Source organism: Nyctereutes procyonoides, unplaced genomic scaffold (assembly GCF_905146905.1).
Source record: "Nyctereutes procyonoides isolate TBG_1078 unplaced genomic scaffold, NYPRO_anot_genome, whole genome shotgun sequence".
NCBI classification, from domain to species: Eukaryota; Metazoa; Chordata; class Mammalia; order Carnivora; family Canidae; genus Nyctereutes; species Nyctereutes procyonoides.
Window position 1 is genome coordinate 7,466,891 of NW_026575144.1, and position 288,358 is coordinate 7,755,248.

At 36.7% G+C, this 288,358-nt stretch overlaps 3 protein-coding genes across 9 annotated transcripts; 1 reads left to right on the forward strand and 2 right to left on the reverse strand.

Moving 5' to 3' along the window:
* The first annotated feature begins 5,572 nt into the window (after positions 1-5,572).
* Positions 5,573-151,381, forward strand: FAM13C (family with sequence similarity 13 member C). 7 transcript variants are annotated; one of them, XM_055308965.1, is made up of 15 exons: positions 5,573-5,577; positions 6,051-6,089; positions 12,651-12,707; positions 17,501-17,702; positions 59,273-59,391; positions 77,293-77,356; positions 113,303-113,450; positions 127,688-127,898; positions 128,453-128,591; positions 133,654-133,735; positions 135,175-135,386; positions 143,092-143,187; positions 144,484-144,683; positions 146,216-146,317; positions 149,799-151,381. In XM_055308965.1, exons 4-15 carry the CDS (start codon positions 17,628-17,630, stop codon positions 149,920-149,922), a joined length of 1,572 nt encoding a protein of 523 aa, XP_055164940.1. In that variant the 5' UTR covers positions 5,573-5,577; positions 6,051-6,089; positions 12,651-12,707; positions 17,501-17,627; the 3' UTR covers positions 149,923-151,381. The 7 variants fall into 7 exon arrangements, with proteins under 7 accessions (XP_055164940.1, XP_055164933.1, XP_055164934.1 ...); XM_055308964.1 differs by lacking the exon at positions 5,573-5,577 and adding an exon at positions 5,931-5,961; XM_055308958.1 differs by lacking the exon at positions 5,573-5,577 and having other exon boundaries at positions 5,873-6,089.
* Positions 151,382-151,532: 151 nt separating this feature from the next.
* On the reverse strand, positions 151,533-236,702 carry PHYHIPL (phytanoyl-CoA 2-hydroxylase interacting protein like). Its single transcript, XM_055308966.1, has 5 exons — positions 236,349-236,702; positions 171,664-171,860; positions 169,566-169,740; positions 165,874-165,991; positions 151,533-152,439 (listed from the first exon to the last, which is right to left on the reverse strand). Exons 1-5 carry the CDS (start codon positions 236,452-236,454, stop codon positions 151,905-151,907), a joined length of 1,131 nt encoding a protein of 376 aa, XP_055164941.1. The 5' UTR covers positions 236,455-236,702; the 3' UTR covers positions 151,533-151,904.
* On the reverse strand, positions 196,658-197,188 carry LOC129499242 (male-enhanced antigen 1-like). The gene has a single exon (XM_055308967.1). It carries the CDS (start codon positions 197,180-197,182, stop codon positions 196,658-196,660), a length of 525 nt encoding a protein of 174 aa, XP_055164942.1. The 5' UTR covers positions 197,183-197,188.
* Positions 236,703-288,358: the final 51,656 nt, after the last annotated feature.

The following is a 288,358-nucleotide window of genomic DNA, read 5'->3' on the forward strand; positions in this document are numbered from 1 at the left end:
AGCAGCAGAGAGGACAAATGGTTGGAGCTAATTTCAAAATTGTCTCCAGGACCAGGGTGCATAAGGTAGGTCATGGTAAGCAGTAAAGAAATTATGAAGATATTCTTAACTTATATATGGATATAATTGTAATTCCTGGAAACAATAAAGAATAAATCATGTCAATTGGAGAGGTTATATGCACTTTTTTCTAAAAAAACATTAATAGCTCAAAAGGATAACTTTCACCTTAGATTTGATACTCATTGCATAATTATAAAAGACAGCATTTACAACATTAAGATTTTCATAAATTTTTCCAAGGGCCACTCTTAATCCTTTAATATTAAACCCATTCCCTTTGAAATTAACATGCCACTATCTTTGTTAATTTTATATTCTTTGATTGTTACTGCCAAAACTTCACTTGTCACTGGTTTTGAATGCAATTCAAACCATCCTCTGACATCACTTCCACTGATTTCATGAGATCCTAAAATTTCATTTGGAATCAGTTTACATTGTATCTGTGTTCTATTGTCAGATGAATCAGAGGGAGATTGTTAGACAACAATGGACTTGCTATATGCTAGCATTAATTAGGGAGAGATGTTTGAATGGAGACCAGTATCAACCAGTTGGCATTCAGTTTATATTTTTGCTATCATGACTTTGCTTTGTTGGGCATCTTTGAATCTTTAGGAGCTTAGATGTTGATCACTCAGATAATGAGGGCTCTCTGGTCACAGCCTCAAATATTGGGGCTGGTAAGAGAAAAGATTAGAAGACAATGATTCAGGAGAGTATTCTTTTTGGAAACTTATCTTTTTGGGCAAAAGTCCTCTCTTTCCACAGGGAAGCTCAGTTATTCCCAAGAGTCTTGATAGGAAACTACAAGTTAGTGTCCAGGCCAGTAAAGCAGGCAACTCTGTTGACTTCCTGGCATTGTAAAGATTCTGGCTCCCTGCCACAGTGTCTAGCAGAAAGTGATTTCTCAGAATTGAATGTTCCTCCAGAGATGTGCAAGTATTGTAAATCAAAGAGTTGTAAAGTGAGCACAAAGCCATTCTGGATGGAGCTCGTTTCATTTTAAGAGCAGCCCATCAACATTTAAGTGAAGTTTTCATTTTTATTGTCCTTTTAAAAAATATATTAAATACTAAGCCATTATGGAAAATAGAAAGAAAATAGAAAGAAAATAGAAAGAAAATAGAAAGAAAATACCCTCTGTAAACCTACTGCCTAAGCATAGCAGTTTATTCATCCTGTTCCAACATTTAAGTTTATATATTCTTAGTTATTATAATAATAATGAAAATGATGATGCTAAGAGCAACCACTGGCCTTTTTTTGTTGTTTTCAGTCATATCATTTAATCTTCATTAGAACCCGTAAGATAGGTCTTTATTGTCTTCACTGTACAGATGAGGAAACTGAGGCATGGAGTGATTGAGTTCCAATTACTACTAACTGGTGGGTCTTAAACTCTGGCAACTCTAGAAATTTCTTTCTTGACCACTACATTATTGCTTTATATTTTGCATATAGTCAAGCCAGTACACTAGAATTAATATTTTTTTCAATTACAGTAAAAAACTATTGTTATTAAATCTGAAATTGAGATGTTGGTTTTAAGAGTACTGATAGAAAAAGTAAAACATTGAAACTTCTAACATGTAAATGGATTAGCCATATTCAAATCCAGCTTCTTCATTTCCCCTTGTTCCACTTAAAAAATAAGGTTGTACATATCATCGTATATACATTGTATGTTATATATACATATATACACACACACACATACATACACATTTATTCGAAATAATTTTGACGAGAGGCGAAATCTGTCTTGTTCATAGCTATGGAACAGTGACAAGCATGTAATATCACTTGGTTATTCATATATTGTTCAATAAATAATTATACCAGTGAATCTGTTTATGCAGTTTTTCCCTGATATACTCAGGAACTCTTTCCTCAAAATTCTTAATTCAACGTGATGTTAATAGATAATATATTTAACAAAGACTGTTGAGTCTTCAAAGAGTTTGAGAAAAATATTGGTTAAAAAAGATGAGATAGTTTTTTTTTTGCAAACTGCTGCAGCTATTCAGTGAAACAGTATGGAATTACCTCAAAAAGCTAAAAACAGAACTACCCATGATCCAGTAATTGCACTACTAGGTATTTATCTAAAGGGTACAAAAATACTAATTCAAAGGGATGCATGCACCCTTATGTTTGCAGCGGCATTATCTAAAATATGTTTCCAAATTATGGAAACAGCCCAAGTGTCCATCAGCTAATGAATGGATAAAGAATAGGTGATATATATGCAAAAGAATATTACTCAGCCATAAAAATGAAATCTTGCCATTTGCAATGATGTGGATGGAGCTAGTGAGTGTTATGCTAAGGGAAGTAAGTCAGTCAGAAAAAGACATATACTATACAATTTCACTCATATGTGGAATTTAAGAAATAAAACAAAGGAGCAAAGGGGAAGAGAGAGAGAGAGAAACAAACCAAGAATCAGGCTCTCAACTACAGAGGGCAATCTGATGGTTACCAGAAGGAGGGGGGTGAGGGGATGGGTGAAATAGGTGATGGGGATGTGCACTTGTCCATGATGAGCACCAGGTGTTGTATAGAAGTGTTGAATCACTATATTGTACACCTGAAACTAATATTACAATGTATGTGAATTAACTGGAATTTAAATAAAAAACTAAAAATAAAAAAAAAACAGGCTAAAAAGTAATGAAAAAAATAGGAACACTTTTTTTGCTGTGTAATGTGCATTGTGGATTTATAATATACAGTTGACTTTTGAACAATGTGGGGGTTAGGAGCACTGACCTCCATACAGTTGAAAATTCATGTGTAACTTTTGACTCCTTAAATCTTTACTAATAGCCTATTGTTGACTGGAAGCCTTACTGATAACATAGTCAATTAACATGTATTTTGTGTGTTATATGTATTATATGCATTCTTACAACAAAGTAAGCTAGAAAAAAAGAATATGTTATTAATAAAATCATAAGGAGGGCAGCCCCGGTGGCCCAGCGGTTTAGCGCTGCCTTCGGCCCAGGGTGTGATCCTGGAGACCCTGAATAGAGTCCCACGTTGGGCTCTCTGCATGGAGCCTGCTTCTCTCTCTGCCTGTGTCTCTGCCTCTCTCTCTCTCTGTCATGAATAAATAAATAAATAAATCTTTAAAAAAATCATAAGGAAGAAAAGATACGTTATAGTACTATATTTATCCCCCCCCCCAGAAAAATTCTGTACATTCAAACCCATGTTGTTCAAGGGTCAGCTGTACATCCTTTCAAAAACTTAATTTTGACCATGTAACACTCTTTTTTCTTTTCCTGGACCATTTGGGAAACTGGAATTCCACTGAGGACACCTTGGGAAACATTCATCTAAAACTTAACTTCTTCCAGAATGCCAATAGTTTTTTTCTGCTCGTCTTTTTGAGCTCACTTTAAGCTGCTGTTTGGTCACATGGGGTCTCCAGAATAACCAGATGGCGAATGATTATTCATCAGTATTGCTCTATTCCTAGTTGGATAATACAAAATGTTAAAACAAAATAAAGTGCCAGACACTATAAAAATAACTTCTACGTCTAATTTGAGACGAAAACTAATATGTTAGAAGAACTGGCTAAGAAGTAAAAAAGTGGTTGATTATATATACTCCCCATAAGAGTTTTTTTTTTTCTGGGATATTTTTGTTTTTTAAGTAAAATCAGCTATATCAACAAATTGTTTTCAATGCATAAGAGTACCTGCTAAAATCTAATTTAGGTCCATACTATTCATGAGCTGCTGAAAATTCTTATTCCTTTCCTGTGGACATTTTTGAATACCTGCACTTATTTTACATAGTTGTTATGTTATTTGCAAACGGCCCCACCTTATTTCATATTGTTCAAGTCCTGTTTCAAAGTTAAACACTTTCCCATTTCAAATGGATCACTGAGAACACTTAGTGAGAAAAGTATGATCATTCCCTGCATTAAAACATGAGGAATCAGCACCATAGACAATGAGTAAAAGAGGTTTCTGAACACTGACAACCTTCAAATCTTTACAGCAGTGCAAAGAGCACTGGATATAGACTTACCTTTATTGGTCTCAGTAAAATAGAAAGAATAGACCTCAATTTTTTTTTTTTTTGTAGGCTGCTCACATTCTGGAATTTTTTTTGTATTTTTTTTTTTTATTGGAGTTCGATTTGCCAACATATAGCATCCCAGTGCTCATCCCGTTAAGTGCCCCCCTCAGTGCTGGTCACCCAGTCACCCCATCTCCCAGCCCACCTCCCTTTCCACTACCCCTTGTTCATTTCCCAAAGTCAGGAAAGAGCTCAGTTTGTGACAGCTAAATAACGAATACATTTATATAGTGACGAGGCTATGTCTGACACTCCTGAACCTAGCTCATATGAGGCAGTAGGTGGTTTAGGAATATATATATATATATATATATATATATATATATATATAAATTTATTAATGGGGAACCTATAAGATAGTGTTGCTTTGGAACCAAGATAATCTGAATTTTTCCAGGCATTTAGAAAACTATTCGTGTAAAGATTCTTAGGTACAAAATTGATTAAAGTCGTACAATGCAATAATACCATAAACACTTAGGTTATATTCTTCTCTGGACAGATCGGACAAAATGTACAACTTCACACCTAACTCCAGTGTCTGAGGTCTAACCAATGGTGAGCCGCAACCTTGAACACAAGTACATTTTCCTAGAGAAGGAAGCAGGCCTTGGGTGGATCTGTGAAACAATGCCTCAGTGTGACACTGAAAGGTCATGCTTTCCCTCCTTATTACCAAGCTTTGGGTAATTTTTCTAATTATCCAAAAGTAAACATTTGAAGGTTTGTTGTTATATATGAAGTCCCCGCCTGATACAGTCTGGACTAAAACACACCATCTTGGCCGCTTCTGGGAGCCGAGAGATTAAAAAGGGGGGGGGGGGCTGAGGAATCAACTTAAATTCAAGAATCAAAATCAGCATCTTTCACTGATGACCGTTCATTTCTTATCAAGGTCAAGCTGGCAGGAGAAAGGAACAATGGAAAGACGGCAGGACAAACATCCCCAGGGGCACAGGCGAGTGGGGGCCCGCAGCCCTCCCTTCCCCAGCACTCCGCCTTTCTTTAAAGGGGAGGGCATTTGTGGATTCCAGCTCTCCCCTTGGTGGCAGCGCTGGGAGCGCAGCTCGGCCGGGCTGCTCTGGACGTAGCACCCCCCCACACGCGGCCCCCCAGTAGCCAGAACTGCCGGGAATAAACGCTCCTCTCGCCCCGCGTGGGCTCATTCCCAGCCTGTGCGCCGGGCCGGGCGCTTCCCCTCCGGGACTGGAACGGCGGGGCCGGCAGAGCGGGTGCGGTGCAGTGAGCCCTCCTGGGAGGTCCTCCTTTTTCTAGGGCAGTAAAAAGCAAGACACACACGCACGCACACACGCACACACACGCACACCGAGCAAAAAACAGCAGCTCTAGCCTCCCCCCGTCCTCGTTCCCTCCCGACGGATGAATCTCTGCCAGCCTCCAGCCCTAGAGGGGGTAGGTAGCTCTGTAAAACTGGCAGGAGACGTCGGGAAGAAAGCCGGTCCCGCAGCGGCCTCGGCACAGGCAGAAACGGCTGGGCTTCCCCTGGGGGGCGGCGGGCACCGCGGGCCGGGCCCGAGCGCGGCGCGGCGCGGGGCTGGCGAGGCCGGGGTCGCGGGGAGCCCCCCGGCGCCCCCCGCGGGGATCCCGGCCGCCGCGCCGCGCCGCGCCGCGCCCCGCCCCGCCCAGCTCCGTCCCCGCAGCCTCGGGGCTGCCGGGCTTTGTGGTCCGCGCGTGCGGCGGGGCCCGGCTGGGGGTGCCGCTGCGAGCATGTGCAGACAGCAGCCCAAGGTAGAGCGAGCGCGCCGGCCGAGCCCGAGCCTCGCCGTGCCATGCCAGGTCTGCGTGCGAGCTCTGACTCCCGGAGAGCCAGCAGGGAGACGGCTCCCCGGCCGGACCTGGCTGATGTTCTCTTGTTTCTGTTTCAGCCTTCAGGATAATTCCTTCAGCAACAGCGCTGTAACAGAGTAAGTGATCCCTGCCGTTAAAATGACACTTGCATGCCTTCCTCGGGAGGCAACGGTCGTGAAGGTGTCCTCCAGCGTCCGCAGCCGCTCTTCGCCTTGGATGCATTGTCTCCCGCAATCCGGGGCCCCGAAGACCGCGCGAGGTGCTGGCTGATGGGGCCCAGAAAGCCTTACAGGTTGAAATCGGCCTTTTAGCAGCTATGGGAGAGATGTTACAGCAAGCTAATTGTTTGCAGTTCTCTAAGCTATGTGTTCTTGGAGCTCGGGGTTTTTTTTTGTTTTTTGTTTTTTTAATCTATTTGACATGTCAGAAAGGAAGCTTTGTTGTATTTTGCCAACATTGGTGTCAGTTTTCACGGAGCAGGCTGTATACATTGACAACAAATAGGAGATAGATGTGAAATGACTTGAGTTGAATTCCAGTGTGTGATAAACAGGCTAAACTTATTCTCACCCTCTCTTGTCTACAGATTTTTGAGACACAGTGAACTTTTCTTGGGTGCCCTTTGTCATTTTTGTCTTCTGACCTCACAGATCTGGCTATTGGAGAAATGAATCATCTTGTCCTCTGGTTACTGCTGCTGATTGGGGCAACTAACAGCTTTTGAACATGGAGTGAAGGAGGATAATATTTTACTCAAGGCTAGAAGTCAGAGTATGTTTTGTTAGATACTTATGGCTCACAATTTTAATTCTTGTTCTCCCTTCCTTAATGTTTTTCTAATACATATGTGTCAAAAAACAATAGGTAGTATATTATACTAATATTATATGTAATTTATGTACAATTTACATATATACATGTCTATGAAATATCTATACTTCATTAGTCTAGACAGAGACTAATTCATGATGTTTACTTCTGGGACCTTTTGGTAGAAATCACTCAACAGCTTTTCAGGCAAAAAGCTTGTATACTCAACCATGTTTTAAAAATGCTGCAAGGTTGTTGTGGAAAGGACAGTAACTTGGGAACTGTTTGCTAAAGTTTCCTAAAAGGCAGATAAAGGTGGGAAGAGATACGTGAGCCTGAAGTCTTCCCACTGCCACAATGAGTTGGTAATGGAGGGGTAAGACTCCAGGGCTTCCCAGGCCCATTTGTTTCCCACATCCTTTTGTTTCTGTGTTTGGATATGCTGCATTCTTAGTGTCAAGCTTTGGACTCACTTAACGTGGAGTTCCCTAAAGAACTACAACCTGTGATTGACTTCAGAAGATCCCATATACAATATATGCCAGATAAAATACTCACTGGGATCCACATCTCCGCATCTGTTAAGGAGATTGCTGCAACTTTGGTTTTCTAAAAGCCTGAGAGAGAGGAAGGGACGTGTGCCAACTGTGATTTCCTGGTTCAGGTGCACAGGGGCTGCTGTCCTACCTTTACTGTGCTTATAAACAACAAGCGCTTTCTGTGCCTGACTCTTGGGAGCCCTGTGTGGCTAAATCCCCAGAGTTAGCTTCAGGCATAACAGCCTCAAAATGGAGATACTCAGTTCCAGATTTCACATGGACAATTTTTTTTTTTTAAGATTTTACACTTAATTATGGGGCAAGTCTGGTACCTTATCTTTGGACTCTCCTTGGGGAGTTCTGATTACATAAGATCCTGTTGTTGTTTTCAGAGAAGTGACAGTGATTTATTTTAAAAGGTACTGAGTGACAACTGGAATGCCATCTGGCTAATCTAAAAATCTAAGGAGGATATTTAAAACATACCAAAAGCTTCACAGCTGTAACATAACACAGAGTAGGGTCATTTAAAAACTTGTCATTGCCTAATATAACACTTTGTCCTCCTCTCAATAATATGAAGCATTTTCCTTGCTTCTTTGGTCATTACCCCGAAGCCAACAGGACCAGGATCACTGTGCTGAGACACAGATGTAGCAGGTGCTCAGTGAATATTTGGGTGTGGTCCTAACGTACACAGAGGAGGCTTTTGCATGGAAACTTCCTCTCCTCTTTTCCCCATCCCTTCCCATTTCCCCTGAGCCACACTCATTTATTTTCCTCAGTGTCTGAACTTATACCTGGAGATAATTTCTTTTGGATTAATAAGCCTCTTGTGGTGACCCTTATTAAAATGGAAATTTAAAAGTCTAGGACCCTGGGAGGTGAACTCAAGTTGCTATTAATACTTTAATATAAGTTATGTTATCAGGCAGTCTAGCCTGGTAGGGTTTGGCTTGGCTAGTTTGGGCCCTGTCAGAGTCAAAGGGAAGGGGAATTGGGAGAGACTTGAGGATAGAGTTTATTCTCTCCTCACTTTTTTCGCTGGCCTGGCATTGTCTGTGCAGCTCTGGACCAATTCAGTTTCTTTTTCTACCCAAATTATTCCAAGATCAGAATGGCCTTGGCCTTCCCTTCTGTATCTGCAGGGCCCTTTCATCTATTTTTCCATGGTCATTTCCTATGTTGCCCTGGCTATACTGGTATTTGAAACGAAGCCTGGCCAGCAGTGAATTTTGCAATGAATTAGTTATCATCCAAAGCAGTGTTTCTCAAAACAAATCGATCATCAATATGAACTGGAGAAGTAAATTGGGGCTTGTGAAAGATCAAGTTTTTAGAGCTTTATCCTAGAACCTAGGATATCCTAGAACCTAGAATGGGTGATTGTGCTGGAGTCATGTCAGTGCTGGTCTGCGTTTTGTGAACCTTTAGGTCAGTGTTAAACTTCTTTTTTTAGAAGCGTAGTAGTTATTTTTGTGTGTGTTTTGGGAGGCAATCCCGTTTAAAAATTCACATTCCTGGGCCTCACCTCCAGGGATCCAGCTGATCTAGTGAGGCTGACGTACATGTGGGGCCCATGCAGGCTCCCAGGTAATGCTAATGCAGGTGGTTCCAGAGACACTCTTTGAGAAATCTCATAGGATTGCAGGCTGCAATCCTGCTTTCCTGAAAGCAAAGTTGCAGAGGTGCAGCCTGCAATCCTATGAGATTTCTCGAAGAGTGTCACTAGTGGATAAATAGAAGTCCCCTTTCTGGCACAACTACACTTTATCTAATAACCAATCTGAGGCCTCTCTTCTAACTTTTGCCAAGTCAAAAAAGAGAACCTCTCATGGACACTTCTTTCACCACCATTATTCTAAGAAACAAGTCTCTGCCTTGGACTCAGGGCAATCCCTTCACCTCTTGTGTGAAGGTGGCCCCTACTTCATTTCATTGGCAGGCTTAGTTGAGTTGCTATGAAAGAGATGGTGCTCTGGGAAGTGCCACAGAAATTTTTCTGATTTGTGGTTGTGCTACTCAGGTAAAAACCCTGAGCATTTCACAAAGAAGTGATTGCAAGGACAAATTTTCCATACAGTGTCTGGGTAACCACAGATCAAGAACTCTGGGACTTAGAACCTAGTTGATGAAGACTTCAAAGGAAGTCATTTAATAGAAGTGCTTTTCACATTTTTATTACTATTTTTATTTATTTATTTTATTTATTTATTTATTTATTTATTTATTTTTATTTACTTATGATAGTCACAGAGAGAGAGAGAGAAAGAGGCAGAGACACAGGCAGAGGGAGAAGCAGGCTCCATGCACCGGGGGCCCGACGTGGGATTCGATCCCGGGTCTCCAGGATCGCGCCCTGGGCCAAAGGCAGGCGCCAAACCGCTGCGCCACCCAGGGATCCCACATTTTTATTGCTATTAACAATAGTAAGAAAAACATTTTATATCACAATCCAATGCACACATATATACATTATTTATTTAAATAAGTTCTGTGAAATAACACTTAACTCTTATTATACTGATTTTTTCCATTCTGTTTCTCTGACAACAATAACAAAATGATGCCACTATGTAATTTCAAGACCTACTAATAGGTCACAATTTACATTTGGAAAAACATTGAACTAAAAGATGCCCAGTTTTGAGTATTCAAGGAGATCATTAAAGAAATTGGTCTTTAAATTCCTATACTGGGGCTATATTAGAGGAAGAGGATGCCATACCCAACACCATTTGGGCACTCGGTCTGAGCTGATTTTCTTCAGGAGTGGGGATATTTGGATATAGGTTGCCACTGTGGAATCCAGTTTTACAACTGGGCCAACATTGTACAGAGGCTCCTATGCAAGGAATCAGTAGAAGAGTCATAAAGGAGATGTTAATTCAGTAAAACTTAATGGTATTTATCAAAACAAGTGTAAAACCCAACTGAACTAAAAGAACTGGTATATGTGTCCCAGGTCAGCCTGTAGACAGATCTATTTCATGGCTATATCTGTGACCTAGGAATTGTTTCTTTGAGCAATGACTGAAATCATTCAATAGGCCTTGAAATTGGATCAGCTAATTAGGGTCTGGCCTTGTACTTAAGAAAGCATGCGCAATTTTGTATGTTCTGGTGCCGAGTTTCCATTTTTACCTAATTGTACTTTGAAAAGAAAGGTTAATAAATCAAGTGAGGGGGAGAAAAATAAGTTCTTGCCAAATTCCCAAACAATAGGTATTGTTGAGCTCTAGGGTTGATCCTCTGTTTGAACCCTAGTTCTTTAGAAGCAAAAGCTCTAGATTTCTGTTCTTCACTGATTTTTCTACTTAGTGAGGTTACTTTTATTGGGAAACATTTTCATTCACATTACAAAGTTTAGATGATCTATTAAAGTGAATGCCTCTAATGGAGGAGAACAAGGCAATACTTATGAATTCAATTGTTATTTTCATGAGATGGAGGGAATTGTTTACTGACAGTCAAAAACATGAGAAAGCAAGAAAATTTAATTATTTGATTAAAAGGAGTATTATGTTAACTGATTTTTTTTTTTTAAACTACCATCAGAAACAAGGTATTTCAGGAGGCAGAGAGAGTTAGGATCTAGGTGACCTTTGTTTAATTCATTAAAGTACATCATTTAAAAGGGGTAGTAACAGGGAAGAGGACTGGAGCTTTTGTCAATTTGTTCTGTGGATAAGTTATGTAACATTGTAAGTAAGGAATATTTAAAAATTGTGAATGATTTCATATAGTATGAATATTATTATATTATGGTTATATTTATATATGTAGGTATTCTTTTATTTTTATCTACTTATTACCTTGTGACTCTCTCAGAGCAGGGTCCAGGTTTTTCTCAACATTGTGTCCTTCAGGAGTAGTACTACTGAAAGTATGGGCCCCCAAATTGTTTGTAACTCATCTGAGACAAGGAAGGATACAGAAATAGGGAGTAAGCATTTAATAACTTTTATGGGAATTCGGCATTTCTGTAACACTTTTACCAAACTACCATAGTGGATTGGAAATAGAAAAACTGGTCAAAAGCAGCCCGGGTGGCTCAGCGGTTTAGCACCCGCCTTCAGCCCAGGGTGTGATCATGGAGACCCGGGATCAAGTCCCACGTCGGGCTCCCTGCGTGGAGCCTGCTTCTCCCTCTGCCTGTCTCTCTGACTGTCTCTTTCTCTCTCACTCTGTGTCTCTCATGAGTAAATAAATAAAATCTTTAAAAAAAAAAAAAAAAAGAAAGAAAAACTGGTCCTGAATCCCAAAGAGTTTAAAATGCACAGCTCTAATACCTAATGAGTACCTGAAAGGCAGTAAATGTTCAAAAATGCTTGTTAAATTATTTCCAGTCTTGCTCAGGGGCCAGAGTTAACGATAGACCATTCAAGCATTTATTGAATACCCACTCTGGGGTAGCACTGTGGGTACTGTGGCAGTATATCTAGAAAAGATAACTTCTTTTCATGGAATTAGCAACTAATTAAAAGATGTCAGAGGTACAAAGGAATTGCATAGAAGTGTGAGGCAAGATATAGTTGGTTACCAAAACTTCAGAATAAAGAGTAAACATGTATGTATAAGGTTGAAGTAGGTATGTAGCCTATGGGTGAACTTGGCTGGGAAGGTTCATGGAACTTGTGAGATTTCACTTGGGCAGTGAAGGATGAGTAGGAGTTGAAGGTGGAAAAAGCATTCCAGGCTGGAGTAGGGTGGGAATGACTGAGAACAGGAACAAAGGCTCCCTCCTACACTCGAGTGACAGAATGTTCCTACTCTAGATTCCCACTCCCCCCCAACCCCCTAGGAGGTGTGGCACATTGGAGATTTTTCAACATAGAAGAGCCACGAATTTTTGATTAGGTCATTCCAGAAGTTTTGTGATGAGGAAGGGAATTGAGAAGGTCTGGAGGTCAATGGAGGAAGCCAAATGGGAGCTGGTGTGGTTTGGGACTGCCTGAGGAGGAGGAAATTTCAAGAGGTGTGTAGCGAAGGCTCTTTTGAGCCAAAAAGAATCCACCAATCTTGGTGTTAGATGTCCCCTCAAGTGGCTTGAACAGTTGGGTCTTTGCCAAGATCTTGTTAGTTTAGGTGATGCAGAGCAGTGGATGAAAAAGGAGTGTTACCTCTGGTTCTGAACTTTTAAAATCACATGACACAATAACATTGGTCTCATTCTCTGGTAGACATGCCGGGAGTTGGAGCTAGTTTGAGTGAGAGTGGTGAGGGTTGTTCTATTTTGTAGTTTACCGTGCTTTCTAATTCTAAACTCTGGCTGTTTCTGCTACTGCAGACAGTTGGATCTGATGTGGTTTTGTTCCTTCTTTCCAGGTGTGACGAAGACACAGTCTCCCTACATGAAGACCAGACTGATTGCTCCAGTATCAGGTGTGACCCACTATTGCTTGGCTCTTAATTATAAAGGACAGAAACTGTGTGGGTCTGGGGTCTTTAGACATTTCTCTGAATTGTAATCACTTATTCTTGTGTATAAATTCTTGTAATAAACTATCAGTTCTTAAGGAAGTTTTTTGTCTTGTCCCCTTTTGGGTATTCCCCTTATACCCCGGGCAGTACCTTTTCTGTGGGGAACACTCAGGAAATGCCTGCTGAATTCAGTATTGATTATCCCATCTCAATGTTCCTGTCAGAGACCCTATGGAAGAGGTTATAGATTTATTTACCAAACATGTCATTGAGTATTTGGAGTATGGTCTTGGTCATCAAGGGGTTTATGGTATAGCAAAACTTTCATAGTTAACCATTTCTTCCACATTTGCTTTGCTCAGAACATTTTCACATCCATTTTATTGCTTAATCTAAACAAGTGAAAAGAAGCTGATGTTTTCTTCCTCATCCTGGAGGTCGGGAAACTGAGGCTCAGAAGGATTATAACGCATCCAAGCTAACATAGCTACTCTGAGGAAGAATTTGGGCTCAGGTCTCTCCGACTCTCAAGTCCATTTGTTGGATAGCAAACAACTGTTGAAGGCCTATTTTGTGTGCCAGAAACCAGTCAATGGAGATGATGATGCTATAGTGCATTAAGTACCATTTTACTAGAGGTAGACAGAGGATTCATTTAGAAGGAACCAAATAGCCCACAGAGGTTTCTGGGATGGATTTCTAAAGAAAATTACAGTAGTACATGACTTATTGTGTCTACTTATGGAGGTGGGTATGAAGCTAAGAAAAAGATGATGCTACCAAGCAGAGAGAGCCACTTATTGGAAAGCCAACAGAGGGTAGAGAAAATAGAGTTGTAGGAAGAGCAAGCAGTTCAGGAGAGCAGGAAGCTTGAGAGCTTTTGGAGTGAGGAGGCCAGAAGTGATAATAAAGCTCCAGAGATAAACAAAGACCTGATTTCAAAGGGTTTGTGTACCTTCTAAGGAGTTTGGAATTTATCCTGGAGGTATTGGGGAAACTGAAAAGAACCTTCAGTCTTTTCTTTGCAAATAACTACTTGGCTAAAGCCCCATGAGATTAACAATAGCTTCCATTTATTGAGCTGTGGCCTTAAGCCAGCTTTCTATGGTAGGCATTTCACAGGGACTGTATTATCTCTGCCAGGTAGAGAGATATCCATCTTATGGATGAAGGTCAGAGAGGTGGCGTGCTGTGGCCCAGGCTACACAACTACACATATTAGTTGTGGGAAGATCTTTTAGAATCATTCTCAGTTATGATTGATTCCAATAAATAGTGGCATAAATCACATAACTTGTACTGTCTTGCTTTGGAGATTCTGAGAAACCAGTAACAGGTTGGAAATATATTTCTAAAGATGACTATTTTTATTTAGGTATTTGTGTAATGAGAGAGAAGGTTTTTTGCTCCTCTCACCTACCTTCCTTGCCTTTCAAGTCAAGGAAGTGAATGAGATGACTTTTATAAAATTTGGGCATCTTGAAAATATATAATAAATGAAGTCCTGGAATTGTTTTAGGAATGAGTCTATCAAAGGGGTCATTTTGGATTTGAAAAATGACTTTTCCCCTCTTATCCTTGAGTGTTCTAGGATTCTCCTTGAATGAAGAACATTTAGGTTTACTGTAAAAGTAGCTGTTCTCCCTTTTGTTTCTCACCCAGGAGCATAGGGTGTGTGGATGAACATTCTTTGTTTCCAGTGAGAGAAATGCATTTTAAATGAACTAGTACAGTTCCAGCTCATGGTTTGATACTGGTTTCCAAATCCATTAGATTTAGACTTTTTAAAATTGTAATTGATCTTGGGGCACCTGGATGGCTCAGTTGGTTGACTGTCCAGTGAACTCTTGGGTTTCAGCTCAGGTCGCGATCTCAGGGTTGAGATTTCAGGGTGGTGAGATGAATGAATCCTCCAATTGGGCTTCAGGGTCAGAGTACAGTCTGCTTAGGATTCTTTTCCCTTCCTTTTCCTCTCTCTCTGCTCCTTCTGCCTCTCTCTCTCTCTCTCTCTCTCTCTCTCAAAATAAGTAAATAAACAAAATCATAAATTGTAATTGATCGTAAGGGAAAATATTAACCAGTGTCACTGGCACTGACTTTCTATTTATTCATTTTTTTCAGTTACTAATATTGAAGAATTATTTCACTTTTTGGGTTCTCCTTTACCAGGCATTATGAAGTTTGTCCTGAGGCTTAAAATTTTTTTTTATAAATTTATTTTTTATTGGTGTTCAATTTGCCAACGTATAGAATAACACCCAGTACTCATCCCATCAAGTGCCCCCCCTCAGTGCCCGTCACCCAGTCACCCCCACCCCCCTCCCACCTCCCCTTCCACCACCCCTAGTTGGTTTCCCAGAGTTAGGAGTCTCTCATGTTCTGTCTCCCTTTCTGATATTTTCCACTCATTTTTTTCTCCTTTCCCCTTTATTCCCTTTCACTATTTTTCTATATTCCCCAAATGAATGAGACCATATAATGTTTGTCCTTCTCCGATTGACTTACTTCACTCAGCATAATACCCTCCAGTTCCATCCACGTTGAAGCAAATGGTGGGTATTTGTCATTTCTAATGGCTGAGGAATATTCCCTTGTATACACAGACCACATCTTCTTTATCCATTCATCTTTCGATGGATACCGAGGCTCCTTCCACAGTTTGGCTATTGTGGACATGGCTGCTAGAAACATCGGGGTGCAGGTGTCCCGGCGTTTCATTGCATCTGAATCTTTGGGGTAAATCCCCAACAGTGCAATTGCTGGGTCGTAGGGCAGGTCTATTTTTAACTCTTTGAGGAACCTCCACACAGTTTTCCAGAGTGGCTGCACCAGTTCACATTCCCACCAACAGTGCAGGAGTGTTCCCCTTTCTCCCCATCCTCTCCAACATTTGAGGTTTCCTGCCTTGTTAATTTTCCCCATTCTCACTGGTGTGAGGTGGTATCTCATTGTGGTTTTGATTTGTATTTCCCTGATGGCAAGTGATGCAGAGCATTTTCTCATATGCATGTTGGCCATGTCTATGTCTTCCTCTGTGAGATTTCTCTTCATGTCTTTTGCCCATTTCATGTTTGGATTGTTTGTTTCTTTGCTGTTGAGTTTAATAAGTTCTTTATAGATATTGGATACTAGTCCTTTATCTGATACATCATTTGCAAATATCTTCTCCCATTCTGTAGGTTGTCTTTTAGTTTTGTTGACTGTTTCTTTTGCTGTGCAAAAGCATCTTATCTTGTTGAAGTCCCAATAGTTCATTTTTGCTTTTGTTTCTCTTGCTGAGGCTTAAAATTAACTGTTTTAAATAATTTTATTTGCATACCTTGCCTAATTGCATGCTGGTCATGCTCCAGAACTCCTATCTTGATGTTTGATTTGATCTTTCCCCAGAGGCTAACTGGACTTCATTCCTGGTGTCGTTTAGTGAATTTGTTTTATTTGTGAAAGGGCATCTTGAACAGTGGGCATAGAAATCCTTTCTCTTCTGGTCTTGTCTCTTGGCTTTGTGTGTCCTTGAGCTACAAGAAATTGCTTCCTATCTACCCTTGCCAAAATCTCTTTTATGGGTGCTCTGATCAGGGAGCAGGAAGGAAAAAACCACTAAGGGGAAGTGTCTATCCCTGGAGAATTGCATAATCTAGTACCAAATAATTGTCAGTGCATTAAGGATGACTATATTAATTGTATAAAGGGAATACCCCATTTGGAAATAAAAATACATCTAGATTTAAGAGGGACTAATGACTTCAAATAAAGGTGTTATGTCACTATTTTTGAGGAAATTGAAACAGTAGGATTATATTGTATGAATTTGCTTTGTTAGTGAAAATTAAAAGCGCCATCCTGGCACTAAATGCATGAAGGTGACACCAGCCCATGTAGTCACCTCCAGCAAGTCCACACTGAATGGAACCCAGACAACAGGATCTTTGATTGTGCACTGAAGTCCTTCACAATTGATTGTGCATTGATTGTGCACAATTGTTCAGATGGTTTGGTTGGGTAGGATATGGTACTTGTTTTATAGTTTATCCAAGTAACAGGTTGTCTGTCAAAATAGACCTTGTTAAACTTCTAGAGGCCTTTGAAAATTGTAGGGAGATGATTCTAAACATGGGAGCAAGTATCCTGCCTTGAATCAAGTACATATATGCAGCAGAGACTGTAGACCTATCTACCACTTGAGGTCTAGGTGAATTACCCTCTATTAGGCACTTCACTTAATCTTTGAGTTTTAGAATTTTTTTTTTTTTTAAGAGAGAGAGTGGAGTGAGGGAGAGAGAGAAAGAGAGAATCCTAAGCAGGTTCCACACCCAGCTCACAGCTACCCTGGGGCTTGATTTCCTCACCCCAAGAGCACAACCTGAGCCACCTAGGTGCCCCTGATTTCTAGACTCTGTAAAACTGGGCAATCTCGAACCCGAATCTCGTATTTTTGTCACAGAAAAAATACATCCATGAAAATATATACATGAAAACACCTTGATGTGAAAAATTAAAAACAAGTGTGAGAGTAGGCACAAAGTTACAACTAAAAAAAAAAAAAGTATGCATCCACCAGTAAACACAGGAAGGGAATGTGATCTAAAGAGTGAAATTCACATTTCTTAGATTCTTGTTCCTGTGAAACTAAGTCTACCCTAAACATTTTGCTAGATATCATATAAATAGAGCAGCAATGAGTGTGCCAGGCCGCTTTCCCGCAGCAGTTTATTACTTTTTTGGGTGCTTTCTAAATTGAGTCTTTCCTGTTTTAGAGATGAAGACAATAAAGAAAACTACCCCGACGCCCGGGCGCTCCTAGAGGAGCCCGGGCCGCCCTCCCGCGAGCCGCAGCAGCATGTAGAGCAGATCCTGCAGGTGGACGGCGTGCTGCGACCCAGCATGGGCAACTTCAAGTCCAGGAAGCCCAAGACCCTGCTCAAGGCGGAGAGCACGAGGAGCCACGGAGAAAGTCAGGTAGCGGGCTCTCCTTCCTCAGGCCTTTGCTAAGTGGGTGCTTCTCCCGTGGGGCCACCGCTCTGGCAGCAGGTGCGGGCGTGTATTTTGCAGGAGGTGATGAGTGAGCTGGTTGGGTCAGTGCGCCCACCGCCGGCCTGGGACGCGTGGATGGCACACCCAGCGCCGTGGACTCCGCAGGCTGGTAGTTTAGCGCCCTTTCAAACTAATACCTTAAACCCTGGACTTTGACTTTGGCTCCCAGTAGCTGCTGCATTCTTGCAGGAAAGAGTGGAGGAGGATCTCCAGCCATCTTCACTTACCCAGGTTATGTACCCCTTGCCCCAGACTTGGAAGTTTCTTGTCAGCAAGTCAAAAGTCCCAAGTTTACCCAGAGCCACTCACTTTAGCCTGCCTTTTAGTAGCTTTGGGTAAATATTCAAGTGCACATGTGCCTCTGTGTGTGTGTGTGTGTGTGTAGTATCCAGTTCTTTGAAATCAGTAAGTGTTTAAATGAATGAATGAAACTTTTTTTCCAACTTGATTTGGGTAGTACCTTTATATATTACAATTTTTAAAAAACTCTCTCTAGTTGTAGAGGGATGTTACAAAAAATGTGATGTTTTTAAATCTTAAAGAAACGCCTCATAATTTATGATGCCTTTAAAAAATAGATTGAATATAATCCACTTTTATCTTACTAGGAGGTTAATGAGATTATACTTGTAGTGCACCTAACACAGTTTTGGGGACATGGATGCTTCATTAATACTAATTAACTTTGCTTTTTTGTTGTTGTTGTTAAATTAAACCTTAAAAATAATGTGGGAGGTTCTATGTAGTAGATTAATTATATAACTTTAAGTCCAGTCCTCTAAAGCAAATGGACACCAGGTAATCTCCCTGTTAGAAGAACTTTGGTTGAATATTTTATTTGACCTTGTCATTTTCTTGTCTTATGATTTTTATCTTATTACTCCTTAGCATTAGGACCTCTTATTTATTAGTCAGTTAATTTTGCAATAAAATGAAAGTGCCCTCTGCATTCATAAAGCTATGTTGTAATCATTTTAAACTGAGTTGTTTCAGAAAGAAGTGAATTCAAAATACTCTTTGAGTTATGATAAACTGAGACCCTGCCTATTACTGATTAGGAGTGTGGTGCTGGAGAGGATACAGATACTCCACTGCCTGCAGAGTGTGATGCAGAGCCTCAGGGAGGCTCTGATCTTTAATTCCTCCTTAGGATTGGTCACCTGACACTTTGGGCATTAGTGCTTTCTTTCTTGTCATCCTATAGCCTGGTTCTCAGAAATTACACAGTTGTCACTTGTTATAAGGTGGGCATGTAATTCCAATCCATTGCTCACACACACAGGAAGATTTCTGGAGAGAGATATGCCTGTATTATCTTTGCTTATAGTACAGCATTGGAAACCTGGGTTGCAGGTAAAATTTCCAGTTCATTCCTAACATCTCTATCCACTCAATGAGATCCACCTCCTCCGGTGACTAAGAGAACTTTGATGATATTTAGATCTTCCATATTTGGGAGAAATTTGAAATATATTTCATTCTTCCTATTTTCTTTGGGGAGAGAGAATTAGCATTGGTTGACTATTAAGCAAGAACTGAATCTATAAATACTCTATAAATAATATTGTTAATAAGATCAGCTTAGCCGTATTCAAACATTTCCTGTGTTCAGGCATGTAACATGTTTTACCACAATCCTGTGGAATGGGTATTATCTTTTTCTTCAAATGGAAAAACTAAGGATTAGAGGGATTACATAACCTCTTTAAATAGATTAGGAAGAATTTGAGTGGAAGGTCTTTTCCATAAAAGCACAGTGTTTCTAACAAAAGGTATGCAGATCTTCCAACTATAAGTCTAGTGATTTACCTAGCCCTTTATACTACTCATATCTTAATTTTTATGTAAAACCCATGATTTCACTTTGGAATTTTTTTTTTCCTTTGCTGAGCTATTGTGCTGCTAACCAGTAATTACTTATTTAGAAAAGATTACTTGGGGGGAGAATTTTTTAAGTATATATTTTTCTGCCTTAAAGCTTTGTGATATTGACCACGGAAGCTAGACAAATGTTTGAGTAAATATTAGCTCCATAGGATGCTAGTTTCTTAAGGTCAGCGATTCAGTCCTCTTTGTCTACCTTTGGATCTGTAGCATTTGATAGTCACTCAGTATTATTTGTTGAGTAATTTGAAACTGGTAAGAGAGGTATATATATGATTGTGTCGTCTTTTTTTGTGTGTGAAATATAAGTGTGATCTTATGCAGTTGTGAAAATTTACATTTAAAAGACTATAATAAAAAAGACTATAATCATGACTTCTATAGATATGAAATAAAGATGTATCAAAGATTTTACTTAAATTAGTAATTAATGAGGGAATCAGTAAGATATTACAACCAGATCAAAACAGAATGCAAAGTATCACATATTTGTAATCTGATAAGAAATACAGAAATAAATTTACAAATGGACACAAAATTGGCAAAACTTATAATATCCATTGGTGATAATCAGTTACTGTCCCTTGGACACAAGGAATTATTTGCATTGCCATCAATATCTACAAGTTCACTTCTATGTCTACAGCCTTGTAAAATAGCCTAGTCATAGATAGAAGCAAAGATTATCCAGAATGAGTTAGCCAGGGCATCCATTAAATTTCAGTCATTTATAGTTTTTCTTTACATTCTCCTCCTCCCTCGAGGGTCATAATAATCTCAAAGAAAGGTTATTCTTTTTTTTTAATTTTTATTTATTTATGATAGTGAGAGAGAGAGGCAGAGACACGGGCAGAGGGAGAAGCAGGCTCCATGCACCGGGAGCCCGACGTGGGATTCGATCCCGGGTCTCCAGGATCGCGCCCTGGGCCAAAGGCAGGCGCCAAACCGCTGCGCCACCCAGGGATCCCAGAAAGGTTATTCTTAATCACAAAATAAGGCTAGTCTCATTAGGTTTGACTTGAGAATTTACATAGGTATAGCAAGAGTGTTAATTTACCATATAGGCCTTTTAAAGCATGCTTTGCAAAATAGAAAGCCATTCACTATTGAATAATTACAAAATTAACTTTTCTCTGGGAGTTTTCACAAGGATCTCAGATTGGACTTTTAGTGCCTCCATTATTTGAAATCCCAAGGAACTAAATTCAAGAAACTCTCTCCACTATATTTCAACTGCAGTACCTATGCATTTGGATATATTCCTCTCTTCTTGAGGTCCCCAAAATAACATTAGGTTTCTAGCTTGGCAGGAAATGACCATCTTTACCACCGTAAGTTTGGACCCTGTAAGCCAGATAGCAGGCCAGTTATCCTAGGAGGCATTGGCTTCACAAGTAAAGCCATATTTGTTCCTTAAAAGTGGCCTGTTCTATTCTGATTCAATGAAAATCATTCTCAAGATGGCATTCCAGTCAAGATATTGGTTGCATAACAGATTTTTCAATTTTATTCTGGAAAAAGGAAGACAGGTTATTATTGAATATATGAAATAACCCCATTGTAATGAAAAGTAAGGATACAGGGTGAGTTTCTGAACTCTGGGATCAGTGAGACTCAGATATAGTTTTTAAATATTTCATTTCAGTTTACACGAATGAAACAGTTTTAAAATACAAGTTTTTAAAAAATTATTATTAATCACGTATGGTGAGGGCAATAAATGAAGATGACTGCCATTTGAAAAGATTTCTACTCGTAGGTCTGAAGAGGAGAGGGACCATGTCATGCCATACAAGGCCACAGAGGGAAAACACCAGGGTTGGTCAGGAAGCAGAAGGAAAAGGTAGAAAGCAAGGCCTGTATGTGGTTTCTATGGGAAAATGAAGGTGAGACAGATAAAGCAGTCTAAGGACTGACTGGTTGATTCATTTCAGTAGACTCTGAGGGATAGGGACTCTCTGGTACCTGGTTCAGATGATTAGGGCAGAGGAATATTGCCTTTCGGGGTATATGAGCCAGATAGAAGACAGTTGGTTCCAAGTATGGACTCTGGGTTAATTAGTTTGCATGTGAAAGATTCTCTCCTGGGCAAGTCAATTATGTTCTAAGAATTGGGTAGCCCTAGGAGAATTTATTTCCAAGTGAGTGTGGCTCCAGAGGCCAGAACATGAAGAATACAGAAAATAATAAAATACAGTTAATATAAGAATCTACTCAGTTGTGAGGTGAAGTAGAGAAAAGGACTTCTATAGATCCAATAAATCGAACATCAAAATAACAATATTCCAAACAAATAACTACAGTAAAATTTCCCTGATCAGTCTAGTCCATTCAGTCTTACACAATTAATTTTTGTTCCTGTTGATCTTGGGTTAGCAGAAGCATAAAGCTGTCAGCTTCCATAAATCTTGACTCAGCCCATTGGTGTCATCCGATTCCTGTACCCCAGAGTCTGTTCTTGAAAATGTCAACTGTTTGAAGCATCTGGTCCTTTACCATGGGCCTGTTGAAAGTATTCTTTGTTGAAAACACAAACTCTGGCTTGAAGCTGATAGTAGAACCTGCAGGCAAGCATCTAAGGAAAACAAGCATGTATAGATGACAGAAACTGAAGCTGGTCGTGATTAATTTATGAATCATTTTCAGATGTGAAAAGTCTGATGAGAGCTCATAATAAGAATAATGAATAAATGTGACATGCAAAACAATAATAAAATCATTGCCCTCAAATTAGAATGTTTCAAAGGATAAACAAGTAAGTCTATTTTTAAAGAAGTCAGGGAGTTTACTTCTGATTTTACAAAAATAGATGAATGCAGTTTTTACAGAGGGAAAAACCTGGAGATATAATAATCCTGAAAGAACATGCCAAGAATGTAAAGCAAAATATTCACTAAGTATGATGTAGGTCCTAGACATCTGCATTTTTATTAAACTCCATAGGAAAGTCTTATGTACACCTCTGATTGAAAACCACTAGCCTGGACGATGCTAGATTCAAATGGAAGAAGTAAAGCTGTGAACAAGTCAGCATTTTAAATAATCACTATAATTATTTCTCATAATACTATAGTGTTGTTGGCTAATAGCATCAGGCAAAATGCCATAAGGACTTGAACAAATATAGAAGTTGATAGAGCTATTTCATAAGAGTTTCAATCAGAGTAAATGTAACATTAAGCAGATTTACAATGCACTGTGATAGACACAGTGGTTCTGTTTGTAAAGCTGGACTTATTTGGGGGACCTGAAGCTTATGCTTCAAATCCTGCCCAACCCTTGTTGTCAAGACACAGTTCTGACTGGTTTGTTCTGATCATGATTCCCCAAAAGCACCTGTGAAGACTCTGTGGGCACAACCTTTATGAATTTAAAAACAACCCACTTTGAAGCTGAAGGGAGCCGTGGTAAATGTTTAGCTATTGCCATTTTGGGTTCTCTTGTCACAGACTTTGTCTTCAGCACCCCAGAGTGGATATTCAGTCTGGTCCTAGCCAGGCTGGGAATGGGAATATGGGTAAGGGATAATGGGCCAGATAGTATCCGTTGAAAGTTTTAATCTTTCATACCTTTCTTATCAACCCCAAAGTCAGATTCAGAAATTTTATCTTTGGAGGATCAAATTCAAATCTCACTCTGAGCAACTTTTCTTTAATCCTGGTCTTGCCATTTCTCTGAGGAGACCTGGATGAAGTAGCAGAATCAGAGGTTTTGTGTGCATGTATGAATAACTAATTACAGTTTTACACCCACTATATAGGAATGATTTAAAAGAATAAAGCTTTAAATATATTTGCTGATCCAATAAAAGTCCAGCAATGAGGAAGTTAATGTAAGAATGTCATCAAATAATTAAATATTAAAATAAGGAGACTATTTGAACCATGATCAATTGCAATTTTCCTTTCTGCTTGTTTATCCCCGTCTTCCTAGATGGTAGGATATTAAAAAATAATGGCTTGGAAAGGAAACATTCAATGATTTGTCTCCTGAAAGGTCAGGTTTTATTGATGCTTTGATATGATTAACTTGAAGATAAAATAGGAATTGTGAGTTTGTGTTAAAGCAGAAATTCTTTATCAAAGCAGTTTATTACTCTTTCTAGGAAGGAGAACTTATTGAAGGCAATAGATTATATTTATTGTAATATTTTGTGATATATTACACAAAATATGGGGGGTAGATAAAATGGGTGAAGGTAGTCAAAAGTATAAACTTACAGATAGAAAATAAATAAGTCCTAGGGATATAGTATACAATATGGTGACTATGAATATTGCTAAGAGAGTAGATCTTAAAAGATTTCATACAAGAAAAAACTTGTAACTATGTATGGTGATGAATGTTAACTTGACATTGTGGTGATCATTTCATAACATACACATATATTGAATTATTATGTTGTACACTTGAAGCTAATACAATGTTATATATCATTTATATCTCAATAAAAATGTAGATGTGCCTTGTTATATCTCATTATAACTAGCAGTGACCTCTGGAGCTTTCAGCTTTCCCCTTTAGGATATCTGGGTAATTTGTCATCTTGGACAACTTTGGGGTTGATTTACTATGAGACTCCCTCCACAAGTATTTTCTGTTTATTGTGTGTGACCACCAGTCTTGATCAGATTTTCCTGTTCTTGGTATAATATCTACCATTTTTTAAAAAGATTTTATTTATTTATTCATGAGACACATAGAGAAAGAGACAGAGACACACACACAGGCAGAGGGAGAAGCAGGCTCCCTGTAGGGAGCCTGATGTGGGACTCGATCCCAGGACTCCAGGTTCGTGCCCTGAGCTGAAGGCAGACCCTCAACCTGAGCCACCCAGGCATCCCATATCTACCTTTTTCTAGGACTATTTGTTTCACATTAATTTCTTGTATTCATTATTGCCTGATTAACCAATAAAAATGTGCAAACCTGCTATTTAATATAAAGTTCATATTTATTGACATTCTTCTATGAATTAGAGGTAAAAACATCCAGTTTTTGAAAAGGTAGTAGATTATGTATATTGCAATGTTTTGTGAAAAATTAGAAAGAATTCCATAGTACTATAGTATTAATCCCTAACAACATGATTTGGGGATGGTTGGACTTGACTAATGGGATCAACTTCCTGTATTGGACCTCATAACTGTCCAGAGGGCATTTAGATTTAGTGTTGGTAGATTAAGTCTTACCATCTTCACTCCAGACCAGCTGGCATCAGGCAGTGCACCAACCTTCTGTCCTCCCCTCTGGTGGCTATTTTCAGCAGAAGACAAAAACTTAGGAGGCTGTATAGAGAGCATTTCTGCAGTGAGCTGTGTACTGCAATCATGCTGCTAATCCACTTCCTTGGGGAGACCAGCTGTTCCGTCTGGTGTACATCAGCATTATGTTTCCTCCATTTGGCTCCAGTAGATGTGTTAAGAGGCTGGAAAGGAATACAGGTCTGATTGTGAAATCTGCATTTTAATTTTTCTGCAGAAATGAAAACCCCTAAACACTTTTCAGGCAAAATAACCTAACTCCGAAGTATTTACTATATTTCTGTTTTTGGAGGGTATAGGTCTACTTCTTTCTGTGTTAGACTCTAAATTAAAAGTCAGCAGTTAATTCTGGATTATTCCTCACCCCCCAAGGAACTAAGATTCTGTTTCTAATTATAGATCTACTTTATGTACATTTTTCTTAATGTGTTACTGAACCACTAAGCAAGTGCAAACTGTAAAGCAAGAAAACCAGTACAGCTTTTTGACTTTGAAATTGAGAGCACTGGAAAGCTAAAATGAACTTCAAATAGAATTTCACTTGCTTTTAAGTGATAGGAAGACGTTTCAGTTCTGAATATGCCTTTGAGGGCTTGCTTTTTTGGAGTGTGTCAAAAGGATGAGTTCATTGTGCGTCTAACTATTGGCCTTAGATATTTGTTTTGACATGTGAGTTTGTGTTACATTATTTCTCTTGTATGATTTTGCAGCTGCAGTTTAGAGGTTTTACCTCAATTCCTGTTATAGATTTTTGGGAGTATTTTTAACTGGTCAGAAAGAAAAGTGTTCCTCTGGGTTTGTCTTCCAAGTCATCCTTCACTTCTCCAAGAGTAAAATGGTTGAGATTCAGGGAGGACAGAAATCTGAGAAATTCAGTGTCTTCCAAAGTGAGGCCATATAAGTTAATTTTGGGGTTTCTGGTTTCTCATGGTGATCAGATTCTGATACTCCTCTTTTTTTAAATTTTTTTTTATTCATTTATGATAGTCACAGAGAGAGAGAGAGAGAGAGAGAGGCAGAGACAGAGACAGGCAAAGGGAGAAGCAGGCCCCATGCACCGGGAGCCCGACGTGGGATTCGATCCCGGGTCTCCAGGATCGCACCCTGGGCCAAAGGCAGGCGCCACACCACTGTGCCACCCAGGGATCCCTCTGATACTCCTCTTAAATTAATAACCAATCTTGTTAAATGGCTAAACTGAAGGAGAAAGATATTTTTGGAAACCTGGAATATCTGTAAAATAACTTTAACTTTTTTTTTTGAAATATACAAATATATTCTGCTTAAATACTGTCAGAAAGGAATCTTAGAATTTTAATTTTTTTTATTTTTCTTTTTTAGGAATCTTAGAATTAAGCTATGTGACTTATTTGCCTGGGCATCAAATCTCAAAAGTTAGAAAAAAAGTCACCCAGATGGAGTTTGTGTTCAAAACAACATAGCTGGTTTGAGAAAAGTTTACAAGCAATGGGAAATTTGAGTTTGGCATTGTAGTACTCAGATCCCTATTATCTAAGTAATAGTCCATCTATGATGGAAGTTACAGAAGAATTCCCCTTAAAAAAATGAAGAAGGTATTGATGATATTGGTTCTTTTGAACCAATTTGTAGCAACAGAAAATAGCAAGAACTGATCTCTACTTATATGCTGCCTAGAATATTTAACAGATATGCAGATGGCACCCACACGGAATGGCTCTTAAAATTGTCCTGTTATGCCTCTCCCTCTGCATCTTTGCATCTTTTGCATAGATAAATAGATTCTAAATTAAAGAACTTCCGATTTTCATGACATTGTTCCAAAAATGATTTCTAACATTACATAGCTTATAAATTCAGCCCATAGTCAAGACCTACCGATGCATAGCATAGAAAGAAGAGTAACATCCATGGGACATCTTTGTCCCTCTTGGCACCTGCTGCCCCTCTATGGGGTTCCAAGTCTTGTCCCTCTACTATGTAGAAACTTTTAAGTAAATCCCAGGGCTAAATACTTGAATGGTAGAATAGTGAGGTAATGAAAAGCATGGTCTGTAGATCCAAATGGTTATGGATTCAAATTCTTTTTCAGCCACTTACTTCCTCTATGGTTTTAAGCATTTACTTACTAGCTCTTTAAGTGTTTGTTTTCCATCTATAAAGGAGAGATGGTATTTTGTGCCTACCTTAAGAATTTGTTGAGAATTAAAAGAGATGACGATATAACATTAAACATTCAACAAGTTTCAGGGGGATAAAAATTGTGTATAGAATGTTTTAAAAACTCATTTGGCTAGATATGCACTGAAACCTCAAAAATTGTATTCCCCCTGAGTTAGGCCAGACTGTGCTTTGCTGCAATAACAAATAATTCAAAACTTTAGCAGTTTAAACAAAAATACATGGTAGTTAAAACAAAAGTACACTTCTTGCATGTTATATATCCTCATTGGTCACCAGGAAGTGTCTGATCATGGTAGTCAATTAAAGACCCAGACTAACTAAGCAATGTTGGTCTTGAACATTAATGGTTTCAAAGTCAGAGAGGAAAAGGAGCTTTGGAGAGTTTCTGCACCAGTAATTAGAAGCTTCAGGCCTGAATCATCATATGGTATTTGCGTTATTCGCTAATTGGCCAGAGCTGGTCATGTGCTTCTCCCCTCACTGTAGTTGCATAATACAAGAGACTGACTGGGAAGTACAATCCTGCCAGTGTACCCTAATGAATTACTAGTCAGCAGCACTAATGACTTCTACAGCTTCTACTCAAACTAGCATATAACCTAAAGCAAGAAGAAGTTAATTGGTCTTTTGCTCTTCTAGTCCTTTATAGTACTGAAGTATTGTTATTAATGTCAAGGACTAGAAGAAGAAGAACATTAGTTAGGCTAATGAAGTATCACCAAATACATACTGTTATTGTTTTGAGCAGAAATTTGAATTTTCTACAAGTACCCTTTCTTCAAGTTAAATACCTTCTTCATTATTGTCAGGAAAAAAAAAATTGGTTTAGTTACCGTTTTTTTTTTTTTTTCTCTATTGTCAAGTGAAATTTCAGAGTTCACTAATTTTATTATTTTCTTTAGGAATAATTGTGCTTTTACTCTTGCCAGAAGATTGTAGTGACTGGATTATGACCGCTAAACCTATGGTACCATGATTAAGGGACATTTAAAAATCCCATCCAAAAATAATACTTCCTATAGAAAGCGGATTTGACAATTTGGATATTGTCAGATGTGGGAACTGAGTTTCTGCATACACACAGATATGCAAATTCACATCTTCATGCACTTGGTGATATTTATCCAAGAGCAGGGTGTTCTTTAGGCAAAGAACACAGCTTAGCAGGGACTTAGACAGCCTATTTTGGAGCTTGGAAGCAAAGCTGGGAAGTCTGGATAGCAGAAACATAATGAACTGACATTTCGGGTAACTAAGGATTGCCAATCCAAACTTTATCAAACATGGTTAAATATCACTTTGGGACTGAGACATAACATATCAACCTCAAGCCTGCAATTTTGGGCTCCATATTTTGCAAGACATGTAGCTGCCAGATAAAATATGGGATGCCCAGCTAAATTTGAATTCCAGATAAACAAGGAATAATTTTGTAGTGTAAGTTTCCCATGTTGATATTGTTTTGAATAAAAATGGGAGTTTTGTGCAAGCAAATATCAACATGGGACATACTTATGATGCAAAATTATTTATTGTTTGTTTGGCATTGAAATTTAACTGGACATGATTTGTTTTTATTTACTAAATTTGTTCAACTCCATCAAGAATGAATGGCATGAACATCTGACCTCATTTACCTTCTCCCATGAAGATAAAAGTAACCAGTTGTGCCTATAGCCTGATACATCAGGATGTTTTTTTATTTGCTTCAATCCTTCTAGAGTAGGAAAAGAAGGCATAGGAAGGGAAGTCAGCAGCTTCTCTAGGTCTAGGAGAAAAACTGTAGTCATTATTTTATATATTTAGCCTCTGAACAGCATGGAACACCCTGGAAAAGACAGTCCACTCTCTAGGGATAATAAACTCCTAAAAATTGGATAGAAGAGAAAAAAAAATTGAAAATCTGCCCTTGAAGTCTGAAAACCATTTATTCCACTGGGACCTACTTGCCATCAACAGTGGCTGTCATCAAGCCAACAGAAAGTCTGACTTTGATGAGCCAGTTTTTGTGTTTAAATCATCAAAAACAAACAAACAAAAATCATCAAAAACAATATAACTAATGGAAGACACAGACAACAAGAGTGTCATATTTTAAGCATTACTCCTACGGAGATAAGTCGCCAGACAGGGGATTGCCACCATGAAAACTACTGCTCTAGACTGAGGCCAGTGTCATACACAAGGATGGCTTTTTTATTTTGAGCATTTTTTTATTATGTGGTTGCCTCCAGACCCAGATACCTGATGGTCTTTGAGTCATGATGGAACTTTGCCTTACCCCTCAGTAAAGCCCAGCTTAGTTTTGTTATGAATCTTTTTTTTTTTTTTTTTTTTTTTTAATAGCTGGGCCCTCTGCAACGTCTACGGTTCAATCAGTTGTAGCCACCATTAGGGGGTTTTTGTAGAAACAAAGATGTTCGACTCTGCTTCTCTTGTTCATTAACACTTTGAACTACAATATTATGGCTGCTTAGCTTGGTAATGTTTCATGTGCCAGGGACATCTCCAATGTTAGAGTTTTAGACTTTTCAGCTATAACTAACATTCAGTAACCAAAGGAATACTGTCAAAGTTTAAAGCTCTCTCAATCAGTACTTCCATGTTGTGGGGGCGTGGTTGGATTTTAGTGTGTTGTATTTTTGTTTTTTTTTAAAGAGAGAGAGATACACAAGTGGGTAGGAACAGAGGGAGAGAAAGAATCCTAAGCAGACTCCATGCCTAGTGCAGAGCCTGACATGGGGCTCGATCTTACAACTGAGATCATGACCTGAGCCAAATCAAGAGTCAGATGCTCAACCAACTAAGTCTCCTTGATGCCCCAATTTTAGTGAGTTTTAAGCTAGAAAACACTAACCATACTGCAAGTGTGACCTACTAGAGTTAAAAACCTCCAGAGGAAAATCATGGGGCTCTATAGGAGGGTGAGATTCCCTCCCACCTCTGTCAGTTTCTCCCTCAGCATTGCCACAAACTGAAACTAACACTTAATTTAGGAACCAGAGAGCCTGGTCCTCTGAGGACCGGATATTGCTCTCCCTGAAGGACAAAAGGATTGAACAGAAGGCTGAATTAATTTAGCTCTGAATAAAAGCAGGCAAATACTAATGATTTAGGGTTCCTTTTAAAATATTGCTTATTGTTTTACTGGTTACTAATAAAGACTTTGACAGCTGTAGCCATTTCTACCTAATGTGAAATGTCAAGATGGAAATAGAGATAAAAGAAAATATAACTCCCTATTAAATCTCTATCCCACTTCCACCCATTGCTAAAAGGCGGGGTGGGAACTCAGTGACTGGTTTTACTGTGACAAAGCATCTGGAAGAACCAGCATCTGGATGTTAGAGCCTTTCCTGAGCCATGTACAGGATAGGAATCTGGTGAGCTCTGTTGTAGCCAATGTATATATGTGTACCAAGAAGGCATATGATCTACTCTCAGCAGCTTCCAAGGATACAATATATTTTATAAAGATTTTGTCTGCTTATTTGAGAGAGTGAGTGAGTGAGAGAGAACACCACCAGGGAGAGAGAGAGATAAAAGCAGATTCCCCTGCTGAGCAGGGAGCCTGACACGGGGCTCTATCCCAGGATCCTGGGATCATGATTTGAGCCAAAGGCAGACACTTAAGTGACTGAGTCACCCAGGCACCCCAAGAATACAACACCATATTAAATGCAGTGACCATGTGCACAGCTTTGTACTGAGTGCCATCTATAATAATCATTTAATTGTCATGTCTACCTTAGGTGCTGGTACTCTTATTCCTTTTCACAGAGAAGTTCAGTAAATTATTCAAGGCCACACAAATTGAATGACTAACTGAATGGTATTCCTGGGTATTACTTCTTACAGTTGTATTAAAAATTGATTCATGCTTTCTGTTGATTTGGGGATGGATTAAATATGTGGGTACCTTAATACACACACCAAAGATATTATCACAGATTGTGGATGTGTCTAGGACCTTGGAGGATAAGACCTGGCTGGGATCAGGAGAAGAAAAAGGATTCCTCTCATTTGTTGGGATATTTTTAAATAAAGGAATAAATTGCAGAGGGATTTCTTACTGCACTTACTGAGGAGTGATGAGAAGGAAACAGAGATATTTTAATAATGTGTCTTTGCCATTAATGACAGCAGAGTGCTGTGGTTTAGTTATGGTTTGGTATGTTTCATATGACTTAATTTTTTCAGATGGTATGGGAGTGCTTTCCTTAGGAGTGGTGATTGGGGCAGTCCTGTTTGGGTATATGCACGTAAGCAGCAAGTGGCAAAATAATCAGCTGCTTGTTTCCTGCAGCTGGTGTTTCTGTTAGGGTTTTAGGATTCTGGAACATTGTCACCTTGGGGGAGATGAGGCATGTTGTCAACCAACTTTTAGGATTGGTAATTGTATCAGGAATGGAGAATTGGCTTCAAAGTAGTTAGAAACCAGGGGGAATGTATTCTCTTAAGCCTTGCTTTCTTACCATCATGGATGCCAGGTGTCATTGACAGTTTGTGCAGGGTGTTGGATTCATTGTTGACTTTGGCCATGGCTAGATGGCAAGATTCAGAGCTTGTTGACCTTCAGATCAGGTTTTGAACTACTAGATGATTCAGGCACTCTTTCTGACAGCAGATATTGAGGCCTGTAAATGAGAGGCCCTGAACCACTCAGCATTACTGTGGCACCAAGTGGGGAGACCTGCTGCTTGTTCTTAAGGTGAGTGTGCTGTCATTAGGGCCACAGCAGTAGCAACACTCAGCAGAGTCCTTTCTGTGCGCTGGGTAAGAGCTGGACCTCAGCTGCCATTCTCTTTGTGCCGGAATCTCAGGGAGGCTCCTACAATTCCCCATCTATGAAGTGAGGGATAGTTGCATCTACCAACTGATAAGGTTCAAGAGTTCAATGAGATAATCCTTGTAAAATACTTACTGTAAGGCCTAGTACATAGTAAGAGCTCAGTAAATGTTAGAATGCTAGCTCTTCCTGTGGTTACTGTACTCTAATATATTGTCCCAGTTGTGAGAGTGAAAGGTTCCTATCCTCTTAAGGGGAAGACCAGTTGTTGTGTGGTTACCAGTAAAGATCAGAACCTGCTCCATGGCTGGTACAGTGATCATTCACACTTCTGCCAGCTAGCCCATCCGCGACCGCAGCCCCCACACCCACCAACATACAAGGTTGTAAAGTCAAACTGTCAGGAGCAGCTTAACTCTAGTGATACACTTCTGCAGGTCAGCCAGCCAGCAACACTTGTACTCCAGCTCTGCTTGTGCAGCTGGAGGTCAGCTGCTGCCTAAACATGTCAGCTTCTGGACATCTCCCAGGCCCTGAGCTCTGAGGGTCTCCCAGCCTTGTACAAGATTAGCACTCTGCTTTTCTCAAGGAGACCGCCTGATGATGTGTAGCTCTCCCTTTCTTTAGTAAGCAATAAATGCAGTTTTTTGTTCAGGTGTTGCATGGAGCCCCCTTCCTTTCACAATGGAGAGATGTCTAATGTGCTAAGGGATCACAAAGATGGGGCTGTCTGCAAGCTCCCACAAAAGGTGAGTTTTGGTTCAAGTCATGAAGTGGGAGTTATTGAAGTCCAGAAAAATTTTTTTGGGGGGGAGGTTTTCTAATTTGAGGGAATGCATCATGAGTGGAGACGTGAGTGATAATGGCAGTGGTTGAAGAGCTGCCACCTAATTAGTCATCCCTGCACTCAGGGTGTGTGTAGGGTGGGGTGTTGGAAACTAGACTGGAACAGTTTGTAGGGTTGGACTGTAAGGGCCTTGGATTTCATCCTAAGGAGTTTGCCTCTTGTGGTGCTTCTCAAACATTTTTCTCAGTTTCTAAATTCTAACCTCAGAGGACACTGAACTTTTACCATAAGAGGGAGTTTCTTTGAAATCTGCCTATTGGGGATATTTGTCGTTCTTTTTTGGCTGCCCAGCATCTGAACTCTGTTTTTGTGCTTGAAAATTTTCCCATAGGAGGGAAAAAAGCAGGATCTGTTTTTCTTTTTTGCACTATACAAACTGAAATGCCAGCACTTGCTTTTCTCCAGCCTCCCTTCCAGCTAGGACATGGGCAGAACTTGTTGTGGGAATGGATGTGGCGAGAGGAGACCTGGTCATGATGGTGGTGTGTGTCACTAGTGTGTGATGTGAGTGTGAGTATTGTACACTGTATAGCTGACCACGTTTGATCACTCCTACGATTCACAAATTCCCCAAATTTTAATATTGCTAGGATTAGGGTGCTCGTTAAAATCAATGTTGTGATAGATTTTGATGAACAGCATTATTTATTTTTTTCCTTAAAAAATAAAATAATAACTTAATGGTCTTAGAGTCAGCAACATCAGAAATGCAGACTGCTCATTGGAGGCAGAAGTGTCCACGTTGGACCTGTTCTGAGCACAGTTTTGGCCTCAAAGCCTCATGGCTAGTTCTCCAGCCATTTGGGTTAGTCTGTAAGCTTTCTAATAAGTTCATGATTTGCTTAAATTAGATAGACTTTGTTTCTGTTGTCTGAAACTAAACATCTTGACTGGCGTACACATGTCATCTTAAAAAGTTATACAGGGCAGCCCGGGTGGCTCAGTGGTTTAGTGCCACCTTCAGCCCAGGGTGTGGATGGAGTCCACGTCAGGCTCCCTGAATGGAATGGAGCCTGCTTCCCCCTCTGCCTGTGTCTCTGCCTCTCTCTCTCTCTCTCTCTCTCTCATGAATAAATAAATAAAATCTTTAAAAAAAGTTATACAAATGCTGATTATTCATATAGCTGTTTTAATGGGAAAATGATTTTTTAAAAAGATTTATTTATTTATTTTACAGAGAGAAGGAGAGCATGTGTGAGTGAGTCAGGGGAGGGGCAGAGGGAGAGAGGGAGAGAAGGAGAGAGGATCTCAAGCAGATGCTTCACTGAACACAAAGGTCACCTGAGGCTTGATCTCATGGCCCTGAGACCATGACTGAGAGTCAGGTGCTCAACCCACTGAGCCACCTGAGCACCCTGGAGAAAGAATTTTTTTCTCTAAATCTTCACTTAAATTTGATGTCCCAAAAAACTGTGTCATGTTAATAATTCACAATTCAGGTGAAATTATGGAGAATGTGTCCAGTGTGGCCCTCTGCAGCTTGTGGGCCCACCCTGGCAGCACAGCACCTGAAGCCTGGTTTTCCTGTGCCTGGGACTGGACTCAGAGGGAGGAAGCACCGTATGGGTAATGAAGATACTTTAACTCACAGCGTGACCAAATTCACAGAATTGCTTTCTTCACTTATTCACCTAGTTACTCCCCCGAGGGTGGGGGTGTGGGGGGCTGGAATCCTGTCTCCCTTCAGGGTCTCTTTTATCTTAAGCTCTATGGAAACTTGTTCGGAGCCTGGAGCTGTGGCTTTGGGCTTTGAAATGCCAGATATATTTGTGCTCCAAATGCTTTTGAGTTCACGTGTTCTGGGCATTAGTTCATTCTTTCTTCATTCCGGATAATTGCTCGGTTTCCAAATGGAAAAAACCGAGAAACCAAAAAACCAACTTCTTTCAGGTTAAAAACTTTCTCAGCATGCGTGGTATTACAATTAGTATTTGAGTTTAATAGATCATTCTTAGACTTTTCCCAGGTCTGCATGCAAACTTTCCTTGGGTTACCTTTACTTAGAATATTTAGTTCAGCCCACATGTATCATCTATTCTTATTATGTAGAAGGAAGCATGCTTTCTAAATAGAGACACTCTTTGAAGCAAAAACTTTATATACCCTATTGTGGTTGAAGAGCCTGATGAAAGTCTTAGGAAAAAAACAGTCCTAATCACTGTTGATTGGGAAATTAGACACAGAGATTGGGCAGCATTTGGTAAGACAAGATTCAGTTTCTGAGGAATCGGTCCTGTTTTGTGCTAACATTGTAGATGGAGATCTTTGAAGAGGGAGCTAATATTTGCACATTTGTGGGATTCCCCCCAAAGTCTCATCCCTGGGGCATTACTGAGGGGGCTAATATCAAAGGCCAGGCATCTTTGAACTACAGTACTGTTATAATAGATGAAAAGCCATAATGGAAGTGAACATTAGGCATTTATAAGATTCACTATTTTTGATATGTCTATTCTCTTTAGATAACTTAGAATAATTTTCCTGTCAGGATTTACTTTCTTACTGCAGTTAATTTATTTTTAATTTGAGATAGTATAGTACATAGTATTCCATTTTCACTTCAGTTTATTTAATTCCAGTTATAAAATGCTTTTTAAAATAGGTTTCTGTGAAATTAAAATCCCTGTAGGCATTTCTGGTTTCTGAGATAGTATTACTCCCCTTCCTTCTTCCACTGCCTTCTGCAGCCTCCCTCAAGAGAAAACCAAAAACCAAAACCAAAACCATATATTTTAAATAGGAAGGCAGGGATCTCATACTTCCACCACTTATTTCTCTTTAAAGATTCTATTTTTAAGTAATATCTACACCTAACATGGGGCTTGAACTCCCAAACCTGAGATCAAGAGTCTTGCAACTGGGTCAGGCACCCTTTCCACCAAGTCTTTAAAAGGAGAATGTTGGAATGACATGATTCTCTTATGGGTTAGCTATTCCCACATTTTGTGAGAACAATTAGACTTTCTTAATAGTTCTCAATGGCTCAACAGAGTGAAAGACACATACCCCTTGTTAACACAGGAACATGGTTGGAGTCCAGTGTGGAAAGCCGTGTAACACTCTGGTCCAGTGCTGTGTTTTGTTCAGCACCTGGATGGAGTTCAGTGTTCTATAGGAAGTCCTAAAGCTTTCATTGGCTCAGAACTTGTAAGAAAATATGTGGGCTAAATTTTATATGACCATCTTCTATGAAGAATTGTTAGACTTAATAATATAGACAGAGAAACACTTGAAACTCTGCCTATTTCCAAGTACTTAGATGCCCTCATTTAAGAAACATACTCGATAAGTTATGCTAATGGATGGGAGAGCAGTCTGAGAAGTTTACATACTGCAAATGCAAGCTGCTGTTGGTATTTAGCAGTTTCTTATTTATTCAGTAAAACGGCTGTTCAAGACCCTTCCCCGGGCCAAACTCTTAGCCTCATTCCACTTACAGAAATTAACATGCAGGCAATGAGAAGCTGGCATTTCAGTAAAAATATTTCGTGGTTCCTATTTGCCAGAAATTCAACTGGCGTTTCCCTTAAATTAGTCCCAATCTTCAGGTTTCCCAAATCTACCAACAACTCCTCCTCAGCATTAGCCATTGGTGCTCAGTGGACATGTTATGACTGACTGAATGAATCAACAAATATTTTATACAGTGCTGAGGCACTGCAAGAGGATGAAAAAAATGCAAGACATAGGCATTCTCGCTTAGGGTACTTACATTTTAATGTGGGGACATGAGCCAAGAACACAGATTCTGCATATACTGCAAAGCAAGGCTATACAGGATTAAACACCAAGGGGATTGAGAGGAGAGTACAGAAAGGAGAGAGACAGGACTGTTTGATGTGGCCTCAAGTCATCAGATGAGATGGGATTTGAAAGGGACCCCCTAGAACTCATGGCATGTGGTTTGGACTCCAAAATTCATGTGCCCCCCAAATCCATCTATTGAAATCCTGGCCCCCAATGTGATGGCATTTGGAGATGGAGCCTTTAGGAGATTTGTGCCCTTGTAAGAGGAGAATGAAAGAGTTTGCTTCTCTCTCTCTCTGACATTTGAGGGTACAGCAAGAAGGCATCTATCTGCAAACCAGGAAGAGAGCTGTCACCAGGAACCAAATTGGCTGGCTCCTTGATCTTCGACTCCCAGCCTCCAGAACCATGAAGAATAAATTTCTGTTTAAGCCACTCCATCTATCGCATTTGTGTTATAGCAGCCTGATTTGACTAAGACAGGATAGAAATAAGATGGGATATAAATAAGGCATCCCTGGAATGAGGAAACTGCTTTGAGAGAGCAGAGTGTGAATGGAGGAAAGGTCCAGGCACAGAGGAGCTCCTCATAAGATATTTCACATCTTGTGCTTTTGGGGCTTATTGATTTGATTATACACTATTATTATAAAAGGTAGGAAATAGGGAAAAATCTGCACTGACTTAGCAAAAACCTAGAAATTACTGTCTCCTTTCTCCCTCCTTCTCTCCTCCCTCCCTCCCTCCCTTCATTTCCTTCTTTCCTTCTTTCCTTCCTTCCTTCCTTCCTTCCTTCCTTCCTTCCTTCCTTCCCCCTTTCTCCGTTCTTTCATTTTTTTTTTCCCTGACTGTTGATCTATTTTGCTTGCCAGTATAGTTGCACAGCCTGGACTATCCCTGGCACTGTAGAAATAATTCAGTAAATATTTGAATAAATAGCCACTTTGGAGCCACAGAGTTTATTAATAAATTAATAACTAGAATCAGAACTAGAACTAGAAGCCCCCGCCTTTGCCCACCTGCTCACTGAGTGTAGAGCTTTCTGAGTTTGAGGATCCCTAATTCTCCTTGTGCCTGACATTAGTGGAGAAGCTTGAGGAGCTGGGGTAGTATTTGTAAAGTTAATTTTGGATTTTTCTCCTGACTGCTTTGGGAGTAGAGGAATAATTTGAGTTTTGCTAAACTAAATAAAATAAACAAGAAGTATGTGGAATGAAACATTGAGGAATATTTAAAAGCAAAGAATAACAGACTTAGTTTAATAATTTCAGAAAATAACATGGCTGAGATACTGTATCATCAAACTGTTCACTTTCTCAGTGAAAAAGAGAATAAAGAGTGGCTTTTCCTAGGATGGTAATATTCTGTAGTAATTAGAGTTATTTAAGGAGTTTACATCTCAGAGGGAAATGACACAAAATATACATATTTAATTTACATTAAAATAATAGAAATTGGCACTTCTGATTCTTCAGATTATAGTAATCTTTTAAAAAATAAAGAATAAAATCTTTTAAAATAAGTCACTACCTTATGTAATAGGCTGGAGAAGTCATGTGGCCAGGAAGGGAATAGAGACTTAATGGAGGTGCCATCTGGTTTTCATTCTTACTTGTGTGCTCTGAATATGACCACACCCCAGTAGGAAGGCTTCGTCTCATGTTGCCATATCCCCAGGTTCTGACTCACTGCTGAGTTGACCCTTTTGGTCATAATCTTTTTATTCTTTGCTGATGAAACTTTATTAAAGCTTAACATAAATAGACTGTAAGAAACAGTGTTCCCTATTTTAAAGATCATTATTTAAAACATCTCCAGGGGCACCTGGGTGGCTCAGTCAGTTAAGCGTCGAACTCTTGGTTTTGGCTCAGGTCATGGTCTCAGGATCCTGTGATGAAGCCCCATGTTGAGCCCCAAGTTGGGCTCTACACCCAGTGGATAGTCTGTTCCAGGAGTCTTCTCTTCCTCTCCCTCTGCCCCTCCACTCAGTTGTGAGTGTGCGCTCTCTCTTTCTCTCTCTAAAAATAAAATAAAATAAAATAAGTCTTAAAATTATACATATATAAAATAAAACGTCTTAAGACAGAAGTGATATGGTTGAGTGCATTTTTATCATTTAATATTTCTTTTATTGCTTTACCTTAATTTTCCACCTCAGACAGTTAACCATCTGCCTTCAGCTCAGCTCATGATCCCAAGGTCCTGGCATCAAGTCTCACATCAGGCTTCTTGCTCATTGGGGAGCCTACTTCTCCCTCTGCCTGCCATACCCAGCTGCTGTGCACTCTCTCTCTCTCTAACAAATAAACAAAATCCTTAAAAAACTTTTTCCATGTAAAGTTAAAATCTTTTAGTATTCCATTAAATTAAGACATAAGTAGGGTCAGGCAATCAGCTTCCTTTTCTCTGAATTTTTGTCCCTTTCTTGGACTTTGTAGTCTTCTATTCATTTGTCTGTCTCTTAAATGCTTTTAAAATCAAGTATTCTTATTTTAAATTATAAAGGTAGTACATACTCATTAAGCAATTCAAGCAATAGAATATCTTATAAATTAATGTGTCCCACAAAAAAAAAACAAAAGTACACAATTACACACACACACACACACGATCTTCCCCTCTACCTCTCCATGAGCTTTTACTGCATACACCATTTTCCAGCTTGATTTTTATAAAAGAGAGAGAGAGAGAAAGAGCACATGAGTGGGAGGGGAGGGGAAGAGAGAGGGAGAGAGAGAGAGAGAGAGAATCCTAGAGCAGACTACCTGCTGAGTGAAGTCCCATGCTAGGGTAGATTCTAGGACCTTGAGATCATGATCCCAGCTGAAACCAAGAGCCAGTCGCTCAACTGGCTGCACCACCCAGGTGCCCCTGCAGCTTGATTTTTTTATTTAGTAATGTATCATCAATACCATAAATATTGGTGTCTCTCAGCATTCTCTTTTCTCTTGCTGCATGTCCTGAATGGTGTCACTCTACTTTTAGCTTTAACCACCTTCATGCTCATTCCCAGATCTATTTTCCTATCCCTTATGTGTCTCTGTTACTCCAGCCCATCTGTCTGCCATTGCTTCATGGGCACTAATATGTAGCTCTTCCTGAGTGTTCTTTCTCCTCCTGCCTCCTTCTCAGGGAACAGTGTATTTTTCATCACATTTTCCAAGTTCGGATGTGGCATCATCTTCAGTCTGTCTTATTTCTCCTTCAGCCACATTGTGCCAATCATCAGGCCTGTTGTTTTTACCTCTTCAATATCTTTTAGATCAGTTTTTCTCCATTCTGATTACCACTTCTGTGATGCCAGGTGAGCATCATGTCTTGCTTGGGTGCTCAAACAGTGACTGCTCTCCCTTCTCATACTCCTTCTGCCTCATAGGCTTTAGATAATCTTTCTCCAGTGTCCATCTGAAACATGTCTTAGTATTTAGTGACTTGCCAGTGCCTTCAGTTAGCCAAAACTCTTCAAAACTTATAGGGTTCATCTGATATGGCCTCTGCTTATGCCTTGCCTGCCTCATTGGTCACCATTCCCACCTGTTTGATTCTAACCCCAGACATAGTTGACCACTCTGAGTTCCTTGAGCATGCCATGCTCTTGCTTACACGTTTGCCTTGGTACCTTCTGTCTCTCTAACTCTGTTTGTCCTTTAGGCTACTTCATTGACACTTCGGTTTGCTGCCATTTCTATATGTTCCCAGAATATCTCACATGTACCTTTATCCTATTGTACCATTGATCATACTATAGTGTCATTACCTGTGTATGGTTTGTGTCACCCCCCAATAGCACCACCACTATTGGTCACTACACTATGAGCTCCCTGAGGGCAGGAATAGGGAGAGCATATAATGTAGTAGTTGACAGGAACTACATATTTGAGTGATGAGTGAACACAGAATCCCAGGAAGCCCATAATACTGAGAGAGGTGTCTTATTCCTTAATCCTAGGAGTTATGATGGTCAAGTCAGAAGCTTCACATGCCTTGAGGGATCAGGCTGGCTCTGGCCAGGGTACACACTTTTCAGGGCCTAAATGTGACAGTTTGAAATATCAGTGCTATTTAGGAGTAAAGCAAAGTGTTCATGACCAGAACTTCATCCTATTTGGGTTCTTCTGTAGTCTCAGAATAAGCAGGAGAAGTGGAGGCTTATATAGGGCTTAGCCCCTCATGAGGACAGGAGCAGAAATGTGAGGTTTCTGAGAGGTACTTAGATTTGGGGTAGTCCCAACTCTTCTGGTGGCTAATCTTGCCTCTTGCACAGCTGGTTAATCCTGCCACTCCACTCTTGCCTCTAGTCCTCCGTCTGTGTTAAGTTTATTAAAGGAAGACCTTCTTTGCTTTATGAATCTTTCTCACGCAGGAGTCCCTGTGTCCTTTATCCACATGCTGCAGAGAAGAAAAAATAAATAGCATTGCAGACCCTAACGCCTTATGACTCTCCTTTGTACTTTATTGTACACTTTATTGATTTTACATTTGAATACCATCCACTCCAGCTGTTACATTTAGTTAAATGTGACTGTATTTATGCTGATTTGCATGGAATACTTCTCAGCTTTATGATGCTAAAGTTAATTTACATATTGGGACTCACAAAATGGAGGCCTCCCCAGTAGCCCTGCCCATATCACAAACTTACACCTAAGTGAGACTGTACTTTCAAGAAACATCTGTCAAGGAAACCCAATATCACAATCCTTCAACTCAGCTTTAACTAGTTTACCCTAGGAAATAGAACCTCTGTTAGCTTTATAAGAAAATTCCCAACCTCCCAACCAAGCATGCCCTGCTTGCACATTGCTTCTGGTAATACTCTATAAAACTCACTGTTGCCCAAATTCTTTTGGGAAGATTGGTGGGCATTATATTCCCCCAATCCATATATTGCCTTCCTTGAATAAAGGACATCAAATTTGTTATTAAGTTGTTTTAGTTTTATAATTTGGCAGTTTTGGTGACAAGAGAGTATCCAAAGACAGCTACTGAAGATTCTGAGGATGGCCCTGATATGAAGGGGAAGGTACCTAGAGAGCCCTTTGGTTTACTGCCTCTTCCGCCACTCTCCAGCATCCTTGGAAAGCTGCTCTTGGATTGAGCTGTGCATATTTTTCATTGTAAACTCTTTGAGTGTGTTCTAATCCTTCCACCTGGAAAATTAGAGTGTGCAAAAACCCTAGAATTTCACAGGGTGAAAATTGGGGTGTGAGAAACTCTAAATTTTTGTAGTAAGACTAAGATCTCAGGAACTGTGTACAGGCATCAGGACAGTAAGTCTGATTGAATTAGGGAGGATTACTTCAAGGGAGAATAATGAGTATCCCTCAATCTAAAGAAAGTAAAATGACAGCTATTAGGGGACTCACAAAGCCTTAAGGAAAACCCACAGTGTAAACTCCTGGGGGACTTGGGGGAATAAGAGAAGAAATTCAGACTTTTTTGACCAATGGCACATCAAAATGTAAGTAGGCAGAAGTCAGACCCTTAAAAGCCATGAGGTTTCTTCCATTAAAAAGAAATCTTAAGAAAGGAATGATAGCTCTGTTGCTAATGGGAATCTCAGAAGCTAAAGCTGCAAAATTGGTGGGCACAAGTTGAGCACTTAAACGCTGTTAGAGTGCTTGCCACTTAACTTTAAGACTCCTATGCTAGGATAAGTTGGTCATGGAACAGGTTAGAATGACACCAGGTCACACACCAGCCTCAAAATTTTTTTCATGGGAGAAGTTACACTGAGAAATATCACAAAATCCTTAACCCAGATAGGCAATCCCTCCTAAGTATTAATTTGGTTCCAAGAGACCCAAGGCTTAGCTAAAGAAATGGGATTCTCAAGTTTCAAAGAATTAAGCACACCACCTTCTGGCACATCTGTTTATTATATGTCTGAGAAATGTGGTCCTAGAAACTATAGATATATACAAAAAGCAAAAATCTTACTAGGATAACTTAGAATCACAATGGCCATAGTATGGAACATTTCAGTTAGTCAAGATTGTTCATTTAAGAAGTATGCTTGAAAGTAAGGTGTTAGAAGTTCAGAAATAGATGAAGTAAAACCAATGAATGAACAAAGTAGTGATAAGTAAAAGATTATTGTGAACACACCAAAAAGACAGTTCTCAAACTAGGAGCACTCAAACCAAATGATAGCATGAGGCTCAAGGGTATATTGTTATAAAACAACTTATATATAAAAAAAAAACAACTTATATAGTGGGAAGGCATTCACTGTTTATTTTTCACAGTGATTGCTATAATGTTAGAAGTCTCTTTTTTAAAAAAGATTATTTATTTATTTATTTATTTATTTATTTATTTATTTATGAGAGAGAGCAAGAGAGTGCACATGCAAGCAGGGGGAGGGGCCGAGGGAGAGGGAGAGGGAGAGAGAGAATCTCAAGCAGACTCCCTGTTGAGCATGAAGTCTGATCCCAGGACGCTGAGATCATGACCTGAGCTGAAGCCAAGAATCCGCTGCTTAACCATCTAAGCCACCCAGGGGCCTCTGATGTTAGAAATTTTTTAAATTACAGGGAACTGGTTAGTGGTTACCTCATAACAATTTTGGAAAACAATTTAAGTTTTGTTTGTGATTTCCAGAGGCATAAGCAAGAAATGACCCAGGTCAAGTTAGTCTTGCAAAATAAGCTAAATTAAGCTTTGCCTTTATTGCTAAGCTGGTTTTGTCTGCTTAAGGATTCTTTGAGGCATTTGTTTTTTATTTTAATAATTCCCCCATTTTGGTCATTCTCTCAGCAGACTGAGAATATGGCCAACCAGTGTGGTGTTATTCTTGGTTACTACCATTGATGTAGTTGGGCCAACGGGTCACATAATTGCTTTTTCCACTGATTGAGTCATCAGGCTGGAGTGTCATGTAGTCATCACCTTCATCATTTATGTAATTATTGTTGACTTCATCCAGTTGTGTAATTCTAGTGGATATCAATAGGCATGTGAGTGGCTGCCCGAAAGATATTTAGAACCCTCAGGAGTATACTAACCTGGAGAGGCTAATATAACTATAAGGAGAACAATAGCCAAGGATTGAGAAATTCCCCAGAGCAGAAATTCCCAGGAGCCAAAATTTAACCAATTGAAAACTCAGGTGGATTATAATCAGATTCAGTTCTAGCTAAGTCAATCTATATTTTTTTTGGATCTCGTGTAATTAGGTTTTAATTTTTTTTCCAAGTTATTTGTATAGGCACAAGATGATGTCTTAGCAAACTCATATCCTCATGATTACTTAGGAAAGGATGAATATCAAGATGTTTCTTTTCAGGAAGTGATATTGCAGGTGAGCTTCCACCTAAATTAGACCTCTCTATGATGTGAGCAATTAGGCAGTTTAATGAGAAGCATATCTATGAAAACAAAAGAAAAAAGTTAATAATTGGAGCAAATTATAAATTCAGTTTCTGGGTTTGGAGAGCAGCCAGCTGAGAAGATTTTTAGATGTCAGTTTTGAAGCATCTTCAGTTAGAGTGAGAACAAGTAAGTACTGGCATTTTGGCAGATTTTCCTGGTTTGCAATTTGAATGTCTCTGGTGAGCTTTCTGAGTGTCTCAATAGGAACAGGCATGAATATTGTCCACACATAAGCTGTTGTGGTTATTTCTCTGAAAGTTGTATCAAATTGTCCAGCTTTATCTTTCATGGCTTTGGAAAAGGGGAAGTTTTTGTTGTACAGTGATTCTAAGTCAAAAGAATGGGAAAAAGTTAGAAATGTTAGTTTGGAAATTTCTAGACAAATATTATAGAACTCAGGATCCAATCCAGTTTTCGGGTAGAAAACAATATCTCAAATACAATTAATAGCACTAGAATCTGATATCCACGAAGATGTAATACTGAAACATTATTTTTCTTTCTATAAGCATTCCTCTATCAAAGATAATCATAATAAAACTAATTTGTTTGCAGATTAAGTCTAGTTTCAATAAACTTGGCCTGATTATTTACACAAGTACATCAAGAATAGCGATTGACCATATGAATTCTTTTAAATCTGCTTTGCTGGAGTGTAACATAAGAAATCTCAGATTAGACTTTTAGAAGTCTCTTGAGGCTAGAAAGTCAAGCCAAGGACTTATCTAATTGTGTCCTGTTACCTGGAGAACAGGTTCTTTTTTTTTTTTTTAAGATTTTATTTATTTATTCACGAGAGACGCATGCACACACAGAAGCAGAGTCATAGGCAAAAGGAGAAGCAGGTTCCCTGTGGGGAACCTGATTGGGACTTCATCCCAGAACCCTAGGGTTATGACCTGAGCCAAAGGTAGATGCTCAACCACTGAGCCACCTACACGTCCCTGGAGAACAGATTCTTATTGAACTTAATGCAAACACATACATTATCAAGAATATTTAGTAAGAGTTTCCAAACTCTAGAGGGATCCAGTTAGGGAGAAAATGATAAATGTTTAAACCCTGTTGCAAAGCTATCTATGTTTTACAGAAATTTGGTAAAGTGTAGTTTTAAGGAAAGGAGAAAAGGGATCTTTTAAACCTGGTAAACAGAATATTAAAGAACAAGCTATGTGCTTTTTTTAAAAAAAAAAAATTAGTTATTTATTTTAGAGAAAGAGAGTGAGAATGGAGGGAGAGGGAAAGAATCTCAAGCAGACTCTCCACTGGTCACAGAGCTCGATGTGGGCTTGATTCTACAACCCCGAGATCATGACTTAAGCTGAAACCAAGAGTTGAATGCTTAACTGACTGAGCCACCAAGGTGCCCCAGAATCAGCAATGTTTTAGATGAAATCATAAAAATTATGGTTGTATTCATCAGGTCAGTCTTGTGTCATTCTTGTTTTACTTTATCTTGGGTTAGCAGCTTTATGGATCAATCAGTTTTCCATTAGAGTTTTGGAAGTTCTTACTCAGTTTAGTGTTATGATCTTAAAGTCATCAGAAACCTACATTTTAGGGTACTTCTTAGGATCTTTTCCATGAATCTCTAAAGATGAAGCATTTTTACAGTGCCAGTATCATACTGTTTTAATTACTACCATCTTGCAATTTTGAAATCTGGGATTGTGATACCTCCAGCTTTGCTCTTCTTTCTTAAGATTACTTTTGCTATCTGGGGCCTTTTGTGGTTCCACACAAATTTTAGGATTATTAGTTCTAGTTCTGTTAAAAATACTGCTGGTATTTTGATAGGAATTGCACTGAATCTGTAGATTGCTTTGGGTAGTATGGATAATTTAGCAATATTAATATTCTAATCCATGAATATGGTATATCTTTCCATTTGTTTCTGTAATATTCAATTTCTTTATCAGTGTTTTATATTTCAGAGTATAGGTCTTTCACCTCCTTGGTTAAATTTATTCCTAGGTATTCTCTTTTTTTGTGCAATTGTAAATGGTATTCTTTTTTTTTATTTTTTCCTGCTACTTTATTGTTACTGTATAGAAATACAGTATATTTCTGTATATTAATTCTGTATCCTTCAACTTCACCTAATTCATGTATTCTAGTGTTTTTTTGGTGGAGTCATTAGGGTTTTCTATGTATGGTATCATGTCATCTACAAATAGTGACAGTTTTACTTCTTCTTTACCAGTTTGGATGCCTGTTATTTCTTTCTCTTGTCTGATTGGTATGGCTAGAACTTCCAGTACAATGTTGAATAGAAGTGGTAAGAGTAGTCATCCTTATCTTGTTTCTTATCTTAGAGGAAAACCTCAATTTTTCACCATTGTATATGAATTTAGCTGTGGGTCTGTTATGTTTGGCCTTCATTATGTTGAGGTATATTCCCTCTAAAGCCACCATGTTGAGACTGAATGGATGTTGAATTTTTCAAATGCTTTCTCTGAATTTAGTAAGATGATAATATTTTTATCCTTCATTTTTTTATGTGGTGTATGTCATGTTGATTTATGAATGTTGAATCATCCTTGTGCCCCTTGAATAACTCCCATTTGATTGTGGTGAATGATCCTGTTAATGTATTGTTGAATTTGGTTTGCTAATTTTTTTTGAGAATTTTTGTATCTGTCATGGTCAGGGATATTGGCCTGTAGGTTTTTTTGGTTTTGTTTTTTTGTAGTGTTTTTGTTTCTTTTGGTATCAGGGTGATACTGCCCTCATAGGATGTATTTGGAAGCTTTCCGTCCTCTGCTATTTTTGGTAATAGTTTGAGGAGTATAGATATTAACCATTTGTAAGTGTTTGGTAGAATTCGCCTGTGAATCTATCTGGTCCTGGATTTTTTTTTTTAATTGGGAGTCTTTTTGATTACTGACTCAATTTTGGTACTAGTAATTGGTCTATATAAAGCAGGAGTTTTTGAGGAAAATGGAGAAAAAAAATTAGACCTGGTGGATTCCGTCTTTCCCTTTAGGTTCTCTAAGATCTCTTAATATGAAGAGCCCTCTGATTGATTGATTGATTGATTGATTTATGAGACACACACACACACACACACACACACACACACACACAGAAGCAAAGACATAGGCAGAGGGAGAAACAGGTTCCCTGTGGGGAGCCCAGTGTGGGACTTGATCCCAGGATCCCTGGATCATGACCCGAGCCAAAGGCAGACGCTCAACCACCGAGCAACCCTGGCATCCTGGGCCCTGTTTTTTTTTAAATTTTTATTTATTTATGATAGTCAGACACAGAGAGGGAGAGAGAGGCAGAGACACGGGCAGAGGGAGAAGCAGGCTCCATGCACCGGGAGCCTGATGTGGGACTCGATCCCGGGTCTCCAGGATCGCGCCCTGGGCCAAAGGCAGGCGCCAAACCGCTGCGCCACCCAGGGATCCCCTGGGCCCTGTTTTTTTTTTTTAATTTTTTTAATTTTTATTTATTTATGATAGAGAGAGAGAGAGAGAGAGAGAGAGAGAGAGAGAGAGAGGGCAGGCATAGGCAGAGGGAGAAGCTGACTCCATGCACCGGGAACCCGACGTGGGACTCGATCCTGGGTCTCCAGGATCACGCCCTGGGCCAAAGGCAGGCGCTAAACCGCTGCGCCACCCAGCCTGGGCCCTGTTTTTAATTGCTGTACCCAAACATGGGGAATCACATGCCCCCTACCCACTTTTGAATAGAATAGTGTGAGTTACCAAGGAATTTCAATAAACAATATCCAGGTATGCACAGTAAAGTTAGAGAGCTCAAAATGCAAAGAAAACAAAGCTCAGATTGAAGAGACATTTACCCTCAAGTTCCAGAGTCATTAAGAAAGCAATGAGCTGGGCAGCCCGGGTGGCTGAGCGGTTTAGTGCCACCTTTGGACCAGGGTGTGATCCTGGAGACCCGGGATCAAGTCCCATTGGGCTCCCTGCATGGGGCCTGCTTCTCCCTCTGCCTGTGTCTCTGCCTCTCTCTCTGTGTGTGTCTCTCATGGATAAATAAATAAAATCTTAAAAAAAAAAGAAAGCAGTGAGTTCAGTAGACTTTGGGTATCAGCACTTGTTTGCTCACTGTCCTTGGAGTCATTGGGGTGTTCTTTGGATTTACCTTCTGAACCTGTGATATGTCAAAAGTTCATAAATAGCAGAAGCAAAAACAATTTGTCACTGAAGTTGTAATCAGTAAAAGTTTATTCTGCAACAAAAAGATGGTTCACAAACTAGGAGCAGTTAATCCAAAGCATGGGATGAGGTTCAGGGGTATATTATTATAGAGCAGCTCATATAGTGGGAAAACAGTGACTGTGTAGTGTTCACAGTGATTGGTTATAATATCAGCATTTTCTTAAATTATAGGGAATTGGTTTTGTCTGCTCAGAAAGTTTTCAAGGCTGGCCTCAATTTGTTTTTTATTTTAACAGAAAGTTCCAAGTCAAACAAACAGAATGAGATAAGTATTTTAATTGCCATGCAGAAGTCACCAGAAGTCTTCAAGATTCCAAAATAGTTTCACTGGAAGATTCATTGCAAAAGGCTGATGGAAAAAGTAAAGACCCAAGTGATACCTAAAAACAAAAGACTGGCATGTCTCTTTCTATTCCCCTCTATCTTCCTTTTCCTCAGTACTGTATTTTACTAATCCCCTATCTGAGTTGACTTTCCACTCTGACCATAAACAAAAGTCCACCAAGTTGTGGCCTTACCACTGCAACTGCTCTAATGCCAGAAATCTAAAAACTGTTTTATCCTCCTAGAGGCCCATCATCAACATATTGGCCCAGAAATAAGTGTCTTATTTGTAATCAGTGGGGACATTGGAAAAAATATTTTCTCAAAGTTTTTTTTTTTTTTGTCAAATTCTTACACGCAACTCAAATAACCCCATATATACCCTTGAAGGAGGGCCCCAAAATGGGCTCCTCTTAGAGTTGCCAGTATTTCAAGGAATTCCCCAGTAAACTCTTACCAGTTGCTCTATTAAACAGCCAAGAGGAAACTAAATTAAATTAATGGAAAATCTTGCTGAATTCTGACAGATACCAGAACTACACACTCTAAACCCCACTTTCTTTGGAATCTGCAGATGGGATCTTGGGAAAACTGACAGAAGCTGGTGAAGGGTAAGAATTCTTTCTGGAGTCAGTGCTCCTAGATCTTTTTAGTGCCTGGTTGAGAGAAGAAAGTGAGATTTCATGTTATCTCTTCTCTTCTAAATACAAACTTTTATGAATTTGGTTTGAGGGCCCCATTGCTTGTAGATCCTTTCTCTTCCAGGGACAGCTATTGCCTTCTTGAACAATCAGGGCATGTAAAACATGGCCAGACAGAAATGTGGGTTGCAAATCCATTTGCAGCTGGGGTCCTACTGACTATTGCCCACTCTCTGGAGAATCGTCTGTCTTTCTTAACCTTTGGCAGTTACAGTTTTTAGAAATGGCTCTGGATATTGGGAAACTAGTATCTTTGAGTTGTTTAATACTGCCAGGAATGAAAAAAAATACTGCCAGGAATGTTTACTGTTTGCCCTGGGTGAAACTTGACAAGATATTTACAAGGATTTGTAAGTAGCTTTATGGCCAAATTGTAAGCTGATATTCAGAGCTTACAGGAACTTTTTAAAAAGGCCTTCTCTTTTAAGCTAACTGTCCCAGAAGGAAAGAAAAACAAAGATAAACTATATCCGAAGACAAAGCTCTAGATCTAGAACATAGGAATCTTTTGATTCCCATCTTAGTTGAAGATCTTCTCTCTGATCTAAAGAAGCAAATAGTTAATGTAGTTGGTTGGGTGGGTCAACCTTCTTGATGTCATTCAGATTGCCACCTAATTCTTCAAGGAATTAAAACCAAGTGTACTTGTCTTATAATTGAGTCTTTATAGAACATAAGTAAAGCTCTGGAAGCAATTCACCTACTTTTCCTTTTTTAAAACCAATCCTTAAACTTCCCCTAATCATCTCAAAAGGTTGTAGGTATTATAAAATTCTGTATTTAGGAAACAAAAGTCTTTGGAGAAACTTGGATTCTTTTTCTTTGCCTTTGAGATATAAATGTTCTACTTGGTTCTCTCTAGGAACTCTTATTTATAGAAGCCATCTCTGAAATGCAAACTTTAGGGAGCTAATTTCTATTAGAAGGGAAAAAGAGGAAAGGCTATCTGGAACCTAGGGATATGAAAAATCTTAAAAGTCTTTCCCACAAATATTATAAAAATATGTAAGCCATCTGAGCAGGTAACCTAACTTATTCCATCTGCCACAAACCATTTGGATCTTCTTTTAGAGGGTACTGAGTTTTGTATTATTTTACCTGTCTTGTGGATAAAATGTGAAATTAAAAGCTATAAGATCTCTCTTTACATCTGTCTGTATGTTTATATATGTCTTTATTTTATAAATGAGTGATTTTTTCTATCTCTGGATGGTATTGCCAAAATTAATTTGTACAGAATTTTATTTCTATATAAACATGTATAAAATATGCTCACAGAAATATGGAAAATAACTCAAATATTTCTCAAGTTTGTTTTAATCTAAGATAAACTTGGTAACTAAACATTAATTTAAGTGCATTGACTTAATCAAAACTGGCATGTCTTTAGAGCTATAAATATTAGATGTAAGCAGATCTATAACTTTTATTTTACTTAGGTTTACTAAAAGTTAAAGAAGCTCATGTTACCTCTGTTACAGAGATAGAGAACAAACTGAGGGTTGATGGAGGGAGGTGGGTAGGAGGTGGGATAGATGAGTGATGAGTATTAAGGAGGGCATTATTTGTGATGACCACTGGGTGTTGTATGTAAGTGATGAATCACTGTATTCTACTCCAGAAATTAATATTGCACTGTAAGTTAATTAACAAAATTTAAATTAAAAAAATAAAAGGACAATCTCATGAATAAACAGCAAATCATCTTTTCATAAGTAAACTAAACATAATTGTTAAGAACAAGTAAATTAAATAGAGATAAATAAGATGAAAGTTTATAAATGAACTTTTCAATGATAATTATACTTTTTTGTATATCTACTTAAATGTAGTTTTCAAAATCTTTTTGGTAACTTGAAACCTTAATATTATACTGAGATAAGTTAAATTATGGATACAGATTGAATATCTAGATCATTTCCAAGGAATATAAAATACTGAAACATTAACTACTGAACATAGGTTATCTACTTTTGACTTCCTTTTACAGAAGAACTAATGATATTTGGTCTATTAGTAAACATGTTTTGTCTACATTAAAAAGTTTACTGAGGAAGAAGATATTTCTAGACATTATAAAATATATTTATAATTTTGCCAATCCACTCTTACTTAATTCTTAGTTTTCACTAGGAATTTAAGATTCTAATGATAATAATTATAATCAATATATGTACTTAAAACTACTTCAGAATAATAAGAGTGAAAGTAAAACAACCGTTACTGAAAAGTAGGTAAAGGAACTAAAATAACTATTTCAGAAAGAGAAAGAAGGAAAAAAAAATCTGAATAGATATAAGGAGTTGTAGCACTTTTGTGGAAGGGGAATCTCAGGAAAATAATTTTTAGGTATGGTCAAGCTGGCAAAGGTTGATTAGTATGGATTTAAGATTGGGTTTTTTTTCCTAAAAAATTATTATTAAAAGGTCACTGATGCAAAATTAAAATTTGTTAAAAAGAAAGTATTCTTGTGCTCTTGATAAGTGATTGTGAGAGGCTTTTCATTTGTTCACTTTACCTTTTGGGCAATCTACATGGAAAGCAAAGATTTTTTTTGCCTTAGTGAAATAATTTCCTGTGTTTCATGTTGTTTTTATTTCAGGTCTTTGATTATTTAATATTACCCAGTCTTTTAATACTAAAAAGAGCTAAGTGTCATTCACAACTATGTAACCTTTTGTATTTGCCTTTCAGATCTCCTATTGCCAATTTCATTAAATAGATAATTAAGTATTTGATAATGACCTGTGGTCCTACTTAGTCAAATATTCAAACTTTTTGACATTTTGACAAATTCCACAATTCAAACTCTAAATGGAGTCTTCTTGACCTCAAAATAACTTTGATATATCCCAGAGAATCCTTGTAAAACTCAAAATATTTATTTCTCACCCTGTAAAAGAGAAACGTTAAACAAATTAGGTTTATTTGATATGTTAAATTGTGTGGGAAACATTGTCAAATAAGTAATGATAAAGCTTCTTAGGTTATATGTGTATGGATATATGTTCCTAACATAGGTATTCCAGAAATTGTTTATAAAGTTTCTCAAAATTTATCACGACTTTAGTGTCCAAATATTATTCTAAATTATTGTATGTCAAAGAAATAACCACATTTCACCATCAAAGGAACTCTCATTAGGTCTTTAACCATGTGCATTTTTAAGTATTTTGTTATTTTAAGAGAATCATTTTTTATTCTGATGATTTTACAAAGTAAAATTAATGGAAAGGACTCTACCATGTGCTCTCATCCACCAACACCATTGGCACATTGCAAGATGTTTTCACTTGGGTGCTTATTTCACAACTGAAGAAGGCTCCACCTGACATCTGGTCCTGTGCAAATACTAGAGACATCGAAATCAAATTGACTAGGAAGAGAATTAACTGCCATTGAAGTAGAGTGCTTCCACCCAAAACATTAAGAGTGTTTCTTTGCATTTCTCCTTCCCTTTTCAACAATCCTTTTCCTAATTCTTATCATTCTTTTGTCAATCTACTGCTTTGCCCTGGCCTGGAAAGACATTGTTAATATATCTCAGACCATTACAAAAGTGGGTTATTCAACCTCCAGTCAATTGTTGGGCTTACTGTGATGCCCAACATATTTTCCATAATTCTTACCATCACAAACTTCTCCCTGATTTACAATGCCTTAGTTTCTCTGGAACACACTTGTGGATAAACACTTCTGGAGAAGTGGAGACAAAATAGATAAACAAGCCATTTGGCTTGAGAATGTGACTCCTTCAATGGGGTCTTTCTTTGATCTATTTAACTTAAGTTGGTTTGGGCTATGGGAATTGTAGCATGGGAAAGTCTGGAGTGTCCTCCAGACATTGAGTATTATTCAGTTTATAACCATTCTAATAGTCTCCTTGATACACTGTATTCTCTTCAAAAGCTTTAAATGCATGCATGCAGCTACTGGTAATGAGACAAATGGTCTTCCTGTGCCTACAATGACCAAAAATAGGATGAAGAAACTACCAACTAAGGGACCAAGACCTTGATATCCTCACCTATGAATCGCAGTTAGAGATTCATCCTGATTCCGACATCAACAAGGAGTGGTAGCTCAGAGTGACACTAAAACTTTAAATTTTGATCAATACTTGCAGTACAACTGAGAATTTATCATAAAGGGAGAAGTTGATCAATTGGGACCCACAAAATGGAGGCCATCTCAGTGGTCTAGCCCATGTCACAAATCTAAACAAAGTCAGCCTGCACTTACTGAAAACATCTGTCAAGAAAACCTAACATCATCAGCCACAATCTTTCAAGTTAGCTGTAGCTAGCTTATCTAGCCTTAGAAGGAAATCTCTGTCCTCCTAGCCATTCATGCCCTGTTTCCATGTTGCCTCTTCTTATGCTCTGTAATACTCCTTCTTGTCCAAAATCCCTCAGAAAGAGTGCTCCACTGTTTGATAGGCTCTCTACTCTCTGTATACATGAACTGTTTTCTCTTGAGTAACAAGCCTCAAATTAGTTGCTAAATTGTTTCTGTCTTGTCATTTGATAATAGTAGATTTGAGGTGTTGGAACAACATGGAAAAAATTCTGATTTGGGGTTTAGGAGATTGGGGTTAGGATGTGAGTTCTCTAGCTCAAGTGATTCAATGTGGTCCTATTTTTTGCAATTTTGAATTAAATATTGATATAGAGTATTAAGTCTCTCAATGCAAACAATTTGAAATAATGCAGTTCTCCCCAAATTTACAAGATTTGCATAATTTCAAAGCACTTCAGGCTATTGAACAAAAATTGTGTTAATTTTACTGAAATATTTCAACTCTAGCTGGTTAACAAAAAAGACTCACTACCTTCTGTCATGAGAATAGAGATATCCCCTGGTTTTTGAAAGTTCATGTTATGCCATTTGCATTTTATGAAAGAGCTACATTAGATCTGTCTTCATTAACCAGAAGAAATCTGAAGAGGATTTTTATTTTTATGAAAAAAGATGAAAATTGAAAATAGTGTTCAGTGTTTATTTTGCAGTGAGCTGTTATACAGGTAGCATGCCGCCTGAGCAGCGACAATAATGCCACCAACTTTCCTAGGAACTATACTCAGCAGCATTCTAGCATCAAACTGCCATAACATTAAATTGTGTCTGTGAACATCTCTTCTTTATCACAATTTATTTTGGGTGTCCATTAGCAAGATGTGTCCTAAGGTATCAGAAAAGCAAGAGGTTAATTTTTGGGGTCTGGGAATGCTCAATTTTTTTTCCATATAAATTAATGGTAATTGCTGCTTTGCTTTATGCCATCTTGGCAGCTGAAAGATTTCATAGGGACACTCTACTTTTGATAGTGGGGGAATGTATAGTCTTAAAATACATAAACCTCAATCAGATTTTTCAGGGTCTTCAGAAAGGTATCTCCACATAAAAGACAATGTTTCTGGCTTAGGTAAATCATCTGTCTCGTCTTCACTGGATTATTCTCACTAGGAAAAAGTGGGAGAGTAAGATCTACCTCCTAGTTTTAAATGGAGAAATACAGGTTAAAAGTGCCTTAGTTTAGTGCCCGGTACAGGTCAGGCACTCCGTGAATGTTACTTGATTTGGACAGTGGACAAGGTAGCATAATTTGAATGTCTGTTTTCTACTAGAAATTCTTACAAATGTAGGCAGTAACTTGGATGATACCCCTGTATTTCAGATAAGGAAATAGGATCAGGGGAGATCCTACTTTGTGGATATATGTATATTTTGAACCTATACCTGCCTTCTTCCATGATTTATTTCTATGTTGAAATAGTGACCAAGGCAGCCAGAAATTATTTTAAAAAGGGATCTGAACAAAGTTTTCTAAGTACCATGTTTTAGAGTTCTAGAACACTTAAAATAATAATCATTTTTTTAATTTTTTTTTATTTATTTATGATAGTCACAGAGAGAGAGAGAGAGAGGCAGAGACACAGGCGGAGGGAGAAGCAGGCTCCATGCACCGGGAGCCTGATGTGGGACTCGATCCCGGGTCTCCAGGATCGCGCCCTGGGCCAAAGGCAGGCGCTAAACCACTGCGCCACCCAGGGATCCCAATAATCATTTTTAGAAGATACTATAATCAGCTCTTTTCCCCCAATTATGAAATGGATGTGATAACCCAATAGATCTTTTAATCAAGGACAACAGTCTTTAAAACCCACAATTATTCAAAAGGACTTTAAGTCATTTTCACAGGTATGTGTAGATTTAAGGTAAAAGGAACTCCCGGGTGACATGGATAGGGCAGATTTATAATCCCCATAGTTTGGAAAAGTATATATATATATATATATATATATATATATATATATATATATATATATTTCAGATGTATTAATCATGTAGTAATTAGAGCTCTTGGGAAGAATGTGCTTTAATAAATGTAAGGCATGATTATTAGCAATGGAATGATTAGTTATAAACCAACTTAATTTAAAATTTAAGCCAATAGTTGAAGAAAGTAAATTTTTAAATCAATTTTGGAGTAGAATGGATACAATAAAACCTCAAGTATGAGAAGATGAAAAAACTTAATGTTTTGCTTGACTACACATCTTGAAAGGAAGATTTAAAGGATGTGTAGGTTTTTGAGGCCCAAGGTTAGCAATTCTGATTTGTCAAGCTGGAGCAGATGAGCAAAAACTAGGACTAGGACAAAACATTTTTTTTCTTTTTTGTGGGTTATGGATCTGTACAAATTGGAGGACTTGGAAGGGTTTGAAGCTGTGGCCATTACACTGGATCAAAACTTGATTCTCTCAAGTTCTGTAAGAGTCAGCTGAATTCACTAAAATCCAAACAAGGACAGCATATTATATTTCACTATTCCTTCTCAGTAGCAGTTAATTTTTCCTTGACTCAGCTGCGGTTCTGAGACTATCAATCTAATAGTTTCTCTATTGTCATTATGTATACTATCCTGGCTTCTCTTCATAGATCAGAAAGTAACTGAAATAATGCTTGTTTTACAGACACCTTATAAAATATCTCAGAGGTAAAAAAAAAAATATCTCAGAGCTAAGTCAGTTTAATTGCTCCTACGTATAGCAGAGAACCAACAAATCCCTCCGCTGAGGCTGGAGGGACATACAGGAGCTGAGGTCAAAGGATAGAGAATAGCTCTGAGCAGGGAAAGATATAGGATCACTTGTTTTACAAGTGCCCCTCCAGGTTTTGCCTGGCCAAACCAGGAAGACAAGCCTAGAGGAGAGGGTCTTGACTTTTCCTTCCTTCAATTCCATTGGTCAGCTTGGACCTGCCCATTTGGCAAACACATTACCACAGAAGTGAGTAAGCAAGTTAGTGTTTGCCCTCTTAAAATTTTAGTTCTTTGTCAAACAAATTTAAAATTCTTTGGGGTTGAGGGTAGGACTGTCTTACTTTTTAAAAAAAATATTTTATTTATTTATTAATGAGAGAGAGACAGAGAGGTAGAGACATGGGCAGAGGGAGAAGCAGGCTCCCTGTGGGGAGCTGGACGTGGGACCCGATCCAAGGGATCGTAGCCTGAGCCAAAGGCAGACGCTCAACCACTGAGCCACCCAGGCATCCCGTCTTATTCACTTTAATATAAGCTCCTTAACTATCAACATTCTTGGTTTGTAGTAGGTGATTCCCTTTTAGGTAAAAATGTATCTCAGTCATTTTAAGGTATACATTCTGCTTTAATGTTCTAGAATTTCTGAGGAGGGATATCATAGCATATTCCAAATAAAGGTGTAATGAAGCTTAAATGAGCAAAGCTAATTAAATATGTTCTTGTCCAGAGAGGGTCACCTTCTGGGGGTGGGCAGAGAAAATATGTTCTCTCAATCATACATGAGTACGTCATCTATTCTAAAAACTTTCTTTGGCAGTCCTAGTTAACCTTGTCACTGGTCAGGTGGTGGAGCCCAACTGGAATGGGGATGTGAACTCACCAAGAGGGTGAATCCTTGTCTCTCATGAGTATCTCTGTTACAGAGGCCAATAAGCATGATTGAGTATCATTGTTCTTGTTATATACTTTTTCCTCTATGTCCTTAGGAATAAGTGATACCTGGCGGCATAATACCTTTGGAAGCTACTGTTATTAAATTAGAATGACATCCCTTTTCCTTCTTCCTCTCCCTTTAAGGAAAAGCATGAAATTATTTTTAAAAACCTGAGTAAAATTGGGGTTTATTCTCCTACTTTCTCTGAGGTTATTGAGTAACTTCTAGATCAGAAGTGGCCTTTTCTGGTGTGTCTTACTAACCAAACTTCTTTTGTGTCTCACATAGTACCATGTTCTAATGGGCATGCTCTGAATTTTTTTGATACCAACACACACATTTTTTTCACACTTTGACTTTTCTCATATCTGAGTGCACTTTAAAATTGATGGATGCACTTAAAGTGACATTAATTTTCTTTTCCTAAAAAGCTGTTATTTAATTAAACTGATGGTGGCTTTTATAATTGTTAGTGTCTTAGAATAAGAGAAAAGGTAGTGGTGTTTTAGTTATCTATAGTTGCATCACAACCCCAATACTTAAAATAACAATAATCACTTGTTACATCTGTGGTTTTTGTAGGTTAGGAATAATAAGGAGGTCTTGTTTCTGCTCCATGATGTCTGGAGCCTCAGCTAGAAGACACGTAGCCTACAAGTTAGAATCACTTGAAGGCTCGTTCCTGTGTGAGCTTTGCTGGGGCTATTGGTTCACGTGGGGCCATTCCATGAAGAGATAATGGAGTGGAAAGGACTAAACTGAAAAATATTTATTCCTCTTCTTACAAACCAAAGATTTTCCAAATTCATAGGAACTTTGGAACCCGTTCAGCATTTTCAGAGAGAGGCTGAATTTGTTTCTGATATGAGGGGGGTTTTGGAGGTCGGCACTTTGGAGCATGATCTTTTTGAAAGTGCAACATCTATCATTACAATTATGCCTGGTTTGCATCAGAGTCTGCTCTCTTCATTAGTATTCAGGATGATTTATACCAAACTCCCAACTGAGCAGTGAACCTGATGCAGGGCTCAATCGTGGGAGTCTGAGCTCATGACCTGAGCCAAAGGCAGATGCTTAACCGATTGAGCCACCCAGGCAACCCATAATTTTGTTTTAGAGACTTGTGAGGACTACTTTGCAAAATGCCCTACCACATTATCCTAGTGTTTTGTAAAAGTGACTTCTGAGACACTTGACATTGGCACCTGTACTGACTTTAACTCACACTCCAAATAGGAAAGCTTGGTCTATATTGCAGCCATAGTATACCAGTCAGACTCAAATGTATTGCAACACAGGAGTAATTTCACTGCATAACAATAGCTATCTGAATTTACTGAATTTCTCACTGATTTAATTTTAGTATTTCTTTTGTCAGGTAAAGAGGGGCTATTTTTGCAACTGAAAACTTGTCAATTAGATGTTTGATACAGCTCAAAAACTATAGTGGTTCAACTGTTGATTGTATATAAATCTTTCATTTTTAGTGTATGTCTCCTTGTAGTGAATCCAGATTCATTTTAGCTTGGATATGTTTATGATATTCTCTACAAAGTATAGCATTCTGGAGTTCTTCTAAAGTAATGCTTAGATTGCATCATGGGATGACCAATGTAGTAATTTGTTTGGATGTAGCATAGCTAATGGCAAGTGTGTGTGTGTGTGTGTGTGTGTGTGTGTGTGTGTATGTGTATGTGTGTTAGAGGGAGGGAGAAGGAAGATCAAGCATGCTTGGGGTTTGGAATTTATAAAAAAAGAAATGACATCTCAGAGTTAGTCACTGTTAAGATTTTAGTATCTCAATCTGTGTGTGTGTATTCATACATATGTTTATTTTTGCAAAAATGAGCCAACGCTATAAATATTCTAGAAATTATATCTTCAGATAGATCTATTTATTCAATACTCTTCTATAATATTTTTGATGTGAACATTTTCATGATGTGGTTGTATCATATCTCTTGAACATTAGATTTTTCATTATTTTTCTCTTTATTAGTTGCTATAATCTTATAGCTATAAGATTATAGCATATTATCTTATAGCAACTGACTAATAGAAAAAGGTTTCTTAAATTTCAAATCACTATTGGCCCCCTTCTTCAACTATGGTCGGCAGAGTGTGTTTTGTTTGTGCTCTCCTGCCCTGAGACCCACTCCCAGCTGAAGAAGGCTGTGGAACATGGTGGTGTAGTGGTTACTGACAGTTCCTCTACTTTTGTTGTTTCTTCTTGCAGGAGACAGAGCATGTGGTACCCAGCCAGCCAGAGTGTCGGGGGAGAACAGGAACCCCAGCTCACGAGAGTCCACAAAACCACTCCTTCAGGTGCCAAGAAACAGTGCGAGTTCCACAAAGGTGGGCCTTTTTTGTCAGAATTTGTGCTGTGCCTAGTGTTGCTTTCCCAGAAATGCTAATGCTGGTGTTTGCCACTCCCACACAAGAGGCAAGGCTTTCTGATTTTGACTGGCATTCCTTACAAGTCACAGCAGCTGCTTTGAGAGGCTGTAAGAGAGTATTATTGAGTTTGAGTTCAAGAGAAATGTAAATAACCTACTATCTCTGCCTTCATTTAGTAGATAATCAGCCTGTGGCTCAGAGAGGAGAGGATATAGTCTTGGAGAAAGAAATGCTGATTTCATTTTGTCCTCTTTTATTCTATGCTAGAGATGACTAGATTTTCCTCTGTGATGATAATTAGTGATGAGAGTGTAGATATCAAGCCAATTTTTCAATTTTTCACATATTATCTCATTTAGCCTTCTCCATTTCTTCATAAAGTGAGTACCTATAGCCCCATTTTATGGAGAAGAAGCCTGAGGCTGGGATTCAGTGAGGCACTGATGTTATACAAGTGAAAAATCTGAGCCAGCATTTGAACCTATAAATGTTTGATTACAGAGCAGCAGGTGTGGCTTCTGTGCTGATCCAAGTAGTGTCCTTGAGGTACTTGAAGCAGCCCAGAGCTGGCCTCTCTGGTCTGCTAGACCTGCTGGAGACAGCCCTGGGTCCAGGGCAAGGATGTAGGTGGAAAGCTGTCTGTAGCAAGTTTGGCATGGCATTCTGATGGGAGCCTGGCATTGCAGCTGTCTGTGGAAAGAGTTTTCTGGAAATAAACAGAAGAAAGAATTCAGCTGCTAGTTTTGTCAGCTGTCTTTGTAGGATCATGTGTACAGCGTAATCATAGCCCTCACTCAGTAGGAAGAGAGTGCTGTGCTTCTGAGCATGACCTTTAGATATTTTTTTTTTATGGCAGCACAGCCTAAATGAATCAACAACTATAGAGAAGTTGGCTGTGGTATGTAATTTTGCTTTAAAATATTCAACATGCTAAATTTAGAATCATAGATCCCCAAAAGGTTGGAGGGGCTCCAAAAACAAGGTGACCCAGTCTCCCATTGGATTCATAGGTGTTTGTATTTCCCACCTCACAAATTGCCACTTCTTTTCTGTTTATTCTTATGTGACCTCAGGTCAGGTAAGACTCAACCTTGTCATTTCTCTGCTGATCTGGGCATTCTCCTTCCTATTTGAAGCCTTATTATAATGAAGCTGTTTTAGACTGACTACAACCAATTTTGCATAGTGACCCTGTCTCCCTTCTACCAGACTGGTGACTGCCTTTTTTTTTTTTTTTCAAGAACGTGGCCAATTATATACCCATGCATATTTCAAAATAGTAACACAAAACAAAACAAAACTAAATTATTTATTGTTTGGAATGAGTGGCAGCCCTTTGGGGTAGATATCCACAGAGGCTAATAAAGAAAAATGATACTAGAAGTTTACCTCCTCAAAGATACGTGATGTTTGGTAACTTGAAACCACTTTACATCTCATCTATAGTAAGGAAGGTAAGTGGTTATATTACTGTTATCAGAGGGCAAGTCAGAAATATAACAGTATTCTGTGATGAGAATAATTTACATATGATTAGTCAGAGGCAAGAGTACTGAATTAGAATAGTTTTGATAAGGAAATATACTGGGCAGCAATTCTTGTATTTGGGAATGGTGAGTGATAATTGAATTTGGATTTCAGATCTATGGTACCTTTTCTCAGAAAAACAGAGATGCGGATATACACAAGTTTGTATCTTCTTAGGAGGTTCCTAGGCCTCCTCTGCATGTCAGTGAAAGGAACTAAATACAGACAGGCTCACTGGGCAGCTTTCCTCATTAAGTCAGGTTTGTCTCTCCACAACACATTTGCCACTTCTACATCTTAGCCAACCTCCATAGAACCCCAAATACCTTGTCCTTTTCTTTTTTTCCTTCTAGGTTCCAGGTTCTACTTTGATGAGATCTAGCTTTCTGAGCTAGCCCCCATTCCAGACTATTTTGTACTCCAGTGTTGGCAATCTGTAGTTAAGTGTCAGATCAGAAGTGGTGTTAGGCCACTTATGTCTGGTACTGTTAAGTTTAGTATTTAGATTAGGCTGAGTTATTTGTCACAGCCATGGTAGCGTTACCTAGGGACATTCTAATGAAACTTAAAAAAAAAAAAACATCTCAAAATATTATAGGGATTGTGAAACTTGATGAAGTGGTGAAATGAGATCTGAGGCTAAAAACAACTTTGAGTCAGGTAGTTCACATTCCTGATAACACTTCTCTTCCCTTTTAAGCCAGCATTTGGCCAGGTTCAGGCATATGGTACCTAATAAGATCTTGATAGAGACATGATACTGTAACAGGATGCTCTAGACCTGGGTTTGACTCAAAGTAATGGAAAGGGCCAAGCTAAATCTCAGCAGGTATAAAATGTCACCTTCTTGGGAGTGGGGGGAGAATTGCGCATAATAAACACTTTGAAAAAGGGAAGAAAGATCTTTCTGTCAATCAAGGGGTCATATGTCATTTCAATGAGACTCAAAAGAGTAGTTAGTCTTCAGAGAATGAATCCATCCTTGTAGAAGTGAGACTTTGGAGCTCAGTGTGTTATGAGGCAGGAATTGATCTTTGCATGTATGCCAAGGAAAAATAGTTTCATACCTTCAGCTTTCAGACCATGTTGTATATTAAGCCCTTTCTAGCATAAAAAGCCTATATCTGTGTCTGTGGATGAGCTTCAGGGAAGTTGATGAACGTTTTTCCCAAAGTTTGAGTGTATATATTATATTGGCTTTCTGTTGCTACTGTGACAAGGGACCACAAATATGTGATTTAAAACACCACACATTTATAATCTTATAGTTCTGTAGATACTCAACATGGGTCTCCTAGGGCTAAAATAAAGGTGTCAGTAGGATTTCATTCCTTCCTGGACTCTCTGTCTCTTTGCCTTTTCCAGTTTCCAGAGGCTACCTATATTGCTTGGCTTGTGCTCCATCCTCTATTGCAAAACTAGCAACATTACATCTCTGAGCATCTTCCATACATCTCCCTCTGACCATGACCAAGAGAGATTTTCTGACTTTAAGGATTCGTGGGATTGGATTGGGCCAAGGTCCTTAACTTGAAGGACCATATCTTTAGAATCCCTTTTGTCGTGTAGAGTAACATGCAGAGTAGGACAAAAAATGAGGACAGGCACCTTAGTGTGTGTGTGGGCAGATATTTTGCCTACTATATAAAAGCTTAGTTTTCCAGGGAAAATCTCTAAAGCATTCAGCACAATCTCTTGTGGTACTCATGACCCCAAAAAAGTTTAGAAACACTATCCTAGGATAACCTCTTTCTACTTCCTAGTTTGCTTGTTCTTCAACAGAGACAACCTCAGACTGATTTCACCCCTCGATCCTCTTTCATTGTATCCTTCCTCCTATTTTCCATGTCTCCTCTGTCCTTGTATTAATTCCTTGTACAGTGCCCCACAGCAGAGATCTTAAGTGTGATCTTGTGGTTTATCTAATGTAGAAATCTATATTTGCCTTGTAGAATGTTTTAAAATATTTTGATTCAATATTTAAAATTCATAAGATTTTATAGATTTGGGAGATTCTTTTTGAAAAACGAAAGATGGGATAACCCAGGATCTATATTCCTATTAACAACAATTAGCTGGAGCTGAGGAGCAGCTGTCTATTTTTCCACAACTTCCAACCAGATCCACCCGCTTATTTATGCCCCTTGCCTGGCTTCTACAGGCATTTGATTTATAATGCCTGCTTTAATCCTTTTCTTCCCAGCAACTGCTCATCCTGGGTACTCTAGCTGCCTGGAGCTAAGCCCTAATAAGGTAATGTCTGATACTGTCTCCTTTCCAAGATGATGTATTTACATTTTAACTTGGATTTTCATTGCATCTGAATGGAGGGACTATGTATTACCCTACTCTGGTATGCTCTTCAGTACCTGGAGCTTTTCAAAACATGTAATATTATAGAACTGCATTTGGTTAGAGCAAGATTGAAGCCTTGCTAATCATTTAATACAACCCTCTCATTTTCTAGTTTGACACCCAGTGAGACCATGATTTGCTTAAACCCTCACCCCCCCTTATAACAGAGCCAAGACAAATTCCATCAATCTGTTCAGAGCAGTCACTTGATGAATATGCATAAGTTTGATTTATTTTTTATACAGCTACAGCCAGTGCCAATCCTATGAACCCTCAGATATGACAAAGGAGGATTTATGAATATAACAGAATACTAATGAAGCTGGGGATTTCTTAGCTAGCTAAGTAAATTTACTTTTGAGAGTGATTAACTCACTTGTGTTTAAAATATTGTATTAAAATTTATGACAGCATTAAACTTTTTAATGTCATTAAAGACCTTGTCTGTATAAACAGGAGCTATTCTATAGCATTGTGTCACTACTAATTAAGTTGGTGGTTACATTTGTGAATTGGAGTTTATTAGCCTCTTCATCTGGAAGTCCCCAGTTAGATGGGGTTGAGGATTGGTGTATTAGCAAGAATAATGGTGTTTGGTGGCTTTGACTATTTTTGTGACATTCCAGAAGAAAGACAAAGTGTTGTTGCTTTATGGAAAGAGGAAGTTTTGTTGGCAGCAGCTTTTCCAGCAGCTTTTCCATGGGGAATAAATCCTTTCAGCTTTTGTTTTTGACAGACAATTTGTGTGTATTTTAATAGCTAATTGTTTCTTATTTAAGTGTTTTCTTGTGGAAGTAAGAAAAATCTTAATGATCTCTGCTAAAAAGAGAAAGAATGAGTAAAAGAAAGAGGACCCAGAGATTTTTAATAACATAGTAGACAAGATCTGCCTTCTTGGACTGTACCAGAGCAAGGACTCTGCATGTTGCCAACATGTTCTTATTAGGATTTCTTTTCCTCTCCTCTCCTCTCCTCTCCTCTCCTCTCCTCTCCTCTCCTCTCCTCTCCTCTCCTCTCCTCTCCTCTCCTCTCCTCTCCTCTCCCCTCCTCTCCCCTCCTCTTCTCTCATCTCCTCTCCCCTCTGTTTCCCTCCCCTCCCCTCCCTTTCCCTCCTCTCTCTTCTCTTTTCCTTCCCCACCCCCTTCTCCTTCCCCTCCCTCCCTCCTTCTCTCTTCTTTCTTTTTCTTTCTTTCTTTCTAGTAGCATAGGAGGAGGAGAACAATGAGGTATAAACAAAAAAAATTACTTTGTCTTGATAATGTTTTGAGACTCCCTGCTATATAGTTGGGTGACGAGTGGGCTCTGAAATGCTTACTTTGCCTAGGAAGGAAGCCATATAGTGAGGGCTCTTCTTCATCCCTTGATCCTGCCTCCATCTTCATGGGCACAGAAACAATCTGGTAGAATGGAAAAAACATTCAAATTAAGAAATGCAGTCTTATCTCATGTCTTTCAGGTGACCTTAGTCACTTCATACAAATCGCTCAGTCCCCTTTAACTTGAGTTTGGGTCAGATGATTTTTCCATCCTCTTCTGGCTCTAATACTAAACATGCTTGACATTCTAGATGTTTAAAGGATTAAATGTGGAAAGATTTTAGCTTAATAAAACAAGCTCTTGCACTCACAGATAAAAATAATTCCTCCTCCTGCTGTAGAGCACAAAAATATCGTACACCAAATCACCAACCCCTTGAACTGATAAAGAGCCCACACTTGATTATTCTGGGAATGAAACCCTCCATTATTATTATTATTATTATTATTATTATTATTATTATTGCCTTCCCTTGGTTAGTTTATAAATTGTTAGCACTTTCACTGGACAATGATTAGGCAAAAAGATAAGTGAGAAACTCGGAGATATTCTCTGATTAAATATAAAAAATGGAACATGGTTATATTGGAAAATATTAAAAAATCCAAGGAAATAAAAATTTCTTGTAATCTTACTACCTCAATATAACTATGGTCATCCATTTTAGTGTATGTTTTTGTATTTTTGTTATTGTTTTAAGTTTTTGTTTAATTCCAGTTAGTTAAATATAGTGTTCTATTAGTTTCTGGCATACAATATAGTAATTCAGTACTTTCATATATCACACTGTGCTCATCACTAGTGTACTCCTTATATTGTTGCTATTGCTTTAATGTGGCATAAAAAGTTGTTTAGGAAAGGGGCTTCCTGATACATTAAGATTGAATTCACTTCAAACAGTCTCCAGGGTATAAAGCTGGACCAGAATGCATTGTGCATTCTGACTATACAATCTTCATATGTAAGTTGAATAATAGAGTAATGGGGTAATTATCACCAACCTCAGCTTCATTTATGGCTAAGGTGAACAAATTTAATTTTTCATAACGAATATTCTAACATACAATTTTCTACAAGAAACGTATTTTACAAACTTTGGTATCATAGCTTTGTGTTACAAATAATATTTCTAGGAGATGGAACGAAAAAATTTGTCCTTAATACCTCAACATCTTAGAAAACTTCTTGGCCTATCTTGGACTAGATTTAGGAGACAAATTTCAATAGTGATTATAGGAGACAGAGTATGCATATAAACTTAAATCTAATTTAAAAATGACCAGCTGGTTAGGCATTGAGGGTTCCTGAGGTCATGGTAATGAGGTTTTTCTTTAACTTACTCTTTATCTTCCCAATGAGGCAATGGCTACTGCAGTGTTTCTGTCATAGTATTCATTTACAAGTTTATTCTTTTTCAAAACTAATGTTTAATACTAAACACGCACACACAAACACATCCACATCTACTCAAATCATATATAGTGACATACACAGCTCCCACTCATCCTTTCTGTGTATTTTTCTTTTTTAAAAAATTTTTCTTTATCTTTAACCAACTTATTTTATATATGTAATTTTTATATACATATACATTTTTTAATATATGTGAAATCTTAGACTTTTCTGTGTAACTTGTTTGTCCTACTTAATATTGTCTTTTTCCATATCATAAAATATTCTAAAATATTAATGACTGTAAGATATTCCAATTTGTGAATATACCATCATTTATGTAACAAATTCCAAATTAGTGTGTATTTTGATTACTTCTGTAATTTATATTTATAGATACTGCTGTGGTAAGAATTGTTTAAAAATATTTTTGTGTACTTCCGTTTTAGTTTCCGTGGTTTGTGCTTAAGGGTAAAGCTGTCTAGGCCTGGGATTTGAAATCATAAACTGAAAAGAGACATGGGATATGAATTTGTCAGTTATCTGATCATGAAATAAGATAGGAATAAAATGGATAATTGATAATTTTGAAAGAATTAGATAGAAAGTCATGTGGTTAGATTTCTGTATTTGTCAGCATCATAGGATAGTGGTTCTGGGTGGAATGTTTGAGACCGTTCAGTCCAATCCCCTTCTCCAAAGATATTTCTGTTTCATGCACTAGCCCTTACAGTTTTCTAGTTCAGATTGTGCTAGGGGAATATTGCTTCTATCTCTAATGTTCCCAGAGAACATTTGGAAGGCATGCCAGGTGTGAAACGACTCTTTGATATGTGGAACTACCCTGAACATCTTAGGGACTCTGGCAGCTTTGGTTGTAGCCCTCAGAATGTCAGTAGTCTCTCCCAGCCTCTGCACCAATCAAAAATAGCCCCTAAATTTCCTAAATGCTTTCTAGAGGGCATACCACCACCCTCTTGAGAAACATCAGTCTTCATGGTGGATTTTTAAAACTACTTTATGAGTCTTTATAAATATGGATACATGTTCATGATTTATTTATACATGAAGAAAAAAAGCAATTATATAACAGATTTACAAGGTGATCTTATTTTTGCTTAACAGTTATATACAGGAACATATACTAGAAAGACATAAATCAGTATTTTATTGGTAGTTATTTTCACGTGAAATGATTTTTAAAATCTTCTTTTTGTTTCCCAAATTTTCCACAATGGGTTCCTCTTGTTTGTAACTGGGAAAATTATTTATAAGTGAAATAACATAGTATGCACTGTTTAGGATATAGAACCATAAATAAATTTGTTGTAGTCACTGCAATCATATTAAGTAGTTTTCTTTTCTTTTTTTTTTTAAAGATTGTATTTATTTATTCATAAGAGACACAGAGAGAGGAGAAGCAGGCTTCATGCAGGAAGCCTGATGTGGGACTCGATCCTGGGACTTCAGGATCACACCCTGGGCCAAAGGCAGGTGCCAAACCACTGAGGCACCCAGGGATCCCCAGTAGTTTTATTTTCTATTTCTTTGAACCATTTTATCTAAATTTGAGGTAAACAGGAATATTAGGAAAGTATGATAGAAGAATGAAACTTTTAAATATTATTGTTAACTAGAAGAAACTTAAAAAGCACTTTCAATGTATCTGTAGCTTTTATGGTTTGGATTAGTTGGGATCAGAAAGCAAATATTAAAGTGATTTTCCCAGGGTCAGATGACACTGAAAACCAGGACCTGTATCCTAGACACCTCTTTGTTTGATTGTTTTATTCTGTGGATAAAAGTAGAAGAAAGACTTTTTTATACCCTTTAAGCAAGCCTTTCAGGGTTACCCAGCATAGAGCTCTAATCAAGAGAACCCGTATGACTCTGCAGATAATAGGGGCAAAGGAAATACTAGAGCCCATTTGAAGGGAATGGGGTCCAAGAGAAGAAACCTGGGAAGGTGGAAGCAGGAGTAACGCCAGATTTCAGGAGGTTTTTAAAGCCTTGAACTTAACACCAATACAAGAAAACAACTTTGGCCTCACTAAACCTATTGAAAAATCCAGACATTATAGAGCCCTTGGGATGTGCATGTGGAGGGCTAGTTCCCAGGGAAAGGAATGTTGTTGTCAGAAGTAGATTGGAGATAAAAAGTGCTAGGAAGATAAAATCACTATACTGCTGGAATGATTTAGGGGCATGGAGAGAACTTGGAACTGATAGAAGAGAATTGAGGACTAGCTTTAAGGTAACTGCCAAAATGTGCCTAGTCAAACTTGAGTGATGTGAAAGCATGTGAGAACCAGGCTCCTGACTTGCCTTTCTGATCATTAACTTACCCTTGCCCCTCAGACCAACACTAATCCAGGTTCTGTTTATCTTGTGCCAAAATCACATTGGTAAGAATGGGATTGTGTTGCAGGTATGCATGGCATTTGTTTGGTTTAAAATGAAGATAATGAGAATCCTAAGTAGCATAGATACTCTGGGAATAGCAAGTATAGAGGTGCTGGCTTATTCAACAGGTAGACAAAGGGCTGGAGAAATTGAACTGCAGAGAAAATGTATTAGATCGCATCAGAAAAGTTGGCAGTGCCCAGACTTCACAGAGCCTTGTAGCCAGGGATCTTAGATTTTGTTGGAGTCAAGGGAAGCCATTGGATGATATCAACAGGAGAAAAAATGCTCAGATTTGCATCTTTAAAAGACCACTCTAGGTGGTGTGTGTTGTGGGGAAGCAGAGAGACATAGAGGAGGTAATGCATCGTCCGTGTGCGAGGTGATGGTGGTAGTGAGGATGGAAAGGGAAGAGGAGAAGTGGAAATTAGAGGTTCATATCTTCTTTATGGAAGAGAAAAATATGTTCCCTATATTAGAGAACAGGTAGGATTTAGGCTTGTTTAATATTAACACTTACTTAAGTCTTCTGTGCCTTTTCTTAAGTTCTTTCATTCCTAGAGCTATCCTGATTCATAATTTAAAAGCTAGAATGTTGGAAAGCCAAGAATCAGATGTAATATCACAGTGCCCAGTGGAATGAGGATTTAATATTCATTAAATATTTACCTTTCATTCAAATTAGCCACTCTCCTCCACCATTATTTGTGATCTCCTGTCCCTTTCACTTCATCTGTCCCTAAACTAAACCTTCATTTGCATGCTTTTTTTCCTGTCCCTGACTCAGAAAGATAGGTATTGTGTTTACTTTGTAATGTTGCTCACTTCCTTATGTTAGATTCCTCCAGAAAGCAGAGCCTCATAGAAAGCCTTAGGTACAAAGAGGTGATCCCAGGAAGCAGGAAATAGGGGGGGAGGAAGAGCTGAAGGCAGGTGCATAATTGAGGTTACCACTTATGTCAACTGGAGATCAGTCCCTGATGACTCTCTGAGGAAACTTGTAAAAATTTCTCAGATATATCCCTATGAAAGTTGGGAGGCAACAGTGTTTATTCACACATTCCCCTCTTTGTTGGCTGAGGGTTGTCCCCAGAGGAGGTACTCCCCCCACACTTCCAGGCTGAGGGAAAGAGCTCTGCCTCACAAAATCCTTGAGGCACAAAAGTGAAGAGACTTGGCAGGCGCTAAGAGGGGGATAATTTGAATGAGCAGAACTGTCCATGGAGCTGAAGCATCTGCTATGGCCACTGTGCCTCCTCGGATGACCACTGCCTGGCACAGGAAGCAGTTGTCTCATAATTACTTATTAAGCGAATAGAAAATGAGATGTTGCAAGGAAGTGCTTTGTATCCAGCTCAGCAAACCAAGTGCTACTATCATTATTAATAATAATGTATTAGAACTTCTGCTCCCAATGGATTCCCTGTCCTCAATATCTTTTCCCAAACTCTTCTTTCTGATTCATGAGGTATTATTGAACCACACTCATGGAAATTCTATCTCCTTTCTCTTCTCAGTCCTGACACTGGCTTCATGTGCCTTACTGCCCACGCATTTTCTGGGCATTGGTATGGTTCTGGCTGTTTCTGGGCTCTGTTACAGCCCACCAAGGTGAGGAGCAGTATCTATTCCAGTGCAGCTCAGCGCCTTGTATTCAGTATTTCTCATAGTGTCACCAGGGACATAACACTTCCTGCTTCTGCAGTGTGTGCCCTAGGAGGCCAGGTCAGAAACACTCACCGCACTCCTGCACTCACAGAAGTCCCTCATCTGATATCCTCCTGGATTACTGAACCTGGACCTTTAGGATAATATTTCCCAATTAGGAATCCCCTGGACCACTTGTAAAATACATGTTACCAATGCACTCCTTTGGAAATACAGATTCAGTAACTATGGCCCAGGAATCTGTTTTTAATAACACTGATTGATTATAATCTTCAGAGAAGTATAGAGGGGACAAAGCTTGGGTTCTAATAATTACTGTCAGGGCATACTATTATTATTAGAGATTAGCATGCTGCCTCTAGCCATATCTTTCTTCTCCCTCTATGGGAGTTCATTGACCTGGACATGTACATATATGAGTTGAAAAGTCATGAACATCTATTGACCTCTAGTTCTGTTTTCTGTCAGCAGTCTCTTTGGTGGTCATTTTAAATTCAGTGCCTTAATTTCTTTATTTTTGAAGGTGGCTGCCCAGTATTCCTCAGCCCACAGAAATCTGATTAAAAGAAAAACACCAATAAGAGAATGCTTTTAATATAGCTCAGACTCCCCAGAGAAAGGAATTTTTTAATTACTGGTTTTGACGGTTGTTATTGTTGCTAATAATATTACTGGAGTTTATTGGCATCTTGTCTGTGTCTGCATATAGAGCTATTGTTTGTACATAAAGAATGTTTTGCTCAGATGGTTGTCCTCTTGGGATATACCTTTTGTTTTCAAAAGAGTTTCAGGAAACAACAGTCATACAGTCAGCAGCAGTCATCCGGGTATACATTAGTGTATCCCTTGTTGCTTTCTAGATAGCAGCTCAGTTTAATGCAGTGGAATATCTTGAACTCTTACGAGTGATTCAAGGTTCAGCTTGGCTCAGCCTTAAGGTTCTGGTTCTATACGATGCACTCTTGAAAAGTGTACTGGCTGCTGTCCTTTTACTCTTTTTGCCCAGGTTTTCTAAATGTGGGTTAAAGCACCACTTGCTTATCTTTAGCAGGTCGTCTTAGGAAAGAAACGTATCTGCTTGTGGGAATGAGAGTCATCCCATCCTGCCAGTCCTGCTAGCATGCTCTAGATGGAGGAGAGAGCATGAGTTTTATCATAATCATGGTATATACACTTGGGAATATACCAGAATTGGCAGCTCTCTACAACTCTGGGATGAATATTTATTTTTTGAAAGATTTATTTATTTATTTATTTATTTATTTATTTATTTATGCTAGAATGTGACAGAGAGAGAGAGAAGCAGCAGCAGAAGGGGCAGAGGGAGAGGGAGAGAGAATCTCAAGCAGACTCAGCCCTGAGCACAGAGCCCAGGTGCAGGGCTCAATCTTATGACCCTGAGATCATGACCTGAGCCAAAGTCAAGAGTCAGTTGCTTAACTGACTATGCCACCCAGGTGCCCCAAGATGAATACTTTATTAACAAATATATGAGTACCTACTATGTGCCAAATGTCATCATTATCCCTAGAGATAAAAATAATAAGCAAGACTCATAAAATCATAGAGTATATAGCATCATGAGTGAGAGACAATCAGATAATTATGCAAATACACAGTTAAAGACTATGGAGCAAATGAGGATCAGAATACAACAAGAACATATAAAAGAGAGACCTGATTGTGAGCTACCTGGTATCTACAGGACGAATGTGTTAATTAGGAGAGAGAGTGGAGAGGGAACAGCATTATGGGCTCAGGAACAACACATACAAAGGCCTGAGGTGGAAACATGCATGGTGCATATAAGAAACTATAAGAATATTAGTGTACTAGAAGCAGAGAGGGAGAATGGTATGAATTGAGGTTGAAGAGGTGGACAGGTGCTAAATCCTCGAGGATATCCTAGAATACTATAAGAATTTTGGTCACTAAGTGCTGTGTGCAAAAGGGTAGGGACAGATAGTTTTGTGGAAAATGGTTTGAGAGGGTAGAGGGGGAGTAGGGAGACCATGGAGATAGTCCAAAAGACAGATTATAGTGGTTTGGCTTGAGGTGGTAGTGGTGGAGGTGGAGGGAAGAGGACAGACACAAAAGCTATTTGAAATAAGAAATTTAAGACCTCATAATACAATGTTAATTGGACTTAAGGGAGAGGAAAGTGTCAGAATAACTGTCAGATGTCTTCCATGAGCAATTGGATAGAAGAAGAAGTATTTCACTGAGATAGGGAACACATTCATCTTTTAATTTAATTATAGATAATTGAAATGTTGATATAAATTTAAAATTTCTATGCTAAAATATTGCTTCTTCACAAATTATTACACTATGATTTGATACTATCCTTAGGCTATGAAAAATATCTTGATGCTTTGTTCATTTTGCTATTTTGAATTCCAATATACCTTCCAAGGGAAGGCCACTGCAAGATGACACTATAGATTGGCTCAGCACATGCTTTAGAGTCCCAGAAATATAGGATCGCCAAAAATTTTAGAAAAGTTGCACTTTAATGGGTTGGCTACAACTTTGCAGTCACCAAATCTGGGAAGAAGCTCTTCTAATATCAGTACAAAACTAAGTTTTCTATTTCTCTGTTATAATTGCTTTTAATTTGAATTATATCATGGTGGTGATGTTGGTAGTGGTAGTGGTGGTGGTAATGATATGGCAGTGCTGGTGGTTGTGGTGATGACAATAACAGTGATGGCTATAGTGGCAGTGATGACAGTGGTGGTGGTAGCAATGGTGGTGGTGATGATAGTGACAATGACAGCAGTGGCAGTGGCAGATATAGTAGTGATCACGGTGGTGGTGGTGATGGTGATGGTGATGATGACAGTGGTGGTGACAACTATAGTGATGGTGGTGATGGTGGTGGTGGCGGTGATGGCAGTGACAGTGATAGTGGTGGCAGTATATAGTAGTGGTCATGGTGATGATGATGGTGGTGATGGTGGTGGTGATGACAGTGATGGTGGTGGTGATGACAGTGATGGTGATGGAGTGATGTTCAGAAGCATGACACTCCCATCAGTTCTGAGAGCCATAATCAGACTCTGTGGAGCAGAGTCTGCATTTCCTGTTGTCTGTACCAGAGGGGAGGAGGGTGTTTTGGAGCTGACAGAGGGCTCTGACAGGCCTACTCATAGTAGAGATGTGCCTGGTTCCTTTCCTATTGTTATTTTGGGTGAAAGGAAGCAAGAAAATTGGAGGGAATGTTTCAGTGTGACCCAGCATTAATATTTAGGCCAGGATTGTAAGTGGTTCGAGCAGTATCTTTAAAGATCTTTTAAAAAGGGAATTTGAGACACCCAGATACTGTTCCAGTTCTCTTTTCATTGCTAAAGTACTCTAGTGAGAAGCTTCATTTCTCTTTCCTCTTCTGGCCATAACCTTTATCTTGTTCAATCCACTGGCTTTTTGTTTCTCTATTTTCCTTCTCATGATCTCCAGATAATTGAGATTTTCTAGCATTGTGAGCTTGGGCAATGCACTTGCATGTCTTGTTCTCCTTGCTTTGCTCTCTGTTCTCCATTGTATTTAGCATCTGGTACACCATAAATCACTGGCTTATTTCTTTGGGTCTTCTCTCCTCATATGAAAATTGTAAGTTCCATAAGGGCAGAGACTTTGTTTTATTGACTGTTTTATTCCAAAAATCTGTAATAGTCCCTGGCAGATAGTTAGTGGTTCATAAATATTAATTTAATGAATGAATAAAGTTATATAACTGCCCTGTTTTCTGTTAAGTCAAATGGGTATACTAATGCTAATCTCAGATAGTTACTATGAGGATTAATTGAAATAATCTCAGTACCTGGCATTCCCAGCCTGGTATAGTAAAGGGTGGTAAACTGTTAGTGGTCCTTGACATTTTTCTCATAACCTCTTTCTCTTTGTTATTTAGAATGATATTCTAGTTAGCTTCTTACCTCCTTAGTGATAGATCTGTACTTTCTTCTGTCTACTAACTGGCCAGTTTCAGAGACTGCCCAGTGGCCCTGAGTAGGAAGTCCCAGGTTTTGTCTTTTTCAGCTTTCTCATTCACAAGACTTTGATCATTGTTAATAAAATATATCATGAATTCTCATCATTTATAATTCTGTAATGGTATTTTCATATATCATTCTAGAATCCCTGTGCTATTTTTAATACAGCTAGCAGTTGGGGTGTCTGGGTGGCTCAGTGGTTGAGCCTCTGCCTTTGGCTCAGGTCATGATCCAAGGGTCCTGGGATTGAGTCTCACATCAGGCTCCCCACAGGGGGTCGGCTTCTCCCTCTGCCTACATCTCTGCCTCTCTTTCTGTTTCTCTCATGAATAAGTAGGTAAAATCTTTCTTAAAAATACAGCTAGCAGTCATGAATTATCCTATGAGATAGCTGTTGTTATCCTCACTTTACAGACAAGGAAACTGAGCCTTAGAGAAGTTGCTATCTTACCTGTGGGCACACACATCAAGTAAGTAGTAGATCAAGAAATCATATTAGATCTGGTTCCTTGTTTCTTCATTTACCCATCCAAAGGCTTGCACTGAATATGTGCCATAGTCCAGGAACCATGCTAGGCTCTGGCCACACAGCAGGGAAAAAAATCAGTGCTGAACCTGTGACCACCATTGCATATCACAGTTACCATTACCACAATATCCCTCTACTGAACACACAATAGAGTAGCAATTATAGGGTGAGCCCTGCTCAGGTATTTTTACTTTCCTATCTCAGCCTTGCTTCAAGCTGCAAATATCTAAATCTAAACTCATGAATTGCTTCTCTTTCTGCCAACTGCCTGCTCTCCCCACCAAAATTACATATTTTTCTACCTCCATTAGAAAAACCACCTGTCATCTTTCTAGTCACATGGTCTCAAAACTTTGAAATAGTTGTGATTATCCCATCTCTTTTATTCCATACTTTCCGTACATACCCAAGACCTCTTGATTATTTTTTAAGATTTTATTTATTTCTTTGAGAGAGAGAAAGAGAGCTTTTCCTTCTCCCTCTGCCATCCCCTTGTCTCATGCTCTCTTTCTCTCTGTTTCTAATTCCCCAGTTCTTTTCTACCATTCTAATATCAGCCCTGATCTTTGACTTACTGAAATTAGCCCTAAGATTGGGTGTTAGTTTTATCCTCTGCTTCAGATTCCACTGAATTGTTAAGTCTCCTAAAGGCCTAGAGTCTGCTTTTTATCTCCCCAACACTATACCAGGCACATAGGAGACATTCAGATGGTTATTAAATGAATGTAACTTTGATGGTTAGACCACAATTCTTAAACTTGCTCTGGAGATTTATTTGGAGATTATAAGTAGTTTTCCTGGAAGATCATGTGAGTTGATTATAAGTAGGCTGTTCTCTGCATCTCAATAATACATATTTTCAACAAAGTCTACTTCTGCTTTTTTCCATTAATGTTTGCTACCTGTGTATTTGTTTTACCATCTGCTAGCACTAAAGCCCTAGAAAAATTTATGGGTAAACTATAGACTGGTAAATATTTTTTCCCACTAAAGAATATCACTCTTCCATTCTTCTGGTGCTACTATAATTCTGTAGAAACACAGTTTGAGAACCAGTATATATTACAAAGAAAATATGAATCATTCAAAATTTTAGATGTTACTGGATTGGACACATGAACTCCTCCTCCTAAGAGGGTTTTGCCTATTTGTGGGATAGAATAATTTAGTATTTTCTGAAGCCCTGATATTACTATGTTTGCGACTCAGGGAATTGATGGGGATAGGATGACTGTGCCAGTGGTCTTCTTCCTCACTTTCTTTTCCCGTTTGAATGATCGCTCCCTGAACTCATTGTTGGACCCTCAACCTCTCATACTCAGGAGAGACATACTGGTTTGTGCAGATGTAGTAGACATCAGTGCATCCTAGAGAATTTTGTTTTACCATCTCCTTACTTTTCTCATTGGAAGTAAATTGTTTGCACAGTTAGCAATGCCCTTGGACTGAACAAATTTTGCATTCATAAGAATATTTTGAAGAAGTTATGCTTGTGACATTTCTAAATGTGCATCATGACTTAAAGAAATCATTAATCTTGTTGACCCTTTAGAAGACATATATACTTTTTCAGGACTCAAATTGAAGCTGAATAATAACTGTAAATAGTTATGTCCCCAAATAAATCTTTTTATAAATGACTTAATGGTGACTAAAGCTTTTATTAAGAAAGCAGGCCTTTTTATAAGGATAATAACTATAATTTGATATGCTTATTATATAATAGCATGCAAACTACTGTAGAAAAACTTGGATGTTACATAATGGATCCTATTAGATCATAACATTTGACAAATCATGATTTTGAGCTCAGCATCTTCCTGTAGTGAAGTTTTGCTTTTTTTGTATTTAAATTTAAAAAATTGATTCAGAGTAGATTTGCCTTATTTTGATCATTTTCTTTTATTAGGAACCATATAGTAGCAAAACACAGCTTCATCGTGTCACCTACAAATTAATATATTTATTGTGTTAGTTACAAGATAGGATGAAATTTCCAACTATCTTCAGTGAAGAAATGGTATCTTTCTGTACTGACTATAAGAAATCTATCAGATCACATGCAGAAAATTTTTTTGAATTAATGAAAAAATGTTAAATTTGTATTAGCTCCTGATGATTGAGCAGTGTAGAAAATGGACATAATTACTCATTTTTTGAGCTTACATTTTAATGAGGAAATGGAAATAAACAGGTTAATTTCAGATAGTGATAAGGGCTAAGAAGAAAATCTAAGGACAGTGTGATAGAGAGTGTGGAGAGGGCTACTAAGGTAGGGACATCAGGAAGGCCTTGTTGGGAGATGACATCACAGCTGCTCTGAGGCTTATATGCTGTAAGAATCTGTTTTGTGAAGATCTGGGGGAGAGCGGTCTGGGACAGTAATTATGATGATTTCAACAGGGCATCAGTCCTTTGTGTTCAGGAAACCAAGTGAAGACCAGAGAGGCTGGAGTGTAGGAGAGTGTGTGAATGTTGGGAAGGCCCGCTAGCAGAATTCAAACACCGTAATGTGTTGCAGGCTATTATAAGGAGAGAGTTTATTCTGTGGGCAGTGGGACACCAGTGAGGGGCTTGAACAAAGGTACAGCCAGATCTGTAGCTGGCAGCTTCAAATGTGCAGTGTTGAAAGATTTCTTTTAAATGTAAATAACTTTTCTTTGTATTTTACAGAATCGATCAGAGGGCTGCCATTTGGTCAAAGGATGCTTTTGAGACTCGGCAGGACTTAAATGAGGTAGTTGCCATCATTGTTGGTTTTATGAACATGAGTTAGCCAATTATGAAATTTATTATTCTTTTTCCTAGTATCAGGAATTCTTTCTGATGAAAACTTTAAGTCTTTTTGCTCTTAAGTAAACTTGTTTTCCCTGTAGCTCTTTGGGTAATGCTTTTCCTTGCATTGGAACAAATATATTTAAAATATCTGTGAGATTGCTCACTACATCTTGGGCCTAAACCAAATCCAGCAGTCATTTCATTATTATTTTCAACTTTGCTTCAGAATTACATGACCATGGCTGTGGCAGTTACATTTGTAACACTTTCTCTTAATTTTATTCTCTATTTCTATGGCTTTTGTAGTCTCAAAGGTAATCATGCTTACTATTTTTCCATGGAGTATGATATCGTTTGGTGTTTACCGTATGGTCTTCTTAGTATATTTTGAAACATTGAAGTCCTATTTTCCAATTCAAATGGTTTCTCACCAAATCGAGTATCACTATATTAATGTTTGTTCTAAATTTTCTTTGAAATAGATAATTTAATTCTCCTCTTGGAAATCAATATAACGTAATTAGGATCCCTGTTATTATGAATGCCTTGGCTTAAGACCTTGGCTTGAAATACTGTCTAGTTTCCCTAACCCTCATTTTATAATTAAAGATCAGTGGGTGGTGTATCTGATTAGGATCATAGCAAAAGGAATGAAAAGACCTGATGCTCAGATGCCGGGAAGAAAGATGATGAACTTGAGGCAAACTGTTTGTCATTTTGAGATTGATCTCTTCTCCCCTCTCCAAGAAAAAGGCAATTAACTAAATTTAGGGGATTTTCTTTTTCTTTTTTTTTTTACTTTAGAACTTGGCAGAAATGAATAACCAAAGGTAAACCAGCTGCCTGATTAAATCAAGTTAAATAAATAACTAAAGTTGTGGAAAATGACCTAAACTTAACAACACAGAACACTCCTTGTTATTTCTTTGTGCATAGAGACAGCCTTCAAATTCCACAACCTCACTTATGGTAACAAGAGTGACAAAGAGTTTGAGAAGAAAGAGGCAAGAGCCTGAATCAATGAATGCATTGTGAACAAGCAAAATGCTAGCTATAAAGAAGCACTGATTTGTTTTGACATAAGTGACTAGAAAAATGAGGTGATTGTAAGAGTCAACTTTGATAGGTTTCAAGTATTTGGGAGAAACTTAGAGTTGTGAGCTAGAAACCCACGAGAATGCTGAGATTACTTGAGCATTCTGAAATCACAGCTGCACAAAACTCTATTTGAAAATCTGCTTTCCCGTATTCCTTCACTATACCCGATCGGGAAATTTCATGAAATGTGCCAGTTTACTGATCTGGGATTACAGAGCAAGAGCATCGAATAGAGACATGCATTCAAATGAGCAGGCAGTGCCTTATTTTAAATGTGTGCTCTTCCACGATAAGGTGGGGCTACTGATCCAAACTGATTGATAAGAGTGAGTGTATGCTCCTAAAGTGTTTTGTTCCACTCAAGGGGTAAACTGTGTGGGATTTGTGTTCCAATCCACATCCTTTAATGCAGTTTCTGTTGGGATTAAAATGTAAGGGCCAAAGGAAACCCCAGAAAAGCTTGAATGGGAGCAGCATGAATGGATCCAAGGCCGTGCAGGGAGGGTTGATGTCATTGATGAAGACCTCCTATAGAAATATATTTAACTAAGTTTTTCTCAGCATTTCCCAAATGTATGGAAAACCAAACTCTTTTATGGAGGAATGCCATCATAACACTTTTTTAAGGCAAGAATCCTATGGAACACAGGTGGGAAACACTGCTTTAGTATTTTTAATTGAAATAGAAAAAATTATGAAAAAGTCCATATACCCTAAATGTACAGCTGGATGAATTCTCATAAAGTATGTAACTAAGACCTAGATTAAGAAACAGCATTATCAGCCTCCCAGACACCCCTTTGTATTTCCTTCCAGTCACTACTCAATAAGAATAACTATTCTTCAGACTAAAATAGGTTTGTTTTGTCTATTATTGAGCTTTTCATAAATGCACTGTGTGTGCTTTTTTGTATCTGGTTTCACTTAGTCAGTATTATGCTTCTGACACATTCTTACATATTTGCATGTAGTTTTCATTCTCCTGGTTGTAACCCATTGTATGTTTTCCCCCCTAGTTTTTGATTATTATGATAAGTCGCTACTGATAATATTTTTTATTAACTCCTATTTTATAGGAGGTATTCTTTCCACCTCTAGATGGGAAATGCAAGGTAGACTTTTTCATTATGTTAGCTGTCTCTATTGCTTTGTTCCTTTCTTGTATATATTTACCACCTGCCCCACTCAGCAGCACACACACACAGCTAACTAGTTCTCTAAAAAGAAGCCACCAGTTCCATATCTGCTTTCTTTCTTTACTCCAATTGCAACTCTCAAGTCAAAAGAGTTTCTTGAGTCTCATGCGAAGATTGTCCACAAATATTTTCCAGACATTTCCATAGACCCTAATGCTGTATATGTATAATAAAAATTTTAAGGTGCTACATATGTTCTTTATATTTTTCTAAAATTTCATATCTGGTAATTTACTTCTACTTTTTGAGCTTTTTAAATTATACTTGCTCTGTCACAGATAGATGGGCCTCGGCTATAGTTCAGTTCCAGAGCTGGCACTTGACCCAAGATCTCCTATACTCAGTAAGGTGATACATGGTGTGCTGTATCTACATATAAGTATCTGTCTGGTGTATTCCCCTACTTTCTCAGTGAACTGGCTACAAAGTTCAATACTTTTTTAAGTAGGCTGCACACCCATCATAGGGCCCTCCCAGTGAATTGGAAAACTCACTCACTTATTATTTCCACTTAGCATGAGTATACATTTGATTCTGGCAAGTCTCCCTTTTCCTAAGCCAATCTCAAACTATCAGTCTTTATTTTTTATTTTTTTTATTTTTTTTAAACTATCAGTCTTTGACCTTGGGTCTCTTGATAGAACTTGCAACCCCATCCCATGAGTCTTGGTGCCTCTGAGACTGTGCTATAAGAATTTGTTTCTGTGGGTTACCTGGGTGGCTCAGTGGTTGAGTGTCTGCCTTTGTCTCAGGTCATGATCCTAGGGTCCTGGGATTAAGTCGTGCCTCAGGCTCCTCACAGGGAGCCTGCTTCTTCCTCTGCCTATCTCTCTCTCTCTGTGTGTCTCTCTCTCTGTCTCTCACTAATAAATGAATAAAGTATTTTTTAAAAAAGAATTTGTTTCTGAAAAACTGAGTAAATGTCCCTGCTGCCACTGAGCTGAGCTTTCACATTTTTTCTCTATAAGACATCAGAAGGTTTTATTTGTTGGAGTCTTCTGGATCATGATTGGAAAATATTCTAGATTTGAGATCTACCAATGTCTCATCCATCTTTTTTTTCTTAAATATTTATTTATTTATTTGAGAGACAGAGAAAGAGAGAGAGAGACAGACAGACCGAGAGACAGAGAGACAGAGAGACAGAGCGATAAAGAGAAGCCTCAGGCAGACTCCCCTACTGAGCATAGAGCCTGACTCTGGGCTCAGTTTCAGGACCCTGAGATCATGACCTGAGCTGAAATCAAGAGCTGGCCACTTAACCAGTGAGCCACCCCGGTGCCCCAAACAGTATCTCATCCATCTTAATCCGTAGTTTTAGTTATTCCTCCATATCCATATACTTGATAAATACTCAATAGATTAAAAAAAATGAAGGAGAACAAATACTGTTTTCCTTCTCCATATCCTAGTAAATCCCCTTCCTGGCTTCATTTCCAATTAAGAAAAATAACAGATGTGTAAAGAACACTAATGGATCTTCTCTTCCCTGAGAAAGCATGCCATATTGGGTCTTCAAACCACTTTTTCTATTAGAGACTGTATGTCATGAAGCATCACATCAATTTCATTTAGTTTTTTAATTGTAAAATTGCGGCAGGAAGTTCTGAATTGGGTTAATTCTAGAAGCCCTTTCAATTTTAACACTTAGTAATTCTACCCATTCCCCCTTTTTTCCCAATGCTTGTAGAATTTAGTCACAGGTTCCCATCAAGGATGAACAAGGCAAACCATCCCGGAGTTACTGAGGGGTAAGCCTCCCCAAGGCCAATCACCCAGAGGCCTAGTTTTGGCAGCAAATATTAGATCTTCTCTGTTACTTTCTTCTCTTGAACTCTTCTCTCACCATGAGTTGGCTTTCTTTAGTGATGTACTTGTTGTATTCCTTTCTCTTTGATTTTTGCATATCTATTACTGCATTTAATTTGTGGTTACCATTAGGTTTGTATATAACATTTCTGCATCTAGCAGTCTATGTTAAGTTGATGGTCACTTAAGTTTGAATCCATTCTTTACTTCTCTCCCCCCATGTTTTAGGTATATGGTGTCATACTTTACACCCTTTTAGTTTGTAAGTCCCTTGACTGATTTTTACAGGTATACTTATTTTTACTGCTTTTGTACTTTTTACTTTTCTTACTCTTACTTATGGTCTTCTTTTTGACTCCCAGAGTCCTCTTTCATATTTCTTCTAGGGCTGGGTTAGTGGTCATGAAGCTGGTTTAGCTTTTAGGTGTCTGAGAAACTCTTTATCTCTCTTTCTGTGCTGAATGATAGCCTTCTGGACAGGATATTCTTGGCTGTAGATTTTTGCCACTCAGTACTTTGAACGGATCATGCCACTCTCTTCTAGCCTGTAGAATTTCTGCTAAAAAATCCACTGAGAGCATTATGGGGTTTCCCTTGTGTGTAGCTATTTTCTTTTCTCTTGCTGCTTTTAAAATTCTCTTGTTATCACTACTTTCTACCATCTTAATTACTTTGCGACTTAGTGTGGACCTCCTTGGGTTGACTTTGTTGGGGGGCTCCTGTGCTTCCTGGATCTAGATATCTGTTTCTTTCCCCAGATTAGGGAAGTTTTCAGCTGTTATATCTTTTAAATTAATTTTCTGCTTCCTTTTATCTTTTTTTCTGAGATGCCTATAATGTGAATGTTATTATGCTTGATAGAGCCACGGAGTTCCCTAAGTCTATTCTCATTTTGCATAATTATTTTTCTCTCACCGACTCAACTTGATTAGTTCCCATTACTCTGTCCTCCAGGTCACTAATTCATCCTTCTGTTTTCTCTAGCCTACTAATTATTCCATTGAGTGCATTTTTAATTTCATTTATCATGTTCTTCATCTCTGATTTTTTTTAAATGTTTTCTGTCTCTTTGTAAAGGATCTCATGGAGATTCTCCACTCTTCTTAAGTCTTTATGTGTCTTTATGATCATTACTTTAAATTCTCTATCAGGCATATTACTCACCACCATTTAGCTTAGGTCTCTTTCTGTGTTTTTTTTTTTTTTTTATTTCCTGTTCTTTCATTTGGAACATATTCCTCTGTCTTCTGATTTTATCTAACTTTCTGTATCTATTTCTCTGTTACTAAAGTCAGCTATCTGCTCTTCTTGAAAGGAGTGGATGGGCTGTGCATTTTTAACAAGGGCGTATTTGCCTTTTTCCAGAGGGGATACAGTTGCTTTTGAGGGCAGCTGAGATAATTCTGCAAAAGGTACAGGGGTAGGGTGAGTGTAGTACTCATAAGTTTTGCATGCTGGTCCTCTTCTTCCACAGGGGACATGCCACTGCTGCCAAGGCCAGGGCCAGCCAGGGCCTGATCCACATAAATGCATGTGGGCATAGCACACAGTTTTAACAAAGTGTGTGCATCTTTGCAGGAGATGACCTGCTGCTTCTGCTATAGCCAGATGGAGGTCTTGCAAAGCATGCTGTCTGGAGACATGGCATTGACAGGTTTTACATTGGTCTTTTAGGAAATGGGGCTCACAAGCCCCAGGACTGAGACAGGCCAGTCTGGAGGGGGCAAGGCATAGTGTAAGAAAGTTAGGTAGTGAATACTAGGCCTGTGCTGGTTCCCATATGTAGCAATGTGTTGGTGCTAGAGTAGGAAAGGGAAATGACACCTGCTAGACCTTTAGTTTCTGGAGGAGTCTTCCAGTGAAATCTGTCTCTCTGGAACATAGCAATTAGTAGATAACTCTCCCTCCTATATGCTCGGGGCACTTTTCAAACTGCTGCTTCTATGCTGTATCTCCATAGGCTGTTTGTTGTGCTGTCTCTTTAAGGACAGAACTCAGTTTCCCCTTGCCCTCCTGGCTCTCCCAGAACTGAACCTACTGATTTTTAAATTTACAGGCTTTTAGTCCTGCTAGTTGTAAGAATTCATGAAACTTGGCCCTTCTGGCTTACAAAGCCAAGTGCTATAGTTCTCTGTCTTCCAGTTGCAGGCTCCCCAATGTGAGGGTCTAGTTCTCTTCCCTCTCCACATCTGTGGCTCCCTCCTGTGGGCAGTGACAGTACCTTTAGCTTCCCACTATGTCTCTGCCCTTCCTACCTTTTCCCATGTAGCCTTTTCTCTACATTTGGTTGTGGTATTTATTTGCCAGTCTTTAGACTGTTTTCTGAGTTATTTACACTGATATGTGAGTGTTATCTAATTGTATCTGTGGGGTGAGGTGAGCTTAGGGCCCTCCTACTCTACTATTCTTCCCTGGAAGTCCTCTGGGGAGCAAATACTAAATAGTGCTTTAAAAGTGACATAATTGTTTAATATAATTATTTATCAATCCTATACAAGAGAAAGAGAAGCTACATGACCAAAGGTGAAGAATTGAGGCCAACTGAGCTCAATAGTACAGTCATCCCAAGGAACAGACTGAAGCTGTGAGTCAACTTGGATTTCTTTCTACTTGCCCAACCTCTCTCTTCTGTTATCACCTTACAGAAGGAAATGGTCACTTCAAAAAATGACCATTACTTTTGTGCTCAGGAAAAAAGTGTTTTATTTTCTTATCTGATACTTTTGTAGGTGTTCTGTACTTAACTTCTGGATAAAGATAGTTTCTGCTTAGTAAATAAGAGTTTGTTTCCATTTGAATTTTTGCCTGGAATTCTAAGATCCTAGAGGTAAGGTCAGTTACAACATAATGGGCCCTGAAAGAGAAATTTATCTTTAATTGCTGTCACATAGTTTCCTTATTTCTTTTCCCTCTGAGGCTTGTTGGCTATAAAACTATGGACCAGTATACAGTTGATCTCTCTAGGCCTAAAGAACCAGTTTACAAGTATGAAAAAAAAATCTTGCCACAGGTTAATGTTTACCCAAAATAATTATGTCAAACACAAAGAATCAGATACTCAACACTGGAATTGGAAAATGAATACATGCCACATTAGTCTTTTGCCTGCAGTAAACCCTACAACTTTGATGTAAGGATTTCAAGGTGGCTTGGTTTTAAGGGGTAATTGAGGGAGATACTTCTGGCTTCTTCCATGTCCCCAGAACCAAACTTTGGAGACATACATTTCCCACTAAGTAAGAAGTCCAGGTAAAATGACTGTTGGAGCGCAGAAAAATCTGGAACTTTAATATAATTAAGAGGCTAGAAAAAGTTTACTTATAGGGTAAAGTGGAAGAGGTGGAAGAGATGGAGATTGCTCTTAGAAGGTCTGAGATCCTGGAAGTTTATGGAAATCTGCTGAGATGGCCAGCCATAGTTAAGAGGAATTGGCATTATAGTTAAAGAGGATGAGGAATTGTGGGGCCAGATATTACTATGGCTATCAGCTTAACACTGAAGTAATTTAATATGGAAGGGGCCTCTGACAGAAAGGAAGAAACCAACGTAAATGAAAGTCACTGAGTCATGTACATCCAGATAATGGAATGCCATTTATAGGGAGAAGAAATTGATAATTTAGCAGTGAATATCAAAACAATAATGCTAATCTAACCTTCTTACCCTACTGACCTCTTTTTAACTCTGAAGTAGAGAGTAGGAAAAATAAATGGTTTCTGAAAGTGAAGAAAATTCTAGTCATATTGTGTCAACTTTTCTAATGGAAGAACAGTATTATTGGGTAAGCCATTTTACCTGGTAACCAATAAAACCTAATATACCTGAAAACAAGTCAACACTCCTGAGTTATTTGATATCATATTGGACTCCTTTTATGAGTGCTTAGAAGAAGAAGGTAATAGAATATTTTAAATGGAATGAATATTCTGAAATGCAGTTCTATTCTGAGGATTCCATTCCTCCTTGAGTTTACAGAATAGAGTTAGAACATTTTAGGTGTTAATTGACCCTACATCCTAGAGCATCTCTATGGCATCTATACATATGGCTGCTTTGAGGTTTAGTTTTGACCTTATCAAAAATAGCTGGGACATTTCCAGGTTTGTTCATTGTATCATCACTCTTAGTGATTTGTGCAAACTAGAGAAAGAAAAGATGCACAAAGTGTGACTGGATTTGGTCTTGTGTTGCGTTACATTCTGATTGAAGTACTACCATAAAAAACAGTATCCTTAGGAGTGCTGTTGGAGTTTTCAAGAAGGGCCTATGTTATAAGAAACAAGTGTAATTATTACCATGCAGCAAATGTTCAATAATGATCTAATATCAATAATAAGAAGTTCTTATATCATGAAGAGGACCTCTATTTTATTTTGCTGGCCATGAAAGGGATCATTTATCTACCTAAAATTAGTGTGAAAAATTCATATTTCTCTTGCATAACTACTATTACCCTTTATTTGTTGAGTTATGCTAGTCAAAATAGCTCAACATTAGCCTCAACATCAAAGTCTATGAAGAATACTTCAATACTTTAATTTTGTTAAAGCTAGTCCAGTTTTCACATTTGTAGTGTCCCTTTTTGAGCCTATATGCACGTGTCCATATGTGTATTTTCATGTGAAGAATTTGATTGTCTTTTTATCACCATCCGAAGTTTAGCATATAGATATTTTGACCTTAAGTCTATCAGAACTCAAGGTGATACTTACTGTTTCATTTGAAATCTTTCTCCCTCAAAACTGTCTTAATATTGAGAAAATATTATAATAAATGGCTTCTTTAGGACTTTGATACTCCTCAGTTAGCTAAGTGGTATTATTTCTGAAAGAATAGCCAGCCGTATTTTTCTATTAAAATGCAAACCCAGTCTATAGGGTTTAGCTGTAGTTCAGAATTAATTGAAGATTTTTCTTTCTTTTTTTTTTTTTTTCAAGTATCTGGGATTTTACTTCTTGTGACTAAAAGTCAGTTCAACCTGACTTTAATAGTAAAGCCAGGATTTATTGACTTACACAGTTGTAACTTTTAGGATCAGGGTAGACTCTACACATGGCAGATTCAGGGATTAAAAAGTTGTCATGTAGGTGCCATCTCTTTCCATCTCTTAGTTCTGCTTTATTATATTGGCTTTATTTTTAGGTTGCCCTCTCTCTGGGGACATTTTTCTTACAGCTAGCAATTCCAGTATATATTAGTTTTCTATTACTATGTAATAAAAACTTAGTGGTTACTAATGTCTATTTATTAGCTCATAGTTATGTAGGTCATAAATCTGGGTGGATTCACTTGGATTTCTACTCAGAGGTCTCACAAAACTGAAATGGGGCATCAGCTGCAATAGGGTCTTATCTGGAGAAGTTTCCATGTCCAAGCTCATTGAGGTTGTTGCCTGAATTTAGTTACTTGGGGTTATAGGACTGCGGTCCCTATTTTCTTGCTGGCCATCAGCAGGGGACAGCTCTCAGCTTTTTTAGAGGCTACCTTCCTTCCTTCTCACAGGGCTGCCTTCATCTCTGAGCCACCAACAGCAAGCCAAATTTTTCTGTGCTTCACATCTCTCTGATATTGTCTTTTGCCACCAGCTAGTAGAAACCCTGCTTTTAAAAGTCTTACCTGATTGTGTCAGACCCACCCAAATAACCTCTGTATCTTTGGTCAGTGAGTTAAGATTTAATTAAATCTACAAAATCCCTCATACCAGTAACTAGCTTAGTGTTTGAACAACCAGGATACAGGAATCTTGGTCCATACTTCCTACCACAGAGTGAGTCTCTTCTTTCTAACTCCAAAAAGTTCTATACTTTAGTTTCATTTATGTAGCTTGGGATATAGAGCTCCTTGCTGAACTATGACCTTGGGTTTGGAATTAACTGATTGGCTAGATGTAGACTATATTTCTCACTTTAGGTCTAGGTGTTGTATCAGATGATTGGTAAATGGATGCTGGACTGCATAACATTGGTATCGGAAAGCATGACACCCAAGATAATTTTCTTGTGTGCTGGACCACTTAAGGATGCCATTTGGCACTTTTTTGTATGGTTTTCTGAGTTAAGATAAAGTGATCTTGCTTCCTTACCAAGATTTCTTCCTCAGCTAGAACAGTGTCCTATTATTCATTTAATTTTAGCCAACTTTTTGTCAGTGCCAATGAGGACATCCTGTAGCAAACATGGTCATAGTGTATACCCTGGTTCTTATTCTCAGTTAAGAGCACAACACAGCAAAGAAACTTGGAACTGTGTCCAGGTTGTTTTTTTTTCTGCCCTGCTATTCAGAAGCAACTGTCCAGCCTGGATTCTTATTTCTGGGGGAATCAGATCTGTGGTCCTCACCATCAGAAATCCTTAGAGTGGTGCTGGCTGAAAAGGTAGAAGCCGTGCCAACAACTGCCTATATTCTCCCTCATCTGAGAATTAGAAAAACTTCAGAGGTGTTGAGCTGAGCAGAGAAGTTGTAACAACCCTTACCACAACTGATTCACCTGTGTTTGTCTTTTGCCTACTGGCCTTCCCCATCTCCCACACTCCACTGCAGCTTTGTCCCATTGGCCACTGCTCCTCCTTCTGCTGTGCTCTCATGATTCTTTTCCTTATTGCTCGCTCTTTCATTTAATTTTTTTCATGCTACTAGTCTCATGCTTTCTCATGGAACACTATGTCTACTGCAGAGACTCCCGGGTGTCAGGCTGTGTTGTTTTCATTGCTTCATAACAACAAAACAAACAGACAAACCAACCAACCAAGAACAATGCAGTGAGTTTTTCCATAACACTGGTATACATTTATTTAGGGATTGTTCCTAAATAACTCTTATTTAGAGATTGGTTTTAAAATTTCCATTTTGTGATGAAATGATGAGGAGGGTTATTTGTTTTTTGTTTTCCCACAGGCTCTTACTTGGCAAAACATAAAGCCAACAGTTTTCATATATATATATATATATATATATATATATATATATATATATATTACATTCCCTTCGCCCCTAACAACTTACAAAAGATATTTCTGCTGGTTCTAAGACTGAAATTTTGCCTGAAAGCTTTGACCTTTTTGAATATTTTTTTTCTAAGGAGTAATTATTATTTCAATAGCATTTATTAGAAGCAAATAGGCACCCAACTCTGTTTGGTACTGAGATGGAGTATGGGACTGTAGTAGAATGAACTTTGTCATCTCTTATGATCATCACAAGTCTGGTCCTCATCTGTAATCATAAAAAATTACAAAAAAAAATGTTTTCTTGTGATGAGAACCTTCAAGACACTTTCCCAGCAACCTTAAAATATGCACAATATAATTGGCCATAGTCATTATGCTGCAAACCACATCCCCATGACCTACTCATTTCACAACTGGAAGTCTATACCTCCTGAGTTTATCCACACATTTTGCTCATCCCCAAATCCCCCAATAGAGTGGCAAGCGCCACTCTGTTCTCTCTATCCATTAGTTTTATTTTCTTTGTAGATTTCACATGTAAGTGAGATCATATGGTATTTATCTGACTAATTTCATTTAGCATAATACCTTCAAGGTCCATCTATGTTGTTGCAATTTTATTTTAATTTCATTCATTCATTCATTATTTATTTTAATTCCAGTGTAGTTAACATAGAGTGTTATATGTCATATATATTTTATATTAGTTTCAGTTGCACAATATAGTGATTTAAAGAATTTCATTTATTATTCTGTACTTATCAAGATAAGTGCATTCTTAATTCATTCTTTTTTTAAAAAAATTTTATTTATTTATGATAGTCACACAGAGAGAGAGAGAGAGGCAGAGACACAGGCAGAGGGAGAAGCAGGCTCCATGCACCGGGAGCCCGACGTGGGACTCGATCCCGGGTCTCCAGGATCACGCCCCGGGCCAAAGGCAGGCGCTAAACTGCTGCGCCACCCAGGGATCCCCTTAATTCATTCTTTTTTATGGCTTAGTAGTATTGCATTTGACATATATATATATATATATATATATATATATTATCTTCTTTATCCATTAATTTATTGATTAACATTTGAATTGTTTCCAGATTTTGGCTATAAAATAATCCTGCAATGAGTATAGGGAATGCATATATCTTTTTGAATTGTGTTTTCATTTTCTTTGAGTGAACACCCAGAAGTAGAATTGCTAGATCATATGGTAGTTTTGTTTTTAATTCTCTGGGAACCTGCATATCATTTCCATAGTGAATTTACCCTCCCACCAACAGTGCATGATGATTTCCCTTTCTCCATGTCCTTACCAAGTGTTATTTCTTATCTTTTTGATAATAGCTAAATTATTATTTTAAATCCTAAAATTTGTATGGAACTACAAAATATATCAAATATCCAATGCAATCTTAAGAAAGAACAAAGCTGGAGGTATTGCAATACCAAATTTCAAGATATTCTATAAAGCTGGAGAAACAAAACAGTATGGTACTAGCACAGAAATAGACATATAGATCAAAGGAACAGCATAGAAAACCCAGAAAAAAAAACCCATACCCATATGGTCAATTATTCTATTAAAAAGGAGGGAGAATATACAATGGGGGAAAGGCAGTCTTTTCGATAAATGGTGCTGGAAAACTTGGGCAGCTGCATGCAAAAGAATGAAACTAGACTGTTTTTTCATTTACCAAACACAAAAATAAACTCAAAATGGATTAAAGACCTGATAATGAGTCTTGATACCATACAATACCTAAAGAAAATCTGAATAGACTGACTGTTAGTAATGAAATTAAATCAGTAATAAAACAATTTCCAACAAAAAAAATAGTAATTTCCAACAAAAAAAATAGTTAATTTCTTGGACATCAGCCTTAGCAACATCAGCCTTAGCAACATCAGCCTTAGCAACATATTTATGGATATGTCTCCTCAGGATAGGGAAACAAACACAAAAATACACTATTGGGACTACACTAAAATAAAAAAAATTGCACAGCAAAGAAAACCATCAACAAAACAAAAAGGCAGCCTAGTAAATGGGAGAAGATATTTGCAAATGATATATCCCTATAGGGTTAATATCCAAAATATATAAAGAACTTACACAACTCAACACCAGAAAACCAAATAATCCAAATAAAAAATAGAGGACCTAAATATATATTTTTTCCAAAGATATACAAATAGATGAAAGACACATGAAAAGATGCTTGACATCACTAATCATCAAGGAAACACAAATCATAATGAGAAATCACTTTACATCAATTAGAACAGCTAGTGCCAAAAAGACAAGAAATAAGTGTTGGCAAGGATACAGAGAAAAGGGAACCCTCCTGCACTTCAATGAAAACAAAAAGAAACAAGCAGGACTGTATCAAACTAAAAAGCTGCACAGCAGAGGAAATCAACAACAAAATAGAAAAGCAACCTACTGTATGGGACAAAATATCTTCAAATCATATCTGATAAGGGGTTAATATCCAAAATATATAAAGAACTTATAACACTAAATTGCAAAGAGAAATCCAATTTAAAAATGAGCAGATCTGAATAGACAATTTTTTCAGAGAAGATATACTGATGGCCAACAGACATATGAAGACACGCTGAACATCACTAATCATCAGGGAAGTGCAAATTAAAACCACAATGAGATATCACTTCATCCCATTAGAGTAGCTATTATCAAAAAGACAAGAAATAACACTTGGTAAGGACATGGAGAAAAGGGAATCATCATGCACTGTTGGTGGGAGGGTAAATTCACTATGGAAATGATATGCAGGTTCCCAAAGAATTATAAGTATGATTTTAGCTCTAGTTTTTTAAAATATAGCCTTTACATTGTTGAAGCATGTTTCCTCTAAACTTACTTTGTGGAGTTTTTATCATGAATGGATGTTGTATTTTGTCAAATGCTTTTTCTGTATCCATTAAGATGATCATATGGTTTTTATTTTTTTCTCTTATTAATGTGATGCACCACACTGGTAGATTTCCAAATACTGAACTATCTTCATATCCTTGGAATGAATCCTACTGGATCATGGTGAATGATTTTTTAAAATGTGTTGTTGAATTTGGTTTGCTAATATGTTGAAGATTTTAACAACTATGTTCATCAGAGTACTGGCTTGTGGTTTTCTCTTTTTATAGTGTCTTTGCCTGGTTTTGGTATCAGGGTAATTCTGGTCTTGTAAAATGAATTTGGAAGTTTTCCTTTTTTATATATATATTTCAATTTGAGAAGAACAAGTATTAACACTTCCTTAAATGTTTGGTAGAATTTACATATGAAGCTATCTGGTTGTGGACTTTTATTTGTTAAGAGTCTTTTGATTACTGATTCAATTTCATTACTAGTAATCAATCTGTTCAGATTTTCTATTGTTTCTGATTCAGTTTTGGAAGATTGTATTTTTTAGGAATTTACTCATTTTTCCTAGATTGTTCAAGTTGTTGGCATATTATTTTTTATAATGTTCTCTTATAATCCTTTGTATTTCTGTGGTGTCAGTTCTTATTTTTCCTACTTCATTTCTGATTTTATGTATTTGAATCCTATTGCTTTTTCTCTCAATGAGTCTGGCTAATGATTTATTAATTTTGTTTATTTTTTCAAGACCTAGCTTTTGGTTTGATTGATCTTTTCTATTTTTAAATTTCTATTTCCTTTATTTCTGCCCTAATCTTTATTATTTCCTTCCTTCTCTCTGCTTTTAGCTTTGTTCTTCTTTTCCTAGCTCTTTTAGGTTAAGGTTAGGTGTTGGTTTTTTTTTTGAGATCTTTTTTGTTTTTTGAAGTAGGTCTATATTGCTATTATCTTCCATCTTAGAACTACTTTTGTTGTATCCCAAAGATTCTGAACTGTTCTTTCATTTTCAATTGTCTTCATGTAGATTTTGATTTACTCTTTGATTTCATGATTGATGCATTAGTTGTTTAGTAGCATGTTGTTTAGCCTGCATGTATTGTGGTTTTTCCACATTTTTTTCTTTCAACTGTTTTCAAGTTTTATACTATTATGAATGGAAAAGATGAATGACATGATTTTAGTCTTCTTAAATTTACTGACACTTTTTCAATTGTCACCTAACCTGTTCTCTATCCTGGAGAATATTCCATGTGCACTTGAAAGGAATGTGTATTCTCCTCTTTCAGGATGGAAAGTTTTGTACATATCTCTTAGGTCCATCTAGTCTAATGTGTTGTTGTTCAAAACCACTGTTTACTTTTTGATTTTCTATCTGAATGATCTACCCATTGATGTAAGTGGGATGTTGAAGTTTCCTATTATCATTGTATTCATGTCCATTTCTTCCTTTAGGTCTGTTAATATTTGCTTTATGTATGTAGGTGCTTCTATGTTGAGTGCATAGATAATTGCAATTGTTTAGCCTCTTGTTTGATGTTTTTATGATTATGAAGTGTCCTTCTTTATCTTGTGTGACAGTCTTTGTTTTAATATCTATTTTATCTGATATAAGTATTGCTACTTTGGCTTTTTCCCCCTTCCATTTGCATGGTATGTTTTTTCATCCTTTCACTTTCAATCTTCATGAGTCTTTAGGTGAGTCTCTTGTAGGCAGCATGTAGATGGATCTTTTAATCTGTGAAGTCTCCCTATATCTTTTTATTGGGGCATTAGGTCCATTTACATTTAAAGTAATTATTGGTAGGTATATGCTTATAGCCATTTTGTTAATTGTTTTCTAGTTGATATTTAGTTATTCTCTTTTCTCTTCTCTTGTGGTTTGAAGGCTTTCTTTAGTGTTATTCTTGGATTCATTTCTCTTTATTTTTTGTGTATTGCAGGGTTTTTTTTTAAATTTCAATTTTAGTTAACATACAGTGCAATACTGTTTCTGGAGTAGAATTCAGTGATTCGTCACTTACAATACCCAATGTTCATCACAAGTTTCTTCTTTAATACATATCATACATCTCGCCCGTCTTCCACCTACCTCATTTCATCAACCCTCAGTTTGTTCTTTATTGTTAAGAGTCACTTATGATGTGTTTCCCTCTCTCCTTTTCTTCTTTTCCTTCTTCCTATATGTTCATCTGTTTTCTTTCTTAAGTACCGCATATGAGTGAGATCATATGGTATTTGTCTTGAAATTATTAGCATAATACACTCTAATAATATTCTTGCAAATGGCAAGATTTTTCTTTTCTTTGATGGCTGAGTAATATTCTGTTGTGTCTATGTGTGTGTGTATATGCTGTATATATATATATGAACACACACATATATATACATATACATATATAGTGTGTATATGCTGTATACATATATATGTATACATATACACACACGCACACTACACAATGTGATATCCATGAGTCTTGATCCATCCATCAGTTGATGGACATCTGGGGTCTCTCCATATATCAGTTGATAGTGCTGATACAAATATTGGGGTGGACGTACCCATTTGAATCTGTATTTTTGTATCCTTTGAGTAAATATATAGTAGTGCAATTGCTGGATGGTAGGGTAGTTTTTTTTTAATATTTTATTTATTTATTCATGAGAGACTCAGAGAGAGACTCAGAGAGAGAGAGAGAGGCAGACACACAGGTAGAAGGAGAAGCAGGCTTCCCATGGGGAGACTGATTCAGGACTCAATCCCAGGACTCCAGGATCATGTCCTGGGTCGAAGGCAGGTGCTCAACCACTGAGCCTTCAGGTTAGAACTGAGGGTAGTTCTATTTTTACCTTTTTGAGAACCTCCAAACTGCTCTCCAGAATAGTTTGCACCAGTTTGTATTCCCACCAGCAGTTCCCCTTTCTCCACACCCTTGCCAACACCTATTGTTTCTTGTGTTGTTAATTTTAGCAATTCTGACAGGTGTATGGTGGTATCTCATTGTGGTTTTGATTTGCATTTCCCTAATGATGAGTGATGTTGAGCATCTTTTCAAGTGTCTGGATGTCTTCTTTGGTTAAGTGTCAGTGTCTTCTGCCTATTTCTTAACTAAAATATTTGTTTTTTGGACGTTGAGTTTGATAAGCTCTTTACTGATTTTGGCTACTAAACCTTTATCGAATATGTCATTTGCAAATATCTTCTCCCATCCTGTAGGCTGCCTTTTCATTTTGTTGACTATTTCCTTTGTTGTGCAGAAGCTTTTTATCTTGATGAAATCCTAATAGTTCAGTTTTACTCTAGGTTCCCTAGCTTTTGGTGACATGTCTAGTAAGAAGTTACTGCAGCTGAGGTCAAAGAGGTTGCTGCCTGTGTTCTTCTCTAGGATTTTGATGATTTTCTGTCTCACATTTAGGTATTTCATCCATTTTGAATTTATTTTTGTGTATGCTGTAAGAAAGTGTTCCAGTTTCATTCTTCGTTCTTTCATTCATTTTCCCAATACCATTTATTGAAGAGACTTTTTTTCTATTAGAATATTCTCCTGCCTGTTGAAGATTAGTTGCCCATATAGTGGTGGGTTCATTTCTAAGTTTTCTATTATGTTCTATTGAACTATGTGTCTATTTTTGTACCAATACCATACCGTCTTGATGACTACAACTTTGTAATATAGTTTGAAGTCTGTATTTTTGATGCCTCCAGTTTTGTCTGTCTTTTTCAGAATTGCTTTGGCTATTCAGAGTCTTTTGTGCTTCCATACAGACTTTAGGATTGTTTGTTCTAGCTCTGTGAAAAATTCTGGTGGTATTTGTAGGGATTGGATTAAAATATGTAGATTGCTTTGGGTAGTATAGACATTTTAACAACGTGTATTCTTCCAGTTCATGAGCATGGAATGCTTTTTAATTTCTCTTTGTCCTCTTTAATTTTTTCATGTGTGTCCTATAATTTTCAGAGTACAGATATTTTACCTCTTTAGTTAGGTTTATTCTTTGGTATCTATGGATTTTAGCGTGATTGTAATGGGATAGATTCCTTGATTTCTTTCTCTGAAGCTTCATTATTGATGTATACAAATACAACAGATTTCTGTACATTGATTTTGTATTCTGCAACCTTGCTGAATTCATGAATTAGTTGTAGCAAGTTTTTGGAGGAGTCTTTCAGGTTTTCTATAGCAAGTATCATGTCATCTGCAAATAGTGAAAGTTTGACTTCTTCCTTGCCAATTCAGATACCTTTTGTTTCTTTTTCTTTGATTGCTTGAGGCTGAGACTTCCAGTGCTATGTTACAAAGTAATGATGAGAGAGGACATCCTTATCTTGTTCCTGACCATGGGGAAAAGGCTCTTGGTTTTTCTGCATTGAGGATTATATTAGCTGTGGGGCTTTCATATATGGCCTTTATGGTATTGAGGTATGTTCCACCTGTCTCTACTGTGTTGAGGGTTTTTATCAAGAAAGGACACTGCATCTTGTCAAATGCCTTTTCTGCCCCTATTGACAGGATCACATGGTTCTTAGCCTTTCTTTTATTAGTATGCTATGTCACATTGATTTGTGAATATTGAACCGCACCCCCTAAAGCCCAGGAATAAAAAAAAAACCCAGCTGATCATACTGAATAATTCTTTTAATGTACTTTTGAATTCAATTTGCTAGTATTTTATTGAGAATTTTGCATCCATGTTAATCAGGGATATTGGCTTGTAATTCTCCTTTTTAGTGGGTTCTTTGTTGGGTTTGGGGTTCAAGGTAATGGTGGCTTAGCAGAATGAGTTTGGAAGTTTTCCCTCCATTTCTATACTTTGGAACAATTTGAGAAGAATAGACGTTAATTCTATTTAAACATCTGGTAGAATTCCCCTGGGAAGCCATCTGGCCCCAGACTTTTGTCCTGAGAGATTTTTGATTACTGATTTAATGTCTTTGCTGATTATGAGGCTGTTTCAGTTTTGGTAGTTTGTAGGTTTCTAAGAATGTGTCCATTTCTTCCAGGTTGCCCAGTTTGTTGGCATATAATTTTTCATAGTATTCTTTTATAATTATTTGTATTTCTCTGGTGTTAGTTGGGATCTTTCCTCCTTTATTTGTGATTTTGTTTGAATCCTTTCCCTTTTCTTTTTAATAAGTCTGGCTAGGGGTTTTTCAGTGTTCTTAATTCTTTCAAAGAGCCAGCTCTTAGTTTTGTTAATCCATTCCACTGTTTTTGATTGTTTGATTGATTCTATATGATTTATTTCAGCTCTAATCTTTATTATTTCCCTTTTTCTGCTAGCTTTTTCTGCTACTTGCTGTTCCTTTTCTAGCCCCTTTAAGTGTAAGGTTAGGTTATTTATTTGAAACTTTTCTTGCTTCTTGAGGTAGGCTTATGTTGCAATATATTTCCCTCTTAGGAATTCCTTTGCTGCATCCCGAAAGTTCTGGACTGTTGTGTTTTCATTTCATTTGCTTCCATGTATTTTAAAATTTCTTCCTTAATTTCCTGATTAACCTATTCACTATTTAGTAGTATATTATTTAACCTCCATGTATTTGAGGTTTGTCCAATTTTTTTCTTGTGGTTAACTTCTAGTTTCATAGCATTGTATGAAAATATGCATGGCATAATCTCAATTTTTTTGTACCTGTTGAGGGCTGATTTGTGACCCAGTATGTGATCTGTTCTGAAGAATTTTCCATGTGCACTCAAAAAGAATGTGCATTCTGCTGCTTTAAGATGAAATGTTCTGAATAAGTTCTGTTAAGTTCATCTGGTCCAGTGTGTGATTCAAAGCCATTGTTTCCTTGTTGATTCATCCTGCTTAGATGATCTGTCCATTCTGTGACTAGGGTGTTAAAGTACCCTACTAATATTGTATTATTATCAATGCATTTCTTTATAGCTATTATTATTGTTTTAAAGATGTTATTTATTTATTCACGAGAGACACAGAGAGAAAGGGGCAGAGACATGGGCAGAGGGAGAAGGAAGTTCCATGTAGGGAGCCCAATGTGGGACTTGATCCTGGGACTCCAGGGTCACGCCCTGAGCCAAAGGCAGACACTCAGCTGCTGAGCCCCCAGGCATCCTTTTTTATAGCTATTATTAATTGGTTTATATAGTTGGTGTTCCCGGGTTGGGATCATAAATATTTACTATTGTTAGATTTATTATTTTAGAGAGGCAGAGGGATGGAGAAAGGGTCAGAGGGAGAGAGAGAGAGAAAAAATCTTATGTAGGCTCCATGTCCAGCATGGAGCTGACATGGAGTTGGATTTCAGAACTCTGATCATGACCTGAGCTGAAATCAAGAATTGGACGCTTAACCAACTGAGCCACCCAGGCACGTCATACAACTGTTAGATCTTGATGGATAGACTCCTTAATTGTGATATAATTTCCTTCTTCATCTCTTGTTACAGTCTTTGTTTTAAAATCTAGTTTATCTGATATAAGTATAGCTACTCCAGCTTTCTTTTTACATTCATTAGCATGATAAATGGTTCTATCTGTAGGTGTCTTTAGGTCTAAAATGCGCCTCTTGTAGGCAGCATATAGATGGATTTTTTTTCTCCATTCTAACACTCTGTCTCTTTTAATTGGAATATTTAGTCCATTTACATTCAGAGTGACTATTGAAAGATATGAACTTAGGGCCATTGTGTTACCTGTAGAGTTAGTGTCTCTGGTGATGTTCTCTGTCCTTTCTAGTCTTTGGTACCTTTGGGGTTTTTTTCCACTTAAAGGGTTCCTCCCCCTTAAAATTTCTTGCAAGGCTGATTTAGTGGTCATGAACCCCCTTTAGCTTTTGTTTGTCTGGGAAACTCTTTATCTCTCCTTCTATTCTGATTGACAGCTTTGCTGGATAAGGAATTCTTGGCTGCATATTTTTCCCACTCAGCATATTGAATATTTCCTGCCACGTCTTCTGGCCTGCCATGTTTCTGTGGATAGATCTAGTATCCTTATAATTGTTTTAAATTCTAGTTCAGGTATCTTACTTATATCTGTATTGATTAAGCTGCTGGCTATGAGTTCTATTTTCTGTTCTTTCTTTTGGAGTGAATTTCTCAGAAATTTTGTCCAGAAAAGAAGAAAGAGAAACAAACTAAACCAAACCAAAACAAAAGGCAAAGAACCCCCCAAAACATGTATTATATATATATGTACATATATATGAAAGAAACAAAATAATAAAAATGTATTAAAATATATAAAAATAAACTTAAGAAAAAAGTAATATAACTTTTTAAGGGAATTGAAAAACCAAAATAAAAAAATAATAAAAATAAGGAATAAAAGTAAAAAAGAAACTATATCTTGTTTCTCCTAGAGCTGAAGCTTTGGAGCACTCCATGTTCAGTAGACTTGTGAGCAAGCTGTTTTTACTGGTCTTTTGTGAGAAGGACCAGCTGCACTGATTGTCAGGCTGAGTTGTTTCAGTGGGAAGATGCCTTCACTGATGTAAATAACACCAGCCTCCACTAGGTGGCGCTGTTTTGCTCTCTGAAGGCTTTTAGCCCTGATGGGCAGGATAAGTATGTTGATGCCCCACTCTCTAGACCTGGAGCTGAAAGTTCCCACCCTCTACTCTTCGGTGAGCCCTATAGAAGAGCAATCAATCACCCCTCTTGTGTTGTGTTTCTGTTGAACCCTGTGTCTGACTTTCAAAACTCCAAATTTTAGGGACTCTTGGGGTACAGACACATGCTGTTCCTCCAGTGGAGGGTCTTTTTTTTTTTTTTTTAAAGCAGTTTCTTCCTTAAAAAAACAAAACGATTTATTTATTTATTCCAAGAGGGAGGGGGAGAGAGAGAGAGAGAGAGAGATAGAGAGAGAGAGAGAGAGAGAGAGAGAGGCAGAGATACAACCAGGCTACATGCAGGCAGCCCGAACCCGGACTCGATCCCGAGACTTCAGGATCACACCCTGGGCTGCAGGCAGCACTAAACTGCTGCGCCACCGGGGCTGCCCCCAGTGGAGGGTCTTACAGTGCTTTAGCTGTTTTCCAGCTGGTCCTAGGAAAGCTGTTGCCCCACTACACAGTGGTTCACAGTTTATGGTATCACACACAGAAAACTGACACCAAGACCCTCTGGTCCCAGGTGGCTATCCTGCTCCCATGCCTGGGAACTGTGCAGCATGTTGGCACCACCTGATCTTGTGACCCAGGGGATCCTTAGACCACATTGTTCCTCCTGGGATTTGGCCTGAAAAGCCACTTGAGCAGCTTTAGGCCAGGTACATTCCCCACAGTAGTGAACTTCTAAAAGTTTAGCTTTTGTACTCCACTGCATATAGTACTTTGTGGTAGCCTCCACAAAGTGGGCTGCCTCCCTGCCACCATGTTCACAGTTTTATCTCCTCCAGGATTACTCTCCAAACCTCCTACCTTCCAAAAAGTGTTTGCTTTTCTACTTGTAGGCTTGCAGTTTTGGTTATTTCCCACCTCTGATTGATTTCTTGAGTGGTCTGAGTGATTTGATAACTATCTAGTGTTTGAAGGACAAGACAAGCTTAGGGTACCACAATTCTTCCACTATTTTGACTCCACCTCTGCCATATACTCCTCTATTATAGGTTTTTGATTTGTGGTTACCATTAGGTTTTTATATAACATCTAAGTCTATAGCATATATATTAATTTGATAGTTGCATAAATTCAAACATATTCTAAAAGCACTAAAGTTTTACTCTTCTCTTCCCATTTTATGTATATTATATAATATTTTGTGTATCTTTATTTTTTGTATGCCTGAACTATTTTTTGTAGATACTATTATTACTTTTGTGTTTTAACCTCCATAATGGCTTTGTAAGTGACTAATTTACTACCTTTACTATATGCTTGCTTTTACTTGTAATTTCTTTTCCTTTCATACTGTTTTCGTCCAGTGATGATCTTTTTCTTTCCACTTAAAGAATTCTCTTTAACATTTTTTGTTAGGATGATTTAGTGGTAATACGTTCCTTTGACTTTTGTTTGTCTGAGAAACTCTATGTCTTCTTCTGTTGGGAATGATAATTTTGCTATGTAGAACATTCTTAGTTTTAGGTATTTTCCTTTCAATTTTAAATATATCATGCCACTCTCTTCTGGCTTGCAACATTTCTTCTGAAAAATCAGCTGATGGCCTTATGGGGTTTCCTTTGTATATAACTGTTTCCTTCTTCTTGCTGCTCTTAAAATTCTCTATTATTACATTTTTCCATTTTAATTGTCATGTGTTGTGGTGGGACCTCTGTGAGCTCATTTTGTTACAGTCTCCCTATACTTCCTGGATTTGGATATCTGTTTCCTTTTCTAGATTGAGGAAATTTTTGCCTAATATTTCTTCAAATAAGTTTTCTGTCCACTTCTATCTCCTTTTTCTGGGGTTCCTAGAATGCAGATGTTATTATGCCTCATGATGTCACTGGGTTCCATTAAGCTGGTTTTCACTTATTACCTTTTTTATTTTTGCTGTTCAGTTTGGTTATTTTCCATTATTCTGTATTCTAGTTCACTGATTTGTTCTTTTGCATCCTCTAATTTGCTGTTGATTTCCTCTGGTGTATATTTTATTTTAGTCATTGAATTCTTCAACTCTCGCTGGTTCCTTTTTTTTTTATATTTTCTCTGTCTTTGTTGAAGTTCTCACTGAGTTCATCCACTCTTTCTCAAGTCCATTGAGTATCTTTATGACCATTACTTTGAATTCCTTATTAGACACACTGCTTATCTCTATTTCATTTAGCTCTTTTATTGTAATTTTGTCTTGTTCTTTAATTTGGGACATATTCCTCTGTCTCTTCATTTTGTCTAACTCACTGTGTTTGTTTCTATATGTTAGGTAGGTCAGCCCTGTCTCCTGATCTTGAAAGCAGTGGCCTTATGTAGAAGAGGTCTTATGCCCTGTAGTGCAGTGCCTGCCCTGGTAACCAGAACCAAGCTCTCCAAGGCTGTTGCCTGTATTGGCTGCATGTGCCCTACTAATGTGACTGAGCCCTGACCACCTTCAGCCCAGCTGACCCACTTTATTTGCACTGGGTACACTGAACAGGATTTGGTTCCCTTACTGTTGACAAGCCCACATAAGGCTGCTGCTGTCTTGTTGGTGGACAGGGAGAGCAGTCAGCATAGCTGTCTACCATTAGCTTCTCTGCCAGAGTTGCAGGCAGATGGGGAGCACTTGTTCTCTGATGGGCCAACTGAGAGGTTCTCATTAAGAGATGGTTGCTGGAACTGGGGACATACTAGTGTGTGAGATTATTTCCCTCACTCTTCAGGGAAGGAGTAACATTGGAGTGGTGCTGCTCCCCTCTGCCAGGGCTGCTTGGAGGATGTGGTGAAGCAGGAGCTTCTTAGAAGGGATGCCTGTGGAGGCAGGCAGGTTGTTTTGGGTGGATCCTCAGGGAAATGTTGGGGCAGGCATATATTACTAGCAAGGTAGATGGAGAGTGTTATAACTGGCTCCTGTAAGTATCTGGCTATCTAGGCTGGGGAGTGTAAGAAAAATGGCACCCAGCAGCACTTATATTCCCAGAGAAATTTCCTGAAGTTCCTTGTCCCTCCATCACATGTTCTAAGATTAGTCAGTAAATCTCCTTCATGTATACCCCAGGTGATTTTCAAACTGATATGTCTGTTTTGTGTCTTGGGCTTAAGTTATTTATTATGTTGGTTCTCAATTTTTCTATAATGCTTTGGATCTTCCAGAGTGAAGCCTGCTGACTTTTAAAGCTACTAAAGTTGAGGCCCATTGGTTTTTAAAGCCAGATGTTATGGGGATGTATTTTCCCAATGTGGGTCCCCAGTGCCAGGGGTGCATGATGTGGGGTCTGATGCTTGTGATGTCTCTCTTATTTGTGATTAGTCTTCCTGGGGGGTGGGGGAGGATTGGTTTTCAACTATGTCTCTGCCCTCCTACTCTTTTCAATGTGACTTTCTCTCTGTGATTAGCTGTGGAAGGTTTGTTCTGCTAGTCTTTGGGTCATTTTCAGAGCTGGTTTCATAGATTTAGCTTTTATTTCTGTGTTGCTGTGGGATAAGATGGGCTCAGAATCTACTTCACCATCTTCCTGCCTCACCCCAGCTCTTAATTTTATTAATTTGAGTCTCTATTTTATTTATTTATGATCTGAGATTTATTATTTCTTTTCTTCTTACTTAGGACTTTGTTCTTCTTTTCTAGTTGCTTTAGGTGTAATATTAGTTTGAGTTTTTTGTTGTTGTTTCTTAAGGTGGGCCTGAATCATAATAAACTTCCCTCTTAGAACTGCTTTTGATGTGTCCCATATTTTGGAGCACTGTGTTTTCATTTTCATATGTCTCAAGGTGTTTTTTGATTTCCTCTTTAATTTCTTCATTGACCCATTTGCTGTTTTGCGGTACATTGTTTAATCTTTACATGTCTGTGCTTCCCCAGTTTTCTTCTTGTAGTTGATTTCTAGTTTCATAGTGCTGTAGTCAGAAAAGATGCTTAATATGATTTCAATCTTCTTAAATTTATTGAGACTTGTTTTGGGGCTAAGGTGATCTATCCTGGAGAATGTTACATGTGCACTCGAGAAGAAAATGTATTCTCTTGTTTTTGGCAGAATATTATGTGTGTATCTGTTAAGTCCATCTGGTCTGATGTGTTGTTCAGTGTCAGTGTTTTTTTATTGATTTTCTGACTGGATGATTTACCCATGAGATATTAAAGTTCCCTACTATTATTATATTACTGTCAATTTCTCCCATTGCATTTGTTAACATTTGCTTTATATATTTAGGTGCTCCTATGTTGGGTACATAAATATATATGTACAATGTTTTATCTTATTTTTTGACTGTTCTCTTTATCATTATGTAACATTCTGCTTTGTGTCTTGTTACAACATTGTTTTAATGCCTATTTTATCTAATATAAATATTGCTATTCCAGATTTTTGTTTGTTTCTATTTGCACAGAATATATTTCACTCCTTTCATTTACAGTCTGTTTGTATCTTTAGATCTAAAGTGAATGGCTTGCAGGCAGCATATAGATGGGTCTTGTTTTTTGGGCTTTTTTCCTTCCATTTTCCATTTAGCTACCCTGTCTTCTGATTCAAACATTTAACCCATTTATATGCAAACTAATTATTGATAGGTATGTATTTATTTCCATTTTGTTAATTGTTTTGTTTGTTTTTGTAGTTCTTTTCTGTTCTTTTCTCTTCATTCACTAGTGATTTGATGATTTTCTGTAGTGTTATGTTGTATTCCTTTCTATTTACTTTTATGTATCTATTATAGGTTTTTGGTTTGTGCTTACTGTGAATTTCTTATATAAACACTTATGTATATAACAGTCTATTTTGGTTGGTGATTGTTTAAGTTCAAATGCATTCTGAGAGTGCCACATTTTTATTCCTCCTCCAACACAGTTTGTATTTTTGATGTCATATTTTACATATTTTTATTTAGTGTATCCCTATACAATTACTGTAGATTTAGTTAATTTTACTACTTTTGTCTTTTAACTCTCATACTAGCTTTATAAATGGTTGATCCATTAGCTTTTCTCTTAGCTTGCCTTTAGCATCAGATTTTTTCTTTCAAATATTTCTAGTTATGATCTTTTCCTTTTCTTTTCTTTTTTTTTCTTTTCTGTCAGTTCAGAAAAGAACTGCTTTTCTTGCTTGAGAAACTCTTTATATCCCCTTCAATTCTGAATGGTAATCTTATTGAAAAGAGTATCCACAGTTGTAAGGTGTTTTTGTTTTCTTTCAGCATTTTGAATATGTTGTGCTATTTTCTTATGGCCTACAGTGTTTCTGCTGAAAAATCAGCTGAAAACCTCATTGGGGGAAGAGTTGCCTTTATGTAACAAATTGTTTCTCAGGCAGCCCAGGTAGCTCAGGGGTTTAGTGCCGCCTTCAGCCCAGGGTGTGATCCTGGAGGGAGGCCTGGGATCAAGTCCCACGTCGGGCTCCCTGCATGGAGCCTGCTTCCCTCTGCTTGTGTCTCTGCCTCTCTCTCTCTCTCTCTCTCTCTGTCTGTCTCTCTTGAATAAGTAAATAAAATCTTACCCCAAATTGATTTCTCTTACTGCTTTTCAGAGTGTCTTTTTATTTTTAATTTTTTAAAATTTAATTTGAATTTTTAAAAATTTTTTATTTATTTATGATAGTCACACAGAGAGAGAGAGGCAGGGACACAGGCAGAGGGAGAAGCAGGCATCATACAGAGAGCCCGACGTGGGACTCGATCCCGGGTCTCCGGGATCGCGTCCTGGGCCAAAGGCAGGCGCTAAACCGCTGCGCCACCCAGGGATCCCCTAATTTGAATTTTGATGTGTTTTGGTGTGAATCTCTTTGGGTTCATCTTATTTTGAATTCTCCTTACTTCCTGTACCTGAATGTCTGTTACTTTCCCCAGGCTAGGGAAGTTTTCAGCTGTTATTTCTTCAAAGAAGTTTTCTGCTTGCTTCTCTTTCTTTTCTCACTCTGGGACCCTCATAATGAGAATGTCAGTATGCTTGATGCTGTCCCAGAGGTCCCTTAAACTATCCTCATTTCTTTAAATTCTTTTCTCTTTCTGCTCTTCAGTTTGAATGATTGCCACCACCCTATCTATCAGCTCACTAATAATTTCTTCTTTATCCTCTAATCTACTCTTTATTCCTTTTAGTGTATTTTTCAATACTATTAAATTCTTCAGACTTGTGACTTATATATGGTACTTTCTTATATTCTTTATCTCACCAGCTTCATCCATTCTTCTCCCAAGTTTGGTGAACATCTTTATGACCATTACTTTGAATTTTTTGTATTAGGTAGATTACTTATCTCCATTTTATTAAGTTGTTTTTCATGAGGTTTTAGTTAGTTCTTTTATTTGGAACATGGTCTTCTGTTTTTCCAGTTTGATTGACTCTGTTTTTTTTTTTCCAAGTATTAGGGGAAACAGCTATCTCTCTGAGTCTTGAAGGAGGGCCTTATATAAGAGATGAACCTTATTTTTCAACCCTACCCTGGTTCTTGGTTGTCTCTAGAATCTTTGCAATTGTCTAAGAAGCCTCATTTATTCTTGGCAGGTCCCATTTGTTGAGGGTGTGCCAAGACTTGACAGTGTTCCAAAGAGAGAGATCTCAGTCAGCACCTAGTTTCAGGTATTGGAAGCCAGACTGTCAAGCAGCAACTTTTAAAGTTTGCAAATATATAAATATATACTCCTGTGGTACTACAGTTGTAAATCCTGCTGGTTTCCAGACAGGTCATTTGGTATCCCTTGGGTGACAAGTGCAAAACTCAGAGCTTCAGATAAGTATGGATGCTCCTTTCTAGAAGATATTGGCATGTGCTATAGCAAGGCCAAAGCAGAATGCAAAGATGGTGTCCCTGTCTAGGTTCCTTGAGAATAGCCCCATAGGCCTCTAGATTTTGGCAAACCTGAATCCTGTCCCTCATGCTGAAGGTCTAGAACAAGTAAACATGCGTTTTTAAAAGAAAGACTGGGAGTGTCTTTCAGTCTACTCTTTGTATTCCCATAGGGGTAGTAGTAGTCTGCCAAGAATTGTCTCCGATTGTTATTGTCCTGTGGAACTCAGGAACATAATTGTGGTTGGCCAGAAGAGTAAGTGATCAAGGAGTGTTCCCTACGTGGACTGTGCATGCTCACTGGCCTTTGCAAGGCAGTGGGAGAACACAGGTCTGGAATGTACCTGCAGGCCATAGCATCACAGTGGGAGACTGCAGGGCCAGGGTGTGCCTGCCAGCTTTAGCACTGCAGTGGGAGAGTGCAGGGATAGGGCACAACTGCCTATACTATCGAGTTAGAGAGTGTAAAAGTGGCACCTGCTAATGCCTCTGTCCCCATAGAGAGTCCATATAGGTCCCTGCCCCTCTAGTAGATGGTTTAAGATTTAAAAAATGAATCTTGGGGGATCCTTGGGTGGCTTAGTGGTTTAGCGCCTGCCTTTGGCCCAGGGCGCCATCCTGGGGTCCCAGGGTCGAGTCCCACGTCGGGCTCCTGGCATGGAGCCTGCTTCTGCCTCCTCCTGTGTCTCTGCCTCTCTCTCTCTCTCTCTGTCTATCATGATTAAATAAATAAAATATTTAAAAAAATAAGAAATGAATCTTTAGAGTGCCTTAGTTTAGGCACTTTTCAAACTGCTGCTTTTGTTTGTTTTTTAAAGGTTTATTTATTCATTTTAGAGAGAAAGAGTGAGAGAGCATATACAAGCAGGGGGAGAGACAAAGGGGAAAAAATCTCAAGCAGACTCCCCATTGGGTGTGGAACCCAACACAGGGCTCAATCTCATGACCCTGAGATCATGGCCTGAGCTAAAACTGAGAATTAGGTGCTCAACCAGCTGAGTCCCCCAGGTGCCCTATAAACTGCTGCTTTTGTGCTAGTCCCTAGGGTTAGTCTGCATGTAAGTTAGTCAGTTAGTCATTTCTTTACAGTCCCCCGGGTTTCCTGGATGTGGTTTTGAAAGTCAGATGTTTTGGGGGTTTATATCTCCATTGTGGGTTCCAGGGGTTGGGGTATCTGATGTAGGACACAAAGCCCTTGCTCCTTAGGGAGAAGCTTTATATTTGTGAGATCCCTGCTGATTGTAGATCACCATGCTAGGGGTGGGGTTTTTTGGCAAGCTCTGTCTGCTTCTCCTACCTTTCTCAATATGGCCCTTTTGTCCTTTGTTGTGGAAAAGTTGTTCAGCTAGTTTACAGGTTTTTTTCAGAAAGGATGGTTCCTTAGGTAGCTATAGATTTGATATGGATATGATATGTTCAGGATCCTCCTACATCCCCATCTTAGACGATACCATCTTATTAAGTATAGTTTTTAGGCAGAATTTTTGGCATTTTCTTATAGTCATCACCTTTGGAAGAAGTCCCACTTCTTTTGGCAAGAACATTCAGAGATCAGCAACAGACATTTAGGAGGCAGCACTGCCTTGCTTCTGAGCACTTCAAAATTTATGTGTCCTGGTATGTGTTTGGATGCAGAGAGAGGTGGGATGGAGGAGGAGCAGCCCTCAAGGGGTGTCCAGAGCAGGAGGCTAGTGAGGGTGTCAGAGGGTGAGGAGTCTGGGAAAACTGAGAGTCAGATGCTCAACCAACTATTGTTCCTGGGGCAGGTGGAGCTAAGCAGGCAAGCATTTAGAGTCAAATCCCTAGGGCATAGGGCTATATCTCTCAAAGTATGGACCTCAGACCTCCTGTATCTAAATGACCCTACCCTGGACCACAGAATCTGAATCTCTGGGATGTTCTCAATGGGAATGCACATCTTTAACAAATTCCCTAGGGATTTGTAATCATTTTAAAGTTTCTGGGCCAGGCAGCAGGGAAGCTTGAAATTGGATACTCAGAGGGGCCTAAAGAGTCCAGGAAATTAAAACTAAAATTCAATGGTCATCCTTCTATTGGTTGGCTCCTGCTGCACTACTTATTGTGCTAGGTATGGTAGTGAACAATGGAGGCTGGCTCCAGCCCTTTTGGAGTTAGAAAGAGCCAATAAACAAGTGGAGAAATGAATGAAATTACATATTATAATGAGCGTTGGAAAGGAAATAAACAAGATACTACCAGAGAAATTGGGAGGTGCTGTTTAGATAAGGTAATCAGAACTGGCTCAAGAATTTGAGAGAAATTTGACTGTGAAGCAACTATAGCTAAATCAGGCCTGGGGAGGTGGAGTCAGGAAGTAGATGGAAAGAAAGGGTAGTGTGTGGGGGGGTGCATTGGAGAGGTGAGCAATGAAGGAAATATACACAGAAAACATTAAAATTAGGGAAGAAAAACAGTAAGTAGAACTGGTAATGTTCAGGAACCCAGTTATACCTCCAATTTTGAGCAAATACTCAAATTGATCTTCATATCACCATAGAGAATCTACATACAGTTTTCAGATAAAAGTATAAAAGTATATGAGAGGACCACTAAATTTCTTCACAGAAATTAAAAGTAAGTTGTCCCTACTCTGCAACTGGTGAATTGCACACAAAGGCACCTTAAAATAGTATTTAAGGTGTGGGTGTTCTCCATTCTAACCCAACTAAAGAGGGACCTGGTAATTGCATAGGAGAGAAAAGTGAATAGAGTATTTTCTAAAACAAGTAGCATATTTTCCATTATGCAAAAGAGGAAAATTAGCTTTTAGAAAGCCACACCTAGGTTTCACAGACTTCTCTTTGGTTTCTTTCATATCCAAATGGGAGACCTCGGAAGGAGAGATAGTCATTGTTCTTTAGAGGATTCATCAGCCTTTGTCAATTTTCTTGAAGATCCTAAAGATCTATCCATGGAGACCTGGGATGTGAATCTGGAAAAGTGCTAGCAGGCCGGCTCTGAGGGCTGGGCTGGGGGCAGTCTATAGGGGGTGGAGGTCCTAATGAGAGAAGGGTAGCACCAGGACCCCAGGGATTTACTGACCTTAGTTTTTCTGTAGGGGGAAAATGTGTTCCTGCATTAAAGCCACTAAGTCAGACATAAGCAGAGTTGAACAAGTGCTTACTCTTTCCTTTGGTTTATGGTTTCTTTCCTCTATCACCCTGTGACAGTAGAAACTTGTTGTTTGACTTGCTTGCTTATTTCTTGGACACCTCCCCACTAGACTGAAAGCCACATGGGGAAGGGGCTGATATCAGTCTCACCAGAGCCTAGTGCAACTCTCTGTGCATTAAAAGCTGCCAGAAGCTGGGAGCTGCATGTGTGGTATTACAATCTGTGTAGGGGCATAACCCTCATGTGTGCAGTGTGAGTCCATGGGCCTTCTCAAGGGTGGCCCTTTGGGGCTCAGCCCTGAGACAGGCTTCTGTTGCCCCCTGGAAGGACATATGATGGTGGCATAGATTGCTTATAAAGCCCCCACCCACACCCCTGGCCTGGGTCTCCTGGTTATCAGGAGAGGTGTCCCTTTAGGGGCCCACCCCACACACGATGTCCAAGCCCCTTCCTCTCAATTCCTATGTTGAGATCATCTTCAGGTAATGGGTCAGTTTGGGATGGAGAAGGAATATAGTTGATGACAGCAGGTCTGAAGAGTTTCTTCCATTCTGCTTTCTTTTCCTCAATAATAGCAGCTTATTTTTTCCCTTCTACTTAGAGATGGTCTTATACCTTCTCTCTCCTGTTTCATTTGCCACTTGTTTTCTTCTCCATTCCTTTAAGCTTACTCTTGTTATCTCAGAGAGGAATAAACCAGCCATACAGATGGATCTCCCTTGACAAACTTAGTCTTGTTTTTGCTTCAGTATGAGTACAAGGGAGGAAGAGGTGAGAGAGGAGGATGAATGACAACCCAGTTACTACTTTTAGCCATAACTGGGTCTCAGCATTATACTTCACTCCCTGTGGGAGTTAAGAGGCCTCTGAATGTGAGCTGACTTACTCCTATGCATTGAAATTCTTTGCTATTTATTTGTATTGCAGGAACACTTAGTTCAGTTCCAGAAACACTGTCCAAGCACCCATTCTGTGCCAGATTCTGTACACCCTCCTCAGTATATTGCATGTTTGCTTTCCTTTCCTTTAGAGTTGGAGAGGAATTTAGAGGTCATGTAGTCTCAGGCCTTTTATAGGCAGATGCAGAGAGTGGGGCCCTTGGAGATAAAGTGATGAGTGAAGGCCTCAGAGTTGGTGTAGAGTTTGGCATCACATGTGACCAGAGCTCTACCCAATGGCCTCTGGGGTGCGGAGACAGTTCATAATAAACCTAATGTTCAGTCTTTGATTGTTTGCCATATGCTAGTGCTATACAAAGTGCATTTCATGCCTTTCATTTAATTCTGAGAACAGGTGCCATTGTTACTGATATTATTGCCCGTCTTTCTTTCTTTCTTTCTTTCTTTCTTTCTTTCTTTCTTTCTTTCTTTCTTTCTTTCTTTCTTTCTTTTTCTTTCTTTCCTCTCTCTTTCTTTCTTTCTTTCTTTCTTTCTTTCTTTCTTTCTTTCTTTCTTTCTTCTTCTTTCTTTTGTCTCTTACACATGAAGAAATTAAGGTCTAGAATAGCAAAGAATTTTGCTCAAAGTCAGATGCATAGGATGTAGCAGAGCTGACATGTCCTCTTCCACTTTGTAACCATATAAGAACACATGCTACAAGGAGCAGCAGGCTCTACACCCGTCCTCTAAATGTAGGGAGGGACTTGCTTCCTTCCTTTCTTCCCTCCTCTTTACTTTTCTTTTTTTAGTTGTAGCAAAATATACATAACAACATTTACTATTTTAACCATTTTTAAGTATATAATTTAGTGGTACTAAATGTGCAACCATCATCTCCATCCATCTCCAGAATTTTATTCATTTTACCAATCTGAGACTCTACCCATTAAATCTAACTCCTTTTCCCTCACCACCAGCCCTGGCATGACCATCCTATTTTCTGTTTCTATGAATCTTATACCCTAGATATTATCTTCATGACTGGATTATTTCACTTAGCAAATGTCATCAGGCTTCATCTTTGTTCTAACATGTATCAGAATTTCTTCATTTTTAAGACTAAATAATACTCCATTGTATGTATATCACATTTTATCAGTTCATCTTTCAATGGACACTTGGATTGGTTCTACCTGGTATTAGTCTGCCAATGCTCTGTTAGAGCTGCTATTAAAAAAGATGCTACAGACTGGGTTGCTGAAAAAACAAACATTTATTTTCTCAGGCCTGCAGGCTAAAAGTTCAAGATCAAGGTGCTGGCAGCATTAGTTTCTCCTGAAACCTTTCTCCTTAGCTGGCAAATAGCCACCTTCTCACATGGCCTTTCCTATGTGGGTGTATCCCTGGTCTCTCTCTCTCTCTGTATTTATAATGATACCAATCATATTGAATTAGGATGCCAACCTTAGGCCTCATTTTTTCTTTAAAAGCCTTATCTCCAAGTACAGTTACATTAGGGGTTAGGTCTTCAACATATGAACTTGAGGAAGACACAAATCAGTCCTTAATGTAACTCTTGGATATTGTGAATAATATTGCTATGAATATTGGTGCACAAATATCTTGTTTGATTCCCTACTTTCAATTCTTTTGGGGTATATATGCAGTAGCAGAATTACTGGATCATATGCTTATTCTATTTTTAATTTTTTGAGGAAATGCCATACTGTTTTCTATAGCAGCTGCACCATTTTACATTCACATGTCATCGTTTCTTAATTTTCAGGATAGTTTTGCTCTTTTTTGAAAGGTCACTCTGATCTCTAAGGTCCTCCAGTAGGAAGCTTGTCTGGAGTTACTCTTTTTGTCTCCCAGATGCCTAGAACTCTTTTCAGAAACTTGGTGCCCTTGCTCCTCTGCCCCTCCTGTCAGTAACCTTGGGCTTTTCCACATTTAGGTGCTAGGAGAACATCCCAGAAAGGAGAAGGGACCAGTAAAAAAGTGACCTGACCTCAGGTAGATGCTTCATCTGAGCTGTGGGCTCTTATTCAGCAGTCCCTGCACAGAGGAGGTTTATGCCTTCATCTCTGAGCACGTCAAAGGAGGTATTGGGAGCCCTCTTAGCAGTGAACTGCTTTGAAAAGACTGCTGTGGGCTTGTATTTACTCATATCAACAGCATGGATGAGGATATGTTTGTGGGAGTGGGTATTGTGTGGGGGGAGGGGTTTGGTGTGAAGAGATGTTTGAGGTGGATGTTTATACGAGGTGAGGTATGAGGGTATATATTTGGGTAGGGGAGTGTGTGTGTACTAAATAGATGTGAGAGTGGGAGTTGAGTATAAGGGATTATATATGGTGTATGGTAGGGTGTTTCTGTGTGTGTGTATATATGTGTGTAGTAGGGGATAAAGGAGTGAAGGGTAGGAATGAAAGTGTATATGGGGGTCAAATATATGCACAAAGTAGTGTGAGGGTGTGGGGGTTGGGCACGCAGGTGTGGAGAACAGGAAGTGAAGGTGTATATAGGGTAGGGTGTTAAGGTATGTGTGGGATAGGGAAGGATGTATGTGTATGGAGTAGGGTGTAGTGGTTGGGTATGACGGTGTGTGGGGAGTAGGGTATGTGAAGGGTAGGGTGTGAGTAGAGTAAGTATATCCTGGAGGGTCATAGTAGGTACAGGATCAATGGTTCCACTCCAAGTAGCCACCCCTGCCAGGAGCCCTGTGGGTGGAGACGCTGCTGAGGCCTGCAGAGCTTTCCTGTTGCAGGGGAGTGGAATCCAGCCAAGGCCTCAGGCATGACTCACTTTCACCTGGTCAGGGGAATTAATTTGCTGGGCATCTGCATCATGGCAGGATACGTGCGTCAGTCTGTATGACTCCGTTCTTATTAAGAACCATGGGAGAAATTTAAAATGAGAAATGAAGGGTGTGGAGGGTGTGGGGGAAGGTTGTTCTGGGAGCTAAGAAATTGCTTCTCCCTCAGTCGCTGTGTCACTCTCAGCGACCAAGGCCCTCTCCTTTGCTCCCTCCACTCTGCTTTTGGTACAGGCAGCTATAGCCATCCTATTGAGAGAAGCAACTTCGGAAGACACACATATGTGCATGTGCATGCATACACCCCCCCCCCATACAGATGCATATCAGGAGCTCAGAAGCACCTCCCAGATGCCAGGCAGCCTCTGCAGCAGTAACTCTTTATGCACTGCAGTCTGCTGCAGCCTTCGTGGTTAAGGGATGCTGGCTTTTATGAATGGTAGCCTGGGAGGGGCCTAATGTCACTTGCTCCTGATGTCAGCACAATGAATGAAACACTTCCAAAGCGTAAAGCCTCAAGCACCCGGGAAGCAGATACTGTCTCAGATTGGCTCTCCTGGTGCAGCGTCTCCTGCTGACGAAATCACCAGTCCCATGTGTGACATATAAAGCCATTTACGTTAGTATTGCAATGAGGCAGAAACTGAGGCTGCATGTGGAATAATGTGTATCTGATTCTGGCACAATCAGCCCTGCCTGAAGCAGCTGTAGCTGAGACTCTCCCCTTGCCAGGCGCTGGAGGAAGGTGTTTTGCAGGAGCTGCGGACTCACCGTTGTGGATTAGGCAGTTACTTAGCTAGCCTGATGTTCTGCTTTTGCTTGCAGAATTCCTTGCTGAAGCTCCAAGCCCTGGAAACTGATCTGTGTTCTGCATTTTTGACAAACCAGGAGGAAGCTGCTCAGGTGCATGGACTCAAGGACCCAGCCCCAGCGTCGACCCAGAGTGTGCCCGAGGAAGACGCAGATGCTGCAGGTAAGAGGCTGGGCTGGGAGCAGGTCTTCACTTGTACTCTCAACCTCTTGTTGCTTTTCTAAACCTGGCTTCTTGTGGGAAACCATGCTTGGTGCAACCAAAAAGCTGAAGAGGTACTTGAGTTGCAGTGGGGGGAGCTGAGAGGGAACGGAGGAATTAAGGTGCGTTCTGATACGGAGCATTCTTTCCAGCTGGGAGCCAAGCATCAGATTTACACATAAAAAGGTGTCAGGTGAAAAACACTCACCACAACTCCTGGTCCTAGTGAATTCCTAACTGGTTTCCTGTGACAAACGAGTGGTGTGCTTATTTTCTGTTATTGGATGTAGATAATCTGTACTGTCTTGATACTTACGGTATTTTTGCGGTATTCAGTGATGGGAGAGTTTTAACATTACTACTTGATTTCTTCTATTACCTATTTGTAAGATGATTCATCAACACAGGGAAAGTGGAGGTGAGTGGTGTAGCTCATTCTGACCCTATATTGTCTTTTTCTGTCTCAGTTTTTTTCCTCATTAACTTCTGTGTTGAAAATTCTCAAAACTGGTTCTCATTTGTCTGATAAGTTCTCTGGTTTTAACCCCAGGGATGGTAGATTGGCTAAGAAGCAGAAGGCAAATTGATACTTCCAGGAAGACTTAGTTAGGAAAGAAACACTAATTTATGTGAGTAGAAATGAGAGCACAGCTTATTTTTTATAACCCAGATGGGTCAGAGTTTTGCAGACTGGTTTCTGGATGGCTAGTAGAAATAGGTTTAGGTGAACTTGCTTCATGAAATGTCCTTTTTCTCCAGCAATTGAAGGAAGAAATTTAAAAAGATAATGTATTTCAGTGTCATCAGAAATAGCTCATTTAAGACATTACTGCTTAAAACAGATCTATATAGTCTAAGTAGGTAAAACCATCAACCTCAGTGTTTATTAATTATGCTAATTAATAACTAAGTATATTAATAATAGTGGCTAATAATAAAGCCGCTAATAGTAACTACTATTATTAAAGATTTCTGTGATCTAGGCACTGTTCTTAGTACTTTATATATTTTATATTAAATCCTCAAACTGATTTGTGAATAATATGCTTCACAGTAAGGATAATGAGGCCTAGTGTAACCCTGCTGGTAAGTGGTAAATTATTTCCCAATGGATGCAGGTGGCTAGTTGGCTATCTTTATTTCCTGGTGACCTCCCCTTGCTCTGCTGGCCATTGTGTTTTGATAAAAGGCACGTAAAAGTGGGAAGGACCCAATGTCAATCCAATTAGAGTTTTAAGTCAGATTTTAGGCACACTTTTCTTCTCCCACCAACCCCAACAAACAACATATAAAACACATAAAGAAGTCTTAAGCCAGATACAAATTGACTTTTGAGTTATCTGATGTTTTGTATCTCCATATCTGGCAAAGAGTTACAAAATATTTGCATGTTGGATATAGATATATCTTTTCTATTTTAAAACCTGACTTTTATGTGTGTCTTATATTCTCCAAGAGTCAAGAGTAGTTTTGCATTTTCTCATTCTGGATGGGCAGGATTTTGAACACCCTTATTAGCAGACCTCATATAATGGAATTGCCCATACAAAGGAACCATCAATACATTTCCTATTAAGTGTTAAATGGTAGAAATGGACAAAAGACTCTTTACAGAGGTGGCTTGTAGGTTGGAGGCTGGATTTTCCAAAATGTAGGTGAATCTGAGATGTCCCAGAGCCCTTCCAAGAGAATCTATAAAAAAGATTTTCACTCTGTGTGTGTGTTGGGGGGGGTGGTGTATACACACACTAGCCAAGATTTCCAGCAAGCGTTCAAAGATAAAAATCTATCTTGATGTTTTTCATTTTGTAGAGCTTGTGTATAAGGAGTCTCAGGTAGCCAACATGACTGCATGAGAGTGAAGAAGCTCCAGCCCCTATATTGAAACTTGTACTTTATCTGACACATTTCTTTTCTAATTTTTCAATAACCCTGTGACACAATCTGGGAATCGCCGGCTAGATGTTTTCAGGGACCTAAAGAGTCTCTTCATTTGGCAGGGATATTGCCAAAGTGGCAGGCATTTGGAATAGGCTTTCACAGATTAATTTTTTCATAGATTAATTTATGGGATCATTAGGTCTTACTGGCTTTCAAGATTAGTGTTTATAGGAAGGTCATATATATTTTTTAATAATTTATTTAATTGATTTTTTGGTCATATATTTTCTAATCTATGTGTCACTCAGAAGGAAGAAATGTCTGCTCTTTGTAGAGGCTCAGGAACTGTTAAAGGATTTCTGGAGTGACCTTTGACCACCTTGAAGCTAGTGTTTATATGTGTAAAAATCTCTGTTGAGAGTGTGATCACATGAGATTAGTATAGATGGCCATAAGTCTATAAAAGATTATAGTAACTTAAAATTTTCTTCCCAAAGTCTGCCCTCTAGCTCTGAGCCTTACATGCATATATAAATATTCAATTACTAATTGTTGATTTCAGTATTTGGTATAACAAAGACAAAGCTCAACAGGTGATTTTTACAGGAATATCTGGATATAATATGCTGCAAATTCACTAGTAAAGGCAAGCATTTATAAATTGATGTGACTTAAATAGGTTTCAAGCTTACTTTAAACTCAATTAATGGCTTGATAAGTAGTAACTTTTGCAGTAGGCATTTGAAATGATGGTTTGAGGAAAGTATTATAGTCTTTTATCTTGAGATCCAAATATTGGGTTTTAACTTGGGTTTATGGGTTACAAAGGTAAGTCCTTCCTAGTAAAATATCTGAAATGTGTTCCCATTCTGGAAATGCAATTATAAACTGCACTTGCAGCAAAAACACATTTCATGGCACTCCTGGAAGAGCATTGTGTTCTAAATATTGCTCATGAGCCTTCCCTGCACATCATAATTACCAGAAAGGTCTTTAAGTATGGGGATTCTTAGTCCTCATCTCCAGACAGTCTGAGGTAGAAGTCCTGTAATCTTTATATTTCATAAACACTCCCAAATAGTGGAAACCATTATTTAAGTGTCTTGAATTAGAGAGAAGATCAAGTTCTCTCAGATTCTCTCTGATTCTGCTTCACCTCAATTTCCTGGACTATGTGGACTTAAAATGCAGGGTCTGTGACTAGTCAGCTTAGTCCCTTTATTTTAGGAGGAGAAAAGTGCTCAAGCACCCAAGTCCTCAGGCTAGAAATAGGTGGGATGGGGACATGGACAAGGGACAGGGACAGATTAGAGGTATGTAGAAAAAAGTGATAGAGAGGAAACCAGCTGCAAGATGACTTCAGGAATGTACATAAGATACTAGTTGTCATGGTTTGTCCAGGAATGTCCAAGTTTTACACTGGAAGTCCCACATGCTGGGAAATTCTCAGTCCCAGTTAATCTATGACAACTGGTCACCCTACCTGGAGGTTGTAAATTGCATAATTTGAGATGGAAACCCTTACCACACATAGGCTCAAATCCTTCCAACTACATCGTAGCTTCTTAAAGCAGAAGCCAGTGCTTCCTCCGTTGCATTAGTAAGGATCTGTTCTGATGTTGTTGAACAGAAAATGGAATGAACATTGTCTTTTCAAGTGCTTATCATTTTCAGAGTTTGCAGAAGGACTGTTTGTTCCACATGACTAAGCATAGTAACCCCCTGTTCTGTCTGAACATGGGTAATTGATGGAATGGAGTTTGTAGCAGAAGCTGTCACCAGATATAACTGAAGACCAGAAATAATAAACCACAGCAGTTCCTAATTCTTTTATTGTAAAATCTTGGTTTTCAAACTTTCTATTTGGGTAAGAGCTTTGTTCCTAACATTGATAGTTAGCAAAAACTAATGTAATGTATCAAGTTATAGGCTATAATTATTCACATAAAGAGTTCTGCATGGTGTGTCGGTCTCTTCCTGATGTCAGAGTTAAGATGGGGCAGAGTTCAAGGGAACCTGACCTTCTCTCTCACATTTCAAGGCATTGTCGACTGGATCAGATATTCCCAATTACTTAGGAGGACTAACTTAGCTTACAGATAGGTGTAAAATGCAAAATTAAAATGTAGGGATGAGGCCTGGAAATGTCCATGTTTGCAAAGCTCCCCTGGTAATTATGAGAGATTCAGGAACAGTTTCTAGAATATAGTGCTCTAGTGTTTCTCTGAAGGATGCTATGAAATGCGTTCTTGCTGCAGGTGGAGTTTATAATTGGCTTTTTGGAACATAGGGGCATCTCTGGTGTCCCACTAGGTGGGTTATCCACCTGACTTGATGTTTCATTCTATCTGGCAGCAGCCCCACACAACGTTTGAAAGTTAGTAAGAAGGTGTCTCTGTTACTTCAATCTCATAAGTGCACACAATTCCAAATATAATTTAGAAACTTTGTTCACTATGGGTCTATGTGTATCTATATGTGTTATTTCTCAGTACTTTCTGAAACTTTTTATATTTTCAGTATGTATCACCTATTGCTTTAACTAAGAAATGGTGATCACCATGGAAAGTACTACTTCATCTTTTTGCCCTAAATTCGTTCCTTTAAAGCAATGATTTTCAGCCAGGGTTGATTATTATTATTATTATTTTGGATCCATCCACCCACCTATCTCAACCCTCAGCCTTGGAGATATTTGGCTATCTAAGGACATTTTTGGTATTACAGCTGAAAGATAAGTGCTACATCTAATGAGTAGAGGCCAGGGAGGCTGCTAAACATTTACAATGCACAGGAACCCCTTATGTCCACCCCCACTGCACCAACAAAGAATTATCTTGCCCAAGATGTCAATAGTGCCAAGTTTTTAAAAAGTTTTAAAAGCTTTTAAATGTATGACATTAGCATTGACTAATAATGACATTTTCATTTGTGTCAGACATTGTGATCTGGGTTTTCCTATTTTATCTTCACAACCTTATGAGGTGTATGCATTATTTTCCCCAGAAGAAAGATGAGGAAATAAGCTTGGAGAGTTAGTGGAACGTGTTGAAGATCCCACAGCTACTAAGTGGTAGAGGTTGGTAAGAAATGGAAGGAAGGGAAGGGTTTTCCCAGTTAGACTTCATAGTTTAGTGCTTCACACTATGCTATTTGCTATCCTGTCTAAATATTAAGTTCCCATAGTTCTAATATTCTAGAATTTGAAATAAGCCCGTAGCCAATGCATATCCTCTCTGCTAATGTGTTTTGAAAATCCAGTTTTCTTTATCCATTTTTAACTTTGTCAACCTGAAGTGACCTAGATTTGTAGTTGATTTACCTATCACAACCTGTCTTCTCATAGTTATTTTATTTTATTTTATTAAGATTTTATTTATTTATTCATGAGAGACAAAAAGAGAGAGGCAGAGACACAGGTAGAGGGAGAAGCAGGCTCCCTGCAGGAAGCCCGATTTGGGATCAATCCCCGTATTCGGGATCACACCTTGAGCAGATGCTCAACCTTTGAGCCACCCAGGCATCCCTTCTCATAGTTATTTTAGCTCCTGTGATCTAAACCATTTCTAGAACCCTGTGCCTTTCTTGATGTGCATTTACTTAACCTGCATAGTGTATTCCAGATGGAGTCAAATAGAATTTTATTTATAAATACGATACCACTGGGGGAAATTGGCAAAGTGTCCAAGGGATCCCTCTATTATTTCTTACACCTACATATGAAACTATGATGATCTCAATAAAAAAGAATGAATACCTAAAAACATATGGACATGAGGGTGTTTTATTAAATACAAAATATTATGCATGTTGAATTGTTTTCTGAACTCTTCCTAGAGATGCATACTCTTGGCTTTTTTTTTTTTTTGTCATAGCACTGTATTCCATTAGAATTCCAAAAATCCCATTCTCTACCAAACTAATCATTTAGTGCTTATTAAGAGTACATGGATGGTTTTCTCCAACTGCAATACCTACTGGCCCACATTTATGGTCATCTGTCACTGTTGAGCCATGCTTTATGAGTTGCTTCTGTGGTTGCTTGGCATTTTATCCTTTGAAAAATATCAATATCATCTGCAAACTCATGACTCTACTTCCTCTGCCATGCCATTTTTGAAATTTAAAATAAGATTAATCCAGGATCCATTTGCAAGGATTAGTGCTGACGTGTCCATCATAAAGATTCTAATTCACTCTGTTCTTTGCTGCATATTGTTAAGTGGATTTTGTAATCCACTGAAAAACATTAGCTCAGTCATCATTTGGTTTTGTTTTTAAACAGCTTCTGATATAAAAACCATGCCATGGACTTCTTGAAAGCCCAAATAAATTATATTCATTGGCTCTGCCTTGTTCAGAAACATAATTCTTTGCAGAACTTGATGTGCTGGCTGGGTGATCTCAGACAAGTGATTTGATCTCTCTGTGTGAGTGTCATTTTCTTTAAAATGGAGGGAAAAAAGAAGAGTATCTACTTTTTAAGATTATTGTAATAATAATGAAGCATAATACGTATGAGTCACTTAGCACATTTCTTCTTAGTAAATGCTCAATAAATGTCAGCTATTACTTTTTAAAAAGCTGGGCATTTTTGCCATAGAGCTTATGTTGCCTCTCTTCCAGTTAATAATGCTTACATTTGTCTTTATCTGCTGTCATAATCCTAACTACTTTGAAGGTCTGGAAATACCATTAGTACTGTTCATTCCCTAGATCTCCTCTGGAATCTTGCATATGATTGACATTACACTAATTCCCTTTAGCAAAAGATATTTATAACAGCAATAATCTATAGAGCTGATGGTCAAATAATTACCTCCTATTCAGGTTGAAACTACATTTGTTACCATAAAATCTATCCTTTGCTAAATCTATGATATAACTGAGCTAGAAATGATCTTTACTGTTAATATTTCTCCTATGTTCTTATAACCATCTTTATAGCATCTCAGAGAGCTTCAAATTACCCCTTGTTTTCCAAGGAAAGTATTTTTTTAATGATTTCAAAATTTGTAGATGACAATATATTCTCTGAGGCTGTTTCTATAACTGCTTTATAGAGAAAAAAATCAGCCTGCAGCTTAAACTGCCAGGTTATTATTTTTAAAAAGATTTTTAAATTCAGTTTTTAAGGCAGGCCAACTGTGGTAACAAGTTACCCCATTTGTTCTTGCTACAACTCTTTACAAATGAGGATTCTGTGTTAGAAGAGCCTTGCCTGGCCAAGGACATAACAATTGTGAGCAAGTGGCATCTCAGACCAACCCTGTGGCTCTAACTCAAGAGACCAGGCTTTTAACTAGTAGGTTTATAGTCATTAAAAAAAAATTAATTGATTTTATTTTTAAGGAGTTTTAGGTTTATAGAAAATTGAGAAATGATACAGAAAGTTTTCATATACCCTTTAACCCTTGCACACAGTTTCCCATACATTATGGTCATTTAAAAAACTTCCTGGTTATTCCTTCTTTCATGCTTACGATGAGTGCAGTCCGGAAGCAATCAGATGGCCTGGACAGATACTTGGTGTCTGACACTGTTCTGCACCCCCCCATCCTACCACCCCCTAAGCCCAGGGTGAACAGCCTCCACTATCTCTTCCAGTTCCCTGAGGATCATATTTTTCTGTGGCTCTTTGTGGAGCTTTGGTACCAACTTCTTTGACTAAGTTTTTCTAACTAATCTTGCATGAGCCTAGTAAAGATACAGACCCCCCCCCATTTTCTTGTATATTCAATTTTCCTTCTGCTTTGCAAAATACATCTGCTTATAAATGAAAATGCTTTGAAAAATAGCTCATTATCTTAATAGCAGATTTTAATCAGCTATACCACTGAGGTGGTCAGGTGTGCAGGAATTGGCTACAAAACCTGGAGAGTCGTTTAGGCTGAAAAATAATCAGAGCACAGCATCCAGCTTTCTCTGTATATCAGGAGAGTGCTTCTTAATATTGGACACCTATCATGGATGACAGCTGCTCTTTCCCTGGTCCCACAACTCAAGCAGAGCTCTGTAATCTGAGCATTTTGGCTCCCCTTTTATGACACAGGGAGGAAAAAAGTTGTTCATTGGCCTTGGCCATTTCCCATGGTTATTTCTCAACTGGTCTTTGGTAGTATGCATATAGGCAAAGGAATAAATAAGTCTTGAATAATCAGAGAGTAAAGTGCAAAGATTCATTTAGTCACCTGGTAGATCTTTCTAGAAGATTGTTTCTTCTTTCCTCCCCAAGTTGGACAATTAGTTTGGTGCCTCCAAAAATATGAATTATTCTTGTTTCAGATGTTCTACTCCAAAACAATACAAAGCATGGATTTCTTCCCTTTCTCATTATTACAGGATCTGGAGATCTTGCATCTTTCTCAGCATAGGTCAGGTTACCAAAGCCCACAGTAGAGTTCTGATTTAAGGTAGAAGGCACTAAGAGTCTGAAGACCTCAATCTTTCATGGGCTAGAAGTTGATGTTTGCTGTATGTTTCCTCAGTGCAAATTCAACCTTTGTCACCTACCTCTCCTTCCTTCTCACCCATCCCTACCACCATGGTGTCTCTTTGCTTTTATTCTTATTCTTCTCCCACAGCTTTCTGGTTGTTTCTTTTTCTCACACACAGCCTTGCCACTTTGTCTTCCTCTGTCTGTATTCATTCTAGTTGTCTTTATTGTCTCTCTTTTTTTTTTAACCTTGGGACTTTACTTTGCTAAGCTAGTTATGAAATTAAAATATATTTAAGATATTTAATTTTGTCTAGGCACTTAAAGTTAGTGAATATTATTTTTATACTGAAAATTTGGATGAGTTCAAACTGTTTACTCTTCCTAAAATTATACTACTGTGTTAGCATAATATAATAGTATATAGTATAAACAACATGTTAGCGAAATTACAATGTGATTTTTCCTTTGGTTGGGCTTTTGTTGATATTGCTTTTTTAAAATTTTAAAATTTTTTTTAATTTTTAATTTTTTGCTTTTTTTAACTAGAGGTAATTTATTCCTTATTCATACCATTGAGACTAAAAATTCTAAAAAAAAATTCAAGAGTCCATTATGAAGCTGCATATAAGTTATGATTGGATTTATAAAATAATCAGTGTCAACATACCCTGAAGATTTATGTATTTAGGCATTTCTATGATTTAAATGTTATGTTCACTTGGTAAAAAGTGCTGTATATGTTAGGTATAATTGCAATGACTCAAGAAAAAAATATTCTGAAATTGTCCTCTTAAAATATTCTAGGGAACAAGAGGGATGGGATTAAATTTAAGAACCACAGGGGTGCCTGGCTGGCTTAGTTGTTACAGCATGTGACTCTTGATCTTGAGGTTTTGAGTTCAAGCCCCACAGTGGGTGTGGGACTTACTTTAAAAATTTGTACTTGGTTATCCGTACAATAATCATGCAGTAAATAAAAATACAAAAAAAAATAAAAGAACTACTCACTAAAAGTGCCCTAATCTATTAGCCATTCATTTTAATTGAAGCCAATACATTGACTCCTTCAAAATGAAACTGTAGAAGGCAGATTTGGGGAGGTGCATGCTGAGATCAGACTCAGACTCTGTCTTCTGAACTCCATACCTACACATATCCAGGGCCTACTGGGCATCTCCACTGGATGACTAAAAGTGCCTCTTTAACTCAGTGTATCCAGAACTGAATTCTTCTTTCTCTATCCCAACCAACTCCTCTCTAGGTAAGATTCCGTCTCTAGGTAAGAGGTAATACAAAACAATAGCAGCTAACATTGATGGATTATTATGTACCCTCCCTTGGGCACTGTCCTAAGTACCTGAGATTCCTTGTCTTCTTTTAACCTTTTCAACACTTTATGAAATGTATACTATCATCATCTTACCCTGAAACAGGCCTTTAGCATGCAATAGACAGTTAATAAACATTTGTTGAGTGAATGAAATCCCTTAATATAGATAGGAAAACTGAGAAGGTAAAAGATTGAATAATCTGTCCCAGGTCACACATATGACAAAACTGGAGCTTGAATCTAAGTGTTTCTGAGCCTATATTCTATGCTAAAAAAATAGATTTATTTGAGAGACAGAAAGAGAGAGAAAGCGTAAGAGAAAAAGAGAAAGAGAGAGAGAGCATGAGCAGGGGGAGGGGGAGAGGAAGAGAGAATCTCAAGCAGAGTCCCCACTGAGCATGGAGTCTGACCTGGGCCTTGATCACACGACCCTGAGATCATCACCTGACCTGACCTGAGCTGAAACCAAGAGTTGGATGCTTGACTGACTGAGCCACCAGGTACCCCTAGATCCTATGCTTTTATCCATGATGGTAAGGTGGCTCTTACACCTGCAGAGTGCCTGCCATAAAGCCTAGTCCTCCTTTCACAATGACAAATTTCTTACCCTTGTAGCTCCCAGGTGTTTCTATTGTGGTTGTCCATAGAAGCTGGCACTAAGAAACCTACTTGGAGTGCCAGCCACACCCCACTCAGTAACTTGGCTAGCTTCATAACCCAGAATCTCTTTTCATCTGTCCTCATTCCTACCCCACCCATTCTAACCTTGGAGATAATGTTCCTCCTCTCTTGGTAGTCTTGAAGCAAGCAAGCTCACCTGTCTCCCTACATTTAGTTACTGAGGTGACCTCAAGTTTACCCATGTTCTCTCTTTTGTGACTTCCTTTGTACCTTCAGATGCTCAAATTCAACATACCTAAAATTGAACCCATTGTGTATCCATCCATCAGATATTTTGGAGTTGTTTCTAGTTTTTGTTTTGCTGGCCCTCTTTGGGTGAGGCTGGTTGAGAACTCTGATTCTTTTCCCTTTTTAGAGTGATGGACATACTTATGGTTCATCTAACTTTTAAAACCAAAAAAGGCTGACAATTTGGCATTTTGGAATGTCCTGAATGCCCACCTATAAAAGCTGAATGCCCACTGAAGGACAAACCCAAGAGTGCAAATTAGCAAATCCACAAGACTATGACTAATTTATTACTTGATTAGATTTCAGCAGTACATCTCAACTGGTTGCAGATAGAGATGTATTTGAATTTTGAATCGCTTTAAAAATTCACATTAGATATATTTAAAAATCTGACTGACTCATTCAACAGCTGTAATACAGCATCTGTTTCTACCTGGGGTTGCAGCAAGATCAGAAGTGGTCTCTTGGCTTTCACATACTGATAATTATTTCTCTTCTGTTCCCTATTGTTCAGTGAGTGGGCTGCCGAAAACCCTGTTTGGTTCCCAGGGTCAGAGATGTGGAGTCATCTACCATGTGCAGTGGTCAGACCTTCCTTGGTGATAATATAATTTATATCACCTTCCATACTGAATTTAAAATGGAAATCTTTTTTTTATTATCAGCCTCATGTAGTTATTATTAAGATTAAATACATGGAAAAACTCTTACAAGTTGAGCACATAGTGAGTCACTCCAGATATATTACATATGATTATTTTTACTTATTTATAAATAAGAACTGGTAGGAGGGACAATATGTTGAAGGGTATATTGGTTCTCATTTCCCATATTAACCCCATAGGGACTTGAGTGTATAGTTGGTGTTCAATAGGAAAGCATAATATTCAATTCCTTATTCTGATGATAATGCTTATTAAAATGATGGTTCTCATGTCTGCTGTGTTTAGCAGCTTCTATGTCTTATCTCAGGGTTTCACCAAATATGCTAGAAAAAGTTGCATGGACAAACATTGTTAGTTTTAATAGGAATTTATTTTAATGTGTATCAGTTAAAAAAAAAGTAACTAGCACATCAAATTCATTATTTCTTGGCCATCATAACCTAAGATGAAGCTGAAATTAAAAAAAGAAAACAAAAACTACTGGTTCAAATTTATCTAAAATACATAGTAAATATATTAATTTATGTAAAATATGTACTTCTTTGCTCTATTTATCTATCATTTATATATATCTACATACAGATATGGATCTTCCTTGACTTACAATGGGGTTACATACAGATAAACCCACTGTAAATTGAAAATACTGTAAGTCAAAAGTGCACTGAATCCATAGCCTACTAAACATTCTAGCTTAGCCTACCTACCTGAAAGGAGCTCAGAGCATGTATATGAGGGCAGCCTGGGTAGCTCAGCAGTTTAGCGTTGCCTTTGGCCCAGGTTGTGATCCTGGAGACCCGGGATCGAGTCCCACATCATGCTGCTTGCATGGAGCCTGCTTCTCCCTCTGCCTGTGTCTCTGCCTCTCTCTCTCGCTCTGTGTCTCTCATGAATAAATAAAATCTTAAAAAAACCACTTATATGAGCCTACAGTTGGGCAAAATTCTCTAACACAAAAAGCCAACCTTATAATAAAATGTTGAATATCTCATAAAACTTACTGAATACTATACTGAAAGTGGAAAACCGAATGGCTGTGTGGAGAATAGTTTTAAGTGTGTTGGTTGCTTCCCCTCGAGACTATGTTGTTGACTGGGAGCTGTGGCTCGCTGCCGCTGCCCAACATCACAAGAGTATTGTACTCTGTGGACCCTTTTCAGTCAGATGTCCAGGAGCCCAAGCGCTTCCATTTTAGCATTATAAAACAGCACCAAGAGACTCATGTTAGTTTTGACCTTAGGGCCACCGCTGAGCTGAAGAGCTGGAGGCCTCAGACCTTTCCCATTTCAACAAAAATACACTGGTCCCAGGTGCTTGCTAAAGATTCTTTTCTTCCCTGTCATTATTAGCAAAATACTCTGTTCAGAAAGAGGTAATAGGAATAAAATGCCTTTCTTCTTGGGGCCTAGCGGTTTAAGAAAAGGATTTGGTAAAGAAATTGTACACTTCCTGGTGGGTTTTGAAGGTGATTGTTAGCATATGTTGTGCTTTATTGATTAGTAACTCTTACTCATTGTTACTCCTTAGGGCTCCTGCCAAACCGTGTTTTCTGGGTAAATGATTTTTAGCAAGGGTGTTGCCTGTGGTGAGTTGTCAGACAGGAACACACCTTGCTTGCAGGCCTGGGCACTGGTGTTCATCTGGCCCCACCTCTCAGGCGCTGATAAAATGCTGTCAGTGAGCTTCAGAAGCACAAATAGGAGGCATTATCTGGGCTCCCAGTCTGCAGCTCAACAGCAAAGAAGCCAGTTGAAAACACAGAAGCGATCAGACCTTTGATGTTACACAAAGCAAATTGCATTTCAAGCTCTAAAGAACATGAGCCATTCTAAACCTGATTAAGAGTCATCCGGCACCAAATTTTGATAAATGTTTATTTTGGGAAAGTAGAATGCAGGGTTTTCCGATTCTGCTTATTCACCCAGAAAACATTTCTTCATTTGAGGTAGGAGTAAGAGAAAGCCTTGAGTTGTTCTGAGTTATTTGCTGGGAAAAATTGAGGAATTTGTTTTGGCTGCTGCTTGATTAACTGTCTGGAGCCCATGATGCAGAGATTCTCATCCTGTCCACTCAGACTCCATATCCTGATGTTCCTCACTTCCCTGACCTCACCTCCATAGCACAGGTGTGCCCACCTTCTGGACTGACCCTGGGGTCGGAAGCTAATGAGTTCATTTAGAGGGGGAATGATCATAGAATTCAGGCACAGACCTAGCATCCTAGTCGGGGAGAGGCCTTAGAGCAGGTTTTGTTCTTATTTTTTATTTTTGTCAAAAACAAAATGCTACATAAAATTTTTAAAAAGAAACAGAATCACTCCTAATTCTTCCATGCTTTGTAGTTGCTAAATAGCTTCTTTGATCTTTTGGTGCATTTATTTGTACATAAATATATGCTTTTTACAGAAAATGGAATCCTTACTGCTTTGTTTTGAAATCTGTGGTTTTCATTTAGTATATTCTGAACATCATTCCATATTGATGAGTAGAGTTCTCCATTAATGCTGAGTTAATTTTTTTTTTTTTTTGCCTCTCCCTTCCTCCTTCCCTTTTTCTCTCCTGCCTTCACTGGCATTTCTGTTGTTCCTTCTCTTCCTCATAGTCTATCCTCTTCTGCTTTAGTTCCATTTATTTCCTTTTTTCACTGTAACATTTTGTAATACAGCCTTCAACATATGCCAAATAATATAAAATAGAGGGGTTTTGTAGTTTGGGGCTCTGCTGATTTTATAATTCATACCAAAATAATTTGTGCTTCCATTTTTGTTGTTGGTGGTGGCAACTTTAAAATTTTCTGTCCGGGTTTTCAGAGAACAAACATGACAGTAGTTTGAAAGCCTTTCTTATCCTCAGAAGGAAGACATGACAGAGGCAAGACATTATAATGAATGTTTATGATCTCTACTTAGGAACATGACAGTCTCAAGGCCTCTGTCACTGCGAGGTCTTGACAACTACTCTTGTTTCCTCAGGCCCTGCACCAGTCCACAAAGATGGTCAGAATGAGGCAGACGGTGCACCAGAAGACCTCCAGTCTGTTGGGACTAGCAGGCTGCTCTTTCACATCACTGATGGTGACAACCCACTGCTGTCACCACGCTGCTCCATCTTCAGCCAAAGCCAGAGATTCAATTTAGACCCTGAATCAGCCCCTTCTCCACCCAGCACTCAACAGTTTATGATGTAAGAAAACATTGTTATCTTCATTCATACAGTTTTTCAAATACTACATGCATAACCTACAATGAAGTATATGTCTGAAATAGTGCAATCTGCCTGCCAAACATAACTGTGAGTCCTGAACAATGAATGGCGAAAATCAGTGTACTTTTTAGTTGGGAATGCTGTGTAGGGTCTTCCTGTCTCAGGAGGAAATGGCCATGGAATGCAGGATACTCCAAGGCTTTCATGTTTGAACATTTTTGGTGAAATGACCAGAGTCCTACATAAGAATATGTATATGCAGATATTGGGAATATCCTTCTTGGTGAGCTTAATATTTGTATTCTAGAAAAATGATGGCTTACAATAGCTGCCCTCCACCCCCAAAAGTGTGGAACTGCATACTTTTTTAAAAAAAAAAATTCTATCAATAATTTTGATGCAGCTAAAATAAGTGCCCCTTGCCTGAAAATACATGCAGGGAGTCTCTAGTTTCTCATTGGTAACTTCTGTTAGAGCAGCGTTATGGGAAGACTGTGGGTTTTGATGACTGTCCCTCCCTGCAATTGTTGCAGGCCCCGAAGTTCTTCACGTTGCAGTTGTGGCGATGGCAAGGAGCTGCAGACCATTACCCAGCTCACCAAGCACATCCAGAGCCTCAAGCGAAAAATTCGGAAATTTGAAGAAAAATTTGAACAAGAAAAAAAATACCGGGTAAGGGCCCTGTGGTTTAAAATAAGAGTGAATTGTATTAGAGTTATGTGGGCTTTCCTGTCCTTCCTTTCTGGGTGCCCCTCTGTGCCAGGGAACAGCTGTTTCCACTTGCCAACTCAGGACCCATCGTAAATTGAGTTCCCTCTCTGGATCTGTCCTATTCTCACAGGCTGTAATTGGACCCTGTTAAGATATTTCCTAGTAATGGATTATAACTCTTGTTTCCAAACTGATTTGATTATTGATCCCCCCCCCCACCCCCAGGAGCACAACTATCACTAATGTTTCTAGGACTGAAATTTGGATAGCTTTTGAATTATGATCTTATTTTTTTTCTTTAACCTTTTACCATTTATAGTTTTGTAGGAACCTATTAAGGACCCAAAGGTCAGAATCTCTAATTGTAGAACAGAATGAGGGGCAGAGAGAGAGCGAGAGAGAGTGCACCTTCTTTGACATAAGAGTACCTCTGGTTGGTAGATGAGGACCTATCAAGTGACATCTGTTTAGGCCACTCATAACAACAAACCCCAGTCCATCCTTTCCTGTCAGAGAGACACCAGTCTCTTCATACTGGTGCTGCAGTGTTGTAATGATGAACCTTTTCTTTTATTATATGAGAAGCAGTAGAGAGGTAGGTGTCCTCATTGCCAATGCTAGTTTTATTTATTTTCCTTAATGGTGACCATGGCATAGACAAAAATCATATTCTATAGAATTGCACAAAGATATTGGGTCTTTGGCAGAGGGCCCAGACAGCTTGTTATCAGAATAAAAGAGAACAGGGAATAATGTCTCATACATCTTGAAATATTTAAAGGCTTACTAAGCACTTGGTACAGAGGCAATTGGCACATCCCGGTGAGTGGGATAAGATCTGGAGAGGGAGGTGAGAGTGGGTGATATTCCACTCTTCCGTTCTTCCTATCCTATCCTATTTCCCACACTGGCTTCAAATTCACTAAAAGAGGGGTATAAGGAATGATTTTTTTTAGCTTTGCACAATAAAAAAAAATCAGACTGCTTTTCAAGACAACCTTAGGGTGTTGAAGATTCTTTTCTTCTTTAAAGTCAGGGAGTGACAGCTACTTACTGTCTTTTACCTCTTTAGAATAGGAAGGAACTCTACACATGAGTACAGCTTTTATTTTATAGATAAGGAAACTGAAGCCAAGAAAAGACTTGTAACCTGCCTGGGGTAGTCGTGCTCTATCTGCTCAGATTGAGGGTGGTAGATTAAAGATAAGTAGGTTTTGCAATGGAGGAATAGAAGTAAAACTTGTTAGTGCCTACATTTTTTAAAGTTTTAGATATCTTGAGAGAAGCTGATTTTCTATTTATTGCTGGAATATTATTGGATCTGTTATATCCTCACATTGGAAACAGTAGAGTAACAGCTAGGGGCTCCATTCCCAGGGCCTGCTAATAGTTATTACCTGGCAATCTTTAAATGAAGCTGATCTGGATTTGAATCTGACACAGCTCGTTAGGGACTTTGTGACTTTGAACTTGTTACTTTATCTTTCTGAGTCTCAGTTCATCCATCTGCATAGTGGAGTTAATATTACTAGTGAGTATTAAATGAGGGGATGCATATAAAATGTTTATTTTAGTGTTTGGCACAAAGTAAGTAAGTGGACCTAGGCATCATTAACTTTTTAATCTGTTTGAATGATATTTGACCATGCAATCCCATAACAGCCTCTGCCTTGTCCAAAAATGAAGAAGAATTGTATACATCTAACTTTTCCTACCTACAGCCACAGACCCTAGACTACTTCTCTTACCTATAGCATCCACCCAACAGACTGCTTATTTTGGAAAAGAATTTCTCCTGGCACCTCCTTCCAGGATAAATTTGTCTAGAGAAGTTTTCAAGCAAATGCATGGCGAAACAACACATTTAAACATTCACAAATGCTGGTGGATGAATTTGGGAGCAATAGAGGAAGGCCTCATGGTCACCACTGCCTCTGTGTGTATAGACATCTCTGGTGTAACCAGAACCTTCCATGTCTCAGGGAACGCGGCTTCCCTTCACCTTTCCTGTCAGGGTGCCAGGCTGTGGTTAGAGGTTTGACATGGCAGTGGACTTTTAATTGGTTGCTGTGTGTAAGGATTTCCTTCCTGGTGGGCTGGTTGTGGAATTAATAGCATCACAGCTAATGTTTTAGTTTGAGCTCTTGCTGAGCCTCGGTGTTAGTCCAGTGCCTTGGCACAACACATATCTTTTCTCTGTTGAATGTGACCATTGTACATTCCTATCCAAAACCATATTTATTCCCTACAATTTTAATTTAATTTAACTATAGTTAGACTAATGGAGTTAGAAGAGGCTGTTTCAGCCAGATGTCCACTGTTTGTGAAATTAGAGAATGTTAAAATTAAAGGGGTCAGTCAGTCTTCATTCTCATTTGACCATTGGAGGGACTGAAGCTTAAAGAAGGGGGGAAGTAACTTCCCCAAGATGACACAGTGAAGAATTGACCTAGCTAAGACAACTCAAGCCTTTTCAGTCCTAATCCAGAATTCTTTCTAATGTGTCTTTTGAACTGTCTTTGACAGACCATAAATCTGATCCAGTGGTACCCTCAGTCATGTGCTTTGGAGGTCCCATTTTAATTGCACTGAACAAAATATAGCTAATTAGGAACTTTGTGACTTTGGACTTGTTACTTTCTTTCTGAGTTTGTAATTTGGGGGTTTATATCTTCTTGGAGTCTATTAAACTGGAATATTTCAGTTTAGAAGTTAGGAGGCTTGAAGATCCACAGCTTGTATATGAAAACTTTCATGTAGTTTGAAAGCTGTCACCCGTGAGCTTATTTAACCTCTTTTGAAAGCTTCTCCGAGAGTAGAGATATAAAAAATTCATTTCAGAAGATGATTTCAAGCTTTAAAATATTTTGTCAGAAAAAAAAATCGGCCTAAAATTTTTCCTGAGTCCATTTGTGGTAATGAAAGCTGATGGTCCTTGGTGTAGCTGGTGTTTTAGGTTTTTGTTCTTGTTCTCAACATTGTTTTAAAAGATGGAACTGTATAGAGCATATCCAATGAGAAAGATGTGTTCCAGATGAACAAAATGTGTTTTCAGATCAAAGTGGAGAATTCTGTGAGGATTTTTAGAAACCAAATGTAAAATATTGGCTGTCTATACAATCAGACTGTTACCCAAAGCCAGCACTATAAACTATATATTAGGGAAGTGGTACAGTGCATCATTCTAGTACATCCTGGATAGAGGAGGTGTGTCCTTGTGCCACTGTCCGTGGTACTGAAACCAGGGCTTCACTCAGGGAAACATCCATACTATCCCGTTTAGCAACACTAGGAAATAACCACTGTTATTTTCCTTCAGTCTTCTTTATTTCACCTTGATTTTTAAATGTATGTTTTTTACATCACTCTAGAAGTGGTGGAACCATGCCTTGTGTTTCACAATTAATATATTTAATCTGTACATTTTTTTAATAGAGAGAGTACATGTGTAAGCTGGAGGAGGAGGGATAAAGAGAGAGAGGGAAAGAGACACTCTTTCCATGCTGAGTGTGGAGCCTGATACTGGGCTCGATCTCAGGACCATAAGATCATGACCTGAGCCAAAATCAAGAGTCAGACACCCAACCAGTAAGCCACCCAGCTACCCCTAATCCCATGTACTTTTGATGACCATGTCATACAAGCACCGTTTTTTCCTTTGAACCTAGGAGGGATATATTTCTCTCGATGCATCTCTCACCAACAACTTTCTGATGTTACATGGACTTAGTGGATCCTTAAAAAAACATATGGCAAAGCCCCTAGATTTAGCCTCTATCAAATGTACACATTCCTGGCGATATTATAATTATGATCAAGGCATCTTGAACATTCCTATATAGTCCTGTGTATACACAATTCAGAGTAACTGTTAATCTTCTTGAGCCTGCATTGAGGTTAACAAGGTGGCTTTGATTTATTTAAGAAAGATCTTACTGACCTATGGGGGTGTAGGCTAAATATGTTTGGCCACCCTTCTTTCTTTGTTTCTCTTTCCTGTGGAAAATCCACTTTTATGTTCTGAGAAAAAAATCCAGAAATCAAAGTGAATGATTTGTTTTAATGGATTTATGTCTTTCCAGAATAAAATATATGTTCCTATTGCCACCTCCAAGTTCTATTAACTACTTGGTAAGATATACAACCCCTACATATATGTTTGTTGGTGAAGACATCCAGAATTCTTGTGAGTCTGGTAGTAACACTACTACCATCACCACTGCCAGTAATAATATTTGTAATTCTAGTTAACACACCTGTAGGGTGTAGCATATGCCAGTAACTGATTTCACTATTTTATATATGTCAACTAATTTACCCCTCACAGTAATTCTATGGAGATGCTGTTATAATCCTCATCTGGTAGATGAAGCTGAAGCTAAGTAATTTGCCCAAGGTCACACACATACGATTAAGTTTTACTTTAATGCTAGCCCAGTAGGATACTCAGTCTATAGACAGTGAGATGGTTAGAAATCTGGGTATCCCCCTGAAGTACTAACTTCTCAGACTGTTGTCAGGTTTTAGAGATCCTGGTGTCTCCTTTCTCCAGTTTCATGGAAATAACCGATAGGAGCTAAATCTTCCAGCTTGTCAGTATAACCCAGATATATTGTGGTCATAAACTATGTGTGTGAGCACAGGCGAGGTAGTAAGCACTGACTCATATTAGTGTAGCTGTCTATACTGATATGAAGAATGGCCAGGCAACCAAGTGTGGGATGACTGACTGTTAGACTGCAGGAGACTCTGGTGTGGTTAGGGCTATGTGAAAAGTGTTGAGTAACTGGGCATGTTAAGATACAATGCTCTCCATGACAAGAATGAAAGTGTGGAGGAGGTCAAGAATGTTTGCTCTATTTTTCAGAAGGAACGCTACAGCTGGAATTGTCACATCTGACTCTCCAGGTTTATATGTTTCTGAACTACCTTTGTGTGTCTCAGCTATTTAAAAATGTCTTTCCTTTTTTCTTTTTCTTTTCCTCTCTACCTCCCTCCTACCCACACTTTCCCCTCCTTGTAGCCTTCACATGGTGACAAGACTTCTAATCCTGAAGTCCTGAAATGGATGAATGATTTGGCTAAAGGTCGTAAACAACTCAAAGGTAAGGGCCAGTCAAGGGTTTCTTTGCCCAGAAAGGAAGCAGTTAAAATATTGCTAATGTGCTTCCAGGCACTTTTTATTCTTTTCCACTTATGCCCCCCTTTAACCTTGCCTCTCACCTAGATTGGAGGCTTCATTTTGAAATAAAAGGTCTTGGGTCTCCTTCATTATTTGGCCCCATCTAATAATTCTCCTTATAAAGAAACTGAGGAACTCCAGAGTCTGAAGTGGAATGATTCACTTCAGTGCCAGAAACATTTCAACATGTGGAGTATTACCTTCCCTGGGTTACTAGATTCTTGGATATTAAAGGCCTGAGCAATCATTTACTCTGCATACCCCATTGCACAGATGCAGACATTTATGTCCAGAGATAGTGACAAGTTATGTAGCTGGGAAGTAGTAGGTGTAAAATTCAGTTCTCCTACCTCCTAATCCAGTATTCTTTCTGTATTTCTCTGGAGATGGTGATCTGAGTATTAATTAATTCTAAAATTCATTTAAAAATACTATGATATTTACCCATAAAATTTATTTTCTTCCTTTCTCCACATTCTTATTTCAAAACTTAGAGATGTGGGAATTTTTCCAAATTTCTAAAAGGGTGGCAATAAGAAACTGAAAGGGAATATTAATTCAGTGGTATTAAACTGTAATGATGTCACAGGTTTATAAAATATGCAGTATTTAAACACAGCAGGGTCTAACTAAAAAACAAACATCAAACAAAGAAAATGAGCTATGTAATTGAGAAATCAATACAAATGGCCATGTTGAAATGATCAGTCTCTTAGCATTTTCTGAAATGTAATTTCCTGACATGTCCCAGGTGGCTTTTTTATTTTTAACTATGTAGGCTTATATAAAACCACATTGAAATAATGGTCATTCCTGGTCATTCCTGTTAGAAGATAACATTAAACATAATTATGAAATCTGTTAAGTTGGGACTGGCACTCCCATCTCCCCTTTCCCATCCCTCCTGCATTTCCTCAGATGTCTGCACGTGTAATGCCTTACAGAAGTGCTTGCATTTATATACACAGGGGGATCATAATGGCACAAAACTTCCAAACTCAAGTAAATGAACCTTTGTGTGTAGAATTCTAGATGTTATGGTGGGTAATGGGTGAAATCTTTGGGGCAGTACCACTGGTCTTCCTCAAGAACTCATCCTCTGAAATCTATACCACTGAGTTACTCCTATACATTAGTTACTCCCTTTACATGAGATTCCAGCCTCTAGAGCCCTTTGTTTCTACATCTGATTGGGAGTTAATGCTGTTGGTTCTGGTTTTAGGGCTCCCCTTGCCATGGAAAGCCATCAGCAATACCATCCGTTTCTACTGACTTCATATCAGTGATTGGAATTTCTGAAGGGCTTTCTACTCTTAAGCCCAGTGAGTTCTTGTTCATGGTAACTCATGGCATTTCTCTTAGAACTAAAGCTGAAGCTCTCAGAAGAACAAGGAAGTGCCCCCAAAGGCCCACCTAGAAACCTGTCCTGTGAGCAACCTGCAGTCGCCAGAGAGAATGGGAAGCCAGAAGCTGTGGGCCCTGAGCCATGCTCCTCTGGAGAGGAGACTCCAGATGCTGTGTTGACATGCCTGAAGGAAAAGAGAGAGCAGCTTCCTGCTCAGGAGGATTCTAAGGTACCTTACCATATCTGCATAGGCCCCAACACTCAATACAGTGCCACTGAGATTATGGGTTTGACCAATTTATAAGAGCACTTGGCACCACATTACCATCTTTAGGAGACTGGCTCTGAAATTTCAGTCAGGTGAATTATTAGTAAGGTATTGGCCATGACCAGGGGTGTTGCCGCTTAATTCCAGGATGTCATTCTAGAAGTTAATAGTATTCTATGTTGGTGGGAAGCAAATGGCAAAGATATTAGGGTATGTCATATCCCTCCTCTACTTCCCCCAATAAGTTAGCAAATCAACCCAAGATTAGTATCACGATCCCATTTCACCAGTTTTATTAAAAATATAATGAAGCCAGGATGAGGTATACATAGTAAGGAAAATGGTTTAGTATCTTATATAATAAGAATAGAAAAGTAGCCTTTTTCGAAGAGTGTTAGGTAATAAGATTCAGACATTCAGGTACGGTTGTCAATTAGGATTTTGAATATCTGAGCCTAGAGCTTGAAGAAGATATTTATTGTATTTTACAGAGAAGATAATGAAAGCAAGTAGTATTTACATGGTTAGTGCCTCCTCATCCTGTACATTTATGTTTACATTTCACTTATGCCAGAGTACCTTCCTTGTAGTCTTTTTTTTAAAGATTTTATTTATTTATGAGAAAGAGAGAGAGAGAGAGTGCCAGAGCACATGATCAGGGAGAGGGGCAGAGGGTAAAGCAGATTCCCCACTGGGCAAGGAGCCTGATGTGGGGTTTAATTCCAGGACCATGAGATCATTACCTGAGCCAAAGACAGATGCCTAACTGACTGGGCCACCCAGACACCTCTTTTGTAGTCCTTTCTGTTTCAACTCTAAAAGTGGATTGGTTGCCTTTAATTTCTTGAATAAGAGTTGTAGCTCTCCTATCATAGCTCTAATTATTCTGTATGACATTTTCTGTCTCTCATTTGATACTTTATTTTTTTTTCTCATTTGCTACTTTAGACCTCTTGAGTTAGAAGAGCTGTTTGTAGCTCATGATCTTACACTGTCTGTACATAGTGGTATTGAAAAAATGTTTGCTGAGTGAATGGACAGATGAATGAACTAGCATATTTAACTTTGAAAGCAAGTCTTCTTGAGGAGAATGCTGCCCTTACCTGTTCTATTGCACATTATCTAGTCTTAATCATAAGATGGCATCATATACTAAATCCCCAAAGGCTCACCATATGTTCCTGGACTTGTCTTTTACATAGAGACTTGTGATCTACAATCAGAAATGGGCCTTTGTCCACCTCTATTTTTTTATGAAATATGTTTATAATTAAAAATAGTCAATTATATGTTGTGAGAAGTGAATAGGTTTTCATCTACTTGGCCAACCCATTCCCTCCCACCATAGATTCTAGATTTTTGTGATAGCCAGTGGATAAGTGGGTAACACACACACACACACACACACACACACACACACACCTGTGGTTTTTCCATCTTTTAGTGCTTCTGATGGTCTTTCTTGTATTTTCTAGTTACCTTAGTCACATCTATAAAATAAGGTTGGTCAGCACCGAAGTCCTAATTCTATGTTCTACTTGATTAGTGCAGTGAAGAATGACTTAGGATTGGTATAGTAGATTTAGATCAGTGCTCAACAGCCACTTTCTAGTCATGTACACTTAGCAAGTAAACTAATTGAGATTTAGTTTCCTTATCTATAAAATACAGACAGTACCTACTTACATAATTATTGTGACAGTAAGGAAGATTCCATGGACTGGTGGGCAATCATTCATTTGCAAAGATATTCGAGTGCCTATTAAATGTTGTGAAGTATGATATACATTCTGGATATAATACAATAGAGAAGTTATGGGGATTTCTGCCCTCACAGAGCTCATGTGCTTCTGGGAATGGGATACAATAACAAACAACTCAATAAATAAAATTATTAGAAATTTTCATAAGTACTGTGCAAAGAATTAAACAGATACTATTATAGAAAATAATGGGTATGGTTTCTATTTTTATAGGGTGATTAGGAAGGCCAATAGGTGACACATTAAATTCTTCATTAAGAAGAATCTACAGGCCAAGAGAGCAACAAAAAGCATTTTTGGCAGATGGAAATGCAAATATGAAGACCTTGACGGAAGAGCTTGCATGTACTTGGAATTCTTGGGTCTGAGGGCTAGAGCACAGGATGGTATGAGATGAAGTCAGAAAGATAGATTGGGGGCCTTGACACAGTATTTTAGGGTAGTAGAAAGTATTGGAAAGCTGTTGAGTGGTTGAAAACAGGAAAGTGACACAGTGTGATTTACATCTAAAAGATCTGATTGCTATGTGAAGAATAAAAATGATAGGGGGTAAGAGTGGAAAGGGAAGATGAAATAGGTGGTTTGGATTAGCATGATAGCCCTAGAGATGGAAAGATATAGACATATTCAAAGTATATTTTGGATGTAGAATCAAAAGGATATGATGAATCATTGGGTGGTAGGGAGTAAAGGAAAGCAAGAATCCAAGATGATAATGGGTCCATTTACTGAGATGGGGAATACTATAGGAGGAACAGATTGGGGATGAGACTGTTAACTTAAAAGGTCTGTTTTGAACATGTTTATTTTGAGATCTTTGAGCAATACTGTGACCAACCATCCTTGGTTTCCTTGGATTTTCCTGGATGCTGAAAATGTCAAATACTTTCATCCTGGGAAGATACAGATGGTTGGTCACCCTACTGAGGCATCTAAGTCAAATATAGGCACAAGCACATGAGAGTCTACAGATCAGAGAAGCATGTTTGTGTTCTTTGGAAGTTATCTGCACTTAAATAGTAATTTATTTCTATTATTTTAAATCAAGTGTCTGTTGAATTGTTTAATAAATGTCAGAAGCCCCTTCAGATAAAGCTAGTATCTCTGCAGTAGGTTAGAGTTAGGCCCTTTAAGGACACCTGGGTCGCTGAGTCAGTTAAGCATCTGCCTTTGGCTCAGATCATGATCCTGGGGTCCTGAGATTGAGTCCTACATTGGGCTCCCTGCCTGCTTCTCCGCCTCCCTGCTTGTACTCTCTCTCACTTTTACTCTGTCTCTTGAGAGTTAATAAATTTAAAAAAAATCTTTAAAGTTAGGTCTTTTAAATAGAAAGCATAGTGGAACATGTGGCCCTCAGTATCTAATGCTGTAGTATTGTTCCTGGGGAAGTTTAATATAGCAGACCTTAATGTGGCTAGTTAGCTATTAGGTGGTTCCTAATGGAGAATCCAAAAATCATAGCAGAAACCAAGGAAGGTTTGCAAATTTTCACAGTAGCTATATTATTCCTGGCTCCTCGGTGAGCTCATTAGTGTTTGAGATGATCTGATTAGGTCCCATTTCTTTAAACTCAAATTGACAGATGATTTCCATCTGGGGTCCTTGCTTTACTGCTGAAAATACATTAAATATTAAAACTTCCAAGGTGAAGAATTGTTTCTTTTCCATAGAGACTCTTGTGAAATTTTTGCATTTGGTATTTGGTCAGAGCCCACACTAAAGCTGATAAATCTTACAGCATTGCCTTGTCAGTCCAGGTACTGCTATAGAGCAATTTTCCTCCTCTTCTATTTATGTATGATTTTTGGAGGTACTTCTCGGCCACAGGTTATCCACTGAGCCCTGAAAGTGAATGTATCATCTCCTGGGTCTGATTGTGGTGTTTTTTTTTATGTCGTTTTATTTTGAAAATACTGAATTGGTGTTGGCACATTATACCCATTTTATTGCTCTTTCTGAGAAGTGTAGGTGGTGTTAGGGGCATGGCACAAACTATCAACTGGATGAGTAACAGCAGTTACTTCTGGCCCTTTACCAACTGCAGCATCTTTGAGGAGGAAAGCAGATTTAAAAAAATCATGTTATTTTTTAAAATCAAAGGAAAATACAGTGATTAGTGTGTTGTTATATATCGAAGAGAGGGAAACTTATAGGTAAAGGGCACCAAAAGGAAGATCCCATTAAATTCTTTTGCCTACTTCTCCATTTAAAAAATAAAAAAATAATTTTCTTAATAGATACTACCTCACATAGTTTAAAAAAAATGTAAAAGGCTACACATTAAAAAGACTCACCCCATCTGCCCACTCTAGCTCTGAAGTCTCCCATCCTCAAGCAGGTTACTATTGTTAGTGTGTTATGTGTACTTTTTGAGTTTCTATATAAAGTATATACAAGAAAATAACAATATACATTCTTAAATTGTCCTCTTTTAAAACAAAAAATAACACATTATATAATTATCCCTTTCACTTTGTATATTCTGCATAGCTTTTTGTATAAAGAAATAGTCACATTCTTTTATTTTTAAAATTTATTTAATAGCACCATGGTATTCCTTTTTTAGTAATGTACAACATTGATAGTAACCTGAAATCAGCTAGTTTGTAGCTTAAATAACCTGACTCTTTGCCAGGGACATTTACATATGCTAACTTATAAAAACAATACAATATCAGTATAACGGTATTATTTCTGCATATTAAAGATCTAAGGTTCCGACCTTAAATAATTTTCCATGTTAAAAATAGGTAAGTTTTAAAGCTGGTTGTCTGAACTCATGTCCTCTGGTTTCAAGGCCAATATTAATCTGCAGTCTCCTGCTTAGAAATCTTTTAAATTTACCAAGCCATTCTCTTTGGCAGTTGCTTTGTATGATTATGTTCATTACTGATTTTCCACATTGTTTGACTTGCTAGTTCAAAAGTCAGATGTGTTCCCTATATACTGTCTCACTTGGTGAGGGGCTGAGGAGGCCCAGACACAGGGAAGGCTTGGCAACACTTGACTCTCTAAAGCTAGAGTAATTGATTCCCATCATCACTCATTGTCCAGAGAGGAGAATGTTCCTTTACTTCCCTCTTTAGGAAAGATCTTGGTAATGGGGCTTATTTTTTCAAATATGAAATGTGAAGGTTTAATGTGAAGGAATACATGGGACTAATGCCATGGGGAGAAAGGAAAACAAGCATGATGGTAAAACCATATAAGTTATGGCAGTTTTTCCCCAAACAACTTTCTTACCAGGGCCTAGAAAGAAATATACATGGGATTTCTACTCAGCCGCAGTTCTGTCTTGCCAGCTTGTTTGGGATCTACTATTCAAAATAACCTACTAGGTTGATGGTTCAAAAAACCTACTAGGTAAGGGTCTAGAAATTTTTTTGTGGCAAAGTTATCAAGCTGTCGACAAATCATATCAAACTGTCCTATGCACAGTCCCCTCCTGCTCACCCTCTTATACTGTCCACTCTTTATGATGCCATAAAAGAATGGAGAAGGAAGTTAGAGTAAGTATCTTTGGAACTTCTCTCCTTTTGTCTTTAAATCTGACAACCCATTCATGCTCTGGCTCTCTCTCTCTCTGGCTATTTCAGGTTACTCAACATTGTCTTTGGTTCCCCCATTTATAAAACAAAAATCAAAAGTTAGATACATCTGACATACCATGGACAGTCACCAATATGCAGAACTAGGCAGGGAGGATGCATTTCAGAAACAGTCATTGAATATAGAGGGGACAAAAGTCTGATTCTTAGGAGAAAATGGCTGAGGAATAGCCATGTTGAAATGTATGTCTGCCCCCTTAGATTTGAGGTACCTATTCAAGCAGAGCCTACCTCTTGACTGATCTTCCTTCATGGAGATTGACTTTGCTGGTGTTCCATAGCTTCTGTCTATAGGTCTGTGAGTGGAAGACTGCTCCTGGCATATAGGCTGATGAGTAACACTTCTTGTTCAGACAGCCTGTCTTCCTATTTGAGGATGAGCACTTACAGAATTACTTTTGACAATGTCTTGTACTTGTAGCCATTGAACCCTCATGTCTCTTTGAGGATTGCTTTGATAATAATTCTAAGAGTAAAATCACGCACTCATCAGAGTGAAAGATGAGTGCTTACATTGTACATGGATGCTGATTTTCATCTGGCATCTGTGGAAGATACTTTTCTGCAATGGCATTCATCATTTTAACAAGCTTTTGGGTCACTTTCTTTTTCTCTTTTAGGAATAAATTTAGCTTTTCTAGAATCCAAAGAATATACTAAAAATAAAAATCACAAAAATCAAACTGATGCTTTATAACAGTTAAATGCATCATTTTCTGAAGTGCTTTCTATGGAATATAAGTCCCAATGAGATACTGAATAAAAAAATCCCCACTAAATGTTTTCTGAACTTGGCCTGAGAATTTTCTTTATTACCTATTAAAATCCCATGGCATACATGAAAGGATTTTTTTTTTCATGGTAAGATGTATCATGACCAAGAAAATATTTAAGGAATGATTGGGCCAGTAAATGAAAGGCTCTTGGGGTTACTTAACCAATATCTAAAATACTTCTACAGAAAGAAGTGATCTTTCTTTCTACTGAAGACAAAACAGCCTTATGGTATAGTCTGAGGAATTACATGAAGATTGTTAAAAATTAGGGTACCTTTGTTTATAAACCTGGATTGAAAAATTTATAGCAGGGAAGGGGATATGTAAGGTACTATGAAAATTTCTTAAAATAATGTGATATAATCTTTGTTCTCAAGAAATTTCTAATTCATTTGGGCAGACAAAACTGAAACACAGAAAATAATCAAGGTCCAGATAATAAAACAGAGAAGTTCAGAATAGAGGGACATAAATATGGGCCAGAACGATTCTCAACTGGGACAAGGGTAGCATGTGAATAACTAGGAAATTTTAAAAAAACACATATTTAAGCCATGTTCTTTTCCTTCAAAATCCCTCTGGGTGATCTGGAAGACAGAGAACCAGGCAGCACACTTAGGTATTTGTATTTTGACAAAGGATACTTGGATGATTATGCTATGTGCTATTTCTGCTACTCCCTTCCTGCCATCTGATCAGAGTGAAAGGGAAATTGTACGTAGTAAATAAGTAGCAAATTAATGTAGGATACATAGCAGGGAGGAAAACCAAGGCAAGCAGAGGTTTGGTTACTTTGGATGGAAATGTGATGGTGGGGTAGGATAGGTAGAGGACTGATAGATAAATAGGAAGCTATTTAAACTCTTATGCACAATGTGACCTGTTAAAAATAGTGCTTTGGGATGGATCATACAGCAGAGAGTTAGGAGAATACATTCTTGTACCAAGAGGTTGTGAAATTTTTTAGTTGGGAGGAGCTTTGTAATTCCAGCCTCCTTGTTGTGTAGGTAAGAAATTGAGTCAAATAAGTTATTGTTGTATCCAAAATACACTGTCAGAGCTAGCCAGTAAGCTAATATATACTCCAAGCTTGATTGTGATAAAGAACTAAATGAGGTTGATTTTGTGAATATAATCATGAAAATCCAGATAAAATACATGTATCAAAAGAAAAATTGATAGGTCTCAATCACATACTGGTTTTTCAAGAATGAAGAAGTAAATAACAGGCTTCTTACCATTTACATATTTAGAGTTCCTTCAGAAAGCTTTAAAAACATCTTTCTAAGCTTGGACCTAGCCTTTAAGAAACTTTATCTAGCCTTTAAGAAACACTGACATGTACTTTAAACAGTATCTTATAAGTGATTTATCTTTTTCTAATTCCTGTTGCATTATAGTATTTATTAATCCCTTATTTTGAGGCTTCAAAACTGTTTTTTTTTTTGCCTGCTAAAAATACTGACATGTTTTTATTCTTGTCTAAGAAAGGAATAATAATTAATTTCATGTTTTTCAGGTAGCTAAGCAAGACAAGAACCTCATAAAGCCTCTTTATGACCGATACAGGATTATCAAGCAAATCTTGTCAACACCTTCCCTTATTCCAACAATTGTAAGTCAGGATGCTAATCTAACTAGAAACCTTTACTTGTGTTTGGTATTGTTTAGGTAGGAAAACAGCACAATGACAGTTATAAAGAAGCTTTCTTGGCAATATATACTGCTAACAAGGCCAGTTGTTATTTCAAAAAATAGAAATGTGGTCTCCTTCAAACCCAGTATTATACCCAACATGGCTGATAATTAAAATTACTATGAAAAAGGAATTTATAGCAATTGCATTTTTAAGCCAGTTTTAATGCTTTCATTTCTTGGGTGAGGATAACAAATGATGAACTTCAATTTGGCATTATCTAATTTACAACACAGCTAGACCAAACAGAGCCTTTCCATTCTGTGTGTTAATTTTTCTTCTTGAATAAGAAAATTGACTACATGTTCCTTGAGATAATGCGATACTTGTTTTTGGTACCATTTATTTGACCATCGTTATGTAAGATGTAAGATTAATTTCAAAAGAAAATTTGGCTACTGAAATTGAATTAGACTATTTTTAATAAAGAATGACTTATGGGAATACAGAACTAGAAAAGCACCACAAATTCTACTCCATTAATATTCAAACAGTCACTTGCTCAAGATATCAATATAAAAAGGAATAAATGTTAACAAATATACATTTAAGTATACCTGACTACATTTATACTTTCACAACTTTAAAGACAAAGACAATAGTGAGTCATAATCTCTAAAATTTTTCCATTAAGGAAGCATGATTTAAAATGGTTTGTGATTTTCAGATTTCCTTGTAAGAAAATCTTTTAGTTGTGATAAGCAATAGCAGAACACATTAAGGAATAACTCCGTTTAGCTTTGGACTTCATAGAGCTCTTCCCTGAATTTGTCAGTTTTCTCAATATCCTCCAAATGTAGTCCACACCAGGACCTGCTTTTGGGTATTTCTGGATGACAAAAGGTGTCTGAAATCCATCTCATCCTAATTCATGTAACTGTTATGAAGCTGCAGGCCCAGAAGGTCTGGGTGAAAGGGAGAAACTAGTCGGTAGTGCAGCCCAGATTGACCATAACCTGGATTCTGTGCCACCTTTAGCCCAGCAGAGATGAACTTACTGACCATTTTAGCCCAGCATGGGTACCTCTTTGCTCATTAACTTTGCGAGTTTTTTGATGCAACTAAGGAAGAGTTCCTCTTGGTAGCTTCCTTCTGGTTTTTCAGTAGACACAGGTGTCACCTACTCTTTTCATAGTATCTGTTTATGGTTCCTCTTCCTGTTTTTAGTTCAAAAGGCACATAGCATTTTGTGACTTTAACTCTGCTTGTGATAAGCAGGAGGAAGAGGACTCTGATGAAGACTGTCCACAGGGAAGCCAACAACCGTCTTTGCTAGATCCAGCAGCTCACCTTCCTGTTGGCGACCACCTCACCTTCTCTAATGAGACTGAGCCTGTTAGGGTCCTGCTGCCAGATGAAAAAAAAGAAATTAAACAACCAGCCCTATCCATGTCCAATTTACATGAGGCCACTATGTGAGTGTTAATCCTAAGTATGGAGACTCTTTTCAACTCCTTCTGGTCTGGGATAACTTATATGTGCATACAAAATTCATAAGAACTATTAGATTCTCTAAAAAATGTGAACCACCAGAGGGTAGCCTAAATGCATAATCTGGTTGCTCTCTTGACTAGAGAATGGAGAAGACAAAACTATGAGGAACCAACACTCCCAATAAGACATAAAGGTGCCACAAATGCTAACATTCAGTTTCCTATAGTTGCACAGTTTTCTCAGCAGGGTCTGGTACCAGTCTAATTCTCAGCAGAGCTGGCTTTTGAAAATGCTGGAAAAAAAGGAATTGGGATCCTATGTGGGTCAACACTTATTAGGCCTTTATCCTAGTCTGTGCCATTTAGATGAGATGGTTTCTTCAGCCTGGGAATCCCCTTGGCCATAAGTAAATGAGCCCTTCAAGAACTATTTGTATTTTCATTAACATTATTATTAATGTTATGTGATTCAGTAGCTGGCATTCCTCTTGATCATTTGACCTTCTTCAGTTTGTATATTACAGGCCAGTTTATAAAATTTCCTTTAACATGTATTACTATAGTGTGGTGATTGTATACCTCAAGATAGGGAGGGAACCCCCCAAAATATCTGAGGTGAGACTAAGAACTAAGTTGTAAATTGATATTTTAGTGTGTTTGTAGAATCAGCTGGTACCTCAGTCAGTTTCAACTCAGAGAAGTAACCTGTTTGGAAGCAGAAAATCAATCTTCCTTCAGCTCCTCTTTTTCCCTTTTTTCTCCCTCTATTCCCTCTTTACTTTATTTATTGTTGGTTGGTTGTTCTTAAGCAGCTGTTCTTAACTTTTGGGAGTTGTTGGAATCTTTTCTTCTTCTTCTTCTTTCTTCTTCTTCTTCTTCTTCTTCTTCTTCTTCTTCTTCTCCTTCTTCTTCTTTCTTCTCTCTCTCTTTTTTTTTTTTAGAAAATGTCAATATATTATTTCAAGGGGTTCAAAGTTCTAAAACCATGTACAAGTTCCCTACATAAAAATTTCTGCTCTAAAAGTGTGTCTTTTCTCGTCTTAGTAGAATGAAGTAGAATTTGCAGTGTAATTCTAGCTTTATTTTAAATAAGATCTGTTTCATTCCCAAGGGTTTCACCATTTTCTCCATACTCTATATTAAGGACAGAATTTTCTTCAAACTCTCTTCTTCTTGTGCCTCTTAGGTCTAGTCTATCATCAAATACTGATGAGTATTCTTTCAAAATGTCTTTCTCCCTCATCCCTTCATATGGTCATTATTCTCACCACATCTTATAATGGACTCTGTTGGGCTCTCCTTCTGTCTGTCCTTTCTCTTCTCCTATGACGTTGTTTTCATCATCTGTTTATGTGATTCCCTATGATCAGGCTCTACATGTATGTATTTATTCAAAAGATACTCTTTTAGGCAGAACCCTTCTGTATAATATGATTGACTGAATAGATAAATTATATGATGTCTCAATCATGCCAGAACTCAGTAATGGCATATATATTTTTTACTTGATATAGGCCTGTACTTCTTGACCATCTCCGAGAAACTAGGGCTGACAAGAAGAGACTTCGGAAAGCCTTAAGGGACTTTGAAGAACAGTTTTTTAAACAAACGGGAAGGTAAGTGTGGGTGGAGATTTTTTTAAGCTAGTATTTCTTAGGGAACTATTGCTAAGAATGAGTTTCTGGCAGGAACAGTGACTTTATACAAGATATAAATTTCCACAGTGACTTAGACTCAAGATCTGTCTAATGCAACATTCTAATAGTGCCATTATTAGGTTATGTTTTATGGGAGGCTGTAGCTATCAAGTTTGACATCAGGTTTTAAAAAATAAAGATGAAATCCAAAAATCCCTAACTTTGCATAATAAATCTCTTTATAATTTTTGAATTTATCTAAACATTTAGAAATCTATTTGATTTTTAAATCCATATAACTTTTGGTTCATGGTTACTTAGTTTCACAAGTTATTCCCTGTTTCACTAAATAATTTTTCTTTTGCTTCAAATATATCTTTTAAACTACAGGGTCTGCCCTTAATTATTTATTTTCAGGTCAAAAGTTCATAGCTATTCCTTCTATCCATAAAATAAATGTTTAGCTATATCCTCACTTTTGTCTACTTTTCTTTGTCAACCTAAGTCTTATTAGGCATTTCAATTAGTTTCCTCTAAATTATGGTGTATTGTCAATGTATATGTCAACTTTTATATGTACAAGTTATATATGTATTTATATGCATATAATTATGTATATGTATGTGTATGTATATGCATATACATACACATATATGTATATACATACACATATAATATACATACATATACATATACATACATATATATATATATAATCATAAGATTCAGGATTATTGATCTACTTCTGGAAGAGACAAATCATTTAGCTATCCTGAGTCTGTTTCCATGGTTACAAGAAGAAATGGTTGGACTTCCTGGAATACTTTGGGAAGCTATAGTTGTCATGTGGGATGTCAATATTAAAAATAATAAAGTGTTTCCCAAAGCACAAAGATATTAAGGTGGCAGAGGCAGGAGTCGGTGATACAACTGGCCCCTCGGTATTCTTCTCCATCTACATTATCTGTCCTTCCTGAGTTGGCTTTGATTATAGCAGACTGAGGGTCGACCTGATGGACTGGGACTATTTTCTATAGCATCCTGAAAGATTAGTCTACTCACCTCTTAGCAGCTTTTCCATTTCAGTCCTCCAGAGCTGTACACTAGGACTGGACCTATTAAATCAGAAACTTTTTGTCTTCAGCAAATACAAATGTAACCCACTTTGTTTTCTACCTGGAATCTTCCATTTCCAGTTGATTGTTACAAGTCCAAGTTATTTACCCTTCTGCTGATATTAACTATCTAGTGAAAAATGTTATGTGGCTGTTAAATTTGAAATATAGGGATGTCTGGGTGGCTCAGTGGTTGAGCACCTGCCTTTGGCCCAGGGCATGATCCTGGAGTCCTGAGATCAAGTCCCATGTTGGGCTCCCTGCATGGAGCCCACTTTTCTCTCTGCCTATGTCTCTGCCTCTCTCTTGCTGTGTCTTTCATGAATGAATGAATGAATGAATGAGTGAGTGAATGAATGAATGAATAAATAAATAAAATCTTTAAAAAAGATTTAGAATATAAAACATAGTTTTCTTTTTCCATTTCCATTTTTTCCCTTTACAGAATTTCCATACAGATGTAAATTTACATTAACATTTTTTTAACCTATATGTACCCAGGAGTCTAAAGAGCTTGAGAGGACTCTAGTGTGCTAGTAGTCTTGCCTAAGGGAGATCCAGTGGTATTTAGCATACCTTTTGATGTACAGGGAAGTTAGTGATGTTCCATGTATAGTATTCTGCACCTTTGAGTCTTAATCCCACTTCAGCTATGCCTATATTTGACTAAGGTTGTATGCCCTCTTGTGGTAATATACTTACTAAATGCCAAAGCGGTGGTATATCACAACTAAAATCAAAGGGTTGAATGGCTAGGAAATATGGATCTTAATCTCATTTTCCTAAGGCATTTTATTAGGAAGGTCTAATCCCGTCCATAAGGTAAAATAACCATGTAAATGGATGACTAAAAATTTAAGTTACTATAAATGTTCTTGGTAATATTTGCCAAGCAAGAGGAATAATCATGTAGATATGACATTAACAGTTATGAGCCAAGAACTGCATTAAGCACGTTAGCATGTTTTACATAATGGGAAAACTGCTTTAGGAAATACTTTTCATTCTGGTCAATACACTCTTGTTTATTAGCCAAAATGGAGTATGCAGGACCAGGGGAAATTCGCATGATGGGTTACTAGTGTTTCCCAATAAATTAGACTATTTCTTCACTTAGATATGTTCACATAAATGAAGGTGATATTTAGATGCCCAGTTAAAATTGTTCCATAATACAGAATGGAGGCAAAGGAGTTCTGTTAAATAACTTATATTTAAGAAAAACCCTGTCTACAGATCTGTGTACTGCTCTGAGCTCTGTACTAGAAATTCCAGGTCAATATATAGTGGTGTATCACAAGCAGATAATTACATTCTTAGGAAATTTTTATAGATTCATGCTTTTAATTTGTGATACTTTTTATCAGTAGTGGGAAAATAGAAGGGAGTATAGGTAAAAATTTAAGTGCTTGCTATTTACCTACATTCAGCCATACTAATATTAGAGTATCTGTGTTTATATTCAGTAGCAACTGTGATATTTCATCTGTTTTCCACCTCTTGTATTTCAAAGTCATAAATGAAAGGTTCTAAAAGCAACTGGTAATTTTAGCAAGCAAGGAGACAAGAGTCTTCTAAGATCCTAAAGCAATTACTGCCCTTTAGAAAATGTATCCTGGCAAATATTTTTGTGGGAAGGAAATGGTTTTAATTCCAGATGTTACCCAAACATTCTTCAAAGTAAATGGCAAGAACATATAGTAGTTAGAATTCATATGTATAAAATATGCATTGTCAGATGTCTAGCCTTAGAATTAGTGTGCAAAGAGAACCACTGCAATTCAGATTTATATAAATTCAATCCATGAACATTTCACTGATTCTACTAAACATTATAAGAGACAGGTATTATAATTAAAGCTTGGAAGTATTTCATGTTTATAAGATAGCCATTGAGCTTTTTTCTCCCATTACCATAAATTTATAAATTGTTAATTTAAGTAGTTTTTAGGTTGAATTTTTAACAACTCTCATTGTAAGGACTGAACATTCTGCATAGGTGTGAACTGTTGCATGAGTAATGGGAGAATGGCTAGCCTCAGAATGCCTTGAGAGTTCTGTGTTTGTTTTTTTCCTTTTTACTTGCTCCATTGTTGTATGTCTATGCAGTAGACCATATACTTGGAAAACATCTATGACATTCAAGTTCTCAAAGGGTACTGTTATACAAAAACCTAAGAACACATGGAGGAGGGAGTGAGTGAAGGTGGAAGGGAAGGTAAAAAAGACATGATGCACAAACCAAGTGGAAACTTCTACTTTGTACTTTCTCATGTAAAAAATATAAGGATTGTTAATGACTTGATTTATTATGAGCCAACAGACAGTATTTTTTTGTTTTGCAGAAGTCCACAAAAGGAAGATAGGATACCAATGGCAGATGAGTACTATGAATACAAGCACATAAAAGCCAAACTGAGATTATTAGAGGTCCTCATCAGCAAGCAAGACGTGGCCAAAACAATCTGAGGTTCAGGAAATGTTTGTGCTCACTTTCAACCAAGATAAGGTCAAGTTTATTTTCCTCTGCCATTCTTGCTAAGTAGTTTTGACATACTGAAAATTGAAGCACTTTAGTGGTAATATTAGCTGTTTTTACGAAGGGATAGCAAATGTAATTATAAATGAGAAGAGAAAATTTAAATGGGGGGAAATATAACAACTAACAGTATAATTGGAAACAAATTCAGTCTCCTCCATGCCAGGGAGAAAATGCACAGTCAGTATAATTATTTCAAAAAACATTTAAATATTTTATAAAATCTAAATAATACTATTCAATGGGCTACTTGATAGGGAAAGTCTATTTAGTGTCCAAAAATTGCTTCTGTTAGTATATGGAAAAGAGCATGATTTTTTAAAAAATCAATAAAAGGAGGGAAAGAAAATCTTTTTACGTTGGAAGGAATACAGCTAGTAAGAATGTAATTTATTTGAATCTTCTAGTAGATTTTTAATGATAAAAAAAAATCTATCTGTCCTTTAAGTCTGCTAGGCTAAAGTATACTAGAATGTGTCACTGCTAATTTTTTATTTCTATATAAAAATAGCACATTATTTTATCTGTTCTTTGAAATTTTACATTTCTGGTTACCAAAGTTCATTCTGATAGCATGTACTTTGTGAATTACCTTTGTCTATAATTAACAGATGTTTATATTAAAATAAAATATTGTATTAAAATTTGAAAATAGGTATTTTGGATAGATCTGTGGTCTCAGTATATAATCTAATGTGATCATAGTTACGATTGCTAATCTTTTTGTTTACTATAAGAGTATATAACTATTTTTCCATTGTTGGGAATATGCATTTTTCTTAATGTTCCAAGGTCTAAACTTTGTAGAGTCACAAAGATTTCTCATGAGTTGTAGGTATTCTTCATTCTGTACAAAATGAAAAGTTTGGAAATTGTTAAGATACCTTGGAAAAGAAGATAGAATATTTTATTTGCTTCATCATTTTTAATGCATATAGTTTTGTGTTATTTTGTACTAAAACACACATTTATTATTTTTGCCTTTGTAAAAATAAGTAAAAGGTCAACATTTTCTCTCTTGTACCAACCACGTTTGTATTTCTGTTTTCTGTAATGTTTAAGCATGATGTTGAACAAATTCACACTTTCATATAGTTTGGATGGGAAGAATATTGACTCTCAGAAGCAGGCTCATTGTTTTCTCTGTATTTACCTGATATTTTATAACTTCTATGAATCAGATTGATGTCCTTCATAAATTTGTTTAATTGAAATCATCTACTTGTAACAGGACAGATACACAACTATTTGAAGTTTACAAACCACATCTTTGATAAGGGAAATGGTTTCATGACATGTATACAATTGCTATTAAAATGTAACTCTATATATTCTATATGATTGTAAATATTTTATACAACAATACAAATAAAATATTTTTCTATTATATTTATTATGTTGAACACAATAGTTGTTTCCTGTTAGCTAATATAAATAACATAAATAACACTGTCAAACAACAAGTTGGAAGTGCTGACAATTCTAGGCTTCAAGATTTAACTCATGCTGCAATTACACCCTTTCATGCGGTTTGGAGTTATCCCAATATTTGTTCAGTAGATTAAAATGAATGCATATTTAAACACCATTTATAAGCCGTTATTTTGTATTTTGCTAAAGCAGTTTATATAATTGTTTTGTTATGTTTGGCATAAAGGAAAAATAAAAACATTGCAGCATCTAGGCAATAAAGTGTCAGAGGAGAACTTTCATCATTGAAAGTAATGGGAAGGGCAGGGAGTAGGAAACACTAAAACGGCTCTGAATGATATCTGAAAAATGACAATTTGCTTTTGGTGATAGCGGCATGTGCATGCTTCAGTGGAAAACATCTGGTGATGAAAATGGACAACAGAGGATCAATGCTCCTACAGGAAGAAAAGGGACTGAGTAAGAATAAGAAAAGTGGGCATTAACGTCCAACACTGATATTACAGGTTTTGCAGCTGGGATCTTTCTTTGCATTTGCAGTAGACAAACTCATGAGCTGATGACCAGTGATTTCTGCTACAGTGCCCAGAGAAAGATCCACAGGGTCAGTGTAAATGACTTCTAAAATGACATCCTGGGCATGGTGGTAAACCAGCACCCCATCTTCTTCTGCGCAGGTCAAAAATTTATTATCCTTGGAATTTAGCTGAGGAAGGCGCAGCTTACAAAATTCATCTCCTGGTGATCCCACAGGGGCAATAACAAGAATCACATAATGATAAGCAGTGTACATACAGTAGAAGTCCCCAAAGTATAAGTTAGTATTGGGGTTAAAAAGTTTTTCTGCTGCAATCTCAAACCTGTATCTTCCATAAGGTGAATCCTGGGGTGGCTTCCCAGTATTGAATTCAGTGCTGCAGCTGAAGAAGATGCCTTCTAATTTTCCACTGATAGGAGAGCCATGGCTACCACTGTTATCCTTGACAGATGGTTGCATTGCATTCCCATGATGTTCTCTGCAAGAGAAAAGAAATGGTTACCTCTTGGTATAATAGTTGTAAAGCTACTAATTTACATATAGATCTGATTGGTGGTAGGCCCAAAAGTCTGAATCAGATCAAGGGGAATCTATCTTTTGACCTACTTTACTTTTTTTTTGTATTTTAATGCAAGAATGTTCTGCTACAAACCTTGGAGGTCTTTACATAATAAATATACTGGGGGCAGCCCGGGTGGCTCAGGGGTTTAGCGCCACCTTCAGCCCAGGGCCTGATCCTAGAGACCCGGGATGGAGTCCCACGTTAGGCTCCCTGCATGGAGCCTGCTTCTCCCTCTGCCTGTTTCTCTGCCTCTCTTTCTCTCTGTGTCTCATTAATAAATGGATAAAATCTTTAAAACAAACAAACTAACTAACTAACCTGGCCAGAAAACTAAACTGGAATTAGAAATCTTACAACTGAAATCACAACCATTATACGCCTACTGGGTTTCAGAAGTAGCTCTTTGAAAAGAAAACTGGACTAACAGTATTGGTTAAATATACTGGATGTTTCTTTAAAGTATGCCAGAATTCAGTCCTAATATAAGTGCTGTCCATGTACATATATTGGCACAAAAGAATCTTGTTTTACTTTGTGTCTTAATTTTTTCCTAGATACAGTTTTCTAATCAGGTCCTCTCTCCTGCATTTTTCTTACATCAGAGCTGGTTATTCTCCCTTTACCATCTCCCCTCAGATCTATTCTCCATCCTTCTTGTCTTTCACTGTAGGTTGGGACTTTATCATTTGGTTCATCTTTGTCCCTTCCATTTCAGTTCTGCTTATGGGAGGCACCAGCAGATCTGGAGGAGAAGGAAGTAAAGCCTTGGAGTGTGCTTTCTCTTCTTCCATGCTTCAGAGAACCTTGTGGTTCTGGTGTGGTTGGATTCATATGTACTATATGTTTCTGACTACTTCTCTACTGGGTGTCCTCTATTCCTCTACCCAAGAGTAGTAAAACCTTTCAACTCCTGATAGTTCCTGTTTGCTTTAGCATCCCTTATTAGTTGCCTTAACCCTACCTATACCTTTGTGAATGGTGCTTTTGTCATATTTTCTCCGGAATTCCCACTAAGTGTGCCATCTCTTTCTTGCTGGGTCCTTAACCAGTATGACTTGGGATGAAAATTACAATCTACCACACAGGTATGAGAAACTTCTCCCAGTCAGCATGCTCCTAAAAAAGCTTCACTGTGGGTCAGTGAGGTATGCCTAGGATCTCCTCTAACTTTAGAGCAGCAATGAGCCTCAAATTCTAGTGCCTAAGAACTACCAAGGAAGCTTATTAAAAATGCAGATTCAAGAGAAGACCAAGAAACTCACATATAGAGGACATAAGAGATGTATGAATATTCTGGATTGGACCCCATATTTTTATTCCTATTTTTCTTCCTTTCTTCCTGATGTTCCAAAATTCCTTCTATTATCATTCTCTTCCTTTTTCAAAAACTTCTTTTTAGAAAACACAATGGTTCAAAATTTTGGGGATGCAACAAAAGAAGTTCTAAGATGGAAGTTTATACCGGCCTACCTCAAGAAGCAAGAAAAAAAATCTCAAGCAATCTTACTTTATACCTACAGTAGCTACAAAAAGAACAAATAAAAACCAAACCCAGAAAAGGAAGGAAATAATAAAGATCAGAGTAGAAATAAATGATACAGAAAACAAAAAATAGAACGGTTCAATGAAACCAGGAGCTGGTTCTTTGAATCAATCAAAAGAATTGATAAACTTCTAGCCAGACTCATCAAAAAAAAAAAAAAAAAGCACCCAAATACACAAAATTACTAATGAAAGAGGGGAAATAGTAACCAACACTACAGAAATACAAACAATTCTAACAGATCCTATATGCCAACAAAGTGGACAACTTGGAAGAAATGGATAAATTCCTGGAAACCTACAACCTACCAAAACTAAAGCAGGAAGAAATAGAAAGTTTGAACAGATAAATTACCAGCAATGAAGTTGAATTGGTAATTCAAAAAACTTTCAAAAAACAAAAGTCCAGAACCAGACAACCTCACAGGCAAATTCTACTAAACATTTACAAAAGAGTTAATATCCATTCTTCTCAAACTCTCCCAAAAATTACAAGAGGAAGGAAAACTTACAAATTCACTCTATGAAGCTTAGTATCACCCTGATACCAAAACCAGTTAAAGACACCACAAAAAAAGAGAACTATAGGCCAACATCACTCATTAATATTAGCAAACTAATAATACATTTAAAAAGTCATACACCACAATCGAATGGAATTTATTCCCAGGATGCAAAGGTGGTTCAATATCCACAAAACAATCAATATGATACATTACATCAATAAGAGAAAGGGCAAGAACCATATGATCATTTCAATAGATGCAGAAAAAACATTTGACAAACTATAGCATCCATTCAAGATAAAACCATCAACAAAGTACATTGAGATGATACATATACCTCAACATAATAAAGACCTTATGTGAAAAACCCACAGAGGGAACACACCTGGGTGGCTCAGTTGTTGGGCATCTGCCTTTGCTCAGGTCATGATCCCAGGATCCGGGATAGAGTCCCGCATCAGGCTCCTTGTAAGGAGCCTGCTTCTCCCTCCATTCGATTGTGGTGTATGACTTTTTAAATGTATTATTAGTTTGCTAATATTAATGAGTGATGTTGGCCTATAGTTCTCTTTTTTTGTGGTGTCTTTAACTGGTTTTGGTATCAGGGTGATACTAAGCTTCATAGAGTGAATTTGTAAGTTTTCCTTCCTCTTGTAATTTTTGGGAGAGTTTGAGAAGAATGGATATTAACTCTTTTGTAAATGTTTAGTAGAATTTGCCTGTGAGGTTGTCTGGTTCTGGACTTTTGTTTTTTGAAAGTTTTTTGAATTACCAATTCAACTTCATTGCTGGTAATTTATCTGTTCAAACTTTCTATTTCTTCCTGCTTTAGTTTTGGTAGGTTGTAGGTTTCCAGGAATTTATCCATTTCTTCCAAGTTGTCCACTTTGTTGGCATATAGGATCTGTTAGAATTGTTTGTATTTGATAGGCCAGAGGGAGCGGCTCCAGGGAGGGAGAGCTGCGGGGCGGGAGCGCGAATCCAACAGCGCAGGCCCCGGAGCACAGGCCCCGGGACACAGCCCAGGATCCCGCCTCCCCCGGGACAGGCAGAGGCAGGAGGGCCCAGGACAGCAAGGACACTCCTGCCCCGAGCTGAGCAGATCAGCGGCCCCGCCCGGGAGCCTCCAGGCCCTGCAGACGGAGAGCCCCATAGTTCCTGCGGAGGCTGAATCCAGGCTTCCAGAGTTGCCATAGCAACTGTGGCTGTTCCTCCTGGGGCCTCACGGGGCTAAACAACCCCTGCTGAGCCCTGCAGCAGGCAGGAGCAGAACAGCTCCCCCAAGTGCTAACACCTGAAAATCAGCACAGCAGGCCCCTCCCCAGAAGACCAGCTAGACGGACCAGTTCCAGGGGAAGTAAAGGGACTTAAAGTCTACAGATTCAGAAGACACTCGCCCGTGTTTTTTTTTTTTTGTTTTGTTTTGTTTCTTTTTTCTTTTCTTTTTGATTTCTGATTGCTTCCCCCACCCCCCTTTTTTTCACCTTTCTTTCTTTTTCTTTTTCTTCTCTTTTTTTCCTTTTTTTTCTTCTTTTTCTTTTTTATTTTTCTCTTTTCTTTCCTTCTCTCTCTTTCTCTCCTTTTCCCAATACAACTTGTTTTTGGCCACTCTGCACTGAGCAAAATGACTAGAAGGAAAACCTCACCTCAAAAGAAAGAATCAGAAACAGCCCTCTCTCCCACAGAGTTACAAAATCTGGATTACAATTCAGTGTCAGAAAGCCAATTCAGAAACACTATTATACAGCTACTGGTGGCTCTAGAAAAAAGCATTAAGGACTCACGAGGCTTCATGACTACAGAATTTAGATCCAATCAGGCAGAAATTAAAAATCAATTGAATGAGATGCAATCCAAACTAGAAGTCCTAACGATGAGGCTTAACAAGGTGGAAGAATGAGTGAGTGACATAGAAGACAAGTTAATGGCAAAGAGGGAAACTGAGGAAAAAAGAGACAGACAATTAAAAGACCATGAAGACAGATTAAGGGAAATAAATGACAGCCTAAGGAAGAAAAACCTACGTTTAATTGGGATTCCCGAGGGCGCCGAAAGGGCCAGAGGGCCAGAATATGTATTTGAACAAATCCTAGCTGAAAACTTTCCCAATCTGGGAAGGGAAACAGGCATTCAGATCCAGGAAATAGAGAGATCCCCCCTAAAATCAGTAAAAACCGTTCAACACCTCGACATTTAATAGTGAAGCTTGAAAATTCCAAAGATAAAGAGAAGATCCTTAAAGCAGCAAGAGACAAGAAGTCCCTGACTTTCATGGGGAGGAATATTAGGGTAACAGCAGACCTCTCCACAGAGATGTGGCAGGCCAGAAAGGGCTGGCAGGATATATTCAGGGTCCTAAATGAGAAGAACATGCAACCAAGAATACTTTATCCAGCAAGGCTCTCATTCAAAATGGAAGGAGAGATAAAGAGCTTCCAAGACAGGCAGGAACTGAAAGAATATGTGACCTCCAAACCAGCTCTGCAAGAAATTTTAAGGGGGACCCTTAAAATTCCCCTTTAAGAAGAAGTTCAGTGGAACAATCCACAAAAACAAGGACTAAATAGATATCACGACGACACTAAACTCATAACTGTCAATAGTAACTCTGAACCTGAATGGGCTTAATGACCCCATCAAAAGGCGCAGGGTTTCAGACTGGATAAAAAAGCAGGACCCATCTATTTGCTTTTAGACTCATTTTAGACAGAAGGACACCTACAACCTGAAAATAAAAGGTTGGAGAACCATTTACCATTCAAATGGTTCTCAAAAGAAAGCAGGGGTAGCCATCCTTATATCAGATAAACTGAAATTTACCCCGAAGACTGTAGTGAGAGACGAAGAGGGACACTATATCATACTTAAAGGATCTATCCAGCAAAAGGACTTAACAATCCTCAATATATATGCCCCGAATGTGGGAGCTGCCAAATACTTAAACGAATTATTAACCAAAGTGAAGAAATACTTAGATAATAATACATTTATACTTGGTGACTTCAATCTAGCTCTTTCTACCCTCGATAGGTTTTCTAAGCACAACATCTCCAAAGAAACAAGAGCTTTAAATGATACACTGGACCAGATAGATTTCACAGATATCTACAGAACTTTACATCCAAACTCAACTGAATACACATTCTTCTCAAGTGCACATGGAACTTTCTCCAGAATAGACCACATACTGGGTCACAAATCGGGTCTGAACCGATACCAAAAGATTGGGATCGTCCCCTGCATATTCTCAGACCATAACGCCTTGAAATTAGAACTCAATCACAAGAAGAAGTTTTGAAGGACATCAAACACGTGGAGTTTAAGGACCATCCTGCTAAAAGATAAAAGGGTCAACCAGGAAATTAAGGAAGAATTAAAAAGATTCATGGAAACTAATGAGAATGAAGATACAACCGTTCAAAATCTTTGGGATGCAGCAAAAGCAGTCCTGAGGGGGAAATACATCGCAATACAAGCATCCATTCAAAAACTGGAAAGAACTCAAATACAAAAGCTAACCTTACACATAAAGGAGCTAGAGAAGAAGCAGCAAATCGACCCGACGCCCAGCAGAAGAAGAGAGTTAATTAAAATTTGAGCAGAACTCAACAAAATTGAGACCAGAAGAACTGTGGAACAGATCAATAGAACCAGGAGTTGGTTCTTTGAAAGAATTAATAAGATAGATAAACCATTAGCCAACCTTATTAAAAAGAGAGAGAAGACTCAAATTAATAAAATCATGAATGAGAAAGGAGAGATCACTACCAACACCAAGGAAATACAAACGATTTTAAAAACATATTATGAACAGCTCTACGCCAATAAATTAGGCAATCTAGAAGAAATGGACGCATTCCTGGAAAGCCACAAACTACCAAAACTGGAACAGGAAGAAATAGAAAACCTGAACAGGCCAATAACCAGGGAGGAAATTGAAGAAGTCATCAAAAACCTCCCAAGACACAAGAGTCCAGGGCCAGATGGCTTCCCAGGGGAATTCTATCAAACGTTTAAAGAAGAAATCATACCTATTCTACTAAAGCTGTTTGGAAAGATAGAAAGAGATGGAGTACTTCCAAATTCATTCTATGAGGCCAGCATCACCTTAATTCAAAAACCAGACAAAGACCCCACCAAAAAGAATTACAGACCAATATCCCTGATGAACATGGATGCAAAAATTCTCAACAAGATACTAGCCAATAGGATCCAACAACACATTAAGAAAATTATTCACCATGACCAAGTAGGATTTATCCCCGGGACACAAGGCTGGTTCAACACTCGTAAAACAATCAATGTGATTCATCATCAAGAGATGATGAAAAACCAAGAGAAAAACCAAGAACCATATGATCCTCTCATTAGATGCAGAGAAAGCATTTGACAAAATACAGCATCCATTCCTGATCAAAACTCTTCAGAGTGTAGGGATAGAGGGAACTTTCCTCGACATCTTAAAAGCCATCTACGAAAAGCCCACAGCAAATATCATTCTCAATGGGGAAGCACTGGGAGCCTTTCCCCTAAGATCACGAACCAGACAGGGATGTCCACTGTCACCACTGCTATTCAACATAGTATTGGAAGTCCTAGCCTCAGCAATCAGACAACAAAAAGACATTAAAGGCATTCAAATTGGCAAAGAAGTAGTCAAACTCTCCCTCTTCACCGATGACATGATACTGTACATAGAAAACCCAAAAGCCCAAGATTGCTAGAACTCATACAGCAATTTGGTAGCGTGGCAGGATACAAAATCAATGCCCAGAAATCAATGGCATTCCTATACACTAACAATGAGACTGAAGAAAGAGAAATTAAGGAGTCAATCTCATTTACAATTGCACCCAAAAGCATAAGATACCTAGGAATAAACCTAACCAAAGAGGTAAAGGATCTATACCCTAAAAACTATAGAACACTTCTGAAAGAAATTGAGGAAGACACAAAGAGATGGAAAAATATTCCATGCTCATGGATTGGCAGAATTAATATTGTGAAAATGTCAATGTTACCCAGGGCAATCTACACGTTTAATGCAATCCCTATCAAAATACCATGGGCTTTCTTCAGAGAGTTAGAACAAATTATTTTAAGATTTGTGTGGAATCAGAAAAGACCCCAAATAGCCAGGGGAATTTTAAAAAAGAAAACCATATCTGGGGGCATCACAATGTCAGATTTCAGGTTGTACTACAAAGCTGTGGTCATCAAGACAGTGTGGTACTGGCACAAAAACAGACACATAGATCAATGGAACAGAATAGAGAACCCAGAAGTGGACCCTGAACTTTATGGTCAACTAATATTCGATAAAGGAGGAAAGACTATCCACTGGAAGAAAGACAGTCTCTTCAATAAATGGTGCTGGGAAAATTGGACATCCACATGCAGAAGAATGAAACTAGACCACTCTCTTACACCATACACAAAGATAATCTCAAAATGGATGAAAGATCTAAATGTGAGACAAGATTCCATCAAAATTCTAGAGGAGAACACAGGCAACACCCTTTTTGAACTTGGCCACAGTAACTTCTTGCAAGATACATCCACGAAAGCAAAAGAAACAAAAGCAAAAATGAACTATTGGGACTTCATCAAGATAAGAAGCTTTTGCACAGCAAAGGATACAGTCAACAGAACTAAAAGACAACCTACAGAATGGGAGAAGATATTTGCAAATAACATATCAGATAAAGGGCTAGTTTCCAAAATCTATAAAGAACTTATTAAACTCAACAGCAAAGAAACAAACAATCCAATCATGAAATGGGCAAAGGACATGAAGAGAAATCTCACAGAGGAAGACATAGACATAGCCAACATGCACATGAGAAAATGCTCTGCATCACTTGCCATCAGGGAAATACAAATCAAAACCACAATGAGATACCACCTCACACCAGTGAGAATGGGGAAAATTAACAAGGCAGGAAACAACAAATGTTGGAGAGGATGCGGAGAAAAGGGAACACTCTTACACTGTTGGTGGGAATGTGAACTGGTGCAGCCACTCTGGAAAACTGTGTGGAGGTTCCTCAAAGAATTAAAAATAGACCTGCCCTACGACCCAGCAATTGCACTGTTAGGGATTTACCCCGAAGATTCAGATGCAATGAAACGACGGGGCACCTGCACCCCGATGTTTCTAGCAGCCATGTCCACAATAGCCAAACTGTGGAAGGAGCCTCGGTGCCCATCGAAAGATGAATGGATAAAGAAGATGTGGTCTATGTATACAATGGAATATTACTCAGCCATTAGAAATGACAAATACCCACCATTTGCTCCGATGTGGATGGAACTGGAGGGTATTATGCTGAGTGAAGTAAGTCAATCGGAGAAGGACAAACAGTGTATGTTCTCACTCATTTGGGGAATATGAATAATAGTGAAGGGGAATATAAGGGAAGGGAGAAGAAATGTGTGGGAGATATCAGAAAGGGACACAGAACATAAAGACTTCTAACTCTGGGAAATGAACTAGGGGTGGTGGAAGGGGAGGAGGGCGGGGGGTGGGGGTGAATGGGTGACGGGCACGGAGGGGGACACTTGACGGGATGAGCACTGGGTGTTATTCTGTATGTTGGTAAATTGAACACCAATAAAAATTAATTTATTAAAAAAAAAGATTCAGAGGCAATGAAACGCCGGGACACCTGCACCCCGATGTTTCCAGCAGCCATGTCCACAATAGCCAAACTGTGGAAGGAGCCTCGGTGCCCATCGAAAGATGAATGGATAAAGAAGATGTGGTCTATGTATACAATGGAATATTACTCAGCCATTAGAAACGACAAATACCCACCATTTGCTTCAACGTGGATGGAACTGGAGGGTATTATGCTGAGTGAAGTAAGTCAATCGGAGAAGGACAAACAGTGTATGTTCTCATTCATTTGGGGAATATGAATAATAGTGAAAGGGAATATAAGGGAAGGGAGAAGAAATGTGTGGGAAATATCAGAAAGGGACACAGAACATAAAGACTCCTAACTCTGGGAAACGAACTAGGGGTGGTGGAGGGGGAGGGTGGCGGGGGGTGGGGGTGAATGGGTGACGGGCACTGAGGGGGACACTTGATGGGATGAGCACTGGGTGTTATTCTGTATGTTGGTAAATTGAACATCAATAAAAATTAATTTATTAAAAAAAAAGAAAACAATTCAATTTACAAATGCACCAAAAACAAAATAGGTATAAACTCAGCCAAAGAGGTGAAAGACCTAAACTTCAAAAACTATAAAACAATGATGAAAAGTATTCAAGATCACACAAAGAAATGGAAAGACATTCCATGCTTATGGGTGGGAAGAACAAATATTAAAATGTCTCTATTACCCAAAGTGTTCTACAAATTTAATATAATCCCTATCAAAATAGCAATAGCATTTGTCATAGAACTAGAACAAACAGTCCCAAAATTTGTATGGAACCACGAAAAACCTTGAATAGCCAAAGCAATCTTGGAAAAGAAAAAGCTGGGTATCACAATTTCAGATTTCAAATTATATTACAAAGTGGTAACAAAACAGTATGCTACTGGAACAAAAATAACCATGGAGAACAATGGAAAATAACAGAAAACCCAGAAATAAACCCACAATTATATGGATCAAACTTATTATTGACAAAGGAGGAAAGAATGAAATGGAGATGGAGATGGAAAGATGGAAATGGAGATGACTACTGGATGGAGTTAAAAATTTAGGCTCTCATTAGGCTTCTGCTAATACTATCTAGCTGGGAGAAGGAGATGGTGTCTCAGTACTGCTCATTGACACTGTGGCCTTCATTGACACTGCAGAGTCAAGCCTTATTCCTGGGCTGCAATGAAAAGTCCTACTTTTCATTAGGCCATCTATGACACTATCCCAGTAGGGAGGTTGACAGGTACCACACTGCCACTGGTGGCAGGGGGTTGGGGGTATAAGTCCAGTTTCCCCATTCAGCTTTTTCTGATACCACCCCAGCTGGAGATAGAGGAGGAGGAAAGGGTGCTTCCTTACAACTAGGGGAAAGTGGAAGTCTAGGTTGCCTACTTGGCTTGGCTGGTGAGGGTGGGAAAACAGGTTTTGTTTTTTTTTTTCCCCTATGGTGTTTGACTGAAGTAGGGCATTATTGTCTAAAAACTGTCTTCATGGCTATCCCTTTGCTGGTCATTTGGATAAATAAAGCAGACTTTGGTTTTTATGGTTTTTGTTTTGGTTTGATTTTTTGTTGTTGTTGTTTTGTTTTTGTTTTTGGTTTGTGCCCATCAGGATTTTCTGGCTTCTTTAGAACTCAGTTCAGAATATAAGAGCTAAAAATAAAACTCAAGGAACTCATCACTGTATTTTCCCTCAAGTCCCATGGTCCCTAACTGGCTTATCTTCTCTCCACCTTTCAGTCTTCTTCTACCTTTCAGATTCTTGTTTCTTTTATATATAAAGTCCAGAGCTTTTAGACATACTTAGTCACAAAATATGGAGAAATATTTTCACTCCATCTTGTTCTGGGTCAAAATTCTTAACCTTTATTACTGCTCCATGCTCATTAACAAAAACCAAATATTGATAGGATATGTGTCCAACATGAATCTGCAAGTTCAATTTATAAAATAATCACAGCAAAAAATATAGAGACAAAAATAAATAAATAAATAAATAAATAAATAAATAAATAAATAAAGATATAGAGATAGGAGCTGAGATTAGGAGAAATGTATTAGCATTAATAACAGACATCAACTTGAAGAATATACAATCTCACACCTAAAAGCACCAGGAATTCCTATACTTGTCTACTAATCATAGTAGATGGGTAAAGAAGAAGTTTCTCATCTAGAAAGGTGTTTTATAGTAAGACTACCTAGTGAACTTGAAGGAGTAACACAGAGAGTGGTATTTTGATCTGGGGTAAGGGTAAGCAATATTCACTTAGAAATTTATTTCCAGAGAAAAATCAAAATGAGCTCAATGCATATGACTGAGTCAGAATTTATCTAACACTTTTTCATAATTTATAACGATTTGGAAAGACTGTAAGTGAAAGAAATTAGAAATTTCTAATTTCTATTGTAGCATTTGATTAACAAGATGACATTTTAAATGGATTCTGATAAAGGAAGTGTGTCCTTAATAGAATTCAATACCTAGGGATGCCTGGGTGGCTCAGCGATTGAGCGTCTGCCTTTGGCTCAGGGTCTCATCCCAGGATCTGGGATAGAGTCCCACATTGGGCTCCTTGCAGGGAGCCTGCTTCTCCCTCTGCCTGCGTCTCTGCGTCTCTCTCTCTCTCTCTCTCTCTCTCTCTCTCTCTGTGTGTGTGTGTCTCTCATGAATAAATAAATAAAATCTTTAAAATAAAATTCACTACCTAAAAAGTATACTAAGATCCATTGAAGCTAATGTCTACTATTTTTTTTAATAAAGTGTATTAGAAAAGCAATGTTGAAGAATTGTACCCACACCCTGGGAAGTATATTTATTTATATATACTGCAGCAAGATATAATTTACAGTTTTTACAACCGTCATGGAAACTCCAACAAAGGTAAATAAATTTCCTTGTTAGTAAATACATCTTTCATACTAGTAGAGTGGAATCAATTATGTAATATACACAATGACTTTTTCCTGGCTGTCTTTATCATTTTTTTTCTTCTTGAAAGAATATTTGAAAACAGATGATGCAAATTTTAGTATCTAAGGACCTGAAAATAGGCTAGTTTCTGCCCAAAGGGCAAGTGAAAATCAGGGAAATACTGACCTCCAGTGGCCACCTAAATTAGACCTTGGCAATATTCTAAGAATCTAAACCTAGTACCAAAGATGTATTTACTATGTTGATATATTTCTTATTAAAGAAAACAGCAATAGATCGTTTTTGTTTTCAAATTTTATGCATAAAGAAAACCTTTCTTGTTGAATATATATGGTCATTCCCATTCACAATTGACAGGTACAATAATTTGTGCTATATCTGTTTGTACTCTGTAAGTGAATGGCATCCACCATGAAATATGTAGACACAAGGGTAAATAATTTACCAGCTAAAAGAATTATGGGCTAAACTTTATGCTTACTTTTTTATTTTTTTAAAAATATTTTATTTATTTATTCATGAGAGACACAGAGAGAGAGACATAGAGAGGGAGAAGCAGGCTCCATGCAGGAAGCCCCATGTGGGACTTGATCCCGAGACTCCAGGATCATGCCCTGAGTCAAAGGCAGACCTGAACCACTGAGCCATCCAGGTGTTCATAAACTTTGTATTTATAAGATATTCAACCTGATGGTTTGCAGAATCAAAATATATTCTAAAAACATGATATTGCTAACTAAGTATTTCTTTCCTTTTTTTTTTTTTTTTTTTTTTTTACTAAATATTTCTTTTGATGAAATCAGGTACCTAAATTCACTTCTCTCCCTCTGATTCCCTTTGCATTTTCCACAGCTTGGAGCTGATTTAAATCAAAACCATGACCTTGATTTAAGAAAACTAGAAAAGTAAGAAACAAATAACAAAGCTTCCCAATTTTTTTCATATATAATCCTTATTTAAAGTTTAAAGTGAGACCAAAGCTGTTAAAATGACAAATTATAGAGATTACTCTGTAAAAGTTTTAGAACCTATATAACACTTGGCATTTTAAAAGCCTTAGTCTTATTTTAAAACATACATCTCTCTATTCACTGTTCTGAAATTTTTATCTGCAAATATAAAAGGATTACTAAGAATTAAAACTACATATAGCATGAATCTCTTTTGAATTTTTGGAAACTACTTCCCAGTGTAAACACAGGCTATCTTAGGAATACTAATTGAACACTAGAATTCAAAAGTAAACAAAGCAGAGTGTCCTCATGAATAATTAATCCAAGATAATGGGAAGAGAGCTCCACTTAGAAGCCTGAAAAATCCTACTTGATTGACTATATTTCATGAAAGTTACCTCCCTACCCTCATTTGCAACATTTTAAAGCAATCCACAAGAACAGACTATTTCTTTTGAGTTATTGGATATTAGAGGAGGTTTTCAGTCTAAGCCCTGGAGGTTTAAGACCTTCTACTCAAATAGACAGGAATTGGCGGTACAAACGATTATAGAAAGGAATGTAAGGAAAGTGAGAAAAAAAAATCCCACAATCTGATTTCTTCTACTCAATTATTCTGGGAAATAAAAGATTATAATTATTTTGAAAAGGAAACAAAAATTGCTATTTCACAGAACTAGACTCAAGGAAAACCTGAGCATAGAGCTTGGAATGGCATTTTGTAAAGCACATCACTATATATTTTTTTATTCTTACCGAATATAGTCAAAATATTCTTTGTGTTGGTTACGATAAAAAACAGAAAATTTAAGCATCCGTCCTGAAATCACTTCGGCTTTCTCCAACAGCTGTGTTAGATGAACTTTTGAATAGTCTGAAAATAATAACAAAAAAATTCTCTTACTAAAAAATATATTACCAAAGGTATCAACTACATGTTTAATAAATTGGAAATTATTAAAATTCACCTTTAGGAAACTTATCTTAGTGAATAGGAAACTGTACTGAAAAAAACACTCATTATCTTTTATACATTTTTATTTCTACAAAAGGTATTTGTTATGGTTTATGGTTTTGTTTTTTGTTTTAGGATACCCATGCACTTGTTTCACTCTTTGAAATGAAAGATCCTGAAACAAAAATGTTAAGTAAGGAATGAAGACCCTGCATAACCTAAGTAATGTCATTTAGTACCATACTGGCATTTCTTGAATCAACAGATAAGTCAAATAAAAGAAGCTTCTAACCTGCAATCAGTAGCAAATAGGATTCAAAAGGATAGCAATAATAATGTTCATTTACTTTACTCTTTAAATCTACAAGGTTGGTGAGGTAGATTAAATATGACCATTTTATTGATGCAGAAACTGAGGCTTTCACAGTTTGATTCACCAAAAGTTCATATAGCTAGGTCTCTGGTTTTTAATTGATGGTTTTCAGTTATGCAAGACCCTTGTAAATCTAAAGCTTCTCTCCAAGTATTTGATTCTTTCACCAACTTTTTGTTTTGAAAATTGAGGACTGCTGTCAAACTCCTCTACCAAAATCTAAGCAAAAAATATTGTCTATAAAGATTATAAGACCTTCCAAATAAAAGCAACCTAGTTGAATTGCTAATGGCAGCACATTTTGTTTACTAACTGCTTCACTGGCTCACATTTATTTAGATTAGAACATATGATGCAGAAGGCACCATGCAAAATTGGATGATCAGGTTAAAAGATCAAAAAGAATATTCTTCCTCTCAACTCACAATCTAAATTTACATATAAATATATGTAGATAAATATATAGATAACTGTGACTTGTGGGGCAAGCACAGGGTTTTATCTGTGACATAGACTAGGTTAGTTGGTGGCATCCTATTTTATGTCAACATTTTGCACAGTACATAGCACAGAGTATATGCTCAATAAATGTTGAGTGAATTAGCTATCCAGAATAAAAGACAATTTATACAAAAAGTTTCCTCAAAATTTACAGTAAAGGTTATTGATAAAGCATAGGTAAACATCTCTGAATTATTTTGATAAACTGAAACAATAAGGTTCAAAAAGCTGAAGTTCTCTTTATATTTTACTCATGGAAATTAAAAATGCAAAATAATGTATAGAAAACTATTGTGGCACATTTAAAAGCTAGCATTTTATGATTCACTCCATAGCATTCTTAGGAGAATTATGAGATGTGGTGAAGTGAAAAAGCAACAGGGTGATCACTCAAAGTGAAAGAAGACATAAGGTTTTCCTTCATACACATAGAAATAAAATATGTACTTAAATAGATTATAGAACAGAGTGAATATGTATGCATCTATACACAGACAAATATTTTTGAACTGGAAATGCCAAAGGTCTTTCTTAGCCAAAAAAGAAATAATATTGCACACCTTTCCCTATGTCAAATGGGATTTTTAGCAGGTAAATTATAGCTCTTTTAATTGGACAAATACTATGACTCTGTTTAGTGCAGTCCAATGGAAAATAGCATATATTAAAACAATATCAAAAAAGACTGTGTCTCTTACTTATGTGTCTGTCTTAGATTAAGCCTCCCTAGTCAGGGGCAATGAATGTAAATGCAGCAGAAAAAGCAAACACGAGGTAGACTCCAAACAAAGAATTTTATTTCAGGAAAAAACTGAGGGGATAGATTAACTCCAATAATACATCAAATATAGTTAAAAGTTAGTTCATTTAGAATTTTTTACTCACTATTAATGTTACTATTAACACAATATGAAAATTAGCTGTTTCATTACTGAACTATGATTAATACCATATTTCATCTATTCCAAAATATATTTTTTCACATTTAGCTTCTTTGATATGAGTTCAACAATAACTGTAATATGAAAAAACACTGTTTCATAGTTTAATTGACAGTATAAAACGCTGGATCTCATAATCAGTGTCTTAGATAGGAAGAAATACAGTACGAGAGAAAGACTATTTTCCTTGCTCTTGAAGACTGAAATCCTTAACAATCAAGATGTTATAATCCTTAGCAACTTCCTCAAAATCACAAGGGTTGAAGATAAAATCAAAATAACATAGAATTAAAATTTCATCCATTTAACATATCCATAGGAAAAGCTTTACACTGAGTTTGAGATTAAGAAACAACACAAGACAATGAAGTAAAGCAATTGCTAAGTATGTACTGAGTCTAAAATAATGCATGTGTATGCTGTAGGGAGAAAAAAAGTCGTCTATCTGAAAAATGCCTCAGCTGAGGGAAGTTGAAGCAACCTACAATAGTTGAGGCACATTTTTTAAAGACTTTTTTTTCAAGCTCCTTTATGTTACAAAAACACTTAGCCTTTCTCTACAGTTTTTTAGAGGAAACAATCACCTATACCAAGAGAAATTACAGCCCTGTTCTAAGAGACAAGGAAAGGATGACAGATGTATTTAGGTAATACATCTGATAAAGTGATATATTTGTATCACTTCAACACCTATTTAAGTGCTCACTAAATATTTGTTTCTTAAATGAATGAATAAACAGATAAATGAATGAGATGACTGGTAAAATTTCCAATCTAATGGTATATTAAAGTATAGTTCAAAATCAAAGGGGGTAGGCTCTCCTAATCAGATAGCTCAATGCAAAATGACTATGAGGTACTTTCTAAGGAAGCAAAACAAACACACACACACACACACACACACACACACACACCACTAGTTTAGATATAGATTTTCAACACTCAAGTGAAAAATCCAATAACACTTCTGCTAGGTACAGTCATTAAGATCTGCATCCATTCCCTAAGTTAGAGAAAGAGGTTCCTGACTTGTTTCAATATCTGTGAAAAAGTTTTTAAAAATATTTTGTTTATTTATTTAGTGGAGAGAGAGCACACCTGCACACAAGCAGGGGGAGCAGAAGGCAGGGGAGAGGGAGAAGCAGGCTTCTTGCTGAGCAGGGAGCCACTCCATGATGGCTCAGGCTTCTTGCGGAGCAGGTCAAGCCACTCCATGATGCCCATGGCTTGACCCCAGAATCATGGGATTATAACCTGTGCCTAAGACAGATGCTTAACCGACTGAGCCACCCAGGCACCATCAATATCTGTGAAAATTAAAAAAAAAAAAAAAAAGAAAGAAAGAAAGAAAAGAAAACGCCCTCTCTCAAAATGAAGCTCAAAACATGCTTCAGTATATTTTCAAACTGAACCAATTTCATTTGCAAAGCTTTTACTTTGAAAAATCAAATTATGTATCAAAGAACTGATTTAAAGCCCTTACTCAGCTTTTGCTGAGAATCTAAGCTCACTCCAACCAATATAGCATAGTTTGTTCTATTATACAATGCTATTGTCAATGCAAAAATAACCCAATGCATTTCATATCACCTTATAATTAAATTTTTCTTTCTGTAATTAGCTTTTAAGGAACTAATATTAAGGGTTTTTTTTTTGTATTTGTACCTAGTTCTCTTACCTGCTGTGCAGAATTCTATAATTTCACTCCATTCAGACACAACATAATCACCATCAACCTGTTTTGAAGCAGTCTGCACTGCTACTGTATACTCAGTTCTTGGGCTCAAAAACCAGTGTCCACGGACCGTCATGGGCAAGGGAACAGCTTTTGCTACCAATTTTGTTGGAACATCCTAAGACAGAAAAACAGGAAAGAAGGAAGGGTGGAAGGGAGGTAGGGAGGGAGGGAGGGAGGAAATAATTTAGCAGTATAACTTGAATCAATTATAAACAATATATAGCAAGTTGTTAAATTCCTGGCTGATGATAGAATTATCCTTTTTAAAGATATCAACAATTATCTTCAAATCTCTTATTCTCCAGATGCAAAAAATAATCAAAAGACATGCCCAAGGTCATACAGCTAGTTTATGACACAAATGTATTTAGATTGCTGTTTTCTTGATTCTTGTTTTCTGAACACTCCTTATATATTATGCTCCTTAAAATGCAATATTCTAATATTAAATGATAAAACAAAATCAAACCTCCCAAAACCCAGAAACATGACAAATAAAATTCAGTGATTTTTTTATAAATTTATTTTTTATTGGTGTTCAATTGTGATTTTGTATTTTAAAATATATTTGCTTAATTTATACTACTCAATAATTTTCCCAGAGTAGCCCATTACTAAATATTTTACATGTGAAGGGAGAACATTTTTAAAATAACGATTTTAAGATAAATGAATCAGTTTTATATACAAAAGAGGTAATATCCACTTCAGTTATATTCAACTATGGAGCTTATGTGTCACAGGAATGTTTGTGTATTTCTTTTTTGTTTGTTTGTTTGTGTATTTCTAAACAATGATTAATAAGGTTATTAAACTTGCTAGTTGAATATTCACTACGTTTCCAAAGACACAGCTTTCTAAATGTAGAATGAAGAAAAGAGGGTCAAATCTTGTCCTAATCATAATTTAACATTATTTCAAAGCTAATTTCAAGGAAATATTTTAAAACTACTTCAAGAAGGCAAATGTCAACAAAGAGAATATCCATAACCAGAAAATGGGAACATGGTTAGAATGACTTATCAATTTTGTTCTCTCACACTTATCTATACATATAATACTCACTTATCATTAGTGTGCATAACTGGGCATTTGGTAAAAGATGTAATTCCCAGAAAAGATAAGGCAGCTCTTCTAAAAGATTTGCCAAGCTAAATTTAGTATCAAAATTAAAAAAAGACCAGTTTTCATAGTGAAAATACTGAAACATAAGAATACTTAATAACTATTACATCTCTATACTACCTCTAATGTGTATGTAGAGAGATATATATCAGCAAAGCTATGTGATAAGTAGACTGTTATAAGAAGTAAAAACAAAGAGGTGTAGTATGTCATATTAAGACATATTAAGGTTAATTTTCATTCTCAAACCACAAAATAAAATCGACTACATAAAGCAACTTTCAGTCCTAAAGTATTTTACAAATACTCTAAAGTTTATAAGTTATATCACATTCCTCTCTCAAAAGTTATTATATGGAAAAATGTATGCTTTAATGAAAACTATGCATTGCCTATAGCACACTCTTATTGCTATTTTCTTCTGATTCTGTGGAAGCTGTTTTATAACACTGATTTGTAGATAACTGATAACTGTTGAATTTTGTCCATCCATTTCTTCTGGCCCTTGTTCCTTTCTGACCCCAAATCAGTTTAGCCTCTAGTTATACATTTATTTCAATATCCTCATCTATGACTGTGTCTATTCTTTGGATTATACTTTGAACTGGTTGTAACACTTCATTAGTTACCTCATTAATTAGTTAAATCTTTAACACATGTTCACTTTTATGTCTACATGAGAGTCATAATTTTATCTTTTTTGGGAAAAATGTATTTTAATATTATACTTGGCATTTCATTTCTTACAAAATTTCTTAAAGGGATTGAGCTTTAAAATGACATGTAATTTTTATTCTTCCCAATGTCAAATGCATCATATAAGTAATTAATAGAATATTATTTTTTCTTTTCAAATACCCTCATACTCAGATTTTAAGATGCAAATGAATGTAAGTATGTGTTAAGATCTTACCTTGTGTTTAAATTTATTAGAGTTCTTGTTCTCTTTCTTATTGAGGTCAATAAAATAGTGTGTAATACGGTCCTTTGACTTTGAATCCATTTCCCATGAAATCTTGAATGAGTCACATGTGATGTTGCTTATTTTGATGTTATGTGGTACGGGAAGTTCTTCCATCTCTGCTATGCCACTGTCTTGTGATTTGTTCCCTGCAAGAAAACAATGCACAGGTAGTTTCCAACTAATATATTTTTCCAGCTTGTGAGGCTATCAGTTATATATATATATATTTCTGAACTTAACTACCTAATTACTAAAACTGAGTTTCATTTTTGTTCATGAAATAGTTTGAGTGTTAATGATAACAAATACCATTTACAAAGTCATTTTACCAATAAAATCAGAACTGAATTAATCTTTACCACCTCTACTTTTTCAAATTTTCCAGTTTCTGCTTTCATAGTAATAAACAAAAACAATGAAAATCCATCTTTCTAATCTATGAAAGATTGGTTTTACACAGTAGGTTCCACCTGGAAAGTCCTAGAGATGATTTTTCCTACATGACCAATCAATTCTGCTCTAATATCAGGGGTTTTAAATTAGATGAGGTCACAAGTGTTGCTAATGAAAGAATCCAGTCAAAAAAAAAAAAAAAAAGGTTCTCCCTCTGCCTGTGTATCTGCCTCTCTGTCATGAATAAATAAAATCTTTAAAAAAATAAAAATAAAATAAAAAACAAACACATTTCTTTTTTTTATCTATTTATGATAGTCACACAGGGAGAGAGAGAGAGAGAGGCAGAGACATAGGCAGAGAGAGAAGCAGGCTCCATGCACCGGGAGCCTGACGTGGGATTCGATCCCGGGTCTCCAGGATCGCGCCCTGGGCCAAAGGCAGGCTCCAAACCGCTGCGCCACCCAGGGATTCCACGAACACATTTCTTTAAAAAAAAAATCTATGAAGTACCAGTGAGAGTCTAAAAATTGCTCTTCCTTTTTCCTTTTCTTTTGGAAATCTATATATAGAAACAGCATGTAATAATTATACAATATATACAAATAATACGAAGAACATTCTCTTAAAAGTTATGATGTCAAGGATTATTCTAGGAGTCTTTTTACCAGTTATGTCTTGAGCAATTTAATTTTGATTATTAAAATAACAGATAAGGCTAAAAAGGAAAAAAAAGAAACCACAATTGCCATGTTGATTGGTATCATTAAATCTTGAAGAACTGATCTGAAACCTGGTTACTTTAGAGACTGCATCCTGCATTTCCAGTTAGAGAAAATGAGAAACTAAAAGAGAAACTTTGGCTAACAGTATAGAGTAGAATATGCTGGGTAACAGGTCAAAAATAGAAAAAAATACAGACTTGCCAAGTTTATTTCATAGATATAAAAGACATACTGGATCAAATTTTATTCTACTCCTCCTTCCTATGCTCTCTTCCCCAAGCCAACATAAAACTGAATGCCCCAGAGGAGAAAAAATACATGTAATTGTTATTTTTGTGATAAAAGTGGTAGATCATAAATCAGCTACATAACTAGTTCCTTAACAGAATAAAATAGCAAATTGCAATCAACAAAAATTAAAAACAACAATGAATATTATCTTGTGGCAATACTTTCCAATTCCCCCCACATTCCCATCTCAATTGTTGATACAAAACTATTGACAATTCTTATTTAAATCTTTGACCCATATTGTCTCATCTCAAGCTGTGTTGTGGCCAGAGGAACCTGATGACAGTTGAAAACTAATTTCAAAATAATTTAAGTTCTTTATTGTCATTTCTTGAGCAATACTTTTAAAAATCCTTCTTTGTATCTTCCCCTTACACTGGAGTTTCTCCAAATTCCCTCTTCATAAAACTCCCACAAAAATTATTCTCTCATCCTTTTCTTTCCTTCCATCTGGCCTAATAGAATCCTCAAATTGCCTGTGACCTGAATAAAGGCCTTTTAGAAGTCAAAGGAACGGAAGAAACTAAGTGAAATCCTTTTAATGAAATCCTTTAATGAAAAGGGAAAGGCAATAAATACACTAACACTAGAAATTTTTGTTCTATTTAGAAAAGTTCAAAGTTTTTACCTATTATTCTGATTGCAGTTATCTTTAAAATATATGTAACACTACAGAAAAACATTCTGGACACTAATGGTAAAAGTTTCTGTAGAACTCATCTGTATTATGATTCTCCATATAAATTTCATACCTGAGTGAAAAAATTGTTATTTAAGATCATATAGAGAAAAAGAAAGCTATTTTGCGCTTGATCCAAGTTAATGAAAATGCAATTTCAATAATACTAAATTATTTGCTATTTAAATTTACACTTGTATTATCTGATTCAAACTTAAAGTTACAAATAACTGATTATTTCTTAGAATATAATATATTTTTAAAAGATTTTATTTATTTATTCATGAGAGACACAGAGAGAGAGGCAGAGACAAGGCAGAGGGAGAAGCGGGCTCCATGCAGGATGCCCAGCGTGGGACTCAATCCCAGGTCTCCAGGATCACACCCTGGGCTGAAGAGGGCGCTAAACTGCTGAGCCACCTGGGCTGCCCTAATATTTTGTTTTATACATGTTCTCTAAAAGTTAAAATTTGAGAAAAAAATTTTATACTTATTAAAATGTGGAAAGTTTTGCTTAAATCCTATTTTCCCATTCAGAATATAAAGCTCAAACCTATGAAGGACTTGTTATATCAAGAATCTTTATTTTCAAGCTACTTATACTCCCAGTTCTTAACAAAGCCACTAGATTAACCTTTATGCAGCTTTCTTACTTGGGAAGAACAAGTGAAAATTTTAATTTAAACCAATCCTATCAGTCTACATGTAAGTTCCTTCATCCTCATACTCTGTGAATCAATTTTTTTAAATTTTTATTTATTTATGATAGTCAGAGAGAGAGAGAGGCAGAGAGAGAAGCAAGCTCCATGCACCGGAAGCCTGATGTGGGATTCGATCCCCGGTTTCCAGGATCGCGCCCTGGGCCAAAGGCAGGCGCCAAACCGCTGTGCCACCCAGGGATCCCTGTGAATCAATTTTTAACTGAGATCTTTGAGATGAGTGACAGAAGACAGTGTTTAGTCTGTAAAATCAGTGAAACAACAGTGATTCACATGACACTAATAATCAATAACCAGGCAATAATATCTTAGAACTGTATAATCAAGTGTATTTCTAAAATGCAGCTTCCATTTCTTAGTAAGACTTCACCTTAAAGGTAATTCTGGCTACATTTTTTGACTTAATATGACAAGTAATTCTAATATCTGTGATTATATTGCTGATTGGTAATACTGAATGGAAAACAAATTAATAACACTTTTATCTGGCCAAAATATGAAAACTGCTTTCCGAACAAATATTTCAAAAGCACATTTGCAATAAATTCAATCACTTTTAAGAATTTTTTTCCTCTGTGATAAATCTAATCATTGTTGGAAAGCATATTTTTTTACCTGTATTTTTAATTTTATTAAACTCCTGAAAACTACTTATTACCATCTGTATATTAACTCTAGAAAACTTCCTAAGATCACTAAAAATCAGAATGTGGTATCAATCTTCTTAAAATATTTTAAAATAAAATCTCTACCTTCAATGACTTGTTGCTATGCATTTGCAAGCTGTTGAATTCATGTGACTTCTCTTATTGACCCTAACACATCAATTACGTTTGTAAAGCTGGTCAAGGATCTTTATCACACTGCCACGTAGCTATGTGTTCCTTCATATTTCTTTTAGTTAGTTATTACAACTTTTACTAAGTTGAAATTATTTATATATCAAAAGTACACAACAGAAAAAGTACAAAGATTTATAAACTAGCTCCTACCTCAAGGATATAAAATTGGGCAGATGTGGAAAATATAATAAAATTATGTTATATATTAACATAAGTGAAAAGCCATATTAAGGGAATCAAATTATGCTTCAGAAAACATGTGATACTCTTTGTTGTAGGAAAAGTAAATTTAAAAAAATTGAGATATCATTGATATATAACATTGTGTGTTTATTTTTTTTTTATTTAGTTATGATAGTCACAGAGAGAGAGAGAGAGGCAGAGACACAGGCAGAGGGAGAAGCAGGCTCCATGCACTGGAAGCCCGACGTGGGATTTGATCCCGGGTCTCCAGGATCGCACTCTGGGCCAAAGGCAGGCGCCAAACCGCTGCGCCACCCAGGGATCCCTATTGTGTGAGTTTAAAGTTTACAACTCTGTTGATTTGATATGTAATTATATATATATATTTATAGGAAGGGAGGGGCAAGATGGCGGAAGAGCAGGGTCCCCAAATCACCTGTCCCCACCAAATTACCTAGATAACCTTCAAACCATCCTGAAAATTTACGAATTCGGCCTGAGATGTAAAGAGAGACCAGCTGGAATGCTACAGTGAGAAAAGTTCGCGCTTCTATCAAGGTAGGAAGACGGGGAAAAAGAAATAAAGAAACAAAAGGCCTCCAAGGGGGAGGGGCCCTGCGAGGAGCCGGGCTGAGGCCGGGGCGAGTGTCCCCAGGACAGGAGAGCCCCGTCCCGGAGGAGCAGGAGCTGCACCAACCTTCCCGGGCGGGCGGAAAGGGGCTCACAGGGAGTTGGAGCAGGACCCAGGAGGGCGGGAATGCCCTCAGGCTCCCTGGGACACTAACAGACACCTGCGAGCGCAGGAGAGTGCTCCGAGCTCCCTAAGGGCTGCAGCGCGCACGGCGGGGACCGACCGGAGCAGCTCGGAGGGGCTCGGGAGCGGCTCCAGGGAGGGAGCTGCGGGGCGGGAGCGCGAATCCCACAGCGCAGGCCCTGAAGCACAGGGCGCCGGGACACAGCCCAGGATCCGGCCTCCCCCGGGACAGGCAGAGGCCGGGAGGGCCCAGGACAGCAAGGACGCTCCTGCCCCGAGCTGAGCAGATCAGTGGCCCCACCCCGGAGCCTCCAGGCCCTGCGGACGGAGAGCCGAGAGCCCCGAGCCCCGTAGTTCCTGCGGAGGCTGAATCCAGGCTTCCAGAGTTGCCATAGCAACTGCTGCTGTTCCTCCTGGGGCCCCACGGGGTAAACAACCCCCGCTGAGCCCTGCAGCAGGCAGGGGCAGAGCAGCTCCCCCAAGTGCTAACACCTGAAAATCAGCGCAACAGGCCCCTCCCCCAGAAGACCAGCTAGAGGGACCAGTGATACTCCCCTGTGTTCCAATACAACTTGTTTTTGGCCACTCTGCACTGAGCAAAATGACTAGAAGGAAAACCTCACTTCAAAAGAAAGAATCAGAAACAGCCCTCTCTCCCACAGAGTTACAAAATCTGGATTACACTTCAATGTCAGAAAGCCAATTCAGAAGCACTATTCTACAGCTACTGGTGGCTCTAGAAAAAAGCATTAAGGCCTCACGAGACTTCATGACTGCAGAATTTAGATCCAATCAGGCAGAAATTAAAAATCAATTGAATGAGATGCAATCCAAACTAGAAGTCCTAACGACGAGGGTTAACGAGGTGGAAGAACGAGTGAGTGACATAGAAGACAAGTTAATGGCAAAGAGGGAAACTGAGGAAAAAAGAGATAAACAATTAAAGAACCATGAAGACAGATTAAGGCAAATAAATGACACTCTAAGGAAGAAAAACCTACGTTTAATTGGGGTTCCCGAGGGCGCCGAAAGGGACAGAGGGCCAGAATATGTATTTGAACAAATCCTAGCTGAAAACTTTCCCAATCTGGGAAGGGAAACAGGCATTCAGATCCAGGAAATAGAGAGATCCCCCCCTAAAATCAATAAAAACCGTTCAACACCTCGACATCTAATAGTGAAGCTTGCAAATTCCAAAGATAAAGAGAAGATCCTTAAAGCAGCAAGAGACAAGAAGTCCCTGACTTTCATGGGGAGGAATATTAGGGTAACAGCAGACCTCTCCACAGAGACCTGGCAGGCCAGAAAGGGCTGGCAGGATATATTCAGGGTCCTAAATGAGAAGAACATGCAACCAAGAATACTTTATCCAGCAAGGCTCTCATTCAGAATGGAAGGAGAGATAAAGAGCTTCCAAGACAGGCAGGAACTGAAAGAATATGTGACCTCCAAACCAGCTCTGCAAGAAATTTTAAGGGGGACTCTTAAAACTCCCCTTTAAGAAGAAGTTCAAGTAACTCTGAACGTGAATGGGCTTAATGACCCCATCAAAAGGCGCAGAGTTTCAGACTGGATAAAAAAACAGGACCCATCTATTTGCTGTCTACAAGAGACTCATTTTAGACAGAAGGACACCTACAACCTGAAAATAAAAGGTTGGAGAACCATTTACCATTCAAATGGTTCTCAAAATATACCCTAAAAACTACAGAACACTTCTGAAAGAAATTGAGGAAGACACAAAGAGATGGAAAAATATTCCATGCTCATGGATTGGCAGAATTAATATTGTGAAAATGTCAATGTTACCCAGGGCAATTTACACGTATAATGCAATCCCTATCAAAATACCATGGACTTTCTTCAGAGACTTAGAACAAATTATTTTAAGATTTGTGTGGAATCAGAAAAGACCCCAAATAGCCAGGGGAATTTTAAAAAAAGAAAACCATATCTGGGGGCATCACAATGCCAGATTTCAGGTTGTACTACAAAGCTGTGTTCATCAAGACAGTGTGGTACTGGCATAAAAACAGACATATAGATCAATGGAGCAGAACAGAGAACCCAGAAGTGGACCCTGAACTTTATGCTCAACTAATATACGATAAAGGAGGAAAGACGATCCACTGGAAGAAAGACACTCTCTTCAATAAATGGTGCTGGGAAAATTGGACATCCACATGCAGAAGAATGAAACTGGACCACTCTCTTGCACCATACACAAAGATAAACTCAAAATAGATGAAAGATCTAAATGTGAGACAAGATTCCATCAAAATCCCAGAGAAGAACTCAGGCAACACCCTTTTTGAACTTGGCCACAGTAACCGGAGAAGGACAAACAGTGTATGTTCTCATTCATTTGGGGAATATGAATAATAGCGAAAGGGAATATAAGGGAAGGGAGAAGAAATGTGTGAGAAATATCAGAAAGGGAGACAGAACATAAAGACTTCTAACTCTGGGAAATGAACTAGGGGTGGTGGAGGGGGAGGAGGGTGGGGGGTGGGGGTGAATGGGTGACGGGCACTGAGGGGTACACTTGACGGGATGAGCACTGGGTGTTATTCTGTATGTTGGTAAATTGAACACCAATAAAAATTAATTTATAAAAAAATATATATATTTATATATTGCAATATGATTACTACTGTAGAATTCGCTAATAGCTCCATCACGTCCCAAATTTAACATTTCCTTTTTGTGGTGAGAACATTTAAGATCGGTTTCTTAGCAATTCTGAAGTATATAATATAGTATTGTTAACTTTATCCACAATGCTATGGGAGAAGCAGAATTTCAACAAGTGAAAACAGTAGTGAAAAGTTGAGGACATGGCATTCTAAATGAAGGCAAAAGAACAAGCATTAAGAAACAGTGCATCTGGGATCCCTGGGTGGCGCAGCGGTTTGGCGCCTGCCTTTGGCCCAGGGCGCGATCCTGGAGACCCGGGATCGAATCCCACGTCGGGCTCCCGGTGCATGGAGCCTGCTTCTCCCTCTGCCTGTGTCTCTGCCTCTCTCTCTCTCTGTGTGACTATCATAAAATAAAAATAAAAAAAAATTTAAAAAAAAGAAACAGTGCATCTTCATTTTAGTTAATTCAGCACAGGGTATAGGAAAAAATACCCAGTGAGAACGCTAAAGGGAGACTAGAAATGTATCATGAAAGTTGAGGAATTATATAAGAGAAAAAAAACCGTATGGTTGATTTAGACGGATTTCAATATGTGCAGTACTGAAGATAAAATTTTATTAAAATGAATTGTCAGGCTCCTATAGTTTAGTTCAAATGTGTCCTTCAAACACACTATGAAAGCAATTTTTAAATATCCATGAGTGTATAAACACACATTTTTAAGAAGATGGCTGAGAAATACACACATGCTCTGTATTTAAAGGACCTTAAGAAGATCTAGATTAACCTAAAACATTTTAAGTGTACAAAAAAATAATAGCCTACTTCATCTACCTTCAGTATAACACACTTCAATCTATGAATAAAAACCAGTGTTATTATGACATTATGAATTTTTTTATTTTTCTATATAGTTCCATATATTACTATATGTCAATATATCCTGTAAATTATCCAATCTATAAGAAATAGAGACCCTTCAAATTTGCTACTTTTTTTCGTTTTTTCCCCCTTCTCCCTCAAGAATTGGTAAAAGTGTTCTAAACAAACATTACTAATTACAATTCTTATTTCTTCATTTTAGGACATTTCAGAATAGAAATCATGCAACATAATCTTTTGGTCTCATTTATAAAATATGCATATGTATTCATCTCTGTGAATATACAATACACACATAATATTACATTTTTTCTTTTAATAACTTTATACAAAAATTTAAGTTACTTAGCTCTCTAAGTCCTTAGCTAAACTCCTTAGAACCTGAGATGTTTTCTTTTTATTTATCTTTTTGAAAGATATAGCGCAGAAAAAACTTACTTGATTATCAAGATTACCTACCTTATGAAGTGTATGAATAAAAATTAAAAGTATCACCTGCTTAATAACCTAGATGTACTCTGGCAACAATTGCAATAGAGCATGTTTCTTTTTATTGAGGACCTCTATATTTTTAGCATATTTATTATACATTGTTCCTTTGCTCCACCAGTTTTGCTGTGAAAATGAGTGATTTTTCTTCCCTATAGCACTACAATAGAAGTCAATATAAAATCGTAGTTACCGTAGTTAAAGGAGCATAAATTACTCAGTGTGAAAAAAGTAAGAAAATGTTTCTTAAAGATAATAAAGGTAGTTAATTTTAATAATAAGCCTTGAGCTATCTAAGAAAGAAATTGCAGGTTACTTCCCTTACAAATAGAAACCATGGCACAATTTTTTCATATATCTTTTTTCTTTTCTAAAATTTAGTAATAGAAAATCTGTCACTATAGTACATATAGGAGGATTTATTTTAAAATTAAAATTACATGTGTGTAATTATATTTAAATTAATATATATTTTAATAATTTTCATTACAAAGTCAAAAATATAGTCTGCTGAGGGAAAAGTACTTTCCTTTTCATAAAACTAACATTAAAATGCTGTACTACTTTTATTATTATTTTTAAGTGCTGCAAAACTTTTAAAGTCATGAAAGAAAAACTAATTAAAACAATAGTAACCACAATAAAATGCAAAACTGTTCTATGCTTTATTTACAATAAGTTCTCAAAATAAAAAATACGCTCAATGGTAACACTGAATATTGCTAGAACTTTTAGAAAAAAAACACAAAATAAAAATCACTTGTAATCTCTATTAACATTGTGCTTAATGTTTTGTAAACTGTTTTTCATTTAATAGGCTGTGAACATTTTCACATGACTACACATCATTCTAATCTTGGTGTATTTTATTCTACTAATCAGTTATCCTGCTACTGGACATGTAGATTGTTTCCAGTGTTTCCTGTATTAACACTTTAGTCAACTCTATTCTATGCATATTTTTGTATACATCTCTGATAATTTATCTTTGGAAAAATACCAAGAAATGCAAATACTGTATCACATTTGTTTTCACCAATTTGTATTTTCAACTACTCTATGTGCCTTTTGCACCCTTATCAATTCCATTTATAGCTATTTAAAATAGCCATGTGTTTTTGTGGGCAAAAATTGAAACTTTATCTTAAAAAAGAAAAAAAAAAAAAACCTTGACCTAGACCTCACACCATACACAATAATTAGCTCAAAAGTGGCTTTTAAAATGTAAAACACAGAAATCATAAACTTTTTATAAAGCAAAAAAATAGAAGCAAATCTTTGGGAGCTAGTTTAAGTGAAGAGTTCTTACACTTAGACCAAAAGAACAATTCACAAAAGGAAAAACATTCAGATCTTCCCATCCATTAGATCCTCCTGCTTACTTGAAGTGTCCTTCTACCATTGTGTTTCAGCTAATTTCCCTTTAGGTGTCCAAAACATTTTGCTTTGTATATCTTGATGCCACTGTATTTCTATTGTATAAAAATATAAATATACTTATTTTAAGTATCAGACTTATACACAAACTTACAGACTGTATATGGCACCATTTGCACCCAAGAGAAATGTAAACAAACATAAAGATGCAGTATTAAATCATACCTCCACAAAATTAACTGTAGCAATACTGCAATACTAATAATAGTCTCATAGTCACCATCTGTTGCTATTGCAATGAGCTCAAGTGTTGCAAGTACATGTTTAAAATGCTGTGATGCTAATCATCTCCACATGAGCAGTCTGTCTCTCCACTAAACTGAATATTGCAATAAAAAGTGATCTCCCGGGCAGCCCGGGTGGCTCAGCGGTTTAGCGCCACCTTCAGCCCAGGGCGTGATCCTGGAGTCCAGGGATGGAGTTCCACATTAGGCTCCCTGCATGGAGCCTGCTTCTCCCTCTGCCTGTGTCTCTGCTTCTCTCTCTCTGTGTCTCTCGTGAATAAATAAATAAAATCTTAAAAAAATAAAATATAAGAGTAATTTTTTAAAAGTGATCTCTTGCAGTCCTCAATATTTTTCATTGTGCTTACTGCAATACCGCAAACCTTGAATAACACCATGAGACCCATATGAAGTTGGAAGTGCTCCCAAACAGCAGAGAAATGTCATGACATTACAGGAAAAAGTTGAATTGTTTTACATGTACTGTAGATTGTGATCTGAAGCTGTGGTTGCCCACCATTTCAAGATAAAGGAGTCCAGTGTAAGAATGATCGTGAAAGAAAGAAAAGAAAGAAAGAAAAGAAAAAGAAAGAAAGAAGAAAGAAAGAAAGAAAGAAAGAAAGAAAGAAAGAAAGAAAGAAAGAAAGAAAGAAAGAAAGAAAGAAAGAAAGAAAGAAAGAAAGAAAATGGAATTCATGAAGCTGTCTGGAATGAAAATCTTGCACTTTTTGTGATATTTAAAAAAATCTCATAATGAAAATGCAACTTTTATGTGCATGCAGAATTGCAATAAGAAAGGCATATCTAAGCAGAATGTATAGCCAAACTGTGGAAGGAGCCTCGGTGTCCATCGAAAGATGAATGGATAAAAAAGATGTGGTATATGTATACAATGGAATATTACTCAGCCATTAGAAATGACAAATACCCACCATTTGCTTTGACGTGGATGGAACTGGAAGGTATTATGCTGAGTGAAATAAGTCAATCAGAGAAGGACAAACATTATTTGGTCTCATTCGTTTGGGGAATATAGAGAATAGTGAAAGGGAATAAAGGGGAAAGGAGACAAAATGAGTGAAAATATCATTGAGGGTGACAGAACATGAGAGACTCCTAACTCTGGGAAACAAACAAGGGGTAGTGGAAAGGGGGGTGGGCAGGGGGTTGGGGTGACTGGGTGACAGGCACTGAGGGGAGCACTTGACAAGATGAACACTGGGTGATATGCTATATATGTTGGCAAACTGAACTCCAATTAAAAAAAAAAGAAAGGCATATCTATAGACTCTAACATAATTCAAGAAAAAAAACTATATGAGAACTTAAAATAGAAGGAAGGCAAAATATCTAAAGCTAATGCATTTACTGCCAGCAAAGGATGGTTTGATAATTTTAGAAAGAGCTTTGGCTTAAAAAAAAATGTCAGTATAACAGGAGAGGCAACTTCTGACAACCATGTGGCAGCAGATGAATTCCCAGGTGCCATTACAAAAATCACTGAAGAGAAATGATATATGCCTGAGCAGGTATTTAATGCAAATGAAAAGTGCTTTATTCTGGAAGAAAATGCCACAGAGAACATTATTAACAAGGGAGAGAAGTGATCATCAGGATTTAGGGCAGAGAGAAACAGGTTAACAAATGCAGTTAGGGTTATGATCAGGACTGTCATTATCTATAAAGCTGCTAGCTCCCAAGTCTTAGAGGGAAAAGATAAATACCAGCTGCCAGTCTTCTGGTTACACAAGAAGAAGTCCTGGACATTGAGAACCCTTTGTCTGGATGATTCTATAGATGCTTTGTCCCTGAAGTCATGAAGTACCTTGCCAGTAAGGGACTATTTTTTTTAAAGTTCTTTTGATATTCAACAATGCTGCTGGAGACTCCAAGCCCCATGAATTCAACACCAAAGTCTACTTGCCCTCAAACACAGTGTCTCTAATCTAGCCTCTAGATGAGAGTTTCATAAGGACCTTTAAGGCTCCTTACACATACATACACTATATGGAAAAGATTGTCAACACTATGGAAGAGAAAATCCTGCAAGTCTAGAAGGATTACACAATTGAAAATACCATCATTGTTATAGGAAAAGTAATAAAGGCCATCAAGTTCAAAAAAATAAATTCCTGCTGTAGAAAACTATATCTGAATGTTGTATGTATGTATGTATGTATGTATGTATGTATGTATGACTTTACAGGATTTATGACAACCAATCAAGAAAATCATGAAAGAGATTGTGGATATGACAAAAAAGTTGGAGGCTAAAGGTTTTCAGATATGGTTCTTGGAGAAATTTAAGAGCTAACAAACATGGCACCAGAGAAGGTAATAGAAGACAACTTGATAGAGATGAAAGCTTCTTAACCAGTATCAGACAATAAGAAAGAAGATGTAGAAAAAGGAGTGCCAGACAAAAGTCAGTTGCATTTCTATACACTAACAATGAAGCAGAAGTAAGAGAAATCAAGGAATCAATCCCATTCAAAATTGCACCAAAAACCATAAGACACCTAGGAATAAATATAGTCAAAGAGGTAAATTATCTGTACTCTGAAAAGTATAGAACATTTATGAAAGAAATTGAAGAAGGCATAAAGAAATGGAAAAACATTCCATTCTCATGGATGGAAGAACAAAACCTGTACCCAGAGAAATCTACACATTCAATGCAATCCCTATCAAAAAACCATCAACTTTTTTCACAGAGCTGGAACAAAAAATCCTAAAATTTGTATGGAACAAGAAAAGACCCTCAACAGCCCAAAGGTATGTTGAAAAGAAAAACAAAGCTGGTGGCATCACAATTTCAGACTTCAAGCTCTATTACGAATCTATAATCATCAAGATAGTATGCTACTGGCACAAAACAAACACATAAATCAATGGAATAGTAGAACCCAGAATGGACACTCAATTTTATGGTCAACTAATCTTTGACAAAGTAGGAAAGAATATCCAATGGGAAAAGGACAACCTCATGCAAAAGAATGAAATTGGACCACTTCCTTACACGATATATAAAAATAAACTCAAAATGAATGAAAGACCTAAATGTGAGACAGGAGTCCATCAAAATCCTAAAGAACACATACAGAAACCTCTTTGACCTTGGCCTTCTTATCAGACATGTTGCCAGATGCTAGGGAAATAAAAGCAAAAATGAACCACTGGGACATCATCTGGATAAAAAGCTTTTGCACAGCAAAGGAAACAGCTGAGAAAAATAAAGGCAATCTACAGAATGGGAAAAGATACCTGCAAATGATTTATCAGATAAAAGGCTAGTATATAAAAACCTATGAAGAATTTATCAAACTCAACACTCAAAAAAATCTAATCAAGAAATAGGCAGAAGACATGAACAAACATTTCTCCAAAGAAGACATACAATGGCCAACAGACACATGAAAAAAAATGCTCACATCACTCACCATCAGGAAAATACAAACCAAAACCACAATGAGATACTGCTTCACACCAGTCAGAATGGCTAAAATTAACAACTCAGGAAAAAGCAGATGTTGGTGAGGATCCAGAGAAAGGGAACCTTCTTACACTACTGGTACGAATGGTGCAGCCACTCTAGAAAACAGTATGGAGGTTCATTAAAAAGTTAAAAATATAACTACCCTATGACCCAGCAATTGCACTACTAGTTATATATCCAAAGGATACAAACATAGTGATTCAAAGGGATACATGCATCCCAATGTTTATAGCAGCAATATTCACAATAGCCAAACTATAGAAAGAGTCCAGATGTCCACTGACAAATGAATGGATAAAGAACATGTGGGGTGTGTATACACACACATATATATGAATATTACTCAGTCATCAAAATTGAAATCTTGCCATTTGCAGTGATGTGGATAGAACTAGAGGATATCGTGTTAAGCAAAGTAAGTCAATCAAAGAAAGAAAAATACTGTATGAGTTCACTCATATGTGGAATTTAAGAAACAAAACAGATGAACAAAGGGAAAGGAAGGAAAAATAAAATAAGATGAAAACATAGAGGGAGGCAAAGCATAAGAGACTCTTAACTATAGAAAGCAAATTAAGGGTTGCTGGAGGGGAGATGGGTGGGGGAATAGGGTAACTGGGTGATGGGCATTAAGGAGAGCACTTGATTCAATGAGCACTGTGTGTTACATATGACTGATGAATCACCAGATACTACCCCTTAAACTAATAATACAGATTATGTTAACTAAACTGAATTTAAATTTAAAAAGTTCTTCAAAAAGTAGTGCCAGAAAACAGATAATCTAGCAGAAGGGCACTGATTATTCAAGACTTCTTTTGACTTCTTTTTTGACAATGGACCCTTCTATGATATAGGCACTGAAACTAAAGCAAATGGTAGAAGGATTAGTACCATACAGTAACATTTTCAGAAAAATGGAAATGCAAAAAGTCAGAAAAAAAGTATAATGTATTTCCAGGAAGTTACACCAGGTGCTCCTGCCTCTCTTGCTTCCCCTTCTCCCTCCTACACTTCTGCCACTACTAAGACAGCAAAACCAACCCCTTCTCTTCCACAGCCTATTCAGCATGAAGACAAAGATGAAGACCTTTATGATGGTCTCCTGGTCTCCTTCCATTTAATGAATATTGCATAATCATCCCACTAAACAGTTAAAAACTTGTATGTTGTGTATAAGTATCCTTTGTGCAAAAATCTAATAACTGTACTGCAAAGAAGTGTATGAGATATTCTATGTCATCATCTTTCTCATTGCCTAAGTATCATGTAGAATATTGTGTGTAAGACTTGTGCAGAAGTAGATAGCCTATCCTAACATGGGCATAAGGTGAATGATATTCAATATAAAATTAATAATGTGCTAGGTTTCCCACTACTTTATTTAAAGAATTACATTACCATACAATATGCCCTTCTCTCTCATAATTGGAGAAACTGAGCTTATCATCACAGTAGGTTTTTTTAATGTAACTATTTTCCCAATACTGCATTATGAAAATAACTGTAGTATGCCACAAAAATTTTATAACAATTAATTCATCACTGTATAGACTCACTGCCATGTAGCAATTGTATCGATTATACTAGGTTACCATAAAGTAATCATATTACTGCTTCATTATCAATGCATAAACTGTTATAGCTGTAAATAAAGACAATTTTTTTCACATTATCCTTTCATTTTTCATTTCAGTGTTAGTAATAAGTATAATGTCCACAGTGTTTTTTATCATAGAAGACAGCATTGATGTAAGTACTGACAATTCATCTTGTAAACAGACAAAATAAATTTACATTATCAGTAAATACAGTACAATACTTTAAGTGTATTTTCTCTATGATTTCTTTTCTTTTCTTTTTTAGAAAGAGAGAGAGAGCATGATCTATCAGAGATGGGGAAGGGCAGAGGGGAGAAGAGAAAAATCTCAAGCAGGCTCCACACCTGGCACAGAGCTCAATGTAGGGCTTGATCTTACAACACTGAGATCATGACCTGAGCTGAAATCAAGAGAAGAAGGCTTAACCAACTGAGCCACCCAGGCACCCCTACCTTATGATTTTCTAATAACAATTTCTTTCTGCTAGCTTATTTTATTGTAAGAATCCATTATATGCTACATACAAAATACATGTTAACAGTTTATATTATTCATAAGGCTTCTGGTCAATAGTAGACTATGAAGTTTGGGGGAGTTAAAAGTTACTATGTGGAGGGGCACCTGGGTAGCTCAGTCAGTTGAGCATCCAACTCTTAATTTAAGCTCAGGACATGATCTTAAGTTTCTGAGATTGAGTCCTGCCTCTTGCTCCATGCGGAGCAAGGAATAGGCTTGAAATTCTCTCTCTCTCCCTCTGCCCCCCCATATTCATGCAACCATGTGCTCACTCTCAACATCTCAAATAATCTTAAAAAAAAGTTTCTATGTGGATTTTCCACTGCACAGGAGGTCCATGCCCCTAACCCCATTGTTCAAGAATCAATTGCATATATAATAGTTATATCTTCATTGAAGATTATAGCTTTTTAAAATTAAGAATGACTGTCCTAATAAATGTAACATATACTTTGAAATAATTTGTATCCTGCTTTATTTCAATTTGTATGTGTGTAGAATATCTTCGTTCATCCCTACATTTTATTTTTTGCCACACACACACACACACACACACACACACATATATATATATATATATATTAAGATTTTATTTATTTATTCATGAGAGACACAGAGAGAGAGAGAGAGAGGCAGAGACACAGGCAGAGGGAGAAGCAGGCTCCATGCAGGGAGCCCGACGCGGGACTCGATCCTGGGTTTCCAGGATCACACCCTGGGCTAAAGGCTGTGCTAAACCGCTGAGCCACCTGGGCTGCCTTACACATATATTTTTAAGATTTTATTTATTCATGAGAGACACACAAAGAGGCAGAGTCATAGAGGAAAAAGCAGGTTCCCCACCAGGAGCCTCATGCCAAACTCAATCCCAGGATCCTGGCATCACAACCTGAGCCAAAGGCAGATGCTCAATCACTAAGCCACCCAGATGCATATATATACTCTAAAGTAGGTTCCATGCCCAGCATGGGGCTTAAACTCATGGTCCCAAAATCAAGAGTCATAAGCTCTATTGACTGAGCCAGCCAGTCACCCCCTTATATTTGGCTTTAAATCTTTTTCAATAATTTTGTCTTAGGTGTATCTTCTGTATTTTCACTCAATTTGAGAAATTTTTCCTTTTATTTATTTTTAAAGATTTTATTTATTTAGTCATGAGAGACAAAGAAAGAGAGGCAGAGACATAGAGGGAGAAGCAGGCTCCTCACAGGGAGCCCGATGGGGGACACACCCTAGACCCTAGGAAGGCAGACACTCTACCACTGAGCCACCCTGGCATCCCAAATTTTGCCATTTATTATAAATACCTAATTTACATTTATGTTTCTTCATATAAAGTCTAAAAGATGGTCAGAACCCTTAATATCTTTGTAATCTAAATGAGCAGCTTATAATGGTAATTCATACTGACATTGTATACTTAATTCATTAATTCCTAAAGTCTGGAATTAAGCTGAATGCATTTTTAGTACAAACGAGTATTAGTCTATACTTTATTGATTTTGACCTCTCAGCCCCCACCCAGAGGATATTTGGCAATGTCTGGAGATATTTTTGATCAATACAACTTGAGAAGGGTGCTACTGGTATCTAGTGAATCTACACTATGAAGTTTCATTAGTATATAAAATATCTAATCAACCAGTTAAATTAAAACCTCAAGTAAGTCAATTGCTTAATGTCAGTGTATCTATCTTTTGGAAAATAAACTAAACAGCCGAAAAAAAATTTTTTTTTCCATAAACCAGCATTGGTTTATTTGAGCCAAGTGCATGCCTTGTTGCTTGTTTCTATTCTAGCAGTGGCACTGCTCTGCTGTAAACACTGGAAGGAAGGAGGCTGCCCTCAAGCAATCTAGCAGATCACTAAGCCAGAGAACAAATGCCACAAGCTCTTAAATGTATAGTTTTGAATGTTGTGGAATGTAGAGGTAGGCGTTCACTGCGGCAAATGTGGTGGGACACCTGGGCTTGGAGCATGCTCAGAACCAGCTGTTCTAGAAGGACAGCCTTGGGCCCACCCTGACTTGGCAAGGCAACCAAAATCTGCTTCAGGTTCAGCTGAAAAATGCCAATATTTTTTTGTTGTTGTTGTTGTTTTTGTTTTCTTTTTAAAAAGATTTTATTTATTTATTCATGAGAGAGAGAGAGAGAGAGAGAGAGAGGCAGAGACACAGGCAGAGGGAGAAGCAGGCTCCATGCTGGGAGCCAGACATAGGACTTGATCCTGGGACTCCAGGATCACGCCCTGGGCCAAAGGCAGGCGCTAAACCTCTGAGCCACTTAGGGATCCCCAGAATATTATTGACCTCAGTTACTATTTTTTATTATTTTTTCTATATATTATTTAGTGGTTCCCATCCATCTGAATATGTATTCTACATACTTAAGATATTACAATTTTGGACATCTAATTTCCAGAATTAAAGGTAAAAAGAATGAAGATAAATGTTTCTTAGGCATTGAAATAGGAAATAATATGTGGGATTGGAGCATGATAGAAGGTAAGGATTACAGTACCCTAAACAAGAGACAGAAATAGGCCTCCATATTGAGGCAGCATTCAAGAGGACAAAGAGTAAGAGCCAAGAATAAATTGCAGGACTGATCCAGGAAGGGAAATGTGAAATAGAATAAAGTTAAGAAGAAAAGTAATAGAAAAAATATTAGAAACCATGGGCAGATCTGAGAGGTAAGTCAAAACCAATTCAAATTTTAAGTTTCTTTTTCAATAAGATAAACTGCATTTATTTGTAGATCTCTAAATATTTATCACAAATCACACACCTCCATTATGTTAATACTCAAATTGATTTCCTATGTTGATAGTTATACTACAGCTACACATAATCTGTTAATTACAGATTGGTTATGATTGTACATACTAATCAGATGGACAAATGTTTGCCTATGCCACAAGGAACTGTTTGATTTTGAGTAAATCTTAAAACCCTCTAAACCATCCATTTCCTCATAGGGACAATGACTATTTAATAAGATAATGCAGACATATAAAACATATAAAACATTCAATATAGTATCTATCATGTTGTAGACAATAAATGTTAGATAATTTAACATTATATTCATAGGAAAAACTATATTAATTTAGTTTACCCTTGTTCTAATTAGTGTATAACTTCTCTAATTCATTCTTGGATGCTTGTGGCTTCAAATAGTTTGGAAAGATTTTTTCCTTTACAGTCCTTTAAATATAATGATGATCATTAGTGTCCAGATTATGCAAGAATTTTTTTATTTTAAATGTTTAATTTTTGTTAGTAACAAAGTGTTATATTAGTTTCAGGTATACAATACAGGCATTCAAAAATTCCATACATCACCCAGTGCTCAACACAACACTCCTTAATCCCTATCACCTATTTCATTCATTCCCCCACTCACTTCCCCTCTTGTAACCATCAGTTTGTCCTCCATAGTTAGGAGTCTTTTCTTGATTTATTTCTCCTTTTTTCCCCTTTGCTCATTGTTTTGTTTCTTAAATTCCACATGAGTGAGGTCATATGGTATGTCTTTCTCTCACTGATTAATTTCACTTAGAATTATACTCTCTAGCTCTATCCATGTTATTGCAAATTCCAAGATTCCATTCTTTTTCACAGCTGAGTATTATTCCATTGTACACATACATATGCACATAGACACCACATCTTCTTTATCCATTCATCAACTGATAGACACTTGGGCTGGCTATTGTAAATAAGGCTGCTATAAACATAGGGGTGCATAAATACCTTTGAATTAGTTTTTCTGTATTCTTTCAGTAAATACCCAGTAGTGTAATTGCTGAATCATAGGTCTATTTTTAACTTTTTGAGGAAACTCCCTACTGTTTTCTACAGTGGCTATATCAGTTTCGCCACAGCCTTGCCAATTCTTGTTGTTTCTTGTGTTGTGGAATTTAGTCATTCTGACACCTGACGGGTGTGAGGTGACATCTCATTGTGGTTTTGATTTGCATCTCATGATGATAAGTGATGTTGAGCATCTTTTCATGAGTCTGTTGCCCTAGTGAATGTCTTCTTTGGAGAAATGTTTATTCATGTCTTCTGCTCATTTTTAATTAGATTATTTGGGTTTGAGGTGCTGAGTTGTTTAAGTTATGTCATTAGCAAATATCTTTTCCCATTCTGTAGGTTGCCTTTTCATTTTGTTGATTGTTTCCTTCACTGTGCAGAACCTTTTTATTTTGATGTAGTCCCAACAGTTTACTTTTGGTTTTGTTTCCATTGCCTCAGGAGATATACCTAGAAAGTTGCTGCAACTGATGTCAAAGAGCTCACTGCCTGTCTTCTCTTTTAGGATTTTTATATTCTCAGGAAGTCTCACATTTAGGTCTTTAATCCATTTTTATTTTATTTTTGTGTATGGTGTAAGAAAGTGGTCCAGGTTTTTTTCTATTGCATGTTGCTGTCCAGATTTCCCAACACCAGTCCTTGAAGAGACTATCCTTTTCCCACTAGATAGTGTTTCCTGCTTTGTTGAAGATTAATTGATCGTATAGTTGTGAGTTTATTTCTGGGTTTTCTATTCCATTCTATTGATCTATATGCCTATTTTTGTGCCTATTGATTTGTGCCTATTGATTACTACAGCTCCATAATATAACTTGAAGTCTGGAATTGTGATACCTCCAGTTTAGGTTTTTTTTTTTTTTTTTTTTTTTCAGGATTGCTTTGGCTATTCAAGGTCTTATTTTTCCACACGAACTTTAGGATTGTTTGTTCTAGCTCTGTGAAAAATGTTGGTATTTTGATAGGGATTGCATTAAATGTGTAGATTTCTTTGGGTAGTATAGACAATATTTGTTCTTCTAGTCCATTTATTTGTGTTCTGTTGATTTTACTTCATCAGTGTTTTATAGTTTTCAGAGTACAAGTCTTTCACCTGTTAGGTTAGGTTTATTCCTAAGTATATTATTATTTTTAGTGCAATTGTAAACGCAATAGATTTCTGTATACTGATTCTGTATTCTGTGACTTTACTCATTTCATTGATCAGTTCTAGGATATTTTTGGTGGAATCTTTCAGGTTTTCTATATATAGTATCATGTCATCTGCAAATACTGAAAGTTCTACTTCTTCCTTACTATGTAGATGCCTTTTATTTATTTTGTCTGATGGCTGTGGGTAAGGCTTTCAGTACCATTGAATAATAGTGAGAACGGACATCCTTGTCTTGTTCCTAACCTTACAGGAAAATCTCAGTTTTTTCTCATTAAGGATAATGTTAAGCTGTGGGTTTTTCATATATGGCCTTTATTATGTTAAGATATGTTTCCTCTAAACCTCCTTTGTGGAAGGTTTTTATCATGAATGGATGTTGTACCTTTGTCAAATGCTTTTTCTGGATCTTCTGAAATGATTGCATGGTTCTTATCCTTTCTCTTATTGATGTGACATATCACCTTGATTGATTTTTGTGAATATTGAACAAACTTTGCAACTCAGAAATAAATCCCACTTTATCATGGTGAATGACTTTTTTTTTTAGTATACTGTTGGATTCAGTTTGCTTGTACTTTGTTGAAGGTTTTGTGTTTATGGATAAACATAGGATATTAGCCTATAGTACTCTTTTTATAGTGGTATCTTTATCTGGTTTTGGTGTCAAGGAAATGCTGGCCTCGTAAAATGAATTTGGAATTTTTCTTCCTTTTCTATTTTTTGGAATAGTTTGAGAATAGGTATTAACTCTTCTTTAAATGTTTGGTAGAATTCACCTAATGCAGCTTTCTGGTCCTGGATTTTTGTTTGTTGAGAGTTTTTTGATTACTGACTCAATTTCATTGCTGGTAATTTGTCTGTTCAAGTTTTCTACTTCTCCTTGTTTCATTTTTGGTAGTTGATATGTTTTTAGGAATTTATTCATTTCCTCTAGGCTAATTTGTTAGCAGACAGTTTTTCATAATGTTCTTACAATTGTTTGTATATCTTTGGCAATGGTTGTTATTTCTCCTCTCTCATTTGTGATTTTGAGTCCTTTCTCTTTTTCTTGAGAAGTATGGTTAGAAGTTTATCAATTTTATTGATTTTTTTCCCAAAGAAGTAGCTACTGATTTCATTGATCTGTTCTACATGTATTTTGTTTTTTAGCTTCTATATAATTTACTTATGCTTTAATGTTCATTATTTCCTTCCTTCTTCTGGTTTTAGGTTCTGTTTGTTGTTCTTTTTCTAGCTCTTTTAAGTGTAAAAGTTAGACTGTCTATTTGAAATTTTCCTCACTTCTTAAAGTAGGCCTGTATTTCTATAAACTTTCTTCTTAGAACCAGTTTTCCTTTATCCCAAAAGTTTCAGACCACTGTGTTTTCATGTTCATTTGTTTCCATGTGGTTTTTAAATTTCTTCTTTAATTTCCTGGTTGGCCCACTCATTGTTTAGTAGCATGTTATTTAACCTCCATGTATTTGTGGTCTTTCTAGATTTTTTTTAAATTTTTTATTTATTTATGATAGTCGCAGAGAGAGAGAGAGAGAGAGAGAGAGAGAGGCAGAGACATAGGCAGAGGGAGAAGCAGGCTCCATGCACCGGGAGCCCGACACGGGATTCGATCCTGGGTCTCCAGGATCACGCCCTGGGCCAAAGACAGGCACTAAACCGCTGCGCCACCCAGGGATCCCTCTAGATTTTTTTTTTTTTTATGTTGACTTCTAGTTTCATAGTGTTGTGGTCCAAAAAGAGGCATAGTATGATTTTCATCTTCTTGAACTTGTTGAGGCTTGTTTTGTGACCTAATATGTGGCCTATTCTAAAAAACTTTCCATGTGCACTTGAATGTGTATTCTGCTGTGTTAGGATGGAATGTTCTAAATATCTGTTAAATCCATCTGATCCAATGTGTCATTCAAAGCCACTGTTTCCTTGTTTATTTTCTGTTTAGATTATCTGTCCATTGATGCAAGTGGAGTGTTAAAATCCCCTACTATATTTTATTACTATGGATTAGTTCCTTTATGTTATTAACTGTTTTATGTATTTGCGTGCCAATATTGAATGCATAAATATTTATCATTGCTATCTCTTTTTGTTGGATTGTCTCCCTTATGATTATATAGTATCCTTCTCTGTCTATTTAAAGTCTAGTTTGTACAATGTAAGTATTCCTACTCTGGCTTTCTTTTGACATCCATTTGCATAATAAACTTTCTCCATCCTCACACATTCAATCTGCAGGTGTCATTAGGTCTTGTAGGTAGCATATAGATGGGCTTTTTTTTTTAATCTATTCTGTCTAGCCTATGTCTTTTGATTGCAGCATTTAGCCCATTTACATTTAAGGTAATTACAGATAATATATATTTATTTATCATTTCATTATAGTTGTTTCTGAAGATTATCTGATTTTTTTTTAACTTTCTTTCATTACTTTCTCTAGTTCATTTGTTTAGAGATATATTTGGATTTCTTTACCTTTACACATTACTTATCTATTAGTGGGTTTTGATATATGGTTACCATTAGGTTTACATATAACCTCTTCTGCACATAGCGACCTTTATTAAATTGATGGTTGTTTAAGTTTGAACCCATTCTTTTCTCCTTTTCTCCCCATGTTCTAAGCATATGTTGCTACATTTTATCCTTTAATTTTGTGAGCTTCTTGACTGATATTTTACAGGAATATTCTTGCCTCTCTTTTGTTTTCTACCTTTATAATCTCACTTTTGGCCTCTTTTTTACTACTCAGAGTTCCCTGTAATATTTCTTGCAGGATGGTTTAGTGGTCATGAACTCATTTAGGGTTGTTTGTCTGAGAAATCCTTTATTTCTCCTTCCATTCTGAATGATAGCTTTGCTGGATAGAGTAGTTTTGGCTACAGATTTTTCCCTTTCAGTATTTTGAATATATCATGCCATTTTCTCATGGCTTGCAAAGTTTCTGTTGAAAAAGTCTCATGCTAGCCTTATGGGTTTCCCTTGTAAGGTACTGTTTTTCTTTTGTCTTACTGCTTTAAATTTTTTAACACTATATTTTGCAAATTTAATTAATATCTTGGTTATATGTCTGCTTCTGTTGATTTTGATGAGTGTTCTCTGTGCGTCTCAGATCTGGATATCTGTTTTTCCCCAGATTAGGGAAGTTTTCAACTATTGTCTCTTCGAATAAATTACTTGCCCCCTTTTCTGTCTCTTCTTCTTCTGGGATTCCCATAACATAAATGTTATTATGTTTAATGGAGTCACTGAGTTTCCTAAGTCTATTCTCATTATGCATAATTCTTTTTTCTCTCTTTTGTTCAGCTTGATTACTTTCCATTACTCTGTCTACCAGGTCGCTAATTTGTTCCTCTGCTTCTTCCAACCTGTTGTTCATTCTATCAAGCACGTTTCTCATCTCATTTATTGAGCCCTTTATCTCCGCTATGTTATTCCTTATCTCTGTGTTAAGGGTCTCACTAATGTCTTCCTCTCTTAAGTCCAGTGAATAGCCTTATGATTACTACTTTAAATTCTGTCAGGCATGTTATCTATTTTGCTTAGCTCTCTGACTGTGGCCTCATCCAGTCTTTCATTTGGGATAATTTTCTGTCTTCCCATTTTGTCTAAGTTTTGATGCCTGTTTCTCTGTGTTAGTGTAAAGTCAGCTATGTCTCCTGTTCTTGAGGTTAATAGCTTTATGAAGAAGAGATCCTGGAGTGCCTTGAGCCTAACACTCCCGAGAAGGTCTCCAATGTGTGTGCTGTGTGTACTCTGCTATTTTGTCCTGGCCACTTTATGCTTCAAGCCAATAAACTGCAGAGGCTCTCTTTCCCCTGTTGTGGGTACTGTTTGGTCCCTGGTCTGAATGTGGTACATTTTTTTTTTGGCTGTGTACATAGGGTGCTTTATTCTCCATAGAGTGATACATGCTAAGATGGGTTGGGCTTGGGCCAATGTCCCCATATGTACAGAACTGAATAAAGTGGGTCTCTGAGAAGAAGTCTGATCTGCCTTGATGTGGAAAGGGAGAGGGGGAAGATGGAGATGGACATACAACCAGAGACGTGGTGTTCAGTCCTATGCTGGTTCTGGCCTGGAATGCAGGGAGATAAGGCAGCTCTTAGGGTAGTCACTTCCAGGCTGGGGCTCCCTGACAATCTTGGAGGGCCTTCTGTACCACATCTTCCCACTGGGCATCTGAGATCTCTCGAGCCCAGGCAGGAACCCCTGGTGCAGGCAGGCTTACTCCAGTCATCGTCCTTTTCACCAGCTCCACATGTTCCGGGTCCATGGGAATAGAGCTGTGGTTGCTCAGTCCGGTAGCTCCCTCCTCTTCTTCATCGTTGCTGTCTACTGGTGGGTCTGGCAAATGAAGCCCTAGCGCCTGGATCCAATCCTGAATATCAGCAACTACATCTTCACTACCCCCCACCGGTGCCAGCTCCACCTCCTCTTGTTCAGGATCTTGGTTCAGGGGCTGATAGGAGTAGCCAGCTGGGCCTGCCCCCGTTTCCTCCCGCTCTTCCTCAGGCTCCTCGCTGCTCCAATCCCCAGTGCCTTTTGTAGGGCCCTGGTGTGGCCCCAGTTCCTCAGTCTGATTGGGGAAAATATGCTCGGGGCCCATGGTGTCTCCCCCTAGAACTACTGCTGCCATCTGGGCAGGGGCCGCTCGGAGCCCACGGCTGAACCCCTGAATGTGGTACATTTTAACTAGATCTGTTTGTGAAATGAGACCTATCACCACCACCATCAAAACTGAGGCACCACAAAACTTCCTTGTCAGGAGACACAGTGACAGATGAGCTGGCCTTCTGGAAGGGGCTTGCCACGCTGGGACTGAGGCAAATCTGCCCAGGAGTGGTGGTTCCACTGGAGTGTGGAGGGGGCAGGGCCTAGTGTTACTTGGTGAATGTTAGCGCTGTACTGTTTTCCAAAGATGGCCTTATGCTTATGCTGAAGGCTGAGGGAGGGAAATGGCATTGGCCAGTTTCTTTGTTCACAGTGGTGTCTCTCCATGAACAATGCCTCTCTGGGATGTGCAAATATCCTCCAAGATAAGCAAATATCCTCCCCACTGTGTGCCCCAGGCATTCTTTAGATCACTGTTTCCATGCTGTATGTGTGAGATTGTTTTCCTGTACTCTCTCCTAGGGCAGCCTCAGTGCCCTCTGGCCTCTTTCCTACTGACCTTTAACACTCCAGGCCTTAAGTCCTGCTGCTTATAAAAACTCATTAAATTGAGTCCCTTTCACTTTCCAAGCTGATTCCATGGGGTTCTTTTTCTGTGTGTGCTCTTATGTGCTAGTGTGTTCTCTCACCCTTCTCCATGACTGTGGCTCCCTCCTCACTGCAGTAGTCACCATCCATTTTCCTCCTAAACTGTGTCTCCACACATTTTACCTTTTTCTATGTAGCTTCTTCTTTTCCTTTAGTTGTAGGGTTTGTTCTGCCAGTCTTTAGGTCAATTTCTGGGGTATTTGGGATGATCTGATAGTTACCTAGTTGAATTCCTGAGACAAGGTAAGCCTAGGATTCTTCTCCGTCATCATCTTTCAACCTCTATGCAAGTTTCTAGTAAATTCATATATGTTGAAAGAGAGTAATTACCCCATGCTGTAAATTACCCCATGCTTCTGTAAATTACCCCATGCTTCTGTATTGAATATACTCTTACCTTTTTTTTTAAGCCAAATTACTTTGCTGATCCTATCTAATTTCCTGTCTTTAAGGTGTTATTTAATCTTTTAAGTTGCTATCCTGGCTTGGTGTATTACAACTCTCTACAACCCTCTGGTTGTATTTTTACACAATATATCACTTTTTTATTACCTCACCTATGCAGCTAATCCTTAAGCCTCTCTTTATGAATTATTTCTCTTACATTTATGCTTATAGCACATCCTGATTATCTGCACATTTTCATAGTTATTTCACATCTAAATCATTAATAAAAATGTTTAAAAGCATACTGTCCCAATAACCATAGTATCCAAATGGCATTTCAATATGATTTTGGATCTTAAAATATCTATTCTGTGATTACATTTCCTGAGTTTAAATCCATGTAACAGTACTTCTTTATTATAAGAATTCCAATTAATTTTTCAAGAAAGTTGGGATCCCTGGGTGGCGCAGCGGTTTGGCGCCTGCCTTTGGCTCAGGGCGCGATCCTGGAGACCCGGGATCGAATCCCATATCGGGCTCCCAGTGCATGGAGCCTGCTTCTCCCTCTGCCTGTGTCTCTGCCTCTCTCTCTCTCTGTGTGTGTGACTATCATAAATAAATAAATTTAAAAAAAATAATTTTTCAAGAAAGTTTTATGAGATACTTTTTTATTCTTCAGCAATGATGAAACTGCATTTATTTAACCAACTGCAGCACTACTGAAACCTCCTGATACCAAATGTTTTTTCACAGCCTCTCATTACTTCAGAGGTTAGAAGTTACAAAGGGAGGATGTAAAAACTCAACTATCGTAATATTAGGAAAACAGTTCCACAAGGAACATTGGCACCTGATTACTAATGAAAACTTTTCCTCTCTGTAAAGGGAATCTATGTGGTTAAAAGCAGGGATATAATCACCCTGGAATGACATACTCTCAAGTCTAAGACACTAATATTCAAAACAATTTGAGTGCTTTTAATTTACAATGCTCATGAATTTTAGGATTTTGAGTTTTTGTGTGAAACCAAAACTATCTCTGTGGTGCTGACCCTTCACATATACCTCCAGATTCTCCAGTTTACAGACAAACATAAAATTCTGGCACTTCTCACATAAAAAAAGAACAAGACTAATGCTTCATACTCTTTGTAGACTTATCTCTCTCAGCCATATCCATTGTTAAATTCCAAGTTAAATTGTCTAATCAATTTTAAAATGAATATGATCACTGCCCCTAAAGTTAAACTGAAACATTAAATAAGCAGCAAAATGAAAAAGTATAACTCATTCAATATCTACTGTACAATTACTCAAAATATACATATATGGGCTTAAAATAGTGAATAAAAATAGCAATGATTTTTTTGTCATTTCTCTTTATAAAAGCAAATGGCAATGGTGATGATAAAATGAACACTTTTTGTTAAACATGCTTTAAAGATGAAGCAAATTTGTTTTTCACTTGTCTTGATATTCAAATGTTAAAACTATTTATAATAAAACAAAAAAGCCTTTCACAGTTGTTGACAATAATAAAACTGAAACAAAAGAAACAATTTGGTATGATTGAAAAAAACACTAGGTGAGAATGGTAGACATCAAATGTCCCACTGAGGTTCTCTCACTAGCTGAGCAAATCAAGGTAAAAATTTTTGTTAACTACAAAATACAGTATTTAAATATAGCATTAGATCAAAGCCTTTTAGTAACAGAAACATTTACTGAACACCTATACCTGCTAGGCAGTGTTCTGAGTGTTTTGCGTATATTATTAATCCTCATAAATTTAATAAGTATTATTATCATACCATTTTAACAGATGAGGAACCTCAAGTACAAAGAAATTGTATGACCTGCCCAAGGTCAGATAACTATTATAAAAGCTAAAATATCAACCTAGGAGGCCTGGCATTAAAATGTAGGTTCTTAACCATGTAATACAGCTGCCTTATCATAGTTGTTCTAGAACTGTTTGTAATGTTTTGGGCAAATCACTTAATCTTCATTGTTTCCTCATTTGTAAAATAAAAGAACTGATCTGTATTAGAGTCTTTTTAAAGCTATTTCCAACTCCGTATCTGCTTACCACACTTTTCCTCAAGTGAATATTCTTAAGCTTCATGCATTTATTAGTTAACAGCATTTTCCATCATCTCATGATGAAATTAAATACATCCTTACACCCAGGAATTCAATTATTTTCTGATAGCATTTCATTCTAATGGGGCAATTAATTGGGACACCATGGTGTAGTGGAGTAGCTTAATATCTCTTACTGACATGTTACACAACCTTAGCCAAGGCACTTCTCTTGAACACAAGTTCCTCTTCTTTAAACCAGGGGGACTTGTTAATGCGTTCCATTATTTTTAGTGTCCTTTTATTGTTCTTGATTGGAAAATCTCAAATGATAAAAAGAACAGAACTGATCAACTTTAATTTACTTAAAAGTTAACCATTTATATCTATCTTTTTTGTCATTTTATATTATTAAATCCTCAACAAGGACACCCAGGGGCAGATAAAAGTAGAAGTGAGCAAAACACAGATCTATTTCTTGTTTTCTAGCAACTCTGCACAAAAATTGCGTGAAAAAAATCAGGACCTACATTAAAATTAGAGTCTGAACTGCTTTTGCTGCTCCTTTTATTCAGGACTAGAGAACAAAATACAAGTTGTTTGCATAATCCTATTCTCTGCTATTTCAATTTACCTGGCATTTCCTGATCCTTTGTTATTTTTGTATGTATTAGTAAGAACAATGTTTTGTGTTTAATGCCTTATAGTCAACTAGAAACTGAGGAAGACATACATTTGAAGTGGAATTGTAGCATGAGTTTAAACCTATCTTAGAGAAAAAGATACTTGTTCATTATGGATGTCAACTCAACGTTCTTCCTTCTTCCTTCTTCTCTAATAATGACCCTTGCTCACCCATTGTATTTAGCAATCTTAAAAGATTATTAAGCTATAAAGTGAATTAATTTAATTAACATATATAAAGGTACTTCCATATAGTAAAATACAAGCATCAATTATCAAGTCTCAAACTTCCTGCAAAATAGTAGTCACTATCTATATCAAAATGAAAATAAACTAATAACTTTACATATAAATGGATTCATTAACATAATGTAACTTATAAAAGCAATTATGGATATAACAGTTTGGGATATAAAATAAATCAACTTCATGGAACTCTACATACAGAAACTTGCTGATGAGCCTTTCATTTATTCCCAGTGGATGACTAAAGGCATTTTTATTTTTATTGTAGGAAACTTATTGATGGATACTTCATTTTTACATATCACATTTTAGAAAATAAATATCAAACTATACAAAGAATACCTACATGTACAAAATGCTAAACTGCTGACACTATAACAATTTATTTTTAACTCTATTTCTTTGGCTTTTTATTCTTTTTTTCATTTTTTAAAACAGCACTTTATTTATTTAGAAATACATACATGGAACAGTCCCAACATGACTAAGGGATATCAGAAAGTCTCTCAAAGTATAGAATATTATTTTTCTGCATGTAGTCAATACCAGCTCATGTCAAGCAAACTTATACAACATGATGAGAATTCCACAGCTTCCCTAAAGGAATAAATATTGCATACAAAATCTGTATTCCTACATTGGAATAAGAGATGAGAGATATCATCAGGTTAATGAAGTTTATTTTTCATGGCCCCTTATTTGCATGATCTCCTTCCATAGTCTAGTATACAACTGTTTATGTATAATTATGTATTCTTTTTTTCTAAAGAGGGTCCTCCAAATTATTTAAGGTTGAGGTGACACTATTTATATAGAACCACTCCTCCAGAGTAGGTATAAATATTTTTTGAATAACTATATTAATATAGCCAATTTTAAACTATTCTTTACCTTTAAAAATTTTTAATAAAAATACACCTTTATATAAGTGTATACTTTAAGATACTTTCATCCAACAGATACATGATGATTTGATATAATATACAGTGAAATGATTGCTGCAGTAATTATTGAGTTATTAACATACTTCCTCACAGTTTCTATTTTTTTTAAATGAAAATACCTGAAATCTATAATCTTAGCAAATTTTCAGTATTCAATATAGTATTATTAGCTATAGTCATCATGCAGTACATTAGATGTCTAGACTTATTCATCCTATGTAACTGGAACCTTTTACCCCTTGACCAAAATCTCTACATTTCCTCCACCTCCCCGCCTATTAGCCATCATTCTATTTTCTGCTTCTACACATTCAGCTTTTTTAGATTGTACATATAAGTGAGATCACGTAGTTTTTTCCTTATGTGTCTGGACTTACTTTACTTAGCATAATGTCCTCCAGGTTTGTCCATGTTGTTGCAAAGGGCAGGATCTCCTTCTTTAAGGCTGCATAATACCACTGCACATCTATACCACAAATGTTTTATCCATTTATCTAGTGACTGACATTTAAGTTGTGTTCATAAGTTGGCTACTATAAATAATGTTGCAATAAACCTGGGAATGCAGAGTATCTCTTCAAGGTACTGATTTCATTTTCTTTAGGTATAAGTCCCAAATAAAAGTTTCTGGATCATGTTATTAGCAAGAATAATCAGACAAGACCAGAAATTAAAAGGCATTGAAATCAGAAGGGAGGGCAGCCTGGGTGGCTCAGAGGTTTAGTGCCACCTTCAGCCCAGGGTGTGATCCTGGAGACCCAGGATCGAGTCCCACGTCAGGCTCCCTGCATGCAGCCTGCTTCTCTCTCTGCCTTGTGTCTCTGCGCCTCTCTCTCTCTCTCTCTGTGTCTCTCATGAATAAATAAATAAAATCTTTAAAAATGATGACATCATAAGGGAATAAGTAAAATTATCTCTTTACAGATTACAAAATCCTACATGTAGAAAACTCTAAAGTCTCTGTGTGTGCACGCGTGCACACGTACACACAACAGTTTGAACTAATACATGAATTCAGTAAAGTTAAAAGATATAAAACCAATATATGAAAATTCCTTATGCCAATAATGATCTATAAGAAAAGAAAATAAGAAAATAATCTCATCTACAATAGCATCAAAGAGAATAAAATATTTAAGAAGGAAGATTTATTTTAAGATTAAAATATTAATCAAGGAAGTCAGAAATCTGTACACACTGATAACTATAAAATACTGATGAAAGAAACTGAAGAAGATACAAATAAATGAAAAGATACCTGACGTTCATAGATTAGAAGACTATTGCTGAAATGTCCATAGTGCTCAAAACAATAAAGAGATATAATCCCTTATCAAAAGTCCAATGATTTTCAGAAAATAGGAAAAAAATCCCAAAATTAACATAGAACAACAAAAAACTTCAAGTTGCCAAAGCAATCTTGAGAAAGAAGAACAAGAGTTGGAGGAATCACATTTCCTGATTTCAAGTTATAATACAAACTATAGTAATCAAACAGTATGGTAGTGGACTGGCATAAAAACAGACACATAGACCAATGGAACATAAAAGAGAGTCCAGAAATAGAACAAACATATATGGTCAACTAATTTTACACAGGGGAATGAAGAATACACAACGTGGAAAGGATAGTTTCTTTAATGAATGGTGCTGGGAAAACTGGATATCCACATGCAAGAGAATGAAACTGGATCCTTATCTTACGCCAGACACAAAAAGCAACTGAAAATGGATTAATAACTTAAACATAAGACCTGAAACCATAAAACTCCTAGAAAACACAGGGAAAAAGTTCCTTGACACTGATTTTGGCAATGATTTTTTTGGTAAAACATCAAAAGCTCAGGTAATGAAAGTAAAAATAAGTGAGACCACATCAAATTGAAAAGTTTCTACACTGCAAAGAAAGTAATCAACAGAATGAAAAGGCAACCTACAGATTCAGAGAAAATATTTGATAACCATATATCTGATAAGGGGTTAAAATCCAAAATATATAAGAAATCCATACAATTTAGTAGCAAAACAAAATAAAATGAAAAAGAAAAGAAAAAACAAGTAATTCCATTAAAAATGGGGAAAGGACCTGAATAAACATTTTTCTATAGAAGACATAAAAATGGCCAACAGATATACGAAAAGGTGTTCAACAAAGGGTTATCATCAGGGAAATGCAAATCAAAACCATAGTATAAGATATCATCTCACACTGGTTAGGATGGCTATTATCAAGAAAGAAAAAAGGTAAGTGTTGATGACAACATGGAGTAAAGGGAATCCTTGTACATTGTTGGGAATATTAATTGATATAGCTATTATGGAAAATAGTATGGAAATTCCTCAAAAAATATAACCTATTCTTCAAAGTTGATCTCAAATCTCATCTCTGAAAGCTTATCCTGATGACTCAAGGGTCTACAGACAGCTTCTCTCAGAATGTTATAGAACTCTGTCAGTATTGCATAGCCCACAGATTCTTCTATTCTACCCGATTTCTATATTACATGGGTTTTGGAATCACGTAAGACTGATATCTTTGCTACTTCTAGTTCTATGATCTTGCAGAGATTACTTGAAGTATTTATGATCAAGTAGTTCATCTTAAAGATTGTGAAAATTATACTACATCAGGAGAAGGAATTTTACCATGAAAACTAAGGAAGCCTAAGTTTCCAGGACCCTTCACTTGTACTTGTACATGGTACTTTATTGTGTAGCCATAATTTTGTATTGTTTGTTTCTCAAATAGGATGCTCAAAATTGTATAAACTTCAGACACCACAAAATCTGGATCCATACCTGCCTCTAGTAAGAAAATTACAAATATGCAGGCCCAATGTATTTAAAAACAAGAGCAGCCAGTTAAAAATCTTTAGCTCAGGGATTTGGATGACTCAGAGCATTAGTAGTGGCACTTCTGAGTATGATTTCAATGAAACTTATGGCTTTTGTTTTTATTTTTTTATTTAAACTCAGTTTAGTTAACATATACTGTAATATTAGTTTTAGGAGTAGAAGTTGGTGATTTATCAGTTGAATATAACATCCAGTGCCCTCCTTAATGCCCATCACCCAGTTACCCCATCCCCCCACTCACCTCCCCATCAGCAACCCTCAGTTTGTTCCCTATAGTTAAGAGTCTCTTATGCTGTGTCTTCCTGTTTTTGTCTTATTTTTCCTTCCTTTCCCCTATGTTCATCTGTTTTATTTCTTAAATTCCACATGAGTGAAATCATATGGTATTTTTCTTTCTCTGACTTATTTTGCTTAGCATAATACCCTCTAGTTCCATCCACATCATTGCAAATAGTAAGATTTCATTCTTTTTATGGCTGAGTAATATTCCATTGTGTATATATAGCACTTCTTTATTCATCAATGAAACTTATGTTAATGTTAGAAAACTATTCTTTGAGTGGCCAATTGGAAGGTAACACACCGAGTGAAAACAGAATAAATGTTTGCTCTTAGTTCAAGATCACAAAGGTTTATGTTGACACCATACCTGAATCTCTGTGTTTCTTCTGATAAGGTCCTTAAAAAGAACTGTTTATCAGATGAAGGTAGGAATGATGGCATGCTATTAATATACTTAGTAGGAAGTGATATACATTAAGTTTTCCTTACATTTTAGTTATTAATCATCATAAATACATTAGCTATCTAAATTTATTTTTTAATTGGATAAAGATTTATAGATATTATGTACCATATTTTTAGATATTTTTTCTACATCTGTACCTTCATTGTGATAGACAACTTTGTGAAAAAAATACTGAAAAGTACAAAATACATGACAATATAATAACATCACAGATATCATATGCACAGAAACAGTTAAAACATTTCAAAAGCAAGTATTTCTTTGAAATATAAATATCATAATTATATTTCATAGAGAAAAGTGAGGAAGATGTACATTTTCCTCTGCACTAGAAATTCAAAATTGGAAGCTTAAAACATACATAATAGTTGTTATTGACACATTACTTATTCCTTTCATTTCATTCCAGTTTTTACCAGCAAGTATACTTAAAAATACCAGAGAAACTATTGCATCATAAAGTGTTTTCTTTTAAAACTGAAACTATTTGTATTCAGAGCATTGTTATAAAATTGATCATCACACTGAAATATATCTTCCTAAATATAAAGAATACACCATTTCCCCCTATCACTTCAAATTCTCCTTATACTTGAAAACTAAAGTGTTTCAATTGCAAAATAAAGATTGGAGATAATGTGTTTTTGTTAAAAGTTGTCTAGTATACTATCACTTGCCACCTCAAAGTTAGGCAAAAGCAAAAACAATTCTTCATAAGTAAATATAAAAATTTTGAGGATTAGAATGTCACTAAGAATAACAAAATAAATATTACAAACTGTTTTCTCAGATATAGTTAGCTAATTGACTTACACGTTCAACTAACATTAGTTGAATGCCTTAGGTGCAAGATGATACAAAGATGAATCAATGAGACTTTACAATTCATACTTGCAATAAGCTTATGCTGTACATATGCATATGTGTGAGTTTGTGTCAAATTTTAATATATTTACACCTATGTATCTTTTCAGATAGTGATCCATTTCTTTGCTTCCCTTCATAACCAAACTTCTCTGATCATTTGCCAAAATGAGCTATCTCCCTTTCTTCACCTCCTATTCACTGTACTACTCCAAAACAAGTCCTGTTGACATGTCAACAATAAACATGAGTATCCACTGGATACTCTTCAGTTTTCCTCTGACTTTGCCCCTTAACAGCCTTTAACACAGTTGGTCATTTGCTGCTTCTTAAGACACACTTTTAGTTTTTCCTCCTATCTCATTAACTACTCTCTCGTATTCTCCAGACTCCTGTCTAACCAAAAGATAATGTTTCTCAGGGGTCAACAGCAGTGCTGTTCGATAAAACTTCCTATAATAATGGAAATGTTTTCATATGTGCTGTTTTGTATGGCTGCCACTAGCCACATATGACTATTGAGCACTTGAAATGTGGCTAGTACAACTAAAGAACTAAATTTTAAATTTTATGTGATTTTAATTAATTTAAATTTAAATAGCCATTTGATCCTAATGAGTACTATACTGAACATCATGGCTTTAGAGAAAGCCCTCTTTTCTTACTTCTCACTATAAGTAATCTTTCATCTTTTGGCTGCTAATTTCCAAATTTATCTCTCAAGGTCTGAGGTATAATAATACCACTACTTGTATGTCTCACAGACATATCAAATTTAAAATATCTGAAACGAAATTCTTGATTTTCCTTCCCAAATATATGCATTTACTTAATGGTATCAATATCTACTCAGATGGTCCATCTAGAAATTTTAGACTTTAACAATACAGGTTTAACTGATTTTTTTCAATTAAAAAAAAAATCCAAGCTCCTGGGGCTCCTGGGTGGCTAAGTCCATTAAGTGTCTAATTTGGTCTTGGCTCAGGTCATGATCTCAGGGTTGTGAGATGAGCACTGCATTAGGTTCTGCACTTAGTGTGGAGTCTGCTTGAGATTCCCGCTTTCCCTCTGCCGCTCTCCTTATTCATGCTTGCTCATGTGCACACACTTTCTCCCTCTCATAAATAAATAAATCCTTAAAAAAAATCCAAGTTTTTTTCTACCTGAAGGCTGCTTCCTCTGCCCTATAATGCTTTACCTCCAGTTCTTTAAAAGATACTCCTCTTCCTACAGGTCTCAGTTTAAATATTACCCTGAGAAACCTTCTGTGACTATTCTACCTAACAGTATGTTTATCTCTTGATTAATCATATTCTCCAAATTTTCCTTATTTTCTTTGCAATATTTCTATAATTTCTATTTATTTATATATTTAATGTTTTTCCCACTAGACCAAAAGATCTATGAATACAGGGGTCATATGTATTTTATCACCAAGAGATCCATAGTGTCCAAAAAACTAAATATTTATTGAATACACATGAATGCTTAAGTCAGGAAACTAGTCTATTCCATTATTATCAGTGTTTCTGTATACCCTTCCAGAATATTCTATATACCTGGACTTGTTATCTGCTCTTTCCAGATTTGAAATCAACAATTCTTTTTTTAAAAGATTTAATTTATTTATCTGGAGCGGGTTGGGGGGGTGGAGGGAAGAGAAAGCCAGAGAGTACAAGCAGGGGGAACAACAGAGGCAGGGGCAGAGGCAGAAGCAGGCTCCCCCCTGAGCAGGGAGCCTGACATGGGGCTTGATCCCAAACGCAGACACTTAACTGACTGAGCCACTCAAGCACCCCTCAACCACTCTTTTCAAAGATCACTGGTTGTTTTTCATGGAAAATGTTATTTCAAGACCATAACTTGGCACCAAGGATGTTTGTTCCTACTGGATTGATCTTTGTTTCCAGGATTTTTCATTTAACAGAGCTAGGAAATAATTAGTTTTATTTTTGAAGAGAAAAATCATCATGTGTTCTACTGATACTTCTAATTCAAATTCAGTTCTACAGGGTTTTAATTCAACTCATCTCATATTCATATTTCCTTTCTCCTTTGCCTGGTTCTAAGGGGATCAAGGATGATAAAATTAGAATACTACATATTTACTCATTTTTAAAATCTCACAATCCACACATGACAGTCTCAGAATAACAATACTAACATTATTGCTAACAATATAATTTCTTGAACAGTTTTAAGCTTTCTTGGTTTTAGTTCTTTTTTCTGTAAGGTATACATCACTGGGGATGTACAGGCTAACTGCTGTGTTTTCAAGTCACTTGAAATACTTCCTCTCTGATTATATCACCAGTTAAAATACATTTTGATGTTCAATTTGACTAATTTAAATTTTAGGGACTTTTTTTCCCTTTCTTTTATTGCAGTAAAATTTATCAGTCTTTCTTATCATGGTTTCTTTGTTTTGTGTCATTCCCTGAGCATCTTCTGCATTCCACAAGTATGTATTCATTCATGTCTTCTCCTTGTACTTTACTCCTTGTACGGTTTCATACTCTAAACACTAAAACTTTGATATGAATTTATGGTGCAGAATAAGAATCCATTTTATTTTTTTTAATCCTGATGGCTACTAGTTGTCCCCATACCATTTATTGAATGATCCATCTTTTTCCTCATAGATCAGAAATACAAACACTTATTAAGAGTCCAGACTCATAATAGGAGATTTAGTGGCAGAGGAGTCTCAGTGACAATGGCTGAGAGCATCTGCTGGCAATGGCACTAGTGCTAGTACCTAAAGTAGACTATTTTTACTGTGGAATCTTAGCTGTGTTATACCTTTTGTTTTCTACCCAATATAGATTCTCCAGCTTTAACACTTACTTCAAAATTTTCCCATATATTTTGTTTTGTTTTGTTTTTAATCAAGGTAGTTTTGACTGTTTGCAGCCAAGAACCCTAGATTATACAACATGAATTTTCTCCCAGAATTCAATAGTGAATTTTCCCAAAGAGTTGCCTTTGGGTCTCAACTCTTCATTCTCTGGCTAAACTCCTGTCCCTGACTGTAATTACCAGAATTTTCACTACCATCTCTAGTAACTGACTCCTAATATGTATCACTAACCACGAGCTTATTATCACCTCATTATTTTTATATTTTTCATTTTAGAGTAAACATACCCACAGTTGGTTATCTTAACATTTAAAGCTATCTTTTAAAAATTATTTTTCTAGAAATATCCTGAGGCTTGACAGCATGAGATGCTAAAGGCAAAGCAAGTAGAATGATTTGATTAGAAAAAGGTAAGAGAAATGGCAGGAAACAAGGATGGATTAGGAGACAAAGGTCAAATCACAGTTTGATTTGTTTATGTTAGAGTTAATATTTAACAATATAGAAAATAAACCATTGGATAATTCTGAGTAGTAAATGACATGATCAGATTTTTGTGTTAGAAAAATCATTTCGGCAGACTACTTCAGTAGAAGTATGGCTACCAATTAATTTTTAAAGTTTACAATATGAGTTTATAGATAAATATGAATAAAAGATTATCAACTATTGCCTTAAAAGTGATATAGACAATATGGTTCCTAATAAAATCAAACAGAACCATTAACTGAATTATAATCTATCATAATTTTACTATATATCATGAACAATTTGACAAGCAGATAAAATCTGCATTTAGAAAATCACTGTACCATTTGGAATGCATACAGATTATCTACCACATAATCTAAAGTATTAAACTGAGCATATAAAAGCCCATAAACTACAGAGCTCATAGCTACTTAGGGTATATATTTAAATCACTGTTTGGTTTTACTTGTATAAAAACAATAATACAAGCCCCTTCTTTGAAAAAAGGAAATATAAAATTAGAAATATAAATTTAATTTTAAGAAAGGAATAAGTTTTTATTTAAAGACCAACTATAAACAAATTGATCAATTGATCTAAAAAGTATTTTGGTTTATTCAGATGCTATACTCTAAGGCAACTAAATTTATACTTGATGAACTAAATAAAAGATCTATTTGTGTTATTCAAGAAGGTATGTTTAGCTATGCCCTATTCTTTAAGTAAAAGATCTCTGTTGTGTTACCTGATGGTTCAGTGAGAAAAAGACTTTCTTGCTGTATTTTAATAGAGAAGCCCATCTTTAGCTATGTGAAATTGATATAGGAACAAGTTAGGGGCAGATGAGGCTAGGAAGGGAAAGATAAGGGAAAGGCCCCAGAGTCAGGCTCCTACCCATCCCAAGAAAATAGAGATGAGACAGTAAAAATAGAAAAAAATAAACCTGAATCCTTAGCTCCAAAATGTTAGGGAGTATCTCCCTTTAATGGCTACTAAGAAATCACAGAAATAGGTCATTAAGGTGTTATCAATAGTTCCTGCTCAAACCAAGACAGCACAAGAATCTCAAGGCCATGGGCTACCTGAAATCCCAGATGCAGAGAAATATTATGGAAGAGATATTAACCTGAGAGAAGGGAACACTTTGTTTGGGCTTATGATAATTACAAAAACATCTTGTTTGTTACTATGATAGTTTACAAGTCCACCATGTTTGTTCTAAACACCTACTCTGGTGTTGACAAGAATTTTACCAAGTTCCCTGGTCAGTTTCCTAAAAAAGACAGACCATAAAAGCCCTCAGTGGCAACCCCGTCCAGACCCCTCTCAGTTTTGAGAGCTTTCTCTGTATCTCTGCTTAATAAACTTCTATCGCTTTGCTCACTCTCTGTTGTCCGCAAGATTCATTCTTCGACTCTGTGAGACAAGAACCAGCTGTCCCGTATCAAAATGTTAACTAATTTGTTAATAAATCATGTCATTTTTTCATAATTCTGAAAGGTCATAAAATTTGACTAGTATAGGATATAAATTGCACTTATGGTTAATCACTGAAAATGTAATAATTTGCCACAAACAGGTGTTTTTATTCTTTTATGTCTCTTTCGATTTAGTTCTTCAGAAACCACTAAAAAACCTATTATGATACAACAAAAAATGAACCCAGACCAGTTTTTAGTTACTTAGTAGCTTTTATAATTTTCTGCCTCCTCTATGCAGTATACAGGTTTATATGAGTATAAACGTAGTTTTGAATGTTTCTAAACCTAAATACAACATAGAGTTGTATTCACCAGGACTGGTAAGTCCCCTGGACTCCCAGAACTATTCAATCTTTACATAGAATTTTCAAATAACTGCCATGAAAACAGAAACTCTGTTAGATTAAAGATGGGTTACACTATAGATAGTATGCAGAGATCCAGAGATTAGATAGGCCATAGAAGTAGAGATGTCAATCAGGGAAATTCTAAATAGCAGGGAGAGGTAACCCAGACAAACTATCAAAGACATTTGTCAGTCTACAAACAGCTGAAGTCTCATTCAATAAGGAAAGTGAGACACAGAATGAGGAGGAAGTAATTTAATAGTAGGCAAGGTACAGGTGATCATGCTGTTGCACCAGAAAGGCCTAACAGAAAGTTATAGAATTCCACCTTTAAGAAATCATGAAAGGCAAAATCCTAGAATTTAATATAGCAACCTAGGCTAGAAGCAACTAGGATAATGTACAAGAAAACAAAGCATAGATTCATTTATAAATGAAAACACAAGGATTCAACTATTAGAGATAGATATAAGAAAGGACTTCATTAAAAAGGTCAAAGCAAGAGCTTAATTACTAGAATCAATGTACTAAAACAAAGTAATGCCAAGAATGGGTTGATGCTAAGGTCATAAAACCCTGACCCTGATTTCCTTATAGTATCTGTTCTTAAAATATAGAATTGTTACCAGTGACTGGACAAGAGCCAGACTTAAATGTAATTATTAAGGAACTTAAGTAATGAAATCCAGAAGGATTATCAGACTCAGGCCTATAATTAATACTAATTCAAGCTTTATTGTTGCTGTTGTTACTCCAGAATTCATGCTGTAAGTATGGCTTCTCCCTCTGCCTGAAAAAAATTAGCTGGAGTAAAATTATGGACACAGGTTACCAATTAAACTCTGCAAATCTCTAGCATATGGATAACTGGAATGTTGTACCATTCTTTCAGCAGTGGGTATGACAATAAATGCGTGACAAGACAGAAACATTCACAAATATGCTCTCCATGGTGAACTGACAAAATAGGTAACCTTATTAAGGACTTTAAAGAATAAAATGAAGAAATATTCATAATATGAGCAACTGAAAAATCTTATGGTTAGTGACCAGAACATAATGTTGAAATTAGAAAAAAAATCACAGAAAATTCTTCTTTGGAAATACATGGGTCAACTACTTCCTTTTTGGTCCTATGGCCAACACTGCATACTCTTGAATTCATGAAAGATAGCTACTTAGAATGTCACAACCCCAAAATAGAGCTGCTCCATCAGGATGGTGTGAATCAAATGTCTACAAAGAATTGGGACATTTCTCGTAGTCTAACTTTAAGTATACTGACTTTACGTTCTTTTAATAACTTTATGAGATTCCTTTCTACTGACTCTATTTGAATTCTTGGCCCTAAAAAATATTTGTTGAATAAATAATAAATGCATTAATGAAGAAAATGAAAGCATGAAAACATGACTACAGCATACAGGAGATGGCACTCCCCCCAAGTAAGGTTGGCAATATTTAATATGCTAAGTAAAAGAAATCTCAGATTAAAAGCCAATTAAAAAGTTATACAGATGATACACACTCAAAAGAGAAAAAAATCTGCACAAAGCGAGAATCTGGTCCTTGAGTTTTCCTGGCTGATGCAGAAATGGAACCAAATTAAATGTGCACTAATCCAAGGACTTTGAAACTAATGACACTCATCTTCCTTCTTCTTTTCTCTCTCTTTTTAAATGAATTTTCATTTGACTGATGGAAAATTCAGAGCACCCATAAAAAAGGGATCTGGTAAAAGTCATCACACCTAAACTCACAATATAATAAAATATGACTTTTAACATCATAACCACTTAGACTATTTAGAATGGTTATAAACTGTCCCTTCAAATTATACTGTGTACCCTAATAGTAACATATAATTTAAATAGCAGTGCAGTCATCAATTTTCATAATATTTAATGCTAATTTAAGGTCTAATCTCCTAGCAAGATAGAACATTTTATATTTAGTATTTGTTTATCCTGAAAACATATTTTATGACTTGTTTTCCTTTCTGATAGCCCTTTTTATAGTTTCTCAGAAACTTGGTTTATTAGCCTAAACCCTATATACATTCTATAAACCTTATATATTCTATAGCCAAATGAATACTTTTCATTGGCTACTTTTCATTTGGCTATATCAAGGTCAAATTGATACAGAGTTCTATAACAACGATGAAACCATTAAGCCTCTTTTGTTCTCTTCTTGTCAATGGAAAGGAATTCTTGTATACTCAGCTAACTGAGCAATTTACCATGATCTATGACTTAGTAATCTCTACATTCTACAAAAGTTGAGATATATGTATTACAGTTTATGTTGACGTGACCTTTACTACTATATGTACAAATTATATATACACAGTATAAATTGCAAAATAAAATATATTAACAATCAATTTGAAAATATCCTATCTGAAGTATATCTATTACTGATTTTATGTTGTAGGATAATATATGTTATTGGAATTACACAAAGCTTATACAAGTCCTGACTCTGTTATTTACTAGCTATATAACATTAGAGGGGGTATTTAACTTCAATAATCCCTGATTTTCACATCTGAAAAATGGAAACTTTGAAATAGATAACTGTTAAGGTATTGTCTAGCTCTAAGAGTCTTTTTCCTTAATTCTAGTTATAAAATGTAACACTACTTAAGCAATAAAAATTCAAAAATGGTATAAAAGTAGGTAGAATTCGGAAAACACACACACACACACACACACACACACTACACACACATACACACGCCCCTAAATTACCCAAATTGTTAAGCAAAAGTTATTTTGGTTTTAATTATTTGAACAATAGTTGCTTAAATTCACCTCTTAACCACTCATGTGAAGACAATGCTACTTGGATTCTTTTAATCCTTCCTTTGCTAACCATATGATAAGGTTAACAAAGGATAAATTTTTAAATTGGCCCTTCAAGATCTGGCATATTTTTCTCTCTGGCCTAATCTCTGCTAACTTCCATTTCATTCTCAATGGACGCTAGGCCTGTGTTGGAGTGATCCCTTATACCTGGAGTATTACTGCCTATCTCTTTTCCCCTTCCTACCACTATTTCCAGGGACTTTTGCCTTCCTATTTTGCTTTCCTAATCTCTATTCATCCTTCAAGTTATCTCACTTTACTTCCCTGACTCTCTCCACCCTCCACAAGTCAGAAGACCTTCTTACATATTTCTGTTAGATGAATAAAAAATAAATGACCAGCCTTTAATATTTAAATAAAGTTTCAAATATATTTATAACTTTAAAAAATCAAGGCCCAGAGATTTCTTTTCAATATTTTCAATTTATAATTTTGATAAATCATTAATAAGTTTTTCAAATCTCATTACTGAAAGACTGAAACGGGAATGGGGAAGGCTTTATGACATTTTGATTCCTTAAAATCATCATATTATAGCCAAATAGGACCAAGGAAAGGCTAGCATCTACAAAAATGAGAAGGCAGATATTACATAGATTCAATTTTTCTTCCTATGCCCACTCTTCCTCTGTTACATCCCACAAGAGAGCACAAATGCAAATCAAGCCCCAGGCATAAAGTATTAGCCCTGAGTACTTAGGAACGGAAACACACAAATGCAACTATATGTGATCTGAGATAGGCAAAAGTAAAAATTATAAAAAATGTGCAAGAGGAACACCAAAGAATTCTTGAAATAGAATAAAATTAAAAGAAGGGTTAACTGCGTTTTAAGGAGAATTTAAACAAAGGCAGGCCCTTGAACTGTTGTGGGATTCAGTGTATATAATCCTACAGGAGTAGGAAGTATTAAGCAAAAGACAAAAAATAAAATTGATAGCATAGCCAGAATAAAGGAAGACGTGGGTAAATTGAAAGAGAAGAGTAAAAGTAAGGAATGCTGGCCTTAGCAGTGTGGTACAACAATTTGTACTTGATAAAGTAGCTCACTTCATACTTGGTGAGATTTTAAAAGGAGAACATATGGACTTTAGAGGAAAATAATAGTACAGCTGACTAGTCAGACAGGTAAGCTTGGTGAATAATGGGGTGACATGTCAAAACTAAGTGACTAAAAGAAGGAAGGTTGCAATAAGCTTCATGAAAGTCTGCCAATACACAGCACTCGAATTAGGGTTCCTCGGCAGGACAGACAGATACTGAAAACCTATTGTCAAAAGGGTATTTTGAGAGCAAGAATAAGATATGATTGCAGGAAAGAGAGCTAGTGATATAGATTCATAAAATATTTAGTTATAAAGTTATGAGATAAAGTCAGAATAAACCAATGAAGAGAAAGAATTCAAAGGATATTATCCTAAGATTTTATATGTAGAATGCCTTTAAAGGTCAATGCCTAGAAAGTTGGGAAGATAATGAGAATATCTTTTGGAAAACGGGAGGACCATTATTGGGAGTAGTAGATAGCAAGATGTTTCTAAATTTGTGGCATTGCTTTAGATCCTTGACAAGTACCTAACCTAAGATTTCAAATATGTGAGTAAAGACTTTTTTTTTTTTTTTTTTTTTTTACCCAGGGGATTCATCTAACTTGCTTCATACAGAATCATGTTTTAAAAAATTAAAGTTCCAGTTAAAGATAGCAACATATAAGTTTACAAAGCTTACTTCCATCTACAGATACACCAAATTTGCAGCTAAATATGGAACAAATTCCTGAGGGAAAAAAGAACCTAAAAAATGGTCTGAGTGACTCCTATGCATCAGGCAAAGGAGAGAAGGCCCATATTGAGGCAGGTGGGAGAGACTAGGACACAATCTCACCTAAAATCCCAATGGCTCAGCACAACGGTAGCCGATAAGCAAGCACTCAGACTTTAGGTAAATGAGGCTCATTTGCTAATCTTAAAGTGTTGGCCTGAGAGGCAGAAATCTAATTTAGTACGTATCTAGGGTCCTCCTAACTGGAAAGCACATCTTCATACTCTTCTTCTACCTCCCTCTAGCCAGTGGGTGCCATTTTTTTAATGCTAATAAGCTTTCTTCTTTTTATTTTTTCCTTTTTTTCCCCCTGCAGATACCATCTATATGCTCTTCCTTATGTCTCATTCTACCCAGAAGACACTATCTTCACATACTAGCTGGTAAGCACCATGTTTTTTTCTTTTCCTTTTTCCAGGAAGGTGACATCTATACATTCTCCTTATGACTAATTCGGGTTGGTGGGTGCCATCTTTGCATTTTCCCTCTGCTGTTCCAGAGTGCCACTATCTCCCAATGGGGAATTATTACATGTATCTGATTTTGGCAAGTGCTGCCAAGAGGACACTACTTGATTGCCTGGTTCTGGAGATCAGAGTTGAGGGCTGCAATTCTGGGTCCCATGAGACTGTTAACAGCGAGATAGTCCTTGGCAGACTACCACCCCCAGGGCATGGCTCAGACAGCAAACTGACCCCACCCCAACCCCCAAGCCCAGCCTTTCTGTGAAAGAAGCCTATGTGCTTATCCAAGAGCTTTGGCCTAAGGAGCAGACTTCTGGTTTGGCATACAACTAGGAGGCTATGGAGGTGTTTTCAAGGAACGGAAGCTGGTAGACACAATATTTGTGCCCTCTTGCTGCCTTGTTCCAGCTTACCAGTATCTCCCTCCAAAAAAAGCGTATTATACTTTTTAATATAGCACCCCAATGTTTGTGGCACCCTCAACTACAGGGAGGTGTTAAAAATAAGATAGGCTATCTGGCACCCTATATGCATAAACCTATACATTTTCTGGCCCTAGTGGCCAGTGGAACTTTCGCCTATGGGTCCTATAGGACTGTAACCCAAAAGAAGAGTCAAAAGACACAGCAGCTCAATCTTTCATTGAAAGTGGTCTTTTAGCTTATCATCATAAATGCAGTCTGAGGGGCAGATTTTTCTTTTTAAAGAAATATTTTATTTAAATTCATCATCTACAGTATAACAAACACCCACTGCTCATCCTGTCAAGTGCCCTTCTTAGTGCCCATGGGGGGATGGGGTAACTTGGTAATGAGCACTGAGGGGCAGATTTCTAATTAAACACACACCTAAGGGCTGACTAGGTGTGACCTAGTGATCTCATTGTCTCCACTCTCCCCTGGCTACACTCTAGACTGCCAGTATTTCCCAGAGGAAAACTTTTACATGTATCTGGTACCATGATTGCTACGTCTGGTACCTAGTTTTTGTAGTTGCCACCCAGAGGATTCCCCTAACTTATCTGCCTGCCTTTGGTAGCCAGGCAAGGCTTGTGTCCTTGAGTTCTATAGAACTATAACAATCAGAGACAGTTGTTGGTGAGCTACCACCCCTAAGGCACTGAAAAGACAGCATACTAAAACATACCCCAGTCTTTCTGTTAAAGAGGCCAATTAGCTTGTCCTAGAGTTTTGGCCTGAGGGGCAGGCTTCAGCTTTGGCACACAACAGGGACCTATGCAGGTGTTCTCAGTGAACACAAGCCAGTGGATATCATCTTTGCTCTCTCACTCTGCTCTGCTATACCTCACAAGTATTTCCCAGGAAAGAGTTTTTGCACTCTTTTGGAAGCACTAATTTTTTGCAACTGTCATTGAGAGGACACCTCCATATTATCTATCTGGCTCTGGAGGCCACTGGGGTTTAAGCTTGTGATTCCACAGAACTGTATATATTTGTGTACTTTAAAAGCTGCTGTATGAGGGTCTAGCTTCCAATCAGCCTGAATCTAAGTGCTGACTGAGATGCTCCCCTTTGGAACACTGACAGGTCTTGGCATACCCTCAACTACAAGGAAGCATTAAAAAGAAGACAGGCTGTTTGGACAATCACAAATTTTTGAGAGAAACCAAGAGGTCATGCAGGGTTGAACAAAAAAAAAAAAAAAATAATCTCCTACCTGTGCCTGAGTGGCTCAGTCGGTTAAATGTCTGCCTTCAGCTCAGTTCATGAACTTGGGGTCCTGGGATCAAGTCCCATGTCCTGCTGGGACAGGAGCCTACTTCTCCCTCTCCCTCTGGCCTTCCCCCTGCTCCTGCTTTCCCTCTCTCTTTCTCTCTCAAATAAATAAATAAAATCTTTTAAAAAATTAATCTCATATATGAGGCCACTCTAACATGACTAGAAGATGCAGCTGTTTCATCCATTTTACAACAACCAACACAGAGAGTCAAACAAAATGAAGAAACTGAGGAATATGCTCCAAATGAAAGAATTAAATGAGACCTCAGGAGAGAAACAGTTAATGAAATAGAGATATGTAATGTACCCAGTAGGGAGTTCAAATTAATGGTCACAAAGATATTCATGGAACTCAGGAGAAGAATGAATGAACACATTGAGAACTTCAACAAAGACATAGAAAAATATAGAAGAGTACAAAACAGAAGTCATAGAGCTGAAAAATACTTAACTGAAAAATATACTGGGGGAAGGGAGTTCAACAGCAGACTAGATAAAGTAGAAAAAGAGATCAGTGAACTTGAGGATGGGGTAGCAGAAATCACCCACATACAAAAGCAAAAAGGAAAAAAGAAAAAAAAAGTGAAAATAACTAAGAGACTTAAAGACAACATCAAATGGACTAGTATTTAATAAATGGGTTCAGGAAGAAGAAGAGAAAGAGTAAGGGGCTGAAAACTCAATTGAAGAAATAATGGCTGAAAACTTCCTTAAGAAAGGAAATCAAACTCCTGATACAGAAATCCCAGAAAGTTTCAAAAAGACCCACACCAAAATACATTATAATTAAAATTCAAAAGTTTTTTTAAAAGGAAAAAAATCTTAAAAGCATTAAGAGGAGTTTTTACACAGGAAACCTCCATTAGACTATTAGCTGATTTTTTAGCAGAAATTTTACAAGCCAGAAGTATCATGATTTATTCAAAGTCCTGAAGAAAGAACTTCCAACCAAGAATACTCTATTCAGCAAGTTATCATTCAGAATTAGAGAGATAAAGACTTTTCCAGACAAACAAAAGCTGAAGGAGCTCATCACCAGGAAACTGGCCTTACAAGAAACAGTACGTGGACTTTTTTCACCTGAAAAGAAAGGTCACTAGTGAGTAACAAGAAAACGTATGAAAGTATAAATCTCACTGGCAAAGGTAATTAAATATATAGTAAAGATCCACCACTTATAAAGCTAGAATGAAAGTTAAAAGACAAAAGTAGTAAAACCAACCACTACAGTAATTATTTAACGAATACATAAGATAAAATGATGTAAAATGTTACATCAAAAACATAAAATGTGAGTGGGAGAGTTAAAATATGGAGCTTAAGAATGTGTTCAAACTTAAGTTGGCATTAAAAATGTGGTTACACATTTAAGTTGTTATATGTAAGTCTCAGAGTAGCCATAAAGAAAAAAATCTGTATTAGATACACAAAAGATACAGAGAAAGGAATGTAAGCATACCACTAAAGATAGTCATGAAACTATAAAGGAAGAGAACAAAAGAAAGGAACAGAGAGAACTATAAAACATGAAGAAAACAATTAAAAAATGGCAATAAGTAAATACCTATCAATAAACACTTTAAATGTAAATAGACTAAATCCTTCTATCAAAAGACATAAAATGACTGAATTGATAAAACAAATAAGACTCATCTATATGCAGCCTACAAGAGACTCATTTCAGATGTAAGGGCACCAACAAACATTTACAACTAGATACCATCCACATCTAAATAAATTGGAGAGCAATCTGAAGCCTGGCAGAACAAACTCCACAACTAAATATAAATAGACAACATATAAATATATTTTTTCTTGATAAAGAAAAAATTTTAAAAGCAGCACGACAAAAGAAGATAGAACTTAAAAAGGAAAATGCCTAAGGCTAGCAGAAGATTTCTTGACAGAAACTGGAAGATAGAAGGGGAAACTGAAAGGATGGAAAAAGATATTCCATGCAAATAGAAACTAAAAACTTAGGGTAGCTACACTTAGATCAGACAAAATAGATTTCAAAACTAGGCTGTAATAGTAAACACACAAAGGCATTACATAAAATAGAGTTCAATCCAACAAGGGTATATAATATTTGTAAATATGTATGCATCAAACACAGGAGCATCAAAATATATAAAACAAGTATCAATACACAGCAATACAATAATAGTAAGGGAATTCATACACCACTGACATCAATAGATAGATCATCCAGACAGAAAATCAATAAGGAAACATTGAGCTTAAACAATATGTTAGACCAGGTAGACTTACTTAACAGAATGTTGTACACATCTGTTTTGTTTAAACATGCCATTTGAAAGCAACAGAATACATATTCTTATGAAGTGCACATGGAATATTCTTCAGAATAAATCATGTTAGGCCACAAAAAGTCTAAATAAATTTCAGAGGACTGAAACTGTATCAAGTGTCTTTTCTGACCATAATGATATAAAATTAGAAATCAATTACAAGAAAACAGAAGTTCAAAAGTATGTGGATATTAAACAACATGTTACTGAACTTCCAATGAAACAAAGAAGAATTCAAAATAGAAATTAAAAAAAATACCTTGAGACAAATGAAAATGGAAATGTATACAAAACTTACTGGATGTAGCAAAAGCAGTTACAAGAGGTAAGTTCATAGTGATAAATGTCCAAATCAATAAACAAGAGAAATTTCAAATAAATAACCTAACAACCCAAAAAACTAGAAAAACAAGAACAAATGAAGACAAAAGTTAGTAAAAGGAAGGAAATAAAGATTAGGGCAGGAATAAGTAAAAAGAGATTAAAAAGACAATAGAAAAGATCAATGAAACTTAAAGCTGTTCACTGATAAGATCAACAAAACTGACAAACCTTTAGCTAGACTCACCAAGAAAAAGAAAGAACAAAAATAAAATGAAAAATGAAAAAGATGTTATGACTTATACCACAGAATGAAAAACGACCCTAGGAGACTTTTAGGAAAAATTATATGCCAACAAATTGGACAAGCTAGAAGAAATGGATACATTTCTAGAAACATGTAACTTACCAATACTGAATCATGACAACTAAAAAAATCTGAGCAGAGCAATTATTAGTAAAGAGATTGAATCAGTAATCAAAAACTTCCCAACAAATTAAAGTCTAGGACCAGAAGCTTCACTGGTACATTCTATCAAACATTCAAAGAAAAATTAATACTAATTCTCAAACTCTTCCAAAAATAATAGGAGAGACTTCTAAACTCATCTTACAAGGTCTGCATTACCCTTATACCAGAACCAGGTAAGTATGCCACAAGCAAAGAAAATTGCAGACCAATATCCCTAATGAACATACATGAAAAATCCTCAACAGAATATTAGCAAACCAGATTCAATAATACATTAAAAGTAATCATATGCAGAGATTAAGTGGGATTTATTCCAAAAGTGAATTAATATGATTTACAACATTTACAAAACAAATGATAAAAACCATATGATCATCTCACACATAGAGAAAAAGTATTTCACAAAATTCAACATTCATTAATGACAAAATGCTCAACTGTAGGAATACAGGGTCTGTATCTCAACATAATGAAGGCCATGTATGACAAACTCAGAGCTAACATCATACTCAACAGAGAAAAGATGAAAGCTTTTCCTCTGAGATCGGAAACAACAAAAGGAAGCCTATTCTCACCATTTTTACTCAAAATAGTATTGGAAGGCCTACCAAGAGCAATTAGTCAAGAAAAAGAAATAAAAGGCATCTAAACCAGAAAGGAATAAGTAAAACTGTCACTATTTTCAGATCACTTGATAAAGAAAATGTTAGATTTCATTAAAAAAAAAAAACTGTTAGAACTAAATAAATTCAGTAAAGTTGCAGGATGAAAATGCAAAGTCTATTGCATTTCTATATGCTAATAACAAGCTAGCAGAAAGAGAAATTAAGAAACAATTAAGATACAGTTGCTCAAAAAGAATAAAATACCTAGAGATAAACTGAACCATGAAGGTTAGGTATCTTATGCTTAATTTTATAAAACACTAATGAAAGAAATGGAAGACACAAATAAATTGAAAGATTTTCTATCCTCATGGATTAAAAGACCGAAAATTGTTTAAATGTTTGTATTCCTCAAAGCAATTTGTAGGTTCAATGCAAACCTTATCAAAATTCCAATGGCATTTTTTATAGAAATAAAACAAATGATTCTTAAATTTGTATAGAACCAAAAAATATTCCAAATAACCAAAAACTCTTGATAACAAAGCTGGAGGCATCACACTTCCTGATTTCAAACTATATTTCAAAGCTATAATCATCAAAACAATATGGTATTGGCACAAATACACATAACTCAATAGAACAGAAGGCAAAAAACTCACACATATATGGTCAATTAATTTGTGACAAAGGAACCAAGAATATACAACAAGGAAAGGACAGCCTCTTTAGTAAAGTGTTGGAAAAATTGGGATAGTCACATGCAAAACAATGAAACAAGATCACTATCCTATCATACACAAAATTTAATTCAAAATGCACGTAAAACCTGAAACCATAAAACTCTAAAGAAAACATAGGCAATAACCTTCTTGGCAAAAATATTTTGTGTTTGACACTAAAAGCAAAGACAACAAGTCAAAAATAAACAAATGGGACTACAACAAACTAAACAGTTTCTGGACAGCAAAGAAAAAATCCACAACAACAAACAGAACCTACTGAATGAAAGAAAATGTTTGCAAATCATATATCTGATAAGGGGCTAATATCCAAAATATATAAGAACCCACACAACTCAGTAGCAAAAAACAATCTGATTAAAATTGGGCAGAATAGGGGATCCCTGGGTGGCTCAGTGGTTTAGCGCCTGCCTTCAGCCCAGGACGTGACCCTGGAGTTCCGGGATTGAGTCCCACAACAGGCTCCCTGCATGGAGCCTGCTTCTCCCTCTGCCTGTGTCTCTGCCTCTCTCTCTCTCTCTCTCTCTCTCTCTGTCTCATGAATAAATAAATAAAATCTTTAAAAAAAATTGGGCAGAATATCTGAATAGACTTTTTTCCAAAAAATATACAGGTGGCCAACAGACCTATGAAAAGATGATCAATATAATAACTCTAGAAAACATTGAAAAATAAATTTTTCATCCAAATAAAATTAAAAATAAAAGTAACATAGAATCCAGCATTCTACTTCTGGGAATTCATCTGAAGAAACAAAAACACTAATTCAAAAACATACTGTACCTCCATGTTCACTGCAGCATTAGGATAGCCAAGACATGGAAACAACCCAATGGATAAACAAAATGTAATACATATATAATATAAATATATATTACATATATATTGGGTGTATATACATACACATTGTGTGTATACGTATACATACCAACACAAATTCCATTGTGAATATATATACACATACACAAACAATGGAATATTATTCACCTGCAAAAAACTGAAATCAGTGGCAACATGGTTAGACACTGAGGGCATAACGCTAAGTGAAATAAGTCAGAGAAAAACAAATGACTTACATGTAGAATCTAAAAAGCAAAAACAAAAAATATCATAGAGATATATAATAGATTGGTGGTTGTCTGAGGCAGTGGGGTAGAGTGGGATGGGGGGTAGCAAAATGGGTAAAAGGGATCAAAAAATTTTAATTTCCAGTTATAAACTGAATAAATCATGGAATGGAACATACATCATGGTGACTATAGTTAATAATACTAAACTGCATATCTGAAAGCAGCTAGGAATGGGGATCTTGAAATTTCTCATCAGGAGAAAAAAAATAATGGTGATGGATGTTAACTGGACTTATTGTGGCTATCATTTTGCAATATATACAAATATCAAATCATTACCTGTATACCTGAAACTAATATAATGTTAAGTCATTTATACCTCAATAAAAATTATATTTAAGAAATTGTTTTTGATGATAAGGAAAGAACACATAATTATGTGATATAATCATAATATCCACCTTTGAATGTTGGGTGGATTCATTTATTATAGAATCCCTTGTTGTATAAAGCACAACGTATAAAAATATGATGAATAAAGGTTTGTTAAACTTTTGATCTTGTGCCTCTAAATAAAAAAATGCTGTGTACATAAGTACAGCAATTCCTTAGAAATTATATACACATACTACTATACTAATATGAACATTATAGACTATGGAAAGAAAACAAACAAAATAAACAAAATATGTATTATTTTAAAATAACTAATTTTAACTTATTACTAAAAGGTTTATATGAATGTGCGCTCTTATTTTGATAATCTTGGCTCAACAATTTATGATATAACAATTTAAACAGCCAACTCTAAATTTGATTTAGATATCTGGTTTAAAGGGCTGTCACAGTTGGAAAAAGATCACAAAAGAATGGGTATATCAGAATGGAGAAAGTATAACAATAAGTGTCTTTTGAAACACTAATATTTTTCATTTCTCAGTTCCATATACCAATTATATAAAGGTACCTCACGCACATTCAGTATACACGAGTTTGATATACATGGTATTAATCTATGTGTAAAAATTATTTACTTATCTTTTATTTTAGCTTCAATGAAAATATTAATAGAAGTTCTATTACTTTCTTCCATGGCCTAATTGATTATCATATGTGCCCACTGGGGTTCAAACACAACATACCATTGGCATTTATATAAGACTTTTGAAAGTTCTTGCATTATAAAGGCAAAGAACATAATTTCTCCATAAAAAGTAGTACAGTACAACAGAAAAATGAAAGTAAGCTATTTGCATACTCTCAGCGATAATAGAAGACAATAAAAGTCATTTTAAAAGCAATTAAAGTAAATTCTGGCACCAAAATAAATTACGATACCTTATATTGTTATTAAAATAACATTACTCAATGCAAATATTTTACAAAAACTACTTTTTAAACTGACAAAAACTATTCTGGATAAAATCTTTTTTCTCTTTTCTGCTTTCTTATACTATCACATTTAGCTTTCTTAAGAGTCATGTTTACTTAAAAACAGTGCTTTTAATATTTCATAAGAGTTCTGTGTGCTCAAAGAAAAGAAAAATAAATAAGGAAACGTTGATAGAAAGCCAGACAAGTTTACAAACTCCTAGGTAAATAATACAATGAGCACAACATTCTAAGAGTATTAGAACTCACTAAATTTTGAAATTTGTCAGCACAATTACAATTTAGTTACATTTGAAATGACCTAAAAATAGATGAAGCTAAAAATCTTTGAATTTCTAGTGTCTAATATGTATTTTCTCTCACAAAAATTTCATAGGTAATTTAAGACACCATTATTTAAGACAATTTAGTTGGCATTACTGAAATGTAATTTTCAGTACCATTTTGTCTTTCTGTCAAATCCTTCTGCAGGAAATAATTAAGAATACTAGGGATATGACAGAGAAACACTACTTTAGGGAAAATAACTGTTCCCTGATTAATGTGTTCTGTAAAATAGATTTCATGTCAGGCTTTCTTAAAGGACAGTATATATCTGCATTTTAATCTCCAATGAAAATAAGTACATACAAACATACATTATTTGTGTATCATGAAATACCCAGGTAAATATGTTTAAGATTTTCATTAAAATACTAATATAGTGAAACCAAGAGGACTTTATATATCAGAAAACTAAAATTATAAATTATTAATACTACAAGCAAGAAAATAAAAAATGATTATGAAGTACAGTGAAGAAAAAGCTCATTGTTGATCATAGAAGCTTTTAGAAATATTTGTGAAGGTCTCAGAAATATTTATATAGATAAAGATACACCTCTGCAATATAGGGTACAGAATAAAAATTCTGGTAAAGATGGTTAGATTTTATTTGTAATATTTAACACTATTTCAACCTTGAATTTTATTAGTGTAAATTGTATTACTAGAATCTGAATGAGTAAAGCTTTTAGCAAAACAAGTTGCATAAAGCAAATTCCAGAACCACTGTTCTTTCAGTCATTAGGTTTGTCTCTTAAAAAAAAAAAATCACTAAAAGTAACAACGAAAGAAGCCATATCAAGCTTCAAGGCAATTAATATTGGGTATAGTAAACTGCACCAGAAAAAAGACAATACAAAATAGGCTCAAACAGTCAGACTTATCATAGCTTGAAAAAGTTACACAAAAACCATATTTATTGAAAAGGAAGATTTATCTAAGCTTAAACACAAAGAATCTGCAAATACACATACACACATTCCCTCACACAGCCTATGTCCTACTTAGGTTAGCCATTCAATCAAAACCCTAGAAAACATTAAAATTAGTGGATTCAAAGTCAAAAGAAAATCTTGGAAATAAACCTTCGCTATGAAAACCTTAGAAATACCTTAGATTTTAGTTTTTCTTTGGGCTCCCGTGTCATTATTTTTCTGCTAATTTGAATTCCAGCAGTTAATTTATTTTATGCACTGCAGATTATGTTGCCAAAGAGGGAAAAATTAACCCACTACATTTCCACAGTAAACACAGATTAGCATACACTTAATTCCCTTTCCAGTCAAAATAAGGGGGAGAAATCTATCAAGTACAAAGTTTAGGCCAATTGTATCTCTTCCATATCAACTACCTAAAATAACAACATGCAAGCCAAATTTAATGAGGTCAAAAGTAATTAATTTTCAAATGCTCCTTTTAGACACCACAAATAAAAGACACCAGCATTCAAACTTACTTACTGTAATGAGCAGTTCAACAATTTGACATGAGTCCTCAGAATTGATTATAGGATGAAGTAAAGAAACACCTGACAAAAGGAGCAATGAAAAACCAGAAAACAATCTTCATCCTCAAAATCCCTGCCTATGAAATACAAATAGATATTTCTAACAGTCTTCTTTCTGGTCGTTTCCAGCTAGGTATTATTGCACAGGCATCTGAAACCTAATTTGTCCAGAAAAGGCTTTATTTAATAGCTTGTTATCAAGGCTACTCTTCACATTCCTTTCAACCAACAAGCTACTTTATTTACTGGTGTCAAAATACACCCAGTCTTCCACTTTAGCAAATTTAGCCATCAGCAACAGTTCCTTTTTTTGAATCTCTCACTTCTAGTTTAATCACAGCAAACAGATTTTTACTTTGGCTTTTTTTCTGAGATTTCTGACATTGCAACAAATATGTTAAATTAGTAAACTGTTATCAAAAAACTGGAATAAAACATTGGTACATGTCTGAAAATTCAAAGAATAAAAATTACACATCACATATAGCTCATTAATTCAAATGTTGAGATTATGTAAAATCTTTGCAATTTAAGTAGATGAGAATATGAATGTGGCAGATCTCTCCACTTACTTTTGTAGAAGTTTCTCAAACAGACAAATTTAAGAATATAAAACAACACACAGTGGAGAAGAAAATTTTAAAGTCTAAGTTTTTTAACTCATCCTCAACTAAATTTTCAGAAATAATGAGACAACTGTATTAAGGAAAGTAGATAAAATTTTTAAAATTTCAGGAGTGGTAGCTCCTATAAAAGCTATTGCCAGTTTCATTAAGTAGTAATAGTTTACTAATAAGAGCTAGATGGTAAGATATTTCAAAATAATTTTAAGTAATCACATATAAACCATCACTTAAGTTGAAGGGGTATTCTTCTGAGCTAATTATAATACTATGAATAGAAAATTTCAAAATTCATTTCCCATGCCAAACTTAGGCAGCTATCCTGAAGAAAGATATAAATGCTTCAAAAGAAACACTTTGTTAATTTAAAAACACTTTGATAAAAATTTAGAAAAACACTAACTCAAAGATATATGCATGCCTATGTTTACTGTAGCATTATTAATAATAGCCAAGATATGGAAGCAACTTAAGTGTTAATCAACAGATGAATGGGCAAAGAAGATGTGTGTGTGTGTGTGTGTGCATATAAATATATATATATATAATTTACTAGTATTAAAAATTGTCATTCTTGCTAGCATTTATCCTCAGTTTTTAAAATTTTAAAGACTGACAGATTCACCAACATTTAAATTTATAAGACTGTTTTTCAAGAAAATCAAAGTAAGTATATTAGAAAAAAATATATATATATGTATATATACGAACATATATTTTCGTATATATATATATATGTAGGAACATATTTTATTCAGCCATAAAAGAGAATGAGATCCTGCCATTTGCTACAACATGGATGGGCCTAGAGGATATAGTGCTCAGTGAAATAAATCAGAGAAAGCAAATACTATATGATTTTACTTATGCATGGAATTTGAAAAACAAAACAAATGAAAAAAACAAACAAAAAGCAGAAACAGATGCATATATACAGAGAACTGATGGTTGCCTGAGAGGAAGAGGGTATAGGAATAGGCAAAATGGCTAAAAAGAGCAGGAGGTACAGGCTTCCAGTTATGGAATGAACAAGTCATGGGGATGAAAGGTACAGCAAAGAGTATAAAGATAGTTAATGGTATTGTTAATAGCATTGTATGGTGACAGATGGTAGCTACAGTTGTGGTGAACATAGCATAAGGTACAGATTTTTGGAATCTGTAGGAAGCCAGCTTTCTACAGCTCTCTATCTGAACTGTAGTATCTCAAAACCCCAGTAACATATAAAAACAGAATGATTATATTTTCGGAAACTCTTCTCTCAATATTTTTCAATATTAATTTATTAATCCTTATCAATTTTCTCAACCCTCCATGTTAGGAGTTGGCAAACATTTCCTGTAAAAGACCAGATAATAAGTATTTTAAGCATGGTCTACTGTCACAGTAGTAAGAAAGCAGCCATAGATAATATATAAACAAATGAGCATAGTCCTCTTCTAATAAAATTTTACTTACAAAAACTGGTAGCAGGTTTTCAATTTGGCCCAAAGACTAACTTACTTAATGTCTCTTCTATATCATAGGTATAACTTTAAAATCAATCATTAGCAACCTATCATTTAGTAGTATTAAAAATTGTCATTCTTGCTAGCATTTATTCTCAGTTTTTAAAATTTTAAAGACTGACAGATTCACCAACATTTAAATTTATAAAAGACTGTTTTTCAAGAAAAAGTAAGTATATTAGAAAAATTTTTGTGCATATGTCAGGGAAGTTATAAGTTTCTCATACTATTATTAGATAGTAACACTCCCACAGGCTATAGAAAACAAAAAGATTTATTTACACTAGTTGCCACAACCATCACAACAAACAGCATATAAGCAAAAATTCCCACAGAAAAGCCCTTTGAAAATGAACAACAAACTTGGTGCAAATAGTTAACAATATCATGAATGAAACTAACTACAATTCAGAGTTATGATGCTTTTTGTTCAACTCACATCTATGGAGTAACTTCAAAATCCAGAGATCTTGTCTATTTTTTTTTTAACAAACCTGGAATGTAGATTTATTTCATCTTTAGGGTTCAAACTTGGCCTTCTCCAGCATGTAATCACTCCTTTCCATTAAGGGGTGAGACACAAAGTTGATCAGAGGTCATTCTAAAACTGAAGTCAAACACTAATCTTGCCTTTTCCACCTAGTTCTAGTATCCCCAGTGGAATATACAGTTCTATGAATAATTCTCTTTCTCATTCTAGAACTCTTTCCCCAGAACATAAGAGGAATCGCTAAGTGTTTCAGTTTCCAAGGAAGTCTCTTAGTGTTAGATTCTAAATGTCTTAACATAAATGTTCCTTTTACTTTTTATGTTCAATCTCTCTGAAAAGTCTCCTAACTCTTCAAAACTACCTTTAGGAAGGTGACTTAAAAATCTCTATTTTATAATCCTCTATAAAGTACCAAGTGGTTAGTTTTTATCTAGTAATAAGTATCAACATACTATCATTAGACTATGAATAGTCTGAAGAATGAGAATCAAGAAAAACAAGTGTCTAAAAAGAATGTAAGTGGGTTCCTTTGGGGGAATCCATGTTGAAACACGCAGTATATCATATTGCTCTGAGAATATGATTTCTGTGAGGAGGAAGTACCCCTGGAAAAGAGTTTAAGACATATTTGGATATCCACTGAGGCCTAAAATTCAAGGTATAAAAAACAATTATCATGGCGTCTAAATATTATTTCCTTTCCTCCTTTTTTTCAATGATTTTTCTGATTTCCCAGACTTAAAAATCCTTAAATTACTCCCCATCATTCCTCATATTCCTTGAAAATTCAATCACAAAGTTCACAATTATTTCTCAATTTCTTTTACCCCTTGCCACATACTATCTTTCCATAAAAAACATGCTGATACTATCTACCTATTTTTCCTGTAGAGAACTCTTCAGTGCTTCAATATGTTTCTGCTAGAAGTCTTCCACAAATACTGATTTTATTTATCAAATGAACATGCATAAAATATAACATGCATAAAATACAACATGCTTAAAAAGACAACTATTGTGTACTAATAATAAAATATATTGAGACATTAAAGACTAAGGTAAATGGTTTAAAATAGTAAAACACAGAATTTAAAATAACAGTAAAAAGATTCTTACAGAGAAATTTAACAGCAGTGTAAAATAAGCCTAAGAAAGAGGCAAATGCTGTGCAGAAAAACTAAAATGCCATTTACAAAGGGCAGAGAAGGAAAACCAGAAACTAGGATTGTCCTTACTGCAGATAGATATAGCTGCTATTTTTTCTGAAGCCCAGGATAATATATAAAAATAATTAGTAAACTATACTCACATCAGTTAAGGAAAGATCAAGAGTGGGCCTAAATGAGGCGGGAGAGAATATTAGCAATAAAAAAACCTCACTTCAAAGTTGTCTAGATAGTGTTCTTTAGAGTGAATTTCTGACCGGCTTACCCAGGCAACAAAGCAAGTTGCCAATGTTACTACTTATAACATGTCAGTAATTCTACCACTGGAGGGAGTCTGGTTGCAAATTCTTTGATGTGAATTTTACTCTAATAACTTCATTTTCTCTGGGAATGAATTAGAACCCCTACCAAGAATATGAATTGGTTTAACACAATCTGATGACTTTAAAGCTTTTTGTTTGTTTCTTTTAGTTTTTCTTTTCTTTTTGTTGTGTTCCATGCTCACTAATTAAAATTTTACACCGTCTCTATAGGCATATCTGGGTCAAAGAAATGAATCCAGAGGTCACATGCACTAATACATATTTATCCTTAGAAAAAAAAATCCTAAAGAAAAAATGTTAAATCAAGAACAGAAAGTTCTGATACAAATACCTAGCCAAAGCAGGTATCAGAGGTACAAGGCACATGAAATGCAGCAAACAGTAGGTTTGACATAGAAACTGAAAAAAGCTTTTAGGATTAAGGCTGACAAAGATATTATGATGGGATAGATAAATATAAGCAAAAGATATAGTATCGTAACTATGGCTTTAAAGTTGACTATTTTTTTTTAGTTAAGAATTTACAGTTTCCATTGTCTATTCATGAAATTTAAGTGACATAAGAAGGATTTACTGAGTCAACAAAACACAACTGAAATGAAAAACAAAGATCTAAACATTGGACAAAAAATAAATAAATAAAAAGCAGTAGTTGAACTCAATGTATGTGGAGAATAATAATCCACTTACAATAATAATTATTCTCTATTTTGTGTCAAGAATTATAAGAAATGACAGAGAATACTTCATGTCATGGTTTTAACAATCCTACAGACTTGACATTATTATAACCATTCTACGTGATACAGCTTAAAGCTAAAAACAGGTTAAGTAATTTGCCTAAGGTAATATATCTATCAAGAGCCAATATTCTGTCAGAGGTCTGTTTCTAAAATGCTATTGCCACTATCTATGGTATATGAATGTCAGTGGGACTGAGCAATGATTACCTTGTATTTTTGTACTATTAAAGGGAACAGTTATTGGTATTCTTTCTAGATATCTGCTTCAGAAAATGTCCTTAAGGATTATTTAATAGAGCATTGTGCTAACTAGTAAGCATTTCTGTGTTATATTTCCAAAGTTAAAATTTGTTTAATTCACATATCAGTAATCATAAAAAAGTCACAACTGATTTTATAATTTAAGTAGGTATGACAAAATCAAAATTAAAAGGAATTTTTTAATACGTAAAAAAAAAAAAGAAAACCTTGCTTTCTTTTCCTTCACAAAATTATTGTTATACACAAACACATGGGAATCTGTCAGGTTCTCTCCCTGCATTTCCCTTAAAATGTATTCCCTTGTTGAATAGGATCATAAACTCCATAAACTGTATCTAGGCAGTCATAAAATAATCATGGAAATAATACTTGCTAAACCTAGGAAGCCTTGGGGGTGGATTTAAGTGCTATACAACAAATTAATTTTGTATTTTCTTCCTTACTATTATAGCAAGAATGCAGGGAGATGGATGCATACATCTTTCCCTTTCAGCAAGGAAAGCTTGTGTGTGTGCATAAAATACATGTATTAGTTAGATCATATATATACATACACACACATACATGATTTTAAGAATAATGAAGATAAGTAGAAGTAATGCAGAGTTCTATGTATGGGGTTGGGCGCTCTTCTGTCTCATCACAGGTCAGTTAGGGTCTGAAGTATCTTATGTGAAAACTGGAAACGGGGTCCCATAATATCAATGCTTCCTGATGAGTAATGTTTTTTTCCTTCAACTTCTTTGGAAAAATCTTCAATTAAAGTGTATCATACGTGCAATTTGAGGATACTTCAGCACAGCAGAGATGGAGGAACAGAAGCACTCCTCTATTTGCAACAGAAATTACAGAAAGTACTAGATCTACAACATATCTTCAGAGATTTCCTAATAGAAGTCTATTCAGATCCTCATTTTGAACTACAAGTAACATGTAGGCAGGGACCATCTACTATCAACCAAAGCACACATGCCTAGGATAAATAACATGTGTGTAGAAGAACCATCTTGCCTAATTAAAAAAAAAATCCAATTATATGACCATTGGATTCTATTCCATATTCTTTCAATTGTTAAATACTTGGAGAAACTATCAAAAAAAGGAAATACTTCGAATTATTGCTAATTATGTAAATGGATTAATTTATAAGAAAATAGCAAGTGAAAGGAAAAAACGTACAAACCAAGGAAACATAAGAAAGACAGTTTACCAGCAACTATAACTCTTAGTGGATGAAATATGCAAAACATTGTAAAATTTAAAACACCTATAAGTGGAGAGAGTAAAAGGAAATGTATTTCTAAGAATATTTCCTCCCATTCTATCTACTTCCGAGAAATTAATTTGAGCTCATTTATCACCAAATTCAGAGTAGAATAGAGAAAAGTAAAAAGCAAACAAGACACGTACTTTTATAATCATAAAATTATGAAAATTTAGCACTCACTATGTACTTAAGCATATTACAGCGCATCTGCCACATCCTAATCTTTCTGTTATATATTTAGTACATGAATGAGGCCTAAGAGAGAGAGAAGGGAGTAAATAATACCTAGCTGAAAATTTCTCAGTGTAAGAGTATGATAAATAAGGTCTGCTTGACAAACTTAATGCAACATTTTTTTTATTGTTCTGCAAAAAAAAAAAAAGACCAATATATTTTGGAATTGACATGCAAAGTCACAAAATAAAAAGTTAGGCATTTAGTGACATCTCTACACAAGCTATTCCTAATTTTTACATGTTTTTTAATAGAAGAGTTAGCTCTTTGTATTTGTTGATACATTTTATAAAATGAAACCCTATTAATCTACGTCGAATCATTAGAAGCCTCAAATAAGTAATTTTCATAGATGCTGCTAAGTGCCAGCACCCCCTCCATTAAATGTTACATAATTTGTTCATTTTGCAGGATTCATAATGTGAACTGAAACAACCAAAAAATATTACCAAAATAAAAAAGCTACGACTCTACAAGAAGAGACCACATATATGCAGCATTAGTTTTGTTCCTCTACACCAATTCTGTAAACTTCATAAAAAAAAAAAACAACTTAATTTTCCCTAATATCTTTGAAAATGTGGTAAATGCAATCTTAAGAATTAAGATTACTGGGTTCTGAAGAGCAACTATGAATCGCCTATTTCCATTAACTATAGTAATAAGCTTTTGATAAATCACTGAAGTAAATGAAAATCTACTTTTACTAGATTCTTGGTTTTCTGTCAAACCAATCTAGGAAAATCAAAGCATTTACAATGGTAACACCAGAAAAAGTCATTTCATGAATAAACTAAAACTCATATGATTTCCTATGTGGTATATTAAAAATAATTTCTAATAGTCTAATGATACAAGTCTACATATGGCATGGCAAAATGATTACTTTTTTTCAGATACCATAAATATATGCACCTATTACTACGGTAATCTAAGGATAAAGGAATTATAAACAGCTTTTGCAAGAGTATTTACTTGTCCACACTGTACCTTTTTCAGAAATTATTTAAAGTGGCTTTGGCTTCAAAGGTCAATTATTCTGTCTTAAGTTTATCATAAACAGAAATTCAGTGTTCAGTTGTCCTAAACTATACTGCATAGCAATGCCTCACCAAGTTATCATTTAAATGACTTTGGAAACAAGACCTTTGCTCTGTATTTGGATAACGCACTGATAAATTTTATGGCCTTATTGTGAGCACATTAGTATTTCTACATAACCTTGGCTAAAAAATATTTTTAAATCATCGTCTCCATACGCTGTTAATCACTGATTCCATTTATAGCCAAAAATGTTCAGGGTCATCCTGACAACATGTAAACTGTTTTTCCCTTGTCAGATGTCCAATTTTACAATTATTTGGCCAATCAATCACTAATCAGATGACTTCTTTTTAACAAATGAAGTTTTATTCCACATTACTGAAATAGCACTGACTCCAACTATTCCAAATAACACAGAAGCACTACAAGCTACCCAAATTGCACAGTGTGAGCTGCTTCTCTCTAACGCTCAAACCCGTCCGTGTTCAACCACTTCCTTCTTTCCGAGACTGCCAACTTTAACAATAAGAGTAAGCTATATGATGTCAGGACACAATGGTTAGTACTCGCCACATATTCTGTACCACAGCAAATATATGAGGCCACTTCTTTAGAGATTTTTGACAGTTTCTGAATCACAGCCCAAATCGCTACGCTTGTGGCTGTCCTTGGTGCTGAAACGCACTCCCCCGCCCACCCCTCGCGCCCCTTCTTGAAAAAACCGTCATCCCAATCCCTCTTTGAGGGCATAAAAAGACCAATAAATGTGGGGGAGTCTGAAGAGGAGAGGTTTAAAAAGGAAATGATAAGTTTCTGGGCTGGAAATGCTAACTAGCGTGTGCGGTGGAGAGGAGAAGGAGGGGTGCCAGAAGCAATCGGAGGGCGTTTCGCCTTCGGTTCCGGGAGAGCGGTGGAACCTGGAAACCCGGACTGCGGCACGGTCGGAAACGCCTGGTCCCGGGCAGGAGCGGCGGGCGGGAACGGCGCCCTCGCCCGGGCAGCCCCTGGGCGCGGGGCCAGGCGGCGAGGACGGCGGGCGCGCCGCGGCCGGGACTGAGGCGACTCTCCGCGCCGACGCGCGGGGCCCGGGGTCCCTTTGTCGCTAGCCTCCGGGGGAGGGAGGGTGAGCCGAGGGGAGCCCCACCTGTATTTATCTGCACGGAGGGACTACAAAAGACCCTGACGCCGGGGCGAGCAGGGTCGGCAGAGTCGGGGCGGCCGCGGCGCCTGGCCGCCGGCTCGGCCCCTTTCCTTCCAGCCCCCGTCGCTCTTACCGTCCCGGTCGCACAGCTGAATGGCCTCCAGGCTGAGGTTTTTGATCACCTCCTCACAGGGGCTGGTGGGGCTGTTGAGGGAATGATCCAGGCGCGGCACCTCCATTTTTCCAACTCCCTTCTCGAGCCTGCCTGCTTCGTATCCAGGCTCCCTCGGTGGACCGGGTGGGAGAGGAGGGCGGGAAAGGGAAGAGGAGTGGCGGCAGGAGTGGAAGAGGCCTGAGACCCGGCTCCGACGCGCCGAGGCTGGGCCCCCGGGCTAGAGAGCCGCGGCCGAGGCGACAGCCGGGGCAGGAGCTCCGGAGAGTGTGGGGCTCCGAGAGACCGAGAGGGACCCGGCGCGATAGCTGGAGGCGCGCGCTCCCGGCGGGGAGGGGACGCGTCGCGCGGGGAACGTGAGGGAGAAGGCGCGGCGCGCGCACGCGCGTGAGAGGACGCGCCCACCTGCTGGCGCGCGGCGCCCTCCTCCCCCCGCCCTTCCACGCGCACGCGCCCCCTGCCGCCCTAGTGCCTCAGGCCCCGCACGCAACTCCCGCGCGAAGTGTCGGACGGCAGAGCGCGCGGAAACGGCGGGCGGTTGCGGGTGCGGCGCGCTCGCCTCGCCCTCTCCCTCTCGTCTGTGAGGGTGGTTTGGCCTCCTTTCCCTCGTCACAGGGTCAGCCGGACCCAGGTTGGCACTGGGGAGCCTGCACGGGGAGGTGAGAGGGAGAAGATTGGGTTTCGTGAAGGACTGGAAAATTACGGGTCCCCATCCTTTGTATGGGGGCCTCGGGGTTCCGGAGCGCGCGCGGTGCCTTCCCCCTCAGGGTCCCGGGCGACTCCCCTCCCGGGCCCTGCTGGCGCAGCCGGGCGTTCCTCGGAAACAGCTGCGTCTGTGGGAGAGATGAGCGCGCTACCCGAGGAGTGGCGGGGTGTAGGGACGGAATTTTGGTCATCCCGAAGGAGGGGCAGACATGGGAATTCACAAGTGTCAGAAAGGTGAGGGAATGAAGAGATGCCAGCCAGCCTGCTGGGAAGACACACGTGTGCTTCGGGGCTGACAGCCTCTCAGTCTTTCAGCCATCGCGGTCTAGCTTGCCTCATTCATTCATTCATTCATTCATTCGTTCAACAAATAAGCATTAAATGTTTATTTACTGTGTGCCGGGCATTGTTCTGGGCGCCAGCGAAGGGGGAAGAGAAGCACCTGACTGACCTCATGGATAAGGAAAGATCCTTTCCTAATGGAAAATGTGCCTCCTCAAGTTACCTTAAATTTGCCCATTCTTTTTAATGGCATTTAATATTCTGCAGTGCACTTAGTGGAGGTGAAAATGTTTTTGAAATAAAATAGATGTAGGTCACAGCCTATTGACCTCTGTTGCCATTTGCTTCTTTGGAATCGTTTTTAGTCGCTGTGCTGTCTTAGAATCAAAATAGTGTCCGCCCCACTCTCTTCTTTTTTCGGTGTGTATGCTTGTTTAGAAATTAAGGTTCCTTTTTATTGATTTTCCAATTTCGAACGTAAATGTTATCCAATAAAGTAACAATTTACATACGGATTGCTGTATGCTACCCTTTCTAGTCATCTCCTTCTAGCCATAACATGACTAAATCTAGTTAATTGAAACTTCATAAAACAGAAGGACCAGCTGAAGGTAAAATAAGCTTGTGAGAAAACTTGGCACACCTGCAAGTGGATAAAAATCTGTGGAAGATAATTGGGTATTTTAAACTGAAATGTCCTCATTATCAACTTAGATATTAATGAAGATGGATCTCCCTCTTGTAGTTTGAGAGAATTCTTGTGTCAGGGTAGGGTTGTCCCCAAGGAGAGGATAAATTATTAGTTGTCAAGAAATTTGACAAGATGGCACTTATTGGTGAATTTCCTGTGTTCTAAAACCTGGCTCTGGAGGAGTAGAAATTGATATTGTCAGCTAAGCCACAGTGGGTTCATCTTTCAGAGTAGTATCATATTTACAGATTTCAAAAGGAACCATGCAAGCCAGATTACCAATTTATTGATTTACAGGTGAGAAATATAACTCATATATAAAATTAAAGCTATAATTCACACAGATATTTGTTAAACACCTGCTATGTCCATGGACAATATGCTAGAAGTTGGGAATTTTTAGTTCAAATCTATTAGGAAACATAGACATTGAAAAAGGGAAATTATAATATTATGAAAGGGGAATCATGGGAACTTGTGAAGTACACACAGGGGTCCTAACCTAATCTGGTTAGTCAGGAAGGTCTTTAAAAGGGTATTATTTAAAGGGAACAAGAAATTATGGAAAAGCTTTAAATGGGAAATTAGCATGATTCAGATTTGAGGGCCAGAATATTTGTGTAATGGGAAAAGGGGTAATGTTTTAAGAAATATTGATGTGAATTTCTGGGTATAATACTTATTCAATCCAAGGCATCTTTCTGCTAAGGATGTAGGTTATTACATAAGAAATAAAAAACAAAGAGTTTTGACATTCAGCATAAGATTTTTCTAAGCAAATTGGTAGGCTTCAAATCAAGGTATTGTCAAAAGATAAAAATATATGTTTATGGTTTGGCATATCAAGGCTGGGCCTAGTGGTCAAAATGATACAGTTTATCCCATAGTGAAGACAGGATATCCCAGGCCACAATAACGGCGTAGGCCAGAGTTCGGTATAAGGAAGACAGTGGCTATGAGGTAGGTAAAGTAGAGAAAATTCTATTCTCTTTGTCTCAGAAAATAATGGAAAAGAGGTAGAAATGCTAGAGGATGGCAACTAACAACATTTTTACTCATTCACACATTGAGGATGTGAGATGAGAGGTTGTGGCTTTAGAAATATCCAGATAGGTAGAGGTAAACTCAAGGACAGAAATTTCTGCCCTAGTTCTTAGATCTTTGGAATGATAACACCTGGCCAGGCTAAGGGGGACCACATTCAAGTAATCTTGAATGTAATCATTCAAGGCATCATTGTTAGGCAGAGGGAGGACAGGAATTTACTTTACAGAACTGTTGAAAGTTCCTGTATACTCAGAGGGTAGTTGAGAGCTAGCCAACCTGCTGTGAAGCCTTATTTTAGAAGCAAAAACTGCAGAATAGACCTTTTAGACTAGTCTAGAGTACAAGAAGATGAGATTTGTCAGTCTTAGAGATGGCTACCAGGACCTGACCAAACTGAGAAAACACAGACTATGAGTTTCTCTAGCCACCAACTTCAAGTGAAAGACCAGGCATAGAAGGGATGTCACCACCGAGACCAGAGGAGGCAAATGACATTATTCAAATCCAGTGACCCTTTGTCCCAGTGCTTTAAGGCCATGGAAGCTCTATTGTACTAATAGTCCCAAATACCATCTAAAATAAAATGTAGGGGAAAAGGTAAAAACCTGAAAGACTGAGGATCTTACCTAAAAAGATGGATTTTACTCTGAAGGGGTAAATAAAATACTGATTAAAATGATGATTGACTCTAGGTTCCTAGATTTGACTAAAAATACAATATTTACCTTCCCCTTTGTATTAGTGAATGATGTTTCATGAAGATGATCGTATAAACTTTAGATGAAATGAAAATTCTACCTTTTCTTTTCATATCTAAGTTTCAGTGTAATTGCAATCCTCATATACTTACATCATTTGTAGCTTGAGGTGGCCACTATTACAGCCAAAATATTACTATTCAAAGTCCAGTTCAAATGGTGCATTCTCTATAAAGATTATTCCTTATGCCAAAAATCTCTGAATAATCAGGCTCAAATTTGAAAAGGACCTTAAGTATATCTTAATGTAATCCTGTACACAATGTTGACATCCCTGACGAGAAACTGTCTATTAATATTTAGTAAATTACAATTCTCATGAAGTAATCTTACTCATTCTGAACCCAAACATGCCTCCTATAAGATCAATACAAGGGCCTTCATTTTTCTCCTCTGTCATTCAAACACAATAATGGTAATCCTTCTTTCTTCTGCTGCCCAAACATATTCAATTTTCTGACTAAATACTCCTAGTTCTTCCAAACATTTCTGATAATTACATTGCTCTGAGTCCCTGTACCACTTTGGGCACTCCCTTCTGGATAGATTTAATTTTTCTAAGAGTTCGTGGGTGAACATACCTATGATATGGAAAGATATTAAGACTATAAAGGGAAACAAGCAGTCTATCACCATCTTTGCTCTATATGCCAGACATAACACAGCCCAGGAGCACATTAGCTTTTCTGATGAGATATCAATCTGCTCACACATCTTGAGCTTGCTATCATGTAAAACCTATACTTATTCCTTGAACAGTTCTTATTTCCCCAGTGATATAAATTTTAAGCACATATTATAGTATTTGCACAGAGAAGATACTCAGTAAAATTTGTTAAATTATTTGATTGAACTTCAATACTTTGAATGTGTTTAATTATATTGCTGCAACTGCCTAGAACATTATCAGACCCAAAGAAAAACGGTCACAAAGTCCTTTCGATAAGCTTGTAAGTACAGAGGTCATTCTTATATAACCCACAGCATTAGGCACAACTCAAATTTTTATGGCTAGGCAAAAGGCAAAGAATGAGAATCAAAACCATAGGTAGAAGCAAACTCCATATTATATATATATATATATATATATATATATATATATATATATATATATGAAGGAGTATTTTTTTTCTCTCTTTTTATAACATTACCATAATTTTTTTCCTAAGCCCTTATAAATGGTAGGGCAAAAGAAAACTCATGATTGACAAGGTTGAAAGCAACTCAAATAATCTGAATTCTTTATCTTGACTCAACTTGTGCCTGACTTGTGAAAATCAAATGACATAGTGCGTATGCAAGTGTTGTATGAGCTATAAGTCATCTCACAGAGTTAGAATAGTATTATTATGGAACACTAAGAACACCATTAAGAAAATATATCTGGCCAGTTTTACAGTAAAAACTTCTGGAAATATTTTAATAGCTATTTAAAAACATTAAGAACTTCTGTATTTAGAATAGATTTATGGTTTAGTGTATTGAGCCCTTATAAATTATGTCATATTTGTTTGCTTTTGATTTTATGTCATGGTAGATTTTTTGCCAAGCTCATAAGCAAATATTCAATATTGAATCTCTTTCCAGTATTTGATTTCTACATTTCTAATTCTATATCATCAAACAGTTGTGAGATATGGTAGAGAACTATGATGACTTGGTCCAAAATTTATGCTAATAAAATTAAACTTGCTTGACAATTTAACTATCCTGGACTGTTTCTCTTTGAAACCCCCAGTTCTGCTCTCATTTTCAAGAGATGACCTCTCTCTTTTTTCCTGGAGAAAACAATAAAAGCAGAGTGAAGTTTCTCATTTGTCCTTATCTTTAGCTCAGTTGGTCCTGGTAAAACTCGCTACTTTTCCTTCTCTCATCTGTACTTTACATTCAGTGCCTGTGTAATGCAGGATAGAGTTGTAAGCTTCCTATTTTTACTCCCTCCAGCTGCTTCAGTATTTTTCTTTCCCCTTTTTTATCTTTAAACATTACTAAATCTCCTTGATTTTAAAATTTATCTTACTTGAACCAGTTACTATCTAACTTCTTAGTATTCTAAGGTATGTAAGAAGCCCGTTATAAATTGTGCAGTGCTATATAAAACTGTTATTCATTGCTTCCATTTCTTTTTAATCTTTACACAATTTATCATCTGTCTCCACCACTCTGATTCTTACTCTTCAAATGTCGTCTTTAGATTTGGTGAGATTTTTCACATCACCAACATACAGGCCTTTTATCATCTGCATACTCTTTGATATTTTAACAGTTTATTTCTGCTGAACTTCTGTGGCACTGAACTCTACTGTATCTCTTCCTACATGTGTGCTTAATGTTTATCAACTCTAGCTTCTAAGCTGCCCTCTTGAGTGTAGGTGTTCTTTAAAGTTCAACCTCTGACATTATGTTCTTCCCTGTTTAAAGCCTTTTCCTCTGAGAATGCATGCATTTCCATGAATTTTAATGTCTTTTTTTTATTTTATTTTTTTATGTCTTTTTAATGTTGAAATTCTCACCTTTATTATCAAATTCCTATTTCAAGTCCATAACTATAAACAAAAGTCATTATCCTACTTCCAACTAAGGAACATTTTTATTTACATTCCCATAACCATTTCTAATTAATTCATTCCCCAAACTGGTTCCCTTTTCTAACTTTCTTTCCACTATACTGACTGGCAGCAGTATCCTCTTAGTCACCCAGTCACACAGCTTTCTGATTTTCTCTTTTCCTCTTTAAATCAGACTATCCTCAAAACAGTTAAAGTTTTGCAATATTTCACGGCCATGTTTTTCTCCCTGACTTGGAGGTATTAGTATCACATTTACATTTTCATCAGTTTGACCAGAGTGTTGAAATTACCATGTACATAATCTTCCTACTTCCTTTCTTTCATCTACACTGCTATGAAAATCAACCCACTAAAACATTTTGTTAATTAGAACTTGCTCAATAAATTACAGTGGCTACCTATTTTTGTTCTATAGTTAACTGTGAGCTACCAAAGCTTTTTGGGCAGGTATATGACAATTGTAAAGTAGTATTATGTGATTAATTTCCCCATGTTTCATAGGATGAATGGAATGGAGGAAGACAGGAGTTTAAGAAATTATAGTGCAGGAAAGAAATAATACAGACTAGAAAAGTAGAATTAGTAGTGGAAAAGAAACAGTGGATTTGAGAGAATGATGTGTTTCTAAGATTATTTAAAATCACAAAAAGAAGTCCTTTATTATTCTGATATTTTAGAAGATGATTTGTTCACTCATAATACTACAATTGGATTTTAGCTTTCTTTAAACTGACTGTATGCACATCTCTGAAAATACATCCTCATCAGAAAACAGCTCTGTGAGTCCAATGCTAACGACCTATAGAGGAAACCAGATGTAGTTCCCTGGTATTATCAATCAAATGACAGAAATGGTCTAATTCTTTCTACTCACTTTAAGTACAACCTATTGGAAAATAGAAAAAAAAATAAAAAGATTACTCAGTAATATCCTCTAAATGATGGTTCAGTACCGTGTATGTATGTATGTACATTTGAAATCAATACACACTCTTGAGTGGCTGTTAGATTTTCTGTGATGATATAGAGACATTGTCCATGCCGAAATTTCTCCCTACCCCAAGTTATTGCTATTATCCTAAAATGCAGATAAAGAGAGTTGTTTTTCATTAACTAATTTTAGCAAGAGGAGAAGACATCATAAAATTAGCCAGTAGCTATTCATAGGAGGGGCTTCAACTAGAAATAGTGAAGGCCATGGAGACAACACAACTCTAGGTATATCTCAGAGATATTGCAGGTATGGTTCCAGGCCACCACAATAAAGGGGATATTGCAATAAGGTAAGTCAAATTATTTTTTTGCTTCCCAGTACATGTAAAATTATGTCTCCACTATACTATATTAAGTGTGCAATAGCAATATGTCTAAAAAATACAATACCTTACTTAAAAAGTGCTTACTGATCAAAAATGCTGTCCATAATCTGAACTTTCAGTGAGTCATAATCTTTTCATTGTTTGACGGTCTTGCTTCAGTGTTGACAGCTGCTGACTAATCAAGGTGGTGGTTGCTGAGTGTTGGAATGGCTGTGGCAATTTCCTAAAATAAGACAACAATGATGTTTTCCACATAGATTGACTCTTCCATTCACAAACCATTTTTCTATAGTATGCATTGTTGTTTGATAGCATTTTATCCACAATAGAACTTCTTTCAAAATTGGAGTAAATCCTCTCAAACCCTGCTGGTACTTTATCAACTAAATGTATGTAATAGTCTAAATCTTTTGTTCTCATTTCAATAAATTTCACAGCATCTTCACCAGTAGATACCATCTCAAGGCATCACTTTCTTTGTTCATCCATAAAAAACAATTCCTTATCCATTAAAGTTTTGTCATGAAATTGCAGCAATTCAGTCCCATCTTCAGGATCCCCTTCTATTTCTGGTTTTCTTATTATTTCTACCACAACTGTAGTTTTTTCCTCCATTGAAGTCTTGACCCCCTGCAAGTCCTCCATTAGAGCTGGAATCAATTTCTTAAAAATCCTCTTGGTGTTGATAATTTGACCTCTTCCCACAAATCACAAATGTTCTTAATGGCATTTAGAAGGGTGAATATTTTCCAGAATGTTTTCCATTGACTTTACCCAGATCTATCTGAAGAATCACTATGTATGGTCTTACAAAATGTATTTCTTAAATAATAGGATTTGAAAGCCAAAATACTCCTTAATCCATGGGCTGCAGAATGTGTTGTGTTAGCAGCCAAAAAACAACATTAATCTCATTGTCCATTTCTATCTGTCTCATTGTCCATCGCAATGTCCATCTGTCTTGGATGAGCATGTGCATTGTCAATGAGAAGTAATATTTTGAAAGGAATCTTCTTTTCCTGGGAAGTGAGTCTCAGCAGTGGGCTTAAAATATTCAGTAAACCATCCTGTAAACAGATGTGCTGTCATCTAGGCTTTGCTGTTCCATTTATAGAGCACAGGCAGAGGAGATTTAGCATAATTCTTAAGGACCCTAGGATTTTCAGAATAATAAGTGAACACTGGCTTCAACTTAAGTCACAAGCTGTGTTATTCTCTAAAAAAAAAAAAAAAAAAAGATCAGTCTGTTCTTTGAATCTTTGAAGCATTGACTTCTCTCTCTCTATGAAAGTCCCAGATGACATCTTCTTCCGATAGAAGACTGTTTCATCTACATTGAAAATCTTTTGTTTAGTGTAGCCACCTTAATGAATTATTTTAGCTAGATCTTCTAGATAACTTGTTACAACTTCTACATCAGCACTTGTTTTTTAACCCTAAACTTTCATGTAATGAAGACAGCTTAATTTCTTAAACCTCATGAACCAACCTCTGCTAACTTCAGACTTACCTTCTGTAGTTCCCTCACCGCCCTCAAACTTCGTAGAATTAAAGAGGGTTAGGATCTTGTTCTGGATTAGGCTCTGATTTAAAGGAATGTTGTAGATATTTGATCTTCTATCTAGACTACTCAAACTTTATATCAACAGTAAGGCTATTTCTTATCATTAATGTGTTCACTAGAATAGCACTTTTAATTTCCTACAAAAACCTTTTCTTTGCATTCACATCTTGGCTAACTATGGCACAAAAGGCCTAGCTGTTGGCTTATCTCTACTTTTGACATGCCTTCCTTACTAAGGCTAATCATTTCTAGCTTTTGACTTAAAATGAGAGATTTGTAACATTTCCTTTCACTTGAACACTTAGAAGTCATTGTAGGTTTATTAAATGACCCGATTTTAATCCATCTTTGTCTCAGAGAATATGGAGTCCTAAGAAGAGGAAGAGAAATGGGAATGGCCAGTCTGTGGAGCAATCAGAACACACAACATTTATCCACTAAGTTTGCCTTCTTATATAGGCATGGTTTGTGGCTCCTGAAAATAATTACAGTAGTAATATTTCTGATCACAGATCACCATAAAAATATAATAATAATTTAAAAGTTTGAAAACTGTGAAAATTACCAAAATGGAACACAGAGACATGAAGTGAGTAAATGCTGTGGGGAAAATGATCTTGATAGACTTGCTTAAGGTAGAGTTACCACAAGCCTTCAATTTGTAAAAACTGTAATATTTGCAAAGTACTTTAAAATTAGGTAGGCCTGTATCACCTTCTGTTCTTCCTAATAAAATTGTCATCATTAGGACACATAAATGAGACTGTTTTTCCAATATGTGTTCATGTTCATTTTATAATATTCATAAAGGTGTTAAATACTTCAAAAAGTGAAAGATTTATTTTTACTATTGCTTTTCCCATATTTGAAACCTCTCCACAAAAATTAAGCCAAGTTGTGTGTGAATATGTCTAGCAACTACAAATCTATTTCCTCTTGAGGCAGCCTGTTCTATCTACAGAGAGCTTCAGAGTCAACAGTATATGAAATAAAAAATTTCCTCCCACTGTTATCCTGGAGACACAGAGAACAGATAATTCTTCTTCACATGACAGCCATATATAAATGATTCAAAACATTGTATCTCTCTTGATTCATCTTTTCTCCAGTCTGCCTCTTCCCAAGTACCACAGCTTGCTTCAAAGGATGAGTCCTTGTTTTCCTCTGAATATGCTCTAAAATTATATATTTCCCTCTTAAAACATAATACCCAGAATTGATTTGGGTGGTCTGATAACAATAGAGCAACTCATCTGAACTGTTGAATTATAAATAAGTACTTTTACATAGATTGTCAATTTGCTCACATTAAAAATGTTCTTTGATTATTTGATAGTGTATGGCTATTCATATTTGTAAAGTCCTTCACAATAAATTACATTTATTATTCTTCATGACAATTTTCTTGAAGTTTTGTATTTCTAAGCTGAAAGAAATGCCTACAGGTCTCATTTTTACAAATCACAGATGATATTAAGCTAATTATGCATAACATAAAAAATGGAACAACTACTGCAGTGTAGCTACATTTTATGTAGTCTCTTGATTACTCTATGATCCTTAAGACCTTTAAATCAGGATATCTCATGAAGCTTGGTAATAAGATTTTCTATTTATGATAAGTGTCATATAACCACAAAATATCTGTAGGTTCACACATTTTGTGGGACAGATCATGGGCTAATCTTCCATGGTATGGAAGGTGTTGACAGTCCATGAAATGCAATAAAGAAGCCTTATTTCAGATATTCACAGAACAAACCTCACAGTCTTATATGGATTCATTTGATGATGCTATAATAAGGAGATTATTTCTTTGGTCTCACATGTGACACTCCTTTTGTTACAGCATATCCTACATTGCATTTATTTTTTCCTCCACATAAAGGTTATTCAGCCAAAATAGAGGTTTGACTGTATAGGATATCACAAAACTGAGAAATAAATAATGCACCCTTAATCAAACTTAGCCTGGGGCACCTGGGTTGCTAAGTCAGTCAAGCATCTGGCTTTTGATTTCAGCTCAGGTCATGATCTCAGGGTCCTGGGATCAACTTCTGTGTGGGGCTCCATGCTTAGGAGTCTGCTTCAGATTCTCTCTCCCTCCCTTGACCTTCCCTCCAGCTCTCTCTTTCTCTCTAAAATGAATGAGTGAATGAATGAGTGAATCTTCAAACTAGTCAGAGACAGACTATATGTACAGAGATACTACATAGACAGTAGGCCTACAGAAAATATCTGAATACTCCAAGGTACCAGAATGATATAAATACCAAGTTAAAGTTGAAGCTATCACCTGGAAAATTCAGCTTTTAAGACAGACTAGGCACAATTAGTTTCATTATTGCCATACTTGACATTCTGTTGCACTGGTTTCTTTTACATATAATTTTATCATCTTACATCTATGGATCAATGATTCTTCTTAGATTTTTATTTTTTTCCCTTTTTGAAAATAACATAATAATAGCTAAGTGTCCTTATAAGATGGGGAGGGAGGAGGGAAAGAGGACAAAAGTATCATATCTCAGTACAATCATTATAGGCTTTCATTAGCTCCTCTATTTCTCTCTTTTAAAGGTGTCTTTACATGTGACCCCAAACAACTATTTGCCTCAAGAAATATATCAGTATGTATTTAAACTGATTTTTCTGGTGTCACATGAACAAATGAAGTATCTATTTTTCTATATACTTTTATTTTTTTTTCTATATACTTTTAAAATATTTTTGAGTGTCTTTTTGAAACCATGGTAGTTTCTTAAAACCAGCTCATAATTACTTCATCCCACATCTTCATAAGGCTGTGAACCTATGGTAGTAGATGGTACAAATGATACTTAACTGGTCTGACCTTCTTATGGATGAGGCCAAAAGTAGGGGCCAAAACCTATGATTTTCTTTTCTTCTACTACCTCAGATGTAAACTTAATTTCGATATATTGATTTCAATTTCAAGGCTCTTGTATTCTCACTTCTTTTTTTATTATTTAAATTTCATTAGCCAACATATAGTACAACATTAGTTTCAGATGTAGTTTTCAATAATTCATTAGTTGCATATAACACCCAGTGCTCATCCCATCACGTGTCCTCCTTAATGTTCATCACCCAGTCACCCAGTTATCCCATCTCCCCACCTACCTCCCCTTCAGTGACCCTCAGTTTGTTTCCCAGAGTTAAGAGTCTCTCATGGTTTGTCTCCCTCTCTGATTTCTTTCCATTCAGTTTTCCCTCCCTTCCTCTATGATCCTCTGCCTTGTTTCTTATATTCCACATATGAGTGAAACCATATGATAATTGTCTTTCTCTGATTGACTTATTTCACTCAGCATAATACCCTCCAGTTCCATCCAGTTGATGTAAATGGTAGGTATTTGTCCTTTTTTAAAAAGATCTTTTTACTTATTTATGACAGACACAAGAGAGACACAGAGACATAGGCAGAGAGAGAAGCCAGTTCCTCGCAGCAAGCCCAACATGGGACTCGATCCCTGGACCCCGGGATCACACCTTGAGCCGAAGGCAGACACTCAACCACTGAGTCACCCAGGCATCCTGGTATTCATCCTTTCTGATGGTTAATATTTATATATATTATAATACATTATAATATATATTCCTGTTTAAAAATAACATAATAGCTAAATATTGATATATGATATATTATGATATATGATATATATCATATTGACATATATCAATATATATCATAATATATTGATATCACAATGTTGATATTAATCTGTCGAAGGATATCTTGGTTCTTTCCGTAGTTTGGCTATTGTGGACATTGCTGCTATGAACATTGGGTCATAGCAGGTGCCCCTGCATTTCACTATATCTATATCTTTGGGGTAAATAGCCTGTAGTGCAATTGCTGGGTCATAAGGTAGTTCTATTTTTAACTTCTTGAGGAACCTCCATACTATTCTTCAGAGTAGCTATATCAGCTTATATTCCCACCAACAGTGTAAGAGGGTTCCTCTTTCTCCACATCCTCACCAACATTTGTTTTTTCCTGTCTAGTTAATTTTAGCTATTCTCACCATTATAAAGTGATATCTCGTTGTTTTGATTTGTGTTTCCCTCATGACAAGTGATGTGGAGCATTTTTTCATATGTCTTTGGCCATGTGTAGATTTTCTTCAGAGAAGTGTCTGTTCATGTCTTCTGCCCATTTCTTGACTGGATTGTTTGTTTCTTGGGTGTTGAGTTTGATAAGTTCTTTATAGATCTTGGATACTAGCCCTTTTTCTGATATGTCTTGTGCAAATATCTTCTCCCATTACATAGGTTGCCTTTTAGTTTTGTTGACTGTTTCCTTTGCTGTACAGAAGTTTTATATCTTGATGAAGTCCCAATAGTTCACTGAAACCTTTATCCAGATAATGGCCTGTAATGATTTGAAAGGATAGACTTGTAGAATTGTTTGCACAGCTGGTTATAAGATAATTTAAGACTTTCAATTTTATCCTCTTCCCCCTGACTAGATAGATGTATCTGCCCTCTGTTCCTCAACTCCTCAAACTTAAACAAAGATAGCTAACACTAAGTCAGTTAAAAAATTTCTTATTTTGAATGGTAGTGGCCTATGGATACTGAGTAGAAAGGGGAAGTTTGCCACATCATTAGCTTAAAGACTAAAATCATCAGATGTAACACCACTGGTTTGAGTAATGTAATTTAACAAAGATTTTTAGTACATTTTATGTGTAGGTCACTAAGTAATAGGAACAGAGAAGTAAAAGACTTCATTTTTAGGTTAAATTTATTCATGAGGATATACTAGTCTACTGCCATTGAAAAGACCTCAAATTCATACAAGTAACTTGCTTTCATGACATAGTATATACTATAAACACTTTTTTTGTCATAAAGAAAGACATTTACAATTTTCTAGCATGCCAGTGTATAGACTAAATAAATATATAACATATGGCATTGTGCCTTCATCCTAATTCACTCTTCTTTCGTTTTCCATGTTGCTGGTTTGTTTTATAGTGGTTCAAATTGACCTATACTGAAGGGAGAAGAAATGTGTGGGAAATATCAGAAAGGGAGACAGAACATAAAGACTCCTAGCTCTGGGAAACGAACTAGGGGTGGTGGAAGGGGAGGAGGGCGGGGGGTGGGGGTGAATGGGTGACGGGCACTGAGGGGGACACTTGACGGGATGAGCACTGGGTGTTATTCTGTATGTTGGTAAATTGAACACCAATAAAAATTAATTTATTAAAAAATAAAATAAAGAACCAGACAGGGAAAAAAATAAAATAAAAAATAAAAAAAATAAAAAAGCAGAAAAAAAAAAAACAAATTGACCTATACTTGGCATTCTGTGTAGCAAGCATGTAATCTAGAGTATTGATTTAGAGGAAAAGGATATATGGAGAAGGAGGGGAGAAATAGAAAACCTTAAAATGCTTCTCAATATATTTATAAGTATTGATGTTTCAACTTTTTGCACAAAAAAGTAGAGCTTAGAATAAGGTAAAATGTGGTAAATGATGTAGGAGAGGAAGAAATCATGTGCTGTGCAAGCACAAAGAAGGGAAAATGAATTTCAGCTAGGGGAAATCTATGTGAATAAAACACTTGTCTTGAGTGCTGTTAAGTACAATAAACTAACTTGGCATCAGGTTGCTTCTTTCAGTGCTACATTGTACTCAAATTGCTGCTGAGTCAACCATTTTAATCTGTAGAGGGATCCACAAAAGCATTCATCTTACCCTTAAAAACATTTTTTTCTTTTTTCTGTAGATGTATCAGGAAAAAAATCTGTTTGATTAAATGGTTCAATCTTGACATACCTGATACATTCTTTTAGATTGGGTCCTTTCAGTGAGCAAGAGGATGACTATTGTGAGTGCAGAGGCAATTTAACAATGATGAGTAATGAAGCCAGCTATGTAGACAATTTAAATTTCATTTAATATAATGTATACTAAATACATAAATAATATAATGTATACTGAAAATACTTCTATATTATTAAAAAGGCTAATATTTAAAGTCTTATTTTTTTTTTGTTTTATCTATGATGATCATTCGGTTTGTTCTGGCAAGTGCTATTCTTCTAATTGGGGCTTTTGAATATTGACGCAACTCTTGAGTGATTACCTCTCATAATTTAAGTTTCATTTATTTTAAGTTGAAATACAGTTGACATGCAATGTTACACTAATTCACGTGTACAGCATAGTGATTAGACAAGTCTATACATTATGCGATGCTTACCACAAGGGGCAGGTACTATCTGTCACCATACAACACTGTTACAATACCACTGACTTTATTACCTATGCTGCAACTTTCATCTCTGTGACTTGTTCATTTCATAACTGGATGCCTGTACCTCTTTCTCCTTTTCACCAATTTTGCCTATCCCTCCACCCTTCTCCTCTCTGGTAACAGGCAGTTTGTTCTTTGTATTTATGGTACTGTTTCTGCTTTTTGTTTATTTATTTGCTCATTTTTTTTCTTTTTTGAACTCCAAATATAAGTGAAATCATATGATATTTGTCTTTCTCTGCCTCACTTATTTCACTTATCGTAATACCCTCTAGGCCCATTCATATAGTCATAAATGGCAAGATGTCATTCTTTTTTATGGCTGACTAATACTCTATTGTATGATATAGATATAGATATAGATATCTATATATCACATCTTATTTATCAATTTATCTATCAGTGGATACTTGGGTTGCTTCCATATCTCATACTGCAGTACGCATAGGGGTGCATATATCTTTTTGACTTAGTGGTTTTATTTTCTGTGGGTAAATACTCAGACACACAGATGGCCAATGGACACATAAAAAGATGCTCAATGTCACTAATCATTGAGAAAAAGCAAATCAAAGTCACAGTGCTATATCACTTCATACCTATCAGAATGATTAAATATTAAATAATATTATTAAAATAAAAAACACAAGAAATAACAAGTGTTGGTGAGGATGTGGAGGAAAAAACCTTCACACACTGTTGGTGGAATGTAAATTGGTGTCTCTACTGTGGAAAACAGCATGGAGTTTCCTCAAAAAATTAAAAACAGAATGACAATATGATCCAGTAATTCCACTACTGCATATTTTACCCATAGAAAATGAAAACCTATTTTTAATTTTTTGAGGAACCTCCATACTGTTTCTCCAGTTTCCTTTCCAGTGGCTACACCAATTTATATTCCCACCATTGTTATACAAGAGTTCCCTTTTTTCCACTTCCTCGCTAATACTTATTATTTCCTTTGATTCTGACAGGTGTTAGTGATATCTCATTGTGGTTTTGATTTGCATTTTTTGACATTGAGTATCTTTTCATGTGTCTGCCATCTACAGATCTTCTTTGGGAAAATGTCTATTTAGGTCCTCTGCCTATTTTTTTAATTGGATTATTTGGGGGCTTGTGGTGTTGAGTTCTATAAGTTCTTCATATTTTATTAACCCCTTATCAGGTATATCAGTTGCAAATATCTTCTCCCACTTGGTAGGTTGCCTTTTCATTTTCTTCATGGTTTCCTAATCTGTGTAAAACCTTTTATTTTGGTGTAGTCCCAATAGTTTATTTTTTATTTTCTGTTCCTTGCCTGAGGAGGCATATCTAGAAAAATGTTGCTAAGCCTGATGTCAAAGAAATTACTGCCTATGTTTTCTTCTAATAATTTTATGGTTTCAGATATCACATTTATGCCTGTGTCCACTTTGAGTATATTTTTGTGTATAGTGTTAGAAAAGTCCAAGTTTATTCTTTTGTATGTAACTGTTATGTTTTTTCAGCACCATTTATTGAAAATTCTGTCTTTTCTCCATTGTATATTCTTGCCTCCTTTGTTAAAAGGAGATATTTATTCTGTTCCATTGACCTATGTATCTATGCTTGTGTTAATACCATACTGTTTTGATTACCATGGCTTTGTAGTATATCATGAAACCTGGGACTATGATACCTCCAATTTTGTTATTCTATGATACCTCCAATTTTGTTATTCTTTAAAATTGCTTTGGCTCTTCTGGATCTTTTGGTAACCTACAGATTTTACTATTGTTTGTTCTAGTTCTGTGGGAAGTGCTGTTAGTGTTTTGATAAGGATTGCATTGAATCTGTAGATTGTTTTGGGTAGTATGGACATTTTAACAATATTGATTCTCCCAATCTATGAGCATGGAATATTTTTTCCATTTGTTTTCATCATCTTAAACTTCTTTCATCAATGGTTTATAGTTTTCAGAGTACAGGTCTTATACATCCTTGATTAAGTTTATTCCTATGTATTTTATTCTTTTTAGTGTAGTTATAAATGGAATTACTTTCCTATTTTTTTCTTTCTACTACTTTGTTATTGGTGTATAGAAATGCAACTGGAGGTGCCTGGGTGCCTCAGTTAGTTGAACACCTGACTCTTGGTTTTGGTTCAGGTCCTGATCTCAGCATCATGAGATCAAGCCCCACATCAGGCTCCATGCTCAGGAGAGAGCTTGCTTGAGATTCCCTCTCTCTTCCTCTGCCTCTGCCCCTCCCCCACTCATTCTCTCTTTCTCTATCTCTTTCAAATAAATAAATGTTTCAAAAGGAATGAAAAAAATTAAAAATAATAAAAATAAATAAAAATAGATAAATAAGGAAATGCAATTGAATTCTGTGTATTAATTTGGTATCCTACAACTTTACTGAATTCATTTATTCTAATAATTTTTTGGTTGAGTCTTTATTGCTTTTATATATAGTATCATGTCATCTACTAATAATGACAGTTTAACTTTTTTTTTTTTTTTACCGATTTTGATGCCTTTTATTTCTTTTTCTTGACTGATTGCTATGGCTCGGACTGCCAATACTATGATGAGATGATCATATGATTTTCATGTGGTATATCACTTTGATATGTGAGTGTTAAATCATCCTTGCATCCCCAGAATAACCCTATTTTGTCATGGTTAATGATCTTTTTAGTATATTGTTGAATTTGGTTTGCTAATGTTTTGTTGAGGGTTTTTGCATCTATGTTCATTAGGGATACTGGCCTATAGTTTTCTTTTTTGATAGTGGCCTTTGTGTGGCTTTGGTACTAGATTAATGCTGGCCTTGTGAAATGGCTTTGGAGGCTTTTCTTCTTATTCTATTTTTTTTATTAGTTTGAGGAGAATAGGTATTAACTCTTCTTTCTGTGTTTGGTAGAATTCACCTGTGAATCCATCTAGTCCTGGATTTTTGTTTGTTGGAAATTTTTTCATTACCAATTCAATTTCATTAATAGTAATTTGTTCAGATTTTCCATTTCTTTCTGATTTAGTTTTGGAAGATTGTGTATTTCTAGGAATTTACCTATTTCTCCTAGGTTGTCCAATTTCTTAGCATATAAACTTTTGTAGTAGTCACATAATCCTTTGTATTTCTATGGTGTCAGTTAGTTTTGTTTCTGATTTTATTGGAGTTCTCTGTCTCTCTCCTTCTCTCTCTCTCTCTCTTTCTCTCTCTCTCTCTCTCTTTCTCTCTCTCATTTTTGTTTTTGTATTTGATGAGTCTGGCTAAAGGTTTATCAATTTTGTTATCTTTTCAAAGAACCAGACCGTTGATTACAATGATCTTCTCTATTGTTTTTTTAATCTATATTTATTTCTGCCATGATTTTTGTTATTTCCTTCCTTCTGCTGACCTTGGACTTTGTCCTCCTTTTTATAGTTCCTTTCAGTATAAAGTCAGATTATTTATTTCAGTTTTTTCTTGTTTCTTGAGGTAGGCCTGTATCAGTTTAAATTTCCCTCTAGAACTGCTTTTGCTGTGTCCCAAGGATTTTGGACCATTGTGTTTTTATTTTTATTTGTCTCCATATACTTTAAAAATTTTCTTTCATTTCTTCATTAGTCCATTGGTTGTTTAGTAGTGTGTTGTTTAGCCTCCACATATTTGTGTTGTAAGTTTTCATTTTTAAATTAAAATTAAAGCTATATGATACTGTTTTCTAATAATATATTCCATGGCTATTATATGTTTTTAAAGAATTTTTTTATTTATTCATGAGAGACACAGAGAAAGAGTCAGAGGCAAAGGCAGAGGGAGAAGTAGGCTCTCTGCAGGAAGCTGGATGTGGGACTCGATTCCAGGACTCCAGGATCATGGCCTGAGCCAAAGGCAGATGCACAACCACTGAGCCACCTAGTGTCCCTCCATTACTTTTATAAGTGTCTGAGGATATTTAATCTTCCATCAGTATAAATATTAGTCATATTTCTCTTAATTAAATATAAACATAAGAATAAATTTATATTCTATAATAAGATATAAATATATATAAGAATATATATTTATATTAATTAGAAGTATACCAGTTTCATGCCTATAACCTCAATCATTGTCTTCTTTACTCCTGTCCTCAAATACTGCCTGGAGAAATAAACTGGATCTGTTTTGCAGATGCTGCCTAATACTTCCACAGCACATTATTTCTCAAAGAGATTTATAAATAATATCACTAGTCTTACACATATTTGCTCTACATAGTAGCACTGTATAATAAAATCATTTTATAGAATATAACTTTTCAATTGCCAATTTTTACCTCAGTGCATTTTTCATTGAGATATGTATGTTTTTGTATGTGTGAGATTTCCAGTGATCTATTCTGTATAATTAAACTCTATGCTTACAAAATATAATCAGTCTTTGTATCTCTGCTTAATACATTATAAAATTGTAAGATCACCTTTTATAGTAATTCAGATTCCATTGCCAGGACCATTCACTCTTATCTTTTCCCATATGTCATCTGGAATTTTGTCAGGCATATACCAACAAGAGATAGCAATTCACATTTTCTCATTGACCTCAGTGTGAAATTATACTTATTAAAAGATAAAAAACACAAATATTTCCAATCCAGCTAACTTTTGCCTAGTTAAAAGATAACTAAAACAAAGACCATTGTTAAGAACACTTAGGCCTATTCTACGTCTTATAATTTCAGGGATATAGAATTATTATAAGTGATACAGATATCACATGTTTTCATTCATATGGTCCTTATTATATGCACTTCTGTATAGATTAGTATACATGGACTTCAAAGTTAAAATGAGAGGTTCTTTTCTTTGCCCTGAAACTGAGCTGCTGATTCCCTCCTCGGACAATATCTTTACACTCCTAAAGTGTACTCATGTAACAAACAAATCCTTGAGAAATAAAGGAACATCTTAAATAATGACAACTAACATGATTAAAATTTTTGAGTTAACTAATTAGTTTTTAAAAATTAACTTGAGTGAAAATGGTTTGAATATCATATAACAATGGCACACATTTTCTGAGAATTTATAGGCACTGTACTAAGTACTGTTCATGTGTTATTTCTTTTTAATACTCATAATGACCCAATGAGGTAGATACTATTTTTATCCACATTTTACTGATGAAGAAAATGAACCTAGAAATGTTAAATATTTGCTCAAAGCCACAGAGCTTAAATTTGAATGGAAATAGTTTGAATTCAGGCATAGTCTTACCTTTACATTATACAAAGAGAGAGAGAGAGAACATATGTTTATATACTCAAATCCAGTGTTTTCATTTTTTTTAATAAGAAAGAAATGTTAGATACAGTATTATCACTTACTGTTAGAGTTTTCACAGAGAAAGAATCACTTCTCACTTTCCTTACCTACTGAGGAAAGAAAAACATCAATACATAGTTATTTTCAACTCTTTCTAGTATTGTATAATTCCTTAAATCATGTCCTGTTGGCAACAATTTCTCTTTTCTATTTGATGGTGACACAGGTGGGATACTAGAGACTTGGGGAATGGCTAAAGGGTTATAAAGATTTGCATTTCACATTCCCAGCTTCATCAGTTTCAGCTAGTGAAACACTTTTACTTGTATCTGAAATAGAATGAATTTCATTTTATTTCTTATGAAAAAGACACACCTACACTCAAACCCTTTGCATGATAGAAGGAGCTCTACATAAGATCTGTGACTCTAGGTCAGCCTAAATTACAGCTTCAACTTTCTACAAAAATTCATAGATTCTATGACCTGATGCAGCCCCTGGGATTATCTACAGCAGATTTGCTGAAAACACAGAATGAATGAGAGCTAAAATACCCTTAAAATTAGCAAATTGGAATCTTTAGACTCTAAGTAATTTCCTTGTTTACTTGATTACTATTCTTACTGTACCTGCTTAAGAAATGATGAGTCATCTATCTTTAGAACCATTAATTTCAGGCTATTTGCATACATAGAAAATAACTAAGAAAACAAAATAGCAACCTGATCATAATGCCTATATTATTTCTTTGATGTAAAATAAAAATGGAACTTGATCACATAATCACTTGAAATTTTCTATACATAGGTGAAGCATTAAATTGAAAATTTTGAGATACATATAATGATGTGCTAGTAAACTGACTCTACAAAGCCCTGATTTGTAGTGTTTGATTATTTTGATGCATAAATACTCTCACTATGGGCTGATCTCAAGCTAATGTTTTAAAAACTGGATCACAAAACTCCTGAAAGTTTAGTAATCAGCTTTTACGTACAACTAAATGTAAAATTCTATGGCTTACTTAGTCCCAGTGACAATGACTATAATAGTCCCAATACTTCACTCTCATGAATCCATCCCCTTTACCATGTAACCTTGCAACATCCCAGTTTTATTCTGGACCCAGGCAAGTGACTTACTTTGAGCAATAGGATGTTAGCAGATATGACACAAACAGAAGCTTGAAAAATAATCTCATATTTCTACTTTTTCTCTTGAACTTCTGCCATTTCCATTACAGCATATTCAGGAGAGCAGAGCCAGATTGCTTTTGTCATTGTAACTAATATCATTCTAAACCAGTTGACAGCTAACCAATTCTGAGACATGCAAGTCAGCTTAGTCAGGATCTGAAATTAGTTTACCTGATCTATTGTTGAGTAGAGATGCATGAACAAGCCCAGCCCAACTAAGTAGAGCTACATGGACATGTGAGATAAATACATTTTTAGAATGTATTCATTGGGGTTTTGTGTTGTTTGTTATGTAGAATTATTTTGTCATTAGAAAGCTGATACAATAATTATTTGCTATTATTTGGCAAGCTTTAATTAGTATAAAAAATTTATACAAGAAGCAATGTGCTTTGTTAAAGAGATCAATGAAGCCTAGGTTTGAATCTAAGATCTACTACTCATACGGAGATGGCCCTCAGAAATTTACTTAACCTCTCTCTGCCTAAGTTTCCTCATTTTATAATTGTGGATAGCTAACCTTGCAGGGTTATTATGAAAATTAAGTATATAACTGCGTGTGTGTGTGTGTGTGTATCAATGATTAAAAGCATGATCTGGAATCTGATTTTCTGGGGTAGATTCTCAACTTCACCATTTTGATATTTGAAAGCACTTAGAATTACATAGTTTTCACTTACAGCACACATGGTAAGAATGACATATACTAAAATTTGATACATGAAATAAAGCACCTGGAACAGAGTAAGTATTCATTAAATGGCAAATATAATTTAACATAACTATTTACTTACTAAGGAAAAATGAGTTTGATATTCTGGTAAAAGTAGTTATAATAATTAGTCATTTTTAAAGATTTATTTATTTATTTATTTATTTATTTATTTATTTATTTGAGAGAGAGAGAGAGTGAGAGAGAGAGCACAAGGCGGGGTGGGTGTGCTGAGACAGAAACAGACTCTCCATTGAGCAGGGAGCCCATCAAGGGCCTGATCCCAGGACTCTGAGACCATGACCCAAAACAAATGCAGACACTTAACCAACTGAGCCAACCAGGCACCTCAATTAATTATTTTCTAATTTTAGCAGAAATTGTCTGGGAGAAGAGTAAAATGGTCAAGTGAGGTGAAGGCAGTTTGTATGAGTTTCTGATTTCTAGGAAACAGTCCCATCAAATCATTATTCTAACGGCTTTCTTTCTTTCTTTTTTTTTTTTATTTATGATAGTCACAGAGAGAGAGAGGCAGAGACAGAAGCAGGCTCCATGCACCAGGAGCCCAATGTGGGATTCGATCCAGGGTCTCCAGGATCGAGCCCTGGGCCAAAGGTGGGTGCTAAACCTCTGCGCCACCCAGGGATCCCTCTAACAGCTTTCAAGGAGAAAACTTCAACTTGGGATACATAAGCATTAATTTAGTGGATCTATTTAAATTGCTGGCGAGGATAGGTTGTGTTTGCATTCTTATCTAGCATATCCATACAAGCTAGCTTTCCTACTAAAAGAGAAAACTGAGGTAATCAAGGAATGCCTGTCAACACACTGGCTTATATATCAGGATAAAGGATTCTTTTTTTAAAAAAGATTTTTATTTATTTATTCATAACAGACACGCACACAGAGAGAGAGAGAGAGAGAGAGAGGCAGAGACACAGGCAGAGGGAGAAGCAGGCTCCATGCAGGAAGCCCGAGGTGGGTCTCGATCCCGGGTCTCCAGGATCACACCCCGGACCCAAGGCGGTGCTAAACCGCTGGGCCACTGGGGCTGCCGCAGGATAAAGGATTCTTAAATAGTATGAAAAAAATAATCATAAAGCAAGTCAGGAAAAAAGAAGATTCACAAAGATAAGGGGAAATCAAAACTAATGCCAAGAGGTTAACATGATGTAGAACCTGCCACAGAAAAGAAAGTTCAGAAATTCATAGTTAATTGTGAATTTGTACATTAAGATGCTTGGACATTCCTTGCTTACTTGACCAAAAAGAGGGGGAACCATGGGCAATAGCAGGTGTTTAGAATCATGTTACCACTTCCTGAAGGAAAGAAAAATAGGGTAGTTTGTAATACCTTAATGAGAAGGAATATGGTAGGCATATACAGGCTGAAACTGAATTGTCATTTGGAATGTATGCTCCCTTTCTGGAATAAGCATCTAAGATGCATCAGCAAGCCTGCCAAAATACATGAAACCTACCAATGACTCTCTGTAGATACGGATTTACATAGGAGGATTGAGGTAGCCAGAAGAAACCTGGAACATCGTTTTAGTGATTTGCAGGTGTGGAGAGGGAAAGTGGAAGAGAAGACTAAAGGGGACACAGATGGATTTACAGCTCAAGTTGAGGGTTGTGACTATGGCACAAAAAAGTAGAATGCAAAAGTTAAAAATTGCTTATGTGATTCTATTAGAAAATAGTTTTATTTTATTTATGATGCTTTTTTAGGCTACAATGATGGGTTCACCATAAAGCATGGAATAGTAGGCAGCGAAAAGTTAAGAAAAGCATGCACCAACAGGATTTTATCTGATTGAAAAAGATCAAATTGGGGAAGAAAATATATGAAGGAAAAAGACCTACAACACCAGATACTTTGGAAATATAAGAAACATCATATTGCATGTCTATTAATTTTTTGAAGATTTTATTTATTTATTTGAGAGAGAGCAGAGCATGAAAAAGAGAGAGAGAGCACTAACAGGGAGGAGGAGGGGCAGAAGCAGAGGGAGAAGGATAAGCAGTCTTCCCGCGAGCAGGGAGCCTGACGGGATCTTATCCCAGGACTCTGGGATCATAATCTGAGCCAAAGGCAGATGCTTTACTAACTGAGCCACCCAGGCACCGGTATTGCATTTCTATTAAATTCTTGAGAGAAAGCAGCAGAGATGAGAATCAGGAACAAGACTAGTTTATTTTTTTTAATTTTTAAAAAATATTTTATTTATTTTTTCATGAGAGACAGAGAGAGAGAGAGAGAGAGAGAGAGAGAGAGAGAGAGAGGCAGAGACATAGGCAGAGGGACAAGCAGGCTTACCACAGGGAGCCCAATGCAGGACTCTATCCTGGGATCCCAGGATCATGCCCTGAACTGAAGGCAGACGCTTAACCACTGAGCCACCCAGGTGTCCCAGGACCAAGGCTAGTTTAACCTGTAACACATTTCCTGACATAATAAGTGCTCGATAACTATTTATAGATTGGATAAATGCATACACAGGGATACAGAAAACTTTAGAAATAATGCCTATTTTTTAAAGCACTATAGAGAAGTAAACCTAAATATTTAAACAAAGGAGGGAAAAAAACAGTCTCATAAATATCAAGATTGATGAGATCAGGTATACGACTAGAAAATAAAAATTGTTGGGAGGGTAATCTGCCATGGGCCATGAGGTTCCTATACTTCCTGGTTGGATATACCAAGAATACAAGACATTATATTTTGCCCAGGAATGCTTCAGTTTCATGTTTGCAAGGATGAACCTTGAGAGATGAGGTGGTCTTTCCCCAAAGGGCACATTTACTTTTGCCTACTATGAAAGTAGTAAATTCCTCAAGCTTAGTGTTCCTCTCCTCAAATACAACCCACTGCTCATGAGGGTATCCACTTAGGCACATTGGCTTTACCTTTGTAGGATTTGGAAGGGCATGGGAAGCCAAAGCAAATCAACAGGAAGCCTTGGCTACTGCTTTGTCATGAGTAACAAAGCACTGTGTCTTTGATCCAAGAATCTTGTATCTTCTGCCAGAATCCATGAAACAGCAATAGAATGCTCATTAGCTTGTAAACAAGGTAAACTCTCAGAACTTTTATACTTCTTTTACAATAATAAAAGAATATATCTTGTTCATAAAAAATAGTTCTAATAGTAGATGGAACAGTCCATATCACAAAAAAGTTATTGAAGATATATGCTTGAGTAACTTTGCTCAAGGTATGTCCTGAAAGCTATTGATGAACTAAATGGAGTGGGGTCTTTTAAATAATATTGGTGCCCATTTGCTATAGATTCTACTGAAACTCTACCTTTGTGATTTTTATTTTTCAGTGGTGTCTTGCTAAATTATATCCAGCTCTGCCTATGATGTTTGGATAAAAGTGAATTTTAACATCTAATTCTTGTTTTTATACTGTTTAGTCAAGCTCTTTTAAAAAAGTACAGTGCCCTTAGTCACTCATTTATAATAAAATTTAAATCACGTAAGTTTAATAAATCATGATATTAATAAATTATACAGTGATGCTCACAATGTTTATAAATGAAAAAGATAGCCTATGAAATTGTACATATAATTAACTTTTAAATCACAAATATCTATTTATGGATAAAGTTATAATATAACTTGGGATACTACATAGCAAAATGTTCATAGTGATTGGATTAAACATGGATTTAATGCCTTTTTTGTATTTTTCAAATTTCTACCAAAAAATGTTACTTTTACAATTGTGAAAGTCCTTTAAAATATTAAATAATTATAATCCATGATTGCACTTCACCTCTAGTTGTTGTGCAGGACATATGGCATATAAAATAAAAAGAAACTTCTAGATTTATATTTCTATATTTATTTTATCTTCACATTTATTATTTTATTTATTTTTTTTGGTTGCACATATTTTGTAAATAACTGAAAATTTATTTCAGAAAATGTAGGATGTAAGTAAATGATTCAAAATTTCACTTTTTTTTTTTGCAAATCTATACATTTTAAAATGAAAGTTCAGAAAATAACATGGGTAGACAATAAAAGACCAAACTGAAATTTGTAATTATAAAAAAATAAGTATGGGGTAAACACTGTTATGGGTTGAATTGTACTCCCCCCAATTCATGTGTTGGAGTCCTAACTCCTCATACTTCAGCATGTGATCTTATATGAAAATAGGGTCTCTACAGATAAAGTCAAGTTAATTAGAATGTGCCCTCATCTGATAGGATTAAATAATATCTCCACCACTTACTAGTTCTGTCAGCTGTGAAAATCATACTATCTCACTAAACCTCATTTTCTTCTCACCTATATAAAAGGGGCAGAATGTGTCTTTCTTGGGGCACCTGGGTGGTGCAGTTAGTTGGGTGTCCACAACTCTTGGTTTCAGCTCAGGTTTTGATTTCAGGGTCATGAGATTGAGCACCACATTGGGCTCTGCACTCAGCATAGAGTCTGCTTAAGATTCTCTCTCCATCTCCCACACCCCCTCCCACTTGTGCTCTCTCTCTCTCTCTCTAAAATGAATAAATAGGGATCCCTGGGTGGCGCAGCGGTTTGGCGCCTGCCTTTGGCCCAGGGCGCGATCCTGGAGACCCGGGATCGAATCCCACATCGGGCTCCCGGTGCATGGAGCCTGCTTCCCGGTGCATGGAGCCTGCTTCTCCCTCTCCTCTCCTCTCCTCTGCCTATGTCTCTGCCTCTCTCTCTCTCTCTCTCTCTCTCTCTCTCTCTCTCTCTCTGTGACTATCATAACTAAATAAAATTAAAAAAAATAAAATGAATAAATCTTTAAAAAATGTGTCTTAAGTTTGCTTATAAGTTATGAGCAAACACAGAAATACGCTAATGCACACACATACATATGTGCACATGCACATGCACATATAAAAGACTTAGCAAAAATAGGAGCTCAATAAATGGCAGTTGCTATTACTGCTATAAGATAATAGATGAACAAAAAGTATTAGACTATTAGGGGAAAAAGAAATAGAAAAAATATAAAAGAACATACTTTCTATCCTTAAAAATATATAATCACTAAATAGGCACTTTGTGCCAGGTACTGTTGATTAAAATATAGAATTGATTGATTGAATTGATTAAAATATAGAATTCTCTTTTGGATTCCAGAGTAACACAGCTTTGGAGATATTTCCTACCTATAACTAGTTACTTAATATCAGACCCAAGAAATTTAGTTGACTTTAATTTTTGACATTATTGCTTGCAAAGTTATCTAAAGTCACCATTTTTTTGGTGGCAGTGGAGTGCTTTAGTTTATATCAGCTCCGAAGAGCTGTTTATTAAATTTTCAGGAATTTTGCAACCTGGTTATTATTAAAAATTAAATTATATAAACATAAGAATAAATTATATATATAAACAGGTTATAAATACTCAAAACACTATTTTTCTACATTTTAATATTATTTATGTTCTTGAGATTACTCACATCTATTTTATCTGTGTAGAGAGAACACTGTAAAACAGTGTGCTGTTATCTATTGAAACTCTGTATTCATGATGTCAAGTTGGTAGCTTGAAATTGGTCATAGTGGAAGCATTTATTCCACACACATTAATAAATTCATTCTATAAATTAGGGATCCCCCTGCTCCCTCCCAGCTGGTTGTTAAACCTTTATCAGCATACCACTGCAAAGCTAACAGACTATAGATCTAACGTACTGTGAATCCTATACCCTGATACGATCACTTGAACTGCCACTTGTAGGATTTCAAAAATACATTTAAAACACGATTTGCCAGTAGTTGGTGTTTTTAGAGATTCACATTGCTTAATGAGGGTTTTTGTGCTATCTCAGATTCCGGATAGAACATTAAATTGCTCATTTTATTTTCTTTCAAATCCAGAGAGATAATGTTTCCTCTTGTTTGGAGAAATTAATCATCAGTTCCATTTTTTTTCTTCCCTAAACCTTTGCCATCCCTACTCTTTGAAATTTTACTTTTTATTAACTCTCTATATTAATTCATAAAAATAATTTTTGATCACTAAGCTCATTTCTTCTCACCTCAATTATATTCTGGCCCATCTCTACCCAAATCTATATGCAAGAGGGCACATTGATAAAGGGATAGCAGTGGTTAAGAGTCTCTCTGGAAACCTGAGTGAAGCTTAAATTTAGCAAGAGAGAAATATAAGAAGGAGGCAAAAGAAAGAGCATATTAGCTAATGGATAAGGGCATAAGCTCTACAGCCAAATGTCAGGATCCAAATTCCAACTCTAACAATTATAACTGTAAGACTTTGAGCAAATTACTTAACCTCTCTGTGCCTTAGTTCCCACCTCTATAAAGCGAGGATAAATAATTGGATCCATTTCATATAGTTGTACAATAATGAATGTAATGAATATAAACGTGCAGAAAATTACCTGGTAAATGCCTATGCCATGTAAGTATTTGTAACTACTTATTCTTTATGTCAAAAAATAAGGGTTCCCCCCTGCCCCAGTAAAGCAGAGAGGTAGGTCTGTCATTTTTTACACTCAAGTCAAGATGTTGTTTAGTTAATAATATGTAAGATAGCTCATATATTCATTCTATAGAAAAATTTAAACCTTGGGGTGTGTCCCAAACTACTATTCCTTAATTTTTTAAAATTATGTACACATTACATGAGCTGTTGCATTTGGAAAATGAGCAGACATAACAGAACTGGAAAATTTATTCAGTTTATCTGAATGTGCTGCATACAAATTAGCTGGGCAGTGACCTATGTGGTTCATTAAGGGAGGAACAAAAAGATGTCATATGCTAGCAGGTGGCTGTTTGGCTGTAGGCAGATGAGCCTTTGGGATAACCTACTTGGGATCAAAACCCAAAAGGGCACAGTTGACTTGTCCTACAATATATGATGCTATGCTATTTGAAAATATGATTAAAGAATTGTGAATCTTTATTTAATAGTTATTGTATAATTAAACATACAGGATCCCAATGGAGTTGTCCCTATTTTTAAAAATATTTCTCTATTGTCTAGGGACTCAGAAGCAATTATAGGTAAGAATAAATTGACTGGATTTTTAGATGTAACCAAAGTTTAAAAATATGAAAAACTATAAGGCCAAGGACAGTTGAGTGGAATTTTATGAAATACTAATGACAATGGCAATATACTATTTACTTCTGTTCTAGGCTATTAGTAAACTCATTGGCTGCAACTATAATCTGTTTTTTATGCTCTTCTTAATTAGAGATTATAATTATTAGTATGTCTTGAGTGTTCAAAATTTCCTAGGTGGTGTGTTTCCATAGGTGGAAAATTATGGATGTTTGCTCACTAAATTGTACTAAACATAAGTCTCATACATTGTTATTCCAATCACCTATCACCCGACCAAGATAGAAGAATAGTAAACCAAATCATTATCATTATTACTTTGCAATGATAATGAAAGATTTTTATTCTGATACCAATTCTTAACTTTTGTGCTAGGGAGCAAAAATACCCTGGATAATGAAAACCATACACAAAAAACCGACAATCAGTTAGTTTGGGGCTGAATTTATAAGTACAGTCAATATGACTTACATAGATGACTTAGGGAAGGATTAGTTATATTATTTATATGAAGTCTCTTTTCTACTGAGCATTTAGCACACATAATCAGAATTAAAGAAAGTATTTAATTTGTTTCACCTTTTGGATTTTCTATTTCTTTATCCCTCATCAAGTAGGCATTTGAATGTCAGGAGAAAACTATTTCTAAAAAGTACGTAATATAGGAGTATAAAAAAGGCCCTGAAAAACCAGTGTTAGTTACCAATTCAGAGTCATTATTAGAATTTTATTTTAGGGCAGCCCTGGTGGCTCAGCGGTTTAGCGCCGCCTTCAGCCCAGGGTGTTATCCTGGAGACGGGGACGTCGGGCGGCCGGCATGGAGCCTGATTCTCCCTCTGCCTGTGTCTCTGCCTCTCTCTGATGAATAAATAAATAAAATCTTTTAAAAAATGAAAAGAATTTTATTTTAGACGACTCAAGAGGTTTCTTGCAAGTCAAAGTTAAATAAGTGTTTCAGAAACTCAATCTTGTGTGTTTGTGTGAACATGAGTATTCTGAGTGGAGCTTAATAGGAGCCCCAGGATTTTGTCATTGTCTTGTGGAAGACTGAATATATGCATATGATATCAAGGATTGATGATTCTGTAGGAATAGATATTCTATAGGAGCACATACTGTAGGAATAGGCACACCCTACTCTTGCCCCCCTCTTATTACTTTTCTTTTTTGTAACTTCCTTCTTAGTTCTCTCTCTGTGAACAGGTTTTGTCAGTTATGATAAGGGAGGATTCATCTGTATGGCTTATTCAGGCATAGCAATATGTAAAAAATTTTGTAAAATGTGTGCCCAACTGCCATATCATTCTGATTTTTCTGAAGAGATGTCACCTGGGCATAAGAGGGCTTTTAATGTCTCAGTTTGTATCTCACTGATATTGAATGCCTTAGTTATAATCATATATATATAGTGGCAATAATCTTTAAATTGTTACATGTATAAAAACATAATAAAATGAAACAACAAACAATGCAAAAAAGGGAACAGAATTAAAGTCCACAATAAATAGATTGATGCTTCTCGTTCTTCTAACCCTGAACCAGGAAGGATATCCATCATTGTGTCATGACTAGGGATAGCAATGGAAATAACTGGTATGTTTACCTCGGGAAAAGAAGATCAAGTGGGAAATCAGAAAATTTATGAGCTGAAAGATGAACTGGAAAGCGATGTTTCATTTTCCTGACAGAAGTTAATCCACATATATTTGGGGAACTCATTTTAGATAATGGTTCAAAGGTAATTCAGTGGAGAAAGGATAGTATTTTTAACAAATAGTGCTGGAAAAATTAGAAGTTTATATCTACCTTGCCCAGAAAAGGAACTTCAATCCATACTGTGCACTATACAAAAATTACATCAAAATGGATCATCAATTTCAATGTAAAACCTGAAAGTCTAAAACTTCTGGAATCAAACATCAGAGAAAAATCTTTGTGATCTCATCTGAGGCAAACATTTCTTCAACAGGACAACAAAAGCACAAAAATGGAGTTTTATCAAAATGGAAACTTCAAAATTTCAAAGGCTTTTTTAGGCAAATGAAAAGAATACCACAAACAGGGTGCAAATATTTAAAATGCATATGCCTAATAAAGGACTTATATCCATAATATATAAATAACTCTCAAAATAATAAAAAAAACTCAATAAGGACATACAGATGCTAAATAAGCACTCAAAAAACAGGGGCAGCCCAGGTGGCTCAGCAGTTCAGCCCCACCTTCAGCCCAAGCCCAGGGCCTGATCCTGGAGACTGGGGATTGAGTCCCAGGTTGGGCTCCCTGCATGGAGCCTGCTTCTCCCTCTGCCTGTGTCTCTGCCAATTTCTCTCTCTCTATGTGTGTCTCTCATGAATAAATAAATAAAATCTTTTAAAAAATTACTCAACATCATGAATTCCTAGGGAAATGAAATTTCAAACCACAGCAAGTTACTACTACACACTATGAGAATGGCTAAAATTAAAAAGACTGATCATACCAAGTGTTAACAAGTACATGGATGGACCAGTACACTGAAATGCTGTTGGTGGGAATGTGAAATGGTACAACTTTGAAAGCCGGCTAGACAGTTTCTTAAAAATTTAACAATTCATGAACCATATGATTTAGCTACTCTATTCCTGTTTACCTAAGGAAAAAAAAGGATCTGACCATATAAAGATTTGTCACAAATATTCAGAGCAGCATTTTTGTAATAACCCAAACTGAAAATAATCTAAATATTCATGCATAGGTGAAGGGATAAAGAAACCATGATATTTCACAACTTGGGTGAATCTCAAAATAATTATTCTGAGAGAAAGAAAACAGAAAAAATACCTACTAATTTCACTTATTTAATACATTTATAGTACAAACAAATGTATAGGAACAGAAAACACTTCGTGATGGCCAAAAGATGAAGTGACAGTGAGAGAGTGAGAAGAGGAGTAGAAGCGGGGAATTACAAAGGAGCAGGAGGAGATTATTGTTAATGATTATTATTTTGATTATGTTGATGGTTTCATGGGTATATATACATACGTCAAATGTATGAAATTGTATTCTTGAAGTATGTACATTTATTATATATTGCTTATACCTCAATAAAAGCTGTTAAAAATTATGCATTATGATCTTGCCAAATGTTATCTTTTATTTACATCAGAAATTTTGTTTGTAGAAGAGAAACAGTGATTCTTTCAGTGGAACCCAGTTACAGGCATTATATATTTTTTTATATTTATAATTATGAAAGCAATAATGATGACAAGGTTTCAAAAAGTTTATTGCTATGGAATAATTTTACTTCAGAAAACTTTGCTATTTTTTCATTGGCAAACAAGGAAATGCCAACTAGAGAGCAATTTGGTAAAACAATAATTTTGTCAGAATTATGAAAGATGTTTTGGCTTATTGCCAGTTCTGCAGTGCATGATGTTGAATAGAATAAATGAAAAATCTAAAATGATGCTAAGCTTAAATTTGCATTCCGATTCTTAATAAATTTGTGAGCATAATGTAGACCTTTGGACACCTGGAAAGATTTATGAATAAACTTAACTTGGCAAACATAATTATAATTTGAAACAAATGAGGCTGAATCACGACCAACTGACTTAAATTCAATGATTGAACACAGGGACCTATTATAATGATATTAATAGGAACTCAACCTGGAGAAATTAATTTTATTTCTCCTAGGATAACAGGCATAGGAGATGCTATCACTGGAAAAGATTGAAGTCTTAACGGAGAAAGCTAAATGGAGGTATTTACATGTTAACTAATGAGGAAACCCCGTGTCCAAATTTCATCTGCAGTCACTTTTGAGGATATCTATTTCCCATCTGTCTTCTTAAATGTTTCAAGCATTTTATTATGGTAAGTGAAAGAAAGGAAGAAAAACAAATTGCTGGAAGCAGAGCATTTACAACTTTCTCTCAATAATTTGTCAAGGCAACCCAATTCACAACTCATTATTATGCCAGTTGTAAACCTCTGTTGAGTTAGTGACAGTAAATTATATAGCCTGAAGAATAAGAATTCAATGCAATTACTAAACTCCTTTCACTAAATATTAATATTACTTACTCTTAGACCAAAATAATATAATAAAAAATAATTATGACTAGCATTTGTCAGTACATTGAAAATATAAGGCATTCTGCTATGTACTTTATGATATTTAAATTTAATCTTCACAAGATTATCAAGGTCTTTGTTGTCTTCTTTTTTACAGAGAAGGAATCTGGACACAGAAAAGCCAAGTCATTTGCTATAGGTCACCTTGTTACTGAGTTTTAGAAATCATGATTCGAACCCAGATCTCTGACTTTTAACCAGATGTCTTTTCCACTATATGATTTTCCATTTCCTCTACCTATTTCAGTAAGTACCCTTTATGGGTCAATCAAGAAGACATATACAAATGAAATCTAGAAACATCTTTCTGAGTAGTGAGCAGAAAGTTAAAATCAATAAAAAGCCTGAGTTGAGGTAGGTATGAAATGCTAGCAGGAGACTGTGGAGGCATGATGACATAACTGAAACTTGTGTTTTCTTTCCTTTGTTCTTTTCTGGGGTAATTCTTTTCCTTTGAACACCTACTAAGAAAGAGAAAAAGGAACAACTTCCCTAAGATACTTTTTCTGAACTATTGTATGAGATGATACTAAGTCCTTAGTATTAGGTCCAGTATAATATGACAAATGATAGCATCATTACTATTTTCTTTAATAAGAAAGAAATGTTCCTTTAAGATTTTATTTATTTATTTATTTACTTACTTACTTATTTATTTATTTGACACACACACAGACACACACACACAGAGCACAAGCAAGCAGAGCAGCAGGCAGAGAGGGAGAGGAAGAAGCAGGTTCCATGCTGAGCAGAGAGCCCAACATGGATTTTTATTCCCAAACCCTGGGATCAAGACCTGATGCTTGATCAACTGAGCCACCCAGGTGCTCCAGAAATTTACCTTTAAAAGATACATATTTTCCACCCTTAGGGATATACCCAAGAGAAATGAAATTGTATATCCACACAAAACTTTGTACAACACGAATGTTCATAGTAGCCAAAAAATAGAAACAACCAAAATGTCCATTAACTGATGAATGGATTAAATAAGATTTACATAATAGAATATCCATGTAAAAGCATACTATTCATGAATAAGAAGGAATGAGGCCTGACAGACGCTACAGCATGGATAGATGAAATTTGAAAACATTGTGCTACGCAAAAGAAGTGAGTCACAAAATACATATTGTATGATTTAATTTATATGAAATGTCCAGAATAGGTAAATCTATAGAAATGGCAAGTAGATTAGTGACTTCCTAGAATTTAAGGGCCTGGAGGTGGTGGGAAGTGGAGAGTCACTGCTAGTAAGTACAGGCTTTCTTTCTAGGTAGACAAAAATGATCTCAACTTAGATTGTGGTGATTGTTGGACAGCACTATGAATACACTAAGCAGCATTTTATTATATACTTAAATGGTTGATGTGTGTGAATTATATCTCAAGTTGTTTAATAAAGATAGTTATATAAATAAGGTATGTATAATGCTCCTAAGTAAAAGTGGCCTGAAAAACAAAGAAATCCCTCAAAAAAATTAAAAACAAAATGAAAGGATAAGACTAACTATATGGTAGCCTAGTCACACAGAGAAGAAATCTTTCAAGTATTTATAAAACTCAGTGATTTGAATGCATTCCTAGGGGATATATTCTTAAAACAAAAAGACAAAAAAGAAAATGTAAAAGATACATAGTAGTCATATTGGTATTGTTATTTTATCATTAACATGTATATGTATTAGGCTTTCACATAATTTATTAATCTAATTACTTATTTACTCATAAATAATTAAACTAGTATCTTTGGGAATTGTTATTTTAGACTAAATGAAAAGAAATACAAATACATCAAAGAATTAAAGAAAAATGCTTAATATTACATTTATGTAATTCCAGTATAAATTCATGATGCATTTTTCCCTTAAAAAAGTATTTACTTCCTACCTCTATCTGTAGAAAAATTCCTAGGAGTAATGTCTATACAATAGCACTAATTATTGAGTCCAGACTGAGATTTCTAAATAGCAATTCTTACTAAAAGGAACCAAGTCTCTTTGGAAAAATGGCTGATGCCACATCCTGGCAAGAAATGTATAAGATTAGCCTGGAATACCTTATGCTGGAAGGTATGAAGGAAGTGATCACAGATCACTGTACGGTTGTGTCAAGAGGACTCAGGAGACAATTTTCAAAGGGCTGCTATATGCCAAAGATGGGCATTTGTGCATCAAAAGAATAATGACTCCAGTCAAAGAAAGACAAATACCATGTGATTTCAGTAATATGTGGAATTTAAGAAACAAAACAAACGAAGGGGGGAAAGGTTTTTTTTTTTTTTTTTTTAATAGAAAGAGAGTGTGTGAGGGGGGAATAAGGGAAGGACAGAGGAAGAGGGAGAGAGAGAATCCCAAGCAAGCTTCATGCTCAGCACATAGAATGTGGTAGAAGCAAAGCTATATCTCTTTAAATGGTGGACCCTAAGAGACTGTCTGGCTTCCTCCTTAGAACCTTGAACTACCATGTAAAGATACTCAGCTACCTTACTGAAGACATCTATAGAAAGAGAGAGAGATGCCCATCCACTCTTTAACTGTTCTAGCTATCCCAATTGAGTGGCCAGATATGTCAGTTAAGACACCTTGGACATTCAAGACCCAACTATTTTAGTGCTAAAATTGAGCACAGCTTCCAACTGATCCATTAGCTGAAATTAAACAAGGGAATGACCCCAGATGATGTCACATGATGAAGAACTCTTAACTCTCTGAGTTCTTTAGCAAATATAATAGTTGTTGCTTTAAGTCACTAATGTGGGAGGAGTTTGTTATGCAGCAATAGATAATCTGGTATTTGCAGGATAAAACAACCAGATATAGTCTTGGTCTCTGTAAAGTTTTAGTCTGAACTTAAACCTGTTTTAAACCCCACAAAAATGGCAATAAGCCAATGGTCATAGTTTACATATTGGACCAATAAGTGTTTGCTTCATCATCTAACTAGCTATAGATATGTGAAGACTGAGGAGAGAACTATAATGCTGAACCAAAAGATATTCTTCAAGAGCTTACTGTTATGTTTGAGTGAATGAAATGGTACCTAACTGGGTCAAATTTAGGTCTTACATGATAGTGTATGGTCAAGAAGAAGAAAGACATGGCTATAGAACAGTCTTTTCTTTTTGATGTGCTACAGTGAAGGAACACAGTATTATTATAATTGTATTTTTTTCAAGAAGGAAAGATGTAGGTTTTTAATAATATAGGATATAGAGAGACTTCTAAGGACAGAAACAGATACAGTTCTACATTTTTGAGGAACCATGACTATGTGTACTTTCATTTGTAGTATTCCCACTATTTCAATCAAATATTACACAATCCTATATTCTTAGCTGTGGTGATGGTTATCATCATCAACATCATTATCATCATCCATTTCAGGAAGAAGGATCTGAGTGGGAGGTAATGAACCCAAAGGGAAAAGAAAAGGATACAGAGAGGGGCATAGCAAAGGAAGAAGAGAGGAGGTGGAGAAAGGAGTGAAGAATAAGAGAAAAAAATGAAATAATAAGAACTCTTGGTAAGATTGGGAGAGATAGAGAAGTAAGGATCATAAAAAATAATATGATGGCATATGGTTTGCAAAGCAATTTACTATTTATAAGTGGAACATTAATTTATGTCATCTAACTTAATCTTTTTAACGCTTGCTAATGGTGTTTTATTATTCACATTACTTAGATGAGGAAATATGGATAGTACTACAAGAATACAACTTCAGCATTTATTTTTTTCTTTTTTTAAAGATTTTATTTATCCATTTATTCATTAGAGACAGAGAGACAGAGAGACAGAGAGAGAGAGAGAGAGAGAGAAAGAGAGAAAGAGGCAGAGACACAGGCAGAGGGAGAAGTAGGCTCCAGGCAGGGAGCTTGACATGGGACTCGATCCCTGGTCTCCAGGATCACACCCTGGGCGGAAGGCGGCGCTAAACCACTGAGCCAACCTGGGCTGCCCAACATTAATTTTTTTTATTAAAAATATTCACCGAATGTACACTGTGCCAGTCACTATGCTAAGTGCTAGCAATATAATTGTTAGCAAAATAAACATGCTATCTACCCTTTTAACTTAAAATCTAGGAGAGGAGGGAAGCATTATTCAAATAATCATAAAAACAGCTATAAAATTATAACAAATTAAAGGAACATTGTACTATGAAAATAGACTATCAAAAGTTTGATCTACTCAGATAGTTCTGATTACAGGTTTTTTTTAGACAGACAAATTGCACAATTACCTTGTTTGAATCTCTCTTATTAATATATTTCATCCAAATATGATTGTACATTAAGCAATCATAATCATTTTCAAATCACTCTTACTCTTTTTTTAAATTTAAATTTTCCAAGGATGAGGTGAAAACATTGCTTTATATTTATGCATAGCACTGTGTACCTCTAAATGCCATTATTTACTGGATCAAGATTCTGTACCCTGTAGTCTTTAGTCAAGAACTGGCAAACAAGGACTTTTGAGCAGGGAGGTGGGATCCCGTTCTAGACATGAGAATTTACCACCACTTACTTGGCTGGCTTTGAATGTATCGCTCACAGCCTGTCAGCCAGAAGATGATTAAAGTCTGTGCCTCTAGTCCCTAGGGTTTCCCTTTTTTTAGACTTCTCAGAGTAAATGTTAGCTTTATGTACCACCAGATAAAAGAGATTGTGATCAGGTAAGAATTGTACTCAATAAACCTGCTCTAGAAGAAAAGCAAACAATGTAACCACTGAATATCCAAGAGTACTTCTACTCTAAGGACATAAAACCTAAATGAACACCTTCTTCTCAAATAACCCCCAGTGGTTTCAGATTGTTAATTCATTAATCCTTTTAAAAGCCCACAGCCAAGGTTGATAAGAATAAACAGGAAACTAAAATACAAAGAGTTGAATTGATGTACTCCCTTTCCTCTAAACTGAACAGGAAGAAGCACACTTGTGAAGCTCCTTTTTCTCAGTATAGACACTCTACAAGAGATTTTGAATGAAATGGCCCCTGTTGACCTTTTCTAGAAATGCACATTTTACCCTAAGTGCTAATTAACCTATTAATAGTTGGTTTTTCTTCCTTCCACATTTAATTTGAGAATCTTAGATATCCTTTGTAGGCTATGATCATTCCACACTTGGAATTTGGGCATTTTGTGTTAATTTTTTGTTTTATATTCTTTTCATAAATATTTTCCATGTGACAATATTTGAAAATAAATTTTTAACACTTCAGTCCATTTTGTAGTAGCTTGTCTTCTCATATTCTTCTGGTCTCTCTCTAGTAAATTTTAGGTATCTTGCATTTACTTAGTTCTTTAATTCTTTTGTGGTCAGAAAACACTTTGTACGATTTATTTCCTTTATTGGTGAACATACCATGTACACTTGAAAAATATTGTGTATCCTGTAGTTGTTGGGGATATCATTTAAGTTCAGTTGGTTGATAGTGTCATTTGTATTATTTATGTCTTTACTAAATTTTGCCTAGATCTTCTATCAAATGCTAAGAAAAAGGAAGTGATAATGAAATTGTCAGATCTCCCTTTTAATTCTGTCAATTTTTACTTCATATTATTTTGAAACATTCTAATTAGGTACATTATTTATTATTGTTATTTCTTTCTTATGAGTTAAACTCATTGTTTTTTTAAAATATTTTATTTATTTATTCATGAGAGACACACAGAGAGAGAGGCAGAGACACAGGCAGAGGGAGAAGCAGGCTCCATGCAGGAAGCCCAATGTGGGACTCGATCCTGGGACTCAAGGATCACACCCTGGGCCAAAGGCAGGCACTAAACCGCTGAGCCACCCAGGGATCCCCTAAACTCTTATTGTTATGAAATTTTCCTTTTTATCTCTCCTTGTTTTCTGTCTTGAAGTCTATTTTTATCTCATACCGAGTCCCTCTACCAGCTTTCTTACACTCACTGTTTGTATAGTACACCTTGCCCATCTATTTACTTTCAACCTATTTGTGTCTATATATTTAAAGTTCATTCTTATAAAGAGCACATATTTGGGCCTTTTTTAAATCCTTTATGAATATCTCTAATTTCTAATTGGAGCACTTAGTCCATTAACATTTATTATCAATATGGTTAGATTTATTTTTTAATTTTTATTTTAATTTCAGCTAGTAAACATTAGTTTCAGATGTACAATATAGTGATTCAACAATTCCATACACACCTAGTGCTTATCACAAGTGCATTCCTTAATCTACATTCCCTGTTTCACCCACTCCTCCAACCTCCTCCCCTATGATAGCCGTAAGTTTGTTCTCTGCAGTTAAAAGTCTGTTTCTTGGTTTTTCTCTCATTCTCCTTTGCTCATGGTTTTGTTTCTTAAATTCCACTTGCTAGTGAAGTCATATGGTATTTGTCTTTCTCTGACATTTCACTTAGCATTATACTCTCTAGCTCCATGCATGTTATTGCAAATGGCCAGATTTCATTCACTTTTATGACTAAGTAATATTCCATTGCATATTTATACTACTTCCTCTGTATCCATTCATTAACCAATGGATACATGGGCTGCTTCCATATCTTGGCTATTATTAATAATGCTACAATAAACATAGGGGTATATGTATCCCCTTGGATTAGTGTTTTTGTATTCTTCAGGTAAATACCCAGTAGAGTGATTGCAAGATTATAGGGTATTTCTATTTTTAACTTTTTGAGGAATCTCTATACTGTTTTCCACAGTGGCTGCACCAGTTTGCATTCCCACCAACAGTATGAGAAAGTTCCTATCTTGCCACACCCTTGCCACACCTGTTGTTTCTTGTGTTGTTGATTTTAGCCATTCTGACAGGTGTGAGGTGATATCTCATTATAGTTTTGATTTGTATTTCCCTGATGATAGGTGATGATGAGCATCTTTTCATTGGTCTGTTGACCAACTGGATGTATTCCCTTTTCTTCTTTTCTTTTTTTAAATATAAACTCAATAAGCCAAAATATAGTACATCATTAGTTTTAGATGTAGTTTTTGATAATCTTTAGAGAAATGTCTGTTCATGTCTTCTGCTCATCTCTTAATTGGATTTTGTTTTTGGGTGTTCAGTTTTATAGGTTCTTTATATATTTTGGTTAATAAACTTTTATCAGATATGTCATTTCAAAATATCTTCTTCCTTTGAGTAGGTTGCCTTTTAGTTTTATTGACTGCTTCCTTTGCTCTGCAGAAGCTCTTTATTTTAATGTAGTCCCAATAGTTTATTTTTGCTTTTGTTTTCCTTGACTCAGAAGACATAGAAAAATGTTGTTATGGCCAATGTCAACGAAATTACTGCCTGTGCTCTTCTAGGATTTTTATGGTTTCAAGTCTCATAGTTAGGCCTTTAATCAATTTTAAGTTTATTTTTGTGTGTGGTGTAAGAAAGTGGTCCAGTTGTCTTCTCTTCCAGTTTTCCCAACACCATTTGTTGAAGAGACTGTCTTTTTCCTATTGGATATTATTTCCTGATTTGTTAAAGATTCATTGACCAGGGATGCCTGGGTGGCTCAGCGGTTGAGTGGCTGCCTTTGACTCAGAGCATGATTCTGGAGACCCGGGATTGAGTCCCACATTGGGCTCCCTGCATAGAGTCTGCCTCTCCCTCTGCCTCTCTCTCTCTCTCTCTCTCTCTCTCTCTGTCTCTCATAAATAAATAAATAAAATCTTTTAAAAAAAAGATTCATTGATCATATCATTGTGGGTTCATTTTGGGGTTTTGTGTCCTGTTGATTTTGTTTCATCAGTGTTTTACAGTTTTCAGAGTACAGGTTTTTACCTCTGTGGTTAAGTGTATTCCTAGGTATCTTATTATTTTTGGTGCAATTGTAAATGGGATTGTTCTTTTAATTTCTCTTTCTGCTGCTTCATTATTGGTGTTTAGAAATGCAACAGATTTCTGTACACTGATTTTATATTCTGTGACTTTACTGAATTCATGTTTCAGTTCTAGAAGATTGTTGAGTGAAGTCTTTCAGGTTTTCTACTTATCGTATCATGTCATCTGCAAATAGTGAAAATTTTACTTACTCCTTACTGATGTGGATGCCTTTAATTTTAATTTTAAATTTTTTTGTCTGATTGCTGTAGCTAAGACTTCCAGTACTATGTTGAATAAAAGTAATGAGAATGGACATCCTTGTCTTGTTCCTAACCTTAGGAGAAAAGCTCAGTTTTTCCTCATTAAGGATAATGTTAGCTATTGGTTTCTCATTAATGGCTTTTATTATGTTAAGATATATTCCTTCTAAGCTTACTTTGTTGTGGGTTTTTATCATGAATGAATGTTATACTTCTTCAAATGCTTTTTCTGCATCTATCAGAAATGGTCATATGATTCATATCCATAAGATTGTGTTGTGAATATTGAACCCTTGCAACCCAGGAATAAATACTACTCGATCATGATGGATGATTTTTTAATGTATTATTGGATTCAGTTAGCTAGTATTTTGTTTAGGATTTTTGCATCTACATTCATTAGAGATAACTGGCCTGTAGTTCTCTTTTTTTGTGGTGTCTTGATGTCATTTTGGTATCAGGATGATAATGGCCTCATAGAATGAATTTGGAAGCTTTCCTTCATTTTCTATTTTTTTTTTTTTTGGATTAGGTTGGGAAGGTGTTAACGCTTCTATAAATGTTATATAGAATTTGTCTGTGAAGCCATCTGGTCCTGGACTTTTGTTTATTGGGAGTTTGTTGATAATTGATTCAATTTCTTTGCTAATAGTTTGTTCAAATTTTCTATTTCTTCTCATTTCAGTTTTGGTAAGCTATATATTTCTAGGATCTATTCAATTCTTCTAGATTGTCCAACTCTTGGCATATAGCTTTTCATAATATTCTCAGAGTTGTTTCTATTTCTGTAATGTTGGTTGCTATTTTTCCCTCTCATTTGTAATTTTATTTAAGTCTCCTTTTTTTCTTGATAAGTCTGGCAATATATCTATCAATTTTATTGGTTTTTTTTTTTTCAAAGAACTAGCCCCTGGTTTCATTGATCTCTTCCATTTTTTTTTTTAGTTTCTGTATCATTTATTTCTGCTTTAATCTTTATTAGTTCCTTCCTTCTACTGGTTTCAGATTTATTCTTTTTCCAGCTCTTTAGTTGTAAAGTTAGGTTGTTTATTTGAGATTTTTCTTATTTCTTGAGGTAGGCCTGTAGTGCTATAAACTTCCCTCTTAGAACCTCTTTTGCTGAACCATTGTGTTTTGAACCATTGTGTTTTGATGTTTATTTGTTTCCATGTACTCTTTAATTTCTTTGATTTCCTGGTTGAGCCATTCATTGTTTAGTAGCATGTTATTTAACCTCCATGTTTTGTGGTCTTTCTAGATTTTCTCTTGTGGTTGATTTATAGTTTCATAGCATTGTGGTCAGAAAAGCTGTATGGCATGATTTCAATCATTTTGAATTTGTCAGGCATAGTTTTTTGGCCTAATATGTGATCTATTCCAGAGAATGTTCCATGTGCACTTGAAAAGAATATGTATTCTGCTGTTTTAATGGAATATTCTGAATATAGCTATTAAATCCATCTGATTCAATGCATTATTTAAAGCCACTGCTTCCTTGTTTATTTCCTGTTTAGATGATCTGTCCATTGATGTAAGGGGTGGGGAGTTAAAGTCCTCTACTATTATTGTATTGTTATCAATTAGTTCCCTTTACTTCCAATCTCAAAGTATCTTTATGTGTAAAGTGTCTCCTGTAGTTTGATTTTTTTAACAAAAATATTCAATTTGTGTGTGTGTGTGTGTGTGTGTTTCCTGACTTCATACATTCACTTTTGGCCTTTCCTTTCCACTCACAGAGTCCTTTTAGTTTTTCTTGGGAGGCTGCTTTAGTGGTCATGAACTCCTTTAGTTTTTGTTTGTCTGGGAAACAATATCTCCTTCTATTGTGAATGATAGCCTTGCTGGATAGAATATTTTTGGTTACAGATTTTTCCCATTCAGAACTATGAATACATCATGTCAATCCCTTTTGGCTTAGAAAGTTTCTGTTGAAAAAGCCTTGATAGCCTTAGGGCTTTCCCTTGTATGTAACTATCTTCTTTTGTATTGTAGCTTTTAAGATTTTTTCTTTATCAGTATATTTTGCCATTTTAGTTACAATAGGTCTTGGTATGGATCAGCTTTTGCTGATTTTGTTGGTGGTTCTCTGTGCTTCCTGGATTTGGATATCTGTTTCCTTCTCCAGATTAGGGAAGTTTTCAGCTATTATTTCTTCAAATAAATTTTCTGCCCCTTTTCTCTCTCTTCTTCTTCTTGGACTCCTATCATGTGAATGTAATTATATCTGATGGAGTCACTGAGTTCCCTAAGTTTATTCTCATTTCTTATTTCTATTTTCATTCACTATTCTTTTTTCTCTTTTTTGTTCACTTTCATTGCCTTTCATTATTCAGTTTTCTAGGTCATTAATTTGTTCCTCTGCTTCTTCCAGCCTGCTGTTCATTCCATCCAACGTTTTTCCTATTTTGTTTATTGAGGTCTTGATCTCTGCGATGATATTCCTTCTCTGTGTTAAGGATTTCAGTCATATCTTCTACTCTTTTCTCAAGTGAGTATCTTCATGATATTCCTTTAAATTCTTTATCAGGGGATCCCTGGGTGGCGCAGCAGTTTAGCGCCTGCCTTTGGCCCAAGGCGCGATCCTGGAGACCCGGGATCGAATCCCACATCAGACTTCTGGTGCATGGAGCCTGCTTCTCCCTCTGCCTGTGTCTCTGCCTCTCTCTCTCTCTGTGACTATCATAAATAAAATAAAAAATAAAAATAAATAAATTCTTTATCAGACATTTCACTTAGATTTCTAGTCATGGCTTAATCCTGTTCTTTCTTTTGGAACAAATTCCTCTGCTTTCTCATTTTGTCTAAGTTTCTGTACTTTCTTCTGTTAGGAAAGTCAGCTACATCTCCTGTTTTTGATGGTAATGGGATTATGAAGAAGAACCCTTGGGTTGAGAATCTCCATGTTGGCAGCATTTGGGACTGGTATTCTGTGGGAGAGGGGTTCACCATACAGTTCCTGAGGCAAGAGTGACTGGGAGGGGCAATTCTCCAGGAGTCCAGGGATGTGGGGCTTGGGGTAAGCAAGTTAGGTAGTGAGTATCTGCACTGTGTTGGTTCCCAAAGGGGTCCCTGTGCTTACTGCTGAAGGGTGAGGGATGAAAATGGCACTGGCCAGTTCCTTTGTTTCCAGAGGGGTGTTTCCATGAAAGCCGCCTCTCTGGGACATTGCTCCATGAAGAGCAAATAACCTCTTCACTGTGTGCCCTAGGTGCTCTTCAGATCCCTGTTTCCATGGTGTGTGTCCATGGGCTGTATGCCTGTGTTCTCTTCAAAGGCAGCCCCAAGCCTCCAGGTCCTCCTGAGCCACACCTGCTAATCTTTAGAACTCCAGGCTTTAAGCTTCACTGGTTGCAAGAACTCATGCAAAAACTCTCTCTTTTCAACCCAACTACTATGGGAATTCATCTTCCTTCTGTGGGCTCCCCTTTGCACTAGTCTGTCTTTCACCCATCTCTGCAACATGGCAGTGGCCATAATCCATTTCTCTCTCAAACCATGTCTCTGCACTCTCTACCTTTTTGATGTGGCCTCTTCTCTACCTTTAGCTGTAGAGTTTGTTCTGCCAGTTTTCCAGGTCAATTTCTGTGGTGTTTAGGATAATTTGATAGTTATCTAGTTGGATCTATGGGATAAGACAAGCCTAGGGTTCTCCTACTGTGCTGCCATCTTTCCCGGCCCACTAAGGTTAGATTTAGATCTTGTTTTATCATTTTATTTTATCATTTTAATTTCCCCATCTGTTTTGTTTCCTCCGTTGTTCCTTTCTTTGTGATTTGTTGATTTTTTTTAAAAAATTTCATTTCTATTCCATATCTATTGAATTTTTAGTTACACCTTTAAATATACACAGTAAACTTTTCACAGTATGCTTAACATTATTTAATATAAACTATAAAAATCTATATAAGTCCATTTATTGTAACTCTCCATAGTCGTCATTAATATACACACAAACTCAAACCCTACAACACAAGAGTATTATTTTACAGTATTGTTTACTTAAATAATCTCTAGACCCAATGTGGGGTTCAAACACAGGACCCCAGGAGCAAGAATCACATGCTCTTCTGATTAAGCCAACCAGGTACCCTTCAAGAGTACTTAGCCATTAATTTTAATAGATAGAAGGAGATATAGCCTTTTATATTTACCAATATATTTATTATTTCAGATTCTCTTCATTACTTCCTCAAGTTCTGATACCAGTTCCCATTACCCTAAGAAGTTCCCTGAGCATTTCTTGTTATGTAGATTACCAGGTAATGTATTATCTTCCCTTATCTGAAAATATTTTTATTATACTTCATTTTTGAGGGTTTTTTTTTTCAGTTCACGTTTTTTCCTTTCAGCACCTTAACAAATTTTTTTACTATCTTGTGGTCTCTATTGTTTGTGAGGAGTGAGCAGTCTTTTGAGTCCCTGTTTCCCTGTATTTATAGGTCATTTTCCTTTGGATGCCGCCAATATTTTCTGGGTTTTTTTGTTTGTTTGTTTTTTGTTTTTTGGTTTTTTTTTAATTTACACCACACCTTCCTTCACACACATTATTTTCCAATGGCTGTGATTGTCCTGTATTTTGTTCTCTGGTTCTTCATGCCAGAGAGACTATGGGTTTTCTATTGGAGTTTTTGTCACTCCATTCAGTGCCTACTGTGGATTAACCACAAGCTAAAAGCCTTCTTAATCTTGTTATTTTTTACTCATTGATGAAGATTCAGCTTAATCATCTTTTTTTTTTTTCATAAAGCTTCTCAGAATCTGCAGATTCAACTGGATGTATCCATGAGTTGAGAATGCATTTGGCTGCATTTGACAGGAAATACTACTACAGCAACTTGAACAAGACCAGGTTGATTTTTCTCATCTAATTCAGAGGTAGGCAATTAAAAGAAAATATAGCTGATCATATAGGGTTATTAGGGACCTAGGTTTTTCCCTATCTATTTGCACTTCTATTGGCATAAAGTATCCGCTCTTGAAGTCTCAAGATGAAAGTTATATGCTTGAGCATTACATTCATTCCCCGGTGAGCAAAAGAGGCAAGGACAATTGGTGGGTGACTAACTCAACCCAGTTTGTCTGGAAATTTCTCATTTTCAACACTGTAAGCCCCAAATTCCATTAGTTGAGCTAAAAACAAAATCACATCAGATTTACCTGTGGTTTTTGTTTTTCATGCCAAGAGAATATCTTATAAGATTGTAAGCAAAAATCAGAGCCAATTCACCTTCTGCAAAGGTAGAATCCAACCAAGATATGATCACAGTCCTATTCTCAATTTTTTATTATTCTTAGATATGGCTTGTTTCCCTGGGTCATGGCATAAATAGTCTGGTTGATTATCTCCAGAAAATGCTATTCCAGAATTTACCTAGGTCAATTATTCTTAGGATCTTCCCTGAAGAATGGCTTAGTTAAATGTTGTCATTACTTTGGTTATTTTATGAAGCTTTTTAAAATAATAGTTTAACAAGTATATTACAAAACAAAGTACATATAGTAAAAAGCAAAATCAAAATGCTCATTGCTGTAATGTTTTCAAATATAAGCTAATATCAAAAAATTCTTAAAGTTCTGATAACTGTAATTAATAAAGCAATAATTTGGAATATTGATAGAAGTTAAACACAAAATCATTTATATCTAAACACACTAGAACAAAAATTTTTTTTTGTTTTTTTGTTTTTAAATTTTTTTTTGTTTATGATAGTCACACACAGATAGAGAGAGAGAGGCAGAGACACAGGCAGAGGGAGAAGCAGGCTCCATGCACCGGGAGCCCGACGTGGGATTCGATCCCGGGTCTCCAGGATCGCGCCCTGGGCCAAAGGCAGGCGCCAAACCGCTGCGCCACCCAGGGATCCCTAGAACAAAATTTAAGGGTTTTTTTTTTTTTAGAGAAAATATATGCCTTTTGCATGGATGAAATTCCCTTAATCAGTCTGTTTCTGTTTATCAAAGGAGTTTGAGGACATCCAACAAATGATCAATATTAGTTATGAATTCTAAAGAAGTTAAAATTTATTTATAGCCTGTTTATTACTTGCTGTTTTCAAGGCATAAAATAGTATTTTACAGCCTTAGGAGCAAAATATAGATCTTTCCATGGTAAGCATAAAATTATAATATGGTTAATAATTATGTAAGATCTTTCTTATAAAGTCTGACATTATATAAGCATAGTTTGTGATGTGCAGCACATGTATAGTGTTGTAAAAACACAAAATAAATTTAACAATGATTATAAAATGTGAATACTAATAAAATAACCCTTACCTTTTAATGAAATCACTTTCATACATTTTCTTTCATGCCTAATTTGTGTTAATTACAAATGCTTCTTAGCTCCATTTCAGCAAAGTAAATGTGTGTTTTTTTTTTCTCTATGAATGAAACCAAGTAATTCGTTTTAATGCTAAGGGTTCCCTGGTCCAGAAATGGAATATACTTTTAGCAATATTCTCTGACCCCAAGACTCCCAAAGAACCACTCCTCTGACTTCAGTTGCCAAATTAACATAAGTAAAGATGTAATTGTCTTGCTTAAAGGGCTTGGAAATAAAACCTTCTTTAGATCTGTGATGATATTTGAAATGACTGTAGTCCTCTTCAACAGATTTTTTTTTAAAGATGTTATTTATTTATTCATGAGAGACACAGAGAGAGGCAGAGACACAGGCAGAGGGAGAAGCAGGCTTCCTGCAGGGAATCCGATGTGGGACTGGGTCCTAGGACTCTGGGATCACACCCCTAGCCCAAGGCAGAGTCTCAACCACTGAGTCACCCAGACGTCCCCTCTTCAACGGATTTTAATAAGCAATTAATTGAGGAGGTATGAGAATTTTCACCTATACAGCTTCATTCATGACCCCTATCTCAAGTTCAGGCCATTCACAGCCTACCTCAAGCTCTACAGAACTTTTATTCTCCTCACCTTACTAACTTTGAGTTTAGAATTCAGTTCTTTGCTTCCAAATCCAACTCCATTCTGATCCCATAATTTTGGATATCATTGTGTGTCCCCAGTCAGTGCTTTTAACCATCAAGCCATCCTCTTTTCTCCAAGTTCCTATATTTTCAGTTCTCTATTAATAATAAAGAGCAATGTTATTTTGGATCTATCTTTCTAAATCTTCCCCAGCTACTGGTAGCTCAAACAGAAGTGCTGCACAGCAATTATACTGGCACACTGTTATACTGTACACCGGTATACTGTTCAACTCCTAGCAATTTAACATGCAAAGATTAGGTGATCTTTCTATCACATCAAGAGAGTAAAATGTTATGGAATCTCATGAATTATTCTTATTTGTGAAATTGCTTAATTTCATCAGAACTTCTATCATGTCCACCATCGTTATTTGGAACTCATTTGGATAGCTTCCAATGCGATGAAGACTATCTTTACCCTCCAGCATTTTACATTAGCCTAATAGCACAAAGTAGCCAGTTCCTATGTATCAAAGCCAAGAAGCCATGCACAGAAAATAAATAGGTAATGATACACCTTCCCCTATTATATTTTATTCTTGCCAGAGCTTTAAGTCAACATGTACTTTCAGGGTAAACTCTAGGTAAAGTAAAAAAAAAAAAAGGCATCTTTTATCTCATAACATATGGAAGAGGTAGAAATTCAGGATGAGTGGAAAATATTTTAAATTTGTGGAAACTTCAGTTTACAAATATGTCTATAGATTCATATTTGCTTTGTAGAGAGGAATCCTGCAGTAATTCTGATTTACTTAATATAACAGCAAATCCCAGGGATCCCTGGGTGGCTCAGCAGTTTAGCGCCTGCCTTCCGGCCCAGGGCACAATTCTGGAGTCCTGGGATCGAGTCATGAGTTGGGCTCCCGGCATGGAGCCTGCTTCTCCCTCTGCCTCTCTCTCTCTCTCTCTCTCTCTCTCTCATGAATTAAAAAAAAAATCTTAAAAAAATATAACAGCAAATCCCAACACAAATGTATAATAAATATTCAATAAATGCTTATGGGAAATCAATTTTTGTAACTATGCATGTTAACTGGATTTGTGATCATTTTTTAATGTATACAAACATCAAACCATTATATTGTACACCTGAAACTAATATAATGTTATATGCCAATTAGACTTCAATAAAAAATCAATGGTTATGGAATAATATGATTAACTGAAGAATAACTTTTTACTTTCTATTTGAAAATGGTATTTACGTTGACTGAAGAGTAGAATTTACCATTGGGCAGGTAGAGTAGATAGGATACTGGATTTATGGTCAAAGAGTAGATTGAGTCTTTGCCTTTTACTAGTGAGAAAACCTCCAGTAAGGAGGTTTCACCCCTCTGGACTCAAACAAGTTACTTTGTTTGGAAAACAAAGCCTGAAATCCTCACAGGGTGTAGTGAGAGAAATTGTTTTACAAAGTCTAAAATGTACACAAAAGTAAAATGGCACTCTAAAGTCAGAGTAATATGTACAGTTTAATCTAAGAATTATAAGATTCCCCCATAGTCTTTTTTGCTTATCAGTTTGATTACCTAAAAAACATAGTCTCGTTCAAAGGAACCTCAGAGATCAGATTTTAGTTTAACATCCTTGTTTTACAGTTGAGGAATCCCATAACTAGTGATGCTTAGTGCTTTGTCCAATTATATGAGCTGCTTTCATGTTTGTGTTAGAGACCTTTCTCTATTTTTTTAATTTGGAACTCTAATTTTTAAAGATTACTTTTTATTAATATGTTATATGTTACTTTGTCTCAATGTGATAAGTTATGGAAAAATGTTTGTCACTATCATTCTACATATTGCATAGGGAAGTCTAAGAGAAGTTAAAATGTTTTACCTTAGAGTACTCCATATATTTAGGATAAAACTAGAGAAAACACATACATACACACCCCTCCAACAATCCTATAGTTCCTCTTACAGATGCCTTTAAATGTGCTTCCAAAGCTACTTTCAGAAAGTCATTAAAATTTTAAATCAAAGTTTAGAAAGTCACTATTTCTTGAATTTTTAAATACTGTCTCCTGGAAAGTATTATTCACCTACTAGCACATTCTTTGCATCTAGTGCCTTTTTTCTAACCCTAATCCAACCTCTACATTACTTCCTATCATGTATGATATGTTGGTTTCCTGAGACACTCTATTCATTCTGACAATCAGAAAGGTATGCCTAAGGCACTGACATCTCTAGAAATGCTGCTGTACTTGACACTGCTTTTAGAAGATGTGTATTCAGAAACTGACTTTTTAACCTGCAGTTTTATGTATTTTTCACCTGATGGTTTGCATTCTTCTCCCTCCAACTGTGCAACTCTCTTCTCTTATGAGTTGTTATGAACTAAATATTTGAATTTCTCCATATTCATATGTTGAGGTCTTAGCCTCCAGTGTGACTGTATTTGGAGATGTGCCTCTAAGGAAGAAATTAAGGTTAAATGAGGTTAAGGGTAGGGCTCTGATTTAATAGGATAAATCTTCTCATAAAAAGGGATACCTTTGTGTTTACTCTCTACTCTGAGTTCACAAAGAAGAGACCCTGTGAGCACATAGAAGAAGGCAGTCACCTAGGAGCCAAAGGAAGAGATCTCAGACTGAAGCTTCTCTTGCCAACATCTTCTCAGCCTCCAGAACTGTGAGAAATTTATTCCTAACTCTGGGAAACGAACTAGGGGTGGTGGAAGGGGAGGAGGGCGGGGGGTGGGGGTGAATGGGTGATGGGCACTGAGGGGGACACTTGACGGGATGAGCACTGGGTGTTATTCTGTATGTTGGTAAATTGAACACCAATAAAAAATAAATTTATTTTAAAAAAAGAAAAATAAATAAACGATCCAATTCTATGGTAGTCTGTTATGATAGTTCAGGCTCCATATACAGAGTAATTCCTAGATATTAAAATATTTCCCTTGCTTGAATTAATGATAGTGATAGAAGAAATTGCTGTGTGTGGACACATTTGAAATTTTATTATAGCTGCTTTGTTTGCTTCTTGATTGACTGTATACTGTTGGAGCACCTGAATACCGCTGAATAATTTTTTTTGTATTAAAATCTGGCTGGCTTTTTTTTCTTCAGTTATTCCAACTAGTTGGCACAGTTGGTACTATTAACTTGTGGAGAAACAGATGCCTTTTTCTGGGTATTCAGAAGCAACTAAGTCACTATGGTCTCTTTATTTGTTCCATCTTTACCCCTGCTAAATCAATGATGCATGGTTGCCATTTCATTGTTTTGCTGAGGTTTATTTATTTTGTTGCCTTGCACTTTTTGTTCATTAGACAA

Excerpts from the sequence above, each read along its gene's own strand:
- FAM13C (XM_055308958.1), top strand. The coding sequence starts at position 5,893 with ATGTGCAGACAGCAGCCCAAGGTAGAGCGAGCGCGCCGGCCGAGCCCG. Across the intron at positions 135,387-143,091 it reads CTGCTCAGGAGGATTCTAAG|GTAGCTAAGCAAGACAAGAA; the intron begins GTACCTTACCAT and ends CATGTTTTTCAG. Across the intron at positions 144,684-146,215 it reads AATTTACATGAGGCCACTAT|GCCTGTACTTCTTGACCATC; the intron begins GTGAGTGTTAAT and ends TACTTGATATAG.
- LOC129499242 (XM_055308967.1), bottom strand. The coding sequence starts at position 197,182 with ATGGCAGCAGTAGTTCTAGGGGGAGACACCATGGGCCCCGAGCATATT.
- PHYHIPL (XM_055308966.1), bottom strand. The coding sequence starts at position 236,454 with ATGGAGGTGCCGCGCCTGGATCATTCCCTCAACAGCCCCACCAGCCCC. Across the intron at positions 169,741-171,663 it reads CTAATAAATTTAAACACAAG|GATGTTCCAACAAAATTGGT; the intron begins GTAAGATCTTAA and ends TTTCTGTCTTAG. Across the intron at positions 152,440-165,873 it reads GAATATTTTGACTATATTCG|AGAACATCATGGGAATGCAA; the intron begins GTAAGAATAAAA and ends TTTCTCTTGCAG.